The sequence below is a fragment of the Varanus komodoensis genome, unplaced genomic scaffold (assembly GCF_004798865.1).
Source record: "Varanus komodoensis strain SLA01 unplaced genomic scaffold, ASM479886v1 scaffold1, whole genome shotgun sequence".
NCBI lineage: Eukaryota > Metazoa > Chordata > Lepidosauria > Squamata > Varanidae > Varanus > Varanus komodoensis.
The window spans coordinates 77,870,269-78,158,626 of NW_025335268.1; the positions used below are offsets into that span (position 1 = coordinate 77,870,269).

General features: G+C 40.4%; 7 protein-coding genes across 18 annotated transcripts; 3 read left to right on the top strand and 4 right to left on the bottom strand.

Annotated features, from left to right (window-relative positions):
• The first annotated feature begins 5,912 nt into the window (after positions 1-5,912).
• On the top strand, positions 5,913-40,071 carry GEMIN8 (gem nuclear organelle associated protein 8). The gene is made up of 4 exons (XM_044430570.1): positions 5,913-5,979; positions 12,094-12,131; positions 19,682-20,120; positions 39,143-40,071. The coding sequence occupies exons 2-4, from the start codon at positions 12,129-12,131 to the stop codon at positions 39,397-39,399; spliced, it is 699 nt and encodes a 232-aa protein (XP_044286505.1). The 5' UTR covers positions 5,913-5,979; positions 12,094-12,128; the 3' UTR covers positions 39,400-40,071.
• A 24,100-nt stretch (positions 40,072-64,171) lies between these two features.
• On the top strand, positions 64,172-163,794 carry GPM6B (glycoprotein M6B). Of its 4 annotated transcripts, none has more exons than XM_044430756.1 (8): positions 131,796-132,161; positions 139,169-139,288; positions 149,979-150,165; positions 151,641-151,797; positions 157,357-157,528; positions 159,542-159,615; positions 161,541-161,606; positions 162,322-162,524. In XM_044430756.1, the coding sequence occupies exons 1-8, from the start codon at positions 132,113-132,115 to the stop codon at positions 162,400-162,402; spliced, it is 906 nt and encodes a 301-aa protein (XP_044286691.1). In that variant the 5' UTR covers positions 131,796-132,112; the 3' UTR covers positions 162,403-162,524. The 4 variants fall into 4 exon arrangements, with proteins under 4 accessions (XP_044286710.1, XP_044286691.1, XP_044286700.1 ...); XM_044430782.1 differs by lacking the exon at positions 162,322-162,524 and adding an exon at positions 163,645-163,794 and having other exon boundaries at positions 132,057-132,161; XM_044430775.1 differs by lacking the exons at positions 131,796-132,161; positions 139,169-139,288 and adding an exon at positions 64,172-64,256.
• Positions 163,795-164,443: 649 nt separating this feature from the next.
• Positions 164,444-215,706, bottom strand: OFD1 (OFD1 centriole and centriolar satellite protein). 4 transcript variants are annotated; one of them, XM_044430715.1, is made up of 25 exons: positions 215,681-215,706; positions 210,597-210,632; positions 207,243-207,303; positions 196,008-196,109; positions 194,051-194,251; positions 192,984-193,052; positions 192,866-192,896; positions 192,215-192,319; positions 191,495-191,631; positions 189,755-189,928; positions 189,308-189,414; positions 187,572-187,691; positions 186,111-186,184; positions 185,927-186,018; positions 185,595-185,784; positions 183,327-183,457; positions 182,572-182,683; positions 181,547-182,131; positions 179,249-179,393; positions 174,803-174,903; positions 172,651-172,770; positions 171,599-171,756; positions 169,508-169,672; positions 167,893-167,957; positions 164,444-167,241 (listed from the first exon to the last, which is right to left on the bottom strand). In XM_044430715.1, exons 3-25 carry the CDS (start codon positions 207,267-207,269, stop codon positions 167,193-167,195), a joined length of 3,060 nt encoding a protein of 1,019 aa, XP_044286650.1. In that variant the 5' UTR covers positions 207,270-207,303; positions 210,597-210,632; positions 215,681-215,706; the 3' UTR covers positions 164,444-167,192. The 4 variants fall into 4 exon arrangements, with proteins under 4 accessions (XP_044286650.1, XP_044286661.1, XP_044286671.1 ...); XM_044430726.1 differs by lacking the exons at positions 207,243-207,303; positions 210,597-210,632; positions 215,681-215,706 and adding an exon at positions 197,758-197,941; XM_044430736.1 differs by lacking the exons at positions 207,243-207,303; positions 210,597-210,632; positions 215,681-215,706 and adding an exon at positions 197,537-197,735.
• TRAPPC2 (trafficking protein particle complex subunit 2) lies at positions 198,030-211,876 on the top strand. Of its 5 annotated transcripts, XR_006414800.1 has the most exons (8): positions 198,030-198,115; positions 198,206-198,270; positions 198,789-198,891; positions 199,481-199,625; positions 201,350-201,435; positions 203,097-203,310; positions 204,291-204,550; positions 211,624-211,876. XR_006414800.1 is itself a non-coding variant. In XM_044430805.1 (6 exons), the coding sequence occupies exons 3-6, from the start codon at positions 198,799-198,801 to the stop codon at positions 203,193-203,195; spliced, it is 423 nt and encodes a 140-aa protein (XP_044286740.1). In that variant the 5' UTR covers positions 198,030-198,115; positions 198,206-198,270; positions 198,789-198,798; the 3' UTR covers positions 203,196-203,428. The 5 variants fall into 5 exon arrangements, 4 of the variants coding, with proteins under 4 accessions (XP_044286740.1, XP_044286760.1, XP_044286749.1 ...); XM_044430805.1 differs by lacking the exons at positions 204,291-204,550; positions 211,624-211,876 and having other exon boundaries at positions 203,097-203,428; XM_044430825.1 differs by lacking the exons at positions 198,206-198,270; positions 204,291-204,550; positions 211,624-211,876 and having other exon boundaries at positions 203,097-203,428.
• RAB9A (RAB9A, member RAS oncogene family) lies at positions 206,103-210,311 on the bottom strand. The gene is made up of 2 exons (XM_044430796.1): positions 209,790-210,311; positions 206,103-207,303 (listed from the first exon to the last, which is right to left on the bottom strand). The coding sequence occupies exon 2, from the start codon at positions 207,267-207,269 to the stop codon at positions 206,664-206,666; it is 606 nt and encodes a 201-aa protein (XP_044286731.1). The 5' UTR covers positions 207,270-207,303; positions 209,790-210,311; the 3' UTR covers positions 206,103-206,663.
• An 8,935-nt stretch (positions 215,707-224,641) lies between the features above and the next one.
• Positions 224,642-227,194, bottom strand: TCEANC (transcription elongation factor A N-terminal and central domain containing). 2 transcript variants are annotated; one of them, XM_044431019.1, is made up of 2 exons: positions 227,138-227,194; positions 224,642-225,771 (listed from the first exon to the last, which is right to left on the bottom strand). In XM_044431019.1, exon 2 carries the CDS (start codon positions 225,761-225,763, stop codon positions 224,705-224,707), a length of 1,059 nt encoding a protein of 352 aa, XP_044286954.1. In that variant the 5' UTR covers positions 225,764-225,771; positions 227,138-227,194; the 3' UTR covers positions 224,642-224,704. The 2 variants fall into 2 exon arrangements, with proteins under 2 accessions (XP_044286954.1, XP_044286947.1); XM_044431012.1 differs by having other exon boundaries at positions 227,110-227,191.
• Positions 227,195-236,583: 9,389 nt separating this feature from the next.
• Positions 236,584-278,988, bottom strand: EGFL6 (EGF like domain multiple 6). Its single transcript, XM_044449571.1, has 12 exons — positions 278,868-278,988; positions 270,691-270,783; positions 266,205-266,324; positions 265,067-265,186; positions 261,170-261,304; positions 258,097-258,219; positions 252,768-253,112; positions 247,254-247,262; positions 242,374-242,445; positions 240,327-240,413; positions 238,132-238,397; positions 236,584-236,735 (listed from the first exon to the last, which is right to left on the bottom strand). The coding sequence occupies exons 1-12, from the start codon at positions 278,986-278,988 to the stop codon at positions 236,625-236,627; spliced, it is 1,602 nt and encodes a 533-aa protein (XP_044305506.1). The 3' UTR covers positions 236,584-236,624.
• Positions 278,989-288,358: the final 9,370 nt, after the last annotated feature.

Consider the following 288,358-nt stretch of genomic DNA (forward strand, 5'->3'; position numbering starts at 1 on the left):
GTTCAGCTTCCTGCTGCTAATTCCCAAACGCACGGAAGCACTGCCAGTTCCTCCTGTTGCTTATCATGCAGGGGCCAGAGGGGCAGCGCCGACTAGAGACACAACACTGGGAGAGGGGTGACAAGTGAACAGGACAAGAGGACGTTTGCACGACCCCAAAACTTATGCCTTCACAAATACTTGATGGAGAGGTCAGTGTTGGGTCTGATGCCACACCCTGTGCCTGCTGACACACATGCTGGCTGTTCCCCTTGCTGGCCATGGAGTCAAATCCCTTCCCACTCACAAATGTGTCAGTGTGTGATCCGGATTATACAACTTGCACTGTGGGCTCAACAGGGATGAGTTTGTGTTTACTCTTTTCCTTGCCGTCCTTTTAAGTTTTTCTGTATCACTGTTGTTATTACCCGGGGATATCATCTTTATCCTGGAAATTCTATACGGCAAAACATTTTAAAGTGGGCTTTAGCCACACTTGTTCCTGTTACTTGTCAGACTTTTCTTCTTATCTCTCCTGGCAGCAGAATAGGGAAGGTGCGAGACAATTGCAGTTCAGCTGTGCGCATTAAGGATAGCAATACTGCCATCTATTGGTCCAAAATGGACAAGCATGCCTCAGACTTGAATCTTCTACATCAACAGTCTTTAAACCTGAAGACCCTTCCCAATGTGAAAAATCAGTGCGGAACCCATTCATAAATGCATCTCATGTAATACATTTTATGTGAATAAAAAGTTACTGTTAATGTTGCAATTAGTCATATAATGCATTTTATACAATGAAAACAGAAACTATTTACAAACTCATTAAAGATCCCATTTATTACTTAGTAACAAAATAATACTAAATTTACTGAAAACATGCTACGTTTTAGTGAACTTCAGTAACAAATGACATCAAAAATTCATACTTCATTTTAATTACTTGGATGTGCTTGTTTTTTGCCACAATGAAAATCAAATTTTGGTGTTATTGATGGCAGTTGCAAGCACATTTCTGGTGCAGCACTCATTTTATTCCTGTATAAGCCTGTGCGATCATTATTCCCTGCAATCTGGACCCACTTGAATGAAACCGTTTGGCTTTAAAATGAATTAATCTGCTTTTAAAGAGATGTGTGAGAAGGCTCTGGATTAAAATGAATGAAGACCTTACCTAGTCACAGACTTCTCTCTTTTAAATGAAGCAAAGGAATGAAGACCTTACAATTTCACTGTAATCATAGGACCAAACCCCTGCATGATTCTCATGGAACCCTGTCTTCCGGGAATACAGTAACTCTGCAATTTGTAGAAAGTCTGATTTCTCTCTGTCCTACTTGTTCTGCCATAAAATGCTGAAATGTTACCATTTTCTTCATATTTATAAGTGGCATTCTGATTAGCTGGGATACTGATGTTCTGTGCCACTCCCCACACCAGACATTCCTGAATCTTCTGAGCTTAGATACAATCCCCACAGTAGTTGGAGCGAAAAGGATTTTCCTAACACCAACATTTGTTGTTCCCAGCAACATGTTTTTATTAAAAAAGTTAACATGACTATGCCCTGAATGGGAAGTTTAGACCCATTCGTTTTGGTGTAGAAAACTGATAGAACGGATTTATACATATGAATCAACACCATTGCTTAAATTTTGGACTTGCTTCTGGCTTGTGGCTATAGAGATGGTCATGATGACCTTAAAGTTTAGGGTTAGGGTTCCACATTCTTCCCCAAGTTAGCAACCAAGTCGAAACGGTGCAAAAAAGGAAGCCCACCATACTTCTGGGGTATCACCATCCTGGTACAGCAATATTTAGCCTGCAGTTATGGCAAGAAAGATGGCGTCTGCTATCCACCATGCAATTCTTGAAGGCTCTGGCCACACAGAGACACTAAGTTACCTAGCCTATTTCTTGTGCTGCTCACAGAAATTACTCTCAGATGATACCATGATCTTTATTAGTGTCATACCTTTATGAGTTTAGACAAAAGATCACCCAAATATACAAGCTTTTATGATCTCCAAATCTCTTCATCGGACAAGATATTACCAAAAGCATGTCTGCAGATCCCTCCTCTCCAGCATCGACTCTGAACATGCAGATGCTGTAACTTCACAGTCAAGTCTGATTCTTCTCCCCATTTCATTTTCTTTCAGTAACCGTGGCTGCCATCATCTTGCTCTGCCTCCCCCCCCGCCCCCCCCTGTTGTTAGGTAGATATCATTCCTGTTGCGGTTAGTAGACACACCTGTTCAAAGGGCTCTTTATGTCAACTATCATCTATCAGGGGAAAGGAGACTGGGGAGGGGGTGTCTGTATGGTGGACACTTAGAGCCTGAGCCAGCAGGGTGGGGAAGGTCCACAACTTTTTCCTGGTACTGCTTGATTTAAGTTAAGTCTTGCTGCCATGGTGTGGAGGACATCCTGCATAACAAGATGTTTTGCTATGCTTTCCATTGCTTTCCACTGCAGAGTCCAAGAAGAAGACTGCCACTCTCTGACAATTCAAGAATAAAAGCTGAAATGTATTGATAAGGAAGCACCATTCAGACGTACTGGAAATAGTGACACCTGGTGTAAATCAACAGGTTCTCCAGATTCTCTGGGACTCATTGGCAAGGAGTCCTTAAAAAGTGCTGTGTTTCCCACCCAACTGTCCCTCTTTGCTCCACTCTATCAGCAGAAAGCAGGATTTGAACAGTGAAAATATGTCAGCTATCTTTAAGGTGACAGTGTGTTTCAAAAATAAAAAACCTGTAGAAAACAAAGGAAACCTAATAATGGCTTAAGCACATCTTGAGGAACAAAAGATTTGGATTAATTCTTTATTGTTCAAATCCAAAAGCTAAGTAGGTCCAGGCATTTATTTTAAAAGTGTTTCCTTTAAGAAAAAAAAAGATTTAAAACTGGATTTGGAGTGGTAGGTATAGTGAAGTGATGATAAGAGTTCTAGCATTTCACAGCTCCATTGCTACCATTTTTCTTAAGACCTTAAATCATGCTTTTTTCTTTTTCTTTAACTGGCTACTACTGAGGACACTGTTGACATGGCAACTCACAAAAGGCTTTCTGCTCATTTATTTCTTCACTTCAATTTCCTGTCTCCTTTGCTTGTTTCTCCTTTAATCCAATCAATCCACTGAAAACTGCATTTAACATCAAAATAATGACATCAAAATAAGGACTGAAACCCGTCTTAAGTTATGCAAGTCCTCTATTAAATGTATCAAAATATATTAAACTACAATTAGAAGAACCTCTCAAATATTGGATATTTGAAATATGGCCACCAAACCAGGGGCTTTTCTACATGAGCTGTTAATCTGCCTCATCTATTACTTTCATGGCAGAATTGAGGTTGAAGCACTCCAGGAAGGGTGCTTTTCTTCTCTACACCTCTAGGTGGCACTGTGGTATAGCAGTATGCTAGTATACAAGAGCAGGAAACAGTTACTTTCACTTTATGTGTATAATACCATATTTTCCCTGTCAAAGGTACTGTTCAAAAGCAGAACTGAAACTTGAGGGTCATAACACCTTCTAAAGAACTCATACGTGACTGTGAGCGGTACGCAATGAATGCCTCATGTAAGTCTGAAAGTCGGTGTTTCTGCTCTTTGAACTTACACTACTTGTTGCCTATGGGACTGACAGAAACTGGAGAACCAACTGGAAAACCAAGACTGCCATGATAATTAAGGTTCGATACTGTGTTACAGAAAGGCTAGCAGGATTGTAGAGATCAATTTTGTAAATTTCTGCACAGCTTGACATTGGAAGTTGCTTAGAAGCTATTTGGTTGCTGGTAAATGCTGCTCTGATTAGTTCAGAATGACAACAGCAGTGAAAACCTCAGAAATATACCAGTGTTTAATCCTATAACAGTATGACTTTTAACCAATGTACTTAGTGCAGAAGCAAGGTCAGACTGCAGTTTAAGAAGCACTACCAAAGAAACCAAAGGCATCAGTACAAGATGGGGTATACATGGCTTAACAGAACTGAACAAGGAAAAGACCTTGGAGTAATTGTGGACAATAGGCAAAAAATGAGCCAACAATGCGATGCAGCTGCCTAAAGGACACATGCTATTTTAGGATGCATTAACAGAAGTGTTACTTCCAAATCATGGGAAGTAGTAGTTCCTCTATACTCTGCACTAGTCAGACCTCACCTGGAATACTGTGTCCAGTTTTGGGCACCAAGATTTAAGAAAGATGCAGGTAAATTAGAAAGGGTCCAGTGGAGGGTGACAAAAATGATCCAGGTTTGGAAACACTGCCCTAAGAGGAGAGACTGAGGGAACTGGGCATGTTCAGCCTTGAGAAGAGAAGACTTCAGAGGGGAAATGATCTCTCTCTATAAGTACTGCAAAGGCTGTCACAAAGAGGAAGGTCAAGATCTCTCCTCATTGAGGCCAGAGTATAGGACACGGAATAATCAATTCAAGTTGCGGCAACCCAGATTCAGGCGGGACATCAGGAAAAGCTTCCTCACTGTCAGAGCAATACAACAGTGGAACCAGCTGCCTAGAGAGGTGGTGGGCGTTCCCACATTGGAGACATTCAGAAAGAACCTGGACAGCCCTCTGAGTGGGATGGTGTAACGTAGTGTCCTGCAACAGCAGGGGGTTGGACTCGATGGCCTCCATGGCCCCTTCCGACTCTTCTAGTCTATGATTCTATGATTCTGCAGTACAGATTCAACCAGGCCATACTGGCAACGTGCCTGGAAGATTGTTACAGTCACACATGACAGGAAAGGCATACAGTGGAGAGAGACATGATAGAGATATTCAGAATTACGCATTGTGGGGAGAAAGTGAAGAAGGAGGCATTTTTCAAGTTTTTCTTACTTTCTACTGATGCTTGTCTGATGCCACTTTTTTTTGGAGAAGGGCAGGGTTGAAACTTTGGCATACAGCAAAATCTGTACCACTTTGAAGACTCACAGGTTTCTTTATGGGAAAGTTGCTCAGAAGGCGCAGTGTGAATAGGCCCTGTTATTTAAAATACAATATCATTCGAATCAACCTGGATTGATTCTGGAACAAGAAAATGGCAGTGTGTAAGGAGGGAAATCTTTTTGGTTTCTGGCAAAGCCTTTCAGAATTCTCCTTAGAAACTGACCCATTAAAATGTTAAAACAGCATTTTTCTGAATTAATTTCTTCCTTTTTTAAGGTTCGTGAAATTGTGCAAGAATAAAATGTTATTATATTGTGCAAAATAAAAATGGCAGAAAATAGAACAAATAGTTTTTAAAATTATTATCTAAATTATTTAATCAGACACACCCCTATGGGAAAATCACTACAATACCAATACTTGCAATTTCATCATTGTGTAATTGCAGAAGAGGTTTGATTGTTTGTTGTAAATAAAACGATCTATGTTTACAGAGGGGCAGAGAGAACGCTTTTAGGTACATGGCACACCTGCAGAATGTTGCCAACAAGCTGACTTTCCTCTTGTAATTAAGCAGGAACAGAACTAACCCGGTGTCCTCATCCCTAAAGAATTTTGCAACAGAATCGATCCATTCTGCTCATTCACATCTAGCACATTTGTGAAGCAGCTGCTAAAATAATGGAGTCAACTTAACCCACCGTGCTAACGCGAGGGGAAAGAGCTTTTATTTGCCTTTCTATCTGACTCGGTCTTTCCGTATAATGTTGGACGATGCGTGCGTGCCCTTCAAGCTGATAAGTGGTCCTTGATGTCATCACAAACTCTTCTGGAGACTGCAGCTCGGCCGCTGTATCACCGGGGCGCGTTGCCCGGCTTGTGATGCCTCCCATGCCCACCAGATGGCGCCATGGGCCAAGAGAGCCCGTCGCGAAAGCGGAACGAGGCTGGGGCGAGGTCCCTGCGCAGCCGCGGGCTTCCTGCGCGTTGCGAGGCCCAGCCACGCCTGTTCCCCTTCGCCTCCCGCAGGAAGGAAGAGCCAGCGCGGGCTAGTGGCCGCCGCCAGCTGCGGGCCCGCCGTCGAAGTACGTGCGCGCGCGCGCGGAGCTTTGCATCTGGTCGTGGGGGGAGCGCCGTCGGCCTGCGGTCCCCTGCACCGGCGAACCAAATGTGCGGGGACCCGCAGCGCTCACGCCCCAGCGCTGGGCAGCGAAGGGGAGGTCCTCCCGGACGCGCGGCTCCGGGCGGGCGGGCGGGAGAAAGAGGAGGCAAGAAGCCGCCGATCCGGAGCGGCCTTCGCCAACCTGGTGGCGTTCCGGGGATTTGGACCGCCACTGCCAGGATTCCCACCCAGCAGGGCCATTGCCATTGCAGCTTGCCTGGGAGGCGCAAGGTTGGGAAGGCTGATCTAGAGGGCCCGCCAGCGACATCCCTTTTTAGTCCGAACGTGCCACCAGATTGCCTTTGCTGCAAGGAGCCGGCATGGCTACTCCTGTGCAATCGCCCACATCGCTTTGCCTCTCAGTCTGTTGCTTCTCGCAGGAATCTGGGTGCTTGAATAATGCAGAAGTATTTATGTACTGACAGCATCTACTATCCTCCCCTTTGCCAAAATAAAAGCCCCCCAGAGCAACTTACAGAGATAAGTGGCATGGCATTTGTGGGGCAACAGTGCAAGCTGCCCTTAGATCACATCTGACCTCCAAGGTCAGGTGGTTCGCAGTTGTTCCCCAGCCCTGCCTAAAGGGCTGAGAATTGAGGCTGTTCTGTGCCAAGCCGGAGACCTGTAGCTCCATGCTAATAAATGTTCTTGAACAGAACTTAGATATCTAAGGCTGGGGTGGACAGCTTCCAGCCATCCAGAAGTTTTGGCCTACAATGCCTAGCATCCCTTATCAGTGGCTGTGCTGGGTCTTCTAGGCCAAAACATCTGGAGGACCACACACTGACCTTTCCTGTTCTGTCGCATGGATGTGTTTCTCTGTTGGAGAGGCCAACAAAGTGTTGCTGGAAGCTCACTTATGAACAGAAGTGACGGGCTTTAAAAATGAAGCAAACGTTAGTGCATAACAGATCAGATGCTAGGTAAAGCCTTGCCCTGCTTGGAGGAGGAGAAGGTGGATAAATCTATCTCTTATGTAGCAATTGATTGATAATTTAGAAATAATATAAACTAAAGGTATTATAAACAGAAGCAGTAGTTGGTGTCCTGGGAACTGTATCTGACCACTGATACAGTTTGTGAATGGCTATTTGCCAAATGCTAATAATTTAATAGTTATTAAACATATTGGGAGGGTGGGGACATCTCACGCACAAAAATTGGGAAGAGTACAAAATTCAGCTCTTTTCCACTTTGGCTTTGCTTATAGAGTAGGAGATTTTTAGTCTTCTTCACCAAGAAATAGACTTGGAAGTATGTTAACACAGACTCACGAAGTCTCCGAAGCCACTTGGAGGTGAGGCTGAGGCTGCATTCCTAAAGACACTGATTAGAGAAAAGGCCCTGTTGAATCCATGGCAACTTAAGCTTTGAACAGACATGCCAAGGATTGTGGTTAGTACAGTTTCCAGTGGCAGATTTCAGTTGTTTGAATCGTTCCTTCGCATTCCTGAAGACTAATGGAGAGAGAATAAATTTCCACAACCTCATACATTCTTGATGTGTGACCGAGTTACCTGGTGCACATGAAACGGTGTTGCTTGTCATGGGTTATTCACCCCACAATGAGCCATGGTGTCCATAAACACCATATGCATATTCAGCCCCAGTTTAGGGACTGGGATACCAGTTTATGTTGAGTGAACCATTTAACCAGATGAGTTATGCAAGGATTAAACAAGGGTTACATAACCTTGTCTGTTCTGGTTTAACCCTCATGAGCGAATTTAAAGAACATGGCTTCCAACACAACACGCAGGCCTTGAAAATGGCAGCTTGGACAACCCACACATGACACACCTCACTGTGGGTTAAATAACCCATCCATTTTATGGTTGCAGGATTTAGTTTTACTTTATACTTTGAGTCCAGATTTTACTTTGGCGTACATGGTGTTGTTGAAATCAACAATTACCCTTGCTTGAGAAATGAATTCTACGTGGGATTTGAAATGTTTAAGTGGTGCAGCTATTGAGCACAGCCGTTTCAGAACCTGTTATTCATGCATGTTTAGGGACTTGGCATGTGATAATTGAGTATATTTAGAAATAATAAGTGCAGAAATGCATATTGTGGCTGCCTGTATTTTCTTACAAGTGTCCCTTGCGCTAGATTTAAATCCAGGCTAAAAACAAATCAGTAGTGTATGATAATTGACTACTCACTATGATGGTTAGAGTAACTGCTTAGCATATGAATGAGGATTTTTTCAGAATTTTATTACTTGGGAAGGTTGGGGTGACTATTTTTGTGCTCTGTTTTTAACAGGGCCAAGAACTTGATATTTGAGTGATGGTCCCACCCTGCTTAGTTAGGGGAACAGAAGCAAAGTTTTCTGATGCCTGCATATTTTCAAGCAGAGGTTAACTTGATTATACTGCCAGTATGTTTCCAGAAACAGTAAAAGGTGTTGGTCCAAAATACCTTCAGCAGCACCTTTCTTCATATGTTCCATCTCCCCCACTAAGGGCCTCTGGAGAGAATCTTCTGCAGTTTGCTTGTGTAAGATTAATGTCAACTATCCAGAGGACTTTCTCAGCGGTTGTCCCTAAAGTGTAGAATCGCCTGGTCAGAAAGATGCATCTGATATCCCAGATTGCTATCTTCAGAAGGAAGTTAAAGATGTATCTCTTCTGACAGGCCTTCCCAGATTAGTTTGTTTTATTTAATATGCTTGTTTTTAGCCTAATTTTAATTATTTAAAAATCTCTTGTAAATCAGCGCCTATGAGAATGGAGCAATATATAAAATCAAACACTATGTGTGTTAACTGGTATTAATTTTTTTTTGGTACTTCAAACTTTTACAGTCCCTTTGGATTGTTAGGAAAGTTCTGCTTTATGGAAAGTTTTCCTCAGTTTGTTCCAAAACTGCTGCTCTTTGCTTGTATCAAGGGCTCCTTGTTCTCCTGTCATGGAAGGCTGGAGAGAGAACAGTCTAACCCCTTTCTGCTATTAATTCTCCCACAAGTGCTGGAGGGCAGCTAGGTTTTGGGAGGACCTTGCCTCCAGGGCCATGAGGATAGACCTTACTGATATTTTGAGGAGCTAGGACATCCCCAGCCGTCTCCTGTTCTTGTTCATGCCTTGTGACGGGAGGCAGGATTTCTTGGCTCTCTCACACATGCCAAGATTAATTTTCATTAACCACAGAGAAAGCTGTATGGTCCATAATTATGTTGTTCAGAAGTGCTCTCACACCTCCACCCCATGAAGCTCTGGAACCTAGAATCATAGAATAATAGAGTTGGAAGGGGCCAGAAGGCCATCGGGTCCAACCCCTGCAGGACACCAAGTTACACCTGTTCTTTGCTCCCCTGTGTTGATGTTTGTGGTTTTGCAATTGGGCAGGGAGCTAGGATGGAGAAGATGGTGGTATTCTTAAGAGGCTCAAGGAGTAAAACAGTGAGAACTTGCGCTGCATGAAATTTCTTATTGTTATTCTCATTTATTTATGTTGTTGCTGTTGTTGTTGCTTTGAATCTGAGACAGATGCTTTAGGAAATTGTTTGAAAAGGAGGACCTCCAATGGAATTATTTCAGTGCCCAGGGCAGTGTCCCTTTAATACTGGTTCCTTGTAAAATGTTTGGTTATCTACTTTGGTATGGACACATACGCTAAATATCCTTTACATGGACCAGACCTCCAGATATTTTGGACTACAAAGTCCAGAATTCTCAACTTTTGGCCCTGCTGGCTCAGACTTGCAAATTCCAAAACATCCAAAGGCTATCTAGTTGTGGAAGGTTGTATTAGATGGATTTGGATAACAGCTTTGCTGCCACCATGTGGTTAAAAAAATGTAGACCTAAGTGTTATGAAGAATTCGTGCCCAGAATGAACTCAGCAACCAGAAATTTTCAACACATGAGATATTTTTAGTCCACTCTTTGTTGACCACCTTCCAACAATGTAGGTGAGTCACACAAGCATCAAGTCTGCCAGTGTCCATGCACGTGGGGGTCAGGCCCTGGGATCTGCCGATGGATTTCCTAATGTGAATAGCTGTTGAGAATATGGAATCAAAGTCATGAAATAAAAATTAGAAAGTATTTCCTCTTGTTTGTAACTACCCTGCTTCCAACTGAAGCGGTTCAGAAGTAATTCTGCTAGATGAAGAATGGAGGCAGGCTCTTCCTGCAGGGGTTTATTTTCTAATTACAGGCAGGAAACGGGAAGGACAATTACAAAAGACTTTGTGTTCCATATGTGAGAAAGAGACCTTTTTGTTTCTAATGCTGACCTTGCTCGAGCCCAGATGTGTTACAGTAAAGAAATCCAGTGGACATGTATAAACTATGAGCAAATGGGCAAACCATAAGAGAAGGTTTTCTTGAGAGCATGGGAAACCGCATGCTGGGATGAACAAAATGGGACTGAGGGAGGACACAGTATAGCTCTAAAGCCTGAGAACGCTGCTGAGTTCTGTTAAAAATCACCTCAGCTTGGTACTCTCTGGGGTGGGGGGCTGTTCCCTCCTGCCTTCAAAATCAGGAGAATTTCATTAAGTCCAATCTTCTTGGCACCTTCAGGTCTGAGAGACTGGAAATCTTTTCCCATGTGAGTAGTCTGATGGCCAGGGCGTGTGCACCTCCATACCTCTGGGGGAAGGGTTAGTGAGTAATGATCAAGCCCTTTCTTAGCTGCACAATTGTGCTAGCCGGCCTTTGTGCTGCCTTGCAGAAGCTTCCTAATTTGCATTTCACATGAAGGGAAGCCATCCTGATATCACCCATCTCCTTTCACTCTGATCATCGGCTGTGCTAAGAGATGAAAAAAAAAAATCTGCAGAAGATAATTGGCGTTCCAGATTGCACCCCATACAGGCTTCATAGCATGTTCCTTTTTCCTTTCCCTAGTTTCTTTTCTGCAGTGGTGTGAAGCCTTAGCTTCCAAACATTTGTTTCACAAAAAATCCTGCCAATGGAAGCATATCTGTCTTTCGGGCTTACCTGCTGATTCTGCACCCTTAACATTTGTTTAATAGTGGTGGTGTGAAAGGAATACAGATTACAGAATTGACCCAGACTTTATTGAGCAGCATTAGCAGCCCAGGCTGTCCGGGGGTGATGCCCAGCACAGAGCGTGCTCTCAAGGACACTGCCAGAACAAGGCTCTGCAGAAGCACTTTGGATTTTAGTGCGGATTGTTTCCACAGTCCATCAAGAGCTTTGGCTGTGTAGCCAGCACACTGTGTGCCAGTTCATACATACTTGTTTTATTATAAATAAATGGAAATAAAACAAATCCATTTCAGATGTGTTGCAAAACACAAGGACTGTACTGAATTGACTCTCACTGGTTCTCCGCTGTTTTACCTGCTGTAAACTCTGTTTTGTGTTTGATCTTGCTAGTAGACCAAATATGCTTTAGCTGAAAGCAGACCAACGGCATCCATGCTGGGGGATGGAGACAGAGATTAGTCATTGAAACCTATACATACAGTCTAGGGCAATCCCCACCAATTTCAGTGGCACTCTCTGCCAAGTTAATTTGCTGAAGACTGGGAGAGATGAAGTTGAGAAACCAAGTTGGGGACGGGGAATTTAGGGCTTTATCCACGAATGACTGGGCTGATCTCATGAATCCTATTCCAGATCACTGGTTTTGCCCAGCCTTTCCATCTCGTGGGCCTTGTCTTAGAATTAGGAAGGGAGGCTGAAGACAGATGCCACCAAGAAATAAATGCCTTTGTTGCTGGTGCCCTGCACTCCTGCTTCAGATGATGATGGAGGCAAGAGCAGAGCCTCCCTTGATGATCTGAAAAATTCATAGGAGAGAAGAAGCTCTTTGACATATTCCCTTCCTTGCCCTTCCTTGGGCTTTTCAGATCATGAGAAGCACCTTGAATAGTATCCTGGAATTTCACTGGCTGTAGCAATCTTCCCATCTTCCTCCACACCAATGGGGAGATGCTCGGAGTTGTAGTCTAACACATCTGGAGGATAACGGGTCAAGCAAGCCTGGATTATAGCTATTTTAAAAAATAAATCTATATGTTAAATTCTGATTATTCTAACCTCTTTTTGTCTTTTAGCTCACATTGGTCACTGCTACACATTCTCACAGATAATGGTAAGAATCTTTCCTTATATTTTGCACAGTAGTGGTGTACTTGGTGCTGGTGGATACAGATAATTGAATGACATTTCAGAGAATCTCTTATGAAATTCAGTTGTAATTCAAGGATTATATGTGTACTGGCTGCCTTGTCAAGGACCCTAAAATGTAAGGCGAAGGAAGATGCAAGAGCTGCCGTTCATCTGGCTCCCAGTGGTTTCTGGTCTGATGGCTCCTCTCATCCCTGGCTATCACGACAGGGCTGATTATGACCATCGCGACTTCCCGGGCTGGCCCTACCATTAGGCAGAGTGAGGCAGCTGCCAAAGGCAATAACGGGCAATACTGGTGATGCACTAGAGAACCATGTCCCACTTTGCCTGCCCCATAAATCCCTAAGCTAGTCTTTCTACTCTCGCATCCAGTGGAGGAAGGAGTCCTGGCACCAGCTGTGGAGTGATGTTCAGCTGCTGGTCGAGTCAGTCTCTGGATATGAATTGGGATGCCATCTTCTATTTTGCTGTGGGTAGCAAAGTCATGTCCTGTCTTAAGCTGGCAAGAGCTGATCTAACAGCCTGTTGGATGGCCTGCTAAGAAGACAGCCATGAAAAGCACTGGAAAGAGCAAAACATTTTAAGCTAAACTGATCAGTATTAGCTTGTGGGGAGCATGGAAGGCATATGCATGTTCATGCTGTAATTTTATGTGCCTTATTACCTGACAGAGAGTAATAGTGCTATTAGTGAACTCATTAGTGCTATTGTATGATGACATTGCTACTCTTTAAATTGGCTTTCTCCAATCTAGTGCCCTCTCTATATGTATTAGTGTTGTGACTTCTTCATGACTGGTTGGCAGATGTTGGGAGTTAGAGTCCAACACAAAAGAAAGTATATCCTCAGATACATGAAGAAAACATTTGTTAAATATTCTTTCCTTTGTTTCGTTGTTTCTGCAATGTGTAGTCCAACATACCTGGTGGACACCAGCTTGGAGAAGGCTGCTTCAGATTATGCAGTTCTTCATATACAAAAATGTATGATAGGGAGAATAATGTATGATAGGGAGAACACCAATTAGAGTTGAATTCTTTAAAACAAACAAGCAATGGACTCCTTCCTTCTGTATGCAATTAATTCCTTTATTACAAAATGGAAAGAATGTGGATCAACTGTGGGGAGTTGTAGGAAGACTGCCCACCAAAACTCAGTGACTCAATAAGGAGAGCAGTAATCGGAGAAGAGGCCAGTGGTATCGCTGAAGCAGCAGGAGAAATCCACAGCTAGATGGGAAAAACCATCCATTGCGCAGGTATCACACAGATATTCCATAATGCTAGGCTTTATGGAAGAGCAATGAGAAGAAAGCCATCTCTGAAACAAGCCTATATCAAAGTCTGTTTGGAGTTGCAAAAAGACATGTGGGAGATGCATGTGGGGAGAGATTCTCTGGTCTGATGAGACCAAAACTGCTTGTTGGCCTTGCTGCAAAGCTGTGTGTGGTGCAAAGCCAAGAGGGCTCCTTGCCCTGAGAACACCATCCCCATCCTGAGGCATGGCAGTGGCAGCATTATGTTGCAGGGGTGCTTTTCCTCAGCAGAAACTGGAAAACTAGTCAGGATTGAGGGCAGCATTGAAGAAGCCAAATGCAGAGTAGATCTAGAGCAAACTCTCTCAGTCTGCAAAAGACCTAGGGTTGGGATGAAGGCTCACCTTTCAGTAGGACAGTGAGCCTAAACTCTGAGTAACAGCCAGAGTAACACTGGAGTGGTTTTAAAATACAACCTGAATGTCTTAGAATGGCCCAGTCAAAGCCTAGACTCCACTCCAGTTTAGGATCATTAGCAAGGCTTGAAAGTTGGCGTTCACCAGCACCCCCTGAGCTGCAGTAATTTTGCCAGGAGGAATGGCTGAGCTGCACGGAACTGATAGAGACATACCCAAGAAGACTTTGCTGCCAAAGTTGCTTCTTCTGTAGTGACTCTGGTATTGTGGTAAAAAAGGGACAGGAAGCATCTTAGGTGCACATCTGAAAATGTGATTGGAAAATCCTACTAGAGCTAGTTGCAGCTAAACAAAGAGTCCACTGAGAGTAGATGTGTAAGCAAAAGAGTGTTTCTGCATTTAACAATTGTTGAGCCTTAAAAATAGATGCATCAAATATCTTAATCACTGCAACATTCAGACATCCTTCAGATGTGAGATTCTTTTATAGGCTGAGGCCAGGGGAAAGTAGCACTGTAGATGTTTTATAGATTCACAGCTGCTGTTTGCTTGGTAAATGTCTACAACCTATAAAGCTTAGAAAGTTCATAACATTCATGCATCTTCAAAATCATTTTACATTTAAGACACAGAGGTTTTAACTGGGCTTCATACATTTTTGTTGTTTGCTTTTTAAATGCTTAAACTCCACCAAACTTCTTCATTTTCTGAAAGCTAGAGGTTTCTCAGGGTCACTACTTCTCCCTTCCCTCACTCTAAAAGAAGTATTTGGCTAAGCAGCAGAATCACAATTCTGACTACTTGAAACAATCCTTTGTGTTCCTTTCCTAAATTAACAACAGCTAGGCAAATTAGCCAGCTGTATTCCACTTTTTTCAGTGGAGTCACCACCAAGCTCTGCTTGAGAACCATTTCTCTTTAAAATAACAGCTGGTGATAATATTTTGCATTTGAGAATATGCTTAAAGACCTTGAAGGCCAGGATTGAAACTACTCTCATACCTGCAGAAACTATTGCTGATAGTTCCTAAACTTTTCAGTAAGTTAAGCCAACAAATTCCTTCCACATGAAACTTCAGATACAGAGAGAGAGAGAGGGAGGGAGAGATATTTCTCCAAAATTTTGTCCATTGACTTAGTTCAGTAAGACATCTGGGTTCCCAGGTCAGCAGCTGTCTGTAAGCTAGCTCACTCTTCCCCAATATGGTGACTGTCACATATTTAATTTGTTCATTCATTTATATACCACCTAATAGCTGAGGCAGCACATCCCATACTAGGAATTGCAGTCCAAAGCATGTGGAGCGCATGAAGCTGGAAAAGATTGAGCCAGCTTCTCAGGGAGAAGGCTCAGCTGGTGGGCATTGGGGGTGGGTTTGCTTTCAAATGTGGTCAGTCATGTGTATCCCAAAATGGTACAGTCCTCTTATAGGTACTGCAGAGCTCTGCCAGCAAGTTCAGATGCACTGAGCAACAGTGACGCTGTCATTTGTCCCCAAAATCTAGTCTGCAAAATCTGACCTTGAATTCAGAATCCTTATGTGAGATTTGCAGGTTTTAAGTTCCTTGCTTTTAAAAAAAGTAAAGCAAGTATATATCGACATCATAAAAGGCCTTTATGTTGTAGGGCAGCATTGTGTATAAAAGTAAGCATATTATTGGAGCAATTTGTTCATGTTCATGAAAGCAAACTTCAAAAGATTATTGGGTGCAGCTCAGTGCCATAAAATAATGGGAATGGTACCATTGACTTCAGTGGGATGGAGATCCAACCCATTGTCAAGACTTCCCCCTCCCTGAAGCTTTTCAGAGATGGGCTGAGGGGAGGGAGAGATCTCTACTTGTATTCAAGTATGTCTGACACAAAAAACTGTCCTTCTAGCCCATGGGAACCAGAAAGTGAAAGTAGCCAGAAACAAAAGGAGGCTGACCCTTCAAGACTCATTGTCAAAGCCGAATGGCAAAGAGTAAATACAATTAGGCTTTTGGAATTCATTTATTCTTAACAGTTGTGGGTGGAATACTCACATGGCAAAAGTCATTCTGTCCACTTCTGGGATATCTTGCCTGTGAAATGTATATTCCTTCGCGCAGATACTTCATTGCATCAAGTTTCTCTTGACAGCTTTTTCACACTGAAATAAGACTCCCGGGTTTCACACCACAACCAGCGATTCTGTCAAAACAGACTTTGGGGCAGGTGCTGGGGCCCATTTGGTAGAATGAGCAGAAAAAAAATCTAAATGCAACACATCCAGTTTATTACTGGTTGAAGTAAAGACACTTCAGCAGATAAAGTGCCCCCTCCTCAGCCGCTGTAGATTCAGAGTCTATATTTTCCAAATACCTTATGACCATAATAGTGGGATAAAGAGGTGGGTTTGCCCTATAAAGAGGGAATAGCAACCTCTTGATTAATTACAGGAGATTTTGCATGCACAAGTGCATGCATGGGCTATGGAACATATTCCCAGAACCATAGAATAGTAGCGTTAAAGGGGGCCTGTATGACCAGCGGGTCCCACTCCCAGCTCAGTGCAGGACTGCAAATTAAAGCATCCTGACAGCAGATGGCTGTCCAACGGAATGCCTTTCTTTCCCTTACGAGGGCTAAAACTTAGAAGGCTTGTGTAGAGGAGGGCCATTTGTGAGAGAGGTAACCATTTGTCCTAATTTTCCAAAAATCACTAAAGGAAAAATATATTTTTTTATTCTTTTCCCACCCTACACACTTTCTGCATTTTTCTTCCCAGGCCTTCTCATCTGGGTGGGGGTGAAGGAAAAACTGTGCAAACAGAGGCTCTTTGTGATCTAACAATGGAGCTGTTTGAAGGACACAACATCCCACTGTGGGTTATTTAACCCACAGTGAGACTGAGATCCACACAGATTGTGTGCAAGCAGCATGTTGATAGGCAGCCCCTGCTTAGAGGCCGTCATTTATATGGAAATTTCTTAGGGATTCTCCTTACTACTGAGTGGTATAGAAACAGTACAATTTAAGTAAGTAAATAGAAATAAATACTTTGGAGGATCTTTATGTCTTAGATATCTGAGCATCCTTTTGTGGTTGCTGTAAGTTACAGAAGCTTTTGTTGGCTTGATCTTCCATCTCTTGGTTTTGGATTTGAACCTTTTCCTTCCAAAATATGGGTTAATGACTTGCATTTTCTTTGAAATAAGCCATTCAATCCCACTGTTTCTTTATCTTTGCTGCTTGCACATTTAATAGATGGATTTCTGTCAGTCAGTGCTAAATCCAGTTGTAGGTTTTAATGAGCTTGTCTTACATATAAGATCACCAGAGAGAAGTATAGTCTAATTTTGTAAATGTATACTCTCCTAGCCTAGAATTATAAAAATACTGTTCTTTATATTAAATATAGTACATCAGAACATCATAGCATATGTACCTCAGGACAGGATTATGATAGTGCAGAAAGATTTGACAGATATGATGGTTGTTGTCAGCAAAATGACAGACCTTCTCTCTCAACTGCTTGATAAAGGAACATTAAAAGAGATAGATATAACTAGTAGCTATATCTTCCTTGAAATTCTTTGGTCCTTTCACTGCATTTTCTAGTTGTTTGCAGTCTGTGAAGATGTACTTCTGCCCTAAGTCTCCCACCCTTTAGCTTCATGGGATGATCAGAGTTCAAGTACTGTGAGAGCATATTATCCATCTTTTCTACAACATGAAACAATTTATAACAACTCTATTTGTGTTCCCCTTGTGCATCTTTTCTGTAAGGTAAAATGCCCTTTCTTCATAGGGAGATTCATCCAGCCCCTTGAAAGTTCTGCTTGCCTTTTCTTGTGCCTTTACTAGTTCTAAAATAACTTTTATGAGGTGTGGTGATCAGAATTGCACACTTGGGATTGATTGATTGACACAACCTTAGGGCAACTAAAATGATCAAAGGGTTAGAGCAACTCCGCCTGAGGAATGGCTGCAAAAACTGGGATTGTTTAGCTTAGAAAGATGATGAGTAAGAGGAGACGTGATGTAGGTATTTAAAATAATGCATGGCACACAGAAAGAAGACAGGGACACTTTCTTCTCCCTCTCCTAGAATATTAGATCCTGAGATCCTTCCATGAAGCTGATCAGTTGGAAATAGAGATAAAAGAACATTCTTATTGAGACAACACGTTACATTACAGAATTCACTGCCAGAGGGATCAGTGATGGCCACCAATTTTGATGGGTTTAAAAGGGGATTGGACAAATCCATGGAGGAGGCAGCGGCTATCAAAGGCTATTAGCCTTGCTGGCTTTGTCCTACTTCCATTTTGCCTGTATATACCAGTTGCTGAGGACTTTGGGCAAGTGGAACTCTTGTACCCCTCCTGCTTGAAGGATCCTGTATACTGCTGGTTTGTTGCCATGTGAGCAGAATGCTTGATTGTCTGGACCACTGGCCTGTTTCAGGATGGCTTTTCTTATGCTCACATGGTGGCTGTTTTCAGTTTAGAGGCTGTGGGGTAACAGAGTGTTGGAACGGGACCTGCAAGATCTGAATTCTAGTCCTCACATGGAGACAAAGTTCACTGAGTGACTTTGGGCCTTTCAGTGACTCTCAGCCTAACCTACTTGACAAGGTTAAATGGAGAAAAAGAGGACCATGTAAGCCATCTTGGGTTCCCTTCAAGAAGAAAAATGTGGGATAAAAATGTAATTAAAATGAAATACTTGTGGTAAACTAAGGGAAGCTGCCAGTCATTGCAAAATCAAAGTCTCTTGCAAATCACATAAATGTAGTACCACCTAACTGGGCATTTTTGGAGACATACAAATGGTTCTCCCACCAGTTGTATATGAAAGGTGCTACTGTTACCCTTAAGGACGTTGGTACTTGGCTAAAAAATGGACTCGGCCCTTATTTGAATGTGCTCCTTGATGGAACTTAGGGGTTTCTGCCAGGAGAACACAGATACAGGGTTGCATTAGCATCCAATAGTGGTGCCCATGGCATCAGTGTTTCCCTGGACATCTTCCTTGCTGCCAGCCAAGACACTCTACTCTTACCCATTTTTATATTTAAAAAGTCTGTTACTTTCTTACTTGCAGCTGGGATTGCTTTAAGGTGAGATGGAAGGCTCTAGCTGCTGCCATGAACTTCCCATAAGCTCCTCTTAGTAAGTTCCTTGCCTTTTGTGACTAATCATGCCCACTTATGACAGCCATTTCATGGTTGTGCCCAGGAAAGTTTTTAAAATTTCGCAACAAGCCCACAAATCCAGAGGGGCGCTTAGCCTTGCATTAGTATGCTTACAGGTCTTCCTGGCCTTTCCTTCCAGAAAATCACCTGAAGAAAAGATAGACTTCTAAAGGCTGCCAGGCCACCTCAAGAGATCAATATAGTAATGTGACATCCCTCCTGCTGTATCACTCGATATTTGCCTTGCCCTCTGTTCTTCTCTTGGCCTTCTGATGTCTCCAGCTCCTCATTTCTCTAATAAATACTAACATGGGCAGCATTCTTTCTTTTTCTTTTGTCTTTAATTTTGGTCTGAATGTTATTCTGCTGACAGATATTAATGTGGTCATTAGATGTCTTGAAGCTGCCAAAGTTTGCAGGTGCATACGGAAAGCTGGCAGAGTCCCCTATACTTGAGTTCCCCCGTGAAAGCAAACAGGTTATATTTCAGGTGCGTCTTTTCCAAATAAATGGCAAAGTTGGATTGCATGATTCATTCCATTTATTTTGCATACTGACTGTCTACTTATGTGACAGGTTTTAGGTTTTTTCTTTCTAAATAAAGTGAGAAATTTTTCTATTTAAAACATTTTTAGAATGGGTTCTTATATCCTTGAATTTTATCATTTTTTAAAAGGAAAATCCAATGCCTCAAGATGTAGGACCATGGTATTCCCATAAAGTGTACGCAAGATACTGGAAGCATTATAATCAAGCCATGGAGTGGATGTGCAGGCACAAAATGGCTTACAGGAAAGCCATGGCATCCTTGTACAATCCATCACTGTTTTCTTCTGAAAATCATCCCAGTAAACGTTACCATGACTGGGATGAAGGTGGCCCCATGGAAGACGGATCCTATTGTGCCTTTACCAGAAGCAGCAAGGCCCCGTACATTCCCCGACCTTCGCGTGCCCCTCCTAATACTGGCAGAAGAGAAGCAGTGGAAAGGGAGTCTGAAACAGATACGGAATCTGAAGGCGAAGGGGAAATTGAGTATGACCTGAGCAATATGGAAATTACAGAAGAGCTTCGCCAGTATTTTGAACAGACTGAGAGGCACAGGGAAGAACTGCGTAAGTGCCTGCCTTATGCCCATTCTCCATATCTGTTTATTTTAATACTGCTTATCCCTTTTTGTATGCATGTTTGGATTTATTTACTAAATTGGTAGTCCATCTATACACTAAAACAGTGCTGACAAAAATTAAATTCATATAAAATGCAACATAAAATCCAGGTGCGCTTTGGTGAGACTGTTTATCTGGATGTATTTCAGCTGGGGTCCAGGCAGGTTTTGGTACAGGAAAAAACTAGTCACGGTTGTTCTGTATGATGACCTATGTCAGGAGAGAGATGGGGGAATGTAGTCCTGTTGATACATCTGGATATCTCAGCAGCCATCAGTACAACTGACCATGGTAACCTTCTGAGTTGGGAGTGGAGGGTACTTCATTGCAGTGCTTCTACTTCTACCTGACTAGTCAGTTTCAGCAGGTGGCCCCGGAGAGACAGTGCTTGGCCCCCTTGGTAGAATTCTAACTAGAGTTTGTTTGAGACCCATTAAACTATAAAAGTTTATTTCTGAATATCTGTACTCAGGTTAATATTACAGGGTTTGTAAAATTTGCTGCTGAAGGTATCCTCTGTTTTCCAGCGGGAACGGGTGAGTTGTTTATTTTCCTTATTGTAACACCCAATCATGCTTTGTTTGCCCTTTTTTGTTTTAGCTTTGGTGCTCCTTTTCCACTTTCTACTCCATGGTAACATTTTGAAACATTGCAAAAAAAAACCCTTTATTTGTTTAATCTTTATATTTTGAAATCTGCACAGTTTGAATGCCATAAGTATTTAACTTAATCTTAATCTGGTACTTCTGTCATTCAGTTTAGCAGAATCTTGGACCAGCTCCAAGGAAATCCTTGGGCTGCATGGTTGAGGACTTTAGGAAACCCCAAATATAAGCATATATTAAGGAACAGCCATTTGCTTTGGTTTCATCTAGCTGTTTATGCTCTGATCACCTTTGCCCGCTAGGTACTGCTAGTTCACAGCGGTGCAAGGAATCATCTTCTCCACTCTTCTTTTCTTAATTACAACTGGACTCTTTTAAGAGTGAAGCCTTTAGGCAAATCAATAGCATCTTTTTTCCTGAATAGCAGTTTCTAAAAGGTCATGGGTTTGGAAGCACTTTTATCATTCTTGTTTGATTACTGCAGTTGACAGTGTGAATGTAATCGCTTTTCCTCTGTGAGTTTTATACCAAGCCCTTCACCAAATGCAGCATCCCATCTTCAGAATGGATGACCAGCAACTTTACTTTTTACCCAACAAGAATCTCAGCTGCTGGAAAAAGCTGAGATGGAGGAATATATTTTTCCAAATCTGTTGTAACTTGGAAGTGGTACTGCCCAGGAAGTCTCCTGAGACATGGTAGGGTAGAAGAGATGCACTTACTTTTCATTTAATTACAGAGCGTTATTGATTTTTGAGAGTGCCGTTTTTAAGTTGCACAAGATTTCAGTATAAAATTTGATTAACCTGAATGCCAGAATTACATTATCTCATTTCATCTCTCATCCTCCGTAGGAAATCTGCCTAGTACATATTGATAGTGAAGAGCTGTGTTTTTTGTTTGCAAAATGCCAGACGTCATCATGTTATCCGCCTTCAGTAATTCTATTGTATAATCTGCAGTTGCAGGAGCCCAGCTGGTTCATTGGCCTACTGAGCATCAAGGAAAGCCAAGTCCCTTACATGTGTGATCTGTATGCTTTCCCTTATGCACATGGTTGTGCATCTATTTTTTCTTTCCATTTATACTTTTGGCATTCCCTTTCAGATCTCAACCTGCCTCCTTATAACTCCAGCTGCCCTTCTTCATCACTGTTGGCAATCTACAGCATTCCTAAGTATGACAAGCACACTGGCTTGGCTTGAATGTAGCAGGAAAAGGGGATAAGTAGTATTATCTCAAACCATAGATGTTATGCCCTACAACTCCCATCAGCCTTAGCTAGCATAGTCAGGGATGCTACGAGTTGTTGCCCAGCCCATGTCCCCCACACCAGCAAAGCCCAGGGCAGGGGTTTGCAACTTCTGGCCCTCCTGCTGTTGCTGACTACACCTCCCATCTTGCCTCACTATTAGCTATGCTGGCTAGGGCTGACAACATCTGACAATCCAGCATCTGAAGAGTCACCAATTGCCCTTCCCTGTCCTAGAGAACTGTCATTTCCCAGGCCAAACCCTTGTTTCACTCAAGCAGCAAGCTATGAGGAAATACTTCAATTTCGTCTGCATGGATTTCCAATCAGAATTGGGTGCGTCCACTGCGAAGTAGTGATTTATGCCTTGGTATATGATTACCTGGCTTTACATCCAGAACACCATGGGAAATTCAGAGCAGGGAAGAGGTGTGAGATTGGGATGAATTCGATCCTTTTTTCTTTGTGCGCTTTGGATCTTTAAGCTGAAGCAAATAAAAGCCATTGTCTTTAAATATTTTTTCCTTCCTTCCTTCTTGCTTTCTACCCTCACCCCAGGAACCAAACTCTTCCAACTCTGACAATCTGGATTTCTGTGCACTTCAGATTCATTTCTGGCAGCACGCATCGCCTGCCTCTAACATTGACAAGAAGCATTTTTTAAAACTGGCAAATCCTGAAGCTCTGCCTCTCATTTAACACTCCAGTAAGGAAGGGTGGTGTGTTCTGCTTTCTTCCACTAAGCCCACTTTTTCTCCACCCCCCAACAGCTTTTCTTTTCTTCTTTGAATTCTTCTCAAGTGCTCTCTCACTCTTTGTAATTCACATCATGTGCCAAGCTCCTCGATGGCCCCCAAACTAACTGTGTGAACAGTGCTTTGCTGAGCCTTAATAATATGCCAAGTTATCTGCATCATTAGACTGCAGAAAGACTCCTGCAGCCCCAGGTGAAGGGAGCAGCAGCATTAAAGAGTACCAAATGATTCCTTTCTTTTTCTTCAGGCCTCTATGTTATTTGCTTTCATTTAGAAAGGTATTCATCAAGTGATATTTCTTTTTCCAGTATTTAAAATTATTTAATGGCTTAATCATTTGATTGTCCTTAATATTGTAACTCTCAGCCTCTCTCTGTATCACTGCTCCTGTGAAGCTGGTAATTCTAACCTGCAGGAGATGTTTTGTGGTTGTGTTTAAATGACTGCCCAGAGGCTATTTATGAAGAGCATGAAGTCATTTTTCCGAGTTATTGCACCTGTCAGATGTATCCAGCATTTTGTTGTAAAGCTATTCAGGAATGCTGGCTATAAAGAACGGAGCAGAAGAGCCCTCTTAGATTTGCGGAGAGGATGTTCTTAAATCTGGGAAGGAATGTAAAATATTGCCTGCAGAAATCTCTAATTATTGATCACTTATATTTCAGCACATCCATACTTGATACTTCATACTTTATAAGGATCTGATTTCTCCATCTCACCTCTCAAGTTAAATAAGAGAGGAAAGAAAAGTACAAGAGAATTATACTTATTTAATGGTGAGGCTGCAGGAATTAATGAAAAAGTAAATAGCTTTGTTTGCTCTCCTTTTTTTAAATTTTAAAACTTGAAATTCAAGGAAGTCTTCACTTATAACAAAGTGGATCAGGAAATGTAGGAAAGTTTCAGTCTGGCCAGTTGTTAGGAATGTATCTGATTTTCTCTCCTAGTCATGAAATTGTGAGCCTACACTCTTCTGCCCCTCGTTTTTTCCACAAAAGTTCAGACTAAAACTTCTCAGGTGAGGGTTTTAGTAAGGGAAGAACCACATTAGGATAATCAGAGAAGACACTTGTCTCCTGTAAGACTCTGAGATACTTGCACTTTCTTGTAGCTCATTTTGTTGAATCTGTTTGGTTTGTTTTCATCCTCAATGCAAATGAAGTTTGCAGTGAGATATCTTTTCTGAACCTTCTTGGACTTTATCTGGAAATCTTTAATTTTTTGTTTATGATTTCACAGACATAGTAACATCTCACAGGGTACAGTCCTGATGAAGTTTGGGTGGGAAATGAAAGTTGAATTATTTCCGTTTTCTGTTCTCTCTTCATAGTACCTATCCCAGAACATGCTGCTAGCTCCTTATGGAGAAGAGATGCTGAGCCATCTCTTTTTGGAAAGACGTACGAATTTACAAACAATACAGTCTAGGAGCAAGTTGTTGTTTCTGTTGTAGCCTGGTCCTTGTGACTGTCATGGAACCACCTTCCCCATCAGGCTGTGCTGACTGGCTAGTCCTGGTGGGCGTTATTAAGCCTCTCGCTTCTTCTTCAAGAGTAGCACTTAAAAAAGAAAAATCCTCAAGGTTGCAACCACATATCACCATGCTGGGCACTTGAAAAAGATCTGAAGAAGCCCAAGATCTGCCAGATAAAAAACTTTAGTGGAGTTATAGCCTGATATGGGTAGTAGGAGATGAGTGGGGCAATAAGAAGAAGAGCTTGTCCTGCAGCCGGGAGACCTATTTACGGAGGGAACTATTCATTTCCCTGTAGCAGAGAAGTACAATGTGGTACAAATACCATGTTGTTACCTTAAAGCTGGTTCACTTTCCAGGCCTGCAACAACAGGCTGGTAGTGTCTACTTCTACTTTAGTTTATTCAAATTTTCAGCAAACAGGCGACTGTTGTGATAGCTGTATATCGTTTGTACAGATTGCAAAGTACCCCTGCCATGGGGAAAGGGAAAGTAGAGTTTAGGTGCTTAGTGCCCTGTTTGATAGAACAAAATAAAAACAGGACAATTTTGGGAATTACTTTCTTTGCTTTTCTCCACTATGTAGGGGTTCCCTCAACCTCTTGTCTTTCCCTAAAGTCTGTGACTCTGATCTTCTCTGCATCTTTTCTGTCCATAGCTTTTCCCAGGGATTCTGCTAGAAATACATAAATTGCACTCACCATTATCCTAGCATAATATACCATTCATGACCTTTTAAAAAATCAAAACATTGCACAAACCAAAATTATATTGCTAGAAATTTGAATCTGATGGATACAGAGAAACATAACATGCTTTTGTTTGGTTTGGTTTTTTGATTAAGGAAATGGAATTGAATCCATATATATGTGTACAACTACCAAAGCAAAATGTCTACAATAAGAGTCAGGAATGCATTTTACTGGGATTATGACTGATTGCAACGACAGGAGGCAATCAAAACAAAATCCCTCTGACAGCTTAGGGACAACTGCTAAAGCAAGCAGCTATGGGGTGCCACTTGTTGATGGCTCTTTGTGGATAACAAAAGACAGTTTTCCTCTTGTTTCTGGACTTTCCCATCCTAAATGATCTTCCTGTGTTGAACCTTGTATCTCATTATTCCATTAGCGCTTGCAGCTGTCCTTAATAGTTTCTGTAATTTTTCTTCTTTTCCATTACTCTTCTCCAGGGGAGCCTATGAGAACAGCTGTTGGCAAGAAGAGCAGGTGATCTTACTGCTAGCAGCAACCCTCAGGAAAAGTCATTCTCATCCTCTGCAGCTTCTTGTCAGAGGTCCCCTACCCCATGGCCTTGAATTCTTTTATCAGTTTCCTGTGCTTGCTCTCAGGAAATACAACTTTCCCTCAAGCCCCTTACTTTACTGTGCTTTGCTTTTGTGAGAAAAATAGGACTGCACTCTGTTTGGCCCAAACATGTGCTCTGCTATAATACAGTTTGACTGCCAATATTTTGTTACTTCATGTTGTGGGTCATTTTGTGCTTCCATTTCCTTTTACAATTGCCTTCATTAAGGGTGGACTTAAACCCTTGGAAATGATTTTCTTTTTTAAACTAGGAAGCCTGGCTTGCCAGGCAACTTCTTTTCCTGGGATCTCTTGACCCTGAATGCTAACAAGGTGTGGGACATGACTAAGAGAATAATCTTAAACTAAGATTTGTACTGGTTCTTATATCATATTAAATAAACATAGCAGTACCCATCCTTGGTGTTATCTCATTCTGTCAAAGGCTGTAGCTTGAGATTTATTAGAAAATTGTGCTTAAATGCATTCCAGATGAGATCTTCTTTGCCAAAAAACATCTGTGGGGTTTAACTCCATACTGAATTTATAGAAAGAGTTCCAGACACACACTGAAAAGGAAGAAAACACCTGTTCTTTCTGCAATCCATTATAGTTTGGAGTTTATTGACTAGGTTACAGATTGTGCTTTCCATATTGAGACCATTCCTTTTGGGACTATAACATGAAGAGTGGCTGGTATGGATCATTTTGATTCCTACACCACTGTAAGATGTTCCCAGCTGCCATTTGGCTGCCATTTCAAGCAGTGTTTTAGAAGAAGGGTCCCAATTCCCACTGTTGGATGGCTCAGCCTTTTCGGAAATCAAACGAAAAAGGCGTCTCAGAAGAGCACTGTGGGTAGATTGTTATTTCAACAATCACGTGTTTCTAATGTGGATGATGTGAAGAGTCGGGCTTCTTCCTTATGCGTAGGGAAAAGAAGCTTTGTGCTGCCAGATAGCTACTGCATCTTCGATTCGGGGTTTCTGTTCAGTTACAGTGTCTTCTCTGTTGAGCTGGAAGGTTCAGAGAAGGGGAGAAGTCATGAAGTAGCCATTATCTTGGATGCACAGTCACCTCCACTGGAGCAACTTCCTAAATGAAGTGACAACTAACTGCTCCTGAACCTCATAGGAAGAGTTCTCCTTTTCATCTGAGATCTCACCTGATTCTCACAAAACAGTCAAGAGTGGGATACAAGGGGAGAGATGCAGGCAGTTCTTTTGTTTTATAGCTCCCTGACAAGAAACTGAATCTCGTCAGAGGCCACATGTTCTTGTCCTATATATGTAGATTTAGAAATGTAGTTAGTGTCTTGCAGAGTTGAGGCAAAACATATTCTTAGCTCCCAGCTGTGAAAGAGGTTCACAGATGAGTTTCATGTGTCTTTTTCCAGAATCAGTACTAAATTATTGTCTGGTATAAATATTTTTATGTGGGAGATGGAAGACCTTTCAGAAGAGGTGACAGCAGCTATGGTCCCATCTGGATTCTATAATTTCCTTGATTCTTATGTTGTCTTGCCATGCCAATCTCTGTTACCCCCTTTTAATTGTCTGAGACTAATAAGCTTGCTAGGAAATTATCTAAGACTGCATTAGATTTTCTTTCCCCCTCTCCACACCAGAACCTTTTATATCAGGTTAAGCATTTTATAATTATAGAGAATAAATTAAGGTGTTTTCCCTTTACAGACTGGAATCATTCCTGTGTTCATACACAAACAAAACTCCATACAGCATGGAAAATGTGGCCATTTCTTGTTGGGCAACATCTTGAATTCCCCTACTATGTTATATATAAATACAGCAGATGTATGGACAGCTGACTAGTCATTTCTTTTTTTGTTCTGAATCATGGCTCCTATCTTAAGAAAAAATTAAAAAATGGAGTGTGTGAACTTTTTTAAAAAAAATCTTGAGCTGTTCTTGCTGTGTTTTTCCTATGTGTGTGCTTTAAGTAAAATGGAACTGTTCCACTGATAGGCACCAATGGGCATTCTAGGTTATTGTTTCTTCTATTCAGCCAAAACCCTGTTGTGTTTCATGATACAACATTGGATCTTGGTTTCCCTGCCTGCTACTGCATAGAAATTCCCTGCCTATGAGCAGAACCAAGAAGTACACCTGGATGAAGCGAACTGAGGGAGATTCTGGTGGTTTGGGAAGCTTTTCTGATGGAATATGGCTGGAGACCAGTAAATCCATCAGTCATGTGAAAGCACATTAGCTGGACTTGGAAAAGAACCAGTGAGATTGTCCATCTAGCGATAAAAATGTCACTTAGAATAATCTGCTCTTCATGCCACAGCTGGATAGCTCCACAGCTGGCTATTGTAAAACACTGCTATGTAATTGCATTGTATAGATTGAAACAGTTGTGCTGTTTGGTGGGAACTCTCATCTTATGTTTTTCCCAGGCAGATTTCAGCAACTCTGACCAATTCTATTTTTATGTATGTTTATTTTTAGGGAAAGAGCCTTTAAATGTGTTTCAAGATCTAAAGTTCCATATTAATGAATATGGAGGTATCAAAAAGTTTACAAGTTTAATTACAAAATTTAAAAAACAAATCAGTTCACTAACCTGCCTAATTCATGTTATTGTTTCCATGGATGTGTTCCCTGAGTAGATATGCAGGCAGAGTTGGTTCACTGGTCTATCAAGTTGCCTTCACTGCTGGATTCTTAATGATGCTTGGAGATGTTTTTAGCAAGCTGCCTTCTACTTAAACACTGACACAGTTCAGCAATAAGAAAAGAATGTTTTAAAGGGATACTGCAGTGTGAAGCTGCAGAATGAATTCATTAGCAAATTTGGCCCAGGGATTCCATTACAATAAACCCTATTGTTGACCCACAGGAAAAGCAGTGAGTGCATCATTGGTGAAAGTAGCAACTTCAGTGCAGTGACATGGAGGAAGGGAATGTGCCTCAGGACTGGGGCAAGGGGAGGAAAGGGTTGAACTCCCCTCCCCATGCTTGCTGAAAATCAAACAGTTTTCAGCCTTCCCCACATTTGGTGCTGTTTGCTTTAAACAAAAAAAGCTGGATGTTAAAGGCAAGGACACACTGATGTATTTGGCTTTAATTCTCCTTTGCATTTGTGTACAGTACATCATTTGTCTTGCTAAGCTTAGGCTATTTGTGGGGCACTGGGTTATTCCCATGTTGATTGCTCTTACTGGTTTTATGTATTATTTATATCCCACCCTTTTTTCCTGTAAGGAATCCAAGGCAGCTTGCAGCTTAGTGTAGTGTGAGAGTGAGTGTGTGTGTGAAAGAGAGAGAGAGAGAGAGAGAGAGAGAGAGAGAGAATGAGAATGTATTCAGGCTGCACGATATATAGTCAGAAGGTGACTTCCAGATCGAAAGAGGTGTCCATACTGCTCTATAAGACACTAGTACGCCCACAACTGGAGTACTGTGTCCGATTCTGGACTCCACATTATCAGAGAAACATAGCTAGGTTAGAATCAGTTCAGTGCAGGGTCACAAGGATGGCAACCAGACTGAGGAGGATGACATGGGGGATGTGATTGAGAGAGCTGGGTCTTTTCAGCCTGGAGAAGAGGAGATGCAGAGGGGATATAGCAACATATATAGGTATGTGAAAGGCTGTCACATGGTTGAGGATTGTGACCTGTTCTCCCCTGCAGTGGGAGAAAGAACATGGTCCAGTGGAGCAAAGCTCAATGAACTGGGTTTCAGGTTGGATATAAGGAAGTGTTTCCCGAGAGTTAGGATCTCTAGATGGAATGGGCATCCACAGGAGATGGTGGGGACCTCATCAGTGAGCATGTTCAAGGAAGACTGGACCACCACCTGTTGAGTATTACATGAGCAGAGCCAGGGGTCAGACTAAATGGCCGGGGACACCCCTTCGACTTGCTACGTTTCTATATATCTTAAGTGACCCAATGGGCTTTGCAGCAGTTTAAAGGCAGTATTCCTCACTGCCACTTCTCTTATTCTATTGATACAGCACTAGCTCAAGCTGCCTTGAGCAGATTGCCAACAGCCTAAGCTGGAGCAGCAGGTTTCCCCAAATGGTTGGATAATATGTTCAGATTGCGGAATATGATTGGCTGCATTCACACATGAACCATAGTGAGTTTTGAGCAGGGACAAGAAACTTCTGCTTTTGCTTTTAGTGTTCCTTATCCTCGGTTTTGTTGTCTGGTGTAGCAAAACTGTGGTTAACACTAACTATGCTTAATTTCAAACAAGTCAACTTCAAGTCATGAATTATGAAGCTGGTTCATTCAAACTCAGCATAATTAGTTCCAGACAAGTCATACCTCAGTTAAGTGAAAGTTAAACTCAAACATCTAAATTCCATCTCAGATATAAAGTAGGAGCAGAATGGAACAGAAAGTATAAAGGCCCAAACTTATTTTAATATCCTAAATTGTATGATTGTATTTAACTTACATTACTTTAACTGTATATTGTACAATTGTATAATTGTAGCAGGTATGACTGCCTTGATACTTAAATTCTCAGGTACATACAGGATAAAAGGTTGATCTGAGTCCATCCAATGTACTAAAGACCTTCTTTGCACCCACAGTTCTCTGACCCAACAAACTTATTCACTTACAGTCCCAGGGCCAGTAAGTAGATGTGTTAGTTTGTTAAGAAGTGGGAGGTATAGTGCATTCTACTAAGTACCAATAAAGGGACCTGGGATGCACCATTACCTACCTCAGCTCAAAATAGTGTAGGAACACAGCTATTACCTTGTTAGAATAGTTAAAACTTCCTGTGAGGTGCCAGCATTATTATCCAATTATCACAGAAGGGTTGGGGAACAATTTATCTAAGACTGTTTGATGAGTCCATGGTGAAGAATGATCCAAATCAGGAACATGCTGATTCATAGCCTAGTTTTGAAGGTTGCTTCTTAAGATGGAGAAAGGAAGGAATAAGGGTAGGATTTGGTTCATATTCCTATGCATGTTTAGACAGAAGAAATACTACAAATCCAAGCATTTGCCAGCCAGGATGGGAATGCTGGGAGTCAAAGGACATGTTTTTGTCTAAACATATATACAATTTCATCAAGCCACAGCAAGTCCCTGAATCTGGGCTGTTTCACATCCTCATCATAAGCATATGGATAAATAGCAGGCGCCAACCTTTCCTTGTATAACCATGTTGAATGAAGTGCATTTGATGTAAGCGGAAGGGTTTAATTAATTTGATTGTGTGTGTGTGAATATTTAGAAACATGTGAAGTTTTACTCTCTTTCCCAGATAAGAATAATATGGAGACAAAAAGGAAGTGCAGAGTAGAACTAAAAGGAAATTGTAGGAAGGGTTATAGAATTTCATTGCACAAAGTTGTACACTTTGCTTAACAACCTCTCAAAGTGCCCTTTGCAAAACTGATAGACAGGATGGCCTGCTGTGTTGCCAAGAAGCATGGAAACAATTTTAACTAAAAAAAAAAAAAAAAACTTTGAGACCAGCTTTATACTGATCAGTGGAACTTATTTTCTCCTTTGTGTACGTACCAATAGTTGCTCAGACAACTGCTAGACAGCTGGAGGTACTATTCTTGGCAGTAACACACTTGTACCTTTATTTTATTTTTTACTTAACTTGACAATCACGTAGTGTGTTCAACACTTAGAACCTTTGACCCACACATGCACACAACTTTACTAAGTAAAATTAGCTTCACAGTAAAGTGGCCAAGAATATTTTTATTTCATGTGTTTTAACCTCATAAAGGCTACAAGGAATCTTTAAAATCAGTATCTTGCTTTCTATTGAAGTGGTGACCATCAGCTGTGTTTACTTTTTGATTCTGTTCAACTGAATTTGGTTTCCTCCTTGTAAATGCGTTTAGAATTAGATACTTAATTTATTAGTGTGATTACTACTTAGAGTGCAGGTAAAGATTATTATTAACCCAAAGGAAAAACAGATTTCTTAAAGTTTCTATCTTTAATACTTTTTGCTCAGTCCACTGATGTGCTTCCCTAAGAGAATGTGTGCAAAGATTATGAGTGAAAACAGGCCAAAATGTGTTGAGTATAATCCTGTGTGAAATGTAGCTGCTGGTTTTGTCTGGTGCCAGAGCTGTCTACTGAGACATGCTGGAGTGTTCTGGGGGGAAGAGAGGCGATGTGGAGTCAGCAGGCCTGCCTGTCACAGCATTGTGGTAGGCTTCATCCTTTCTAGAAGCAACTGCCCATTCCTGATTCTGCACCAACTTTGCAGTAGTTTTAGTTGTTGTCTAATATTATGGAATAAGTGGAATTTGTCTGTCTGGTAGATGCTGCACATTCTATAGTGATGTCTGTGGTTTATTGAAGGACCTTTATTAGGTACTTAGTACAGCCTTCCCCAAGTGGGTGTCCTCCAGATGTTTTAGATTGCAACATAGCTAGTGGTTGGGGTAGTGAGAATTGTAGTCCAAGACTTTAAGAAAGCACCAAGTTGGGAAAGGCCAAACCCAGTGTCTTTCCTGTCCAAAAACAGTCAACTCCCAATGAATTGGGGTAACCCAGATAATATTTCTGGTTCTCGGGAAAACAGGCAAAGCCAACATAACTTTTAATATAGACCAAACCCCCTGACTGTTGTGGTTGCAGAAAACCACATCCAGAAGGGGACCAGAATATCTTCTTCTCCTGCCCATCCATCCTGAGAAGAAGAGAGCCATGTCAGACAGTGAAAGAACTCAGTGAGATTCTTCAGAGTTGCCATTCTCTTGGCCAAGCATTGCCTGCGAGGTGTCCTGCAAAGTATGGAGGGAAGGTCTTTCCAGCAGAATACTTGCCTGTTCTCTGTTTGCTGCTCCTCAGTCAGAGGTGGTAGATTTGGCTGCTCCAGCAGAGGGATGTCCCAGAGGATCATCAGTAGCACAGGCAATTCTCTGAGACACCTCTCCATGAAGGCAGGGCCTGGTTCTGAGAAAGGACCCCAGTAGAGTTTGGCATTTGAGTCTGGGCAGCTCTGAAGAATGACACTGACTACTTTTATGTTCTCCAGGAAGCCTGTCCAGCATCTGACTCATGGGTGCTCTGCCATTCCTAAAGTATCCCTTTAAGAATTGGCCACTGTGGAGAGACCTACCAGGTGATCTCCGAGTGCAGGAAGCAGGTCCATTGAGATTCTCCTGATCACTCTTTAATGCCACTGCCTCACTGCAATTATACCACAGCAGAAATCGCTTCTGGTGGGCACAGAGGAAAGCATGCCATTTACTCTGCCCCTGGTCTGCTGTCTGAGCCAGGGGGTCACCCAGTCTCATAGATGGGCCTGCCCTCATTCAGAAGCACAGCCGAGAACTTCAAAATAAACCACCTAATATGTTTTGATAAAGAAGAAAGCAAATTTTTGAAAAAGAAAATGCTGGTGTCCTTGCTTCTGTAGGTCATCTTTTTATCCAAGGTCTTTAAATTATTCTTGGTCATTAGTTCACTCACCTTCCCAAGAACCTGTAAAGTTGGAATGTACATGAGTAGACCAAAATGCAGAGCTATTCCCAATACTTCAGCCATTCTATTTCCTATTGAAACACTCATTATATAGCTATATTAGTCTCTGCATGTTATGTCATTGATATCAGTTGCATCTGAATTCTACATTTGTCTGCTTTTCTCTGGAAAAGCCCTTAATGTAAAAGGCAGGCTAAGTTGGCATTGAACGTGTTTGACTTGGATAATGCATTTCTGTTTTCTGCCATACTGACTTGTATCTTACAACCATATCCTCTCTTGCAGGTTAACCTCTAATGTGATGCAGTCTTTCCTACTTGTTTGCCCAATGAAAGATTCCATCACTCCAACAGCAGGTTTTACAGGGAATATATTTCCATTTTGTATTTTGACATTTTCCTTTTCACTTCGGATTCTTCTGTCTAAGAACAGTAGCATGTTGTGGCACCTTCTGCCAGCAGTATGCCTCTAGTTCAAGTTTATCATTTTTTTCCCCTTCTTTTCTAGAAGAGCAATGTAGGTGTGATGCTTTGGAGGGCAGCAGGAGCACTCTAACAGAATTGAAATGGTCCAAGGAAGAGCCATGCATAATATTATCACATTTCCCACACCAGAACTCACCTGGCTAAGCTATTTTCAGCAATAGGACTCAACACAGGTGTCTTTTGTCTAGCATGGGCCCTTCCTCACCCATCACTTTGTGGGTACTTACTGTTCCTTTTCTAGTTCCTTCCAAATGTTAGGAGCATTTATCTTAGCGATCAGCCTGTGAAAGAGGCTAGGTTGAGGGATAAGAATTGATACAAGGTCACCATGAGCATCATGACCTTCCGATCGCATGCTCTGAAAATGAAGCAAAATGGAATAGAAACACATGGCTTGATTCCTATTCTTTAAGCGAGGGCAGAGGTGGGACTTGGGGGCCAATTGTGGCCTTCTGGCATTCCTCTAAGGTGGCCATGCCCCTCTTATCCTATCCCCTTTCGTTCAATCATTACACACTCACTTTGCGGTTTCCCACTTTTTGTGCAGTTCTTTCTTCATGCTAAAATATTTAAATGTCTGACAATAAGTCACTAACGGTAAGAGTTTTTGCATAGATTATGGTAGAGCCGTGTGGTTTTGGGTGCTAATGCAAAATCAGGCTAGTGCTAAAATTGGCTGATTTTGCACAAATAGTGCTAAGTCCACATGGTTTCCATGTGCTTATTTGCATAAATTTCATGAGTGGTGTGTGTGTGTGTGCATGCGCTGTCTTTATTAGCAGTAGAAGTTTACACACACACAGTCTTGACTCAGCCCACTTCCGATCATTGGAATGGGAAGCAGTCAGGGAATCCATTGAGCTCAAGTGAGTCAGTTTTCCCTATTTCAGTAGATTCCTAAATTCCATATAAAAAGTTTCTAAAAGCTCTGGAGCCAGTTTACAAACAGTGCAAAAATTTTTAAACACTGCAACAAATAACACTTAATATAAAATGAAACAATGTAAAAATAGATTCAAGGAAACACCTTGGCAGCTATAGACTGTAAAGGCTTGGACCTTTCCCATGATATGCATAGTATGCATTTTTACCTCTGAGTTGTCTAGACTGTGAACTGGGCTTGGCATGAAAAAGTATTCACCCATCCAAAAATCATTTAGAGCTGGGGTATGCTAGGATTTGTAGGCCTTTTTATCTGTCTGAATTTGCCTAGAATTATGTCTTTAAGCTCATTTTGCTAGGAAAGATATTATTTTCCAGTTAGGGATCCTTTTGTTAAAATCCTGACAAAGTAAGAAAAGTAGACTTGGGGGATAGAGGTTGAAAATCCAAAGGTTTTTCACCTTCAATTCCACCACTGTCTCAATTCAACTTGGTTATGCTGAGTCAATGGAAATAGAATAAATCATGGCAAACTTTGATGGGAAAACAAGACTTTGTCTGCAAGTCTTACTACCCAGGAAATAAATGAAACCAAAAATTTAAGTTCCAGATTGTACTGTTTAAATATCTCTTTTCCATGAGTGAAGCATAATCTGTTTTGTTAGCCAGACAGATTGACAGTGAGCTGCCACACATGTGCGTGTGTGCACAGACACACAGGTGGTATGTGTTTCTCCAGCCGTAAAATATACTACAGATGTTTTCAGGCAGCAATGGCAGTAAGTTTAATTTTAGTATACGGTTGGAAGGTGATTTCAGTGGTGTGCATCTGGATGAGTCAAAAAAGTAAAGAGGGGGATGCTAACCAGGATTGCAAGGTGTCACTCTAGAATCCGGTTTGTGTCTACTTGCTAGTAATCATGCATGTTGTAAATACAGCAGTGAGTGGCTTGTGCCCACTATGTACAGGTGGCTTGTGTCCAACTCCCCCCTGAAATTCTGATGGAAGGACAATGTGATTGTAGCAGGAACTGCTTGATTTAATCTGTCAACTGCCATGAAATCACTAGGCATTTTTAGGCAAATTATACACTCTCTGCTTTGATCCCTGATCTGCAGTAGGGGAAGAATAGTCAGTATTATCTTACAGGATAGTTAACAGGCTTACAAGATTTTTGGATTGTATCCAGTGGTGCTCATCCTGCAGCAAAATGGATAGCAGGGAATCGCACGTGCCACACGCAGTGTTTCCCCCAGGTCTGCTCTGCTGGGCTGGGGAACTTTCCAGAGTAGATTTCGGGACATGCAGGGGATGCACATGGGACTTCTCCTTCCATTGTGCAAGCAGTGCCTTGTGTAATGTTAGAAGTTGCTCTGTATACATAAGCTGCTGAGCATGCTAAAATACGTCTCCCCAAAGTGATGCTTTCCAGAGGTCAAAATTTAGCCTACAAAACCCCACTGACCCTGTTGGCTGGGGCTGATGGGAGTTGAAAGTCAAAACAATCTCTGATCAGTTTCTGATTGGAAATAAAAGCCCTTTTTCTGCCAGGGAAAAGGGTGACACCTGGGGAAGAAGCAGGCCAGGTAGGTGCAGGACCTCAGAGACTACATCTGGGCAATACACCCACAAGATTTATTTATTTATTTATTTATTTATTATTTAGAAAATTTCTATGCCGCCCCATTCGCCGAAGCCTCGGGGCGGCTCACAAAACATTAAAATATAATACATTAAAAATATAAAACAAATTACAATATAAAATAAAATATGGGCTGTCCTCATGTCTGCCTTAAAGAAATTCTCTTCAGAGACTCTCTTGTGGCCCCTCCCACCTTTGGAGGTGAGACAGATGATAACCAAAGCTGGAGCCTTCTCAATTTTAGCTCTTTCAGTCTCTCTGGAGAAAGCAGATATAAATCTTCTCATGTGCTCAGGCCTCTTAGTTGTGATGCAGTGGGATTGTATGTTCACTTCTCATTGGCCTGTTCTGGAAGCTGCTCTGACCTTTTATGGAATATATATGCACACACATGTGCGCATGATAGATAACTAGGTAGTGAGTGTGTGTGTGAGAGAGAGAATAGTAGCATAGAAATTTTCCCAACTTTTCTCCTGGAAGGTAATAATCTTTCCTGTTCACTGTTAGAGATGGTAAACAAGAACAAAGAGGGGATGTTTCCCATGTGACTTTAGGCACACTAGCTGTCACTTAAGGAGGTCTACACATGTTGCTGTTTCCTTAAAGACACACATTTGGAAAAATCGCAGTCCAATAAAGGAGAGTAACATGTAACTTATGAGTCATGTATGGATGGAAACCTAAAACAGGACTCCTAAAGAAGGTGTGTGTGTGTATACACATAAAAATATGTTGGAAACATTCTTGGCTTGTTTGATTGTTTTTCCCCCGTGTCTTCCAGTGTGTCAACTTTAAAAGCGGGCCATATTCTAAATGACATTATTTTTTAAAGTTAGTATTCAACTGGCTATTCTAAAATGGGAATGATCTATAGATCCAAATGGCCTGCGTTTAAACTGGCAGATAAATTTGGCCATAAACTATTTCCATGCATGCATGAAGCTACACATTATGCAGTGTTAACCAGAAAATACAGCCATTCAAGCAGTGAGGAACCAAGTATACACCGAGGCTTAATACTGCATCACGCTGCTGCTGTGTGGGTAGTGTTTAACAGGAAAAAGAAGGAGGGTGTCTTCATGAGCATTCAGTGGTGTGTAAATTTGACAGGTGTCCATAAACACCGTACTAACAGCTGTGTTTCACAAGATGCGCTTATGCTTGGGCATGCATGGCAGGCTGAGTCTTGTCTTTCCCCTTGCCTGAAAAATGTCAGCAGTTTTCATTGGCAAAAGTTTAGCTAAAGTTACATTGTCCTATTTTATCGTTTCAACACCACAGCTGCAAAACAAGGTAGGTCTGTTCTATTTTACAGGAAAAGACCAGGTTTAATTTAGCTTTTGTACATGTGATATGTCTGTTTTCCAAAGCAAAATCTTCATTAATCCTTTGTTCATCCTTCTTACTTAAACTTTCTGCTATAGGAATGCATTTTTACATCCACCCTTCAGTTCTTTTTGTTAAATTCCTCATTCCACATACTCTATTTGAAAACTGTTCATAAGTGTATTAAACATCTTCCAGTCTTCACTGCAATTGTTCAAGGTGGCTTACAGCACTTTAGAAACAATAACATACCAAACTAAATTATCAACACTGTAAAAGCATGATCAGGTGGATGAGACTAGTAACATTAGATAAGACCAATCTAAAAACCAGAGGGCCAGACACAAAAAAGCTCAAATGTCTGTTGGAATATTTTTTGAAGCATCTTAGCCAAAACAAAGTGGGGTAGGGAGGCAAAAAGGCCTTGCTACGGTAAGGAATTCCACAGTCTAGACCACAGATGTCCTCTCTGTGTCCCAACCAGCTGTGGCTGCACCACAATCAAGACTTGAAGCAGAGCCTTCCCAGCAGATGTGAGAGGCAGGCTGGTGTGGGAGGAGAAGACAGACCCTGAGATAATTCTGGTGGCAACCCAAGTCATTCAGGGCTTAAAGGTCATTACCAATGCTATAAATTTTGCCCAGAAAAGAACTGGCAACCAGTGCAGCTGTTGTAAGATATCAATATTGTCCCCTTTATGATGGTACGCTTCAGGCTAGTTGTAACAAGAGATGCAACACCCCTGCCCAGCTGAACATGCTTCTGAATGTGCTAGAGCTATAGACACACCAAAGTATATACATAAATAGCTTGTCTATATTCTGCTCCCTGCTTGTGTGCAAAAAAAATAGAAGGACAATTTTGCTGCATTTCTCATGAGCTAAGGCAAATTGCATGGGTCTTTCCCATGGAATTGGTGGCTCCTTTGGGAAGGCCTCACACAGCTGGACACCCTGCCTACTAGTGCTGCGCACAAATGCCTTCCCAAAATTCTGCACCCTATTCATGCAGTTTGAAATTTAACAATGTTTCTCCTGGAGGAGGGTAAATTTTTGAACAGTGTCTTGCAGGAAGGGCCTACCATCAGTGGAGTTGTAACGCAACTTCTTTCTTTTTCCTTAAGGGTTTTTCTTTTCTTTGCACTGCCACTACAAGTGGCAACAACACTGACTTTTCACATCCTCTGCAATGGAAGTGGGAGATCAACAAGAGGTGCTGTGCCAAAATAGGTCCTCCAGTTTCCTGAGAAGGTCCTAGCCACACGGAAAGGTCTTCCCTGTTTCTACCACATACATGGGGCACTCCATTCTTTATTTTGAGGATGTTTTTGGACTTACCTAATCACTGCAAGGTGGCCACGTCTGTTTTGCTTTCTATTATGCATCCCGCCATTGCTTTGCTATCTCCTAGGCTGCCTGCACGTCCTCATCTGAACAAGCTCTTTGGGAGCAGTTGCTTCATACTGCCTTCCCCTGAATTTTAACTGAAATGTGGGGAGCCAAGGAGGCTACAGATTGCTGGAGAGATGAGCATACAATGAGAAGCAGGGCTCTTGCACACCTTATTCAGCTAAGTAAAGGAAGGACAAGAACCCAGACTATTGAAAATTTCTCCAAAATGTTCTTCTCTTTGGAATGTCTGTTTGAAAGCAATTAGTTTTCTATTGTGTTAAATGACAATGGAGCAAAAGAGCAAGATAAAGTTCTGGCACAGCCTGAGAATTGTGTCCACACAGGTGACTTGTGTGGCTGAGAAATGACTCGTGAATTATGTTTGTCTCTCTTAGGAAAACAGCAACAGCTTGAGGCGGAACACCAGGGCACATACGTTGAAGCTGACCATGACCTTCACCAATCGGCAGGCCGATCTGCGCAGCCCCCAGCTGAGAAGCCTGGCGAAAGGAGAATGGCTGAAATGAAGAAACTCTATGGTGCAGGGGCCAGCAAAATCCAAGCTATGGAGACCACCATGCAGCTTGGCTTTGATAGGAACTGTGATAAAAAGCAGCCCAAGTACTGGCCAATTATTCCCCTGAAACTCTGAGCATCCCCCCCTCTGTGTGTGTGAGAGTGTGTGTGCGTGTCTTTTGTCTGTTTCCCTTTTAGGAGATTCAGAGTTGCATATCTTAATGCTCAACCAAGCATAAGGATTTAAGTGAATGAATCAAGAGTCAGCAAAAAAAGAGACTCTTTTCTATTTTCCTTTCCCCCTTCCAACTCTACTTTTGAACGTGTCTGCCAGTTTCCAGAGCCCATTCCAGCAAAACAGGAAGAACTGAATTGGTCGTTTGTATCACAGAGGATAGAGAGAATTTTCTTTTAGATATATTTTAACTAATTTCATTTTGGCTGGACTTGGCCTTGCAGGAAATGAAATAGCATTTGTTTTCACTTAGTTGTGTTGGAAAAAGGTTAGAGATGACCCAGTCTTGTAGGCTACCTGACCAACATTTTTCTTTCATTTTGTAACCTTTTGCCACAGTGACTGATAGTTTTAAGGCAACTGAAGTAGTTGTTCAAACTATTCAACTAACAGTATAGTTATTTGAGTTTTCCTCAGACCGAATAGTACAAGAAATTTCTCTGCCCAACTGAAAACAGCATTGAAGGATTTTTCATGTTTACTTCAGTAAATCACTTTGTTTCTTTCATTTTGGTTTGTCTGTCTTTCTCTGTTTTTCTTATGCAGCTAGGTAATAAATGTTTATAAGATTAAGCTGTGTGTTTTGACTCTCTACAAAATTGCATTTGATACATGAGGGCCAAACAAGGCAAGACATCTGTCACATAGTTTGGTCCTGCAAATAGGAGCTTTCCTCCTAGTAAATAGTAATTTATTCCAATCAAGCTAGAAGCAGAGACAAGCCCACCCCCACCCCACCCCACCGATGCTACTGCTCTGATCCTGCCCAGGACCTGACCCATTGTCCAATATGTAAAGGAAGAACAGCTGTGCAGGATGGAATTGTGTGACAATCACCACATCTAATTTGTCCTTTAAAAGTATTGATTTTTTAAGAAAGAGAAAAGGTTCAATTCAGATTTGTACAGTTGATGACCACTGTTCACAAGTGAGAGAACTGACCCTGTGGACCTGAGAAAGAAGCAACAAGGCATATGGATGGATGCTGCTCTGTCATTTCTGACTTGTTTGTATACTTGGCACATCTGTGTTACACATTTTATAGTTTTCAAACATACTGGGTAGAAAAGTCTTTTGCCAAATCACTTTTTTTTCTACATTTATATCTCGACCTTTTTTTCCTGTTGCAGGGAGGGTGGGAGAGGAGGCTTAGTCACTCATTCTCCATTTCCTTCTTGTAACAATTCTGTGTAGTAGGCGAGGCTTCTGTGAGCCTCATGGCCAAGTGGGGACTAGATCTTGGAACTCCCAAGTCCTAATCCAGCACGTGAACTACTATGCCCAACTAGCTGTTTTAAAATAAGGGCTACCACAGGCATGGTCTGGAATTAAGCACGTAAATAGCTGACATTTCATGTCTTGGCTCATGTACAAAAATTGTATGGAGATCATTCACATGTTTGAAGTATTCAGCCTCGACTTGTACACATGGTTGATTTCCATGGTCTATTTGGTGAACATTTGACTGATCATAATGTGCATAATGTATTACACAGAGGACTCAGTTGTACTTCATGACAACCTGCCATACCAATAAACCAGGTTAAGTTACTTGCTCTTTGATTAACCTGCAGTCCATCCAACAGATAGTTGGACTCGCTGTGAATTGTGTGCTCTTCTCCCATAGAGTCATCTGTGCTTGTGAAAAAGAGCTGGTGGGATTTTGGAGGGTGGAAGGGATTTGACTGTCCTTATGCTGCTCTTGGTTTTCCACTTGTTCTCAAGACTAGGCACTCAGGAACATGGAAAAGTAAGAGTCACCCCTTTCTACAGGAGCTGTCAACTGCCTGTCAGAATTCTGGTACCTTTTAAAAAGCATCTTTTTGACAAGGTCCCCATGCATTTTTTCACTGAGACATCATGGGATCAATCACCTGGTTTCAAACAGCATGGCAGTCTCTTATGGGTTCAACCACCACTACAGTAAGCCATGGGTTGTCATGCTGGCTCGTCCAGTTCACACAATAGGAAAACCTACTGTGGCTTATCTCCTACAGTATCATGCAAACCCAGCCACACCTGAATCCTTAAATGGTAAGGAGGAGGAGGAAGATTTAGTGGAATAAATGTAGTTTGGCTGTATATGGTTGAGGCAAAATTCCTTTCTGAGGAAAATATTTGAAGCAGCTGCTCTTTTGTTTTCCCCAGAAAGCGTTTTTTTCCTTCATTTTTGCTTGCTTGTTTTCAGATTGATGAAGATAAAGTTTGGTTTGGTGTATATATAATAGAATATAAGTGGCCTGCTGGTATACTGTCCCAAATCTTTTAGGGCTTTCTTTGTCGGCAACATAGCATGGGTTGGTAGCTTGGAGGCAGCCAGTGGAGTTCTCCTAACAGATCTTTGGTGAGCTGCTGTGTCCCAGCTGCTGTATTCTTTCACTGCAGCTTCTAAACCAGGCTTCAGGATAGCCCCCATGTAGAGTTACGTTAGCATTAGAGTTACATTACAATAGCATTACAGTAGTCTAATTGTGAGGTTACCAGTGTGTGGATCAGCATGGCTGGATTATCCCTTTCCAAGGATTATTGTAGTTGGTGGTGGATACTCTGAGCCACCAAGGTCACATGGGCCTCCAGGGACAGAGATGGATCTAGGAGCACTCCCAAACTATGTACCTATACCCTCAGAATAGGCTAATGGACCAGTTCCCAAATCAGGGAACTGCCAGTCCATAGTATCTCTAATTTACAGGGATTCTGCCTCAAGTTTTAATTCCAATTCTAAGAAAGCACTACATCCAAGCATCAGTTTCCAACATGCACAGTCTCTCCCAGGGCAGATCTCACAAGGACATAGATCTGGCCGTGGTCCATGTACTGGAGACACCTTGCCCCAAATCTCTTGATGTTAAATTGATTATGATTGTTAATGGTATTAATATTCTGCTCCATAGACTCTGGACTGGTGGCCAATAATAAAAGCAATAAAAATGAATAACACATTAAAAGAAGAAATCATTTAAAAATGGGGAAAAGGTTCATCTACCAACAAAGCCTTCCTAAAATAAAAATGTTTTCAGGATGTACCAGAAACAAGGCAGTGTTGGTAGAAAGAATGCAGAGGAATGTTTTGATCTTCCCTTGTGAAAGTGCCTCACACCTAGCTTCCCTTCAGCTTCAGCTCATTTCTTCATCGTGGCCTCTGTGCATCACACATATGGGGTGCTGCGCCTGAGCAGTGCCTAGGCCGGAAGATTAGAAAGCTAACGGTTTTTGGCAGGAAAAAGCTTCGCTCCCTCCCCCCACAGTATAAATAGAGCGGAACGTCCGCCATTTTACTCAGTCTTTGCGACCGCCGTTCACTGTGCCTCGTGCCTGTTCGTCTCTCGCTTAGATTTTCGCCTTGTGCTCCTAACGGTTATACCTTATTCTACTTACCTCGTTCCTCATTATATTCCCAGTTCTTTCTTCTCTTCCTCATTGTAGTTTTTCTTCTATATCTTAATATATATATATATATTCTTACCCTCTGTACTATCATCTCTTTCTTCTTTTTCGCGATGGCACAGCGGCCAGCATTCCGCAAGTGCAGTGAGTGCAGCTCCAAAATGTCTCCCGCCAACCCACACGACTTATGCCTCCTCTGCCTCCGCGAGGGGCAAAGGACCAATAAGTGCGGGCATTGCCTGGTCTTTACTAAACAGGCCAGGAAGAATAGGGAGAATCATCTCCATAAGCTGCTTTGGGATCAGGCCTTGCTCCAATCAGACCAGTTGGTCCCAGGGCCTACCCCTTCTTCGGCTGTACCACCGCAGCGCTCCGCCTCTGCTTCAGCCGCGCCCTCTAAGCGCCCTGCCTCTACATCGGCTGCACCACCGCAGCATCCTTCGGACGAAGGCGCTGCTTCAACGGAAGCGCAACAGCTACCTTCTCCTCCAGCTAAGCAAAAGGAGAAGCGTAAACATTCAGAACCGGACAAATCCTCTGTGCACAAGAAGCCGAGGAAAGATAAGGCGGCTAAGGCGGCCCATAAGGGCAAGAAACTCGACCGCCCCAAACGCAAGGGCTCGAGTTCGTCGGGGTTCTCGGTACCGACCGCCGCTATGGTACCGACTCCCTCGGGACTGGCCCTGCAACTGGCGATGCAGGTGACTCCTCTGGGATCCCCCAGGCCTGTGGTTTGACCTGAGAGCGTGTCTCCCCGACCGGAGCCACTGCTTCGGGAGTCCATCTCCAATGAAGAAATTAGAGATTCCCCACCGAGGCAGCATTTTCTGACTCTGATTCCTACTGCTGGGCCACCTGAGGGAACACAGTCACCACCTAGGCTCAGGAATTGTAATTTTCCTGAAGAAATGAAGAGGAGGATAGAGGAGATGCCATTCGATGGCACTGGCCTCTTCCACGCGAAGACTGATCGAAAACTCAAAGCCATCCATGAATCCCGCATGACAGCACGTCGCATGGAGCTCCCACAAACTAAACGTAAGTGGTCATGGTCCAGGCCTTACGGACGCCAGCACTACCAACCTCGCCAACACTACCAGCAGAGGCAGCAGCGTAGAAGGCAACAGCCCCAACAGCGCTTCTCTCAGGGCTGTCGGTGCTTCAACTCCGAGAAACACCCTTGTTGACGGTCCCGGAGAACCAATTCGTCTTTCCACCCCCCACCTTCCTCTCTCCCTTTTGGGAGCTGGCTTCAAAGCCGACTCCCCATTTGGGAGTCTATTACATCTGATAGGTGGGTGTTGTCCATCATTCGACAGCTCGGATATAGAATAGAATTCGACATCATTCCATCATCGAGCCCTATCCAATTTACGCCACCATCTTCGGTTTTGTACAATGAGGTCTACCAACTTCTTCGTAAAGGTGCGACTCGACAACTCTCTTGCACCGATGGGCTTCACGGATTCTCTTCTCGATATTTTACGGTCCCCAAATGGGACGGTGGTCTTCGACCTATCCTGGATCTGAGGAATGTCAATAGATACATTAAACCAAAGAAGTTCCGGATGACCACCTTACAGAATATCCTTCCGTTGCTGAAAAAAGGGGATTGGTTCGCCTCATTGGACTTGAAGGATGCTTATTTTCATATCTCTATCCATCCTTCCCATAGACACTTCCTGCGTTTTACTGTTGGATCCGATATTTTCGAATTCGATGTACTCCCGTTCGGTCTAGCTACGGCACCGAGAGTTTTTACAAAATGCATGGCCCCAGTATGCACTCACCTATGGCTTTGGGGTATACAAGTCTACCCCTATTTAGATGATTGGCTCATTGTGTCACAGACTAAGGACAACCTCCTTGCGGCTGTCCATATGACTTGTACTTTGCTTGATGATCTTGGACTATGCATTAATTTTAAGAAATGGTCACTTATCCCGACACAGGTCATCGATTTCATCGGGGCACGTATCGACTCCATTCTACAAAGAGCGTTTCTTCATCCCGCGGAGCCACGCTGTGTGCCCACATCCATTGGATCCGACGACTATGGACAGTGCAAGCCGTCACCATACAAAGACTACTGGGGCACATGGCGGCCTCAGTGGCCATTGTGCCTTACGCAAGACTCAGATTTCGGCCGCTTCAATTGTTCTTCAATAAATCGTTTCACCCACAACGGGATTTACAAACCAAGCTTCTTCGGATCCCATCCTCAGTCCTTCACTCCCTGACATGGTGGACTGTTACACGCAACCTATCTACAGGCGTTCCATTCCGTCAGCCCCAACCAACTGTGACATTGTACACCAGCACGTCCCTCATTGGATGGGGTGCGGCATGTGCAGGACTTCGCGTCCAAGGGGCTTGGAACTGACAAGAAGCGGGAAGACACATCAATTTCCTCGAGCTTCTAGCGATTTTCAACGCTCTCAAATCTTTCGAAACTGTTATACACAGCCAAGTTGTGCAGATTGCATCTGACAACATGGCTGCTGTCTTCTACGTCAAGCAAGGCAGAACAGGGTCTCCGCTCTTGGCCTGATTGTCAATGCAGATCTGGGATTGGTGCATCCCAAGGGACATAATGCTACTGGCGGTGCACCTTGCAGGGACCGACAACGTAGAAGCGGATACACTGAGCAGGCAGATGTCAACGACCCACGAGTGGGAGTTGGACCGGATGATTTGCTACGAACTATTCTAGTTGTGGGGATACCCGGACATAGTCTTGTTCACTACCTGAACAAACAGGGTATGCGAACTATTTTGCTCCAGAGTGGGTATCGGACAGGACTTGAGGGGAGATGCCCTCATGATGTTTTTTTAAATGTTTTTTAAATGTTTTTTTTCCTTTTAAATTATTATATTGTTATTGTTTATGTATGTTTTTTGTATTTTTTGTGAGTCGCCCTGAGGCTTTGTTGAGATGGGGGTGGCATAGAAATGTTTTAAATAAATAAAATAAATAATGATTGATTGGAGCAACCTGTTTTTCTACACGTTTCCTCCAGTTCCCCATCTGATGAAGGTGGTATCGAAGATTGTCCAGGACAATGCTACAGGGACTTTGATAGCTCCATGGCGGCCGAGGCAACCCTGGTTCACTGCTCTCCTCCTTCAGTCCAAAGATGTTTTCCATCGACTTCCACCAGTCCCTCACTTGTTGACGCAGTGCAATGGAGCAATCCAACACCCAGACCTAGCTTCGCTCAAACTGACAGCGTGGAGCATTCGCTAGATTCGGTCTCTCTATTGGTTCCGTTACCATCTCGATCCACGGAATCCTCTCCTCAACAGCATACACGATCGACTCCTCCTTCGGGACCAACAGAAGCAGTCTCAGGACCGATGTTTTTACATCCTGGTATCCAGGCGATTCTCGAATCTGCTTTGTGCTCTACGCACAGACCCACCATTTTTGAATTTCCACAAAGAAAAGGTGGTTCTTTGAATGAACTCAGCATTTCTTCCTAAGGTAGCAACATCGTTTCATTTGAATCAGGATATCATCTTGCCTGCATTCTTTCCATCTCCATCGACTCCGATTGAGCGCTCTCTCCATACACTTGATGTTCGGCGCTGCCTTGCTTTTTACAGATCTCGTACAGAATCCTTTCGGAATTCTAACAGACTTTTCGTTAAATATGCTGATAATGACAAACGTTCTCCAGTCTCAGCGATTATCTAAATGGATTGTGCAGACCATTGTGTTGGCCTACCAGTTGACTCGGATGGACTTACCTACACTTCCGAGGGCCCATTCTACGTGAGCAGTAGCGACTTCGTCGGCTTTTGCGGCAGGTGTTCCACTTCAAGATATTTGCAGAGCCGCGACCTGGGCTGCTCCGTGTACTTTCGCCAAGCATTATCGGCTTGATGTGCGCGCCAGACAGGACTGTTCCTTTGGCAGAGTGGTGCTCTCTGCCATTCTTCAGTGACAACACCTCCCTCCTCTGAGTCTGGTAAGCTTGCTAATCACCCATATGTGTGATGCATAGAGGCCACGATGAAGAAAAGCAGGTTGCTTACCTGTAACTTACGTTCTTCGAGTGGCCATCTGTGCATTCACACAACCCACCCGGCGGCCCTGCATGGTGTCGGTGAGTGGACTTGTTCTTTTATATCGGTTCCATACTAATCTTACGGTACCGATGTTGCTTGTTGTGGTACTGTCATTGCCTACTAGGGGGCGAACGTTGGTCTTCAAGAGTGAGTAAAATGGCTCTGCTCTATTTATACTGTGGGGGGAGGGAGCGGAGCTTTTTCCCGCCAAAAATGGTTAGCTTTCTAATCTTCTGGCCTAGGCACTGCACAGGGGCAGCACCCCATATGTGTGAATGCACAGATGGCCACTCGAAGAACATCAGTTACAGGTAAGCAACCTGCTTTTCTCCTGACGGCAAAGATGCTGCCACAGAAGCCTTCTAAATAACTCTCCTGGAAGAAAGTACTTTAATTGTCAAAAGCAATTAAACAAAGCTTTCATAGAGAGGAATGCAATGGGAAATAATAAATGCTATGCAGGCAGTGCCCATCACTTGCGTAACTTTGGGGAAGAACTGGAAATGAGCAGGTCAGTGGAGGGCCATATAACAGAGCTCCACTGACCTGTCCCAAGGGAGAAGTAAGCACTTCTGCCTATTTGGGGTTTGCTTTATGGGGGTGGGGTCAAACCCCATTGTATAAGCAGGGAGTCCTGCTTACACAATGCCACTGGGGGCAACAGCTCGCTTGGATACTCCCCAGTAGTGGTAATTTGCTACAGCTATCGCTGTTTAGACCACTGAACCGTTCACAGTATGCAAATGTAGCAAAATCAGTAGTCCCCAGAGAAATACCATTGTTAAAAGCCTTAGTACAATGCATCATCAACACTGGATAGTATTAAGCTAAATGGCTCTGTGGACCAAAGTGTACTTGCTCTGATTGCACAAGTAATCATTACCAGTTAACTAGACAATCTGCATTGATACAGAAGGCTCTGTTTGGTCAGATATGCTGTAATGTCACACATCTGTAATGTTGCAGTGATGAAAACCAGCTTTGCAAGGCAGTATGAAATCACTAATGCAACACAGCTTTGACTTGTAAAATTAGTTGGCATCACACCATCATTTTAAAATCTGAGATTACCTCAAGTTGGCTTGAGGATGCATTCTCCTGGGAATCAATTAGTGTCAAACAAGGCTGGGGGGGGGGGGGGGGGGGGGGAGAGAGAGAGGGAGAGAGAGAGAGAGAGAGAGAGAGAGTTTGAAAGTGAGAGTGTAGAAGTATAACAGAGAAAGAAAAGATCAGAGTAAGTGGAGATGAGAGCTTGTAATACAGGGATGGGTAGCCTTGTGATCCTCCAGGTGGTTTTGCCTACAGCTGCCATCAGCCTGAACTAGCAGAACTCATGGGGGGCAACAACAGGGGTTCTAGGCTCCAATACTTGGGGAGTCACAAGTTTCCCATCCCAGTCATAAGGGGAAATGCCACTGCCGCTTCTCAGCAATGAAAATGCAGGGCAAGCACAGCTGCTGATGGTGATGAGAAGGGTTAGGCAGAACTAGGGGTGTTTTGATGCTGGGATGCTCATTTGGGCTCAACGGGCTTCCTGCCCACTTTTAGTCTGATGATCAGAAGCAGGCTGAGTCAGATTTTTTTTTTAACATGGACTTCCTTCTCTGGAACAGGCTGTGGTTTGCACATTTAAAAAAAAACCCTGAGTAAATTTGCACCATCTGCAGAAATGCATGCAATTTGCCTTGGGGGAGGCATTTTGACCTTTTAGTGGGGTGGGGGCTGCACAAAAGGAAACTACCCAAAAATTGGTGGTTGAAGAAAGGGACATGGACATCTGGGGATTTCATCCTCAGACCTGTGGTTCTGTCAGCCCACCCTAGAGCTTTAAACAAGACCATGAATTGTTTTTATTAACTCTCACATTTGTACCAAGGCACACAATATGATATCCCCATCTCACATCACTCCACTGGATGAAAAGAGTTAACTGCAGCAAAATCCCAGTGTAGTTAACAGGCCTGCCCTGTTTTAAAAAAGTAATGAAAGGCGGTGGGAGCCGCCGAGTTCTGCATTTTAGTAGGAACAGCACTTCACATTGGCCAGTATAGGAAGAAAAATCTTTCCTTTTATACAGTGGAAGTAATGCCGTCGACTAAGCAAAAACAGGAGAGTAAGTCATTTCATTTGCATGTAGAAAAAGAATCAAAAGAAATGAGAACTAAATATAAAAGAGTCTGCAGCTGTCTTTGCTGTACAAACCCAGTTTAATCGAGGGTACTGAAACACACTGTCAGCAAACTTTACTGGCATATCTGCTAATAAAGTGCTGAGTTAGCTTTTGGTTCTAGTTAATTACATTTTCAATATAGTGATTCCCCCCCACCCACTTGTTCTTCCAGTTTTCACTTGCCTACAGGTCCACATTTGCTGTTGGAATGTTTGCGCCTGACTATTTACAATGCAATAGAGGCTGGACTAGAAGAAAGATAGGAAAAAGTGATTCGTGTAAGAAGAGTTAAGTGGCAGCATACATTTCGTTCAGTTTTCTTCTTCCACAATCAGTGTTAAAAAAAAGAAAGAAAAAAGAAAGTGGATGGAAGTTCTTATCACTTCTGACACTGTCCAAGCTGTGCAACTTTTTTCTTATCCAGGGCAGGGCCGTCTTAACAGTACTATGGGCCCCGGGCAAAGCAGTGTACTGCAGCCCCTACAACAACTACAACTAGTGTTAATTTTGGAGGTTTTCCCATTTTCCAAGGGTTAACATACACAGATTAGTATGGGGCCCACGGGCAAGTGCCCATCAGGCCCATGCGTTAAGACGGCCCTGATCCAGGAACAGCTGTTGCACAGCTGAGAAATCCTGAAGTTCTTCATGTGTATTGCTCTGTATCTCCCTAATTCCCAACCAGCATGTGTGGAGGATGCTAGTCTAGGGAAGGTTGCTTTACCTGACCAAACCATGTTAGTCGAAATGTCACACAACTGGACTCCCTGTCCACCAGTGCTGTGCACAAAGTAGCCTCTCACAATTCTCCACCATTCTTTGGGCAGAGAAATGTCACCCAATGTATTCAATGGAGTGGAAATTCTCCAGCAGCTCACAGAGGCACTCACTATTGGCAAAGTTGTGGCATTGCCTCTTCCCTTTTTTCTGAAAGGAATTTGAATTTTTGTGCTCTAACCCAGTTCCTATTCTATACCCTCCAAGGAACTCATTTCAGGGCATTGTGGGGTGGCTACCTGCCAAAAAATAAGAGTGAAGAAATTTTGGAGAAACTTCTGCAAAGTTACCTTTTATTTTTGAGAGTAGGAAAATGAAAAATTAAAAACTCATCTGAGAAAAATGTCTTCTGAAAAACGTTGATCATGTTCTAGTTGTTATTCTTCAGAACTGAACACTTTGCTGAAGCTCTTCCAAACAGGTTCACTGCTAATCAGTGATTAGGAGTGGATTATCCCTGGCAGAAAGCAGCAATGAATTGAAACAATTCCTTATGAAAGTGAAAGAAGAGAGTGCAAAAGCAAAACTGGAGCTGCATGTTAATAAGACAAAAGTAATGACTACAGAAGTATTACATAACTTTAATGTCAACAATGAAGAAAGTGAAATTGTGAAAGATTTTTCATGTCCAGACCCAGTCATCATTTCAAAGAGAGACTGCAGCCAAGAAATTCAAAGATGACAAACTTGGAAGGGCATCAAAGAAGGAACTAGTAAAGTTCAGAAGGTGTGTGGATGTTTCATTAGAGACTAAGTCCAAGATCATCCGTATTATCATATTCCCAAACACTATGTATGGTGGTAATAGCTGGAGAATGACGAAATGGATGGGGTTCAAAATATTTATTTATTTTATTTATTTAAAACTTTTGTATGTCATCCCTTATGCCTTGGCATCTCGGGATGGCTCACAATCCATACAATTGAAATACAATAAAATCACATGTATAAATAACATAATTCAATAAAAAATTACATAAAGGACAAAATCAAAGCGATTGTTTGACACAATGAAAGTATTATTTTTTAAAATAGTGATTAAATAAAAAGGTTTTGACCTGGCGCCGAAAAGTATATAAACTCTGTGCAAGGCGCACCTCTCCAGGAAGCACATTCCATAATCTGGAATAAAATAAGGTGTTGAAGCAGATCTTTGTGAATACCCTGGACTAATGGAAAGATAAATAGGTGGGTCAAGAACTTTTCCTGGAAGCCAACACATCTTGAGAAGGCTCATTGGAGAAGACAACCATGCTAGGGAAAAATGAGAGCAGAAGAAGAAAGGGAAGAAAAATATTGGATGTGTTGACTCCATAAAGAAAGTCATAGCCTTGAATTTACAAAGGTTGAGCAGGGCTGTCAAGGGCTTCAAAGGACAATTATTAATAGGGTCTCCATAAGGTGGATACAATTTAATGGCACATAGGAACAACAACCCTGCAAGGCGGTTATAAGACATTTTCTTCTGGCCAATGGAAATTCTCGCAAATTTGCAATAAAGGAATAATGGGTGACTTTTGTACTGGAACTGGCAATGCTTTTCCCCCAAAATCACTGGAAAAGCAAAAGAAAATATTTTAAAAATCAAATAAGACCAGACCTTTCCTGCTACCTATTTTGTTTATGGGTGAATAGGTATATGCTATAGTAAAGTATTGTCAAAGCACAGAGGCTGCCCAAACAGGTAATTGGTGGAGAAAATAGGAGAAACTATTTAAATCTTTAAATATTTTTGAAGTTACAGAAAAAAATAGAGGGCTCCACATTCTACCCTAGAGAGATGGTAAAATAGAAACTCCCATAAGGAACTTGCAACCTTTGTCCTCAGAAAAGTATTATTTCCTTTTCCAAATTCAGTTCCCAACTTGAAGCAGGGGGTAGTTTTAACCAGTTGTACATTTTTCCTAATTCTGGCATAGCAATCAAGGTTTCTGCTGCAGCCTGGGTCTGGTGCAGCACTGGCAAACAGGGCAATGACAGCAAACGAAAAGGAAGCCGATGGGGTAAGAGGACTGCTATTGCTATTGCTAGAGGTGGCATTAACACTAGGGGTAGAATCCCAAATCTTTTATTTAGAGCTAGCTTCACATCTCTGAAAGGCCACATGTCCTGCCATTTCATTGTCCGTGGGTGTTTGCTGAAATAAAGATAAAGGGTTCCTGAAGAATCCTGTTGCATCTGATCCCTCTGGGTTCCACCCCATATTTTCTGTCCAAAACTCCACCCCCCACCCCCAATACCTTGCTCTCCCCTATCCACACAGGATCCTTCAGGCAGGACCTTTCAAAGTAACACAAACACACTTTACAGCACATGCAGGTTAGCATATGCAAATGCTGACTTTTTGGTCCAGTGGACCTGAGCCCCAGATCTTTTGCGTATCTTGCATTGCCCCTGTTGGTCCTGCTGAGACAGTGAAGTTTGTGCTTAGATTACCATAATGGCCTTCCCAGCATTGCAAGACACTAGCTAGATTAAACAAGATCAGCCAGTACTAGGCTAAATGAACAACCTGGTCTAAAGATGCTGACAGACTGAGCACTCGTCACAGCTGGTTCTTCTCTGGTAGTCATATCTCCTGCAGTTTATTTCACATTGCAGCTGGCTCACTCTTTCAGCCAGAAGTCTTATTTATTTATTTATTTATTTATTTATTTATTTATTTATTTATTTATTAATTAAAACATTTTTATGCCGCCCCATTCGCCGAAACCTCGGGGCGGCTTACAACAATAAGTTAGATCATCATAAATAAAATTTTAGAATATATACATTAAAATAAAATACAGATACACAATATAAAATAAGCCGCCCTGGCCAGATAAAATTCAATAATATTAACATTTAAAATGCTGCTTAAATAAAAAGGTCTTCGCCTGGCGCCGAAAAACAAATAACGACTGCGCCAGGCGGACCTCTCTGGGGAGCGCATTCCATAACTTAGGTGCCACCGCTGAGAAAGCCCTCCTCTGAGTAATCACCCTCCTAATTTCTTTCACGGGGGGCTCCCAGAGAAGGGCCTCTCCCACCGATCTCAGGGGGTGGCTGGGCATATATGGATGTAAGCGCTCCTTCAGGTAGCCAGGACCCAAGCCGTTTAGGGCTTTATAGGTCATCACCAACACCTTGAATTGGGCCCGGACTTCAATGGGAAGCCAGTAAAGCTGACGAAGAACTGGAGTCATGTGAACATAACTTCCAGTCCCCGTCAGCAGCCTGGCAGCTCTATTTTGAACCAATTGAAGTATCCGGACAGTCTTATTCCTATCAATACACTCTATACTGTCTTAAATTATTGTAAAGTAATCTACAGGTGTCCATTTAAATGTGCATTCATTTGCCACTATAGTCCATTTGAAACAATTGCAAAGCTGTTCTAGGAACTGGGAGTATGGGTGCTGATTACATCCCAGGTGCTAGCCGAGAGGCACCTTCTGTAGTCAGCTTCTGGTTGAAAATTTACATACTGAAAACATGTAAGACCAGTTTTTCATAGGGCAGAAAAAGTATGCACTCGTATGTGTTGAACAATGCTTTCAGATTGTCCTCACTGGTTTTGCATGGTCTTCAGCATAAAGTTTGAATGGACACACAAGGTTTAGAGTGCAAAGATCCTTTTCAAATGTTACCCACCATAACCTGACTGATGCTCTTCTCTCAGTCAATTACAAATTGAATTTTCATTCAACTAAATAGTCTTTATACAGTCTCTGAATCACAAAGAAATTGTTTTTGTTCCTGTTTGTCACACATGCTGGAGAAATAAGGGCATGCCACTTATTAGTGACAATCTATTTAGCATGCTGTAATTAACTCTGAAATGGCACTCACTAATTTCCAGATAAAATTAACTATGGTTTTGGGGAGGGGGGATTATGCACTCCATTTAACGTGCAACTATAATTATTTTAAGCAATCACTGCCTACATTACATACTACGGAATGATGGCAAGAAAGACAACCTAAGAGAGTTTTAATTTTTTTTAAGGGCTATTATTTAATCCATTATTTAAACCATTAAGGTTGGCACATGGCTAATAAGACTGCAGTCACACAGTTATCTTTAAATGGATTGACTCCAGTCTTACTCGTACTTAGAGCAGACTCACTGATTTCAATGAGACTTCTGATAGACGTGACTAACTTGATTTTCCTGGGTTGGCTGTAAGTATGACTGCACTTGAATCCATCCCAGTGTTTCTGAAGCACGGGTGACATTTGCATAGATTGGTTGTTACTTGACAGAGAACAGTCCATTGATTTATTAGATGAACATCTGACGCAGGTATTATACTCACTCTCAGATCAATACAGTTTTAATGATACCCAGCAGCTGAAACCAAATGTTCTTACCTGGGTTGGCTGTAAGTATGACTGCACTTGAATCCATCCCAGTGTTTCTGAAGCACGGGTGACATTTGCATAGATTGGTTGTTACTTGACAGAGAACAGTCCATTGATTTATTAGATGAACATCTGACGCAGGTATTATACTCACTCTCAGATCAATACAGTTTTAATGATACCCAGCAGCTGAAACCAAATGTTCTTAATGGAACCCAGCAGCTGGAAAAGGAGCGTGATAACTCACCACACTAAAAGTACAAATGTCAGATGAAGGCCAGGATTATCTGGAAGGGGACTGTGAGTTCAAAGCACTGTTCAATGACAGTGTCATTTCAAATTGTGTGCTTATTTTCATTTTAATGTCCTAACAAATGCCAACATTTTAAAAACAGTTCTGTAGTGGACCTGTTTGAGCAAGTGTAAAAAGAAAACCTACCTCTTCTCTTCCCAATGAGAAGAGCAGGTATGGGAGAGGGAGAGAATTACAGCTTAGTGGTATAGCACATGCTCTCAATACCAAAAGTCCTAAGATCAAACATGGACATCTCCAGTGAAAAGGATCAGGTAGTAGGTGACATGAATGACCCTAGAGAGCTGCTGTCAGTTACATTACCTGTGGCAGGCAGAAAGCATTTTGCCAAATGTTTTAGACTCTAAATCCCAGCATTCCTGTCCCTTGCCCATGTTTGCTGAGGTTTCTGGGAGATGAAATCCAAAACCTTTAGAGATCCATTTCTGGATTAGACAGTACTAAATGGGAAAAATGGACTGACCTGATAAGATGATGTTTATAAAACCGGACTGTTTCATAAATGCATGCTTATGCAAGGTTTTGCTTTTTTTGTGTTGCTGTCCTCAATCCATGTATCTTTTGAAAGTGGGGCTGTAGATGACTATGGATGCTTCCAGATGGCAGGCTGTTGGTGACCTGGTTCAGACAACACAATAATCAAGAGCTGAGCATGGACTGTGTGTGGGTTGTCATTAAATAACAAACCATGGTGAACAGCCCACTTTCCACAGCTCAACAACAAACTATAGATTCTCTTCAGGGATTTTGGTTAGCAAACCATGGCTTATTAGTGCAGCTGTGTACAACCAGCACAATAACCTATGTTTCTCAACAACCCACACATCAACCATAAACTACACTCAGTCCATGAGTATGGGATTTTGTGTTGTCTGAACCCAGTTGCTGGGTAATCCACAGATTTTCTTTTTACTTTCCCCTGCCTCCAATAAGGAAAAGGACAGAAGCAATAGGAAAACATGGAAGATCTACAAATTGAACATGCTTTCTGGACCCTGCCTCCTGGTGAAATTCTGTGTATAAGGAAGAGCGATTACCTAATAAGAGGCTTGTCTCCGTATCCCAACTAGCTGTCCTTGAGTGCTTTTATGATCCCCAGCCCCTCTCCCCATATATACTATTTACATATTATTGGCCTAAGACTCCTGGACAACATTGGCATTTAGAATATTATGTTCAGGTTCTAAGTGGACGATGGGGCAATCCACACTAGACATTTTGCCTACATTGTAATTCCTGACTCACTGACCTCCTCATGCTATTTCCTCCAATATATCCTGGATGTCTTCAACTCTGTTATGTCACAGCTTTTTTAGATATTGCAAGTTTCATGTGCGCTAGGCCTGTAGTACTGTTCTGGAGCCAGGAGTAATGGCTTCAGCCAGCTGGTGAACTGCAGGAGCAGGGGAACAGGAAAAGGCTTAACTTGAATAGCCCTCATTTTGGTTCCCATTTCACTCACCCTTTCCTGCATAGGTTCTCTCTCTTTAGGGTTTCAAATGTCTCATCCCTTCTTTTTTTCAGGAAAAAGAAAAGTTTGTGGTAGCTTCTTAAGCATTGGCCATTGTCTCCTTTGTCCTCTTGTTCAAGAAACAACTAGCTGAAATTATCATCAATGGCTCTAACATCAATGGAGCTAACCCACTCAAAATTCTGGATGGGAGGACAGGAACAATTAGTAGCAGCCTTCCTCCTCCATAATTGTTTGTGAGGGTGTAAGATAAGCTGTCAATTATTTTCACTCTCATTTTAAATATTTCCATTGTTTTGCTCCTTCCACATAACTACTCGGGCTAAAAATCAAACATGTAAAACAAAGAAACTATAAAGGGCTATTTTCTCACATTTACTCTCTTTCCAAGACTTCTGACTTTTCTGGCAATTGCATTTGTATGTGACACAAGCTTACTTTTTCAAATAAATATATTGTAGCATGTGCCCCAACCCTCTTCATAAACACTGCACCATTGCAACTTAGGGGAAAATATGTTTCATGGGCAACTTAAGTTTTAACAGTAATCAGATAAAAATAATTCAATTTTCTTATTTCACTTTCCCTATTTTCCTGTTCATTTTTGAGCTATGAGCTATTTGCTTTAGAGGCAGATAGTACTCTATCAGATCCAGTAACTTCTACTTTTAGATTTTGAATGAATCAAAGCTTAAATTTCTTTGCTTATTTAATTACAGTATCAATTGGAAAAGTTGTTCTATAGTCACTCCTTCAGGAAGGTTTTTGGTAGGAAAAAAGGCATTTTCTGGAACAGGGGGAAATGTATAACTATGATTTAGTAATATCATAGATTGAAAATATATATTCTTTCAGCTGTGATGAGTAAGTCTGTGGACACAGGTTCAGGACACAAATCTATGCATGCTTAGACAAAAAAACAAAAAACAAAACAAAAACATGGTTGGCTAAGAAATATTGGTAGTTGTAGCACTTTTTTTCCAGTCTAAACATGCATAGAATTGCAGTCTTAGTCTGTTTTGTGTCTTCTGTTTTGAGAATGTTTATACTAAGTGGCATTAAATAAAATGCTTGTTTGACTTTAGTCCATTTTGAAATTGCAAAACAAATTTTGTGTATGCACATATGCTGAATATGATGCTGTAAGCAATTGTTGCAAGGCTTAAAATATAATCATATTAAGAAGTGCTTTGTTTCAATCCCCATTTCTATGACTGTTTTCCTACAGATAAAGATGCTTCAGTGTACATAAGTCTTCTTACTCTACTGGAATTTCTGTTTACTATCTTGCTTACTCCTCCTGTTAATTTTAGTAGGAAACCAAGAACTATGCAACATGAATTAATTTTTTCCTGATACTGTAAAACAAAAAGAAAGCTTCCTTTGGCCTTCAAGGTTTTCTTCTTATGTACTACAAAGTGAACATCTGGTTAAAAGTTATTGTTTTAGATGTCTATGATAATTATCCCCCATTTTGCTAGAATGCAAGCTCAGTAGAAGGGAAAGGAATGCTCAGCATTCAAAGAGGCTTGCTTTTTATCTTCTGAAAGGTGTGGCTGTAATCTTGATTTCTTTTAGGTTATGGCACACATGATTGCCCGTAACATCATTATCCAGATTCTGAACCTGCAAAAAACTACATTGAGCTGCAAGTTTTGATAGCAATCACACAGCCATTCAATTAGATGAATGGCATCCACAGCATCAGGAATGATCTAAAATATAAAACAAATCTGTTCTAACCACAAAAACAAATATAAGAGTTTGTATATGTTAACAGCATATGAATGATTTCCCATCCTTGGAGTCTAAAGCTGTGAAAGACTATAAGGAAAAAAGACAAAAGTAAGTGTGCTGACTAAGAAAAAAAATCCCAGATCTAGATTAGTATAATATCTTTATTAGGCCATCTAAAAGATTACACATACACATATACAAAAGTTCAAGCTTTAAAAATCTCCAGATCTCTTTACCAGACAAGATATTTTAAAAGCAGGGGCATTAAACATCTTGTCTGATAAAAACATTGGAAATTTTGACAACCTGCACTTTTCTCATGAATGTTTGGCTGGGAGAATATTTTAAGGATCCATCCTAGTTGTGTCAACATAGTTTAGCAGTGTTTTAATTGGAATTTTTGGCAGGACTGATCTAATGGAACCCATACAAACTATGATCATACTAGCTGGTCCAAACTGGTTTGGTCCCATCATTTAGTACAATAGTTTCTCAGTATTCTGTAGAAATGGAGAACACATAAAATATCGTATTTGTTCTGCTTTATCATTATTTTTTTTATAGATGAAGCTTCAATGCTGTACATGCTTACCTGGGAATAAGTTCCATTGAACTCAGTAAGACTAACTTCTGTTAGATAAGAAGTAGAGTGTTGGGCTGCAAAACTAAATATATTTGTTGGAGAGTAAGCACCATGGATCAGAGGTGGATAGTGCATTCCTACACATGCCCATTCAGAAGTAAGTTCCACCAACTGCAACAGGACTTATAGTTAGTGGATATAGAATTGCAGCCATAAAGAGGTAATTCCATTTACAAAATATGATAAACCGGGCATCTTTTTCCTTTTATTTTTTTAAACAGTGTTAACAGTAAAGGGCACAATTAAAGATATAAAACTAAATAAATAAATGAAAAATCTTTCATCTTGTTTTTCACTTGTTTCTTAAACTTTTGCCCCGATGAAACAGCTATAGCTAATTTTAATACTGATTCAATTTAGAAGCCCCACTGAGTGGGTGTATTCCTAGCTGTAATTCCTGTATACAGGATTACAGCCTATGACCTGTTAAAAGAGAATTATGACCACCACCACAAAAGATCTTGGACCTGGCACTCTGTAAACTTCTCCTAAATGAGCCAGTGGCAAACTAGCACTAGTTGTATCAGGATAATTCCTTAACTACAATCAGCAACTTCTTAAAGAGGACTGTTTACTATAGTAATGCTTTTCATGGTCCTCTTTAGAAAGCAAAGTTAGAAACCATTCTTTTCCTTTTCTCTTTCTTTAAATAACCTTTATTCTAGAATGAAGGACTCTGATATATGTCAGACACTTTAAAAAAACATAAGAAGACAAGTAAAGTCGGTTGCTGCCATGACCTATTTCTCTTCACCACCAGACAGACAATACATTGTGTTGTGAAATGTAAGAATCTAACTAGGTAGACAGTACATAAACCAAAGAAATTGACTTTGTAAAACAAACTTTTACAGATGCATGACATTTTGTAACTGAGGAACTTCAAGCAAGGATGACTACTCTGAGGTATGAAACATCCAATATATGATAAAAACTTTGGACTAGAATTAGGAAGCCCTGCCTTCGGATCTGCACCCAGCTTTGATGCTTGCTGGGTGACCTTGTGCCAGTACCTTTTCTCAGGCTAACCTACAAAACTGTGGAGGGGTAAGAACCACAGATACTGCCCTGAGCTCCTTGGATGAAAGGGCAGGTTAAAAAGAAACATATAATTGAAATAAGCAGAGCAGAGCACATGAATCTATCATTTATTGAAATGTAGACCACTCATGATCCCATATGCTACCAGTCCTTGTTTATAACATGTTGCAGCTCTTACTCTGTGTTGTGAGATCATGAAGTTTTACATTTCTCCACTTTCTGCTCCAGATCATTGGCAGCGGCGGTGGCTGCTGCTGCACACAAGGAAATCTGCAAGATCATATTGTGATGGAGCTTGAGGGGCAGTCTCCTTCTATAGCTGTCTCCACCAATGAAGATGTTCAGTGGAGATCCTCAGGTGGGTGGCCCCACCATCTGGGGTGGGGACTAAGATCTTTGGGACTACAATTCCACCATTCCTCACCACTGGTTATGCTGGCTAGGACTAATGAGTCTTGTAGGCCAAAACATATGTTGGGCTACAGCGTACCCTCTTCTAATCTCAGGTGAGACAGTAGTGGAATTTTCTTTCATGAGAGGTTTGCCTAGTACCTATTTCATTGTCCTTTTGGTGACAGACAAAGCCTTTAGTTTCCCAATAAAGTTTTATTTTAGTTACCTTTTAATCATGTTATTCTTTTAATAAATTGCTCTGGAAAAATTATTGAAGGGCAGTAGAAACATGCATCCTATCACATTCAGACAGAAAAAAGACCTATAGCTGCCAACCAGCATAACTAATGTGCCTGCCAGTTGAATAGGATTGTGCCCTAAATAAAGATAGACACAATTATTTATTACTGCATCCTAAGGAAGGAAAACGTTAAGAACTTGATGCAGGGTTGTGTGTTTTTGCAACAGCCACTTGCTTTCTGTAGCATATGATATGAAGCATCTTTATTCTCTTCCTCTGAATGCTTTGAATCCTATATTTAGGATTAAGCTCACATGCAAAGTGAATACTATTTTAGAATAATTACTATGAGAGAGAAATGAATGAGAAGTCAAGCAAAGCACATGGGCACGGCTTTGACGCTGTGCTAAGCACAAAGGGCCGAGAAGCAGAAGGGGCTCTGTGCTGTGGGCAAGAAGATGAACAGAGCAAGAGGAGCCTTATCACAGTGTTGATAAACTGTGTGTGTAACTGAGGTCAATGAATATCAATGGAGTGCTTGAATGGGCTGTGTGAAAGACAAAGTTTTACTTTTTTAATGGCTTTGAACTTCCATGGGTCCCTCTTGTAAAACAGATGCCTTACATTTTATAGGTTTTTACCACAAAAAGAAGCCTGATCATTATTATCATGCCTTGTTACAAAGTAACCACCATTGTGTTCTCTGAGTGCCAAAAAGTATTTTTTTTAAAAGCAAGCAAAGAAACACAAAGACAAAAAGCCCATTGGGAGTTTTCCTTGTTTGGACTCAGTTTGACTGGGACTAAGCGCCATGGCTCTTCTGGTGCTTAGTGCCAGGTGCTTCCAAATCTTCTGGAATTTGGAGTGATGGGTTATTGTCTAAGTTAAAAACTATGTATTTGGTTAAAGATAAGAGGGCTGAGGAAAGAAGTATTTTGTTCACAGGATCCCAGTTCAAGCAAGCTGTTGACCAATGGAAAAAATATTCAAAAGAAGTCTCCGCAGAGGAAATATAAAAGGCATGCTAAACAAAAAGGAACCTGGTTATGCTTAAGCTTTAAAAAAGTTTTAAAAGAAAGAAAGCACTATGCACACTTGGAACCACACGGATATGTATTTAATGGATACTGTAAATTTTCTGGGCAAGGGCGATGTTGTTTTCCTGTTATTCAAAATCCATAGGATATATTAAGCAACACTGCAAGTGTTACTACTGGTAGTTCAAATTACAGGAAGGTAGATTTACAGCACATCTTAAGTGGGTGGGTGGGTGGAGCAACTAAAGTTATGGATCCTCCAGTTCCAAAATCTATCTGCCCCCACTAGCTAGTATGGAAGAATATTGCCTCATTGAAAGTGTGTATGGGGGAGCAGAACAGAGTGGGCTGGAAGTCCCCCCTGCCTTGGAACACCCCCTTTAGGGCCACACCACTGGCAGGAATGCCATTAGCTGTACAGGTATCTCTGCAGAACTTCCCATGGACACATGTGGACTAAGAGTGCCAGCAGAGTTCCTCTGATGTCAAAGGCATGTCTCTCCTACATCCTAACTCCCTTCAGACAGCTGTCCAAGGAGTTATGATTATTCTGGCTATATAATTATTAAGAAAATTAGTAGGGAAAATTCTGTTACTAGGTGATGGTAAAATCTTCAACCTGGGAGGCTGCTAATAATACAGAGGGGTGCAAAAGTAGGGATACGCTTTTTTATTATGAAAAAACAATAGCTTTATTAAGTCACAATAAGGATGGAATACAAATTGCAATGAAGAACAATCTCTTAAATGCCCAAATTGCCAGCCTTCAGAATTTATACATTCCTGTAGTCCAGTTTCTTCACTCAAGCACACTTTGGTTAGGGTAAGGAACTCTTGTAGAACTCTACAGAACTCTGTAGAACCTACCCCCCCCCCCCCCCCGTATATTGGACAGATGCTTGTCAAGGGAAACTTGGGAACCTGCCTTATACTGACTCAACCTAGTGTTGCCAACACTGACTGGCAGCAGTGGCTCTCCAAGGTTTCAGGCAGGAGTTGTCCCAGTCCTACCTGGAATACTGGTGAGGCATTGTGGATACACACACTCTGCCGCTGAACTGCAGCTCTTCCACTTTGGAAGGTGCTGCAATATATAAGAAGTGTCTTACAGGGTCATACCAAAAGTTTCAGCCAGCCATTAGCCAGAGTGGGATCCTTGTGCTGCTTGTCCTCAGCCTCTGATAACCAGAGAAAGCAACAGCCTCCAAACAGGATTTTTCCATTCTTATCTACCAAAGATATCACATTTACTTTTTAAATAAATTTTGCACCCTATCTTTGGGGCATACATTAATCAATATCCATTAATACACCAAAATAATAAATTTACACCTATGTAACACAGAACACTAACAAGTGAAGCAGTTATAAAACTAAGCCTGAAACCATCTAAAAGCTACCTACCATTAAAATGCCTCTTGGGTTCTCCTAAAACAATAAAAACAGGTCCACCTGTTTCTAGGTCAGAAAAGAGTTCAAAATCAGACATGCACATGGTAGGCATGTCATGAGTGGAGCCAGCTAGACTGGGGGTCAGACTAGATGGCCCTGGGGACCCATTCTGACTTGCTCTGTTTCTATGTTTCTAAAATGACAGGGCTATGCTAGAACAAGACCTGCCCGTGGTATTCAAAGCTCCAGAAGACAATCACGAGGCTTGAGGCAGGTCAAAGTAAGTGCAGTGGTATTCTGATGAGCTGCTTGAAAATGGTGGAGGAGTTTAAAGTCTACATCCCACACCTCAAATTAGGTCCTGAATGCCTAGTTCTTGCTGTGTTCTGCACCAGTGGAAGTTCCTGGTCCATCTTCAAGGCAGTCCTGAATGGATCACAACAGGACACTAGCCTAGATTTAACAACACGTGTGTAACAGAAACAGATGTGTTCCATTTAAGGCTGCAGCAGCGCAGCAAGACACCTGCCTACTGCTGACACCTGTGTTTCCATAGAAACTGCTGAATCTAGGATCACTTCCATGCTGTGCATCATATAGAAAGCTAGCTAGGCACCACCATACAGTTGCCAAATTAGTGGATTTCCCTACTCATACCACTTTCATCTTTCTTGCATTAAGTTTCAACTTGTTCGCCCTGAACGACTTCAAGACTGTTCTCAAACACCTGTTTAGGATTTTCAGTAGATAGGTGTGCAGCTCAAATGTATGCATATTCATTTGGGATTTACTTTCATACAATGTCAGATCTGACTTCCATATATGTGTCCATTGTATCTTATGTACATTGAACAAAGAAGGTGATACTCATGTGAGATTTGATATGCACAGGATATTTTTCCATCATCTTTGCTCCTGGCCATCATATTCTATGTTCAGTTAAATCTCACCTGCCCTCATGATTCTTCACCCCAAACACTTCATTTTACCTCTCCTCCGAGAAGTACAAGCCGAATGAGTCTTTCTCCATGTAATTCACACAACAACCCTGTAAGGTAGGTTAGCCAGAAAGGTTAGCCAGTGCGCTTCATGGTTGAGTGGAGATTCGAAGCAGGGTCCCCCAAGTCCCAGTCCAATACTGTCTAGCTCAACCTTTCCCAAACTGGCATCCTCCAGGTGCTTTGGATTTCCCGTCAGATCCACCTACCAGGGACCATGGACAGGAATGCCGAAAGGGCCACTCACATCGGTTGAAATTGCTTCCCTGGCTGGCCTCCTGAGCGTATGGCAGCAGGAAGTCCGCTGGCATAGCTTTTCGTGGCACAGAGCAGCAGGCATGGGGCACGCGGCAGCTGCTGCCGGGTGCTCTGGGCGACCCCGGGGCTGGGCTCACCTCCGCGCGCGCGCCTATCCATCGGGGCCCAGCGGGAGCGCGGCGCGTGAGCGTCGCCCCTGCCGCGGGTCCCCGCGAGGCGAGGCGCGCCGCCGCGCCAGCCCCTCCGGAGGCCGTCGGGCGCCCGCCCAGCCGCCCGCCTCCCGGGGCTGCTGCGCGCAGGCCCCGCCCCCGAGCCGGAGCCGGAGCACGCCTGCAGCGGCCGGGAGGGAGGGAAGGAGGGCGGGACGCAGCCAAGCTCCGCGCCGAGGCGGCTCGTCCTTCGAGAGCGCCGGGAGCCTGCAGTCTCCTTGCTCGAAAGCCAACCTTGAGAGGCGACGGGGAGCCGCCACCTGCACGAGGCCATGGGTAAGCGACGCGCGCCGGCGGGCTCTGCCGTCTCTGAGACCAGCCCTGCCTGCAATGCCTCCCGCCACCTTTTCTGTTAATTGTGTCTGCAGCGGGCTCGGGGAGCAGCCCTAACTAGCAGGACGCACCTTGGCGATTTAGAAGCCTCCCTGTTGCAAATACGTGCGGGTGACGGCTGGTTGCCTGGGATGAGAAGGGCACTCTGCACATGTTCAGTAGTGCCTTGGTTGTACGTGCACTGGTCTTTGAGGGAGGGGGTCGCTGAGCATTGGAAACAATCCCGATCAGCGCAATAGTCTCGAGTTTTAGGGATGTAGAAGAAGGGCGCTTAAGGGATTGGAGGCATCCGAGTGGAAAGTGCTAGTGCTGAAGAACCGAGAAATCTAGAAAATGGGAAATAGCGAAAAGAGGAGGGAAGAGCTGTCATGAAGACCACCTCTTCCCTGAATATTGCAGAAGACCAAGCAAGGTCGGGTGTCAGTCCATCTTCCCTGCAATGAGTGGATTCTTGTGTCCTGCTTAAATCTTATGACAGGGCACAAAGCAGTCTGGACGAAGATATGTATAAAAAGCTTGAGCTGTGTGGTTTCATGGTGCATGAATTTGAATCAGTGCTCAAGACTCTTTGGTCCCATGTGCATAGCTCCCACATACACTGCACCCTTCTGATCCCCCACCCCTTCCCATGTGTACACACGCATAAAAGATCTATGCTGCTTCTACTCTTCAGTTTGGAACAGCGGGTTGGAAAGGATGGTGAGGTGTAAGTAAATCGTTTCACCTTGTGGAAACCTCCAGTTCAGTGTTGGCTTTCCAGAATGATTTTGTTCTCTAAACACGGCTAAGAAGGAATACTTGACTATAAGTCCTCTGTCTGGGCTTGTGTATTCATTAAGGTTTGTTTGGCTTAAGCCTGCTTGGTTAAACACAACCCACTGATTTGCTCTGAACGTCGGGGACCGGCTGGGTGTCCTTGTGAGAGAGACTGCAATTAGTTTTTTGTACAAATGGAAAGTCCCCCCCCGTTTTCCTCTTGTTTTTGGAAACAAGATTTAGCTATCATTAAACCCCTTGAGTTATTAAAATAACTATGGACTGGAGCCTTTACAGTTGAAAAAATGTGGCAAAGATTTGACTAATGTATTCCAGCTGTAGACTGCCTTTAAAAAATCCCAAGGATTTGTTGGACGTAATTGGGAGAATTAGCCACGCTATAGGTTCTTCCTGACACGCCTACACACTTAATACTTGCACAGTCAGCAGAAATGGCTAATGTACTGTCAGAGACACTGCGTTGGTGTATGTGGTCATCAATGAAATAGCTATAACAAATGCAAGATATGGCAAGTGACCTGTACAACTTGCTAAAATCACACTTTCTGAGTGAGGGTGCACTTCTTTCAAGGGGAGGGAATGGGGACAGTGAGGCACACTTAATCAGGCAGCAGAAGGAGAGCAATGGTGGATTAGGCATAACTCTCTGAGGAGCTGTAAGTCTCAGAAAAGGCAGTGGTTTTACACTGTGACTTACATTTATGGTCAAATTCATGGTACATTAATCTGATCAAAGGTACCTAAGTATTTCAGTAGGAATTTCTGCAGGAGATGTTTTAAAAGTGTAATCTTTTTCTCTTTAACTGTGTCTTCTTTAAACAAAGCAAAATCTGGTTAAATGAGTGGGATTTGAACTGTGGAAGCAATTGTGTTTTATTTTAAGATGATTTCTAGAGGATGGTTATATCCATAAGAACAGTGAATTAAGAATAGACACTATGAGCAAAATAACAAAGAAGATTCTCAGTTCTGTGAACTTGCCTATTTGCTTGATTGGAATTATCCTTATTTTCTTTCCAGTAAGAATATTAACTTTTTCTTTCTAAGCTTTTTCCTTCGAAGCTATTTTGGCCTTATAAACTTTAATATGTACAGTTTTAACATAATTGGGATTCAGCGCACAGATTTCTCTGAAGATTCTGTGTAGTTTCCTTACTATAAACCCTTTTAATTTAGAGGGTTAAAATTAATTCTGTTGGCTCCTGTGTAAAGTATAGGTTTAACCATGAAAGAGAGCTTTATGAAATACTTGCACTCTATTTCTTAGACTACAAAGTTACCTTGGAGTAAGTCCTCTTGAACTCAGTGGGACTTACTCCTAAGCAGGCATACATAGGCTTGTGCTGTGAAGGAAACATCCCAGCTGTTCCGTTTTCATTTTATTATTCAGTGAACCTTATCAGTACAGGGCTGAATTTATCAGTCCATATCCCTGTGTTAGTGTGCACATCCTGATGTTTGTGGTATGCATCTGGTTCTAATTTAAATTCTAAAACTACATGATCTTGGTTAGCCAGAGCCAAAAAGGAAACTAAATTAGTTCTTGTGGATGTGCAATGCATCTGCACACTGTTTTGCTTTGCTTCTACATTTTTTGTGCTTTGAGAATTGAAATTAGGTTCCTGAATTATTATTTTTATTACTTTTTCAAAGAAAACAGGAAAATAGGTCTGTGTTAACTTTGGCAAACAATGCAGTCTCAGTCCCAGTTAAATCAATGGCAGTACTGCTGATTATATTCAATGAGTTGTATTACACCTGCTGATCTCAATCTAACTTGAGTTCTGCTCAGTGAGTGGCTGCAGATGCTGGAAGTTAATTTTCACCAGTTAATAGAACCTGAATAAGCGTTGTGATACAGAGATATGTATTCATCTTATCCAATATAAGAACATTGGCTGGATGCACAGAAGGCTTACTGGTTTTGGCAAATGGGCAGTTACGACAGGAAGACATTCTTAATAACTTTTTTTCAAAAAGCCTGTCCATCATGCTAAAATCCTACTAAAATTATTTGTCCTTTAGTCAGAAATTGTTGTCAGTATTCTCTGAACAATTTGGGAGGTTTTTTTGCAGCCACCAGAACAGAAATGGGCTAATTAACAAAAATGAATACTAAATCTTAGGGGCTTTTGAACTATAGTAGCATCTCAGATAAAGTGTGTTTAAATCAGGTTCCTTTTTGGTGATACATATCTCTATATCTAATATTGGTAGGCAAGCCACTAACAGTGCAAATTTATGCTTGCTTGCTTGGAAGGAATTGCCATTTTATTCATAAGGCTTGCTGTCAAGGAAGTGTGCACAGGACTGCAGCGTAAGAATACAGAATGATTTTTAAGAATTATTGGCAGGCTATGATATCAGCTTAATTTGTATGTGCAGGGTTGTGATTGATTGTTATGGAATTTGGAAGACCATTTGTTTTATTAAGATGCATTAAGGCAATAAAACATTGAGACTTTAAATGTTTATTGATGACTAAATTAAATCATGGGACTAGGGCTATACTGAAGCGCAGTGATTAAATTTTAGGACGCAGAAGAAGGCATAGAGAACACAGTCAAGATGATAAGACAGGACTAGGGTACAGATGTGAAATGTTCCCTGTTTATGATATTGTGGTGCAGCTATTGCAGTGTTTTCACATTATACATGCTGGCTACTGTTTTGGGTTAAAGCTTTTAAAGAACAATACTATCTGCAGATTTTTTAAAAAGAGATACACTCTTTGGTTAACATTATCTAAAAGATTAAGCTACTTACTCTTCCACAGTGTAATAAAGTTTTGGCTTCCAACTAAATAGTCGTGGGACTCATTTCTTTTATCAGTGTCACTGACAAAGGCAAACTATATGTGATATAAATGTATCACTTGAAGTTGCAGCTCTAAAAAGCAAATAGTGGGTGTTAGGAATGTGGCACATACGGAAGAGGAATTGACATTTCTGTTCTCTGATCCTGCCCTGATAAAAAGCTCTCTGCTTTCTTTGTGGCTGCTTTTAGCTGTGGGAGGGGGCACAGTCCTACAATGGGCCATAGGAGCAAACAGCCCCCACTGCGCAGCTTTTGCTGGGCATGACAAACCATGGCAGCCGAGTATTTGAAAAGGCCATCGGCATGCACCACAACCACTGTGGCTCAAATAAGGCATAGTAGGCTGCAGTGAGCATCGCCTCATGTGCATCCTGAAGCACATCTCATCCACGCATGTGGAAGACTACATCTTTTGGTTTAGGACAGTGAGTTTTCAGTGATGCTTTCCTTAAGTGACAAGGCCTTGTTCCTGGTATGCCTTGTCCTGGTGTCACAATTCAGAAAGAATCTGATTCACCCATTTGATAGGGGCAAGGATGTTTGCTACTCACTGGTGTTTTATTGTTGATTAGTCATCACTTCCGGAATTTGAACATAGTTAGGTACCTGTTGTTATTGTGTAGATGGGGCTAACGGAGCTGTACATCTTGGAAGGGGTGAATTTTAAGCCTGCCAGCTTGCCATCAAAAATGTGTGAGTATCAACTTTGAAACTTTTATGAACAAAAAGAAGTTAATTTTAAAATTGAATTTTACTAAATATTTCAATTTGATGAGAGTTTGTGTTTCTTGTAGATATTATTTCTTGGTTCAGATTTTCTGCCTGTTGATGTGGAAATGAGAAAGAAGTGATCGCATTTCATGTCACCAGTTACTGAGCTGGAGACTGTAAGCAGGAGGGGAAACGGTGCTTATGTCCCACCAGTCTGCTTACTATAGGGCAAAGTTGGAATATAGCAATGTAGAGAAAAGAAGCATTTGAAGAGGCACTGTCAGAGGTTGCACATTCTCCTAGTTGCCTAGCAAGAGAAACAAGTTTCCATTTGGTCTAGTTGAGCAGACAGAACAAGTGTTCTTTAAATTGTGGAAGGACTACGGAGGAGGAAGGGGAGGAAGGGGTAGTAGTGGAAGATAAAAGGCTGGAAGTAGGAAGTGGGGGAGAAGGAGGAAGAGGCAAGAGGCAAGATCAGAGCAATTCAGGAAGAGTGACTGCGGAGCAGCAGAGCAAGAACAAAGACCAGAAGGTACCGGCAGAAAGGCACTGGACATGTTTGCACATCAAACTAACTCACCCTGACTATAGACCACAGTGGGTTGTGTGGGGGTGGGGGGATGGGGGGGAGCACAGTGAGCTCAATAGACAATTGTGCTGACTGGATTGTAGGCTTCCCCCCCCATCCCACAAGGGGATGAACAAGTTGTTTCCCCCTTCATCTTTTCTCTTTCAGGCTTACTGCAGCTTTTTTCTTCTTATACTTTTTTGGCCAGGGCAGTCGGCATTTTTGGACTGCTATGTATGGCTGAGTATGTTTCAGTAGAAAAAAACCCCTATTACTCAGTCAGACCCTCTTTTTAAGGGGACCTAGTGTTTTGCCAGGTAGCTGTTAAAACCCTAAGAAAAAGGGATGCGCACTTGCACATCCCAGAGGTCACTGAGGCTTCAGACAACGTGCCAAGGGTGAGGGGCAGGATGAGGATGTTTCTACAAAGGAGGTGTAAATTCCCCCAAGCCCTTTTTATGCAGAGATCTCTCATGCCTTTAGTTTTCTTGACAGCTCACCTTTTGACAGGTGTCAAGGAAACCAAACCAAGGGCAAAACCAAAAACCTGGAGCCTCTTCTGGACTATGTTCAAAGTTGTGTACCTTTAAAAGTTGTGTACCTGCTGTACCTTTAAACATTGTTTAAAGAGGAAAGGAAAACTTTGCTGAGCTCAAAATGGGTTGCAATCATGGCAGGGATAGGAAGGAAGCCAGTGCCAGCTGCACCCATGTGCTGCTTCGGCACTACTACCATTGGGGTTCACTCAGAATCCCATGGGGAGAGCAGCAGCGGTGTTTCGGTTTGGTTTGGTTTGGTTTGGTTTGGTTTGGTTTTGTGTGTGTGTTTTAACTGCTCTCGCCAAGAGGCTCTGTGGCTGATTTCCTGTATCCATGATGGGATTGGTCATCCAGGTTCAGACAAGTCCATAATCCCTCATGGCCACAGTACCAACTAGAAGGGCCTGCTGTTGGGGTGTCTTGCTGCCCTTGAGCAAGCCGCCCTGCAGAAAATTGGCACGGGTAGCTAATCATGATGGGTTCTTGTGTTGTGCAAACCTTATAGTATCTGGATCACTAGAAGGATTTAAAATGATGGCCAAAAGAAGCCACACAAACGGCAAGGTAAAGAATCCAATGAGACAAACAGGTGCAGAAGGAGAAGGCTAAGAAATTGAAGTAGATACCTGGATGCCATGTACACTAGGAGAGGTCTCTGGGAACCTCTCCAGCATTTATCCTGATTCTACAGCTACTTATCTGGTGCTGTAACAAGGATTAATAAAGTGAAGCTGTTGTGACATTTACTTTGTCATATCATTCCTTTAGCATACAAGCTAGAAGTTATGACATGTCCCAACCATGCATGAAGGACACAGTTTGACAGTGCATAGACTTTGTCCAGCTCAAGTTATGAAACATTCAGAGATGTTATTCGCCTGAAGGAGAACTAAACTTTGGAAAGCAGGAACCGCTTTTCCTTAAAAAAAAAAAAGTTCACCATAATATATTTTCCTATTAGACTTACTCAGTCTTTCCCCCATGCGAAGAACTCCTGAAATGGTTCACCATCAGACACTAAGGGTGATTCTGAAGGGTTCCGGGGGATTTTACTACTGTTGAAATCAGTAAAAATTTGGGAACTTTAGAGATGAACCAGCTAACGGACGTGATTCTCCCCAAATGTTCTCTCCCTCTGAGGCAATTCTTTGATATACCAAGTGCATTGGAGCAAGATGGGAGATTACAGAGTGCAAATGGAGAAAGACTTCTGCTGAGTCCAGTAAAAGGAGGATTCTGGCTCACTATTAGCCATGTTCTGATATGGTGACAGAGAGAATTATTTTCTACTACTGTTGTATCTTCCTAGTGTGGCCCATTTCTGCTTTTCTGAGTAATTAGAGATCTGCTGCAATCTGGCTGTGTGAGAGAGAGAGAGAGAGTGACACCCTTTGTAGTACGTTGTGAAAAGTTTGCAAGATAAAGTCACTTCCATGTGTCACAACATTTACTCCAGCTACTGCGGCTATTTTGCTTTGCATCATTGGTGCTTAGCTAGCAAAATCAATAAAGGGCTTAATGGTAACCTGAATAAATGCTGATCAGCAAGCTATGCAAAGAGAATGATAGTTAACCGATATTCTCCAGTTGTGATGAATTTTGGAATGTAGCCTGAACTAGATGAAGACAAACCATCATAGAAAAGGTTTTGCAGTCATCTTTCTGGCCTATAGAATGCAAATTGTGTGCAAGTCCTTTTCAAGGATACAGGTTGAAATGTCAGCTCCCAACATAGCTTTCTGTAATTGTGTGGGCACCTGGTTCAGAAACTATTAGTGATTCTTGTAATTGACTAATAAACTTCCATCTGTTTTTATTAAATCAGTTGGCTTAGCTGGATCTCAGTAGTGATTGCTTGCCTGAGTAAAGCAACCTTCATCAACCTGGAGCCCTCCAGATGTTCTGGGTCAAAGTCTAGCAGTCCCAGGCATTATGGCCAATGGCCAGGAGAGGGCTGTTTTGCATGATCATGGAAGGAAAACAGAGTGGATGAAAATCAATGATTAAAAATATAAATAAGAATCAATTTTTATATAAATTGGATTTTTAAATAAAATGCTTTTTGAGGAAAAATTATCTAAATATACTTTGCTTTTAATATACATTATAGTCCAAAAGTTATTCTTCATGAAATAAGGATTAGTTTTTAATTATGTAGCATGAAGCTGTATAGTCATGCAGTGCTTAAAATTTTTGGTAAATAATTCCATTAATCCATTCAGAATGTCATGCTCTTCCAGAAGTTTCTGTAAGATTATGGAGCAGTTTTTCTGTCTATCTATCTATCTATCTATCTATCTATCTATCTATCTATCTATCTATCTATCTGATATTATCACAGAAGCTTGGTTTTACAGCTGTCAAATCTCTGAATTTGTCTGCAGAGATCGCGTGCCTCTTCTTTATAGCAAAAATATCAAAAAATAAACATACAGAGATGGTAAAAAGACCTTAATCCCAGTGTTCCTTTGCAAATCTGTGTACACAAAATCAACCCTTTACCTCTTAAGTGCTAAGTTTCAAAAAAGTCAATGAATAGAAAAAGATTGTTGGTAGTGAAATATATCTGCGCAAGAAGCTAAGTATGAGGAAGGAGGGGCAAACAGTAAAACTGAAAATGACAGTGTTTGAGAATGCTCCACAAGTCTTTGGCTCTTTTTGTGTAAAGCCTAAGGTTTATCATATTATTCATCCCCTAGAGAAGAAAATGGCAACCGGCCGTAAAAGAGACCCAGTTTGGAAATATTTTAATAAAGTTTCTCTACCAACAGAGAAGGCAGGCATTTGTGCAAAGTATAAAACCACGATTTCAATCTAGTCTTTCTGAGTAGTGCTTTAAACTGTTTTGAGTTAAATCTACCTTGAAGGAAAATAAACCACAGTGACTTGTTTTCCCTCAGTGTGTATGTTGGCATGAGCCACAAAATTAGCATAATTGCCCTAGCTGGGCCTGGGTTTTAACATCTGAACCTGGTGAGCATGAATGGCGAAGATGGTATACGCATCACCCTGAAGTCCATGGTTGAACATTTCATGCAGCGAGAGTGTTTTCTCTTATTGTGAGCCCCACACACTGGGAAAGCTTCTTTTCCCCCTCTGATCATGTGAACATGGTCTCTCTGTCTCACCACCATTCGAATTATGTTTGGTTGAGAATGTAAGAGAAGGCATTCTTGGTTGCTAGTCCCTGGGTTTGGAACTCCCTGCCAAGGAAGCGAACGTTGATCACATTTTTTATTGTTTGGTGGCAGGCAAAAGCATTTCCATTTCTATAAGTAAGACATTTCGCAGGCAGCAGCATCAGCAGCATTCATGCCTGTTTATTAGGCTGCCACTTAATCTATGGTTCTCTACCAGCATTCACCACCTATGTCTCTATGCTCACAGGCCATGGCTTCCTTTCATTGAGATTCTCAGAGTCTGATAGCTACCTTTCTTGATATCAAGGCCACTTCTCAGGAAGGGAAAAGCCAGAGACTCCTCCCATACTTTGGACTCTGTTTTCTGTTTCCTGCTTCTGCAGTAGCTACTGAAAAGAACCAATCAACTTGACTGGAAGTGTCAAGTCAGAGCATTCATTCTTCTTCCAGTCTTCCTTCCATCTGCTGTAAGCTGCTCAGCTTTCATCCTTTGCTACCGCCCAGAAGCCGCTATAAGGGCACATGTGGTAGAATGGAGAGGAGCTGTATCTTGGTGGTTGAGGACCTGTTTTTCTCTCAGAAGGATCCCAGGTTCAATCTTTATCATCTCCAGGTAGGTCTAAGAAAGACTCCTTCCTGAAATGTTAGCAAGCTGCTGCCAGGCAGTGTCAACAATACTGGACTAGATGGACTAATGCTCTGATTCAGTTCCCTGCTTATATAATAACCAAGGATTAAACCAGCCCCAGTGACTAGATTAGGACAACACAGTAACCCATGTTTTAAAAGCAACCCACTGTTCAACAGCAAATCACATTTAGCCCATATTGGCTCCTGAGAATGGGTTACTGTGTTGTCTGAATGCAGTTAAGGCAACAAACCTTTGTGAACAATCCACAGTTCACTACTCAGCAACACACCATAGGTTTTCTTAACTGGGTTATTTTGTGGTTTTGCCAGCTATGTTCAGACAGCATGATAAGTGAGGTTTCAACCACTTATGGTGCAGCAAAAACTCACAGTTCAACTCACTTTCAACCCATAGTGTGAACCCATGAGTGTGAGTAATTGAGTTCTCTGAACACAGTGAGTGGTATGTTGAAGCCACTGGACAGCATCTGTCTAATTCCCTGCCCAACAAAAACATATAGGTCATTTAAGTATTGTTTCCCCTTCTAACAAGAAATGTTACCCAGATTCAGTCACATGCCAGGCTGCATCCGGAGAGGTCATTAGGCAAATGTTGTCTGGTATGTGCTGAGGCTTAAACAAGCCACCATGACTTCTCTAACCCATGCTGAATGTGTGAACTAGCCCAAGTTAAGGCAGCTACTGGTCAACACCACTTTTTCTATTGCTGTTGAGAGCCTCACCAACTAGTGATTTTTAATTTGTAGGAACCCTCTACATGTCTTCTTAAATGGCTTGGTGTGGGAGTACAGCATGTCAGGGATAGGAAGCTTACAGATGGAAGAGGGGAAAATGCAATGTCCACATTTTTTTCTAGGTGGGATCCTGTGCCTTTAAGCAGCTATGTGACAGGCAAAAATGTAAGCAGTGCAACCACATGCTAGGAAAAAGCGTCACATGTTTGATTTTGATCAGTCCTGTCCAAAAGAAGACATGTGGCAGTTCTTTTAGAAAATGCAAGATTGGCCCCGTGGCTATTATCATAGAAACAATTCATTAAATATTGCACATTTATATCCCCTCTACCTCACATGCACACAAGGGATAGGTAGCTGTTAGTCCCTTGTAGGAAAGAAAGATCAGCTCTTTGAAGATCAACAATTCATTACAGCATCATAGCACAAACTTTTGTGAACTACAGCCCTCTTGTTTTTATTGCTGCATTGACAGCTCTTTGTTGTCTGAAATGAAATGCGCAAGTACAGGCACAACAGGGAGCCGAGGCAGTGAAGAAAGTTGGAGCTTCTGTTTCTCTCCTTCTCACTTGTGTGGCCATTGATTGAGTCCACTCTATCCCCTGATTTTTGGGACTATAGAGAAAAGATTCCCCAGATTTCTGTTGTAAAGTAAGCAGCGCTGTAGGAAGATTTCGTGCCAGGGCAATAACTGGATTTGGCTGCCTCTTAACTGTTCATGTGTTTCTAACTTCCCCTTTCCCACCTCCTTTTTTCAGACTAAACCCTGTTACATGCATGAGAAACAATCTTGTAGCCAGATTCCTTGGCAAGAGAGTTGCTAAAACTGAATAGGTCTTGAACCAGCAGAACACTGAGGTTTTCATAAGAGCGGAGGAAATAAACAGGCCAGTTCTCCCCCTCCTCACCCCCCCCCCCTTTAAAGGAGATAGCTGGAGAATACCAAGGGAAAGCTGATTATACAAACATCAGCTCTGTGTATCACAGGCTCCTCTTCTGAGGAGATTAATGACACTTTGTTTGTTTTTCAAAGAGAAGATGACAGACACATTTTAAAGCAACCAGTTGAAAAGGCAACTTCAAAAGAATCAGCTAAATTTTATGTATTTACGTAAAATGTTTCTAAACTGCTCTTCATGGAAAGAATTCCAGGCCCATGTACAAAAGTGTGAAGGAAAGAACACTGTTCACATGAAAACATAAATGCAGTGCAGTAAAAAATAGCAAGCCACCTCTATAGACTTTTCCCTACACTAATACTCATAGATGGATTTTGATTGTTGAGGAGAAGTTATGTTAGTTACTCCAAGGACAGATGTTCAAAAACATACTTCTGACTGTCTGGAGTGAGGGTTTCTCTGTGCTGTTTAAACTGGGAAAGGAAGACAAATGTGTTTGTGTTTAAACTGTGCTTTCTTCTTCTGAACAGCTGGAGGCAAATCCTGAAAGAAAAGCAGCTCTCTTTCTTCCTATTCAACTGTACATTATGTCCAGGCAGGATTAAAAACCCTTTGTGAGACACAGTAATGGTCAAATCTGATTAGTATTGGTCATTATAGTTGGCTACATTTCAATTGTGGGATGCTTTGGTCCACTCCGCTTCTAAAGCCTCTCTTTTCATTGTGTGTGTTACTTTTCTTATTGACATGAAAATATTAATTTGCCAAGCCTTATCACCTCCCACAGTAATCGTGAAGTTGTATTGCCTTTTTATTCTAGTTCCTCCAGATACTATCTGAATGATAACATAGTCTGAATGTCTTCCATACAGAAACAAATAGGCACTACAGAAATCAAGAGTCCCAAAGAGTAATTTTGTGAGTATTCACAGGCTGGCTCATCTAGTGAGGAGACCAAGCATTTTCTTTTATTGTTTCACCATGTTTGAATGATAAAACATCTTTTGAAATGTGGCAAATCATAGTACCTTTTAAAGTTAAGATGAAAATACACTGGCCTGCAGTATTTAATATTAGGAAGAGATGTTAAATTTCATTTGATGAACTTTTCCTTAAAATAATTCATTCTAAAACTGCATGATACAACTGATACAACTTAGCTCTACAGGTTATTTTAGTGTTAATATGTATCTTTTAACATTCTGGTGATTTATTGTTGCTTTATTTTCTGTTGGATCATGCTGATGCATTTCTTTGGAGTACTTAAGAATTCTACACTTGGTTTTCTAAAATTCTTAAATGCAGCCTCCACTTCTTTTTAGTCTGATCAGCACTGTCACATGGGTGCCTGCATGGTTCCCCACTCTGGTACCCTCCCAGTCTTTTGGGCTTCAATGTCCATCATCTCTGGTCAGTATGATCCAGTAGCAGGGAAGTGATAAGGAAGATGAGAATTGTAGTCCAAAACTTGTGTCAAGCAGCAGGATTTGAGAAACTTGTATAAACTGTTGCATTTATCTTGTGAAGTTCAGGATCTATACAGGATTAAGTTGGGTCATCTAAGGAATTCCACGTTTGAGGCTGAGTCCATTTCACTCTTCTGTCATTTCCATTAGACTCTGGAGAGGAATACATGTATAAGCTTTTAATGTGCATCCCTTTTATTGCTCTTGACAATAGAGAAAATGAGATGAATGGCTGAGAGGTACAGTGCACCTCAGAGGCTGTAGTGGTGTCCAGACTGAGCCCTAATTCCCTGCAGATTGTAGTGGGACAGTGGCATTGGCCATCTGTTGCCTACAGCTTCCATTTTAGTCATGGATTCATGGAGTGGTCTTTTGGCAAGATTCAGTGAAACACCTACCAAGAGTTATTCTACACAAGGAATTGTAAATGCGTGTCCACGCAGATACAGTCAAGTAAATATTTGTTTTATTTATCTTCATCTTCATGCACATCTGAAAGATAAGAGATGACTATGAGAAGGTAGGATGTACTGGGTTTATGGCCTTTATGAGGTATTCTAATATTCCTCAATTGTGCTGTTTATTTCCCAAGCATATTATTTTAGAGACCATTTATTTGGATGTAAACAGGTGACCCAAGTGAAATGTTGACCATCTTGGATTTTTCTATAAAGAGTGACATTCGGACAGAGGAGGGGTATTGTAAAGTATAATCTTAAAAAAGTGATTTGTGTTATATGACGTTTCAATGGAGATGGGAAACATTTACTGACTTGTGTAATTATTAGGATAATCAGATGTCTTGCTGATTTTTATATTATACTACTTTTTTTTCCTTTTGCAAGGAACCCAAGGCAATTTAGAGAGTTGTCCTGCTCTCATTTTATCTTCACAGCAGATAAGTTAGGCTGAGAATCTGTGACTGGCCTAAAGTCTGCCAGGGAGTTTGATGGTTAAAAAACCCTGCTTCTCTTGAGTCCCAGTCCAACTTTCTAACTTCTGTGATTACCATCTCATAGAAAGCAGAATGTGGACATTCTCTGTGGTAGTGCCCATTTTATAGAATGGCCTTCAAGTGGTATTCAGAAGGCACCAATTGTAATATGCTTTGGGCAACATTTATAGACCCATGTCTTTATCCAGACCTTTCCTGATGGATGGTGCTGCAAATTCTCTTTCTTTATACTGTTTTTTTTCCTTAATGTTTCATATACATGTTTTAGCAATTATGTATTTTAATTGCAGGGACTGCAGGTGGCGCAGTGGTTTAAACCACTGTGCTGCTGGGCTGGTTGATCGAAAGGTCTGCAGTTTGAATCTGTGAGATAAGGTGAGCTCCCCTTGCTCTCCCAGCTCCTGCCAATCTTGCAGTTCGAAAGCATGCAAATGCAAGTAGATAAAAAGGTACCACTTCGGTGGGCAAGTAACAGCGTTCCGTGCACTTCGGTGTTTAGTCATGCTGGCCACACGACCACGGAGACTGTCTGTGGACAAACGCTGTCTCCCTCTGCTAGGAAACGGAGAGGAACACTGCCCCCTAGAGTCAGGCATGACTGGACTTAATGTCAAGGGAAATCTTTACCTTTACCTATTTTAATTGTGTTTTAATGTATGTCATGTGTTTATTCTATTTAATTCCTCTAAACTGCTTAGAGATTTTTAAATATATCAAGCAATATATAAATGTTGTCATTATCATCACCATCATAATCAAGACAATGGAACAAATGTGTGAAAACAACTTTTTCTTCAAGCCGAAATTAGAATGGCTGATTTTCTCTTTAGTACCACTCTCAACATTATATAGCCTTTTCTTGGGGAAAAAACATCATCAATGCAAATACTTAGTGCTGTTAAAATGAATCAGAGTTCATATAGCAAGCAAGTTAATAGGCTGTAACTAAAGAAGGTCAGCCTTTTTTCATGTTACAAAGAGGTAGATGCACTGTAAGTCCTGTAGTAGAGAAGTGTCCTTGTGATTTGAGTTTCATTTACAAATATCGCACTTGACTTCAACCACCTGGAAAGAAGTTACTACAAAATGAAAAGTGGTCAAGAACTGAAAAGGATACTGTTATTAGCTTGATGCCTCTTTCATTTAAAGCATAGGCTATATGGTCAAAAGTCTAACATGGTCCCCCTGATGGGAACAACTTTGTTTATACACCTTTGTGTCAGCCTTACATTCACTTGTCCAGAGCAAGTTACAGTTCCTTAGATGGGGATGCTGCTGTACCTACTTCCACCCCACAGTATGCATGTGAAATTGGACTAGGGCATGTTTGTTACAGTGTGGTTATCGTATGTGTGATGCCAGTTGAAGAGTTGCTAAGCCATGCCCCACATCTTACATCTGGGATTTAGATCTTGCCACGGGAGTTACTTTAATCCATGCTCATTTGCAACTCAGGGCTTCCTCATGTACGATACTTCTATTAGGGCTGTATAAGTGGGTCCAATGATATCTGTATATACATTGTCTTGTGTGTTTGTATCTCTCTCTCTCTCGCTGCATGGGCACATGTGGGGAAACCGTGGTTGAAAGCACATCACAGATGTTTCTGCATCAGTGTCCTGGAGCTTTTTTCCTGTGCATATGCAAGGAATCATGAACGAAGTAGCCCTTGGACATAGTTTTCCTGAGTTAGTGCTGGAGTCTCAGAATATGCAAGTCTGATGTAAGAAGATGCCAATGTATATAATTACTTCCTTTCTTTTAAAATTCAAGGATTTGACTTAAGGGAACATTCCCATGAACAAAAATGTTAATGTAGGAAGTGGCCCAGTTTTCTTATCTAATCTTTAAAATTGGTCAGTACCAGAAAAATATTGACATGTATTTTCTCTTTGTGAACTTCATCAGTACCAATATTTGTATTCAGTTATTAAAGCCTCTACTGGAAAACATAGGTTATGTTCAACATCTTTTAAAAAAATACCTTTTGAGTTTCCCTGGTCCCCAGAGTTGAATTTCTTCAAGGACAGCAAACTATTCAAGCACAAAATGGAATATTATCCCTGTCTGGCCTTAGAGTCAGAAAGGTGAGAAGCATACATTTCAATTTAAGATAAAGTGACTTACTGCTTTGCCTTATTAAAACAAAGAAACCATTCTATACTGGAGAAGTTCACTCAGCTATTTCCAATCACCCTTTTGCCACAGAAGTGCAAAGCAGTGGTGGCAGAGGATTTAAAGGCAAAAGAGTAGGGAAGGAGTAGAGTTTGCTGCCATTTATCTCCCAGGCTGATGCCCTTCTAAAGATGGAGAGATTCAGAGGTCTTTGCCAAGCATAAAAGGTGGCCAAGGAAGGGGATTGTGATGATAAATGGTGGAAGACAAAAGATTACCACCTCCCATTTCCATCTTGAAGAAGATAATCAGTGGCTAGATGCATAAAATTTACTCAAAATTGTCGAGGTTGTGGAGAGGAAAGTAGCTGGAAAAAAATCAGAATATATAGCTACATTTGGATGTATGTCAGTATTACAGTACATTTGTCGCAACTGAACAACTATCTGCTTGTGAAACTAGTGTGGCATAGTGGTTAGAGTGTTGGACAGGGGCTTGGGAAGTCTGCTCTACGGTCCCCTCTTAACTAGGAAGCACACTTGATGACTTTTGACCCAGGCCTCTTGTTGTGAGGAGAGGAGGTGAACCTTGTAAGCCACCTTGAGTTCCTTGCAAGAGGAAGAAAGGTGTTGTATAAATATAATGTAATAGTAGTAATTATGCACCACTTGAGGAATACACATCACAAATAAGCAAAACAGTTCCTTCAGTTTTGTAGCTACCACTTTTTAGCATGGTCTATGTGCTTGCAGATTTGCTTTTTCCCCCTCTTAAAATTGTATGTTTCCTTGCGTATCAAGACAAGCCAGCAAAATAGAATGGAAATTGGTGTCACAGCGCACAGCTACTGTGCCTGCATCTTTTCCATCTGAAATGCCGTCATCCATGTGCTGGTCTTCTGCTGCATTGCCGATCCGTGTATAGCCATGCTTTCCCATCAACTGTGTTGCTTTCTGTGAAATTCATGTGTGTTTTGGAAAGAGAGCTGAAGAAAGTTATGAAACTGTGAAAGGGGAAGGTTTTGCACATTTCTACTGGTGATTTTTGTGGGCCTTAGATGTTGTTCCACTGATGCTCATAAGAGAGAACAACAACTTAATTTTCCTTTGTGAAAAAGTTTTCCGAAATGCTGAGCTCCATGAATTAAAGCTTTGCATCTCCATGATTGTTGACTCCTATTAACAACTGCTCAACTTTCAAGTTACCAATGATAAGGCATGAGTTATGCATTTAACCTATACCTGTACTTCAAAAAAGTACTCTTCAGAAAGCTTCTCACTGTTGTGAGTGGGAGATACTGCATGGTTCCTACCCTATATAGCAAATGTTGAACCTCAAGCTTGTGGGCTGAATCTGGCCCACCTATGAGCTAAATAAATCCTTTATGTTTTCTCTGGCAGTCACACCCTTTTCTCTTGTCCCATAGCCCTTTCCCTAACTGCCAGTCACTTGTTGTTTTCCTGACTTCGGCATGTAGTTATTTGGAAAGAGGATTCATTCACTCTGGAGTGAGAACTAATTAGTTAAGCCAAAAGGCAGTGCTCTTTGAGAGACAGAGACAGAAAGGGACTTGCAGGAAAGACCAGAACTTCAAATGTGTGTCAAGCAGGTTCTTTCTTCCCACCATTTTACTCCAGATTGGCCCAGGGTTCCATATCCTTATCAGTACTCTGGCATGGAGAGTAGAGATGGGCTTTTGCAATTCAGGTTGGATCTCCTGCAATTACTCTAGAGTAAACTGAAAAAGAAATAGTTGATAAAGTCAGAAAGTGATGGTACTACATTGGTTTCTGAGAAGGAGATAAAGGTCAGCAGTGAAAAAGAGGCAGAATCATTTCAGTGAGAGCAAGATTGTAGAAAGTGGCTGAATGGGAGCAACTGAAGTTCATATATTGGGATACAATGCAAAATAATTTCCAGATGGTATCCATGTTAGTCTATCCAGCAAGCACAATAAATAGTTTAAAGATGCTTGTGAAGAGTGTTTAAGATGGTAGGCTCTTTGGACCAAATGCCCATATGGGGTCTCCATTTATGGAGAGGCATCCAGAGGCCTAATAGATTGCTTTTGGGGATTTAATGGCGATGAAAGGAATGTGATGGGGCAAGGAAAAATAAGGTAGAACCCTGCAGAACAAAGTATGGACCAGAATTTAGTTGAGTAGCATGAGATGTGTTGAAGGGCAGTGGATAAGGTTCTTTTGGGAAGAAATCATGGCTGGGTGGCAAGTGGAATATTGGAATCAAAGGAAAGGATGCTGCCAGAGATGAATACATTTCTTTATGTTCAAACTACAGGGGAGCTGGTGGTGCTGGTGATGGCTGTAGAGAATAGCTGAAAACAAATAATGCAATACAATAATCCAATTTTGAAAGTACTGGACTCGGTATATTAACAGGGCATATCAAAGTAGAAGAAGCAAGCAGGAAGCTGAAGCTACAGGTCTCTGATATATCAGAGGGATGCACAAAAGATGGGAGAAAGAACTTGTGCGCATCCTGAAAAACACTTAAACCTCACATGAAAAGCCAAATTTTGAAGGGGACAAAGGACAGACCTCTGCTGACTGCTATACATCCCCCAAGGCCAAAATCTTCTCTCTGCACCTAGGAGACAGGTGTAGCAGCTGGCAAAAACTGGAGAGCTTTGGCATATCACCCACCCAGAAATCTGCAGCACATAATTTCCTGCCATGGAACCATGAGGATTATAGTCCATCCCGTGAATAATCTATTTGCTATTATGTATTATCTGAGTTCCATCCTAGTGGAACATATGCCTTGTTGGCTTATTATCAGCGTTGTTTGTTTTTACAGGAGTTAAGAAGTTGACTTTGGCATTAATTCCAGTGCTTCAAGGGATGGAATTTAAACAAGTAGATGAACAGATTTACAATTCTCTCTGAATTTACATGAAATATAAAAACTTTCAGAAATAGGGATGTGGTGGCAAGATTTGCCCAGTGTATTTCTTTCAGAATGGTAGAACACAATATGCTTGCAGCATTTGCTTTATCTTCCTGCTTTGTAATTGAAAAATTTGGAAGTATGAAGAATTTGACTCTGCATTTAGAGCTAGTAGCAATAAATGCTGTGTGCATTTACAAAAATGTTCTCTACTCTCTTTTAGAGAAGCCAGCAAGAAAGCATCTTTCATTCCTAATAACTGTTTACCCAAAGGACCCAAGGGCTTTACCATAACATCAAATATTTGCAATTAAGGTCTCATCCGCAGTGTAGATCCCTTTTGCATCTTAAATATTTTGGTTTAAAGGCTGTCCATGAAGTTGACATTCAACTAATATTTCCTGTTGGATTAAAGGTTGAGATTGCTAGAGACCTCTGAACCCTTGAGAGATTTCAACTTAGAGCTAAATATGTTCATCCTTCTGTGACATTAAATGTGGTAACATTTCTGTTAATCATAATTCTCTCTGGTCTAGTGCCATCAAATATTCTTCCTACTTTGGCGTGCTTGTTTTTTCCTTCTCTTCTCCATTTCCAACCGCAGGAAAAAGCATCTGAACCAAATGAAACAAAGAAGTAAACTAGCATAGTGGATTCAGTTTCTTGTTGTTTAGTAACTTGCTATCCAGATTTACCATCACATTCCTTTTCAAGTGTGATGAAACACCAATGTTTGGGGACATGTACAAACAGGGGCTATTTGTATATCATAGCAACAGCAACATCCAAGTTCTGAACATATCTAGGCATTTCCTGCTACAGTGCTCTAACCAGTCCCAGGGTAGTTCTAGATAAGGCTTTAATTGCACTTTCATTCTGCCTCTCAAAATTTTACAAGGGAGTCCAATATTGATAGCTCCCGCACTACTACAAGTACTTCCATCTTGGAGTAACTGCACAACTTCTGAGTGGGCAGTGCCAGGAGTCCTCCAGTTGGCATGGTATCCAGCCTTAGCTACTAAAAAATCTAATTAGAATGTGCACAAACATATATTAATTACATTTAATGTGGTCTGAAGTTGGAAGATTCCCATCTACTAACTTAAAATAAGTGCTTGTAGGAGGGATGAGGGGGTTGATAAAAAAAAAAAAACCCCATGAAAACTCCAGGCAGTTTGACTTGTCACAGTTAGGAAGTGACTAGTATTTTCACAGTCTGCTTTAATAAAGATTGAACAAAGACTTCTGCCTGGCCGTACCCTGCTGCAAACCCACACATAATTTGGGGTGCTGTGAAAAAAATTATTTCCAATATATTTTCATGGGGTGTCTCTAGAAGTTAAGGAAAATATATGGCTGCTGTGGACCCAAATCTGCCTGTAACATCTATAGGAAGAGACATGATTCCATTCTGCTGTTTGTGGAGGCATGAGATGCTGAATGCGGTGACATGTGATTAGACATTACTTGGAAGGCAAAGGTTGATAACAATACATCCCGTCTCCACCCCAAAGGACATCTCACTGGACCCATAGATTCCCACTGCCCAAGGTAAACACATCTGTAGCAAAGAACACTTTGGTAAATTTTACAGTGGCATATTTTGATACTAGAAATTATTTTGTAAATGAGGTCTCTCTCTCTTTTCTCTAGATTATTTCTAAATAGGCAAATATATCCAGTAGCAAATGGGAGCTTTATTTGGTTGTGATCAGTAGAAACTATATTTCAGAGAGGGTAAGCAAGTTTAAAACACTTCATTAGTTGTTTTCTTCCTAGCATTTTAATGAGTGCTTTTCTTTTATATTTGAAACAGGAAAAGACCTTAGTTCAACTCTGTCTTGTTCAGAAACATGCAGTGGGGGTTGGAGGGGGTAAACACTGCCAGTTATTGGACTGATAGCTAAGATGGTTTGGAATGGATGCAAATGTCCCTGTCATCTCATAGAAAGAAACTTATTAGTGTTGTCTGCATGATGGAAACAAAAAGTTCACAAGGCTGCATGGAGTAAAATAAATATGTTTTGCATTTAGGTAGCTGTGAAACAATTCCGTATACTTGGATTTTAAAAAATTCTTGGGTCAACTGCTGGTGAAGATAATTTTGAGTTCTAAAAGCTTACTTTTGGCAAACAGGTCACATAGTAATATGTCAGAGATAATAAAGGGGATGTGACTTACCTACCATGTATATCTGGATTTAAGTTGGTTAAATCCAGTGAATTACTGCCATTGCCTTTTCAGGTAGGACCACAGCTATCTTCACAGGGAGATTTTCCCTCCTAGAAATGGGCAACTTGGAGTGGTCCAGATGTTTGGGCTTGCGTGAGGAAATAGAATGTTCTGAAATGAAGGAGAGGCAATCACTGAATATTTTTTGATGGAGCTTGGTTCAGGTAAAAGAACTGACTGGCTAAATTCCTGCTAGGTGGAAATGAGCAATGGGAAATGTCAGTTAAGGTATGATTCCTGAGAGAAGCAGTGTGTGGAGAATGAAAGAGGAGCTCTGCTGGTTGTTACGGAGTGTTTTAAAAGGACTTGAAGAATATTGAACAGAAGGTGAATAGGCAAGACTGTAATATTCTAATATTTGGCTATGGGTGGTATAGAAATGCAAGTGAATTTGTCTTGGAAGTTTAGGCCTAATATAAAAGAAGTTGTGAAAAGTTTTGGAGTAGCAACAACATTTCTGGAATATCAGTCATACTATGTGCAAAATACACCTTTGTTTAATAGTTTCTCCTGTGTCAGTTACTGGTGCCCACCTCATACCTGAGCCTCTTATATCAGCCACTAAGATGTTTTAAAGTACTCTAACCAATAGGTGGCAGAGGCAAACGGGCTGCTTGCATGACTCGGGTTTTAGTGGCAGAGAGTTTTCTGGCTCTGAAATACAAGCATTTGCTAAAAATAAGAAACCCCATGGGTTGGAATGTCAGTCTCCCCGTAGGTGATGGCAATGCAGAAGAGAGGAAATCTCCAATATGGCCGGACATCTGTGGAGCTGCATCTGTTTTAACTAAAGTAGCAGTGTTCAGAATGAAACCTTTCCAATGCTGATGCATCTTATGTACAATTTCTTGCATATAGCAGGTTTCTGAAGATATTTTGAAGTGTAGATTTCAAGAAGATGACTTTTCCCTCATGAACTGAGTGCTCTCAGTGCTTCCAGATATATACAACTGTGCATTGCAGGAAAATGCCAGTGGGGCGGGGCAAGGTGTCTTCCAGAGGAGCTGGTCTCTGGACTCCAGGATTCCCTGCAGTGCAGCATCAAAGCAAGGGGCGTAGAGGACGATTCAGGCTGTTGACATCTCAGAACATTGCAGTGGATTTTTTCCTTCAGAATGGTCTACCGAGTTGCTCTCCTATCTATATATGCAATACTGAATTCGGCATTTATTCTTAAATATTTTAAATGGTTCAAAGAAAAGTGTCATGAGGGACTGTTGTTTTTTAGTAAGTCTGAGATTAAGAGAGCTGGCATTATTTTACTTTAGATGTCATTCTGCATCATTTTAATCAGATAAAAGATTTAGACAGTATAATCCTCAACAAACTGTATTTACGTGGAAGCAGGTCCCATTCACTTTACTTTGACACCCAGAGAGGAAGACAAAATTGTTTTCCCACATCGATCATCTCCACTGTATGCGTAAAATGTTGGTGATTATCCATATAGTTTTGAGAGCAGCAGACAGCAAAACTCAGATGAGATGCAAACATTGGAGACGCAGTCACATGTCTGTATTTTAAGCTTGTTTCTGAACTCAAGAATTTTTTCTTGTTTGCCCAGACTGAATTGTGGAAATAGGCTCAGAGCTTGTCTTAGGTTATTTGTGAGGAACAGATCATGTTGATGAGCTGGTGTTAAAATCAGCCTGGGGCTAAAGCATGGCAGAATCCCTTGTGGCAATCCATTCACAACTCCAGAGTGGAAGAAGAGAGAGGCGAAGAATTTAATCCAAGATTAATGCATTATCTAGCTCTTCGACCTCCCAGGCCTAGATACATGTTTTCTAGCTATGCCTGGACCCTTGCTCAGCTAACAGCTGGACTGTGTTATTGTCAGTGTGTCTGCCTGATTCTCTTTAAAACCATCTGCCTCCCTGTTTGCCTACCTTAGAATCTGTGCCATATTATGCTCAGACATGGCAGCTTAGGCCTTGGCCTCCAGTGGCCTCTGCAGTGATCCTTTGGTGGATTGGTCTGAGCTTTCTGCCAATCTGGTTGACACGTGTGCTTTCAGAGTTCACAAAGACAGTAGGACACAAGTCTGATCCGGGCCACAAGATTTATGGCAGTACAAACTGTTCTTTATTTCCAAGTAAATGTGTGTTAAGGTCCAGGATTATACTAATAGCATCCTCTCTCTCTTGAGGAGTTGGCATCATGTGCTAAAGCCATAAATTATTTGGAAAACTTATTATGATGTGTAGATTTGTGTGCATGTGTTTACACATACCGCTCATTTTAGACCACTCATACTATGGCAAGGAAATTCAAGAAATAAATCAAAATCTTAACTGAATAAATTCCAAAAGAAGCCATTATGATATGTTTCCGGTGAACATTTTTAAATAACAAAAAAATCACCATTTCTGCAATAATCCTATGTCTAAAAGAAGTACACCCCATTCATCTCCGGTTGGAGATGATGCTATTTTATGCACTCACTGCATTTGGGCGTAATCCTTTTTCCTTTCTCAACTTGTTTTCCATTAATAAAGTTGCTTTTTTCTGGGATGAAATTTATATTTTCTTTGTATGGGATAATTAGGAGGCATTCTGTTCTAGAAACAGATACAGCATTGCTATATTCTGTTCTAGCTCTGAGAAATGGACAGGATCTTTGGAATTAAATTTGGCAATTTGCCTGGATATATTCAGTTTTTAACAAAAGCTGCTTTGTGTGTTGGCATCCCCGTGCTTCCCACCCCAAAGTTTGGTAGCTGAAGAGTCTGAGAAAACAACAACAACAAAAAGCAGCTGCTAGGGAGAAAATGGGGAGAGAAGGAATGAAAAGGGGAGGGGGATTTTTTTATGGCAGCTGTTAAAAGTTGGAGGCTTGATTGTTAAATTCTTCTACATTGTAAAGTTATTAAATAACTGAGATATTTTCAAGCTGCTGTACAATAATTTTTGTACAGCTCAGATTCTATTTGTTCGCTGAGTCCTATGCAGTCTTCTAAACTCTCACTATGTAGAAATTGTAGGATGCTTCAGAGAATAAATGAAAATTATGCAAGTCATAAGAAGTTTTCTTCAGGAATCCCAATGAGATAATTCCAGTGGTAGGAATTCCCTCTGATTCATAAACACACCTCTGTGTTTTTGTTTATTTGTTTTTAGTAGGAGAGGCAGAAACATTAAATATATGAACAGTGTAGCATTTGGAATGCATACAAGCAGATAAGATGAAAGAGGAACCTCCGTAGGAAATGTGTACTGGGGCAAATAGACAAAAGGGTATACTGGGAGGAGGAGGCCCGTTGCAGAAGGATTCTGCACAAGGCTAAGGCTGATTACGAGCTGAGACTTGCCAAGAATATCAAGAGCAACACAAAGTGCTTCTTTCAGCATGTAAATAGGAAGAGGAAGGGGAGACAAGTGGTGGGACCACTAAATAAGGAGGAAGGAGATCCAGTGACTGATATGAGGGAACAGGCACAGATGCTAAATGACTATTTTGCCTCTGTGTTCTCCCCAAAGCAGGACGGGGGATATCCCCATAGGAGATTAGATGAGGCTGGGGATTTAGGGGCACAGATTAGAGTCACCCCCCTTGAAGTCGAAGGGCTCCTCAGGGCATTGGACATTACAAAGGCGCCAGGCCTGACGGGTTACACCCGAAAGTACTTAGAGAGTTGACAGGGGTTCTCTCATGCCCGCTGGCCTTCATTTTTGAGGGCTCGTGGAGAATGGGTGAAGCTCCAGAGGCCTGGAGGGTGGCATCAGTGGTCCCAATTTTCAAAAAGGTAGTAGAAGGGACATGGGAAATTACAGACTTGTTAGTCTTACGTCCATTGTAGGAAAAACAATGGAAAGGCTCATAATAGAGAGCGATCTAGTGATGCTAGATAGGGAAGGGAGGCTGACAGCCACACAACATGGCTTCGGCAAAAACAGGTCCTGCCAGACAAACCTTGTGGAATTCTATGACAAGGTTTCGAGATGGTTAGATGGAGGGGATGCAGTGGATGTGGTATACCTGGATTTCAGCAAGGTCTTTGACAAAGTGGCCCATGATATCCTGGTGGAGAAACTGAGGAGTTTTGGGATACACCAAAGCACTGTCTGGTGGATTAGGGCATGGTTGACTGACCGAAAGCAGAAGGTAACCATTAGTGGGGAATCATCGGGATGGCTGCCAGTGACAAGCGGGGTCCCCCAGGGCTCTGTCCTGGGGCCGATCCTGTTTAATCTTTTCATCAATGACATGGAAGAAGGGGTGAACAGTCTGCTGATCAAATTCGCAGATGACACTAAAACTGAAGCAGTGGCCACAACTGAGGAGCAGGTACTCCAGATCCAAAAGGATCTGGACAGACTATGGAAGTGGGCAGGAGACAATAGGATGGCGTTCAATGTGGATAAGTGCAAGGTCTTGCACTTGGGGCATAGGAATGGGTGTCTAAGTACAGGTTAGGGGACAAGTGGCTGGAGAGCAGCACTTGTGAAAGGGGCCTTGGGGCACTGGTTGACTGCAGGATAAACATGAGTCAGCAGTGTGATGCGGTGGTCAAGAGGGTGAATGCCACCCTTGGTTGCATAGCCAGAAGCATGGTTTCAAGGTTGAGAGAGGTATTACTACCACTCTGTACGACTCTGGTGCGTCCGCAACTAGAGATTGTGTTCAGTTCTGGGCTCCACATTACAGGAAGGATATAGCCAGGTTAGAGTCAGTGCAGTGCAGGGCCACAAGGTTGGTGGCCAGTTTGCAGGGGATGGAGTATGAGGCCAGACTGCAGGAACTGAGTCTCTTCAGCCTGGAGAAGAGGAGACTCAGAGGGGATATGTTGGTGACATACAGGTATGTGAGGGGATGTCACATGGAGATGGGCAGAGACCTGTTCTCACCTGCAGAGGAAGGCAGGACACGCTTCAACGGAGCAAAGCTCAGGGAGCCAAGGTTCCCTTTGGATGCCAGGAAGCACTTCCTGACAGTTAGGACCCCGAGGGTGTGGAATGGGCTTCCACGAGAGGTCGTTGAGGCCCCATCGATGAGGGTGTTCAAAGATAGGCTGGACATGCACATGGTGGGCATGTCATGAGCAGAGCCGACTGGTGCCCGAGGTCAGACTAGATGGCCCGGGAGTCCCCTTCTGACTCGCTCTGTTTCTATGTTTCTGTATTCTTAGAATGATTAGGGGTAGAATATTTCAGGTATTACACCAATGTAATTGGTCTTCTGCAAATGCTAGCTTGAGGCTGCCATCCTATACTCACTAACCTAGAAGTAAACTTTTTTGAACTTAGTGGAATTTATTTCTTAGTAATGTGTAAAGGATTGCAGTATAACTCTTCTCACCTATTTTTTTCAGCATTCAGTTGTCTAAAAAGAAGCGAGCATATTAACCAGAATGTTTAGTTCATTATAACCTGCTTTAAAAGAAAAAAGTCATTTTATATCTTCTTGGTTTCTGTTTTCACTTTAAACCTCCTGAGTGGTGTTCAAGAGTCAAAGAAGCCCAACAAACCAACTTAGGGATTTATTTCACCCTGTTAGACAAGTCTGCATTGACCTAGACCTTTGGATTATATAGTCTGTACAAGCCGTTTTACAGTTATAGGCCTCTCCCTTTTTTGTTTTTGTTTTGCTCCTTCCTACCCGTTCTAAAAGTTAACATGAAATAACTGTTTTCTCCCATCAACATGGTTCTGTGTTTCTTAGAAGTTGACTTTCATGTACAATATACCATGTTGCACATGAATGATGCTAAGTGTTTAAAAAGTGGCATCCATTATTTAGCTGCTTATTATATCCAGATATTTTTAATTCAAGTTGTCTGGAAAAGTATAATGGAAATATTAAATAAATAGCCAGCTGGTCAAAGATTGGAGGAGCCCAGATTATTTTACTCTCTTCATTAATTCTAAGAATAACTGCCATTATGCAATAATAATGAATTACTTAGATTGATTCAAAACACATAAGGTGACCTGCTATCTAGCATGATTCGCCTCATGCTGGCTGAACCTGCATCTTTTAAAATGCATCACAGTGACAGTGCTTCTTTTGCAGTAAAGGTTACTGAACCACACATGATGTCCTGTTATAATCAAATACTGTTTTTAGCTTCAAACATACATGATTGTATGATTGTATTGATGATGGGAAGCCACTGCTCTGATTTTGTCGTTCCAAGCCTGTTTAGGATGGGAGCAGAAATTATGCTTAAAAGCAGAAGTGTTTGAGAGACAAAAAGTAATCCTCTTTGCTATAGATAAAGCCTTCATGTGCTGGTGGATAATTTAATGGTGGGCAGCATAGCTCATATTGGCTCAGTTGGATGGAGAAAGCACAGATCTGCAATGTGCATCAAGAAGTGTAAGCATCAGTTTTTCTCTAAAAGTAACAGGATAAAAGGAAAGGGCAGGGAACTTATAAAAATAAGTAGTTATTTGAGCAAACCTAGAATATGATAATATACAAATGTTATGCCCAACAGCTTGACGTACACACTTCTCATGGTTGCTTCCAGTCTGTCCCCATCACCACCTGAAATCACCTTTTCCAACCATGTCCTCCTATTGTAGCTTCAGGTGAATTTGTGAATAGTATCACCAGGAAATAACATTTCTCTGTAGTTCTGCTTTGGCCGTTCAGTCTTACAAGCACGCTACCACTGTAGTTAAATGGAGATGCATCCATAGGAAACATGTCTATGGAAAATTGGTATAGCATTTTATGGTGTTGACCCTTAAGGCCCAGCTTGATGTGACATTAATTGTGTGAATGCAATTAATGCACTGTTTATGTTATGAAAACGGCAGCCACAGGGAAGCCTGAAACAGCCTTGGGACTGCAAGGGTTGGAGAAGGCAAGTTTATCTCCCTGTTACAGACTTGACAAAGATCCCCTCTTGGAAGCTGCTGTTTGCATTTCAAGGGAAGCCTCTATTGAAGCCAGTGGGGGCTTCCCTTGAAATGCAAATCACAAGCAGTCCCCACTTGAAGACTGCAACTTCAAAGATCACTTAAATGTTATCACAGGGCCAAGGTGAAAGACAAAATGTCCATATTGCTTCACAATGACACATCTCTATTCTGGAATGAAGCAGCTGACCTTTGCTGTGGCAGATTGGGGGAAAAAGTGGTTCTGCATTTCACATAAATGATTATGTTGTTATGTGCCATCACGTCTTCAACTTATGGTGACCCTATGGATGAATGCTCCCCTCAGCAAGCCCTGTCCTTGATAGCACTGCTCAGCTCTTGTAAATCCAGGTCTGTGGCTCCTTCATGGATTCAGTCTATCTTGTATTTGGTCTTCCCTTTGTCTTCTGCCCTCAACTTCCTCTAGCATGTCTTCTTCAGTAAGTCTTGCCTTCTCATGATGTGTTCTCATAATTCGCTTCCAGCACCATGTTTCACAAGTTTTTTTCCTGTCAGCTTTCTTCACTCTACAGCTTACACATCCATACATAGTGCTATGGAATACAGTAGTATAGATGATTTTAGTCTTGGTCTCCAGTGAAACATCTTTACCCTGGATTTCTTGTTCCTTCATTGCTGCCTTCCAAAGCTCAGGCTTCTTAGACTTTCTTGCCTACAGTCTTCATTTGAACTGATGATTAAGCCAAGGTTTACTTTTTTTTTTTTTTCTTTTTACAATTTCGGTTTTTTTCATAGTTGACACTAAAGTTGTAAAATTCTTTTGTGAACATGATTTTTATTATCTTTAATGTTCAGCTACAGTCCTGCTTTTGCAGTTTCTTTTTTCACTTACAGGAGTTGTTTCAATTCAATGCTGCTTTCTGCCATAATATGCCAATTTTAAATTATTGATGTCTCTCCTAACAATTTTGACTCCACCTTCCTCTGATCCAGTTTTCCTTGAGATGTGTTCTGAATGGATAGGGAGATAAAATACACCTTGTCTGATGCCTTTGCCAGTAAGGAACAATTTTGTCTCCCGAATTCTGTCTTAACAGTAGCTTTTTGTCCACGATATAAGTTGCATATCAGGATAGTCAAATGGAATCAGCCTGCTTCTTTCAGGTCCATCCCATGATCCACACTGAAAATTTTTGCTGTAGTCTGTAAAGCATGAACCAGTCTTTTTCTCAGATTGAACAGGGAGCAGCCAAAGACCACATGCAAGCCCAAAGTTGCAAGGTGTGTATCACTGCCTTGGAGATATCAGGATGACCTCTGGTCCATACTGTGACTGGGTGCCCAAAGACACATAATGTAGTGGGGTATGGGGGGGGAGAGACCAAAGATCTCATCAGCCAGCTGTCCAATCACCCAAAGCGATTTCTCTCCCCCACCAACATGGTGGACCCTTTCAGCTGAGCCATGCACAAGAGATTGGCAGGGGTGGGGGGTGCTGACAATGCTTTCTGAGTACTTTGAGAATGCCTGGCAGTGTCGCTAACCACTTGGTAAGAGCTGGAAGGGATTTTGCTGCTTTTCCTAAGTGGCTCACTTGTAGCTGAACTTGACTCATGGTGAATAGTTTCATCATGGGTAAAATAAACCTAATTACAAGCCATGTTTGAGAACAGGTTGGCTGACAAACCTGTCCTGGGTTCACATGACACAACAGTACACTGTGGCTTATAAGAGACAATGGGTTGTCATGTCATGCGATTCCATTCAGAGAATCCTTATATTTTCTTCCCTGAACATGTACTCTTTCATTAACTTTTACATTTTCCAGTAGCTCTGACTTTTGTTTTCGACTCTTGTTTTGGACCAAGCATTGCACATTTTAAAGCCAAATTGGATGTACTATTGGATATCTGTTCATAGACTCTCCCATATTTTTAACTTTGCTTTGCTTGGAAGATTAGGAGCAGCCACGAGGAAGAGAATGTAAAAAGGTGGGGACTCCTGTCCCAAGGTATCCTGTGTATCTACTTCTAAAAAGTGCAGTGTTTGCATGTTAATGCACAGCTAGAATAATGTGGTCTCCCCCCACCACTATACACACAATAAACTGATCTGCCATAACTTTTGGAGGATATTCATGGGATATAGGCTGCATCTGGATGGTAAAAACCATTCTGTATGATTAATAAGGACATGGAAGTTATTTCCATTCAGTTCATGTCAAATTACCTTCTTAACCATCACTGTTATACTTGTTTACTGTGGAAAAATAGGGGTCTCTGCATGTGTGCATCTGTGGACACCGTCTTCCTTTCAACATATGAGAGTTTTTGATTGATTCAAACTTATTGGGAAGGAAAAAGCACTGGAAAAAATGAACACATGCCTTTTCTTTCACCCTGTGGATTTGGATCCAACCTCTTATCTCTTTCCAGCTGGACAGGTGATTATGTAGGGATTGTGACATTCCTGCAATCCTTACTCAGTTTGTCTGTAACCTGGTGCCTTCTAAGTCTGTTGGACTGCAAGCCCCACCTGCTGGCTGCAGTCCTGTGTCCAAAGGTCCTGTTTTGGCTTTGTGCACATAATGTGTTCTGTTTCTCTCTATTTCTCATCCACACATCCACACACTAATGTATGTAGACACGTAATCGTCCCCTTTTGCAGGATCCCAGTTTATGCACCCAGGAGGAGTACTTGAGTAAGCACTAGTGCAGGGCCAGCAAATGTGACTTCACCCCCGCCCCCCCCCCCCAAGGCAAGGCAGACCACATGTTCACTCAACACCTGATCAAGTCTTGCAGTTTGAGGACAAAGCATTTGCCTTCACAACTATCTGGATTTTGCCCCAGAGTGAAGCTTCAACTGCAGTCCAAAGGGTTACTAATGAAAGGGAGAAAAGATGACTTCAGTTTCTTGTGGGAGATGCTGGTCGGTTGATCAGCTTCAAGGAGTTTTGATTGAAGTGCCAGGAAGTTCAGTGGGTAATTCTTTTGAAGAAGAATTCCCCTACAGTTACAAAGTCAGTCATGTGGAATCATCAGAGTCTCATTTGTCACCTTAATCCTGAAAATTTCTACTGTACAATCTGCCGGCAACCTTGATGCAACAGCATGGGACATCCTGGTATGGTATATTATTTTGTGATTCGCTGGCCCAAAACTTTGTACACCCTAACTAAAATGTGAACATACTACTGCAATTAGTAAAGGGTCTGTAAGTGTCCTTTGATCTTGATTTTTATAAGGAAGAGGAGCTTGACTGATACTATGGTAGTAATTCTATGGTAGTGAATATCCAGCCTTTCACTCCCACTAGGGAAGGGATAATGTGGGTGGGAATAAGTAATTGCTGTCTCCTTTGAGAGAGCAGCTGAGGGAGTATGCTGTCTGTTCTCCATGTGAGCAATCTGTTAAGCTGCACATCCTGTTCATTTTATTTCCATGTTCAGCTTGGAGCCTTGTTGGGGGAAGGGGGGCAGGCAGCACGTTCTGTTCCAATCGTCATAACATTCTAGTGATCTTAACATAAGTGAAAATCATCAGATTATACATTTTATTACAGCATTTGAAGGCATGAAATTGCACTTTGTCAGAAGGAGCAGTGCCTATGAATAGGGAACTGTTGTGTTCTCTCCCCACCGCTCTCTTTCTGTGCACATGCACCTGGTTGTTGACAGTTCAGAATACATACCTGTGCAAACATCAGCTGCTAGCATGATTCCTGGCTTCTTAGTAGCATGGAGAAACCTCAGTCTCAGGGGCCATTCCTATGGGAGATCATTTTTCTTTTGCCCTTCTATCTTGAATAGTGCAGAGATCGTATGCTGCTTATGTTCTGTATGAAGAATCATCGTCCTTTGCATAAATGATACTAGGGTGGCTATTTCAAAAAGAAAAGGAAAATATACAAGCTGTTGCCTGCTTCCTTCAAAGACCTCCTCTTAATCCATTGGCTTAGATCTTATGATGGCATGGCATGGAACAAGTACTCCCAAGTGCTGAAAGAGAAAAATGAGCCATACAATATTGCCTATAATATAAACACTGCAGTGGCTGGAAAGGAAGTGGAAAATGGAGTTTGGTTTGGGGAGGATTGCCATATTGGGGCCCAGGGAGAGGTTGGTCTGCATACTGTTCCTGAGAGAAGGCAACAGAGAGGCTCAGATGCTGAAGAACAGCAAGGCAGACTAGGTTGGAGAGCCAATGGAAAGGGACCAGAACGGAAGCTGAACAGAGGGGAACCAAAATGCAGAGGGATTCACTTAGCAAGAGTGTTTCTCCAGATGCAGTCAAGTTAAATTATGGTGAATATAAAGCAGGAAGTCAAGCATATTTATAGCTAACATTTTAGTTAATTCTATGAATTACTATTATAACTTGAAAAATAGATTGCTTGTAGTTTTTGTCATATTCATATGGCTGATAGAACTTATATGCACAGAGTTAAATGAATACAGAATAGCAGAGTCAACTGCAGAAACAGGAAGTATAGGAACTTAAAATAGAAAACCACTCCTTATTCATCTCAGCATGAAAATCTTCATTGTTTGAGGTCTGCTATCTCAATGCTACCATATGTGAATTTAGCCATCCCAGTGTTTTTTATCATTTTTCAGTCCTTAAATTTTGGGGAGCTAAGATAAGGAAATCTGAGTGAAATCCCTAGTCTTCTCCCCTTGAATAGGTCCTGCCTATTCCTGTAGCTTTCTGAAGAGAGTATTCAAGCCTCTGTATTTATCTGTTTGTATCACACTATTTTCCACAATAATTACAAATGATCGTTATCTTCACCTTGGAGACACACATTTTCAATAGACAGAAGTTTACACTTCCATCTGCAAGTCAATAGGCTATATGACATTACATACTGAACATCCCTTAGAATTATAAAAGCATGTAGTAGATGAAAACTTTGGCTAAATGCATTTGTCTAAATTCCATTCCAAGCCAGTTTATTTTAAATGGTTGTAATTATGTAAGTAATAATTATACCATGGTAAACATGCATATCTGCCTAACTAGCTCTTTTTAAAAACTACGTTCAGTGATAAGCAATTTGTACTGTTATTAAAGGAAACTGATAGACATGTACTATAAGATTAGCTATCTGGGAAGGGTTAGGGTTTTTGGGGTAGGTGATAAGCTGTTCTGAATTTAAGATAATAGAGTAAACTAACAACATAATTAAATGTGTTTCCAGATGAGGTAGTCTTGGCATTAATGAAGGCTTGGTCCTGGTGCAGTAAATGAAAATGTATGGTAAGGGAAATAATCTGAAAGTGTTTCCCTACTGGTCAAATAGAACTGATGATGGATGGACGGGCAGATGAATTATAGCTCACAAAAGTGAAATTGTTAATTGTGGAATTGTACAGATTTTACACTAAAATGGGAATTTCTAGTCAGATCATTAAGGGCTTATTGGCATATAAGTATAGCCCATGTACTGTGATGCAAATACTGGGTTCACACAATACAATAATCCATGGTGGTTGATAATCCAGGGATACCTTGCTTTGTTGGCTGGATGCAGCCAGAAGTGGTTAAGAAACTATGGTACCAGCCTCATACAACATGGCAAGCCAGCTGTGGCTAAGAATCTGCCATGGCTTCTCATATTGTGTGAAGCCAGAAGACTACGTTTTAGTATGGAAGAAGATGCACAACATATTTTGATCTTTAAGTGGATGGATGAGAGGTTTGTTGACAGGCCTGCTGTTGGCCTTGTGTAGATTTACAGCATTTAACACCTAGAGTTGGTGGATTAGCAGCCAGTTGTTTGATTTTTCTGGGTGGACATCTTAATTTCTCATGAACATCTCTAGGCAGGCTCCTTGTCCTTTGGGACTAGCCATGTCCATTAACAGCCATTTTATTTCTACTAGACCATAGACCCAGAACTTCGCATTCCTCTGTCAAGAAGATACTAGAATCCAGCTTTACCTGACACATAATTTGAATTATCATCATTCAAAAAATATTTTATCTGAGAGAACATTGGCCTATCCCTGGCTATTTTCTTATCAGCATGCATTGCATTTCCACAAGACTGTTTATGTCCCACCAAATTCTCCTTACCATTTTTATATTCCTTTTTCCAAGGTTCTGTGTTCTTCTGTTCTCATCCAAGTTTCTAAATTTCTAAGCATCCTCCCCTCTTTAAACTAATGCTAATGCAGAGTCTTTTTCCCATCTGTCACAACTGTCAGTCTTGCCCAGTTTTATCTTGGAACGGTTCATTGCTAGCACGGCAGACATTTGTGGAGCTACTAGAGTGCCACATGTGGAAACCAAGGAGGAGGGAGACTCAAAGTAAGTTTCCTTTTTACTTTATTGAGAAACTGTTCATGAAGTCAGTATGGAACACAACTTTAGGAAGCGACATTATATCTCTTTCATATGTGTAGGCTTGTTGCCATTCTGAAGAACTGAAGAATATACACAGACAAGAATATAAGAAAAGCTATGCTGGATCAGACCAAAGATTCTTCTAGTCCAGCACTCCATATACATGGTGGCAAAAGAGCTGCTTACAGGATCCCTCCAGCAGGATGGCTAGAAGACCTCTTCCTGCCCAGGCTCCTCAGCAATGGGTGTATGTAGGCATGCCACCTCCGGTAAAGCAGCTGGCACATAGCTAGCAAGGCTAGTAGCCACGGATAGCCTCATCCTTCATGAATCTGTCCAATTTCCTTTCAAATCTATCCAAGTTGGTAGCCATCGCTGCTTCCCATGGGAGCAAATTCCATAGTTTAACTATATGCTCGCTGAAGAAGTACTTCCTTTTATCTGTCTTAAACCTCCTACCGGACAGCTTCATGGGATGCCCTTCACTTTGAGTGCAATGGGAAAGGAAGAAAAATGTCTCCCTCTGCATGTTCTCTACACCATGCATTATTTTAAACACCTCTATCATGTCTCCCCTTACCCATCTCCTTTCTAAGGTATAAGTTCCAGCTGCTGTAGCCATTCCTCATAGGGGAACTGCTTTAGCCCCTGATCATTTTTGTTGCCCTTTTGTTGCCCTACTTTTTCCAACTCAGTTTTTTTTTTTTTTCCAACTCCCTTTTTCAGTTAGGGAGACCAGAACTGAACACAGTATTCCAAATACACTCGCCCCAAAGATTTGTACAGGGGAAGTAAGATTTTGGCAGTTATGTTTTCTAGTCCATTCCTAATTATGCCTAGCATGGAGTTTGTTTTCTTAACAGAGTTGAACAGTGGGCTGACATTTTCCTTGAGCTGTTTATCACTACCCCAAGATCCCATTCTTGCTCAGTCACTCCTAGTTCAGATCCCATCAATGTATACTTGAAGTTGGAATGTTTTCTCCTAATGTGCATTACTCTACACTTGTTTATATTGAACTGCATTTGCCATTTTGATTCGTATTTTCCCAATTTGGAGAGATATCTTTGGATGTCCTCACAATCCCTTTTGGTTTTAGCCATCCTAAATGGTTTAGTGTCATCAGCAAACTTGGCCACCTCACTACTTACTCCTAATTCCAGAAATTGCCATTTATTCCTACCCTCTGTCTTCTGTTCTTCAACCAGTTACTGACCCATAAGGACCCCCCTCCCCCCACTGGACACTTTATTCCATGATTACTTAGTTTGCAAGGAACTTTGGTGTCAGGGACTTTGTCAAAAGCCTTTAGGAAGTCCAGGTAAACAATGTCTACTGGATCAGCCTTGTACACAGCTTATTGACACATTCAAGAGCTCCAAGGGGTTAGTGAGCATTAAATGTGGCTAATGAGCAGGTGACGAATTGTGCTGGCTTGATCAGCTGTATTACAGTTCCCCCTCTACAAGCGGCTGGTGTGATGCATTGTTTTATTTTGTAGTATAGCACGGTTTGTGTCCCAAGCAGAAATTTCCCCATCTCACACACAAGGATATATATACTCCCTTTTGTTCCATGAAAGTTGCAGAACAGAAGTTAGTAATATGTGAAGGTGCACCAGTAGGGGCCCCCAGACACCTACTTTAAACTGGCAAGTAGGAAAATGTAGAATAATGTTCTTCTCTGCAAAATCACAGTTTGTTTTAATTATACCTTTTACAAGACATTGGCAAAATAGTTGCTGAGGTTCCTGGTGTGCATCAAAACTGTTCTAAACTGTGACTGAAATGCAGAAAGTTGTATCTTCTACTGTATATCATTTAGGTCATTACCTTTCACTATTTTACTCAGTTTTTGAGGTAATTCAAGTAGGTTCTGAAAGATTGACCAGAAAAAGTATTTGTTTTGAATGTAATTCTGGATGTTATAAATTATTTCTTGCAAAATGTTTTGTCTTTCAGACTATCACACTACCCTGATCTGGGTTTGGTAAATAAAAAAGAAGGTGTAATCAGAAAATGTGTTTTTCTTTCCACAGTATAAAATTAATAAGGAGTTTATAGTAGGGAAGAGAGCCATTTATAAAATAGAGGATCTCCTGCTAATTTGTGCTGAGATTCATTAATTTGCTAAAGCAATTTATATAGCGATGTTTCACAAAAAGAACCTTTAAATCTATCTCCCTCCACCTTCCTGTCCTTGAAAACATATGCCACAGTTCAGGAACTTGGAATAATATCTTTTGAAGTGCACTTTATCTTCAGATGGAGGGGACTGGATTCCTTTTACTGCATCAGTGTGACAGACATCGCGTGCCCGACGCAGAACTTGGCATGCCTGAATCCATTGTCATTGAATGGACATTGAGTTGTTCTCTGTCCAGAAGCCTCATTAAGGTATCATCTCAGTAATTGAGTGCATCTGTTCCTCTCTGCCTTCATGCAGCTCAGACCTGGCAAGGGAGGGAATCCAATTAGAGATGGCCTGCAACAAGTCTGAAAGAACTGCCCTGTCCTGTCACATACGCAATTTCTGTGCAGACAGTTGCGTATTAAGGCAGCATGGCCCACACTTGCTTTCATACTATTCTTTCTAAAGGAGAGAATGCACCAATTGTAGAAACAATCTGGTATACCGGGATCCCAGAGCACTTTCAAATGAGTACTGGGGCCAGCCTCTGTTTGCAGTATTTGCTCAGACCCGTTTAGCATGTTGTCCTTGCTACTTCACTTTACAAAAGGGGGTGTCCAACTAAATCTTAGGTTAATCACACAATTGAGGCTTTGTTTTGAGATGACTTGGCCATGTTCACAGCCTTCTCCAACCTGTTGCCTTCTGATAAGTTGACTTGTAGCTCCCATCATCCCTGGATGGCCATTAGATCTATGGGAATTGTAGTTCAAAAATCTGGAGGGCACCAGGTTTTATTATTTATTTACTTTATTTATTAAAGCTTGTCTAACTTGGCCACTACTGGCGCCTTGGGATAGCTGGGGAAGGCTACCTTACAGTCACGTTAGCTAAGCACTTAGAGCGCCCCATTCTAATGCATCCTGTCTGTAATGGTTGTTTGAACCCCACAGAGCAAATATGTATGTGGTGCAGAGAGGTGGGAGTGCCTAAGTGCAGCATTGTGCTAGTTGTGGTACTTGGCTGTTGTATTTAATACCTGCCTTGTAAGTTACTATGAGATGGCCTCTCGCTCTCTGAGCCCCCCGTCACAATGTTTGCCATCATTGTTTCTCTCTCTTTTGACACTGTGACTTTTGTTTTGTTGGGCAGGAGAGTCATCTCAGTTGGGCTCAAATATCCAAGGCTATCACTCTATTAAATTTTCCATAGATAACTGCAGAGCATAATATTTTTGGAATGAAGACCAGAATCCCACCCAATATTATATTGATCCTGACATCCAGAATTTGCTGAGATATAAAACATACAACACAGCTGAAAAGAGAGTCAGACCATTAGACATGAAGCTTCTAGTCCGGCGTCAGATATTTCCAGAAGATGCATAAAACACATGGCTACAAATACAATGCAAACCAAATGCAATTACCAGGAGACACTGACGGTCCTGGTATTAAGCACTGTGCCTGTCTTAGGTGTGCTTGGAAATTCTGGAACAATTGCTACAACCAGAAGAAGCCAAAGAATTGGGAGAATTTCTCTACAGCTGCAGAGTTCAAATGTTAGTGGAAAATGATGGTGGCTTTGCTTCCTCACAGGAAGATTGACAGAAACACAACATACATTACAAAGTATGTGTGGTCCAAAATGATAGTTGGTGATCAGTAGACTGTTCTATAATCAGATTTTTAAATGACTATTTATTTGTTTTTAAAATAGAAAATATGATTGGTGCTTTATTTTTTTCTGTCACTCTTGCTTTCTCAAGTGTTGAGGAAGCTGAAATTTTACTTTTTGAAGATCGTATCCTTGATTTATGTTAAAACTTTGCTTTGTAGCCTAAACTGAATGTGGCATTCTAAAATTATATGACCTCTGCAACAAGCATGGGGGAATGTACCGTACTTTGCAAGTGGAAAATGCTGCTTCTAGAACTGGACAAGGCTGCATTGTAAAACGAGAAGCAGCTCAGATTGTCCATTGTTCCTATTTTAGTTTGGCAGTCAGATGCTAATTCACTGTGTTGTGATTGGATGCTTCAAAAATTTTGTTTGTTTCATGTCATGGGTACAGAGGAATGCTTTCTCTCATCTCCACAATCTTTGTTAACCTCTCGCTCCACGTACTAGAAATATCAAACACAAAATAAAAATGATCGTTTCTGCCTGATCCATTAAATGTTATCATTGAGTAAACTGATTTACAGTATGGTAACATATAGCCAATCCTATATGTGACTACCCACAATTAAACCCCCTGAGTTCAAATGGACTTACTACCCTCACGCCACCCCTACCCCGCCCCAGAGTCTTGGTGTATATGGGATTGCAGGCTCAGGCTGCCATTCAGAAAAGGAATGGACAACATCTAGAATGACTGAGGAACTGACCATTATATTCAGAACCCTGCATTTGGTCATTTCCTTCTGAGGATACAAATTTAGATGTCACATGGCGTCTGTATAGTCTTCCTTGTGGGGCAAAGTGCCGCTTCATGGAAAAGTAAGACTTAATCTCCACCTCCCACAGCACCACGTTCCCAATCCACTTTACTTGTCTGGATGAGCCCGTGGACACATTCATGGTCCTAAAAAGAAAAACCCACTATCAGTTTCTGCACACAACTGAGATGTTTTCAATTTAGTTTGCATTATTAATGTAATCTAATACTCATGTAACAATGGTGTCTGAAATGCCATTTTCCATCTATTAGTCATTCCCTTCTAATGAAGTGCTTGCATGTATACACATTATAGGATTTCATACTACATTGTGAACATGCATAATAGTCTTGTTCTGTTTTTTTACTTTATCCATGTACATTCAAATTATCATCTAATTCTATTGCCTATAGCACCATTAGGAACATTCTCTCAAAATTAATTTTATTTATATTAATTTATAGTGAGAGGGATCCATGTCAGCCAATATGGAAAGGTATGATATACATGTAAGAGACAAATACAAATGTAACAAATAAGTTTGATGTGCATGATTTGGTCATATACCCTGAGCTGATTGCTCTGCTCCAGTGAGCTTATGCTGACTTCTGCTAAATATTGAGTAGCGATCATACCAAGTTTGATTTTCATGAGTCATTCCTCATGACTCCTCCTTCCCTTTCATAGCTGGTGTCCTGTCCAATATGCTGCAATTATATCTTCTGATGCGCCTGTCCTCTGGTAATTTTTGTCCTTTTGTTCTATGCAGAGTCTTGGATGCCTCTAGAACTAATACTAATCTTCCTTAGTTATGTGTGTGTTGAACTGAAATGTCCAAATTATTTATTTTATTTTATTTTTATTTATTTTTCAATTTATATCCTGCCTTTTTCCTCAAAGGGCTCAAGGCAGCTTACATCATTCTCCTCCTCCATCTTATCCTCACAACAACAACCCTGTGAGGTAGGTTGGGCTGAGAGTCTGTGACTGGCCCAAAGTCACCCAGTTGGCTCCATGGCTGAGCGGGGACTGGAACTCAGATCGTCTGAGTCCCAGTCCCATGCTCTTAACCACTACACCACACTTATATGAAAGCCCAGCTGTGAGACCTTGACAGATAATGCCAGTCTTCACATAATATCCATGCCGTGGTTACATTTCATACTTGCAAATCAAAATGTTCTGAAGGAAAGGCTCTGATCTAGTTGAAATAATTCAAGGCAAAGCAAGGGGGAGTTACTAGTGTTACCAAAAATGTTGCCAATATTATTTATTTATGCAGTGGGCAGTATTTTTAGTCTTTATTGCAGCAGATAAACAGCAGATACCTTGTATCACTTGTCTATTATTGTTCACTTGTCTATCGTCGTCATCATCATCATCATCTGGAACAACAACAAAGTCTCTCGTGACACCTTAAAAACTAACAAATTGATTCTGGCATAAGCTTTCGTTGACACTGCCAACTTCATTAGATGCATCAGTGTTATTATGTGCAGACAGTGTACACAAAAGCCTACCTCAGAACGAATGTGTTTGTCTTTAAGGCCTTATTGACAACTTAAAAATAAAAACAAACTATGTACTCAAGAGTTCTTAGAGAACTCAAATGTGAATAACTTGTTCCTAAGATCGGCATTTATATTGAAAGAACTGGAAGGTAAGCAGGAGTGTAACACCAAGTTTTAAACAAGGATAGGGATTAAAGAATTTGTTGGGATTAAAGAATTTACATGTTTCTTAGCTTAAAATCTGTTCTGGATAAAGACATGGAAAGCATTATTACCATCAGGTTATTTGTACAAACTTTTCCATGGTAAAAACACAAAGTACCATACAGCAATCTTTAACAAACCTACACAATAAAATATCATTTCAGGATAACATGAAGTCATAACAAAATGTACACTGTCATATACATATAATAATCAAAACTTTTCACATTTATAAAGATACATTAAAAATAAGCAATCCAATGCCAATTCATAATAAATACCAACATGAATGACTAAATCCAAACTGCAACAGAAATAACAGCAAGAGCAGTAGACTTTGAAGCTGGACTTAATCAACCCCTACCCTCTTGGGCCAGATGTAATCAGCCAGGGATGCAGTTCTGTAGGTCTTGGATTAGTAAAGATAAAAATGTCAAGAGTGTAGAAGGTAGTGAAGATGAGCCTTCCAGCCTACAGATTCTGCTTTTTAATGACAGGTCAGTCACTGAGAAAATCATCAGAGATTGGCATGTATCAGTGACATTTTACTGAGGGAATAGTAGGAATTCCATCTCACCCAGGTCTGCTTGCCAGGCCATTCCATGGTGCAGTAGGCTGGGAAATGGGCAGGCAGAATGGGAGCATTGGTAACTTCATGCACCATTCTGCCAATTTTGAGTGCTTGCCGCTGTTGCTGCAGTTGGGTAGCTGAGACGATGTGGAGTTTCTCTTGATGTACCACCTGCCTATCACCCAATAGCCTCCAGGTGATCTTTGGACTGGTATTGGATCATCCCATGCTTCTTGCTCTTGGGGGTTTCAATTTTTGCTAGTGCGGTTGAGAGTAGTCACGATGACCAATATCAGTTAGGTGTTTGGATAGAATGTGGGAATGTGACCGTTTTGATCACTTGCTGGAAGTCCTATACTCTGAACTGGATGGAGTGGGGAGTGTAGCCCTTTTGTGTTCAACTGGGTCTCATGGTGGCATTCAGTGCCATTGGTTGTGGTATCTTTCTGAACTCTTAGTGGATTTTGAGCACTGGGGACATGGTTGCACTGGTCCTTATTATTTCTGCTTGGGCTTGTCCAGAATGTGGTGTTGGGAAACCCCCTGTTCAGCCTATGGCAGTCTATCCTAACATGGTACCCACCAGATGTTTTGGACTGGACCAGAATTCTTGACCTTTGGCTATGCTAGCTGGACTGGAGTCCAATATATGTGGCTGGCAGCATGCAAGAAGCCTTGGAGAGCAGCAACATTGCCCATAGTCCCTGGAAACTACAGTAAAACCCCTGTAAGGAATCAGGAGCTCACCATAAATATTTTGTGTAGAGAAGCCCTCGGTGTGATCTTGTGTCAGTTATCTATATTTTAGCCACATCATCGTCGCTTCAAGGGTAACACTCCATAAAGTGAATATTTTAAGGCATTCTATAAAGAGTGTTGGGAAGGTTCAGTTAGTGCAAACGTGGCAAATAGTCTGCTAGTTGGTGCACAGTATTGTGAGCAAGGCACTCTCATACTGAAAGATCTGCTCGAGTTGACAATTGCTTGTCAGATTCAATTCAGGATGATGAACCTTTAAGGTTTAAAAACTTAGGCCCTGCTTGTCCAATTACAAAAATGAACTACTATGAAGATCTGCACGAAGACACTTTTGAAAACACCTTTGCTCGTGGAAGCCCATTTGTCAGTCATGCATGCTCTTTCTCCAGCATCAGTCATAAATTGTGGAATACTATCCCTATCAAGCTAAGACTGGCCCTCAGTTGGTCAACTTTATGGAAAGGAGTTAAGACAAGTATCTTTAATTTGGCCTTTAATTTGTGTGTCTGTGTGTAATTAATAAACCTTAAATAAGTATTGTTAAAGAAGAATCAACATTGTTTCTGCAAACATAACTCCCGACTCACCTACTTTTTAGAATTCTTTAAATGTTTCAACAAACAAGTGGATTTGGCTGATCAAGTAGACTTTGTAAAATTGGAATTTCAAAAGGTTTGGCTAATGTCCCTCATCTATGGCCCCTGAGCAAACTTAGTTGTCTCAGGATAAAAAGATAGTCCTCTTAAGGTCCAGTTATCACTTACATAGTAAGAATCAGAGTAGGAATAAATAGATCATTTTCATTCTGGAAGGAATGAAGTAAATTTCCCTAAGGATCTGTACTAGTACTGGAACTTTTAAATTTCTTTGCACATAGTCTGCAGCTCAGGGTGCCCAGTGAGATCGTTAAAATCAGAGTATATTTGTTGGCATATAAACCTTTCAGGTGGATAAGATCCCAAGGGAATTTGTGAGTTCATATGCAATATTACTGAATAGAAAACAGGAAGTGTGCCTATAATCTCTACATTGCTGGTTACTTGCTTATTCTTTAGTAAATGTTGATTTGATAGCATGTATCCATATGTTGCAATATCTGTAAGTCACCATTGATCTATATCACATTAAAGGCTTAGTAATGAATGCTCTCTAGCCCTTTCTGTTCCTATTAATTTAGTGGTGGCAACCACCTACTATTCCTGCCTTCATGAAATGAGACGAACGCCTGGATAAATAAAACAAAATGCATTTTCATCAAGAAATTGCCATAGAATCTTGAATTATTATACTGCTGCATAAGATACTTACAGAAATTGATGATTTTACACTGGGATCTTCTGCCAGATTTTGAAAGACCATCTTTTTCAAGCACAAGGCAATATTCTGAATAAAGACCAAAGATTTCTGTTAATAACCAGTTGTTTTGAACTAACCAATGATCTCACTCAATATGAATATATTACTATTATTTTTCTGTTTGATCTTTTCATATCAATGTTTTGAAAAAAAATACTTGGAAGAATTCAAGAAAAAGATAAAGTATTGATGAAGCAGCAGCTTTGATTACGTAAGAACCAACTGCTAACTCATTCTACTCAGTCATAGATAATCTCCACAGAAGAAGCTACTCATCAGGCTGTTTTGCGTAAATATAAATGGATGATGGCACCAATGAATGTCAGCTGTCACCCCGAATTTGATGAAGAAGCTCAAGTCATTTGTTTCAGTAAAAGTGGGCAAAATATAGATCTCCAGATGTTTTGAACTTCAGCTCCCAGCATTCCTTACCGTTAGCCAGACTGGTGGGAGATTCTGAAAGTTGAAGTCAAAAGCATTTGGAGATTTGCCTGCCACTGTCCACTTGCAGCTTGGTCTGCACTCTACTGTTCAAGCCACAATTTCAGCATTAATTTGTTTATTTATATTTTTTACCTTATATTTAGCTTCCAAAGCAATTTCAAACAATCTGAAGCTACTGGAAAGATGTAGTGTAAAATAAAAGAGGCTCATGGATTTGTGTCTGGTAATCCCGTATGACCCTTGAGAGTTAATGACTTAGTCTAGATTTTAGTCTCTCTGATTCAGAAGTGGTGGGGCAGAAGAAGCTACACACCATTTGAACGGGACCACAACCAAAAATGGTTTGGTCACCCCCTTTCTGTTGTGTGCTCCTTTTCTCTCTCTTTGTCATCCTTTCTTTCCCTTATCCTTCCAAACTAGCAGAAAGGAAAGGAATAGATCACTGTAGCTGGAAGTTTGAGCTATGGCTGCAGGGGGTTTTGAATAAAGGTAAGAAATGCAGGTGGGGACTCGGTGAAATACCAGCCTTGTGGAATATAAAGGATGAGGACTTGGAGCTTTCTCCTTCTGTACACAGTAGAAAGCCAGAGTTTATTTAAGGCTTCATTGATAAGAATTCAAACCGTGGCTTATCTGTGGACATGCTGGGCATTGCTTGGAGAAGCCATCCTTGTGGAGTTGTAGTTCTCTGTCTGTGAAATGGAATTAATTATTATTCCACCCCCAAAGAACTGTTGTGGCGATGAGTGAGAAAAATCGTTGTCACCAAGCCTCATCTCAAAGAATAATGTGGGACAGAAAGTGAAACAAAATAAATAACTTGAAAAGTAACTTCTAAAAATAAATTAAAGTAATTGACTATTACTAAGAGAAAAAAATGTTCTTCTCCATGGCAACTTCATCAGTGTTGCTTAGCAGCAGCTTTTAAAATAACTGCATTACTCAGCAACATCAACCTACACGTAGATGTGCTAAATGGCACTTTCTGATTTTGCCATATTACAAAAGTGGTAAATGGATGCCTGAAACGAATATCTGAGCCTGCACGAGAGACGTCTGCCATGGCTGGGCTTGGCAGCCTGACACGATGCACAGTCAGTGTGCACAGATGGCCCCTGCTCCCTGTGGTGCAAGGTGCAATTGTCCTGCCATTTGGCTGACAGCCAAGCCTAATGGCTGCCTCGATACATGCAAGCATCATTGGTCTGGACCTCGTCACTGCGGTTTGCAGGCCAACCCCATAAAGCTCACACTGACATCATGATGGCATTGCGGTTAACCAGCCGAACTGAAGTATGACCGCTTAGAATAAGTGCAAACTTTCTTCTCTTCATTTGGGGCGCTTAAGTCTGCCTTTCAAGACAGCTGTAAAAGCAGCTAGGGTTGTATTTTCATCTCTGCCTGAACCTTGGGAACGATTACACCTATGGCGATGATTTCTGAGATTTGTACGGGATGAATAAATTTAATGAATAGAACAGGACCTCCAGATCTGCTTTAACTGCTTCTAACTGAAAATGTGGTAACAGAGCCAGTGGATAAAGGGGCCCTGCTGTATATAAAATGTCTGCAGGGAGTTCCTTTGTGAAAAGGGAAGCCAGCTATCGTGTATCCTTAGACTGTTGCTTCTCCTGAAATAATTAAATATATGCCTGCTATAGCTGTATATACACATAACACTAAGTCATGCGTAATGTTAACTATGGTTTGTTGCTTTAGACATGATTTGTCTTGCAGTAAAGCATACTTACAGTGGCTTGTTTCTTATATCTCTCTCTCGTTTCTCCTTCTAGGTAGCTCTAAGAGCACCTTAATTTCTGGTCTGCTCCTGCTGGATGTCTGTATTTCAGGGCAGAAAGCAACACGAACAAGCCAGACATAAGCCATAGTTCTGGGTTCAGTCATCATGACTTGAAACGAGCCAGAAAGTGATGGGGCTCACATAATGCTTGTGCTGCTCACACACTACCAAATTGCCATAATTACCCTTTCTGGGTACAGATTGTCATGTCAAGAATGGTGTGTGGATGATTTAACAAACCACCCTGGAACTCTTGGCTTCTTTAAGGGGTCTGGGGTTTTTTGCAAATTATTTACTAGCCTCTCCCTTGGCAGATTCACATGACCGAAAAAGCAGCATGCAGCAAGGGTAATTTGGTGGCATCCAACCAACATGCTTGGGCAGGGAAGCAAGCCATTTCCCTCCCCTGCATCATTTGACTTGTCTTCATCCCTCACCATTAGTGTGGCGACTGCTCAGCAGCCACTTCAGCGAACAACAGCAGCACATTCTCCTGGTCCCTGTACAAATGCAGCTCTTCCCCTGCGTGCTGTTGTAATTCTCAGGAATGCCATGTTCTTCTGGGCCTGCTGAAGTTCTGAGCAGTGCTTGGGGAGGAGGCATGTAGTGGCAGGGAAGCCATTGACAATTGGCCTAAGAACCACTTGGGCATTTACGATGGTTGCCATTGGAGCTGCTTGGCCAGAGGGGAAACTTTTTGAGCTTGACACAAAGTCCAGGGGTACCTACAAAACCACAAACCATGGTTTTTTTGGGGAGGCTTCATAGCCACAAAGAAGCCTCTCAGGTGGTGGGTGGGTAGTGGGTTTGACATTCCATCATCACTTCAAAGCCACCTTGGTCAATATGACTTCTGTTTGGTAACAAACCAGATTTCTTTTTTCAATCTTGAACACGACAAGCCAGAGTTCAATAGACCAAATGATGGCTTAGCATTATATGTAAACCAGACAAACTAGTTCCCACAAGTCCTGATTCCTGTACTGCTATCTCCAGAAAGGAAATGGGAGATTGCTATGGCAATTGTATAAGTATGCAAATGAAATCATTAGTCTCTTTCTTCACTGATTTATCCTATAGAACTCAAGCACATGGAACATCTATTTGCTAAAGTTCTAGGAATTGCAGAATTCAGCCTATTTGTAAAGAAAATAGGTGTAATTCCTTTTTGAGAATTATGGTAGGTATATGTAAAAGATGGTGGAGGGGGAGAGAGAACAGATTGGGACACGTGCCAGAGGAGAAGTGGGAAGAATGTTCAGAAAGCCAAGGGCCATATTGGAATGTGTAGGAGTGTGAGCACTGCATCTCCAGAAATATCTCAGTAGAAGTAGAGAAGATCATGCCAAGACACATCTGCTGGATGACGCATTACATTTATTTTGGTGATGGTAACATTCTGAAATTATAAACAGTGCTTCTGCTCTCTTACTCAGGCACAATCCATTGATCAATCCCTTTTGGTATTGATAGGAATTAGAAACTGGAAGAGTTGTTAATACAATGAGTGTTCATTTTTCTAAATGCTTCACTTTTTACCAGGGGCTTCGAAATACATTGCTATCATATCCTCTCTGCAGCAGTGATGAAAACTCTCTCTCTCCCTCTCCCCACCCCCCCATGTGTAGGAAAAACAAAGATATACATAGTAGAAGAAGTGTGTGGGCTTAAATAGCTGCTGCAGTTAATTTCCTAACATTGTCACTGTGCAGTGTTCTTTTGTAAATGCATTCCAAGTTTTTCTCAAGTGCTGGTTCTTAGCACTCTAAAATGAACAAAAGTGGTTACCACTGCCAAGGAAGTCTTGTTGCAACTTACTTGCACCCTATTTCCCAAGCCTTGCTTAGTTCTTGGGATGTAAAGCAGTTATGTATCAAAATGCTTTACAGTGCAAAACTTCACATACTACAGCCAACTGGGGCATCTTTGGCACATGTATAAGGAATTTAGAAACACAGAAACATAGGAAGTCAGAAGGGGTCTCCTGGGCCATCCAGTCTGACCTCCACTCATGTAAGGCCCAATTTAAGCTATAAACAGTTAAGGATGTTAAATCAAGAAGAAAAGTCGCGAAGAGTCTTTTCCTTTTTCCACAAGCTTATGTATACATCTCTGGATTTCAGTTTATTTTTCTTATACAACGTACTTATCCTGAGTTGAAAACAGCCCTTTTATGCATGAATACAAGCCGAAGCTAATCATACTTTCTTATTTTTAAGGGCAAAAGAATCCATCTAATATTATATCTGTGAACATTATTATTACTGTTTTGCCAGCTGAATATGGAAGCTTCATGCTTTGGAAGGGAAATAGTTCAGTTGAGAGCAGTTGTTCAATCTAGAAAGAAGCTTAAAAGATAAAGAGGAATTGACATGCTTGCATTAGCTAGCAGAGTTGAGAAAAGGAGTTTCTGTGCAATTGATATTTCTTTCATCGGCATCCTTGGAGGACATAATCCTATATACTAATAGTGAACTCATTAACCTAGTGTGGATCCTTATGTAGCCAAACCTGAGTCATCCATGCACAAGAGGGGAGGTATCAGCAAGGTTTGGGAGAAGACCAGAATTTGCAAAACCTTTAGAGAGGGAAAAGACTGAAGTGGTGATGGGGCGGGGGGTGGGGGAGGACTGAAAAGTAAGGGGGAATAAAATGGCTGGTTGCTGGAATATTGAAAAGGAGCACATCACGTTGCAGCGGTTTCTCGCAGGTCTGGCTTGTGCTGACTCAAATTAGGACCCAAGTAACCAATGCCAGAAACAGCCCTGGACAAAAAGAAGGATGCTTGTCCTTTCATTGGCAGGGGGAGAGAGTTCATCATGCTCTTCATTACGTGACAGACCTTTCAACAGTCTCTCTGATGACTGTGCTTTTGTAGTGACAGCTCAGCTCACACCTTGGCAGAGGGAGATTTTCAGATGGTAGCTGGAACAACATCCCTGGGCAAAGCCATTGAATACCAATGCACATAATGCGACGCCTCCCAATCTAAACTTGTGGCATTAAACATTCCTAGCATATCTCATTGTACACTGAGGTTGGCTCACTTTCTATTTTGAATGTTGAATGTAATCTTTTCTTCCTCCACCCTTGCATTCTCAACTGAGTGCATTTAAGCAAGAAAAAGGAAATCTATTGAGAAAGCATTGACATTTGTTCTCTGAATGAACTATAAATAGGCACTTCACAGGGACATCTTTTTATGTTGCTGTATGAACTTATTATGTTAAAGGATACAGATCTTATGATCTGTCCTGAAGAAAACCTTAAAATAGGCATGGAGAATTGCACAAACATAATTCAGCATGTTGTGCTGCTGTGGAAAATCTGTTCCTTCCAGGATTTTGAAAGAAAAAAGACCTTCCAAGTATATTGTGTCCAGTGCTATTTAGGTTTCAGATATTTGAGGGTCATACCAACAATTTAAAGCTATTGGGCACTCTAAAGCGTTATTTATCGGTATCCTATCTTGTCATTTCTCCAAGGGCCCCAAAGTGGCATTTACCATCACAATATAACTTTGAGCTAAGTTGAGCTAAGGCTTGGTGATTAGCTTAAGGCCATCAAATTGCTGTTATTGCTGAGTGGGGTTTCGACTGTGGTTTTCCCTATTGCAACCCAATATTCTAGCAACTGCTGTATGAGTCATTTCTTTCTTAATAGGAAATTTCTCAGAAAACTGATTTTTAAATCATACTGTCCTGATGAATGAATGGTATATTTAATATAGGTAGTCTCCAGGTTACAAATGTCCAGGTTACGAACAACCCATACATACACATACATGCGCTGCATTTATAGCTTTTATTGTAAGCCGTCCAGAGACGAAAGTGATGGATGGGCTAGAAATATCCTAAATAAATAAATGCAAACGTGTGGGCTACTATAAAGTCTATATGAATCTCCCTTGCAAAATGCCATGAATATCTATAGGGAACTATGTGACACATTTGGCGACACATCATCAGTGGCCGTGTAGTTCCCTAAAGATAGTCAGAGAAATCCATTTCCTTAGGCCAAATGATTTCACCTCCTCCAACAAGCTTTTCAATGTCTCAGACACATTTGCTTCTACTCCATCAGAAACTGGAACTGGAAGCTCAGCAGATGCTCAGCCAGCTCTGCACCTGTGCATGGACCAACCGAGACTAATTTGGATTAAAGTGTTTTGAATGTAATAAGCAGGCACTGAACTACATTGCTCTAACAGCCCATTCTTAAAGAACTTCAGAAGATAATGAGGGATTAGTAAGTCACGTTTAATGATCCAAGTTACTTTCGATTGGCCTCACATTAAAATTAAAGATGGACGCACAGTGAAGCTCAAACATACATTAAAACAGGCATAAGAGGTAAGCTACAACTTTTTCCAATATTGTTTACCTACACACATACATACAGGTTCTCTCTCTCTTCAGTACCTGTAGTTACTTTATTACTGTTTTATTATCGTTATTACAATGCTGCGTTGTGCTTAAGATGTTTTAGTGAATATGGAAGTTTCTTAAGTGTTTTATATGCACAGAAAGGGAAAATATATACATATTCTAAGGCAAACATTTGCCTTAGTCATGTGATCTGACTTACATACAAATTCATCTTAAGGACATTCTCAGGAATGAAACTTATTCTTAATCTGTAGCCTTCTATTTAGGGTTGCATATGCAAAATATTTTCAGTAATTTCTGAAAACTGTAAAAGCTGCTTCTTTCAGGACAAGGACCATTGTCAGAATGTATACAGCATTTCTAATGGACATCTGTATTTGCTTCTTTATCTAATGTGGCCTGTTTTGTTTTTATTTTAATCCTTTGCTGACACAGTGGCTTTACTTATTGATATCCTAACTCCTGTCACTGTAAGGCTGTAAGTCGTGACATTTCTGACACTCTAAGGCACTTAGGTCTCACTACATTCTTTTATTGATTTGCCTAAGGTGTAAGTATGTGTCTAGAGAAGTTTTATTATATTTGGGTATACTGATTATTCTCTATTGGCCAATTTTCTTTCTGTACAGATAGTTGTTTTCACTTTAAAATGTTAAGTCCTTATGAAATCATAAAGAAAGGTGGCTTTCCCTCTCAGCTAAGAACATCCTTTCAAATGTATTACTGCTGATTATCTGGAAAGGCCGGTTCACAAAAGTCCGCTTCATGCATTACTACAGCAGTGCAGGAGCTTCTTCCTGTGGGAATATTCTGGAGCCCTGAGCCACTGAGAAAGGCCAGGCCTACGCAGTCGTTGCTACTGCATCTGTAGCTCAGCTACTGATGTAGCTGCATGGGAGAGGGCATGGTGAAGAAGCATCTATGCAGCTCCGGCAACATATGGGGGTTCTACAAACAGGTGAGGTGGCAGCTATCAAGTGATGTTAACTTACTTTATGGTACACTTGCCATAGCTGATCTGGACTGAACACCTGTAATTTACCATATACTCTTGCTTGTGAGCTCTTCACTGTCAGAGTTAAGCTGCTCCCACCATTTCACTGCATTCAGGAATGCCCAGTGAAAGGACCTTAATTCTGGTGGCAGAATTTTAACTGTTCTTCCTAAGGAGATCAGCTTATGTCTGCTTTGCTTTTCAAGCAGAAGATAAACTTTTCATTTTATTTCTTTTCTTTAGAAATATAATTTGGTTATTGTGATTTTTAACTTGCTTCTATAACTATTTTATGCTTCTACCACTTAAAATTGCAGCTGTCCTTTATTATGTTGCATTTTTTAAAAAAAATCTAATTGTGAGCTCTTTTATAGCGATCTTGTAACTGAAGGGTGGGATAAGTAATTCAGTATTAAATAAAAATAAATAAATTGGAATATTTTGGGCTAAAGATGCAATATGATAATAAAGATACAGTTCTGGGACCGATTCTGTTCAACTTCTTTGTCAGTGATGTGGAGGAGGGGGTAGCCAGTCTACGCCCTTGCGGAATTTGCAGAAGATACCAAAGTGGGGACAGAGGCCACAACTGGGGAACAGGTGCAGTTGCAGTAGTTATATGCAGTAGTTATACTTGCATTTAGAAAGTATAATTATACGAGTTATAGTTACAGTTATACTTGCAGTTATCACAGAGAAAACATGGAAGTGTAAAATGGCCAATGCTTCATGGTTAAACATGGCAGTGCACCTTTGCTTTCCGTTGTGCTATAAAATGAGTGGGAAAAGAGCATTTAAGTTGAGCTCTCTTGCAAAGGCAATGTACTTGCAGGCACAAACACATGTAGAGGCTGTTACATTGAGCTGGAACAGTTATTCATGAAAGCCAAGGATTCAGATCACACAAAAAACCCAAATGAATTGGCTTTTGGGCCCTAGTCCTGGTCCAGTGTTCTCATTCTTCTCCATCCCCTTTCATGCTTCACCTCCTTCTCTCCCTTATGGGAACTAGCTATGCCATAACATCCAAAATGTTCAGACATAGGCTCTGTTTCTGGTTTGTGCAAATCAGAAGCTGAGCTCATGGTGCACATTTCTAATTTGTAAAGCCTGACCGAACTGGACAACATTCAAAAACACATTCTGGCAATAAGAGGGGCAAAGTCTAGGATATCATATATATCCCTCTGTGTGTGTGTGTGTGTGTGTGTGCGCGCGCGCGCGTGTGTAGTGGTTGTTTTTGCTCTGTGCTACATACCTCTGAGCCTTCTTCAGGAATTGCACAAATGGACAATTCAATACATTTGTTTACATTTCTAACAAAAGGAAAACATTGTTAAACATCTTGTTGAGCTTCATATACATATTGCAACTGGGCTACATAAACATTTTACAGTTAGCCTGGGGGCATCTCTGAAAAATGTATCTCTCCTGTGACTGGTGACATTACTAGTCAGCAGCAGCTTTTATACATTCATTACATACAGTTAAAGAGAATGAACCAGCTTGCGTAAGATGAGGATGGTTAATAAGCCATGGTGGCTTGTTAACTACCCTGCACATGCTGGTCCAATTTACTTCCATTATTTACTACTTCAGCTACTTCCTTCCATCTTCCCAGTTTAATTTATGAAAATCATTGCCTTGATTTACAAAGATTACCTGCATGGCACCAGTCTGTTACAGAAAAGTTAAAATGCCTGAAAGAAAGAGGGAAAATGGCCAGGTGCTTTACTCATATGACTGGGTATTTAAATTATTCCTGCAATACCTACAACTAGTATTATTAATAACAATGATATTAATGATATATATAGTACAGTGGCACAACTCCTTAATATATTTAAGGTTGGCCAGAGAGATGCCAATTACTGAAAGCTGACTGTGGCAAGATAAAATCTTAAAATGGAAAAGCAACTCATAAACATACAAGGGAATAATTATACACCTCTAGTATTTTTGTTTTATTATAAAAAGGTCTTCTACCCACATACTGAACTGATTTTCTAGAGAATCAGCACAACATTTTATTGCTGTGCAATAAAATAACTTTTCACTTCTGTTGGTTGTCTAAATATCAAATTAGAAGGCAATAAGGTTAGATGTAATCATGGTAAATATAGTTATTATATTTGTAACACCTGTTAGTTGTCTCTAATTCACCCTAGTGATTGTGGAGGGACCATGGCAGACCACATGAGACCAATATGTGTGCGTGTTTCCTTTCAAAGAATAGGAATTTTATGTGGAAAGCCATGTGCGTACTTTTAATTTAGCAAATGTGTTGGCAGAATAATCTAATTGCCTGATCTAGACAATTTTTGATTATAGCACACACAACTGGATTTTGCCTCACAGTCAAACAGATGGTTGGGGAAAGGGATGTAAGCACTCCCATAAGCTCAGTCCCAGAAGGGTTAAAAAGTTTGGTGTTTCATTAATACATCAAGGGGCTGATATATTTGTAAATTTTGGAATTGGTGCTTCTACACGACATGTAACCAAGGAAGCTAGATAACTTCTGAAACTGACAGTTACTGGTGCAAACAGTGGAAGAAATCCGCAAGCAGATTAGTTTATCCTTGGCTAAATCAGGACACGAATTTTCAAGTAACATTTATTAAACGTTTATCCTGCATGAGATTTCAGTACAGTCCAGGATGTATTTATCCCCCCCGATATCATCCATTTTCCCTCTAGAATCTTGTTGTTGCATGCTGTCATGTCATCTCTGACTTATGGCGTACTGCTCTGGTTATATATAGATGCAGCCGAAGTAAGCATTAACCTGCGGATTTAGTTAAGAGGCTGTTGCTTGCATCTAGATCTATTAGAATCTACATGGAGGGTAAGAGAGGTTTATTTACTCATAAATAATCCATATGTTACTTGCATGAAGGAGAGATTTTGTTCATGCAGAACGCCTTGGTTCAAAAGGTAGATCCATTTTTTGATGGTGAGTTTAGAAGAGTGGACAGAGAACATGCTTCTCTCCAGTCTGGGGCAGGGGACCCCTTTACCTTTCTAAGTGAGGTTAGAGGAGAAACAGGGAAGTAAAGACACATTACAAACAGAGAGGTCAGTCTCCCTTTATCCATGGCATTAACTCTTTTCCTTCCATTCTGGTTAGTAGACAGAATCATGCATGTTAATGCTGGCAATGTTGCATAGGAACCATGGCAATGAATGCACTTCAGAATTCCCTGTTCTTCATATCCCTGCTCAGCTCCTGTAAATTCAAGGTTGTGTCTTCATTTATGATGTCAGTCCATCTCATAGGTGGTCTTGCTTTCCTCTTTTGATTTCCCCTAGCATGACTATCATGAGGCTTGCCTTCTTGTGATGTTCCCGAAGTACAAAAATTTCAGTTTTGTTGTGTCGATTTCCAGAGAAAGTTCTGGTTTAATTTGACCTAGGACTAATTTGTTCATCTTACTTTCAGTGCAGGATATTCAGAAAGCTCTCCCCAGTACCATGTTTTAAATGCATCAATTTCTGTCTGATTTCTTCCCTGTCTATTTTTCCCGCCCACCCACAGTGATCAGGAATACAGTAGTGTGCAGGATGGTCAAGAGTAAATAATAACCCCCAAAATGATTGTGGAATGACAATCTGTAATTAAAGCACTAAAATACAATAATGAAACAGGTAAATAGTTATAAAGGCAGTAAAAACATAAGCCTCAAAATGAAAACAAACAAAAACAAACTTGTGCCGAAATATCAGGACCATTTGTACTTTCATTGAGAGAATGTTCCACAAATGTGGGTTTACAATACAAAAGGCTTTTTCTGTTGTCATACAATAAGTAGAAGCCACCTTGAACAGAGTATCACCTACAAATCTTAAGATGTGGGATACATGGACCTACCTGGGTAAGATAATAGATAGTTCAATTCACAAAAGACTAATTGGGATGCATTTACAGTGACATTCCCCTCAAATTGAAATACAGACACAGCTCCAAACTATTCACAATCATATGATGGCAAAGAATGGCTATTATATACAGCACAAGTCTCATGGATGTCTGCCCCTACCCTATCAGGTAAGCCTATTTCTCCCTTCTAATGGGGAATCATGGGGAATTGGAATGCTCAAGTAGGAAGCCAAAAGATAACCGGAATAACAGGCAAGTTTGGCCTTGGAGTACAACATGAAGCAGGGTACAGGCTGGTAGAATTTTGTCAAGACAATATGATGGTCATAGCAAACACTCTTTTCCAACAACCCAAGAGACGACTCTACACATGGACATCACCAGACGGTCAGCACAGAAATCAGATTGACTATGTGCTCTGCAGCCAAAGATGGAGAAGCTCTATACAGTCAGTAAAAACTAGACCAGGAGCTGAGTGTGGCTCAGATCATGAGCTTCTTGTTGCAAAATTAAGGCTTAAGTTGAAGAAAGTAGGGAAAAGCACTAGGCCACTCAGGTATGACCTAAATCATATCCTTGATGAATATACAGTAGAGGTGACAACTAGATTTAAGGAATTAGTTCTGATAGACAGAGTGCCTGAAGAACTATGGACGGAGGTTCACAACATTGTAGAAGAGGCAGCAACTAAAACCATCCCAAAGAAAAAGAAATGCAAGAAAGCAAAATGGCTGTCTGAGGAAGCTTTACAAATAGCTGAGGAAAGAGGGGAAGCAAAAGGCAAGGGAGACAGAGAAGGATACAAACAATTGAATGCAGAATTCCAGAGAATAGCTAGAAGAGATAAGAATGCCTTCTTAAATGAACAGTGCAAAGAAATAGAAGAAAACAATAGAATAGAGAGGACCAGGGATCTCTTCAAGAAAATTGGAGATATGAAGGGAATGTTTCATGCAAAGATGGGCATGATAAAGGACCAAAATGGCAGGGACCTAACACAGGCAAAAGAGATTAAGAAGAGGTGGCAAGATTGCACAGAAGAACTATACAAGGAAGAACTTAATGTCCCTGATAATCACGATGGGGTGGTCACTGACCTCGAGCCGGACATCCTGGAATGTGAAGTCGAATGGGCCTTACGAAGTCTGAGCAACAACAAAGCTAGTGGAGGTGACAGTATTCCGGCTGAGCTATTCAAAATCCTAAAAGAAGATACAGTAACAGTGCTACACTCATTATGCCAGCAAATTTGGAAAACTCAACAGTGGCCACAGGATTGGGAAAGGTCAGTTTACATTTCGATCCCAAAGAAGGGCAATGCCAAAGATTGTTCAAACTACCGCACCATTGCACTCATTTCACATGCTAGCAAAGTTATGCTCAAAATCCTACAAGCTAGGCTCCAGCAGTATGTGGACCGAGAACTACCAGAAGTACAGGCAGGATTTTGAAGAGGCAAAGGAACTAGAGATCAAATTGCCATCATACGCTGGATCATGGAGAAAGCTAGGAAGTTCCAGAAAAACATCTGCTTCATTGACTATGCTAAAGCCTTTGAGTGTGTGGATCACAACAAACTGTGGCAAGTTCTTAATGAGATGGGAGTACCAGACCATCTTATTTGTCTCTTGAGAAACCTGTATGCAAGAAGCAACAGTGAGAACTGGACACGGAACCACTGATTGGTTCAAAATTGAGAAAGAAGTTCGGCAAGGCTGTAAACTGTCTCCCTGTCTGTTTAACTTGGAAGGCTGAGCGCCAAATGATTGAGCCTTTTGTATTGTGGTGCTGGAGGAGACTCCTGCAAGTCCCTTGGACAGCAAGGCAATCAAACCGGTCAGTCCTAGAGGAGATCAACCCTGACTGCTCTTTAGAAAACTCAAATACTCTGGCCGCCTAATGAGAAGGAAGGACTCACTGGAGAGGAGCCTAATGCTGGGAACAATAGACAGCAAAAGAAGGAGGGGATGGCAGAGAATGAGGTGGCTGGATGGAGTCACTGAGGCAGTTGGTGTGAGCTTACGTGGACTCCAAGAGATGGTGGAGGACAGGAATGCCTGGAGGAGTGTTGTCCATGGGGTCGTGCTGGGTCGAACATGACTTTGCGACTAACAACAACAAATTTCTCCCTAGGAGTGTTGTGTTTCTGCTAAAGAACTATTCTGCCAGGAAGTTGTTTAGATAGAAATATGTGTAAATCATGATTAATGGAAAATTGTGCATGGTCTCTGGCAGCATTTAACTGGACAGATTAATATCTGGCATCCTTCCTGAGCTTTTTTCTTGGATATCCACTTTTGCTGAATCAAGCTTTGGGTCTTTACCCATCAGATTTGCTATCCTGATCTGTAATTCATATAGCAAATTATCTTAATCCTAGTTTCAATCCTATTTCAAGGCTTGCTAACATCAGTCCAGGGATGTGTATTTTGTTTCTAAGAGCAACCGTCGAGTATTCCTTTGCAAGAAGGAGTTCATAAGCCAGAGCATGATAACGTTGATAGCCATCTCTTGTTGATGCCTTTCATGTGGCACCTGCCTAGAAGGCACCTACTTGTCACTAACAAAGCATTGCTGCTTTGTCCCTAAATATCATCAGCAGTAAGAGCAACAGTAATTATTTCTGCACTGACCTATTTTGATTATAAAGGAGATCTGGTGCTCCACCCACTTCTAATGATCAATAACAGTAGCAATTTTTTGCTTAGCACCATCGCATTGCCATGGTATCAATACATTACATTAACCTTTCTTAAATGTTAGGATAACTGGCATTCCTCCAAATGCAGCAGCCTAGGGATGCAAACCTATAGCATGCTTAGACAGAAAAGAAATCTTATAATTTACAAATTTCCCTAACCAGTCATTTTTTATGTATAAGCATGCATAGGTTTGCACCCATAAATAAGTACTGTATTTGTACCCACAAGCTAATAAAATTGTGTATATTGATAAATATGTTTGTAACCAAACTAATCCTGCTTTCCCCAAGAGAGAACACTGTGACAAATATCTCACTATAACTCTTTCCAGAACAACAAAAGACTCCTCTGTTGGAATAGGCTTGGCCAGTGGCATAGCTTTGATTTTTCTGATGTTATGTGAATCATGTGACCAATTAAGGTCTGATGATCAAATGCTTTCAGGCAGTAACTTGAGGGAAGGGTTACTAATTATGTCTGGCCATGTAAGTGTTGCAAATTGAGAAAGCAAAGGCTATGGGGTTGGAGGAAAGGCTGCACAAAGAATCCAGATGTACAATATAAAAATGGCCGGTGATGGACAAATCATTCTCTTTCAAGGTCATGCCAAAAGGAGAGGAGGGAGTGCTCTTCAGCCAGTTGGCTCATATTAAGCTTTGCTTTCTTGGTGTCAACTTTTCTTTTTGAAAGCTCCTGATGGCAGTTTGACTGCTTTTCTTTAATTAAATTTCTGAGGGTTTTTTCCCCTTTCTTCATGTTGGACATTTCTCACTAATTGGGTTTATTAACAATATTAGCCAAAATAAGTAGCTTCTGTACATATTGTAGCACAGAAGAGGAGGAGGAGGTTCATCATATGTTCTTCAACCTCTGTAAATGTTTTAAGTGGGAGAAATACAGAACTAGTGAAAGGGACACATTTTATATGGAAGAGTAAAGAGATAGCAAGCTGGAGGAATAAAATCCTAGAGAGGCACTAATGCATGAGTATTACCCCTTTGAAAAGGAAGGCTATTTCATGACAGTAGCAGATTCGTTAATGTTTTGTGCATGATGTTGCCGTGTGATTTCAGATGGAAACTGACTTTACATTGCCTTTATGTAACTATAAATCCTTATCCAGACATCAGTGGAATTCATATGTAACCTAAGGATCTTTCTTCTGAAAAATGGCATGGCCTTGCTAGTAAAGCTGTATGCATTAAGGAACACTAAACAGTTTTCTACAGCTGGTCTATGGAACTTCCTCCCAAAAGAGGTCAGGTTGGCTTCATCCCTAGTAGGTTTTAGGCAGACTAAAACCAAACTAACTTTAGTGTTTGGCTTTAAAAACAGTGTTGGCTTGTTCTAAATAATGTTTCATTTTGTGTTTTATTTTTTATTTATTCTAAGCTGTGTTTATATAATTGGATTTTACAATATTATACATTGCTTTGCAAGTCTTGGTGGGTTGAAAAGTGATTATTAAATGTTTTCAGTAAAATATTAATGATAATTTCTCAAAAAGGAACATTCTAAACGTACCAGCTATGAATGCAATTCTTAGAAGTAGGCTCCAGTTTTGGCAGATTCAAGAATTTTAGTCTATAGTGCCCTAAATTTCCTTAATATTAAACTAACTTAGTTTTTTCTTACATGCTTTTGAGTTTGGTACAGTTCATTAATTGCTTCTCTTCTGCTTGATGAATGTTATGAACTGGATTATTATGGATCCTACTGCAATAACACTGATTGAACTGATGACCTTCACTTTCTCTCATCCCCTATATATATGTGTGTTGCAAGGTAAATTAATTTATTGCAGTTCTACAAGATACAATTTGGAATAGCAGTTCTATTTGTGTAGCACAAAATACACTGAACTAAGAAGGATTTTTTTCAAGTAGATGCGAGAACATCTTTCTTAAAGGTGGTTGGATATTCTAAAAATTCCATCTGGGAAAGGGCTGAATTCAGTTTCAGAAAAGCTCTCAAAGGCTGCATTCTAGTTCCAAATGAGTTTGAATGCTGTAGAACTGGGTCTAGAACACCAAACAATACAAGCATCTCTTAGCGTAAAGTTCTTACTGCCAGCAACTATACTTAAGAAAGTCATTTCAGTCTTCTGGAACATGGGAAAACCACGCAAAAGCTGGGAAACTACCACATTATTGGTGGTCAAGAGAAAGGAGGTGAGGCCATCTGAGAAACTCCAGAAGACCAGATTAGGCTTCTAAGAAAATCCTGGAGGCCTGAAGTGCTGCATTCTTCTTATAGAATAAAACTTTCTGAGAAACAGCATCGTCTAGCTTCTCTGCCTACTCTGGGAACATGCTCACTGGTTTATTATAGTAGGTTTGATATTGTCTGTCATGGAGTAAATAAACTAATTGACAGATTTCCAGATGGCACCCAAAACATGCGTTTTGTGAGCGAGGGCAGCCCTACTACTGGGCAGGTTGAGGTTTTTTCACTTCACATTATCACTTCTAAAAGACTTCACTTCAACAGAGCTTTGGATGCCATCATCTTCCCTTCCTAGAATTACTGGAAGGAAAATTTTGCCATAGTCGTTGCTGACGTGCAGGTAGAAGGGCAAAAAGTAGGAAAGAGTGAGGAGGAGATAAGAGCTTCCTGCCTCTCCCAAGAGGTCCAAATCACTATGCAGGCCCCAATCAATCTGGTATTTGTTTCACAGTGATTCTCTAAACATTAAGCAAACCCTGGAACAGGAGGGTGAATTGCCCTATTATTCATAAAAATAAAGAAATGCAGGAAAAACGTGGAAATTTTCCATACATGGCATGTGTGTATGTCTGAAAAGGCTCCAAGGAGACCAAGGTGTCCTTCCTCACAGGAAATTTTTTCTGCTGAAGTTCTGATAAATCTACCCTGTAGGGAGAAGCTGTCTGCAGGAGAGCCTAAACTTTCTTTTTCCAGTTGGGAAATATTGAAGATAATGAATTCTAGTTTGTCATATGTGTATTATAGTTAAGGAAAATCCAGAAATGAAGCATTAAAGCAAGGTGTTTCTGAACTATCTTTCTGTACAGTGCATCTTATGAAAATATTTGGTTTTTCAGGGTCTTGTGCTTAAGGCTTCTTGTAAATGAAAAATGCTTTCCTTCTCTACAAATATAAAATTGAAGGAGACAAGATGATTCCGTTCCCCTCTCTCAATCAGAACTGATATCTTCATTTCAACTTTGGGTTACTTTTTCATAGCAAGCAGAGTTCAGCTTCCCATTTCAAACAACACTTATCTAGCTGTTAATATTCCAAGTAAGGTGAATTGTGTATATAATAATTCATGCAATCAGAATGTTTTTCTTTCTTAATTTCTCCCTTTTGTTTCCTTCCTAGTTATTTGAACTCTTCTGTCTCTTTCCAAATGTATCAGTTTTAGTTCTCACCCTATTTGTTGCTTTTTGGTTAAGCCTTAACTGTGCCTGCCCAGCTTTTTGCATGGGGAAAAAGCCAGCATACCACCACTAGGAAGCAACTTCTTTAAGTACTGAAATGAATTATTTAGACTCTCCTAGTCATTTAAATGCTGAAATCATGAATGGGCTCCAGAACCTTGGAATACAAGGCTGAATGAAATAAAGATGTGTTAGCAGCAATGATGAGGTTCAGAAATCAGTGTAGGTATAATCATCTTTCTTGAGGTTTTTAACACCCAATGTTTATCATTCTGCTGTTTTCTAGTAATAAAATGTTCAATTCAAACATGTGTTCCTTTCTTTAAAAAGAAAAAAAAAGAAAAGAAAAAAGAGTTGGAAATAGGCAGACAATTAAACTTCAAACACTGCTGCTTTAAAAAGTCTTGCTGCTTTTTGTTTAGTCTTTCAAAATGCAGCAGCTTAATGCCTCCATTGTATGGAAGGGAAATATGCTAATTTGAAGCACATTTCCCATCAGAATCCCTTTCAGTCATGTCATAGCTGAGATATGAATGATGATAAAAGGCGAAAGAATGGGGAGGCCTGTATTATGAGAGCACTGCTGTTCTGTTATTATGCATTGAGAAGGGGGATGAATAGAGCTGAACAGTTCAGTCACCCATGAAGACCCATGGCCTCTTGGCTGCTCGGGATGAGTGGGTTCTCATGGACTAATCTGTTCTTCCTTCCCGACTAGCTCTTCTGGAAAACTTTTCTTCTCAGACACCGTATTGGGGGCCTGCTCTGCACACCTCCCTAAAATTGTGCAGGACATGTGCAATTAACTTGTAAGGTTTATGAGGGGGTAAAGTCAGAAACAGGAGACCGAATCTGGGTTAGTAGCTTATTGGCCTAAGGCTTGGCTAATGAATAAAAAGGTTTGATCAAGTGTTTGTATCCACTAAGAAGCTTAATACAGAGCTGCCTAGGGGATTCTGGGAGCTGTAGTCCAATACTGCTAGAGAGCAGAAGAGGGCTGATACATGTGGGCACCCGTATGTGCACATGCATGCATTCACTGTCCTAGAGCATTCTCCTGAGATGTCCTATGTATATGGACATCTGTGTTTGCAGTGAAACATTGCTGTAGACATGCCTTGTCTCCTTAAGTATACTTCTTCCCTTTACCTCTCAAGAAATGTGTGTGTTAAGAGAATTTGGGGCCATACCAAGAACTGATGTGCTGACATCTAGGGTTAGCATCAGCGTTGTATTTCTTTTTAAGAGAAAAGGATTGGTTTAGGATGAAAAGTTTTGTGATGCTTGAATATAGTTGGTGCACCAGAGAAAAACTGACCTACTTCTGCTGGACTTTTGTGCTTACTCCTGGCAGTACGTGCTTTTTAAAGGCAGCATCAAAGAAAGAGCAGGTCAGGATCAGATCAAACTTCCTGTGCAAGTAATGGGGGAGGAAGAAGTATGCATGTCTGTCATAGGTTCACACTATAGTAATGACCCAGTGGGATAAATCCACACTATCTGAATGCACAGGAGTCTCCAGCTCGAGAAAAGAGCAGGAAGGGAAAGTGTCATGAAGACCAATACGGCACTTCTCCACCACTGTCTGTATTGTTTGCAACCATTCTGTGGGTTTGTGTTGTCATACTCTTAGTTTCCTTGTCCATTTGGAATCAGGTTGCAGGACTGACTCTAAACTTAGTTGGACTTAGATCTTAGTAAAATATATGGGACCTGTTAATATTATTAATGGAATCTATGTTCAGCTAACTTAATCTGGACCAACCCTTCTGTCATGGTTCAGACTCATTGAATGTAAAAAGCATTAAGAAATTTACTATCAGATTCCCATAATGCAACTCTGAGGAGTTAGAAGTTTGCGATCCTCAAACTGATCTCTGGGCAGCTGATAAAATTTACTTAAAAGGACTCCAGATGGAGAAAGAAAATGGCATTATCAATTATCAATGAATTTCTCACTGGCAAGGTGAGGTGTATATGCACCAGGCACTGAAACAGTTTTGAATGGATGAATTTTGTGTGACAGGCTGCATTTAAGTGGCCAGAAGGGAATAAAACAGTTATAATTTTGTCATTGCTTTTAATGAAAGGTCAACTGCAGTTAAAATACACACACAGATAATGTGTTGACCAAATGTGAATGCACTTCCTCCCCCCTCCTGAGACACTTTTGGACTCGCATTGAGTCTCCCAAGGGAAGGATTGACAACCTGTGAGTGGGACAGACAAAATTTTAGGAATAAATACTGTCCGTAGTCGTCCTCTGGCAGTGCAATTTACTTGACAGCCAATCTAGAGATGCAAAATCAAGGCTGCTACTCTTCTCAGCTCACCCTACAGGGCTTTTGTGTTCAGGTCCATTGTGCATATGAGACCCCCCTGTTCCTAGATTTGACAGTGCTCAGGCAAAATGTAACCTGGCCTCCATATGGGCATTACTTTGTGTCCCTCCCTTCAAGATGCACTAGAAAACATTTTGTTTAAAAATAGATTGTAAAAAATCACTTGGAGCAGCAAAAGGCCTGCTTTTAATCTACATGGTACCATGGTGAAGTGAGTGAAGGAGAGCTATCAGTCTCTAGTAGACATTGGCCCTGAACCACATTCTCAAGGGCATTTTGAAATACAAAAAGGACCATTACTTTTATGTAGGCATTAAATTCTATCAGAGGCACTACCTGAACTAAGGTTTCTTCTGTAGGTTGTGGAAAGACAAGAGAATGGAAACTTGAAAAAATAGCCTTGCTTGAAGTCATTTGACACACAGACATAGAAGATGGACTAATATGAAACTCAGTGGCAAATCTGTGCCTGCGCAGAATGCAGTGATAAATTGGAAGCACGTCATCCACTATTGTAGTAAAGAATTTCTGAAGAATAATTAAAGGGAGGGAAGAGCAACCAGAAAAATGTGTGCTCTGCTTCAACAGATGGCAAATAGCTCTGCTTACCATTTTTGCATGATAACCAAGCCATATTTTTTAAAAAGTGGAACATCAAGTAAAAATGGCTGAAAGAGGGACTTCTCAACTCAAATTCTGCTAGATTGGGGATTTTTCTTTTCTGTAAATTAGAAATAAAAAGTATGCAACCTCGAAAAGCCAAATCCTGCTAGAGCTCTAGAAGCTCTGTAAATTGTGTTATGAATTATACAACTGGCATATGATATAATAAAATAAAATTTGACTTGTATGATACGCACTTCAGTATTGGCAGCGTTTGCTGAGACAATACAAAACTACCTGTGTTCAGTGTGGTGAAAGGTTTGCATATACTAACGATCCAGGGTTCCTGGCATGCTGTGAACATTTGGTGGGCTGTGCCACTCTTAGACCTTGGGTTAGTCTCGCTCTCTCATACCTGTGCTCATTCCCCGCACCCTCCAACTGATAGCACAGGATTATTGTGAGGATAAGCGATGGAATTATTGTGTACAGTATATTGCGTACCATCCTGAATATCAGAGGAAGTATCAGAGTTATAAAATGTGTCTGTCAGGTGCCTCCTCCTTCACTTTTGGTAGACAGGCTGTCTGTTGTCGTTCCAATCAGTTAGCTGTTATGTGTAAATTATGGTCGCACAAGCCTGGCCTCAGGGTACAGACTAGAAACATATACAAACAAAAGAGTCAAAGGATCAGAGCCCAAATAGCTTAATGCTATACCTCTACACTTACAGTATCATAAATGAAAACTGACATGAAATTAGTCCGGAGGATCAAGCTGGATGGGCTACCAAGCCCTGCTTTAAGGGCTGGTCCTTCCACATGGTGGCAGCCCTTGTGGCCAGTCACTTAGAATGCTGCACTGAGCTTCCCTTTGTTTGACCTCTCACTCTTGGATCCCTGAGTCCCTCCACCCCTTTCTCCCCTCTACAGTCCTACAGTTTCAAAGGGTCGCCTTGATTATCACAACTATTCTCACTCATGTTTCATTCCTGTGGCCTGAATTCCTTGGTAGCTTCCCCTCCTTCCAGTCTGAATCAGGATCAGATCCAGTCTGCACAGAGATGCTGTGCCCAGTCCCAACAGTGGTAGAACTGTCTTTCCAAAGATGCTGAACCACTGATCTCATTTTGAGAAGTGGTGTTACATTTTTTATATGAGTGAGTGAGTGAATCAGTACTCTAGACGTGTTCCACTTCTCCCTCCTATCATCACACATTGGTTTATTCTGCCAAGGAAGGAAGGAAGGAAGGAAGGAAGGAAGGAAGGAAGGAAGAGGGTAGGGCAACTCTCACCAATGTTGAAATGTGTACTTTAAGGGTGAAATCCTATACATGTGGGACTTTCCAGTCTAAACATTTCCCAAGGCAGGTTGACTAGGGAATGCTGGGAGTTGTGTAACAGTTTGCAGTCTGAATTTGCATAGGATCGTTACCTGAAAAGACTTAGGCACAGGTGCTCAGTAGCAGGACTGGCCCTGCCATTAGGCAAAGTGAGGCAATCCTTTCAGGTGACAGTTGCTGGCGGTGGTGTTGGGACAGAGCCGTGTCCCAGGCAGCCTGTGCTCCTTCGGGAGCAGAAGTGGGTGCTGCAGTATTGCTGGGACCAAAGAATTCAACTGCCAGGCCAGTCACCTGTTGTGCATGCACCGGGAGAACTACCATCTTGTCCTTGTCTCTGGGCAAATGTCTTGGTTTGGCTCTGATCAGGCCTACTAATCAGGCTTCTCACAGAGAGAGGTAAGGTTTTGCAGTTTTGAAGCAATGCTGCTCTGTTGACTTGCTTTTTCCAAAGTTATGGGGACTGGCTAGCAGACAAAATAAATATTTTGCTCCCGGTTGATGGCAGGATTCATAAAGTTGACTTATTTGCATACACATTTTCCTGTAACATTGCCCTGTAATACGTTTCAAATACCTTGATTTTTAGAAGATGTTAAAATGTGTTGCTTCTCTTTTGTGCTTGGCTTTCTCTTAAGGCCCTAGCATGTCCTGTATTCGCCACATTTCTTCTAAGTTTTGTGTCACTTCGTTTCGCTTTGGGACTTTTCTACACAAGTTATCAGTTGCTGCATGTTGTCTGTTTCACCACAGCACTGACATTCAGTTTCTAGACATTCCTAACCTATAGGTGGAACTGTACTATAGTGGAATAACTCTAACACATGAGAAGAAATAGCACCATTTACCCATTTGAATATAATAATCCCCATTTCCCCATCCTGTAAAAAAGGTTCTTCAAAAAAAGAAGTGAATCTGGAGCATTATGCTTGCATCTAAAGAGCCCACAAATGACCATGTTGCGATCATGTGCTATAAATGCCTTGTATGCTGTATTTATTGTTTATTTATTAAATTGTAAGCCGTCCAGAGACAATTGGTATAGGATGGGATAAAAATATCCTAAATAAATAAAAGCCCTTGGAGTAGTTTGGATATGGTGCATCACTGACCAGTCTCCCTGCTACAAGCTAGCCCTGTGAGCATTGGGCTTGAAGAAAAGAAAGGATAAGGAATCTTTGTGGAGGTGAAGGGTGGGAAAAACATACAGATCTAGTGATGCATCATACAAGGTTGCTATGGATGCTTTGTGGCTGGAAGGAAGCTACTGCTTATATCTCAGCATTAAAATCTTTGTACTTGTCAGATGAAGCAGTGGAAATGTATTTTTAAATGAAGTTGTATTTTAGAAATTAAAAGAAATCTAGCTTTCTTAGAGGTGTTTCTCACAGAAAAGACATATGATGCTGTTCAGGTAATGGGACACTTCACTTTGCATACAGCTCCATGTATTCAACCTCTTGAATACATGGTTGGAGATCTGCATTAGAGAATGCAGAGAGTGTAGTTTCGCAGAAATTACATTCTGATACTGAAATGGTAAGTGTAGTTAGGTATTCCAAAATAGGGCTGGGCAGATGAGTTTTACAATAAAGGAAAAATCCATGTGGTTGTGGAAAGTTTCACCCTGCTTCACACCCAGTAGGTAGAGGACATTCTGGGGGAGACAGGTGAGAAACTTCTGTGGATGAAAAGTTGCTTTGCGGTTCAAAAGCGTTCCTTTTGCGAACTGAAGTGCAGCTCTCCCATTAAGCTAATTGGGTTTGTATTTCACCTGAGATTTTCGCTTCATCAGTGAGACCCTTACTGCCTAGCTTGCTTTGCTGGGAGAGGAAATAGGAAAGGGAAAAGCATGTGGTATAGTGCTGATGGATCTCGGTCATTTCATAATGCAACTGGAAGAGATGCAGAAAACAGTCCCCAGATATGGAACCCTAGCATAGGAGGAGCTCACCAATGGGCATGCTCTCCACATGAAGAGGACTTACGTTTTTGGGAATATGTTCAAATGCCCCCCTTCAGATAAACACTTACTTTGGTTTTCCATCAACTTGAGAATGCAGTTCTTTTAGGAGCTAAACATCTGCCTTGGACGTTCATTCCCAGGTTTCCATTGCAGAATACCAACCAAATAAAAAACTGACCAAAAAAGATGTTTGGATTGCAAAAAAATCTTCCAGTATCTATTGCATGGGATAATGATGCACTGTATGTTTGGATAAATCTGTTTTGAAAGGACACATCTACGGAGAACTTTAAGTGAGTGTTACCTTTCGAAAAACTGAGCATTAAAAAAAAAAACACATCTTGCATGCTGATTACAGCATGTCATTTACTGAGATCATCCATTAGTCTTTTGCAGCTTACATTTAAGTAAGAATGCTATTGTGTATTGTGCGACTGATGGGTTGGACTAACTTTTGGAACTATACTGTGAGATCTGAGAAATCACACAGTCTCACCTGCACATCTTTATCCACCTATCTGAATTTCTGTTCTAATGTCCAGCTGCCCTCAAAATATAAAAAGCTGTGATCATTGGCACTAGTATATTTATTCTGTGGGCATACATGCTCAAAATTTGCATTGCAACTATCCATCCTTCAGGCCAAAAGCTAAAGTGCAGGAAATGGGCACAAGCTGTTGTTCTGTATAAGAATGGGGGCAGGGCATATGGAATAAATCAAAATTCAAGCACAATAATAGGATCTCACGGGAGAGCGAACCTTGTTGTTTGATGACACGGACTTAGAGATGGCATATGAAGAGGGGCTCGAGTCACCGCTGAGTCATGCAACAGGAGGGGGCCTCTTTCACTCCTTCAGATGCTGCCCCTTTTCTGATGTCACACATCTCCCCTTCACCGGAGAATTGATTTAACGTTCATAGGGAGAAAAGAAAAGTGAAAAGCATGGGAGAGACATGGGAGGCTAGCTGATTCTCCAGGTTCCCACTGCAAATACACAGGGAGATGGGAGACAACTGAGCACAGCCCTGCAGTTTTATAACTGAAGAGGACTCTGACGTATGGCTGAGTGTTTCCTGGCAAAGAACCTTATGGACCAGTAGGCAAATCAAAACTGAAGCTGATTTTGGAAAAAGAGTGAAATCTACTGTAGTGAGGAGCTGAGCCACTCAATCACTGCAGCGGTAAATAAGAGACAGAAGGGAAGGAAGAAAGAAAAGAGAGTCTTTGCTGGGGGCGGGGAGCGAAAGCATTTTTGGTGGATGGTATAAAGCCAGCCATGGAAACTGCAGCAGAGGAAAATACAGAACAAAGCCAAGAGAAAAAAGGTACCCAGAGGACCAAACAATAAACTGTTTAAATCTTTTTAAGAACCTTCAGTGAAAGATTTAGGCTGTGTTTGTCACTCTCTTTAGAGCAGTGCTTAAATGATAATTATTCCATCGTCTAGCTCTCAGTGGTTTATATTTTTCTGTGACAGCAGATTAACCAAGCAGGCATCTATCCCTTCATCTCTATGTTGGCATTTTCAATCATCTCTAACTCCATGAGAAAGCCATACTGTGTGTTTAGGCATTTACAAAAAATAACCCTTTGTGTATATATGCATGCCTTTTTTGTACATTTTGTGTTTTAAGAAGGGGGTTTTGCAATCTGGTATGATGGTAACATTGAAGCTTTCTATTAATGTAGAATTACTACATCTAATTCTTTTTCACCTTTTACTGTCTTGGCACCTATATCTTGCATTTGTGTAATCACTTTAGTATAATGAAGGAGAATAGAGCAGTAATATGGAAAAATATGGATAATGGGCATCACAGTGCTTGGGAAGAGGTGCTTCAAAACCCAGATTTACCAATCAGAAAATGGCTGTGTAGCAAGATAGAGAATTTGGGTGATGCTGGCAATTTGCTGTTCTAAAAAATGAATGCTTCATATGCTAAATTTACAAAGTTAATAACTTGTATTGTCGCAATTGATTACTCTCTTTTCTAGGAAGCTAGGGAAAATTGCAGCTATTTATTGCTGTTGAGTTAAGCTGTTGAGTTAAAAGGGAATGCACATACATTACGGGAGAGAGGACTGTATTCAGCATTGATAATTTCTTCTGTACAAATCAGTGGAGGACCTGTTGTGCCTATTATGTGTTACTGGTGGCATTTTAGCATTTCATGCCAACCCTCCTGAACTGATAATTACTATCTCTAAGTTACTGGTTTAGAATGACTACAAATGAATCTGTTAATTAAATGTGCAGTGAAAATGTTGGGATCCATATTCTACAAATTAACTGTGTTGCTCACTGGATATAAGAAGAGCTTCAGTTTCAGTAAAGTGCAATTTGGCAAGCAGTTAGACCATGATATAAAATAATACCCTAGAGATTCTACATAAAACATGACTGTGCTAAGAGATTAAATTACGCAAAGCGACAACTACACCACGGCAGTGACTATCCTAATTGAAGATTTTTTAAAACATAAAGCTAAGTTGCAGGTGCTTTGTATAAAAAGTTTTCAAAGCCTGTACAGCTTTTAAAGAAGGCTTCATAAACAAAGATCTTTTGAATGTTAAAATACATTGAACATTGCTGCTTAAGTGAGCTAAATAATATACTATGTACTTTTTAGACTGGAACAAGTATACTTAGAAATTGATTTCCTTTGTGTAAGTGAAATGTCCACATGGATGGGTTTAGGACTGGAGTCTCAGGCATATGGTCATTATTTTCTCCACCATCCCACCCGTGCAAAGAAGTTTAGTAAGATAGATCTGAAGCACTGTTAATGTTTTTTTTTTTTTTTTAACAGTAAGTCTTTATGCCATGTTGAATTTTATCCCCCTGAAACTTGGGGGGAAGGGGGGTTCTTATTTAGTCTTCTTGGGCTCATTGAGATCCTTTCATAGACTTTGGGAAGATGGTGCATTTCATAGCAACTATGGAGTGTGTCTCTTTTAACAGATCATCCAGGCTTCGGGAGTTGCTCTAAATTTTACCTCTGATTGCATGATGATACCCTAACTTGTTAACTTTACAGAGTTATTTGGATATATTTCATATATGGTTTTCTAGGATTTAACTCACATGTAAGTTTTTAAAAGCAAGCAATAGCAGTCCTTGTACTTTGTATTCTTAATTTGCCTCTTTGAGAATTACAGTATTCCGCAGATAAACAAATATGAAATACTTTCCCCCAAATAGAAAGCAGACATGACTCTGACAGCTTATGTTTTACATAATAATTTTAAAAAACTTACTTTCATTTACATGCTTCAATTAAATACCCACTATAATGTCTTATTGAACTTCATGAGATATAATGTCCAATTCAGGCTTTAAATCTTATAGCAGAACTTAGGGACATATAATTTCTCTAGATTTCCCCCTAAACTTTGTTTATAGCATTTTACACCCAGAAATATTTATGGAATTGCTGTGTGTTCCTTGTACTATTTGTTATACACAAGAGATACAACTATTTTAGTGTAAATATAATGCACATGTAAATAAATGAAGTAACCCCTTTCAAACTGGAGAATCTGCATCTGAATTGTAAACTTCAAAAAGTAATGCAAATTCCAAGCACTGTGTGTTAAAAAAAATAGACACAGATACATGTTGAAAACCTGTCCAGGCAGTGGAATCATTTTTATGGTTTTTATTGATCAGTTTTACAACAGTGAACCTGCTGTTGCTATGTGTTTGAAGATCCACATGTTCACATGTTTGCTACCAGTAATTGTGTACATTTTAAATATGATCTTCTATGCCAATAAAATATTCACCCACTTTGGGTGAAATTCTATTCTGTCTACATCAGCCTTCTTTGAACTGGTGGCCTTGCTGGCTGGGAATGATGGGAGTTGTTGACTAATACATATGGAAAGAACCAGATAGTAGAAGGCTGATATACAGCTGTGGGAGTTTTGCTATTGGTTTAAATATCAAGTGGATTGTACCTAGAGTTCCCTTTTTTCAAGCAGTCAAGGAAGCCATAACAATTTTAACCAAACCCAAAAGCAGTAACTGTTATGTAAAGCAATCTGTAGTCTTAAACAGAGAAATATCGATTGAATGGCTTGGAGCAAGAACAAGTTAGTCTTAGCCAATGAAGTCAACATGAAATGTTAGGCATGATAAACTTAAGAGCATTTAATTTTGGGGGGATCTAACTGTGTCCAACATGTCCTGCATGAAACCCAGGGCTTGTTTCACCTCCCCACAGAATGTGAAATGGTAAGATGCAGAAAAGTGTCTAATGTTTCAATCCAGTGTATTATGAAGGTATATGAATTTGAGAACATAGAAATTAGCTTTTGGTGAATGTGTAATTAAAGTATATGTTTTTAATGAAATGTACCATAATTGTACTAATTTTAACTCTAGCTCTGTATGAAAAGATTAAAAGCCCTTCCTTTAGGTTAAAAATGCACAATTGTTTGCTTTGCAGTACCCTTAAGCATTCTGTGTCTTTTGAGATAAGCCATTATGGCCTTTACCATTATTTTAATTGGGAAACTGAATGACACTCATGTTAACGGATTGCTTTATTCTAAAATATCAGGAATTCTTATCAGAGGACTAGCCCATGAATACTGTCTGTGTAGTTGTTGAGCAGATATTTTACAGAGCTGCAAGACAGATTGAATGCGTTTAAAGCTGAAGATTTATAAATTATTGTAAATGACAGGATTTATCTTGCGGGCATTAAATTAAATCAAAAACTGAGGATGGGGTAGGAGGACTTACTGAGATGGAATAAATGGGTAAAATGAATGCCATTTTACATCAGCAGAAGAGAAAATACATCCTGATATATATTAACAGAGACAAGATGTCTGTATTTAATTTAAAAAAATACTTAGTAACACACAGCTGAAAAATATCACAACAATTAATTGTGCATGTTTGAAGCAAACAGGCCATCAGGATATTTTAGATTTTTTTAAAACTCCAGAAAATGCTTCATAATACATTCATTCCATAAAGCAAATCAGTTTTTAGACTATTTGCCTGGAAGTAAGCTGCAATGAACTTAATGGGACTTACTTTTGAATAAACATATGTAAGATTGTGCTGTAAGGAAATAAGAAGCATTTGAATATGTCCCTTAGTTAAATATACCTGAGAGACTTTGGATGAGGGTTTTGTGTGTGGGTGTGGGTGTACACAGGCATGCAGTTTGTGTGTTCAAATGCAGGGAACATGAATGAGGATTATATACATACATATATAGAGAAGTTTAAAGAAATTGCATCATCCGCTCTCTCTAAATGGTCTTTTAGAACAGGAAGATTACACCATGGATAGGCTTACAAGGAACATGCAGCCTTTTCAGTTTGCTTATTGGAAAAGAAATATGTCTTTGAAAACTGTATCTTGCTTCTTTTATCCCTTCCAGGCCCAAGTGGGCTTCAGTTAATATTTTAGAATGCCCTTAATGCTGTGGAAGTTTTGTATGAACTTCAGAATCTGCTGATTTTGGTCTAACAGTGGACTCAGGTTCTGGGGCACCGTTTGTGCTGATGGCACCTTCCTCCTCTCCCCTGACCTGCCTCCTGTTCATAAGACCCCCTTGTCTGATGTAGTTCCTAGTAATGATTTAAGGATGTTCCTGAGTGCTGACACTAAGAGCTTGATCATATGCCCGAAGGACACCGACCAGAGTAAAGCAAGGGAGCAAGAACACAGTTATTAAAAGGCTTTGTGTTGGTTAAAATAAATTTGTCTGAGATATCTACATTTTGCTAAAATTTTAGATGGGCCAAGTGCAGGGTAGGCAACCTGGAATCTTCTGGATATTCCTGACCACTGTTCTCATAAGACAACATCAACCATGATCAGGAATTATTGGAGTTATAGTCTGGAACATCTGGAAGGTTTTAGGTTGCATACCACTTGTCCATGCCCACTGCGAAAGTAATGCTCTGCTAAGCATATTATAGTCATTTGTTTCATGTAGGAAAAAGCTCCATTGTTCTGGGTATTTGTAGCAAAGGTTTCAAAATCTTGGAGGAACCCATAAGTTGCTTTCATAGTAGCCATTTTCTGTGGAATTGTCACCCCTTGTTCACTCAGTTCTTGAAGTCATCTAGATGTTCCATAAGAAGTCAAGAGATGTCAGTTCCATAAGAAGTCAAGAGAAGATGGCAGTTCCAGGAAAAAGGCTAGTGTGGAAGTAGATCACTGAAGTCCAGTGTTTTCCACATTCTGTTCACATGTGGATTTTCCCCCATGATTTGTGCTTGTAACTAAAGGTAATTGAAACTCTTAGCACCTTCCATGTGAATAGAAAAGGCATACTAAGGCTTTTGGGGGCTTCTGTTCCCTTGGAATAAACACTTCCTTTTTTTCAGTTTCAGCCTATGTGATTGCTTCTTGTGGATCCTAGCTGCTGATTTAATGAATAATTGATCCTTGACTATCTAGTCTGAGTTGCCCCAATGTCAATTTCTGTTCACTGAAACTAGGGGAATTCAGAGAGGATATTCAAAGGACAAGTTACGCTATATCTCCCTGGCTAGGAACAATATGAAGCGATACTACAGGGCTATCACTGAAATTAACTTTATCTGACCTTGCGAAGGAACCTGTGCTTATTTCTGAGTAGATGTTACAGAAGTATCTTAAACTTGAGGAAGGACACTGTCCTTTAGTGCTACATTGAAAGCAATATGGAACTTTCATTTTTATTTTGTTTACACTACTTTAAGGAAAAGAAATCTTTCTTACTTTGGAGTAAGGAAGGAATCTACTGTGAAAGAGCCATAATTGCAAGGATCAGAAATACATTGGATATCTCTGTAAACCAAATGTGCTAAAATTGCTATGTATGAGCAACCTCACGTACATTTTATTTGTTTTAGCTCATGCTCAGTCGCTGTGGCATCCATTGTGGTTCTGCAAACAGGGGACTGATTGTTCAGCAGTGGGAAATGAAGTAACAACTGAATAAGTTAGAAAGATACACTAGAAAGTAATTAACTCTGTAAGATAGAGCCTTTTTTTAAATGGAAAAATAACTCAATCCATGATGATAAAGACAGTTTGTTGTTTGGATTTCTGTCTATTGTTCTTAAGGTCTTACATCCTAGATCCCTTAGGTTTAGGGAAATCAAGGTTGGTGTTATGGGATTGGATGTAAAGTATTTCAACTCAATAGGTTGTCCATGGGCATTTCATGAAATTGTAATCATTGTAGCTCCAATTGAATTTAATTGAATTTTACTCTGGCTTACATTGGGGGAAAACTGAAGCAGTTTAGTTATTTCCTAATCAAACATAACTCAAGGTTGGTTTACAAAACTCCCAGAAAAGCCTGAATAAAATATTTGAACAATCACTGTGATTCACTGTCTTCCTTCATTTTGACTGTGATTTCCAGAGCTTTTACAAAATCAATGCACTTTAGATAGTTTTCCAGAAACTCCCTCTTTTCCTTTAAAGAATTTGTTGCATTCTCCTCAATACTGTTTACTGTTCTAGACAAACATTCAATGCACTTCAAGGAATAATCCTTTGTAACAGTCTTGGCAATTCATAAATCAGGCAAGGATGCAAAAGTATTGTTACTAAAATGATAACATTTACCAATAATATGCTCACAGTATTCTGGGACAGTTTAGATTAGATGTTCATTCCCCATAGAACCCAAAGTGCTACATGAGATTAGATGGGGATTTGCTAAAGATAATGGGTAAAATTGATGCTGTTCAACATGTAAAACGGTGGACTAGCAATACAACATGCTCAAAAGGATGCTATTGTAACCTGGAATGGCACCTTGTCTTATCTCCTTGTTTCCCCAAGGTATGAAATGTGTAATACTCCACTGATTGTTCTCTATGCTCTGATTTTACTTTGTAAATCTGAAAATAACCATCCTGCTCAGTTAGATTTGGTGAAAAGTTAAAAATACTAAACAGGGTTTCTCACAGATTATATTACTCTTCCTATCCTATGCTATAGAAGGATGTATTGCCAGTAAAGTAATGGTGGATGTATAAGGGTAGAAATGCAATGCAACAAATAAAAAAGCTATTCTAGAGTTTGGTTACTGTTGAGGATGGAAACATTTTAAAACATGAATTTATATATGTTTTCAAGAATCTGACACATCTTATATGTTTTACTAGTATCTGTAGATCTGATGCTAGTTAATTTTTCCTCATCTAATTGATATATGGGTATGACTACATAGATTTCTGTATTCCTGCTCCTTTTCCTGTTTTTTTTTTGTTTGTTTTGATATTAAAACTGAATTAAATGAAAGTATAAAGTAAAACTGAACTTTGCTGGAGACACTGACTTTTTACCACCTAAAATTGGCAGTGATCACCAGACCAGAAATGGAAATTGGCAGGTACCAATGGATGTACAGGAGTTCAAGGCCACACCAGTACCATCATGTGCCAGCATTGAGAGGCAATGTTAGTCCTTTGGGGATTCAAGGTAAATAAAAGGATGGGGTCTAATATCTCTATGGAGAGTTTAAATACAATAGCACACTAGCTGTAGCAATATGTTTCTAAATATGTGTTGATGTGTCTAAATTGTGTTAGTGGCTGATTTTCATGTGTGGCAGATTTTAGTTTATCTCTATCAAAACGTTTGAATGGAATGTCCTCAGTACAGGACAGCCTACAGTTACTTGCCCAGAAAACAACAGACCATGGAAATCTTCCAGAAAATATTTCCGGAACAGGTTCATCTCTTTGGTTATCACTTCCTAAGAGGACTTTGGATTTTAGTTGCCTGCTGTCTGCTGTTTGAACTTTCCCATTTCTCACTTCTTTGTGCTCGCTCTCTCTCTCTCTCTCTCTCTCTCTCTCTCTCTCTCTCTCTCTCTCTCTGTGTGTGTGTGTGTGTGTGTGAGAGAGAGAGAGAGAGAGAGAGAGATCTATTAGCGATAGTGTTTAAAATATTCAGTAGTTTAGAGTGTCCTAAATATATATTTAAGTAGGAAATAACTCTTCTCCTTGTTAAGCAAGAGATTGTCTATATTTAATTTACATATAAACTTGGTTGATGATATATAGTCTTTCAGTTTAAGCAACTAATAAGAAAGTATGATGGTTAAGAAGAATAACTTGTAAGTAATTTGTCTTGGTCCAAGTGAGATAAAGTGAGACAATACAGCAAAGGAAGTCAGTGTAGCAAAGACCTTCAACCAAGTTCTATTGTTCGTAGACTTTCTGATCTATGAACAGATTAAAATCTGCAAGAACCTCTTGTTTAATTGGATGAACAGTTTAATAGATATATTTACTCATGCATGAAAAAATAATTAGGAAGAAATAATGTTGTTCCATGTCTTGTTCCTTCTTTCAGTCATAAAAACTAGACAGCCCAGATTTTCAAAACGCAGAAAATAATCTTATCATGGGAACTTCTTTGTCTAGTATTGGTTAATGTTGGCTGGTAAATTTCATATGGGCATTGGATCCTTACACCAAAAGAATAAACACTGACATAGATAGGCACTTCCTGAGCTGGATTATTTTACCCAGTGGCAAAGATCTCTCCAGAAGGAACCAAAAAGGATAGCCTAAGGCGGATCAGGATCAGATCAGATCAGATCAGGATCTTCACTTCATATTGGTGGGAGGTTGTACTCTGAAGAAGGGCTGTTTCTCATAGAGGAGCTGCATGAATGACGGGTAACGACTAACTTGGATCCCTTGGCTTGACCCACTTTGCTTCCTAGGGATCGCTGATACTGTTGGGTAGTCACAAATAACCCATTTTCCTTGCCCTACTTTTATTCCTGATTTGTTCTCCAGCTGGGAGGAACTCCGCCTATATCAAGACATCTAGGATTCTTCTTGTACCCTTTCTCATGCCCATAATAGGGAGTCTTTTCCTGTCTCTATCCCTCTTCCTCTTGCCACACAAGTTGAATAAACAGGGTAGACTATTGACCACACTTGGAAAATATAAAGTTTGTTCAGTTTATTTCATTAACACCTGCTATAGGTAGACTTTAAGAAGCTTCTTTGTATTGCCTTGCGGATACAAGGGCAGTAAGCACTACTGTACTAACCATTACAGATGTGGATAGCTCAGGAATGGTTTTAGACATATTATTTTTATTGCAATGTGTTTTCACAGTCATCAAGACTCTTAACTTTGTTTGTAAAGGTTCCATTTATTTTTTCTTCTGGACTTAACGTTTAGTATTTCTTGTAACTCTTGTAGTGGGACAGGGGGACAGGGGATGATTGAAAAATTCTAGTAATGTGATTATGTGTGGATAATTTGTCACAGAATGCACGCTACTGTGAACTTGGGTGAGAGAGGTGGAGTATCCGTAACATTTACTAGGAAGATTGGAGGTAGTGAGATGGCCTTGTCAACCAACAGTAAGGACTTTTGTTTGTGTGTTTAAAATGCTTGGGTATATTCATCTATGGGAATGATATAGATACGTTGTTTTCTTTTCTAATGAGGTGATATTTTAAAACATCATGAATAAGCTGAAATAAATTTAGCATTAGTGAAAGTAGCTAACCTACCCCTTGTGTAGTTAAAATCTAGAAATTTTGGAACACTGTACACTACTTTGGATTATAGTACATTTTACAGCACTTAAAGCCTGGGGTGCCCTCCAAGACTTTAGCACTTCAGAGAAGCAACCTGAAAAGAAGTCTCTGCAAAATGGACAAGGTTGCTCTTTAGAAGTAACTATAAAAATGTGTTTTTTACTCCATTCAGACAGAAAATCCATTTACTTGGACAGAATGAGCTTACCTGAACTATAATATGATCAGACCATGATGAATTGGGTAATCAGTTGAGCCAAGGAGCTCATTGAAAATGAGGTGACAGGGTCATGTGGCCTTTTGGTGTGCAATTTCTTAGCTAGGCTCAACATTAACATTGCATGCACCAGCTAAGAAATGTAGGGGAGCAGAGACCAAGAGGTGCCTTTGCTGGGCTTTGGTGCTGTATATATAGTTACAGGTGCCCTGAGCTACACTGTTGGGTGGGTTCTTTGTGTCTTGAACCCTCCCCACTCCATGTAGTTGTGCAACCTGAAATAGTGTTGTTATGACGTATCCGTCATCTTATGTCAGGTCTCTCTTTGGTGGGAAGAGGTTCCAAAAGAAGTGGGTTTTCTCCCTGTGAAAATTAGTATTTTTGAAGGACTTGGTGAGTACCTGAATAAAAGTCAGGTTTTCATTCTTTCTCTCAGATATCATTACTTGGTAACGCAGGCCTTATTTAAAAGAAATGCTCTGTGTACTTAAAGTAGCCATCCATGCTGGGTCCCTTACAGCTTGGGCTTGCACCAGTCCTTTTGCCCTGCATGGTAATGCTTAGACATGCATTATTTACATGGATGTGAGGCGCTCAGGCCTTACACAGATGGCTGGTGTGTGATCTGTGCATTGTACGGAAGCCCTCAGCTATAATGATAGGCCACAGGGGAGGAATTTGTGAGCCCACTGTTTCATTTAAATCTACCCCATGAATTTTTGTTTCTGGGCATGTGTCACACAAGACCTGAGGCATCTCAGACCTGTTCTGTTTTCTCCCTGCAGTAGAAGCACTCTATATGGACAGGGAAGAAGGATGACATGTATCACAGAAAATTAATCTACTGGCTTTAAGCAAGTAATTTAAGCTTAAGACTTTTCAGTTTACTCAGGTTGTCTACTATATCCTTCCAGTGCTGTGGCTTGACTTCTCTGCTCTTTATACACTTTTGCCTTCTCTGATGCTTGGCTCAAGAAGCAGTTGGGGAATATGGGATACTATGTCTTGGAGGGAAGTGAACTCTTTCTTGATTTCTTAGAAAAAAAGTATGATTATTATTAATTATTATTATTGGGGCATTTTTACCCCATCCTATACAAACATCTCAGGATGGCAATGCAGGGTGGTAACATATAAAATATGATATAAATATCCAATAAAACCAATATTAAAACCACAGTTAACTTAAATACAGGGAAAATGAAAGGGGTTTGTCCTTGCACCAAAATGAATAAAGCATCAACACCAGATGCACCTTACTGGGGAGCAGGTTCCAGAGCCTGCAGAGTAGTAGTAAGTAGTATATAAGAAATATTTAATTATTGAATATAATAAAAGTAGTGATATTTACTAAGCATTATAAAATGTACCTGCAGAGCACTAAATATCAGCATGGCAATGTTGATGATGATAACTGGAACCTCCTGACCAAATGGGGCATATAACAAATTATTCCAGCTTTTCCCATTTTGAAATATATCCATGGAAATAAGTGGGAAAAACTTGCTTTGGATGCGTGTGCTGGTGGGGGCAGTGTATAAAAAGCCTTCTATCAATCTTTAGAGCTTCCTCTTACCCTGAAAAGAAGCAACTGAGATGGCAGTGATAACTCTGAAGGAGCTAGAGATCTGCAGCAGAAATGAGAAAAAATCTCCAGGGGACAACTGTCCTCCAGATATTCTGCAGAACTGAGCTTTAAGGAAGAGTGGTGAGAAGGAAGCCATTACTGAAGCAAACATATTTGGAGTTAGCAAAAAGGCATGCAGGACAAATGTCAAACATAGGGAAATGTTCTCTGGCCTGATGAGACCAAAACTGAACTTTCTGCCTTTGCTGCAAATGTGCCAGAGTGTGGCGCAAAGCCAGTCATTCTCCTTGCCCTGAGAACTGCTGGAGACGGCATCATGCTGTCGGCATGTTTTTCTTCGGTAGAGACTGGGAAACTGGTCAAGTTAGCAGACAAGACGGATGGAGCCAAATACAGAACAATGCTAGAGATATTCTGTTTCAGTGTGCAGAGGATCTGGGACTGGTCTAGATTTCACATTCCAGCAGGATGATGACCCTAAACACCCAGCCAAAGTAACATGAGAATGGTTTAAAAACAACAACCTGAACGTCTTAAGAGTGGCCAAGTCAAAGCCCAGGTTTCAATCTGATTATGAGTGGCAAGATTTGAACGTTTCTGTTCACCAACACTTCCCACCCAACCTGACAGAGCTTTTGCCAGGAAGAATGGACAAACACTGCAGGATCCAGATGTACAAGTCTGACACAAGACTCATACAAGACTGACTGCAGTGCTTGCTGCCAAAGGTGTTTCTCTCAAGTTTTGGGGGGGGGGGGGGGGAGGTGTAAATACTCTTGCAACCAACAAATAGCACTGTTTGTTTAAGTTTTGTGCCACAATACATTTTTTTTTGCATTTTCACTGTGATCAGTGCCAATTAAATCCATTTTAATTTCAGGTTATGACATAGCAAAATGCAGAAAAGTCAAAGAGGGGTGGGGTAAATAGTTCTGCCATTCTCTTTGCAGCCCACAGTGATAGGTTCCAGCCTTCACAGTATTCTAATGTCTGTTAAAATGTATATGTTTAACCAAGCATTTGCTGATTTTAATGCCTAGCTGTACTAAATGTCCTGTTTTGTTGTAGAATTGATTTTTCTCTCAATTCTAATTGCTGTTTTAGTTAATTTTAGGCACCATGCTGGAATCTGTTCATGAAGGGTGGCATATAAATACTGTGATAATAACGTAAAGGAAATGGGGTACTATACGCAGGAAGTGAGAAAGGACATGGTGGAATAAAAGAGGCATATAGTGGTGAGCTCTAGGGTTGAACCAAGATGTCATAGTATGACTAGATCAGAAACAGACTTTGTAGATATCACCTTCTAAGAGGTTTCTCATATTGGAAAGATTGTGCATGACCATGCTTCTCATTTTAAGAGACCCTACAGTTTTGATATATCATGTGTGCACAATGATATGCCTTTAAATTTAATGCTTGAAGAAAGGTAACCTTCCCCCCACCCCCCTAGATTTAACAACTGTGTGCATAAAAAAGATCTGGGAAATAGAACTTTGTCAAAAGTACAAATCTTCACTTGCCATGCATTACAACATTACAATGCTCATACTAATTTCATGTTGGAGACATTTAACAGAACCAAGTACCAAACATGCATTACAACTTCTTGTGAAGTAATATGGCTGATATCAGAATTTATTGGAAGATAACTGGACAGAAAATTTTCCCCAACATTATTACCTCATCATACAAAGTAAGGAAGCTGTTTTCAGCCATGCTGCTGAAGAAACTATTTGGTATATCATCACCATCCTGAGGGATTACTTCATCTTGACCATTTTTTCAAACGGATGGTTAAAACCTGCTCTTGTGGTCTCATGTTCACATTGTAGCTCAAACTATGCTGCTGCTGGTGTTGGTGTTGCTGTCAAACAAGGGATTAGCTTCTTGCATTAGTTAGTTGAAGCTGGCATTGGAGTCAGTATTGACTGCAAGCAAGCTATTTTCTTAATTCCATCATGTTTCTTAAGACCTATTTCATAGCACAGTGAATGTAAGATACTAACTTATCAATTGGAACAGTATCTAGCTCAGTGTTTGCAGCTGGACTTTCTTAGGTTGAAATAGTCACATTGTGATTATTTGGGACAGCAAACAAGGGTGTCAAGACCGAAAGTGGGATTGGGCTGGTTTTGGACTGGTGGAAAAGCAGGAAAGGGAACATTCCTTGTGTAGTACTCAAATATCAATTCTGCTACACAACCAGAAATAGATGCAGCAGATTCGCAGCCCCGTTGGGAACACATGCAAGTAGAAGGTCAGCTCTGCATCTCATTCAGGGGATGCCTATTGAGCCTGCCAATCTCTCAAGTACAAGAATCGTGGGACAAAGGAGAACAGCATCAGTGAGTCAAGTCATGGACCACAGAGAATTTCATTCCCCAGTATTTGGAGATCTGCTCGTAATTTAATAATATACCTTACTCATATATTGTCAGCTGAAGATTTCTGCTAGTCGTTGAGATTGTGAAACAGTGATCCTCCATTGCTGGTTTGATTAAACTTTTATGAATACTGACACCATTAAGATCATTGCACCTGCAGTTGATGATATACGACCCACTCCTAAACAATTTTATTTGGCTCTAAAGCCATTGACTGAAACTCATTTATGCAACTGTTTTGATGAGGCAGTGACTTTTATAGGATCTTTTGGTTGCTCTTATTATTAAATATTCATTATATTCTATGCCACCTAGTAGCCAAAGCTCCTATCTCTTGACCCTGTCAAGAGAATAACTCAAGGTTTTGCTAGGGGTGAGCAGTCAGAGAGCATGTAGGCATGCCAAGCAATCTGTAGTGATACAGTACACCAAAACGACTGTGTGATTTGGTTCTTCCCTGTATCTTGGAAGACCTGAAAAGACAAATCTATATGACATAGTTGATGATATAGACATCAGAATAATAGTATTTATATCCATTATGGGTATAATATCAGAATATTCATTGCTTTATTGCCTTGCTCATCTTATGAGTGTGTATTTGTGGTACAGGATTGCTGTGTGTCCCCAAGTTGTGGCTATGAATTTTATTCAGTTAATGGGCCCCCCATGTACAAGAATTGTCTGGGCTGGATTGGGTAGCCTGAAGGTTTTAAGCATCCTGTACACACTAGTTTCCATGTAACTTGGTTCCTGTTCTTTTTCTTGAATTCATGTTCCTTAAAAAATGGTATGCATTTTATAGTCTTTATCCCCAAGAGAATAATCTCAGTGCTTGTTTTTAGCTGGCCTCCTTCTGCGAGTGTGTTAAATCTGAAGCCAGGTTTACCATCAGCTCTGGGCAAATCATTGAGCTGTTATTAACCTGCTTCCATGGTAACTGCTGCTCACAAGCCTGAGGACAAAAAATTGTTTTTATTCTGCTGAGCTGCACAAAAGGTTCTAGTGATGCTTTAGACAAAATGGCCATTGAAAGCCAGTTGCATTGATGGGTATCTGTACTGCACAGCTTAAGTTATTTTACTCTGGTACGTTACAATAGTGTTGAACACTGCCAGTGTGCTTTCAAATTCAATTTTTAACATTTTCCACCATTTCAGCAGGGGGGTAAAGAAAGTTATTGATTCCATTTGTCCTTTCACTTTCAGGGTAAAGTTTTCCCGTGCTCAGAATGGAAGCTATATTCTCCTCTCACTGACTCTGCTAGCATCTGTTGTTCATGCTTCCTGTTTGCCTGGCTTTGCACTATGGTTCTGTGCTAATGCAGCAAATGTGTGTGTGCAGGGGGGAGGGGGAGTCCTCTGTGTTGCAGCCCTGGAGCAGAACACCAACTTCTTTAGCAACGCAGAATGTATTACAAATCCCATAAAATGTAAAAATGGGCGCTGCTGGAATGGGTGTACCCAATCACAGTAATGTATGTGATGGAAACTGTGTGTAATATGTTTCAATTTCTGTGTAAATGTGTCGGGTAGCAAATAATCCATGTGCCAAACTTTTTTATTCAATTGCTAATAATGTAGGGCAAAGGGTTTGAGTATTGTGAGGCATTGTTTTTACTGTTTTGCAAGTACAATTTCTCAGAATTAGTGATGGAAAACCCCTCATTGCTGTTCTCTGAGATTGGCTCAGAATAAACCAAATTTCGCTAGGGTGGGGGGGGGGCAAATAACTTGATTTATTCTGCGCAAATGTGAATTAAATGACCCTGTCATGTCCCCAGTGTGAGTTCTCTCCAACACTCTGAACATCCAGCACCAACCATTTGTAATCATAATAGCATCAAAACTATGCTATTGGTTAAGTGGCCTTGAGCAGTCAAGCAGTTTGGCAATGTAAGGACCTGTTCAAGACCAAACTTCCTCTTCTTCTGCAAAAAGGGGGCCACTAGGAAGGTTCACATGATACAGGACCCTATCCTGCAAAGAAGCTGAGTGATGTGGGTTTTTGTGGAACCACCCAAGGTGTACCTGACAAACAATCCAACTCACCACGCTTTGTTCTTACACTGTGTTCTCTCTTGATCTTCCAGCCACTATCCCAGTGACCATAGCAGCAGAATCCATCTAGCTTCCCCTCATCCCCATGCCAATTATAACCCCCGTGCCAGCATTTTGCTTCCGCAGAGCATAAAAAAGTGCATTTGGCTTGCCTTCTACTTCTTCAGGCCAAAGAAATGTGCACAGATGTCTTCATCACACACACACATGTCTTCTTCAGTTGCTTGCCTGGTCTGAGGAGTGTCAGAAAGATGGAGGGCACTGAGAAATGCTAGTTCGACACTAGAAATTGGCAAGGTCAATTATATTGATTTTAATGTCCCTCCTGTCCACTTTAGGTGCACCTAATCTAGCATTTTTCTCCATTGCTGGTGCTTTCTAACTACTAGGCATCTGACATCTGCACACTGTTCACTCTTTAGCATCTATGCAATCTGCCTTTGTCAATATGTTAGCATTTGTCAGCTGAAACTGTAGACCAGGCAGGACTCCATATATCAGTGCACACTTGTGCAACTGTAAAAGAGCCCCTCAGACTCAGATACACACGTGGGGGGAAAAATTAAGCACAAAAAAGAATATGATGAACCAGTGACAGTAGTTTCTAAATGCCACTTGTGCATTGTCATTGTGGCAGCTATGAGTGTGATTGCAAAGAGGAGCAAGAGGTTTTTGCTACTCTTACCAAATAGCTTACTAGCTGATCTCCACAATTCACAATGAAATTGCTCTGCTAAGAGCACAGAAACCCATCTGGGTTGACAAGGTAGCTTGCTGCTCCCAAACAAGTCACTGTAAAGGAAATAGTCCAAGTTCGGATGACAGGACCATCCACTTGAGGCCTATTACCTGCAAAGGGTTGTCATGTTGTGTGAACCCAGTCACGGTGAACATATGAGCAGCAGAGGAGAAGGAAAAAGGATGATGAGAAAGCTTTTACTGCCAAGTCCAAACCCAGTTCCCTTACACCTAGCAAAAGTTCTTTATTACCCACACCTTCTTGTTAAAATACAAGACTTCCAGAGGAACACGTGTGGACAACAAAATATGCAGACTGCAGTGATGTCTGCAAAGGGACTGCAGTGATGTCTAATGAAATAATAATGCATTTAATTTAGTTAACAAACTGGACTTTTAGTATTCCTTTCTGCATGAGCCACTTGTAAACTTGTTATCTTAACAGTGGTTGCCCTATATAAAGTTATATAGAAGAAGAATGGGTGGGTGGATGGTTAAGAACTACCTTATCCTGTGCTACACTTTGAGGTCATCAGCAGGGGCTGTTCTGAAGTACCTGCTGCCAAGGAACGGATAGGCTGGTGAGTGCAAGGATGAGGAACGTTTCAGTAATGGCCTTGCGCATCAGCTTGTCAGGCCCCTTCTTGGCAGGTCTTCAAGAGGACTTTGAAGATCTGCTTGTTTTACTTGCTTTTTTGTAATTTGTGGACTGCATTTGATAAAAAGAATAAAACTCATAAACAAGCTTGAGAGAGATTTCCTGGATTTAGACACATCTGTACACTATCCAAATTTGATTCTTGAAGGAGCCCTTGGTTTTATTTATTGTGCTTCTCTAGTGTTCAACGGGCCTCACACACATTTTATCTCAGTAATTCTTATAAAAACATTGCAGAGATATACCAGCATAGTTGTCCCCCTCTTGTCGAATAGGAACAGAGGTTTCCTAAGCTACTGGGTGAGAGTGGCTTGCCTAAGACCATGAGGCAGAATTGATAGTTCAGACATGATTCGAACTGGAAATTTTGAATTACAAAAGATTGGTGTGGCACACTGAATCTGTTTAGAAGATTTTATTTCATGCTTGTTCATTATAGTAGAAGTTAATGCTGTATCTCATCAAAGACAGGCTGTTTTCTACTGCATCTTTCATCAGCTTGTTTTATGTGCAGCCATTGCTTTGCATCCAGTTCTGACTTTGCAGAAGGCTCTTCTGCGCAAACAATTTGGGGCATCCAGTTACTGGCTTTTCTTCCTCTGCCCTCTGCCTGCATTATAACCCTTTGTATTCTGGAAGGGCTCCACCCCAGGAGAAGCCTGGGGGTACAGGAGATTTCATTGAGGATCTGGTGCAAATAGTACCCAGCCTGTGCAATTGGGAGCATCATCACTCTTACGCTTTGTGGTCACTTATATAAAGTGGGAAGTAATTTGGCTAAAGTAGGAAGTGTAGCCCATTGACTTTGAACACACAATTATACTTTATTTATTTGTATTGTTAAGGCTTTTCCCCTTTGCCAGTTAAACCAACCAAGTTATGGGGTCCTCATCACTCGCTCTTGCACTTAAATCAAGTTGCCTTTGTTTTCCTTTTCTCTTCTGCTTAGGTTGCTTTGAATGTTGCATTAAGTGCCTTGGAGGAGTTCCATATGCTTCGCTGGTGGCAACGATCCTCTGCTTCTCTGGGGTAGCATTGTTCTGTGGCTGCGGCCATGTGGCTCTAGCTGGGACCATCTCTATTCTTGAGCAGAGTTTTTCCACAAATGCAACGGACCATGCTTTGTTATCTGAAGTGTAAGTATGGAAGCACAGCTCCTGCTTTCCGAATTCAGTTACACATTTGTTTCATTTGTAAGTTACAACGGTCAGTGTTAATTCTGCAAGTAGGGAAGTAAGAGCTGCTGGCAAAAGTGAAAATGGGCATAAAATCTGAACAATCCAACTCAAGCAAACCTCTTTAGGAATTTCTAGGGAATCTTAAAAATGGTTAATTTGGGGGAGATGGAAGGGGAGGAGTGGGGTTTGCTCTGTTTGAGATTCAGCATTCATTTCAAATGTCTTGTCTAATTCAACAGAGAAAAGAAAACCAAGAGTAGCAATAAATCTCCAAGAATGCATAGTAACTCAGCTTCTTAGCAACTGAAGGCAAAAAAGTTGTCACCAGGAGACTGCAGGCCACTAAAAATATACTGTAGATGTACACAGGAAAGAAATATTGCTAAAGCTAATGACAAAATAATAACAATTATCATTAAGCAATTGCAATTGAAGTGATCATGAAAGTATTCTTTAGGTGGAATTACACATGGAAAATGCAAAATGGGCCATGAATTCAGTTTACTATCCTGCAATAAAATAAATCATATTTAACATCAGATAGCTGATGTCTGAGATGTGCTAGTTCTCCTAGCCAGTATTTTCTGTTGATGACCTGTTCTTTAACAATTAACCTCCAGTCAGTATTTTGTAATCTTAAATATGTTGCGCCTTCTGTGTTTCAATATGGACAATGTTTGTCTTTCTTCTTCCTCTTTATAAGCTCTTAAATATTTGAAAACTGTTAACGGCCTTCCCTCCTACATTTCTGTATGCTAGTCCTACATAATTCCTTCAGCCTTTGTCTCATGTGATTTGCTTTCTGAACATTCTGTATTCTTCACAATCTCCGGCCTTTGCTGTGGTGCATAAAAATGAAGTTTTCTGAAAGGGCACATCGGTGTTCTTAATGCATTGGCTTAAATGACATACTGATTTAGAATGGTCAGTTCAGTGAAGAACATTTTTAAAAAGCCATATCTTAAAGGACTGTTGTGAGAATGTGGGGTGAGGAAAAAGTGGAGAGAAGAGGAGGTTTATGTAAGCCTCTCTGGGTTCCTTGCAAAAGAAAAAGGGTGAGATATAAATGTAGTAAAAAGAAAGATCGAATCACACTGTGCCTTCAGTTCTCCCATCAAGCACTCTTAATCAGCATGATGACCTGAGATGTTCGGAATGCACAGGCCAAGGCAATCTCAGGAGTCTGACCACTACAGGTGCAATACAAAACAGCCTGTCCGGGTCCAAAACATGCAACCTAAATGCGACTATGGCCCAAGGCAGAAAGGCTCATCAGTAACACCACATGTTTAGTATGATGCCACCCTGTCTATGAAGTTACTGGTAAGAGGTTCACTCTGCCCTTTTGTTACTGGTTCACCTTTCTGTAAGGTTACGAAAGAGAGTGTATTTTACATGGCAAAGTTTAACTGTTCTGCTTGTTTCCTTTTTAGAATAAAACTAATGCAGTATGTGATCTATGGAATCGCATCATTTTTTTTCTTATATGGAATTATTCTTCTGGCGGAGGGCTTTTATACAACAAGTGCTGTGAAGGAGCTGCATGGTGAATTTAAGACGACCATCTGTGGTCGATGCATCAGTGGAATGGTGAGTGTGATGGAGCTCTACAGATTACACTCCTAGAAAAGCGGACAGTGGTTTCCTGTTTATGCGTTCAGCTAATAAATTGAATTTGGAAGGTGATGCACAACTTTTCCATTGTGAGATAACATTCTGCAGTTACTGTAGACTTTTGTTTTAGTAGCTGGGCTCATCACAAACCATACTGCATTTGGATATGCCTTCTTGATGCAGAGTAACACTACAGGACGAGTCCGTGATAATCCACTTGAAAAAGAAGGCATTTTTATATGGGTGCTGCCATAAAGAGAAGGTTGAGAATTGGTCTTTAACTTCAGCTGTTACACTTTAGATTAGTCTTCCATGAAATTCTTGAAGTTATAAGCAAATGGGTTCAATTTAATCAGTGCAAATATATATAGCATTGGTTACTTGGACTTCCAAAAGGCTTTTGACAGGGTCACTTACTTTGACTTCTGAGCAAACTTAGCAATCATGGAATTAAAGGCTGGAGGTGGGGGGAGAAGTTCTCATGGATCAGTAAGTGGATGAAGAACAGAAAGCAGAGTGGGAATAAGCATTAATTTCTCCCAATGCAGGGATGTAACTAGTGGGGTCCCATAGGGTTCTGTATGAGGACCAATACAATCTAGCCATAAATGATCTGGAATAAAGAGCAAAGTGGCTAAGTCTGCTGATGACACCAAGCTTTTTAGGATGGGGAAAATGCAAAGGGATTGTGATTATTCTGTCCGCGCTGGGAGAATGGGCTTCAAAACACCAAATGCAGTTCCGTGTAAGCAAGTGTAGAGTCAGTGCAAGTTGGGTTAAAAAAAAAATCTCAACTGCAAGTGCAGGCTGATAGGATTTGAGGTAAAGAAGGCAAATGGGTGACTTTGGGCCAGTCAGACTCTCAGCCCAACCTACCTCACAGGGTTGCTGTTGTGGGGTTAAGATTGAGAGCAGCAGGAGAGTGATGTTAGCCACTTTGAAAAGTGAGATATAAATTTAATAAATAAATGAAAGTGCCAAGTCCCTAACCCCTTTATACAAATCTTTAATGTAAGTGCACTTCAGTGTTGTGTACAGTTTTGGTTTCCACACCTGAAAAAGGACATTACTGAGTTGGAAAATGTGCAGAGAAGGGCAACTGAAATGAATGAATGGAGCAATTCTCCTGTGAGGAAGGGTTACAACAACTGGTATTGTTTAGGTTAGAAAAAACGATGAGTAAGGGGTAAATGACAGAGCTGTTTAAAATGATGCATGGTGTAGAGGAAGATAAATTTCTTCCTCTCCCATAATACTAGAGTTCAGGGTCATCCCATGAAGCTGATCATTGGCAGATAATATAGAATGGTAGAATAGTAGAGTTGGAAGGGGCCATGAAGGCCATTGGGTCCAACCCCCTGCTGCTGTAGGATACCATCCCACTCAGATGACCAGTTTCACCTTGAATGTCTGTAGTGTGGGAGATCCCACCACCTCCCTAGGCAGCTGGTTCCACTGTTGTATTGCTCCGACAGTGAGAAAAGATAAAAAGGAAGCACTTCTTCACAGAGGAGGTTACGTTATGGAATTCACTGCCACAGGAAGTAGTGACAGTGACCGATTTGAATGGCTTCAAAATGTGATTGGACATACTCATGAAGGAGGAGGAGGCCCGAAGTGGCTATTATTAGCCTTGCTGGCTGTGTGCTGCCTCTGTACATCTGTTGCTGAGAAGCCTGGACCAGCAGAACTCTTGTACCAGTCCTGCTTGAGGGACCCATGCAGAATGCTGGACTGAATGGACCATTGGTCTGGTCCAGCATGCCTTCTGTGTTTATGTTCTTAATATCTTGGTATGCCTTTCCGTCATTTTGGTAATAGCCAAGTCCTTTGTTTTACACTTGGGCGAAAAGTTATGCAATTCACGTGCTGATCAGTTGTTATTTCCCAACACAAAAACACAAATCTGCTATTCTTCATTCCATGATTACTTCAGCCAGTTTTTCAACAATGGGAGCCAAGCTTTAGAAATGGCTCTTTTCCACCTGACCTATTACCACATCATGCTTATTATTTAAACAGACGGCATCGTTATATTGCAATACCCTGGCAAGCATTTCTACTTTTCCCGGACCTCAAATACCGCAGCTTTTTCCTGCACTGGCCCATGCTGTCCCCACCCCCAATTCTGCATGTCCTTCATGCTTCTCTAAGCACTGCAATCTGCTTCATCGACACACCATCTGCCACAGCTCTGTTCTTGTCCTCTTATCCCTTCCCCCAACTCATACCTTGTAATTCTATAGCCCCAGGATACACGTGTTCCTCCCTTGAGTGTCTTTCCTTGCCATCTAACTAGGGAGGATCAAGTGTTTGTCAGCATAGTACAATAATGAGCAAAGGGGAGAATGAGTCTTTTTCTACTAGAAACATAGCAGCTCATCTTGGCTTCTTACTAGGCAAGGAAGCAGCTGACCGGCTCAGAGGGTTCTCTCTTGCCACTCACTTCCTACATTCATCCAGGATATTGGCACAGCAGTAGGATTCTCTCTTTGAGAGACTGACGGCAGCTGCCTAGATGCCGTTTGCTAGGCTTGCCATTATTTAATTTTTAAACTTGGGATGTGAACTGAAATCAAACAACCTGTCAGAATTCCTGTAAGTCCTCAGTACAGCTAAAAATCTGCAAATGTTAAAGTTTAAAAGTTGCAACCTAGCATGTAATCAGCAGTCATTGGGTTGTTAAAACTTAATATTTAGGAATGAGTGATCTTAAACTGAATTCCTGATTGGGCTGTAAAATTAAAAGAACACCTGCCAAGTTCTGAACTTGTTACATTTTAACTTTTAGGTTAAGGGTTAGTTGAGGTTTGTAGAATTATATTTTATTCCAGGTTAATGTTCCCAAATCTTATTGAACCATTCCACTTGGGTTGGGGTGGGGGGGTTGGGGGGTTGTCTTCTAGTACTTTGCCAACAATATAACATACTTTTCTGATATTTTCTAGATACAGTGTGCTTAACATAACTGAGAAGACATATTATGGGGTGTAATGGTGACTGCAACTGGAATATCTCATAACATGAATTCCATTTTCTAAAATGGAAATTTTTTTTTTTTGCAACACCATTATATAGGGTTCAAAATCGTGTGTGTGTGTGTGTGTGTGTGTGACAGAGCCAACATTTACAATTTCCCATTTGATTAATTTTCCATATTATTTGTTCTGCTGTGTTGGTGTGATATGTCAAGAAGTTGTCCGTCTATGGCAACCCAGTGGCTGAAACCGTCCAAAATGTCCCGTCCTTCACAGACCTGCTTGGCTGTTCTAAACCTGAGGATGTGGCTTCCTTTATGGTACCAGCCCATCACCTATTTGGTCTTCCTCTTCTTCTGCCTTCTTCTTTTCCTAGCATGTGTTGTATACACTACTTCAAAACTATTTCATATCATTCAAAATGATTGTTTTGGCAATCTTGAATCATACATTTTTTGAGTTTCCAAGTCACATTAGAATACAATTTATAGAGATGGGGTTGTTTAGTATCTACGCATGCTAGCTTGTGAAATTTCAATTTAGGTCAACCTGTGTTGTATTTTGGATGTTGTGGTAATAGGAAATACCTTATTTTCAGATACAGTGAGAGAAATTGCTGGGGGGGAGGGGATTTTTCATGATTTTGACAATACAATTGCAAAATAATATGTTAATGATCCCTTATGTCTGGGTCATGTTCCCATCACATGTTAATGTCCCTAAGCTGTTCATCTAAATTAATCAAATCATCTTAAACTCAGAACAGTTGTACAGGTGTAGGCAAACTGGTGCCCTCCACAATTTGACCACTGACCATGCCGGCTGGGGCTGATGGAAGTTGCATTCTGCACATCTGGAGAGCTCCAGTTTGTAACTACGTTGAAAGGCATTACTATTTGCACACTTGGGCCTTTTCAAACTGTGTGAAGTGAGGGGCTGGTGGAACAGATTAACAAAAAAGAAAACTCCCGAAGCTGCAGTTTGTCCAGGGAAGGAAGCTGTGAAGGGATAATCATCCCCATACCCTGACTCCTTCCAGGACCGCCTTTCCTTCCTGTCCCTCTGGTCCTATTTATATATGCAGGCATATGTGCATACAAATATGTGTATTGTTTGGCTTGTTGGCTTGCTTTTCTAATGGGATCTTTCGAAGTGTATTTATTCTGCAGGGAATTAAAAGCTTATCTTGTTTATTTTCAGTCATTAAAACAATTACAATTATTTATTAGTTGTGACAGTACCATTTAGTATTTAGAATACCTAAAGCATTTTTCTCCCTTGTATATAAACATGAGTCATGACCAATGGCCCATTAGTTCAATACTGCCTTCATACCAGGAATGAGCAACTTGTGGCTCTCTGGATGTTTTGGCTACAACTCCAATCAGTTCTAGCCAGCACGGCCCATTGTGGGGGATGATGGAAACTGGGAACCAAAATACATGTAGGGCAGAAAAATTGCCCAACCAGGGTATGCACTGACAGGCAATAGTTCTTCAAAGTTTTTCCCAGCCATGCCAAGAGATGCCGAATCCTGTCCATGGAAGCCTGTGCTCAGCTGTTGACCTTTCCTTCCATGATTTCTTCATGCGCTTCATGTACAAACTGTTCCTTTGTATTTCAGTTGAAGTCAGGCAGATATTTGCTATTCCCTACCTAGCTTATAAAACATATATCAATTTATTTATGCTGTTAGTCGTCCAGAGACATTTGTAATTGGACGGCATACAAATTTCATAAACAAACAAACAAAGGAAATTTTTAAACCTTTCCTAAATGTATTCTTCCAAGGAATTGCAACTTTTAAGTAAACCATAGTTGCAAATCACCAGATTGTCTTTAATAGAGGGACATCATTTATCATCATCGTGGAACAGATCTATTGCATGTTTTTGTCTATTGTTTTTTCTATAGTCAACTTACCTTTTTGACTGTCCATATGTGTATGTGATTAAGTTAATCAGCTGTCTAACTTCCATTTACATTTAGTTATACCAGTAAAAGGTAAGCAAAGGTGTGTAGACTTCACCTGTTGATACCTACCATTCTCTTAATTCATTGTGATACTTATCCAGATTTCTTTCCTATAAGGGGGATAGAAGGGTCCTCTACTACCTTCTTTCACTTCCTTAAGAGGAAATCTGCCTTGTTGAAGCAACTTAAAATCTACCTATTTAGTGACTATGTGTAGCTAACAGTTACAAGCTTTGTGAAGAGCCAATTTGTAGCTAATGCTTCAGGACACTTTTTAGACTTTCAAGCTGAAATCAGGGTCTCCTTAATAAATCCTCCAGGAGTGATTATTACAGTTTAGTAAATCAATATTGCTAATTATATGTAGGTGAGCAAAGGTTTATAATGATGTGACACACATTTATTATCACAGCTGTGCCTAGGGAAGGAAGAAAAGATCCAAACTGTTCCCCTTTCTCGGATTTTAAGTTCTAGAATTGCACGTGTGTTACTTTCAAGGAGTAACTTCCAACTTCCTGAAGTTACTGGAATGACTGAAAAATAGGATCTCTCTGTGAAATCTATGCCTGTCTCTTCTTCACAGTTTGTTTTCCTCACCTATGTGCTCGGGATAGCTTGGCTTGGTGTCTTCGGCTTCTCTGCTGTGCCAGTCTTTATGTTCTATAATATATGGTCAACTTGTGAAGTCCTCAAATCACTCCCAGCAAATATGACAACTTCAGCAGACCAGATCTGTGTGGATATCAGGCAATACGGTACTCATTTTAATCCTGATTAAATGCTTATCCTCTTTCCTTGGCCTATCTTCAAGAGGGTAGTCTTAGCCTTATGAGATGAACTGAAAAGCAACCAAGTGTGGAGTCTCTGAACATGTCATTTACTTTTTCAATTAATGCAGATTACACTGACCTCTTTCCAGATGCATCCAGTTTAACAGTATTTGGCAAGTCATTTATTTAAAGTGATTTTGTGGCAGTTATCCGCATTACGGTATCAGGCTTAATAATAAAACAATCAGCAACCTAAACTGCTTAGGCAAGCCTGACCCCATCACCAAATAGCGAAAAATTATCTCAAACCAGTACACCGAAATAAAACCTTTAGCTACATATCAGCATATTCTTACTGTTACATAATTTAGTAATTTACATAACTGAATTATGTACATGGTTGTGCACACAAGTTTCATTTTGAACATTGTATTTACTAATGGACAATAAAGGCAGAATTAAAGCCATAAAGAATACGTGAGGAAATAGATAAAAAAATTATCCCTCACAGTCACAGAAGTTCAGATCAGATATTGCACAGATTATTCTGATCTTTATATAATTAATGGTCAGTTCCCTCTCTGTACATTTTGTCAGGGACAGGAACAGTGGTGGGACTGATCACTACCAAGGCAGAAGGGATTACATGAGGGAAGGGAAGTGAACACATTACTAAAGTTCAGTCTGTTGGCAGCTGGAAGTTCCACCCAGCTGCCAGCTGATTTTTATGTCTTCTTCAGTACCTAAGCTTTTTAGTATCTCTGAGGTCATAAGGGCTGGGCACTTTCTAGTATCAATAGAGATTTCCAGTATTTTTCAGAAACAATCATATTTTTATTTTGGAGAACATATTAAAATGAGGGAAATGTGCAAAACATTTTGGGATGGAGAAAGGTATGCACTTTTCAAATAGAGGTGGAAACAGAGATCTTTCCTCAGTATCATAAATTATGAGATATGACCTATCTCTGTGGATTCACAAGCAAACAGTCATTTCACCAAAAATCAGCCATGCAAGGTCTTGAACATTTGGGAAAGTCTAGCTGAAAGCTCGGTGCATGTGGATAGTCTGTAATTATTGTGAAGGTGAAGATATTGATGCATGAAAAGGGCTATAAAAATTAACAAATGGAATCTGAAAAAAAGTTGCAATCTGCTCCTTTTCACTGCTCCAGAGAGTTGGCCATGCTTCCTCCAGGATGCTTCATTTCATTCTGCTGGGAAATAATCAAATTAGACAAAGTGGTAACTCCAGAAATGGGAAATTGTATCCGATACAGAAGATTAGAGTTATATTGTTCAGGCGGGTTTATAAATATTCCTTCAGTTATTCAGGACAAAAAATTGTGTGTGGTTTGAAAGCATGAATTAACATCTGGTTTCTCAGAAGTCATGGAGTTCATAGTATACCAGCAAATGTCTAATAAATAAATTGTATCAGAATATGCACAAAGCTACAGTATCTTTCTAAAAGCCCTGAGAAGATTGCTGCTGCTAAAAGTCTTACTTTGGAATACACTGAGCAGCACCGGTCGCATGCTGAAAAGGGTGACACAGGAGAAAGAGAATAACTCATGTAAGTTGAGAAGGGACATATCTGACTTGTGTTCTTGTAATTGGTCGTAATTGCAACTTCAGCTTTCTTAACTTTAGGCAAATTCTGAAACACCTTTTTCAGCACTGCTGGCATTAAGCACAACATATGACAGTGTCCGTAGCGACTGAAACAACAATTTGTCCGCCATATGGAAACCCTAGATCCGAGAACATCTCTTGGCAAGGAAAATTTATCCTGGATGTCGGAAGAGAACACACTTAAAATTATTTTGTACTTGCTAATGCCAGCTCCAGATTGAACTGGTCAACGTGTGGGTGCATGGTAAAGGAACACAACTTGCATGTAGGTGGGAAAGGGAAATAGATTGCAGGAAGGGAGAATGATGTCAGCTATGTCAGCGAACAGCATCATCTTTTTTTCCCCTTATATTTTAACTTCAGGAATCATCCCTTGGAATGCTGTACCTGGCAAGGCTTGTGGATCAGCCTTAGCAGAAATGTGCAACACACCTGAGGTAAAGGGGAATTTCATTTCCAGGGCTTTCTTTGATATTTCGACAACTAGAATGTAAGACTTAGCCCATGGCCTGCTAACAGTGAGTTTTTCCTATCCATGTGAAATATATAGCAGAGCAGGAGTGAGAAGGCCTTTACCTCTAAGAGATTTATCAAGATCGCCTATGGGATATGTAGTGTTACTGGGAAAGTCAGTTCTACCGACAAGCCAGCAATCAACCAGTATTAAGACATCACTTGCATTCAATAAATGCAGAAACGAAAGTGGAGCTCTGAAAAGATGCCGTGTTTCATTTGTATGGTTGGAAGTTCATGTTGAGTTAGCAGCATCACTCACTTAAGCAATTAGTTTAAGTTTGATGTGTGTAAGTAATGAAACACTCATTCTAGAGAAACTGAGCATGTTTGTCTTATAGTACTGCCTTCCAGATGCACATCATTGTATTAACTGAGTGATTGTTATTGGTTAATCACCCAACCAAAGTTACCTGGGTGATAATTTAATACTTTAAAAATAAAATCCATGTAATATCAAGAAGCAATAAAGCACAGCCCATAACCCAAGTAAACTTACTGTTGGCTGAAATAAAATGACCTAATCAGACAACTGAAACCATCTGGTAAGGCCTTAAAACACATCCCATCACAAAAAGCAAAAGCTTACCCAGAAACGGGGAACACTTTTTGCCCCGCACCACCTCCCATTTTGCAAACCCTGCCTTGGGGGTTGGGGTGGGGAGAACTGGAAGGAAATGGAATCCTTTTATTTCCAATCTGGGCTAAGATGGAAGAGGATTCTCTTGGGTGGAGCTGCACACTTAAGTTTTGTGCACTCAGCTAGTGCTTATACTCCTGCAATCAGCGGCTAAGTCCCCTCCTTTCCTGTGCTGCTTGCCACCCAGTTGAGATAGCACGCTGGCGCTTTGACAAGATATACCTCCATGAGCCAGCTGTCTCTCTGCAAGACAAAGGAAAAATGGGTAGGGCAAGCCAGACGATGTCAGGGAAGGTGTCCAACATCTGATGTCATCTAGATGGCCAGGCAAAAGAGGTTCCCTGCTTTAAAAATGTTAAGATAATGATTTAAAAAGCTTGGGGGAGGGGGGAAAACTTCACTTAATGCAACCCCCGCCCACACACACACCCATATAGGTGCCAAGCAAGTCTTTCTAGGAAAAGTATTCTACAGCTGTTCCTCCATGCATCGGACTGAGCAGGCATTTGCAGAATGGCCTCCATTGATCATAGGGCTCAGATAGGTACACTAGGTATTTTTAGATAGGGAGATCTCAAACCGGTGCAGGACATAATACACAAGACCAGAATTTGAGTGTTGCTCAGAAACAGGTTGGGAGGCTATATAAAAGTAGCCACTAACTTCATCTTCACTCTTTCCCCTACCAAGTAGGTACAGAGATGGTTGAATCTCCTTGAAATGGCTCTAGATGTAGTCAGCTTCAACCAAGGCTGGTGGATGCAAGACTTCTCCCCCACTCCTCCTGGCAAGCTTTCTAGTACCCTGAAAATGCTACACATTCTAGGAGTCTTTCTGAATGGGTGGTCTGTAGTGCAGTGGAGAAGGAGATGCTGAAAAATCAGACAGAGATGTTGTCAGTGAATGTCCACCTGGATTGAATCCAGTGTGCATAACCTGGTTTTTGCTAGGCTTTTTCCATGCTATCACATCATTGGCACATTTAGACGTGGGAACCCAGCTGTGAATAGGGTCAGTTTGCAGTACCTTAAATTGGGCTGGCACAGTCTTCAGTGTGTCCCAACAAAAATAGGTATTTGATGATGCAGCGGCTCATGAAATCTGTCATTCCTCCTTCCTTAATATAGTTCTAGCTTCTCAAGAACTGTATTAAGGTTTGGGTTATGTTCCATGGAATCCCTTAAATGAGTATTTTCTACTTTATCGTAGTTCTATTTGTCTTACCACCTTTTCATTGTGGCCTGTGCTGGAGCTGGTGCTACCGTCATAGCACTGGTAAGTACCATCATCCACTCTTTTCTAAATTAACAATATATTCCTTTTAAAGATGTAACCATTCAAATATTACTTAAAGTAATAATTTTTGTGTTTGTTGGCACCTGGCTGTAGTTTTCTCAGGATATTCCAAAGAGCAGGCAAGTCCTTACATTTCCCAATAAAGCTTTGCATCAAAGCAAGCTTTGTAGTAGTTTTTGTTCTTTTGTTTAACTTCATCATGCTGCATGGCCGACAGCTGGTATTTTCTGGTAGAAACATTTAGTCAGTAGAATTTCCCAGTATTAGGCCATTTCAGAACTTCCTCATATTTCTGTCTTACTTTTTAAAATATCTTTTCAGGAGAATGACATTTACTTTTTTCCTCTGGATTAGTAAAGCATGTTAAAGTAGCTTATTTAAGCTGGCCATATTAGAAACAGGGGGATTAACAGTGAAACCCAATACAGTTGAGAAATGGCTGCAGCAACTAGCTTTTAATTTTATGCCAGCCAAATTCATATGAAATGCTGCTTACTGATGTCCTTTTTGCTGCAGCAATGAGCAATAACCCTACACAGCTTATGTAAAGAGGAGCGACAGCCATTTTTGCCATAGTTCTCATTGGAATCCTTACCTGGCACAGTATTCATTTTGATTCTAACACACAGAACTGCCTAAAAGGCCTGAAGAATTTGTTGTCTCTTATATGCTGTATTTTGTTCTCTTCCACCAGCTGATCTACATGATGGCTACCACATATAACTATGCTGTTTTGAAGTTTAAGAGTCGGGAAGATTGCTGCACTAAATTCTAAATTGCATAAGCCCAGTAAAGAGCTGCACTGTGTAGCTTGAAATACCACTGACACCCTAGACTAAGAGTCTAGTTTTCTGAAGTCTGTTACAGTCAATTGTAAATAGCATCAGTAAACATCTTTAAGCATTTTAGATTAATACAAATTATTTCTTGTATATGAATAACTGTGGATGAGATCTGGCTATTTTCTATACTATGAGGACTCAGTTATTTTCAGTGATGTTGTAAATCATCCTTTTAAAGGAAGGAGAGCTTTCATTTAACATCAAGCTTTTTTAACAATCATCTCTGAAATGATTACTGGATCAATTAAGGGCCTATAATAAGTTATTTTATCTCTGCTGTTTACTAATCTGAAAAATAATAAAGGATCTGTTCTACAATAGAGAAAACACAGGATACAAGCTTGATTCTTGGTTACTGCCTACCCAATTAAAATGTTGGCCAAGTGCTGTTCCTAAATAGTACATTCACATCTTATTTCCACTGTATAAAACAGAAATAGAAAAGATGGCCTCTGCCATCAAGGCCAACTCTCTAACAAAAGTTGATAGATGGAGCTTTTATTAGTCAAATACTTTGGGACATGTTTATGGAAAAATATTTTCATTCGTCGAAATTTTCAATTAAACAACATTCCAGTTAATTGTCAATTCAGAAAAAAAAGGCCCAATTTTAGCTATGGCAGGAACACACAGCCAGATTCCTTTTCTTGGTTCTCAGTTTATGAGAAAAAGCAGATATCAAGGCTTTGGGCTAGTAACTTATTTCTCATCAGTCAACACTCAAAGCACAAGTACTGGCCAAATGGCAAACATTTTTATATTGAAAAATGGTAATATTCTTATTTTTGCTCTAGTAAATATAGTACACAGCAAGTGAAAGAGGTTACTGTACAAGTTTCTTTAATCTGAGGGTGGGTAGAAAAAGCAAAGCGAAGGAACTATACCACAAATTTTATCTTTTGAGTTGCTCTTCTAGGCTTCAGCATGTAAACTTGCAAAGTATTTTCAAAGCTTTTTAGTTTCTGTTCTTTTTGCATTAACTGCTTTTGTTCCTATTTCCTACTAATCTTTGCCAGCTACTAGAGTGAAGCATGCAAAATTCTGGAGAACTTTCAAAATAAGCTTCTCTGCCTATTTTAATAATCCTGTAGCATAACCTTTTTATTAATCTTACTAGCTGCCTGCTTTGCCTCTTGACATGCTCACTAGCCATCATGCTCACCCTTCTCTTCCAGATCCACTTCCTCATGATACTGTCCTCTAACTGGGCCTACTTAAAGGATGCAAGCAAAATGCAGGCTTACCAGGATATCAAAGCAAAAGAAGAACAGGAGCTTCAGGATATCCAGTCTCGGTCCAAAGAGCAACTCAATTCATACACATAAATGTTTGCCAGAGTCCCTTTTCAGAAGAATTTTGTAGCTCTGACAAATCATCAAGCAGCTGCTCTGCAGAACAGATGTATGTCCAAGCAAATACAGAAGTAGAAAAACTTCACATTCATGCTCCTGGGCCATGTCTATAGGGAAAACTTACAGTGGACATCCCTCATTCCTTTTAGCACTGAGTTGGGGTGGGCTGGGGGACAGTCCTCATTCTAGGCCACTTTAAAACAAAACAAAACAAAAACAACCTGTTACCAAGTCAGTAATCACAGAAGAATTGCTGAGGGAACAGACTTCTTCCCAAACAAGACACCACAGTTGGTATGCAGTCCTACAGTGACCAGAAGATTTTTAAAAGACTGTACATAATTAAACAGGTGTAAGTAACTCAGATTCTAGTTCTCGACTAGATAGTTATTCCTTTTATTCTAGTTATGCTTATTTGATACAGTTTCAGGAAGTTACAAATCAGCGTATCCAGTTTCTTACTAAAATGAAAACTGGATTTTGTGGACTAAATGCCAGAAGTGTTATTTCCTGAGCCACTCCCTTATCAACGATGCTGTAATGAGCCACTGTTGTTCTACTGCACTTGTTGGCGTAAGCTGGGTGCTGTTGCACCAAATTTGTTTTTAATTGTAAACTGCAATTGTTTTATGGAATGTAGATGGACCCTCAGATAAGAATAATGATCTCCTCCTCTGAAAATAAATGTCAGCTTTGCCTTAATGTTTATTTTCTATAAATGTCTTAAACATTTATATAGCAGTGGGAGATCATTATCCTGTCTGTATTTTATCAGAGCAGAAAGTGTTACCTTGTGGAAAAAACAGAAGTTTAACTGTTTCAAGTGAGCAGATGAGAATTTTTAGAATTTAAAAACCCATAGCCATATGGAGCACAGGTCAACCACCCGTCTCAATTTTGGTGCTCGATACATTTATAGACAGTGTTTATTTTCTCTGATAAGAATTGTGTTCAGTAAAATATTGGGTGCCATTTTAAAACTATTTCCCACAAAATTTGCCTTCTAACATTTTCAGAAACATTCAGTGCTAGCTTGAGTACTAGTGATGGTATCTTTGGTGTGCTATTTTTAAAATATATATATATATATAAATGTTGGAGAAAATTAAAGTACATCAGTGCGTTTTAAATCAGTAAAAAGTCAAGTCATACATCTGTTTGGAATGTTTGCTGAATATTAAAATCTTCCTTTTGACCACTCAGCAGTGTATAAGGAAGGAGGTACACATTTCTTTATGAAGGTTACAGGAAAAATATTAATGTGGAAAAAATTTCAGGTATTACCTTGCATCTGAGTTTGTTACATGCCTAATCTTTTTTTTAAGAGGCAGACTCTATATAGAACAGAGAAAATAGCTTAGTGTTTGTTTTTACCTGTTGCATGAAGGAAACAAATTTCTACAGCAATGCAGGAGATGTTCTTTCTAGTCCAGTGTTTGCATTAAGGTAACAGACAGTGTCTTAAAGCCTAATTCTTTTCTAATTCTATGTAGCTATTACTGGGAGTTTTTTGAAGTTTTGTTGAAGTAGTCTAATATTTTTTATGTAAAGAGCATTCAATTTTGCTATGTATAAATTTTTGTAACCTAACCGTGAATCAATATTTTCTATCAGTGCCAAGGGCTTCCTGTAGTTATTCCCAAGTGTTACAATAAATATTTGTAGATAATAGAACCAATGTTCGTGTATACTTATTTTAAAAATTCTCTAAGATAAGCAGCCGCTTTCTAATGTTTGAGTGGCACACAATTAGAAGTTTTGTATGTATTAAAAACTGTGGGTAAATAAGATGATCTTTTTCCGCTTTGCTTTTTTTTTGGAAAAGAATCTTTACCAACTCGAACTACCACATGTGGTTCTTATGTAGTGACCTTCTGTGTGGGTATTCTAGAATGGGTTGGAATTTCAAATGTGTGTGCTGGTTGAATATCTGTCAGAAAAAACAAACAGGGTGGTATTGCACTGTAGAGCTTTTACACTTGCAACAGTCTACGTTTCTAAGATATGAGAAAAAAATTCAAGCTGCTCATTTGCAAAATCCTGTTTTCAACATGTTTCAGAATGGTAAAGCAGAATGTTTTGTCTCTGAAGAACTATGTTCCTGGTGAAGCCTGTTAGGAGGAATATGCAAATCAGAGGAGTGCCCTCTCACCTCTGGATATGCTCAGGGACAGATCTGAAATCATCTGCAGGAGTTCTAATTTTAGAGGAAAAAGGTCAACGGTATGACCTAAGGTATAATTGAGTCTGCAAGTCAATCCTCTGGAACTGTATGAAACAAGTTAAAATCAGCTCTTCCACAATACCCAACCCCACAAGCTTTGTAATTATCTTTTTGAAAGCAGCTCTTATCCACAACAAGAGTGTTCAGCCCATTTTTCATTTTTGTAAGATACTGTACAGGTTAGCTGCCTTACAGTACAGTCCCGTGGCTGCCTGAGATTGCCTGGGGAGTGGGGAGAAGACAGGTTTATTTGGAACTCCACTTCTCCTTGCAGCCAGAGCTATACCAGCCGCCTTTCCAACTAAAAGCTGTGCCAGGGATGAAAAGAGGAGGGTGGGGCTGATGGCATATGTTGTATCCTAAACATCTCACAAGCCTCCTTTCCTTCCTTGTGCAGCACTTCATCTAGATGGCTGAAAAAGGCTGCCTAGATGAAAAGCAAGGTGTGAGGTGCAAGGGGCTGAAGATCACCACCACTGTACTTCATGCCTTGCATCAAATACATGTAAGCTTCCATGTTCAGAGGCTTCTGTGTAGTAAAGGGAGAGACCATAGAACTGCTGTTAGCCTCTCTGCAGCTGGAAAAACAAACCCATGCTAGTTGAAGCAGTTGCTTGAGGAAGCTTTTACTCAGTGCACTTTTTCTGCAGTATCTAGTAGTGAGGATGGAGCAACATTAACATCAAGTGAATGTATTTAGATTTAAATACTATGAGCTTTAATAGGAATAGTCACAATTACATATGCTATTTTTAAAAAAGCACTTGGCTCCATATTTGCTCTTGCCCATTTTATAAAAATGCTAAATAAAAATATGACCTTGGAAAAAAGAAAACATGGATATATTTATGGAAAATTTTCACCATTTGGAAGCACAGTCAATAGTCAATAAAATAATCCTAGGATTAAACTGCCCAGAAAGAAAGAAATCAAATTTCATGACATAGGGAATATATTTGATCATCTGCAAGATGAATTCTAAAAAAAAATATCATTCAAATAGATTTAAATGGAGAAGCACTCTTCTTTGTTAATTACTTTGCAACTGGAACTGTATTATGCAGGATCAAGCTTTCTGCTGCCTTGAGCTTTCGCTTCTATAAATGAGTCCGTTTTTAATGGTCAGGTAGTTACTGGTAGCTGATGTTTACCAGAAATCTTCATCTCCTTCTTCATCAGTACCTGCAGCACTAAAGCTGAAGAACAGATAACAGATTTAGGGAAAAGCTCCTGCAATGTAACTTGCATTTTTTGTGGGAAGTCCCATCTCCCTCCCTCATGCTTTTCTTTCACCCATGGAATGAGCCTTGTACTATTAAGTGCTATATAGCTTAATAAAAAGAGCAGCATTATATCCAACAAGACAACATTAATTGATTTGGAGGTAAAGCTGTTCTTACATGAAAGGAATGTGTTCTTATCCAGGAGCTCCTATTTGTGGAAGAAGTGATAGTACCCCACCCCCTGCTCCCCACAGCTCCCAGTGCCACCTGTAACAGTGCTCTGAAAGGTTTCCCAATTCCCTGGAACTGCAGGGGAAATTAGCAAACACGAATTCAGTACATCACCCAGACCCTCACACTTCCTTCAGTGGAAAGATTGTATTTGAAACTTATAGCAATGTGTTTGATATATTTTTTTAAACTCTTGTTAAAGTTAAGACGATAGTTTAGATAAGTTCCTATCTGCTGACTCTACTAATAAAATTGCTATAAGTTTACCAGACAAGAGAAAGCAGATGTGATATCTACTACAACACACAAGAAGCCTAAAATTCAGAGTACTTAACAGATAAGTCAAAATCTGACACAGTGCAAACTACAAACCAGTACCCAAAAGATACATGCCTGTCTTCTTTTTCGCTGCCTGGGATTCTCTCAGAAGGAACTTCAACTTCTTCTTTATAGGAGTTCTAACAGAAAAAAAGAAACTTACTGGGTGCTTTAGCACCTCTTAAACTACTGAAACAGTATTTTAAATGCTGAATAAAGGATTTACTCCCAAGTGCTGTACAAGATCAGGTCCCTCCAAATCAATTGCCATATTAAAGGGGGAAGAGAAAAACAAACTCATTTATGATCACTAAATGGAATGGCTATTGCAAGAGAGAGTTCAAGGTGAGAGAAGGAACTGAAAAGTACTTCGCTTGGCTTTGTCAGCGCTCTCATGTGGCTATTTCAATACATCACCATTTGTCACACAATACCTTATTCCTGGAAAGGGTTTTGCTTTATTCCAAAAAAGGCAAACTGATATTCAAACAGCTTTGTAACTGAAATGGTTATATTACAAACAAAGTCTGGCATATTTCAATATGTGATGTTGATGCATTCCTTTGACTGGAACTTTCCAGACAAAGTTACGTGGTCTATATTGATCTGCAGGTAAAGGTGAAATGCGTCTTAAGCGCATTTATGTGGCAATGCTAAAAAGACAGAATTAATATTCATTTTTCCAGCATCCTCACCAATTCAAGTCATCTTTATTTGATTTGTGAGATGTAATCATTGAATGAAATGACCAAAAACACTCTAAGAATACTAATGTTAGAAAAACAAGCAGGGCACCCTGAATTGTCCCACACTGGCATGCCATTAAATACTGACATGTAATAGTGAGGAGAGCTAATCAGCAGAAACAAGTTACTGTACTTCCTAGTCATTGTGACTGCTTGTGGCACTCAGCCTTGAAAGTTACAATGCACCTGCAGAAGGTTTTGATGCTCAACCAGAAGATTCAACCACTTTTTAGTATGACATGTTCCATTTTTTGGTCTCATATCATACAGCAAGAAAGCGTACAAGCAACACGTGCATGACTAAGTGAGGAAGGTAGCATCAATCATTTGTATCAATCATTGAAGGCCAATCTCTAGTTTAGTTCAATAGGGTTAACTTTTGAGTTTAACACAGTTGTGTTGTGGTTTCCTTGTATCAAAAAAAATCTGCAAGTTTTACATCAATATAAAATATATTAAGTAATTATTGTTACTTATTATCAAAAGGAACTGGTTTATCTACTAATTGTAAACTGGCTGCTTAAGAGTACAATGTTACTCATGTTTATAAAGAAAATATGTTTGTTAACTTCCAGCTTTCCACGACAAGCATAGTAGGCTATGGAATGCTCTGTGTTGGAAGATTTTTTTTCTATCTAAACATGCACAGAATTGGACTTCAGATGGAACTTCAGCAAGAGGAAGCAAAACCAGGGTGTATATTCTGTCCTGAGCTTCCTGTACAATAAAAGGTAACACTGTGCAAAACTTCTTTGTCATTTAAACAAAGCAAAGGCATTATTCTATCCTTTAGCCAGTTGTGTTTGACAACCTCCTTGCATGCCTGCTTATCCAATGAGAAAAAGGAAACAAGACAGCTGCTGAGAAATTGTGACACAAAACCCTGCATCCTCATTCTAAGAACATTTCTTTCAAAGCACACTATCTACATTAATACAAGTTACCTTGTTTGCAAGCTCTTGCTCTCTATTCTGCTGTATTATTTTCATGTACTTTTCAAGTGGATTAGACATAGGACCTCCATCATGTTGTTCTGATTTTGACAGACTGGCTTCCAAGTTTGTTACTTCTTCATTTTGTTTTTTCTCAATCTCCAATGATTCTTGATGCTTAAGTAAAACAAAAAAAAATATTTACCAGAAACAAAGGAAATGAACATTTTAAACATGTAGAAGCATCCTATAGAGGAACCTTAAATTACTATCTACAAGAAACGGTTCTAAATTGGTGGTAGTATATTGTAAACACTTTTTGGCCAGGTCCATGCAATCAGACAAATAAGGCGCAGTGGGTGGGTTTGTGCAAAACCTTAAACACTTAGGGAATTTGAAACATGTGCTTAAAATTCTCAAAAAGTTCCCGAGCCTGACAGACCATTGGGTACTGGACGTCAGGGTGCCTCTTCCCCATCCCCATGAAGTCTTCCTTCATGTATCACCTAAAGGACATCACAGTGAAAGGAATAGGAATAGCAGCTGCCCAAAAGTGCCCCCTAGATACTTTCAGTGGCTGTCTTCCCATGCTTCTTCTGATGTCAGGAAAGTGGGACTGCTTGCGAGCAACCCTGTTCTCCAAGCATCAGCAGGAACATGAGGCAGCACTGCCAAACACGGGGAAGGATATTCCTCCTCACCTTCCCCATCTGCCACAGGATGATCCATACAACAAGTTCACCAGGCCAGCAGATATTACTTCCCCCAACCTTGCCTGTTTGGAGGATGCTGTGTTCAGCTGGGAACGAGCGATTCTGTTTGGCTTCCTCCTTTGTTGCTGTAGCCCTTACAACTGAGACACTATTGGAAATAAACCATCTGGTGCTGACCTTTGAAGGCTTGTGCCAGAAGGCTCATTTCCCCCTTGTGCAGCAGCTTCTAGTTGATGCCAAGTGGAGACCAGGATTGCTCATGAGCAATCCTGCCCTCCTGCTATTGGCTGGAGTGCAAGGGGGCAGAATGGTGACAGTTGCATAAAGTGCTGCTTGTGCACTTTGCCAGCTGTCATTAGGGAAGGCCCTTGCTCAGAGCAGCAATCCTTTTTGGGACTCTATAGTATTTTGACTTGACTGTGGCTTAGAATGCTGTCCAGGTTCAGCTGACAGTAAGCCACAATGGGTTTACTAAATACAGGAAAAAGCCATGGGTATGGGGTGCATTATAAGCCATCTTGGGCTGGCTTATAGACGCTCCCACAAAGAATTAAGGGATTTCATCTGACATGCAAAGCCACCCCCGCAGTGGCCTAGCATGTCATGTGAACGAATTCAATGTAGTTTATTTTCCCTGCATTAACATATGAACAGTATCTATGTGCACATTCTTTTACACACACACACACGTAAGTTAATTTATCTTTCAGCTGGGGCTCATGTAAACTAGACGTAAAGGGCATTTTAAAATAGTTTTCACTTTGGGCTTTGGAGGAAAAAATAGTCTTGATCCATCATCAAGAACTTCATAATTATCCAATCATTTTGAGTGGCAACAGAACAGGAAAAAATCTGTTCACTGCTTTTTTTTCTGGTTGCATTAGTTTTCCCATATCTTGTCAGTGTGGTAATAAACTTGCCTAGAGCAGGTGGCTAACTGTGTCTAATCTCATCTAGTCTCTCCTAAAGAAAACATTGCATGCTTTACCTTTAAATTTATGTGGATACAGGTACAATGTTTCACCTATTAAGTAAACCTTACAATCTATGACGTGTTCTGCGTATAATAATGCAATCTTCCAGTAACAACCTACAACTGTCGAACTAATGCATATATGCATCAAGTATAACAGTGCTAGCTCTGTTTCACACTATATAAAGCCAAACAATACTCTCAGAAGTATTTTAATAACTGGTTTGACCAGACATAAAATGTGTCTGGTCAAATTTATTTTTAGGGCATCAAAATGTGCACACTACAAGCAATAATCACTCTACTATACTGCCTCTGTCTCCATAAGCATTTCTGTGTAATCCCATGTTAATGATATGAATTTTTATAAAAGGTCTTGCTTCTGATATAGATATATATTAAAATTAAATGCATTACACATTGTTCATTCAATTTTTCCAGTTCTTCTTTCTCTCTTTCCCAAGCTTCTTGCCTTTCTCTCTGCCTTCTTTCTTCTCGTTCTCTTCTTTCTTCTTCCCATTTTTGGTCCTCTTCTTCAGGAAGTTTTTGTCCCTCTACAGTTATCTTTCCTCTACCTAAAACAAATGGGAAAATATTTCCAGTTGAGCAGAAATGTGTAATTATGCATTCTGCAGCACTGAAACAAATATTGTTAAAAATATCTTAGCTGCACATACCATGGTAAACCTAAACTATATGGTTGTGCTGTTAAAACAAATAGTAAGTATATTCTAGCAAGCATACTTTTATTAGCAGACAGAAAGACTAATATCAATACAGAAAAAGAGCATTTAATCTAAATTCTATACTTGAGTACTGGCATTTACTTCCCTCTACTTTTGTTGCCCGATCCTCAAAGTAAAATAGGATTACTTGCCCTTAGGTAGGGAGTGGGTAACAGGCCACACCCACTTGCCACTGACTATTTATTTGTCCAATAGTCTTAATACTTCCACATGCACAAAATATAACTGGTTCAACACAAAAGGAAAATGTATAATTTGGTCACTGTATTTTTTCATTTGCTGAATTCACATCAAACTGACACCCTTAACTCCTTTCGGGCCCGAAGTCATGAACTGAATTTACTTAATTTCATCTGCCAGGTGCCTAACAATTACTAGAAGCTCAGGACAACTATTTCAATATTGCCAATGAACATGATGGGAATTTTGGAGATGGATGTGATAAAATAAAACATCCCCATCATTAGCAAACATTGATGGGTTTTAAAGTAATAGCACATTTAGATTATACTTTAGCATTTTCAATTATTATAGACACACAACTAGCCCAAAGCAGTCATATTACAAGCCTGCAATCATGAACCATGTCTTGTATTTCCCTATTATGAACAATTGTGGGCTTAAGAAAGAGCATTTTGTCTATTTTAGGAAAGATGGGGCATAAACATCCACTTCTGCAAATGATCTAAAAACGATATGCACACATTTGTGACAAAAACTCACTTATGTCTTGCTGTGAAGTGCTTGCTGCTGATACAGCGGCTGAAATGTGGTTCTTGCTAACAATGTCCCCAGACGGATGCGACACATGGCTTCTGAGATGTTCTGGAATGTCCTCTTGATCTAGAGGAGATGTATAAACAATGTCCTCATTATTCTGCAATTATCAAAGCCGGACCAAAAAATGGACACAGTGTGGGAATAACTGGAGTTCAGAATGCCTGTGTGTAAACCATTAATTAAGTTCTCTTCTTGGCCAACCTAACCATTACCCTGAGAATGAATAAACTTCAAACAGTTGCATTGCTGCTTTAATCAGAATCATGGGATTGGCTGGCTTGAAAACTAACTTGTACAATACATTTGTTAAACAAAGCAGTCATACAGCTTCTGCTCAATGTGGGCTTCTGCAATTCAAAATCTGCAAAAGTTGGTGCAGAATATGAAGGGTCTACAAATGTATGATCAGTTTCCGTATGACAAAGAACATTCAGCTATCCTACAGCTTGCCTCTTCTCAAACTGCTTTAGCATGTTTTCTAGGACCTGCAAGTGTAATGTTATTTCCCAGCTGTTCCACCTTGTGTGTTCCCTTCCAACACCATACACATACTTTTCTGTTATAGTAGTAGTCAGAAAACAGCCACCTCTTCCCCTTATTAATATATAAAATTAATCTCCACTCTGGTAGTCATAAGTAGCTGGTACATATTTCATCACTGTAACGTGCAGCACATGCTGCACACACATCTACTGCATGGAAACTCATCATACATATATGCACACTCACAAGCACTCCATTCATTCTTTCATCTCTTGACATATAAAATTGAGTCAACAAAGAACTGGAGACACAGCAACTCCATTACCTTTATTGGTGAAATTTTAAACTAGCCTTCCACCAAATAAAAAGTACAACATAGGTTACAGTTTGTGTATGCAGCAATCTTATGCCATACTCCTTTCATATCCTTATATACATACTGTTCTAATTCTTTGGGCTTGTTTTGCATTTTTTGACTCAAAACTTTTTCTCACCTTTTCTAAGAAAAACTATTGCTGTTTTCATTTCCAGGCTTTGACAAACATCATCTATGCACCCATCTCAGCAGAGTACCAGCATTTCTCATAGCACTCCTCCACACTTAGTTATAGGACAGCTTCCAACAGGGCTCACTGAAGGTTGATTAATGTAATCTGCACATCGTCTGCACACTTTTACTTCTCTGAATACACTGTTCACATACCTCTGCTGGATTGTAGTGATGGGTAGATGATACTAACGAAAATATTTCTCTCTCGTATGCACACACACACATGCACACAGAGGCATACGGAGGAAGAGAAAGAGAGTTATTGCGCAGCCGAGTTCATTTTCCTAGATTTTGCATCCAATACAAGGGAGTGGAACTGGCTTAACATTATATATGATATTGCCTCTCATCTGTAAGCCAGGGCAATACATTTGTGCAGTTACCTGATGAAGCAGGCAACCAATATCCATTTTTCTCAGAGAGCAAGGCCTAAATGGAACAGATACAACGCTATGTTCTCACAGGGACCTGTGATAGTGATAGGGGTGGAGAAACTCCAGAGGGGCAGCTCCTGGACAGTAGCAGCAATTGAAGGTGACATTGGTGGAGGCTCTTTCATAGACAACAGCAGTGGCATTCAGCCTAACTCAGCTGCTGAAGGCTTTCTCTCAGCCTCCTTGTTGGAACTCAGCCTTAGCCTGGCATTCCCCCACTCTCTCTCTACTTTTCTATTTCTTGTTGCTCTTGCTCCTGCACCAAACCACAAGGCAGGAAAAGCAACAGGAGACTTTTGGGGAAGTTACAGGAAGTTTAGTGGTGTCTGCTTTTCTGGCTCTGGAGGTGGGGCCTCCTCAAAGCTAGCCGGCCTCCTGCATTAATTGGAGAGTAAGTTTTTGAGACTAGAGACAGTACAGACACAGCACATCACAAAAGTTCTGGGTAAAAGAGAAAAGGCTCAAAAAGCAAGTTATGTTATTTACCTTTAGCAAATTGAAATGCTATTGAAAACACAGAAATTAAGACAAATGCTCATGCAATTCTCTCTTCTAATAAAATCAGAAGTAGCTCTTACATATTGAAAATTCTGTACTGCTTATTCTAAAAGAAACACTGAAAACTTACATTTACTGTCAGAGTCGTGATTTTCAAGCTGTTCATGCAAAATCTTTTCAGGATTTGCAGCATCACTAACACTGTGATTCTCATCTTGATTTTGATGAAGACTAAAAGGACAGAGTGCAAGGGAAAACATTCAATTTAGAAAACCTCCTACAGTATAAACATAGGCAGATTGTCAGAGCAAACCATGACAAAGGATCCACTGAAATGAATGGCAGTTATATCCAGAAAACTTGATAGGTATAAAGGCTCCTGGTTCTTCTCGTTTAACAATGCTGACAACACTGACCTTCAAGTGAATATTTATGTATTTATTTTATTCAAAAACATGGTTATACTGTTCTCGCATCAAATTCAGGTTGTAGGCAACATACAACAAATTGCATAATGTAAATATGGACAGAAAAAGGAACTACAAAACCAAAGAATTTTATTTACATCTAGTGCACATTACTATGGGCTAAAGGCTGTAAGATACTGCAGAACTTCCTCACTTCCCATGCATGGAAGATGAGGTCCACCCGTGAAAAGCTTCCTTGTAGAGGTAGCAGAAAGCTCCATGGCTGGCACCACCGTCCTCCACAATAAAGTTGACAAGGGATGAAAAGAAGCATGTTAAAGCAAATCAGAAAAAGCTTTGGATCGCTAGGTCTCCAGTTCCTCTTACATGGCCCTGATGAGGGAAAACTACATGAATCCCCAAGCTAGTACAGTGGTGCCTCATAGTTCATATGACTCTAACTTTGAATGATCCAGAGTTCAAAGTTGAGATAAAATTGTCCCACAGTTCAAATGATGCTTCTAAGTTCAAAGTGCAAGCAAAGTGAAAAAATGCAGTTGCAGCATTTTTATTTTAAACATTCATCGTATTTTTGAATCACACTTCATATATAACCTTGAACTTAATTCATTTCATGAGGTCATATCTGCTGTTTAAGTTTACTGAAATGGGTCTAGAAATGGATTAATTCAACTTTCCATTATTTCTAATGAGGCAAATTGCTTCAGACTTTGAACAATTCAGGGTTCAAAAGGACTCCTGAAGCTTATTAAGTTTGAAGTACGAAGCGGCACTCTGACTGGAATGAAAGGTAAAACAATCAGTCATGGCCTTGAAAATGGAATGAAAAAGATATTCACAGCTATCTCCATATCAGTGCTATGTTAAAATGCCTTGGTCAAGAATGATATCTAAGGCCTTGTAAACTAGGTGTCATCTCCTTGGAATAGCTCTCCAAAGCCAGGGTGCACTCACTGATAAAGCTTTCTCCACTGTACTTATGCAGCACACACTCAATAAGGAAGGCACTTGGAGCAGACACTCAGCTTAAGAGTGAGGAGCATGATTTTGCAGAAAAACAGGGCACACAATGCTCTGTACCATTTTCTGCAGAGCCAGCAATTCTCCCAGGGAATAGAGTGCATAGGTAGGATTGCTGGAAGTTCAGCAGTACCACAAAGGTGGGGTTTGTACCACAGAGGCAGAAGACCTAGTGGGAACCACAAAACTATCCCACAAGCCAGGTGTTTCCCATTCCTGTCTAGCCTACTATCAAATTTTGGTTCTGCACCAGAACAGCTTTACCTACACAAAAGAAGAAAAGAAGCAAGGTGTCATAAATATATTGATAGCACTTCTTTGCATTCTGGCTCTCTTCTGAGAAAGGTTATGCCTCAGGGTGACAATGTTGTTTCCATGCTAATACCAGGCCTGAATCCAATCGGAAATTGATTTGGCTCATTCTTTTCATCCAGAAATGCCTGGAGTTGAACTGCTACCTCCTTCAAGTCATATGCCATAAAATTGTGAATTTATGATTGGGCAACAGTTATTGCAATTGTTAAAATCCAATGCTTATAAAACTGCATCCCTCAAGTTGGTTGAGTCTGCTCTTTTGCTCAAAGAATCATTAATCACCTCCTGAACCAGAATCTGAAACGCAACAAACAAAACAACTCTGTTTTTTCCATGCTTAACTTTACCTACTTGTTTCTGCTATTTGTTTCTGATAAACTGGACAAGATAAAAATACCCAATGAGCATATTCCCTATGAAGATAAGCTTAGAATTCTATTATCTTACCTTATGCTAGTAGCCTGAAAAATTCTCCTCAAGTTTAGGGTTCTTAAATGAACTTTGAGGCAATGTTAACACGCTGCTCAGCTCAGATATATCAAAATTATTTTGACCTATCACTAGCAAGCAGCTCCACTCAGGGAAAAGAGATTACAATAAAATATTTTACTCAATAAGATTCATGCCCTAGATATATCAAAAGCAGAGAATATAAATAAGGGAATTATTCTAGAACTATAGAAATACTAACAAGATATCAAGGAATATAAATAAATAAGGAATAACAGGATTGAGAATACAGTGGCTACTCAGAATACAATAAGCATTCATATAGCATACCATGTTTAGCTGTGAAAAAATTATAAATGCAAAGGGAAGATTCAGGATGTGGTCATTCCAAGCAGGGGTAACCTCTGCTAGCAGAAAACCATTTTAATAATATGTTCACTTTGCTTTGCCTTGCCTTCTGTTTTAAACTTTCTAAACTAGTGCTTTTAATAGTCGTCTAAATGTTTCAATGTAAAATCTATGAACATTTTTAGAAACTTACTGCATTGACTGTAAATGACTCAGTCCTCTGCATCAGAAAAACTGTATCTCCCTGAACCCAGATATAGAGAGGAAGTAAGAGTCTGTCACATATAAAAAGGCAGTCTGCTTAAGTTTAATTTTAAAAAATCTGGTTATTTCTAATTCATAAGCAGGGAAAAAGAGGTGTGGCAAATGGCATATGCCAATTTTGAAATTAATTTTAGAAATCCTAAAAATAGAACTGGAAATCAGGTTGGAATGGAACGTTGGACAGAACCAACCCATGGAACAACAGAAAGAAATGGGGCAAATACATTCATCTCTACATGTACCCTTGCTAGGAAATAGCCAGGATTTCTTGTAAATGTGTAACGGAGATCATTGAGAGAGGCTTTGGTCATAGAACTGGTAAAAGCTAAACATTATTCTACATTCCTATGCCCAAAATGTAGACAGTAGCCAAGATTTCAAAACTACTGCCTGCTACAGTCTTTGTATAAATAACCTATAAATACCCACCAATTATGTCAACTAAAAGAATGTAATAAGCTCTAGGCAACATTTTGCTCAATTTCTCTGAATGCAACATTATGTTAAATAATAGGTCTGGCTTCCTTGTTTCATTTCGGATTTTTCTGCACTGGGTTTTCAAGTAGTAGTTTTCCATTGCCTTTTTCTGCACATCACTAACCAGAGTTAGGCTGAATGTCACAGATGTTGTCTATGAAAGATCCTCCACCAGATCCTTGTCTATGAAAGATCCTTCAATTACTACTCCAGCCCACAAGCTGCCTTTCTGGAGTTTTTCCATCCCTATCACTATTACAGATATCTGTTCTCTTCTGTTGATGTGACTGTTACTCCTGAAGAGGGTAGATGCATCTTAGTCTGCAGCTTCAACCGTTCTGCCTTGGATGACTCTGCTATGCCTAGTGAGAGAGTCTAGCATGTTGGAGTCATTGCTTTTGGCTTCTCTGACACTCTCAAAACTCCTCATTGTGTTAAGATGCATGCTCAAGGGAGCGTCTTGGCTCAGTCATCAAATCAAATGGAGGAGCCAAGAAATTTGAAGACTGAGACTTGGAAGGGCAACCATGAAGAAACTAGACAAGTTCATCAAGTGTAAAGATGTTTCACTTTAGACCAAGGAAAAGAGCATCCATACTACTGTATCCCCTAACAATGTGTATTTGTGTGTAATCTGGAGATTGAACAAAGCTGACGGGAAGATGCCTTTGAGGAGAACTTTGCATATACCCTGGGCTGACAAAAAGATGAACAAGTGGGTCCTAGATTAAATCAATTTGAGAATCACTTACCCCTTCCAGACTAGTTCAGACTACCATCCCCCAAGGAATACAGCTCTCAGAATATATACCAACATATTCAGAATTCAGACAGAAGTTAAGCACCCCTTTTATTCACCTCTGCAAAGCAGATACTTGAGAGCCGGAAAGTTTTAAGGTTTGTTTGATGGACATAGCTAAAGTGGGGGAAATAGAGTTCCAGCTGATGGGAATGCACAAGACACTAAGAAGGAAAAGGCAAAAATGAGAGGGATCACACTGTTCTGGCTGCTTTCCCTTACAATAACTTGTCAGTCAGTGACATCATTATTGTCAGAAAGTTTTGCTTTCCCCCATGCTTATGAAGGTAATGTATACAGAAAAATCAATACACAAGGAAATTGACTCAGTATGACTACTAAAATACCTGTGGGCAAAGCATGTTTGGAAGAACCTTTGAATAAGAGTACCAAGAAATATATAGTAAGTATGGATCTTTACAAAGAGATTTTCACAAGCACATATTTAAAACAAAATACCATATAAAATAATTACCTTAATTTGTGTTCGCCTAGTGCTGAAGATGCAGCTGATGTATTAGAAGCAGATTCAGAAGGTGAACAGTTCCCTATTCTCAGAATAGGAGAGAGTGGATGATCAACATTTTGAAGGGGAGCAACACTAGGTGAATCAGTTGGATCTGCAGAACAGAAGACAACCACTTTTCTTACTCGATTCGGCCTCTTTAGCTATCATAAGTTATAAAATAGTAAATACCTTCCACACTACATGACAATATTCACCAAGTTTATTATGCAACGAGTCCTTAAAGCCTTTCCATTACAAACTTTCCATTACATTATTTATGTAAGCCATCCCGAGGCATTAAGCAATGGGACGGCATACAAAAACTCTAAATAAATAAAAAACAAACAAACTAGGGTATAATGTTCAAACATTAGCAATGTTAAAATGTTTAATTAAATCAGAATTCTTTAAGAATGGTTCCAGTACCTGCTAAAATAAACTATTCAGCAACAATGGGGTGATGTGTAACCTCTCGTAAGCCTTACACTGAGGAGAATCATTTGTCCCTACAGATAATAAAGTTGGTGGACCTTCTTTAAATATCTTAAATGAAATTGCAATGAAGTGTTCTGAAAATGTGTCCTTTGAACTAGGAAGGCGATCAGAAGAGGTTCCTAACACTGAATGCTGAATATACCAAAGTGAAAAGTAGAATAACTTCCTAAAAACAGGACATGGCCTAGGCTACAGACATAAAAATTTTCAAATATCATCAGGCAAGGCACAGAGTTGTCTCTGCTCCAGTGAATATGATGAAACCTCAAGGTCAACACCTACTGTGCAGATGGCTCTTTATGGGTGTCAGCTGTAGTAAAACCCTTTCAAAAAATGGTGTGATCTCAATAGTTTTGAAGGAGACAGTGATAAAATCACTTTTGGAAAAAAAAAACTTTAAATGCCATGGTTTTGGAAAACTTTTGCCCAATTTTTTATTTGCAATTTCTAAGCAAATCAAAGAGCTGTCAGCTCAGGAAATCTTAGAAAACACTGGTTATTATTCCAATTCAGCTTTTGACCCGGGTTGAGAAGACAGCTTTGTTTGCCTGGATGAACTGCACTGGGAAACAGAGGAGAAAGTTTGACTCTTTCAGTGTTCTTCAAGTAGTTTTTTACATTAACAATGCTGTTACTCTGGATCTTCTCAGCAATTTGGGCATTGATTGGGCAGTGGTTTCAATTCTACTTGAAGGGTAGGAAGCAAAAGTAGTGCTCAAGAATTTCTGTTCCACCCATGGCCATCGTGGTGTTCAAGATTACATCTGATCCCTTATATTTTTTAACATATACATGACAATGCTGGATTAAATCATTCTGAAATTTCGATTCAGTACACAGATGACATGCTTCTGATATCAAGAAGTGATGGAAACGTGGGGAGCAGTTATAGCATGGTTGAGAACAAAACAAACTTAATCCAGACAAAACAGAAGTGTGGATCAGGAAATATGCTCATCTGGATGCTCTCTTAGGTGGGTTTGGACTTGCACTAAATGGCTTCATTTCTGGACTCAACACTTTCTAGGGAGCTGCAGGTCCCACCAGTAGCCGAGAGGGCAGTTTAATAGCTTTGGCTGATTTGCCAACTCTTGCCTTACCAAAAGAAGCCAGATCTTACCTTAGTGACAGATGCAACGGTTAGAGCCTGACTAGTTTATTGTAATGAGTATGTGCTGGGGAAGTTTCAATTGGTTCAGAGTGCGACAAGAATGCCTGTAGGAGTTAGGCAATCTGGTATTACTCAACACGCACATCAGGAAACCTACTGATGTCTTATCTGAAGTAAAAAAGAGTAGTCCAAGGGGCTTGTGTTGTCCAAAGCCTGCCAATATTTCCTATGTATATTCAAACACAGTGATTGTATTATATTTCAAACATTTTATGTTGCTTTATTGTAAACTGCCTTGAAAGAATATTATAACTAGAAATTGTTTTTTCACAAGTACTGTACTATACCTGCTTGACTTCAAATTTATTTCAAAATGTATTCAACAGGAAGAAGTAAGAATTTTATCAGAGTGAATTGTGTACAAAATGGTTAGAGGGAGCTTGGCAACAATAAAGGCTAGCAGTTTCATACATGGAATGCTGCACTGAAGGTTAGAAATGACATTTCCATTCCAGCAGTGCAGAAAATGGAAATGGACTAAGAAGGGGAATACCAGATTGTCTTGGCTCCAAACCCTAGTATCAGGAACTTCTGCTTTTCATACAAAGCAAACAAACCCAAAAATACCTACCATAGTTAAGGAATAGCCAATCACTTACCTTCAGAAAAGAGCTTGTTACGAATATTTCTCTTCCTCTTGGAGACAGGCGTTGAAGACAAACGTCTGAATGAAGAGGGGGTTTTTGGGGGAGGAGTCAAATAATCTTTCAAGTGATCCCCATTTCCTGGTGTCCAGTTATAGCTTTTAGTTTTTTGACAGAGAAGGGGTAATGCCGGGGAGCACAGATCATACTGTCTTGGGCGAGATGCCACAGTCAAGTCACTTGGCAAGGCTGAAGAGAATGCAGTCTTTGCTGGGCCAGCTGTACTATGAGTGACTCGATACTGGTAATTCTTATAGGCCTCTTCTAAATATGCAGCTTCTTTCTCCAATTCTTTTATTCTAATTTTCGTATTAGCTACAAATTCTAAATCAGAATCTGGTGAAGTGCTGGATCTCAGTACATGATGGTGATGATTGGGACTTGCAGCATTTTCAATTCCAATATTAGCCACAGGATACTTTTTCAAGAAAGCACCATCAATATAAACATCATGAGGTGCAGTCTTGTCACCAATCAAGTCAATGACAGAACGATCAACCAACGAGGGCTTAGGATTCCGATATACTTCATTCTCTAGTGCTAGACAGATTAGAATTTACAAAGAGATTTTTAAAAATTAAGTTATGACTGTCAGGTTTAATTTGCTTATATAATTAGCATGAAAATTAGGCAGTACGGTTGTAAAGATGCTTCTACACACAAATTCAAACATTTTTTCAAATAGCTAAGTATTCAAACTTATTTCAAGCCATTGCAATTAAACAAGATCAACAGAAAATTTTATTGACACCACAACAGCATTAAAAGCATACTACTAGTCCTAATGATTTTTCTAAGTTTTAATTTAACAGGTCTTGTTCTTTATACTAAAGTTATTTATATTTAGAAAACAAAATTACTTAAGTATATAAAAGTTCACATTTTTTATTTCATTCCTATTCAGTTTTGAAGAGATACCACAGGAAATAATCTACTTGTTTTCCCTAAGAAAAGAAGAGGGAATGGAGAAATCTTTGAACCTGTCTGTGTTTGTTTCAGTTGTAATTTCAGGTCTTCCATTTGTGCATTCAACTTTCTGATCACATTTTCACAATTTGACAGTTGGGACTTCAGTTCTACACAACGATCAACCTAAAAAGATTTCAAAGAAAATATGACTTACAATTTCAAAGATGTTAGTAATTTATATAGTAAGTACTCAATATGTATTTTCTGGAGGGGCAGCCACATTATTTTGTGTCACCCTAAATACTATTTGATATACATTATTTTCAGCAATCTTTATAAAAATAAGTTTAGGGAAAATAAATACACAGTATGTGCTGCCCATGCACAAGTACCTGACTACAGCTGCCCAGGCATTAAGCAGCATTATTTATATTTAAAGTGACATTGTGCCACCTGAAGAGGTGAAGAATGTAAGGTGTAGACTCAATAAAATGCATAGATCATAAATTAACTAACTAAAGTTCCATTTATTTCAGTGGTTCTATTTTAGGCAGAATTAACATTAGACCGCATATATGCAGACTCCCCACCCTGCCCTGTTTAGAGAAACTCAGCTGCCTACACCCTTAAGCATGTTGTATGCAGAGGTTTTCTAAATTACCTTTAACAATTACTTTTAAGAATTCAGACTGAGGAAATTATTGAAATCAGATACATGCGAAAATGTGTTTCATTAGTTCTCATGCTGGAAAATTATTCTGAGTAAAAGCTTCATTGCCAAAGTTCTACACGCAGATTAGTGTAAATTCACAAAATGGTAGTTTACCTCATTTTGTAACTGCTTTTCTAAGATCTGCTTATGAGTTTCAGACTCTTCATGTTCAAGCTTTCTAGCAAGCTCTATTCTTTTCAACTCAGCTTGAAGAACCACATATTCAGATGATGGTTGACTTAGTTCTGTAAATATAAACACTGTAAATTCTTCAGTCAAAACCCTGGCCTTTGATAAACATATATTCTTTTACAGCTGCACTCTGTGATGCTAGAATTCAAATGGTATGCATGGCTTTTTAAAAGCCTCTATTGGGGACAGGCACCAACCCTTGTTGTTGGAATTATGCAGGAATTAAACAAAATATGGATTGACTACTGAAGATGATACAAAATCTGGTTGCTATCTCCTGTATCTTGTACTTCTGAGGTAGCTGTTGCAGGTTCCACTGTATTAGTGCCTGAAAGGCAGTGAAAAGGCTTGGTATATTATTTATATTATTTTTTTCCTTTCAAGGAACTCAGGGGGTTTACATAATTCTCTTCCTCCTTTCAACAACAAAAATCCTGTGAGGTACGTAGGGCTAAGAGTCTGTGACTGATCCAAAGTCAGCCAGTTGTTTTTCTGCAAGTAGTTAGTTTCTAGTTATCCACATCATGTTCTTGCGTTTTTCATAAAATGTTGTAGATCTAAGAGATCTACAGCAGTCTGTCTTCTGCCAAAATTAGGATGTGTTGAACCTCGCCAGAATCCAGTCCATGCCTGTTCATCAGACTTCTTCTAGTGCTTGTCTCACACTGAGAGAAAGAGCCAAGCACAGAGGAAGTCTGCAAGTGTTTGCAGACACCACTGAGAAACCTGCTTCCACTGAAATGATCGCATGCAACATATGCAAGCATTACATGAGCATGCACAGTCTCCTCCAAACTCACCTCTGTACAATGCACAGGTGGACTGTAATTGAAAGAAGCTTGCTGGGCTTATGCAGAAGGCCTCTCGTTGCCCTGAACAGAGTTTTCATGCACAAACCTGTGAGCTGCCACATCAAGTTTTACACACAGGTAAAGTCACGTGTGTAGAAGGACTCCATTTGCGCAACAGGCATGTTGAAAATCATTCTATGCAATGGGGCTCAAGTCCTGCTAAGTGTTCTGCAAACAGTGCAGCACACTTGCCAGGATCTCAGACTTACACCTACCCTCTGGACAAGAATTTGGGAAGCTGAAACCAGAGAATCAGAAAGATTTCTCATGCCAAATGGATTCCTTGCACATCCCTAGTCAAAATACAGGACTGCAAAACAAAGCTGATCCGCCAGTAGTTCCTGCCAGTAATGTGTGGTCCAAAAGGGTTTATTCCCCAAACAGCAAAGTAAGCTACCAAAATGTATAAAGATTCATGTCCTGACAAAGTATGGCAACAATTCATGGCAAATGGCTTTTAAACTGAATTCTCCCTTCATTAGGAGAACAGAAAATGGCTCTCTGTAGCACCCACAGAACAGTAAAAGGAACACTTTTAAAATGACTGCAAGCTACCATTACCCCTTTTGGTCCTGCTAGTACTATACAATGTTAATGGCTAACCAATAATTTTTTAAAAATTGTTTCCGCCACTCCTGCTGTGGCTGTGGATCTCCTACAGTTGCTCAGCTCTATTCTATTTGAACTGATGTATATCTATGACATTAGAAGTGTCTATAATTTGAGACACTTCTTTACATATAGAACTCTAGCTCCAAACCTGTAAGAATAATGTAATCACTGCATTGGAGAATCCTTGCCCCAGTGGTCGTGGCTTTATAACAGCTGAAATCTTATTTTCTTAATTCATCTATTGAACAAGTATGTTTTCCCCTTCATAACATCCAAGAGAAGGAAATATGAAATGATTATTAAAATGCAGTATAAGCATTTTTTTCTTTGTGGGATTACATGTAGTAAAATGGTTACATGTTCACTCTTTCCCAAACATTTTTAAAGCTGTGATGTCATTATCACTATCCAATAGGTACCAATGACATTTTCACAATATTGTACACATCTTTCTCATAATAAATTTAGTTGTACTTCAAGGAGGTAGTTTTAGATTTAATGAGTATTTCCTGAAGTGCTATTAAACGCATGACATTCACTAAGATAAAATGCAAAAGGAAAGTAAATAAGTATATTATATATCTATTCTCTAGTGTGTATAATATGCAAAGAGAACATTTTTAGAGATGTGGTAGCACTTCTATCAAGTGTTCTCTCATCTCTAAAACATGATCTTTGCAAATCCTTACTAATAAAATTTCTAAAAGATCTTTAGATTCAAACTAACTGTCTCTGAGTTGCAGGTTTTCCCTGTGTGCTTCCTCCAACTGTTCTTTCAGTAGCTTATTCTGAACTTGTAATTCCATTTTCTCCTCTTTTAGCATGGAGTAGTCCGACACATCTTTCAGTTTTTCCAGCAACAACTGATTCTCCTTGCTTAACATCACCACTTGGGCCTTGATTGAATCTATTTCCAACTGGAAATAAACAGCATTTTAAAAACAATGTTATTAGAACTTTGAGATAATATATTCATACTCAAACAGTGATAACGTATTCTTCTAAATTGTGAAGGCATGAAATACATCACTAAAATATATACATTTTAATTTCAATTACCTCAAGTTCTTTTTTACGTGAGATAGCTTGTTCAAATTCTTGCTTTTTTGAATTAAGAGAAACGGTCTCTTCACGCAAAAGCATAGCTTTCTCTGATCAGACACAGAACGTATTACGTTAGAAATATTTTGAACAAATGTACATTTGTCATTTAAAAAAGCAGTGAAAAAAAAACATAGGTTACCTTTATGTTTTTTCTCATCTTCTGTAATTTTCTTGGTTCTGGCTAAGTATTCTTCCTTTAGTTCAAGCTGATACCTAGAAATATAAATTACGAAGTGCCATCAACTGATGTAGAGGGCTTTTACAAGAGCCCGCTGATTTCAAATAGGCTTGTTCACAGGTAAGTGGATGGAAGATTGAAGCCTCTATTTCTTAACTATCTTATTTAACTGCTCAGTCAGTACATGCTAATAGAAGCAAATAAATCTATCAATGTCTCAATTTTAAAGGCAGAAGACAATGTTTCTCTTAAGCATCAAATTACAACATATAAATACAAGCTTATACTTGAGAAAAATATTTTTTAAAAATTTGCTGTAGCGTATCAGAATCAAAAATCCTTTTATGAAATGAATGAGATTATTGCATGTATATTGTGGTGTGCTTAGATTTGACAGATATATAGACAATTGCTTAAACTGAACAGTGTCAGTATCAATACCCTGCAGCTCTTATTGTGACAGGGCAAACTATAGTAGTTGATTCATCAATGACAAACTGCTTTAACTTCAGATATTGACCAGAGGGAAAATGTATTTTTTAGGCTACAATTCAGAATTGCATTAACCTGGAAGAACCTTTGCATTCATTCTGGTGCCAGGTAAAGTTCAAGCTATGCCTTTTAAATAACTCAGACTGGTTATGCATGTGAGAACCCATCATGCAAGAAATGTCACATGTATACCCAGACTACTCAGCACAGGTGGCTTGTTTGTGGACAAGAAGCCAGCCTCACGGTCCATGGCTTGTTTTAGGATTGTTCATGCCATGGTGGCTTTTTGTGCCATCTACACCCAGGCACAGATAAGCAGCAAGGAGCAGTAAAAACAAACAAAATCTTGCAAACTTTGCCCAGGGTCACTGCAAGTGACAGATGATCACTGTGTGACTTTTTTCTCTAACTACAATTTTTTATTCCATTTCCTGCTCTGGAAAAAGAAAAACAAATGGACTTGTCAGTGGGAAGAAGAACATTTTAACCAGCCAGAGAACTCTATGTAATGGGATGGTACACAAATGGCATATATGCCCATTGAACGCAACAAAATTTACTTCTACGCAAGCATGCTCAGTGTTCTGCTGGACAGCACTGTCCCTTCAATTACACCACTGACAGGTTTTAAATCCTGAATCCTTAAGAAACAGTGCCCACTTTCCAGCAGGTCATTAGCAAAGAATGGACAAGAAACTTCAATTGGCTTGGTTGCTGGATTATTCTTCTCTTGCTCACAACTTCCCAAGAGCTTCAAGGGACCTAACTGTAAGCTACTTGTGCCCAGTCACAGAGAAATATGCCATCTTATAGCATATAAAAACTGTCTACAAAATTGTCACTTCCTCTTGATGATTTTGTCTTTCCAATGGGACTGCTTTATCTATGTGCTTGTCTATTTGCCATCTTTTAGACTGGCAAATAAATTACTTTAGAAGTTCATTCTTTAGCTTCTGGTCATATGTCTCCTCAATATTCTTCACAGCTAATTCACGACAATGAAGCACATCTTCAACAGTTTTATTTTTTGATTCTTGAAGCTTTTGAGCTCTGGAGAAACATAAGCAAAGACACAGTCATAAGACAAACCTGGATAATAGAGAAAAAGATAAACTGAAAAAGATAAAATGTGTCTTTTTCCCTTTCCAAGCATCTGCACTTAGGCTTCTAATCTGAAAAGGAAAATGTATAGAAGGGCAGGAAAGAAGCAAACTCAAGCGCTGGCTCTTCATTACAAGATTCTGGTAGTAAACAGAAAAATAAGCTCTTGCAGCTAGTCTTTTTCTGGCCAATGTATGGCAGCAAGTTGGTCTCTCCACTAGTATGATATTCTGCAGCTTCAGGGTATGCAGCTTCCCAAGGGCACTTTGGTTCTGTGGTTGATGGATAAGGCCAGAGTCTGTCCTCAGAGCAAATATTCAAAGAGGGAGGGGAAAGGGCAGTGGGGGTAAGGACATTCTGTAACAATCAATAGTAGGTTAGCTCTTTGTCCTACTAAGGCATTATTTCCTAGTCGTAAAATTAACTTGTATGACTTGTTATAAAATTCTGCAAGCCTCATAAGCCTTGTGTTTTGCAACATACTACTGGGCAAAAACTATGGATTCAGGATAATCAAGCAGTCCTTGATTAAGAATCCTTTACTTCAGATGGCAAATGATGAAGGCAAAAACATTAAAACACACTATAAAGGTTATTCCTCTATTTCAGTAGCTCACCTGCTCCCTCTTCTGGTTAATCAATAGGTTCTTCTTTTATTATTATATTACAACAAAAAAGGGGAAAAAATCAACTAACAAATGGAAAATATTAATTCTGGGTTATTGGAAGACCTCCCCATAACATTTTTAATATTATAAAATGAAAACCCTACATTCTCTCATATACACAATAGAACAAATATCAAAATGATATTAACATGTATCGCTGTCAACATTGTAGATACAGGAGACATTACTAAGTGATTGAAACTGTAATAACTTCAAAGACAAAGACTGTTACATAAATCCCTCTAAAGTACAAGCCTTTTAATGAAACACCAAAACCTGCCTAAACAGGAATGAACTGCTGCCAGGAGTCAGATAAGGTAGCTTCTATCAATGCAATGCAGCATTTAAAGAGGAGCAAGCCACCTTGAATACCATTTTCTTGGTAAAGATGTGGGATAAAGTGTGTGCAGTGGGAGTTGAAACTTTCAAGGTAAAGAAACTGTCACTTTCTACACACTTCTAGCTCATGCATGACAGGACAGAAGGTGAAAATTTTCTATCCCCTTCTTCCCACTTTAAAAACACATTCCCTGCCATTGACATTAAATGAGGATGGAGATGGAATCAGCAAGCCAGCTCCAGAGCTGGTGTACATTTTCATCCTTTCTTAGAGTGTACAGGACTGAGGTAGCTTTGGATCCAGCACATCCTTCATTTACAGCCATGCCATCAGCAGAACATCAAGGGCAGTTTGGCAATAGTAGCAGAGTTTTCTGTCATGGAAATAGAAGCTTCTACTAGCAGATCTGCCATTCTGCCCACAAAAAGAAACAGCTGCAGCATTCAGCAGCTGCTGAAATAAAAGTGTACATAATTTCATACAGACTGCTTTTAGAAGACCAAGAAAGGGAGTGTTTTCCAAGCCAATAGTTCTATGAATAATGTTTAGCAACTTACACTTCAAAAGCTTCTGTTCTCTGCTTCAATTCTACTTCTCGGGCCCTTATTGTTTCAATATCTTTCAACAGATTTTGTCTTTGCAGATAAATTTCTTTTGCATCAATCTATTAGAAAACCAATTTACATTACATCAAGAATCAGCAGAACAGCAAATTCCAAATGAATTCCAGGCTATGTTTCAAAATACTTTGTTTTACATAATTATATACCACTCCATATCTAGCAGAATTTCTGAGTGAACAATGAAAATAAAAAAGTAAACTACATAATAAAAATATTTAAAGTCACTTTATGCCAATAAAACTATGTCTGATTGAGAAGGCTTGTTTCAATAAAAGGCTTGTTTCAATTAAATTGTGTGAAAAACAAAACATCACTGCTTTGATGACATTACCGACATCACTGTCATTAGCATTCTATTTAGCTCCAAGTTTTACAAATTACCTCTTGCTGTTTCCGAAGTCTCTCAATGGCATTTCTTTCTCGAGAGTTCAGTGCTTCCGACTTAGCTTGATAAGCTTTTTCAAACTCTCTACGAAGCTCTGAAATTTCTTTCTGGGACTGGGTTCTTTCATCCATTTTAATTTTGGCTATTTCAATCTCTCTGAAGTGTTGCAACTATCATATTAAAACAAAGTTGTATTTCAAAGTTGTTGAGTTAAAATATTAGATCATATTCAACTGTTAGACGATTTCAAATTCCCCAAAGTAGCAGTGTGGAACTTTACAACAAATCTATTCTGACCACAGGCCTAAGATTTTTCTTTTTTTATCCTGGTTCAACTTCTACTATCCTTCGTCTTCACAATGTATTAGATAATGCTGATCAGCAATTCAGTCACCAATTCAGAATTCTGCCTTTCCCTTCCCCCTTGTGCATTTGTGTCCTCCCAACTTTAAAAAACAGTTGAAAAATCACTAGAGGGAGGCACATTTGAAATATGAGCATGCGGACAGCTGGAATTTACTGCAAATATGCAGTAAACATGACAAAAAGATTGTATGTTTGAAGAAAAATGTACCAAACTCACTTCCACAGTAGTCCTGCCATCCCAAATATAAACATTTGTGCCCAAGCATGCCTGCTGCTATTCCTTCTTTTTAGCCAACAACTGTGTCTAGTCTTTGTCAACATTCTAGATGCAGGGAGAGAAGTGGAGACAATGGCAATGGTGGAGAGGTTCATAAGCTAAATACAACAGGGAAACTCTTGCACTGAAAATACTAACCAGTGTATATATCTTTCCACAGTGTTGGAAACTCAAACTGCACATTCTGTATATTGCTCATGAGCAGATCTCCTAGTGTATTTTCCTGTTCCCAGAACATATTTCAAAGGCGATTCAGTGTGCAAAAAGAAAAGGGTTGTTCATCTTTATGGTCATGATCCAAATATTAACTATTTGCCTTCTGCAGCTTTTGGGGACAAAAGCAGGATATCTAGAGAGCTGATAAAAAATCTCCTGGGCAATTGGTTCTTACGCCAGCAAGCAACTTGCACCAGGGTTTAATTATTACTTCTGTGTAGAACATATCCATACAAATTCTACAGCAAATCAATCTGTCATGGATTGATTTAGCATCAAAGACCTGTGCTGTGTACCAGCTATCATTATGAGTACAAAACCCCCAACTTAGGGTTGTTGTGCCAAGCAAACCTGGTCAGTGGGAGTAATCTGGGGCTAAACAATTCTCACATAATGCTGTAACAGAACATGGCTGTAACAGAACAGAACATTATTTAATTCTCAAATAATCCCTACTGGTTATTCTGCACAACACAACACCACTCATTCAGAGGCTGTACATGCACAGTGGTGCTGGTATGCGCTACAGCTTCTCATAGGCAAATTAATCCACACTGTGTTGTTGTGCCATGCAAACCATATACCTGTCTAAATACTATCTGTTTATATGTTCCTGAATTTAAAATCACCGAAAGCAATACTAAATGACATTTTTCTATAGTGATTTTCCCCCCAGTCCTAATAGAATTACTACTATTGTCCATAATGCAAATAGTAACATCTGGTTTAATCTGTCTATCCTCTTTTCTGTGTTTTGTGATAATGTAAATTATGGGATAATGTAAATTACTACCCAACAATAAGAAGCAACATGAAACTTCTCATGGGCATGTAAGATTGCCATAAAGTAGTTGTCAGTTCTCTTTCCACTCCTCACCTTTTGAGACATTTCTGTTTGAAGCTGCTGTTCTATTTCTTTTTTAAATTCAGCAAGTTTTACTTGAAAAGACTCAGATATGTGGTGCTTAGGATACATGTCTGCAAACTGTTCATCAATCAGTTGAAGTTTGTCAGCTATGTAAAAAATAAAAAGCAATGTACCATAATCAAGTTCTACCGTCAAGCAGTGAGAGAGAGAAAAAACAATATAAATAAAACACAAAGTTGGCAGCTTGAGCAGATGCACTGGTTTAAATGTTACTGTACTTCAGCATTTACCTTAATCCACCCACCCCATTCTCTTTTCATTGAAGCTGGATCTGTGCTTCATTTATTCATTTGTGCTTTTTCTGCTCTTGCCCACTGAGGCATTTCCTGTCCTATTTAGGGTATTCATGGGTCGGACAGGGGTATAAAACAACCCATTTGTAACATTGTCTTGTAATTAGAAAATGGGACAATGATCCACATTTACATGTGGCTTGCAATATACCCATGTAAATGCCAGTAAACATTTACAAAATTTTCCAACATTATGGAGAAGAGGTGTGCTTCAAACAGAGTGACTTGCATGTACATTCCAATTAATGAACAGTGGTGTCATAAGCAACTCAAAAATGAAACTCAATAATAAATATTGAACTATTAACTTTTCCAAGGTTGACTACTTAAATTTCCAAGGTTGCTGTAGATAAGCCAATGATAAAACTTCACTTACCAAGAGATTCTTTACCCGGTGCTACACTTGTCTGGGTTTCTGTGGTACAGCTTTCCTTACAAAGACTGTGTTCTATCAACTCTGTTAAAATCTGCACAAGTAAGCCTTAAGAGATATATGATTAATCAGACATTTCTTCTACAACACTTTTCATTTTCAGGGCATAATAAAACATATTTTGTAGTGGTAAAAAGTTCCCAAAGAATATAAGTTCAACAGACCTAAAGAAAAATGTTTAACTATACAATAACATTTACCAAAAGCCTTTATTTTATTGCACTGGCTCCTTTTTTCAAACACCTAAAACTAAACAACTACTTGCCTCTTCAGGAGCAGTATCTGTTGCAATAACAACGTCAAAGAAATCACCAGCCATATATTCAATTGCCAACGGGGCTTTTAACGCTTTTAAACACACTAAATGCTGATAATATTTTCTCATGTCGCTGTTTTATTCATTGTCTTATTCATTATCTGTTATAGTGTTATATTTTCACTAGTAATACTGTATTATTACAAACCTCACTAGAAATTTTGTTTTAAACCAATAATCAAGAAATCAAACATTTTAAATAAATTAGATATATAAATAAACAATTTCTTTGCACTGATATCTATATTGTGAGCTTTTTCTATATACTGTAATTGTACCTTTTGTATTATCCTTTCCTGAAGCTGAAACCTGTAAACAGAAAAAAATTAAGTTAACTTAGTCCTTCAACTCAAACAAACACCCCCTCCTTTTTCTAGAAATAAGGTTCTACTTTACCAGTGTTTTATAAAGGTCAGTCCTGGGATTAATCCTAATGAGTTGCAGCAAATCTTGCAAAGTAAGTTCCTTTGTAAGAAGAAAAAGAAACCTCTTAACAATTAACTATACATTTTATATTTTACATCGTCAAAGAAAAAAATGGTAGAGTTAGGGAAATAAAACAAAATGCTGCATTGATGGGTTTCCAGATATGGTATTTCCATAGGAAAAGGAAACTTATTTCTCTTTCTTTTCCTTCTGCTCATAACACCTCCACCTACAACCTTCAATCACTGGACCATGAGCCTAATTTTGTCAGTGGATTCTTGCAGGGACTGGCACATGACCTTCGCCCCCAAACCAAGCTCCACAAAGAAATCCACAGTAGCAGATGCACATGGATGGACAATTCAACTGCACATTTGCATTCTCCACTGGAGATGCTGCTGAACAAGCAAAGCATCCTGGACTGAGTCAGCAGGTAGAATAGCACTCCTCCAACTGGCTGTTACACTTTCTTGAAGAAGCTGGAAGGCGTGTTAGAAATAATGCTGCCTGTGTGTCTGCCAGGAACCAACTTCTTCAATGGAAGAAGACCTGTGTGCAGTGAAGATGCACATGTGGCAAAGTCCCTTTGCCTGCCCTGTGCCTTCTCTACCAGGAACTTGGCGTTCCCTGCATTTTCCCTCTAATGGGCAGAGGGGGAATGTATGGGGAAAGAAAAGTTAGCTCCTGGCAAATGTGCCAGGGGAATCATCCTACCAACACACCCACTGAGGCCCTGTATTCTCTCTCCTCTCTCAAAAAGACTGGTCTGTATTATAGAACAACTAGTCTTCAACTGTTGAGTTGAAACAGATTGTTACAGTGTGATTGAAAGTGTGCAGCAGACAGTACAAATGTATGGTTAAAAAAAAATCAAGAACATAGCTCCAAAATGTATGCCTGGGCTAAAAATCAGGGCACCCAAATCTGAAAAAGTTTGAAGATGGCTACAGACAAAATGAAGATAGCAATAAATAAAGGGGGTTTATTTAAATCCAGGACGTAAGTTCATATAGTCTTCTGAAGACTGTAGTACTTGCCTTATCCTTTTCTAATCCACTTTCTGGATAGAAGATGGACAGTGAATACTCATAGCCACATCTGCGCAGGTGATCGGCAACCAGACTGTTTGAAGCACCAATTATCAATGAACTGCATTCACTAGAAATGGCTTGTGGTTGAGTTTCTACACTTAAAACTGGCTTTACTAAGTCATGTATAAGTTGGTTTCGAAGCTGTGTCTGAAGAAATAAAAATAGTATGTTACTATTAGTCTTCCTTCTGGAAAGAAAAGTTTGATACAAACATTAAATGACATAGGAAAGTTTAAGACTTTCAAAATTCAAGATTAACTAAAAGCATGTGATAAATCTGAGGTCTGAGTCAAACAGCCAAGCTTTACCTCTAAGGGACTATCAGATCTTTTAACACATCTGACAGCTCACTTTCAGTAATGGTTATCTGTTGGGTTTCATAATGCATCCTGGAACTGCTAGAGTCAGAGCTTATAGCTAACCTATCAGATACAGTCTGTAACTGTAGCTTTAATGTAGAGAAGCATAGAGAATTCTGCTTACTTTTTATGAAAAGTGTATAAAATATTCTAAGCTCCTTTCTCAAATAATGTTTTGAAAATTCCTAATTCCATATGGATGTACTGTTTCAACAAAGCAAACAAAATTAGTCTCTACAGTATGCACACAGCCCCTTGCTTCCACTCTATATGGCATGCAAGATTGCATGCTACCACATATTTTGCATCAGAAAAATAACTAACTTGCTGATAGACTATTAGAAAGACTAACTAAGGATGCAATCCTATCACCTTCTGATGTTGCCTTGGGGTTGACAGGATTTTTCAGAGCCTCAGCTCCAAGGTCTTGTGATCAAGAGATGGAATGTCAAAGGTTGAAACCCATTTCTAGTACAGTTGGCATGGAAGGAGCCATGTTGGCAGTTTCTCCAAGGAAATGCAACTGGGCTTCAGAGAGAACAAAAACCAGTGAACTGAGGGAGGGGAGGAAGCTGGGGTCACTGCTTGATGCAGATTCCCATTGTTCCTTCCCTTTTTGGTGCCAAATCTATAAGGTTAAAAAAGCCACCTAGAGTACATATAGTGGGGAAGGCACAGCAGTGGCAGAGACTGCAATCACTGAGTTTTGCTCCATACACTGTATGTATATAAGCTGTTGAATGCAGAGGCTTATGTTTGCCTGCCTTGGAACACATTGGATTGCACCTAAGAAAATGAAATTTACTTAGAATGATGGTCTCCTTCTCTATATATTAAAAAAGAAAAAAATCATGTCCATTTAATGTTAATGAAAAAAGAACTTGGCAATTTTAATTTGAATTTGTTTTGCTTTATTTGTTTTGATTATTTTATAATCAATTTGTAACCCAAACCCGAACCCTAAAAAACTCCTTGTAAAAGACTCTACTGCAGATTTAAGCACTTAACCACTAAACATCTTTCACTTCATTTTTTTCCTTCCATGCATACACTGATGATGAAAATATGAATACTTGGTAGAAATGTGGGCATTTATGGATTGCCTACAATCAGGGCTGAACAATGCATATTTTCAGAACTGATGAATTCCATGAGAGCCAGTGTGGTGTAGTGGTTAAGAGCGTGGGACTGGGACTCAGATGATCTGGGTTCCAGTCCCCGCTCAGCCATGGAGCCAACTGGGGGACTTTGGACCAGTCACAGACTCTCAGCCCAACCTACCTCACAGGGTTGCTGTGGGGATAAGATGGAGGAGGAGAGATCATGTAAGCTGCCTTGAGCCCTTTGTAGGAAAAAGGCAGGATATAAATCGCAATATGAATGAATGAATGAATGAATGTTCGGAATATGCAGACCCACAAAAACCCACTTTTTGTTGCCATTCTGTAAAGAACAGTAATAACTTTACTAACAATGGAACTGGCCTTAACAAAAATATTCAGAACTGAAGCTATACTGATTTTGATCTAGTGTAAGTCAAAGACCTTAAGGGCGTCCAAAACACCTCGGTTCTTAAATGTCTGATACAGTCTTTTTCGGAGTTCATCTTGCGACAGAGCCTCAAATTCAGGTGAAGACATGAATAGCTGAAAATAAAGGAAAATTAAAATTTTACCAACTTATCTGAGTAATCTACTTTACAACACTGACAACTGAATATCATTCACATATACACCAAATTTCATATTTTGGCTGTACACCAAAACATTTTCAGATACAAGAAATCCTAAGTGATTTTTAGCAGTATGAGGCGTTGAATATACCACAAAAGAGATAAACACAGAGCTATCTACCACTGAGAGCAAGAGAACCAAGCTAGCTTAGATTTACCATCAACACTCAACTTACAAAAGCATTATTGTACAGAGAAAAGAAACTACAAATGATTTTCCTTCAACACAGAAATCACATCCCTATGTTCTTGTCATCTATTGTCATAGTCAAGTAACTGAAACTGCAATGTAACACAACTGGAAACTTCTCCATTAATTATTCTCCTAATTAACAGGCAGCATTTGGGAATAAGCTACAGAAAAGCCCAAGAGAAATAAGTAAGGATGGTGCTATAATTAACAAAATTAAAGATAAAAATCTATTAAAGACCAACTTATTGAAATCTGGACTGCCTTACTGAGTTCTCCAGAATAAATTCAATGCCTTCAGTGAATATGAATTTGATGGGAAGAGATTCTAGATTAATTTGCTTATGCATGTAGAAAACTATTTATTATGCACTCATCTTGCAAGTCATGTTGACAGTTTTTTAGACAAAGTTAATGAAAGACACCGAAGAAAGGGCTTCAGTGAAAGATGATGTGTGAAATAGCATACACCAAACCACAAGTATGTAATAATACCCTGCTGGATAAGACCAAAGAACTACCTAGCCCAGCATGCAAGGAAAGAAAATAAAATGTTGAGGATGGGGGGATGACATCTTTTTGTCATGTTAGAGGAACTATTGTTGTTCCAAGGAACGAGAAAGTCTCATCAGTTTCTTTCATCAGTTTAACTATCTATACCTACATCTGAGATTGCCACATGCAAACCAATTCTGTGCATGCTCAGGCATTAAAAAAAACCCCTTCAATTTCCAGCATTCATCAGCCAGCAATGATGGCTGCAGAATTCTGAGAGCTGAAGACTTTTTTTTTCTTTTCTTTTTTTTTGCTTTCTAAACATGCACAGGATTGTGCCCTTAATGCAGTTTGTTCTTGCAAAAGAATTATTTTGCTGAATACTCAATATTCATTCATATTGCATCTATTAGATTTCAGGTGTGCATAAAATCAATAAACAAGAAATCATACTAACAAGCCAGTGTAAAAGGGCTTTTTAAAGTAGCTGTATAGCACCTAAGAATCATTAAACACGTCATTATTCGGTATTAGTAAAAATAATACGTCTCTGGTTCTGCAGTGCAGGAACAAGCAGTACCAGAGTACGTGCCCAGTTTAAAAAAACGCAAAACCATCTGAGCCTGGGCCCATCTCTCGTTTTATAGACCTTCCACCTTCTGCACGGGAACTCGGAAGCCACCTCCTCATCCTTCTTTCTGTATTCCGCGAACACCTGGAATTCCGCGGACAAGGGAAGCCCCTCGCAGTGCTGACTCGAGCTGAGGAGGCGCTTTCCCCCCTATCCTTCCGCACGCCGAGAGCAGAGGCGAGAGGAAACTCCGAGATTGAACAGGGACCCTGCATGCCGCGAACAAGGAACTGCGACGAGCCTCACCGTTGCTACTGCGGAGGAGCCGCACGGCGAAGAGCGGCAGCGGAGGCTCCCCTCGCCCAGCGCGAGCACAAGTCCGCCCTCCCTCCGCCCCGCCCGCGAGCAACGAGCCTCCAACTGCCGCGCGCTCGGAATTGTCCCGGCCCTTCGCCGTTGCTGCGGTTACCGCCACTCCGCGGGCTCGTGACCGGGCAGGAGCTCTCGCGACAACACGACGATCGACCGAGAAGTGACGGTCGTGTTTGCTTAAATTCGGAGCGCTATGACGACATCAAGCCGCGCCGGATGTTTTGGGCGGAAAATAGTCACCTGCCCTGTCTTCCTTTTACGTCGTTTGATTCTGGCCACAACTGAGTCTGAGGTAAGTTTTTCTTAAGGTGTTGTTCTTCCTTGAAAGGTGGAAGATAAAATGGAGGAGATGATTGATGGATTTTCCATGCTCTCTTGACAGCAAAAGGATTACTATCACAGCACTGGAAGGACAGTCGCCCACCTCCTGTAATACAATAGACTGAGGTATTTAGATACCGCCTGTGAAGGAGGGAATAGAGTGACATTTGCCCTACCCTTGTTGAAACTTATGCATACTTTTTGACAGTAATCTGTTTATAGATATATAGATGCATATGTGTACATTTTATATCCATCTGTTGAAATCAGTCTACTCCGATTCATGTAGTTACAAATGTATTTTTTTTAATGCTTTGGTTGAAATTCAGAATAAAAATTAAATTAGACGATGGCATTTCAGAAGAGAAAAACGGAGTGAGAGGTTGAGTTGGACAAGAAATTTTCAAACTCTGACTAGGTCAAAAATACAGTATGCTCTGAATGGTGTCTATGGGGTAGTGATGGGTTGGACATGACTTTGCGACTCACATAACATAGATAGAATCTCAAACATATCTTGTATGTTATCAAAGAAAGTCCTGACACAGGTATGCTGTTGGTTGTGGATTATTTTGCCTTAAGAAAGTGGAGTGGAGAAGATGTCCCATTTATCCTTTCTGACTGTGACTTCTGTTCCCTTTCAGAAGGGGAAATATGTCTGGAAGCTTCTACTTTGTAATTGTGGGGCATCATGACAATCCAGTATTTGAAATGGAATTTCTACCAGCTGGTAAAGTAGAGTCTAAGGTGTGAAATCTTGTATAAATGCCACACTTTTTATTTAGTGTTGAACAGATCTAATCCCAGACTCTTGATAATCCAGGTTTCTATTGATTTGTTGTAACTTCATTTCTATTTTAATTTGTTTGCATTAAAACATTACTACTGAAGTGTAGGGATAGGACTGACTAGCTGAAATTTGCTTGCTTCCTTCCCTTCTCACCCCTGAATAACCCACTCAGGATAACTTCTATGCATTTAATGCATATTTTCAAATGATCTGGTGTAAAATGGCTGAAACATTCATAGTTTTCTCATGTGTTCCTAAAGAACTGCAAATAATAAATGTGTGTTATACACTCAGTTCTGTTTGAATATATAATGTATTTTGGTATCTATAATATGCTTAAACAGAATATGTTCTGTGGACCATTGTGAATTATACCAGAGTATGTTCTATTCCTCATTCATCACTAGGATAATTATTCATGGAGGTTGATGTTTATCTAATATATTACAGGGCAAACAAGTTTTACATCTACCAGTGCATCAGAAATAGTGAAGTTGTGTTACTTTGTTTTACATATTTAAAGTCAGTTTCTACTTGTTTTATCAGGATGATCATCGCCATCTTAATCAATTCATAGCTCATGCCGCTCTTGATTTAGTAGATGAAAACATGTGGTTGTCTAACAATATGTACCTGAAGACTGTGGACAAGTTTAATGAGTGGTTTGTTTCTGCGTTTGTCACTGCAGGACATATCCTTTTTTGCCTTAATTCTACTAATTGGTAACTTCATGGATTGTTTTGGAATATTACCTTGGATCCTAACTAGGCATTTGAATAGAAGGGCTGTTTTGCTCATGAACAGGAGTAAAATTCATTCAAAAATTCTGGTGGTGGGGAAATTGGGGAGAAGATCAGCAATATCTGCCCATTTCCTCTTTGTCTCCATACCTCGCCTGCAAATGAACTGCTCTGGAATCTTTGAAATGTCTAGTATAGTTTTTTGGGGGAACACAGGATGCTTCCCACCACTTTATATTGGGAGTGCCTCATTAACAGTTATCAGGTACCCACCAGTGATGACAAACTCACAAACCCTGCCATTGTTAAGTTTTGTATTTCATAGAAAAAGGAAAATAGAAAACATGCTTCTGTGAAGGAACGATGCACTGATTTGAGTATTGGCACACTGTGGATGAGAAGACTGCTATGAACTGAACACAGTAGTTCTTGGAGGGGAAGTTAAAATTTGCTTTCCGGTCACACAAATAGCTTTTCAGTACCTACTCCTATAAGAAGATAATAGGTGTCTCAGACATGAATAACTTGCATTGGACAGAGAGGGCTATCCGCTTTGAGGATAAGGGAACAGACATCACATTCTCTCCAGTATTGCATTACAGTGCCTGGACACATTAGTGCATGTGTATAAACCAGTGTAGAGTTCCTCAGTATCCCCTTTATTTTTTCATAGCTATTGTGAAAAACACTGTATGTACCTAAAACAATAGCTTTGCAGAATGTAGTGTTTAATACTGCATCTGAATAAAAGAATAAAGTTATATTCCTAACAACTAGCATATAACAGATTAATCTTAAGAGGAATGTTCCCTGTACTTCTGGATTCTAGTTGATCACCTAGATGATCAAATGTTGTTAGCACTATTCAGAATTTGAAAACCCAACTAATTTCATGTTATAAGTAAACTACTTCATTGTTCTGTTGGTTGGTTTCAGTTTATGAAGCATATTTGCAAAATCTTAAGATTGTTTTTTGCTTTGGGATTTTTTGATTTCATTTGAATAGGATGATCTTTTCTTATATAAAATAGCTTCTTCATGATGTAATCATTTGCGGAATAATGGCCATGAGTTTTTATATATCTGTAAATGCAACTGATATTAAATATGTATGCATTAAATTTCGACAGAAGTTTCCCCTCCCTCATTGTAATCCTATCTGCTCCTTCTCTAACTGGCCATAAATATTCCATCCCAGTTATTTTGAGCTATGTATATTGTACTTAAGGGTCAAAGTATTTTCAGAGAGTAAGTTCTAACTCTTGACCTTGGAAAATATTTTTTGTATAATTGGTGGAGATACAACTGATCTGAAAGTATGTTTATCCTTATGATCAGATTTCAAAGAAACTGCTCCACTACTTGGCACAAGATTATCTAGTAGGTGCTTTATAAACCCCATAACTTTCCATATATTGTTCTGGGCCTCCCCTCCCCTCCACATATTTCTATGAGATCAGCCTTAGTTGAAAATGGGACATTGAACGTCATGGGTTCAACTTTCCCAAGTCACTTGCTTATACCATCTTGAGCACACTCCTATGTGGATTACTTGGTTTGGGTCTGCTATCCTTTCAACATGATATAAATCTGGATTATATGCTTGTGAATGAGTCTGTTTTAGTGTAGGACTGGAGTTACTAGAAGTGAATTTGTTTTCTTAACTTTCTTCTACATATGAGATTTATAATGCTTCATGATATAAGGCAAGAAGATGGAATTAAAAACTTCTTTAGTGATGTCTATGACCTTTATATAAAGGTGAGGAACTATTACCCATTGCTAATAGAGGGAGTTACTTAAGAAGTGAAAAAAAGTATCCCACCTTGTTTTGATTTCTATCTTGATGAACATGCTGCTGGTAGTGTATGTAAATCTTTGAGTAGACGCAAATTTGAAGGGACTATGACTTGCTCCTTGTGGGCACATTTTATATTATGAATGTATAAGTTTAATTTTGCTAAGATATTCCCACCCCCACTATAATGATGGGCACAGCAGGCCAAATATAGTTTACAACAGGGCTTAACAAATTTCTTACCATACAAAAAGGCAGAGTATGTTTCTTTTAAAAAGGCAATGTACTGTGTCTTATGGTGGGAAAAACATCAGTATTATGGGTTGAAAGAAGAAATTATAGCATAACCTTTTCACCCAAAATGGAAATATAGTGTTAGACTACTACATATAACTAAAACAGTGTGTGGATCCTGATGTAGCTTCCCTGTCTACAAAGTACTCTATGATAGTTGATTGTAGTATTAAGAACACAGTATACACCTAAGCAACAACAAAAATCACACTGAATTTTAGCAACTCAGGCCTTTTTAGACAAGTCTTCTTAAGATTTCCTCATTATATCACAGTGTGGATTAATTTAAATCAGAGCAATTAGAATTAGTGATTTAAAATCACCAAGAATTAAGTGTGCTACCAATACTTCATATTTCTTAAAGGATGGTGATCACTAAAAGTTAATTTACAATATAATATTGTATAACATCAAGAGTATGCTTTATATACTCACACACACACACACACTTGAATACAAAAAATACAATATTTTAAATATTTTTTCTGCTGTAAATCTGCCTTAAGACTAATGTAGCGGGTTAGAAATTTGATAGACAGGTAACTGATAGTCAGATAAAACCTTTTTATTTGAACATCATTTTAAAAATTAGGAATTTTAGAGTTAAGTCAACTTTTTGTGATTTACTTATTTTTAACTCTCACTGTATTTTTATTCTATTGATTGTATTTATTATTACTAGTTATTATTATGGTATTATTGTTTTTATAATTGTTGTTGCTTTTATGCTTGTAAGCCGTCCTGAGATGCTGCCATGAAGGATGGGTTAGAATTATTTTATTAAATTATTAAGTTAAAATAATTTACTTTGTACTAATTTACAAAATAGTATATAATACTCATTATCAGTATCAAGTTGCCGATGAAACATTGGTATATTAGGAATAGTTAGAATTAAATCACACACATAAACAAAATAGTCATTTTCCTTTCCAGCCAATTCCATTGTTCCTATCTACTTTGCCTCCGACCATCTTTTTTTGGTATTTTAAAAAATCTTAACTCCTCTCTCTTAATTGACTTGGCTCTATTAAATAACCATAGAAAAACTCAGTCCAGGTTTTCTTTGTACATGTGACTTCTTTCAGAGAAATGTAAAGTCATGAACTTCAAAGAAGCTAGAGCTGGTAGTTGGGCTGGACAGTCATGAGTTGATTAAAAAAATATTGCCCGTGTTTGGTGGGGTAATGTTCGTTTAGCATATTTGTGAAGAGTGTAATGGTACCAATTCTTAAATGATATGTTTACTATTTTATTAGCTTAATGCTTCCAATTTATTGTTTTAAAATCATTTTTATCCATGCTGTTGTATTGACTCTTCCTTCCTCAGTTTGCGATGAACCCATTTTATGAACCCAATTCGCCAATTCGATCAACTGCATTTGACAGGAAAGTTCAGTTTCTCGGGAAGAAACATCTTTTAAGCTGAGTTACTGCATCTGTATTGTAACAAATAGCGAAATGCATGTATGACACATTCTGAACCTAAGATGACCAATCTGCCACTAAATACTTGAGATGTTTAAAAAGTACTTCACAACAAGGTATGAAAAACTAACAAGATCGAGGAGTATAGTAATTGCAGTTTCCATTGTAGTTGATTACTTCAGTTGTATAAATTCATGTTTGTACATATCAACATAATAAATATTAAATACAAGACTAGAATGTTTAAGCAGTACAATTATTATCATGGCAATATGTTAACTGAAGAAACCATACTTCACTTGCTATGTCAGTTCAAGTATATGTTAATATATTTTACTCAAAGTTGTTTAAGCATGTTCCATTGTTATATTCCTTTTGAGGTCTAGTATTTCACTACATAAAGTGCATTTACATTTAATCTCATTTCCCCATCTCTGTAACTGACATAATGTTCTCTACCATCTGAATTACATTTTCCAGCCCCACAGGTCACTACAGCCATACCCTGTACTTGTGCAAGACATTTTGCTGCCTGAGGCACCTTCCCCTCTACCACACTTAAGGTGCATAGTAATGCTGAAAGCCAGTCAAGGTTTCTTGGCTACTAAGGCAGCAAATCCTACAAGCACCTCCACCATCTCCTCACAGCAGAAAACATTAATCATTAATAATGAATAATTTGCTGCCTTTTCATAATGCATAAAATCAGCTGTCTGAAGCAGCTGCCTCAAGCTCTAAAATCCTGTGTGCACACACTCTCCTAGGAACACACCTGTTTGCAAAAGAGGAGAGGAAGGCATTTGATTTCAGAAGAAACCTGAGGAACAAACATTCAGGGAAGCAACAGGAAGTGAAGACATAAGGGCAAAAAACCCAGATAGTTGAGAGTTATCAGATGCAACAAAGATAATCAGTGATCCTGTACTTTTATTTCTGCAAGTATTTTTCTCTAGTCACATAGAAAGCAACATCTTTCAAAAGAACTACAGTCTATGAAATGTATTATGCCATAGAACATTTTAAGAAGCAATAAAGCATTGTGACTTTTTAATACAGGAGAGAAGCTATCCTCCCCCATCTTTTCCCTTTCTCCTAGCCTAGTGAAACTCTCTGATGCCAAATCTGATGCAAACACTGAAATCTGGCCACATGGATCACACAGAAAGCAGGAACACCCCAGAAAGATGAGTGCAGAGCCAAGGAGTGTCAGATGCAAGCAAGCAAGCCAAGGAAAGCCGTATACTCACTCATGACCAAATTCAAATATTCAAGCACATCCACATGTTTTCAGCGGGTAAGATGCCTGGACCAGCTTGGTAAATCAACAGATGAGAAAGGCCTCTAGCACTCCACATGGTATGTGAGCACTCAATCTGCCTGTTCTCCATTTGTCAAGGCCTGGACAAAATTACAATTGCCCAGTAATGAATCAAATCAAATACAAGGGTTGGATGCAACATACTTTTTGAACCACATGGTGCTGTCCCATGCAGCTACTTGTGTGAGATTCACACAGCCATCTGAGCATGTGTCTTGTGAACCAAACTAGCACCCCTAGATGGAGGAGGATGCACATAACTGTGGCATTCAAACACAGCTACCAAGGATAGAACCATGAGGAATTGCTCAGTGAGTGAAGTGTAGCTTTTGGACTTAAGCAGTACAGTTTTCAGTGGCGTTTCATAATGAATCTGTGTGACTGACAACAAAATCCTATCCATGCTTGCTCATAAATCAGAACTTGTTTCCAATGGAGCCTTTTTCACAGAAGCTTGCATAGGACTGCTACTTTAAGTTTTAAGAAGGAAAAACAAAAACCAAAACAGGAACATTTTTTGAACTGTTTCTTACTTAAAATACTCAATCCAACAACCCAAATAGGTGTTTCTCAAGTTTGTGCCAGAATAAAAAACTAATAAAGGCCAAAAATTGATAGTTATAAAATTGAAGTAATGTCAAAGGGAAGCCTTAATGGCATTATGAGAAACTAAATGACCTGCTTGTTTTGGAAAAGCTCAAGATGTTTCAGAGATCACTTTCACATTAACAACTATTTAAGCAACCAGACTGCAATTCGATGGTCCTGGCTGAGAATCCCAAGGACCATAGGATAGTTTGGATTGACTCCTCTGAGAACCAGTGTGGTGTAGTGGTTAAGAGCATGGGACTGGGACTCAGGCGACCTGGGTTCTAGTCCCTGCTCAGCCATGGAGCCAACTGGGGGACTTTGGGCCAGTCACAGACTCTCAGCCCAACCTACCTCACAGGGTTGTTGTTGTGGGGATAAGATGGCTGAGGAGATGTAAGCTGCCTTGAGCCCTTTGTAGGAAAAAGGCAGGATATAAATCGAAAAATAAAATAAAAATAAGGTCGAAGACAGCATTCCAACCTTAGAAGGGAGACAGCCACGCACACCATTGTCTTGTAACTAGGCCAGAGAGAGACAGAGAGCAAACCATGCTGGTTGCCCTTCAAGGTCAGTAAAGCAACTCTGGAGAGGCAGGCATGTTGTTCCAGAAAGTGTGGATTGGAGGAAACAAGAAAGGATGGGATACATTTTATCTTCCCTCAGGAGCGTCCTTGTTTAAATGGGTGGAACAGTCTGTTCACTGAATAAAATTGACGAATGGAGGGCAGCGAGGCAAAGATCACTTTCATCGTGCCTAATGCCCTGCCAGGGAACAAAATTCCTTGTCTTCTAAATGCTGAAGGCACAATCAATAGAACGGCACCCAAAGAATACTACTGTCTTTTTTTTTTTTTACGTTTTGCACTGCTATGTCTTCCTGTGTGGATCAAGAAGCCAGTTGCAAGGATTATTGAAATCCAGTTTCATAGCCAAGGTATTACCTGCTATCGATCAAAGTGTGAGAAAATCAGATAGAGGAGAAATACACACCCACACAGATTCTATGTATGCATATTTATTTTCTAATTTAAAATCTACAGGCAGTGCAGTAACTCTACACAAATAGCAAAAGCCCTTATGCCTCTCAAGTTAGCTTAGATTTTTCTTTTTTAAAAAATCACATTAAAGATGGAGAACTGAGACAAGATCCTAATACCTACTATTATTGCTTTATGAAAAAAAGTTTTAGTGAAGCAAAACATGGACTGGTGATCTCATAAAAATATATATGTACATATAAAAATTCTATTCTGCATCTGAATTCCAGAACATATCCCCCAAGTAGTGCTTCTAGAACTTTCAAGTTTTAGTATATAATTTATTAATTTTCAAATGACACATTTAAATTAAATGAACTGTTGAACTGGTACCTTTCCAAATGTCAGACACCACTAACTTAGCAACAGATCACTTATTGAAAAGAAGCTCTCCTCTGCCCAACACATAAAGCAATAGAATATTACAATTTAATATATTAGAGTGGCACCCACTGAATCATATTTGATCTATTATTACTCCAAGTTAAGTTAGAATGATATATGGCCATGAAAAAATTGCTAATCAACAGCATGATGAACTAGGCTTGGGCTTCCTGTGAAGGTTTACTGTGTCAGTTTGAATCAAGTGATCTGACCTATCATCAGTGGCAAGAACTCTTCGAACAGCTTCCTCAAAAGCTGCTGCAACATTGGTGGCATCTTTTGCACTGGTTTCAAAGTAAGGATGATTGCCATTGTTCCTGCACCACAGTTCAGCTTCTTCTGTAGACACTTGCCTCTCACTTATATCTACTTTGTTACCCAGTATCACAAAAGGAAACGTATCAGGCTCTTTCACATCTGCATAGTAAATAAATTCTTTTTTCCAGTTGCCCAGGTTTTGGAAGCTTTGAGAGTCATCTACACTGAAAGTGAGAAGACAACAGTCAGAACCTCTGTAAAAAGGAGTCCTCAAGCTCCTAAAACGTTCTTGACCTGCAGTGTCCCATATCTGCATTGTGACAAAGTGTCCATCCACTTCTAGGTCTTTATTTAAGAACTCTACACCTATTGTGTGGAACAGCTGGGTATCAAACTTGTTAGTGACATATCTGTTCATAATAGAACTTTTCCCAACTCCTCCGTCTCCTAGAAGGATTACTTTAAGGAGTGATGATTTTGCTGCCATTGTTTCAAGAACAGGTCCTTTCTGATGTCCAGTTCTGCAAAATAAAACAGATTCTGTTCATATCCACAATCTTCTATTTGTTATGCAAACATCTCTGACTTACCTTGCTATTCAACAATGATATAGTAGTTATCAATGTTACTGATTTAAAAAAGGAAGTTCAGATGCTTGCCAAAATTTACTCACAAAATGGAACAGTAATTTTAATATCATTGTAAATATCCCAAAAGCAAGACCAACTTTCTCATGTTATTCAAATTGATAGCCCTCTGTAATAGACGGCTGAAAGCATAATGTGAGCAACACTGGCAGAAGTGCAGGGTTGAGAATCTGGACTGGTTAGCAAGGAGGCACCAGCTGCTTCAGCATCCCAGCGCAAGGTGACCCATTGCTCAGCTGTGGCATGCTGCAGCTGAACTTCACGGAGACTGTGTGTGCCCTGTCCCTGTTGCTCAGCCAGCTGTCATCAGCTAGAGCCCCTTGGCCAAAATAGCAGTGCTTTAGCCACTTTGCCCAAGGGACTTGGCTTCATTGTGGCTAACCAGCAGGGAGGCTTCCCATGCCTGTTCCGCATTGCTCAGAATGGTTAGTGTGTTGCGGCTTGGAGGCCCGGCAGCTGAAAGGCAACTGCCCCACTTCCCAGCCCAAATCACAAGCAGGAGTCGGGGAAGAAGGACAAATTTGCAGGATTAGTCATGTTTTGTTGGATCTCCCTGGGAAGAGGCCCAGCTGAATGCACTGCTCCAACCAGCAGTCCCAGTCCCCATGAGGCATGACACCCACAGGTGCCACCCTCCGAGCAGGTTTCTGTTGAACGCCCCTCCTCAGGCATGGAGCAGGCAACAGGAAAGGACGAGTTATATGGCTCTCATCTTGGAAGGCCAGTGCAGCCCCAACCCCAACCCCCACCCTATCAAACTGGCACTGACTGATGGCTCTACCAAGTGAAGGCAGGTGATGCCTTCCAATATACAACTCCCTTTTCTGGCTAGAGCACAGTGGGAATGGGCCAGGCTGTCGAGATGCTCTGATTGCCCTTCTCTATCTTGCACTTGCCCTACAAATCACTCCTTGCAAATTGTGCTGGTTTTGGGCAACACACTAACCATTCTAAGAGTAAGTGCTATAAAAACTTTTAATAAATATGTAAACAAACCAGCATGGCTTATAAACTACAGTTGGTTATTGTGTCATGCAAATACTATCTATATCAGAATAAAATAGATAAGAAAACACCTAAGCAGTGATGCTCTTTTAAGCTCTAACTTAAAGGGGTATTGCTATATTAACAATATTTTTTATTTCTATAGCACTCAGTAGTTCAGTACAAATATATCTATTCCTTAAGATCATGATTCCTCCATATGAATGTGTATGTAGAAATAGTTAAGTGGTCTTGATTTCTAATCATGTTCCTATGCAAGGGAGTACAACCAGAACTCTACAGTTTGTTGTCAATTCAAATATTTAAAAATTTTCTTGTATTCAGGAAATCAAAAGGTCTCTGGAGCATTAAATAACTATCTAGGCAGCTACTCTCTTGTTAACAAACACTCCACGTTGAAACATTGCCATGCATTTTTGATCTATTAACTGGCTTCAGTGGGTGGTTTTATGGTGCTTTTGTAGGCCACCCTGAGGCAAAACAATAAGGAAGTGGATTAGTTAGATAAGAAATACTTCCTAGTGAAGACTGACCCTGCTCCAAAAAGAACACAGGTTATGCCTGGAAAAAAAGGAAAGAATACAGTTCTGTGCATTGACATCATTTCAGTGTTCTATTTATTTTTGAAGTGTCCCATTACAGCTTTCCATAAGGCACATTTACTTACATGAGTCAATGTTCCATTAGAGAGGCATGAACTAAACTAAGGGAATGATGTGTTCCACTCCCAAACCTCCCATTGTTTGCAACATTACTCAGCAAAGTAACCCTTCAAATAATAAAAAGCCCTTCACCATATTGGAAATGTTTATTTATGGTCAAAACATGTAGGTCCTGGAAAGCATCCTAGAGACGACAGCTACAACTTTGGCAGGGGTTCTCCCCTTGCCCCTTGGTGAAGACAACTATGCTACCTGCTTTGCAAGACTGTAAAAGTAGCCTCAGATTACCTTTTACAGGTCAAACAGGTGTTCAGGCAGGGAGAGGAATGGCTAGTCTATGCAAAATCCTATGACAAATTTCAGTCCTGACCCCACCACAGCAGCACACCTCCTCTGAATTGGCTCAGAAGCCCATCTAGAGGAAAAGGTTTTAAAGGAGGATGGAAAAGTGAAATCATCTCTGTTATCCTCTTGCCCTGCTGGCATCAGCCCAATAGAACACAGCATTCTCAGAAGCCTCCAAAATTGGACACTTCAATCCAGCAGGTGTCAAGGAGTTTTGTCCCAAATTGTGGAGTCATAAAGTAATGGATAGCTCTAGTGAACTTGACATTCCAGAGCATGTCAATGCCAATACATTTTTATTTATTGAAAAAGATATTACATTTTTAATTTGTAATCTTAGCATATTACCAGCTTAATCATGCTGATTCTGTTGTTACTGGTTACTTCCTGTAATGAAAGCCACATTTATACTTATTCATGGAAGTCATCTAGTCCTCCATTTTCAAGAAATGCAGCTGTACTCTTCCACGTGTACAATGTGACCTCCCACCCTACTTTGCATCTGACTGTTAACACAAGAATAAATCAAAAAATGATCATCTGCTTGTAAAACTCTGAGATGCAAAGACAAGAAAACTGCTACATATTACAGCCATGCATGAATTATTTTGCAAGCACTTGTAGCTATGTATCATCTATTATTTTTTATATCCAAATCCTATGCTAAGGTCTAAAGCCCCATTTTGAGCATACCAATTGGATTACTTTCCTCTCTCTCTCTTTCAGTGGAGGATTTCCATGTGTTACCACAAACCACTTTTAAGTTTTCCTTTAGTTTCAGAAGAGATTTGCCATGCAGCTTGAGAGACTGTGTAAACTCAGTCATGGAAACACAACTGATATTGAAATGTCTGTGATTTTTTTTTATAAATTTAATACATTTTGACTTTTCTCCAGAAAAAGCAGGATATAAATAATTGAAATAAAATTAATCTAAAAGGTCCCTTCAGCATTGATAGCAACACAGTTTTTAGATTTGGATCATCAGCTATGCTTTCATTACCACTTTTTAAAATCTGTACATCTATATATATTATCAAAATTTAGTGGTTCAGAACCACATTTATGTTTTCTAGTAGATGCCTTACTCTCATTCTTATGCTTTTAAAATTTTAACATTACTAACACATGAAACATTTAATCAAAATAATTTACCTTTACTGTTCAGTGTAATTCATGATAATAATATACCTACAAACAAGAAAAAATGTGTTACTACTGGACGTGTTATAGCCATGCATTTTACAATCAATTAAATATTTTTATCATGATACAAAGTTCATCTTACATTCTACAGAAAGCATTCACAGCCAAATTAATTATACCAAGAAGATATGGTAAACAGGATTATTATATAACCATATGTTAAGTTGAATCATAAGCAATTCCTTTTTGATGAAGTAAAACCTTTTGAGTACTTCCTTTTAAACTAGTTTAAATATAAGTGTACAACATAAGATATGCCATCACTATACACTAGTTATGTGGGGGTGTGGAAAAAGAACAATAGCAGAGTCGTGTGTGAACAAAAAAGGATCAGTGAATTTTATGAGGATCTGCTTTTTCCAGTTTGAGAACTTACTTCAGGAAATGTATTAAGCCAACTATGTTGCCTTGACTGCACAGTTAGTTACTCAATCATTTCGGCAATACATATAGAGATTTTGTGTGGGAAGAAGCACACAAAGTGAAAGATGGATATAAAGAAAATAACAAATCACCTTTAAAAAAATATAATACCATTTTCCCTACAACCTCATTTAAATGAAACATGAAACTTAAGACAGCATTACACATTTGAGGCTGGCTTATGATTTTAGATTGTTAGGAAAGGGGGAAAAAACCACAGGTCTCATTTCTTATGTAATGTTAAACAAACCAGGAAAGAAGGCTTCCTGGTTTAGCCATTTTTGCTGACAGGAGTCAAGCAGGAGCAATTGAGTAACATGCAACAGCATGCTTCCTCTCTCCCAACAAGGCAAAATTCATTAGAATTACCTTATCTTCTTAAGAATATTGTCATATCTAAACCAAGCCAACTGTAATAGTATTATTTGTCTAAAATGTATAACCTCCTTAAAATGTTATGTGAATCAAATTTGCCACTGAAATGCAAAATTTATACCCTAACAATTAATTGTCTTAGCTATATAAAGGCACTTTTACACATGCATCTTTTCAGAATACCAGAAAATATCAACATATCAATTGCTGTAATAATAGATAAGTTATGGAAAATGAACTCAGTCTGTGTTCTGATTATCAAGTCTTTACAAAACTTTGGAAGGTGAGTAAACGCTGCTAAAGAACAATACAATGCCATGTGAGGATTTGGTAGGCTGATTTTGTATTTTCTGTATTTCATAATTTGTATTGTAACTGCAGCTTGTTTTGCACAGCCCATGGCAATAAACCCATGTGCAGTCTGCCATGTATATATGTTTTATCAGTGCTATCAGCTTTCTACAACCTGTTCCCCTCCCCAATGTTTTGAACTACAACTCCCATCAGATAGTGACAGCATTCTAAATGGTCAAGAATTGTATAAGTCAATGGCCAAAACATCCGGAGAATACCAGGCTGAAAAAGGCTGCAGTATATACTATATGGCCTGGCACATTCCTGAAGTGAGGGGAGTAGGTAAAAAGATTTTTCTATCTGCAGAGGGCCTTCTTCGGAAGAATAATAGAATAGCAGAGTCGGAAGGGGCCATGAAGGCCATCGGGTCCAACCCCCTGCTGTCGCAGGATGCCAAGTTACACCATCCCACTCAGAGGGCTGTCCAGGTTCTTTTTGAATGTCTCTACTGTAGGACAGCCCACCACCTCTCTGGGCAGGTAGTTCCACTGTTGTATTGCTCTGACAGGAAGTTCTTTCTTGGGAACTGCTTTGGCATCAAAACATGATGTCTTTCTTGCCTTGGTTTCTGCTGCTGCTCAAAGTCAAATAGAGTTTAGAGGCAATGTAATTCCTCAAGGCTCTACTACCGTCCTAATCAAGTTTTTCCACTCAAAACTGTTGCCGTTCTCAGAGGCTGGATTACCTACTACCACCCACAACATGCCATAACAGAGCTATGTCATGACGCTGCTCACTAAAGTAAGTCACAAGTTAAACCCCTTGCACATTAAAAAATAATCACAAAAGGACCAGCTGCCATGAAAACTTCGAAGTCTTCTCTGAATGTTTGCAGATTAGGCATGAGACAGATCTATAGGGAGTTGGTACCAAGGCAATCATGTATCACATTCCTGCAGGCTTGGTAGGGTGGAACTGCACTAATCTCTAATATATACCAGACTGAGCCTATATAAGGCTTTGTAAGTAAAACAAATATATTGAAATGGCCAGGAAATTAACAAATATCCAGCCTTGTAAACAACCCCTCTCTTGCAATTATCTTGCAGATACTTCTACTAGTCCACTGAATCCTAGCAGAAGAGGGACAAAAAGAAGAGTCATTTCTCATGCAGGAGCTAGACTGCATATATTTTGAAAACCAAGTTGATCCAGAGCACTCCATTCTTCCTCCACCATTTCACTCACTTATTCCTTATTGCCTATGGTTACCAAATATGGCTAGTATTTAAATAAAATGGTGAAGTGGCCAATATCCAGGAATACTGATTGTATAAATCTGTGCCTTCCAAGTGCCATCAAGAAAATGCTGTTGTATTCTCTATCAGCTGTAGTTTCCAGACAAACAACTGAATGGAATTAGATAATGCTGATTTAAAGCTTAAAGCCACAATCTTAATTTCTAGAGTAAAGCTGGCTCTACAGAACTTTCCAGGCTGTAGATCTCACCTCTCATGTCCAGGAGAGCTTAGAAACACATGGAAGTTTCAGTCTGTATGCCATCGCAGAATCCATGGCCAGCTAGGAACATATATTAGAACTGGAAAACACACATGCACGCATGCACAGTTCTTGACAGCTGGAGTTGCTCAGTCACTGACTATAGAAAATTAACATCAGCTCTTTTTTGTCCTCAAGAACTACTTAAATCAAATAGAACTTATTTGATTTAATAGAACTTGATGTATGAGTCCTGTATTTATTCGGTTTATATTCCTTTTTTACTTTTCAAAGCATTTTACATAATCTGGTTTCTCCTCTCAATCTCATCTTCATAACAACTCTGTTTTTCTGTAACTGTATCTGTAACTGGCCCAAGCCACCCAATGAGCTTTGTGGTCAAGAGGGAACTAGAACCTGGATTCACTGGATCCCAGCAGTCCAACACTCCAACTACTACACTGGTCCTCACACACCAGGCCATGTTCCTCAAGAGTTTCACTAAAGGCCTAAGTGTCTTGTTTTTTAAATGTACAAGACCATTTTATATGGATCATATTTTTGAGGTAGAGTTCATTAAAACAATTTTAGCATTTTACCTATTTTTGTTTATTTTTAATTGTGTTATTCACCATCAGTCCAATGGGTGGAAGATGGCAGGAATTTAAAGCAGCATGAATAATGGCTGGACATAATTGATGCAAATTGGTGATATTACATTGGAAGACACAGATCTATTCACTTGTCAGAACATCCTATTACGTAGACCAGGAAGTGCTCAAATTTCTTCCAGATTCCAGCTCTAGCCATCATTCTTAAGCATGCAAATCAAAATGCCAGGTGCCCAAAAAACCAGACACTTGGTCCTGGTTCTGTGCCATAACTGTATCACTCTGCACTAACATGAAGGCTTCAGCTATATATCTGTCAAACTCATGGCATTTCTGCAACCCATCTCAGCATGAGTGCTTTCATGCTTTGTAGTGGTGGGAAATAATTAAGACACAGCTTAATTTCTTCAGAGATTTTAGAAGTTGGCACACATATAAGAACTTCTCTTCAATCATGGACTAAAGTTGCACTTACAGTATGTTTAGTTTAAGTATAAGGAAGTGCATTAGTAGACACAATGAAGTAACAGACTAACTGGCCCAGGAAAAGTGGTGGACTCTCCTTCATTAGACGTTTTGAAATAATGAACTATTTACAGGACCTCCCCCTTCCTAACCGTATGACTGCAACATGAATCTGCAACAAGCAAACAGGGCTGCAGAAATGTAAGGCCAGATTAATATCCTCAAGATTTTTACATTAAACTCATGACAGTCCTTTACATACCACAACACTTCTCTTTCAGATCGGTTGGCTTTCCAAAGCAATCAAGAACTACTTTTATGCAATATTCAGAATGTTTCAAAACTCTTATCCTTGTTGTGGAGACAGTCTACATTTTACTGTTCTGCCAAATAACAGGAACACTGAAAAAAATGCTCAACACTAGAATCAGCCAAGCAGTTATTTTTTCTGCACAGTTTAGACTCAAGCTCTTTTTCTCACGTAATTGCACAGGTATCTAGAAATATGCTTGTTCGACTTCATTTGCCCATAAATAAGGAAGAGAATTTATTTTCAAATGGGAAGGAACTTTTCTAATGAAAAATGTTAAAAAAAGGAAGAAGACAAAGGTGGCATACATAAGCAGTGGAGCTGTGCTCTAACAGAACAGTAACTTTAATAATTTCTGAGAAAGGGCCCTGGAGATGCATTGATCATGTGCCAGCTGAGTATAGAGAAGCTATTTCTCAAATGAACCACCGTCTGTCTCAGCATCACGGGATCTGTAACCACGCTACACTTCCAAATTAAGCAGGAAAACAGGCAGGCAGAGTAGCAATTCTGAGCCTCAAGTTCCCTACACGAGAGAAGTTTCTCAACGTACAGACAGGAAGTCAGAAATATCTCGGAATTACGTGGGGCTAGAGCACCACGAGGGATTTCTCCCTTTCCAGTCCCACCGAAAAACAATTTCTCAAGTGCTCCAGCTCTGCAACGGATTTATAAGTATGCTCCAACTGAGGAAAACCTTCGCCCATTCAGGAGCGCAGCCTGAGCAAGCGGGCGGGCTTTGCCCAAGTTCGCCTGCAAGTCCCATTTACTTTAGGTCCTCCCTTCTGCGACAAGGAAAGGCCAAGAGCCAACCGGCCCCACCAAGGAAAGGTGAATAAACCAACGGAAAAGGCAACAGCAGCACAGAAAGGAGGCGAGGACGTAGCATCTCTGCATCGCCCTCCAGCCTGGCCGCAGCGCGCACACCGCAGCGGGGACCGAAAAGCCGACTGCCGGCCGTCGGCGGCCAAGTCGAGCCGCTTCCTTCGCCGCGGCGCTGACACTCACAACTACCCGCACCACTTCTTTCCGCCCGCCCCGAGCCAGAAACGTACCGAGAAGGGACGAACGAGAACTGGCCTGGGAGCCACCCGCGACCGCCGCTGCTTGCTGGGGGCAGGCGGGAGAGCAGGGGAGGGACCTTGGGAGAAAAAACAACATGGCGCAGCTTGCGCCATGGGGGCGGGGGCGGGCGGCCACGTGACGTCGGGCGAGCGTGGCGCCCCGCCTTCCTCCTCCCGGGTCAACCGAGCAAGCTTGTTGCTAGGTAGGGCTTGCCGCCGCTTCGTTTTGGCTCAAGCTTCGGGCGTTTGAGGCTGCGCAGCGGCGTGATTCACCTGCGAGGTGGTTGAGGAAATTGGGCAGCAACTCGGAAGATCTCAAAGACTACTGATCGTTCTTTTCCACTTCTGCCAGGCGCAGGACCTCCTTACCTCTAATACGGAAAAGCCTTCTCCAGTCACATGGCAATCGTGTCTGCTGTTGTTGCTAGTTGCGAAGTCGTGTCTGACCCATCGCGACCACATCCTCCAGTGACTCCATCCAGCCACCTCATCCTCTGCCGTCCCCTTCTTCTTTTGCCGTCAGTTGTCCCCAGGATTAGGCTCTTCTCCAGGGAGTCCTTCCTTCTCATTAGGTGGCCAAAGTATTTGAGTTGCATCTTCAGCATCTGGCCTTCTAAAGAGCAGTCACGGTTGATCTCCTCTAGGACTGACCGGTTTGATCACCTTGCGGTCCAAGGGACTAGCAGGAGTCTCCTGCAGCACCACAATTCAAAGGCCTCAATTCTTCTGTGCTCAGCTTTCCTTATGGTCCAACTTTCACAGCCATACATTGCCACTGGGAAAACCATAGCCTTGACTATACGCACTTTTGTTGGAAGGGTGATGTCTCTGCTTTTTAGTATGCTGTCTAGATTTGCCATAGCTTTCCTCCCCAGGAGCATCTTTTAATTTCTTGGCTGCAGTCCCCATCTGCGGTGATCTTGGAGCCCAGGAAAATGAAATCTGTCACTACCTCCATTTCTTCCCCATATGTTTGCCAGGAAGTGAGAGGACTGGATGCCATGATCTTAGTTTTCTTAATGTTGAGTTTCAAGCCAATTTTTGCACTCTCCTCCTTCACCCGCATCAAGAGGCTCTTTAGCTCTTCTTCACTTTCTGCTGTTAGAGTGGTATCATCTGCATATCTGAGGTTGTTGATATTTCTCCCAGCAATCTTAATTCCAACTGGTGATTCATCTAGCCCCACCTTTCTCATGATGTGCTCTGCATATAAGTTAAATAGGCGGGGCAACAGTATACAGCCTTGCCGAACTCCTTTCTCAATTTTGAACCAATCAGTGGTTCCGTGTCCAGTTCTCACTGTTGCTTCTTGCATACAGGTTTCTCAAGAGACAAATAAGATGGTCTGGTACTCCCATCTCTTTAAGAACTTGCCACAATTTGTTGTGATCCACACACTCAAAGGCTTTAGCATAGTCAATGAAGCAGAAGTAGATGTTTTTCTGGAACTCCCTAGCTTTCTCCATGTTCCAGCGTATGTTGCCAATTTGATCTCTACTTCCCCTCCCTCTTCGAAATCCTGCTTGTACTTCTGGTAGTTCTCAGTCCACATACTGCTGGATCCTAGCTTGTAGGATTTTGAGCATAACTTTGCTAGCATGTGAAATGAGTGCATTGGTGTGGTAGTTTGAACATTCTTTGGCATTGCCCTTCTTTGGGATCTGAATGTAAACTGACCTTTTCCAATCCTGTGGCCACTGCTGAGTTTTCCAAGTTTGCTGGCATATTGAGTGTAGCACTTTTACTGCATCATCTTTTAAGATTTTGAATAGCTCAGCTGGAATACTATCGCCACCACTAGCTTTGTTGTTGCTCATACTTCCTAAGGCCCATTTGACTTCACATTTCAGGATGTCTGGCTCGAGGTCAGTGACCACCCCATTGTGGTTATCAGCTTTTTCTTGTATAGATCCTTTGTGTAATCTTGCCACCTCTTCTTAATCTCTTCTGCCTCTGTTAGGTTCCTCCCATTTTGGTCCTTTATCATGCCCATCTTTGCATGAAACGTTCCCTTCATATCTCCAATTTTCTTGAAGAGATCTCTGGTCCTCCCTATTCTATTGTTCTATTGCTTTGCACTGTTCATTTAAGAAGGCTTTCTTATCTCTTCTAGCTATTCTCTGGAATTCTGCATTTCTGGAATTCTGCATTTCTCTTTCTCCCTTGCCTTTCGCTTCCCTTCTTTCCTCAGCTATTTGTAAAGCTTCCTCAGACAGCCATTTTGCTTTCTTGAATTTCTTTTTCTTTGGGATGGTTTTAGTTGCTACCTCTTGTACAATGTTGCGAACCTCCATCCATAGTTCTTCAGGCACTCTATCAGATCGAATTCCTTAAATCTATTTGTCAACTCTACTGTACATTCATCAGGGATATGATTTAGGTCATATCTGAATGGCTTAGTGCTTTTCCCTACTTTCTTCAATTTAAGCCTAAATTTTGCAACAAGAAGCTCATGATCTGAGCCACACTCAGCTCCTGGTCTAGTTTTTACTGACTGTATAGAGCTTCTGCATCTTTGGCTGCAGAGTACATAGTCAATCTGATTTCTGTGTTGACCATCTGGTGATGTCCATGTGTAGAGTCGTCTCTTGGGTTGTTGGAAAAGAGTGTTTGCTATGACCATCGTATTCTCTTGACAAAATTCTACCAGCCTGTGCCCTGCTTCATTTTGTACTCCAAGGCCAAACTTACCTGTTATTCAGTTATTTTTTGGCTTCCTACTTTAGCATTCCAATCCCCCATGATGATAAGGACATCATTTTTGGGTGTTAATTCTAGAAGGTGTTTTAGGCCTTCATAGACCTGGTCAACTTCAGCCTCTTCAGCACGAGTGGTTGGGCCATAGACTTGGACTACTGTGATGTTGAATGGTTTGCCTTGGATTCGAACTGAGATCATTCTGTCATTATGGATATTGTATCCCAGGACTGCTTTTCCTACTCTTTTATTGACTATGAAGGCTACTCCATTTCTTCTGAGGGATTCTTGCCTGCAGTAGTAAACCTGATGGTCATCTGAATTAAATTCACCGATTCCTGTCCATTTTAGTTCACTGATTCCTAAGATGTCAATGTTCAGTCCTGTCATCTCTTGTTTGACCACATCCAGCTTGCCTTGATTCCTGGATCTTACATTCCAGGTTCCTATGGAGTATAGATCTTTTCAGCATCAGACTTTCCTTTCACCACCAGATACATGTACAACTGAGTGTCCTTTCGGCTTTGACCCAGTCGCTTCATTCTTTCTGGTGCTACTAGTACTAGCCCTCTGCTCTTTCCCAGTGGCATATTGAACACCTTCCAATCTGAGGGGCTCATCTTCCGGCATCATATCCTTTTGGTACTGTCCATGGGGTTTTCATGGCAAAGATACTGGAGTGGGTTGCCATTTCCTTCTCCAGTGGATCACATTTTGTCATCTCATGTCTGCAAGGGCACAATTCCTTGCATGTTTCACCAGGCAGGACTCCTACAACTTCTTAAGGCGCAATCCTATCCATGTTTAAACAATGGCTTTCCAGCATGCCCTGGAGTTGTAGGCCTCTTCTGCTCGATATATATATAGGATTGTGTCCTTAATATAGTACTTAACTACTTTAAAGTGGAGGGCTGCAACCTTTTTAAAGGCAAAGAGGCCATGCCTGTATAAACAGCTATGGCAGACAGTAGCTTTCCTCCCCAAACGACTGCAACGCTGTGTAAGAAAAAGTCTTGGGTTGAAAAAGTCTTGGGTTTAAAAAGTCTTTTTAAAGTCTTGGGTTGTAGTCATATTGTTAAAGGCACAAAACTGGTGCTGAGACATTCCTGCCTACTGACCTCTTAAGTTCTGTTCCCAGTTCTGTTCTGTCCCCCATGCTATTTAACATAAACATAAAAGTGTTGAGAGAGGTTGTCCGGAATGTGGGTGTTTGCTGTCGTTATGTTGATGACACCCAACTCTACTTCTTTCCAACTCAGTCCAAGCTGTGTCAGTCAGCAGTAACAGATTGGATGAGGGCAAACAAATTTCGGCTTAATCCAGATGGAGGTTTCCCTGGTCACTCAGGGTTGCACTCCCCCTGAAGGCAGGTTGGGTATATTTTTGGATTCAGACCTGAGTCTGTATGCCCAGGTCTTGGTGGTGGTCAGAAATGCATTTGTGCATTAAAACTAGTGCACCAGCTGTCTGATTTGGCCATGGTGACACATGCCTTAGTTTTATGTGGGGCGGCCTCTGAAAAGCATTTGGAAACTTCAGCTGATTCAGAGAACTGCTGCCAGACTGCTGACTGGGACTGGCTACCTCTGTTGAAGCGGCGTCGCTGGTTCCCAGTTTCCAGGCACAATTCAAAGTGATGGTGAGGCCCTGCACAGCTTGAGTCCAGGCTGCCTGAACGGTCACATATATGCCTGCATGGGCTGGAAGATCTTCTGGGGGGGGGGGGGGGGGGGTCCCACCACTTTCACAGGCACACGTGGTGGGGATGTGGGAAAGGGCTTTCTCAGTGACCTCCCAAAGGCTCTGGAATTCCCTTCCTAAGGAGACTAGGTTGGGACCTTCCCTGTTACCTTTTCAAAAGCTGACACAAATGCCAGCGTAAGAGACAGCATACGTTTTAAATAAAATAAAGATAAATAACCTTTCTGTTGCAGACTTTCGCGCTCAATTAGTATTACTCTTTATATAATTCGCATTGTTTTTAATCTGAGTATTAGTTCAATTTTAATACATAATCTGATGTAGTTATATTTTTAACTTTTATGTATTTTAAGGTTATGAATTGTAATGTTGTGAGCTGCCTTGAGAACCAATAACTGGAAATAGCCAGGATATAAATAACAACTTTTTCAGTTTGAGATTCCTATTTGAGAGTGGAGAGGGCTAATAATCACAGGACTATTGAGGTTTTACAACTTTTGTTGCTGTCCTTGTGTCCTTGTTGTCTTAGCTGTTATTGTTCTCTCTGCACATGTTTACAGGGTTGCCCCTTATCATTGATACTCTTATGAAAAACGGTTAAGGCTGAGGCCAAGATAAAAGACCTGCCAGAATGTGGGAGACTGAGCAAGCTGCGGAGAAGAATTGAGAACAGGACGCTTGGTCCTTGTTTTGGAAGAACATATGGTGACTTGCAGCATCATTGTATTGAACTTGTAAAGCATTCGCTTATGCTCCAAGGCAGAGCTTGCTGGAGAATATTAAATTGTGTATCTTCATGTTATTAAGATTAAGCACTGAAATAACATTAGAACAAGCAAAAAATCTTCCAGAGCTTCCATATTTTTCTGTGTAAAAGGCTTAGCTGAGAAACTGAGAACTGAGAAAAATCAATGCTTTATACTCTGGTGAGTTACTGACAGTTAATAGACCAGGGTGAGATGCTGGGGAGCTGGGCAGAGGCTACAAGTACACACATGCACAAACACACACTTTATCACCTTTTGTTTTGTACTGTGTTTTCGTACTATCAAATTTTGCAACATTTATATCAGCTTCACTTTTACTTCTGCAACTTCCCCCCATTCATCTTTTTTTTCCATTTACTATAGAAAGGAGTTCGGCAAGGCTGTGTATTGTCGCCCAGCCTATTTAACTTACATGCAGAGCACATCATGCAAAAGGTGGGGCTAGATGAATCACCAGCTGGAATTAAGATTGCTGGGAGAAATATCAACAACCTCAGATATGCAGATGATACCACTCTAACAGCAGAAAGTGAAGAGGAACTAAAGAGCCTCTTGATGCAGGTGAAGGAGGAGAACACAAAAGTTGGCTTGAAACTCAACATTAAGAAAACTAAGATCATGGCATCCGGTCCTCTCACTTCCTGGCAAATAGATGGGGAAGAAATGGAGGTAGTGACAGATTTCATTTTCCTGGGCTCCAAGATCACCACAGACAGGGACTGCAGCCAAGAATTAAAAGACGCTTGCTCCTGGGGAGGAAAGCTATGGCAAATCTAGACAGCATACTAAAAAGCAGAGACATCACCCTGCCAACAAGTGTGTGTATAGTCAAGGCTATGGTTTTCCCAGTGGCAATGTATAGCTGTGAAAACTGGACCATAAGGAAGGCTGAGCACCAAAGAATTGAGGCCTTTGGTGCTGGAGGAGACTCCTGTGAGTTTCTTGGACTGCAAGGCACTCAAACTGGTCAGTCCTAGAGGAGATCAACCATGACTGCTCTTTAGAAGGCTAGATCCTGAAGATGTAACTCAAATACTTTGGCCACCTTATGAGAAGGAAGGACTCCCTGGAGAAGAGCCTAATGCTGGGGACAATAGATGGCAAAAGAAGAAGGGGACGGCAGAGAATGAGGTGGCTAGATGAAGACACTTAGGCAGTGGATGTGAGCTTAAGTGGACTCTGAGGGATGGTGGAGGGCAGGAAGGCCTGGAGTAATGTTGTCCATGGGGTCGCGATGGGTCGGACACGACTTCGCAACTAACAACAACAAATATAAATTTTGCTCTGTGACTGTCATTCAAAGTAAATGCAACAGTACTACCAGGCAGTTCTATGCTGCCAAAGGCATTCTCTGGCATTAGAGTCCTGTGAAAGCCTGGGCCCGAATATCTCCCCATGAATGGTTGAGCTTCTAGTATTTTCTCTGTGACTTCAGTGGTTTTCCTGGGCAAAGGCAGAAGGGAGAAGAGCAATAGTTGTTGAGTGGGGATGAGAGAGGCCACTAAAGACTTATGGCTGAAATGTATTTGGTTATGATTATGTTTCCTCTTTATTACTGAACAATATGATATCTGTTTTAGTTTGAAAATAAAAAGTTAATTATTCAAAAACATTATGTTTGCTAATGCAATCTATATATTCCTTCCAAAAATAATAAATTCAAGTTTTGAAATGCAAGGTTCAATTAAAAGAAGTGGTATTTGGATTCCCATGTGCACTTTTCAGTTAACTGCAATTTACATAAATATTGCGGCGGGGGGATCTTGACACTCTTAAGAATGTGGGAATGAGTGGGTGGGCCACCAGCCAAGTAAGTGAGAAAGCATCTAGCCAGCTGGTTGGCCAAGCAGGTTGAGTGGTCTGCCACCTGTTGTAAGAATTGGCAGCACACAAGACACCCAGCAGGGTATTCTAGAGTCCTGCCAGTTGCTCCTTTGCTGTGGCAAATGCCCAGCAGGATAGTGGCTCTCCAGAGCATTCATTGGAGAAGATGGAGAAGTAGTGGCAAGCCCTGGTTGCCAGGAGGAAGGTGATGCAATTTGCTGCTCTGCCATCTCATGTGGGAACATGAGCCTAAACATACACAGTAGGGCCAGTCCTAAGAACCAAACGCAAACAGCCAATTAAACTTTAAAACAGACTAAAACTTGCTCAGTTAAACCAGGAAAGCTTATTAAAATATATTTAAAAACTGTCACCTACATGATAAGCAGTTAGTTCCTGTGTGAACAACTTTGTGGATGGAATTCCATAAGCAGGACACCTCCATCAAGAAAGCACTGTACCTTGTAGATGATCTTCATAACTTTCCTGGAATAGGTAGATGGAAAAATGTCTGAACAGATACCTTAAACAGACAGGCTGATAAGGGAATAAGCACTTGGATCCCAAAGTGCTTTAGGACTTTAAAAAGGTAAAAACCAGCCTTGAACCAGAAGTAAATCGTCAGCCAAAGAAGTTCTTTTAAAATAGGTTGATACGGATGAATCAGGCCATGCTGCTCAGAATTCTGGCAGCTGAAGCTTCCAAACTATCTTCAAGAACAGCCCACATATGAAGTATTTGCCCTAATTCCATCTGAAGGTTACATAAAATGGATCAATCTGACCAGACTCTCTCTTTTGAGACATAGTTGAAACTGGCAAAGTAGCAGGATCCCAGCCAATGGGGGATCATATACAGTGGAACCTTGGCTCACAAACTTAATCTGTTCCAGGTCTGAGGTCGTGACCCAAACTGGTTGTGAGCCAAGTTAAATATCCCCATAAGGTTCAATGTAAATAAGGTTAATCTGTTCTATAACCAATTTTTTTTAATCAGAAAAATGTGAAGCAAAGTGACAAATAACAACAAAGATGGCAGGCATCTCCCCCACCCCACCCCGAGCGCGGCCATTTCCCCGCCCCACCCCAGCATGACCGAGATCGCTCCTGTCATCCCGGTGCGAGACGGTCGTGCTGGGATGACGGGCACGATCTTGGCCATCTCCCCCGCCAGCACAATCGCAGCAATTTCCCCACTCGGGGGTGAGGAGATGGCTGCAATTGTGCTGATTGTGGGGGGGAGATGGCCAAGATTGCGCCTGTCTTTCCTGCAGGAGCGTGCCTGTGATCATGCACATCCTCCCTGCACGAACACAATTGCGATCGTGGCCATCTCCCCACTCGGGGGTGGGGAGATGGCTGCGATCTTGGTCGCCACCCAATGCTGAGTTCACGACCCACGTCAACATTTTCATGAATTTTTTGTTCGCGACCCAATTTGGTCATGAACCAAGGCATTCAAGAGCCGAGGTACCACTGTAGTGATCATGATGGCATGACAGTGCCATAGAAATTATCAGATTTTGCTACAAAACTGAATTATTGAGAACAAAACCACTTCTTTGCCCTCAAAACTTATTATGACAGAGTGAACATCTCCATTGCCAAGATCACCACAGGGACATTTGACAACAGGGACATATGACAACAGGGACATTTTCCTTGTTTCATCAGACTACATTAGTTTGCAAGTCTTCATAATAGCAAAGCCCATTCTGCAGCTTGGCTCACCAATACTAAATCAGATCAGAACATTACTAATATTTTGATAAAAAATCTTAATTTTTAGCAGTTTTTTCTATTTGTAAATTATATGACTGTATATGCCACCATTGTTCAAATTTTACAGGCTAGAATCATATTATTTCTTGCAGTTAGTTATACAACCATTTGCCTCATAAATCACATCCTTATTATTTCATTGCTAAACATTAAAGCACATAAGATATTTCCATATTCAGAACTTGTATGTTAGTAATTTAATATTTCATGTTTTTCTTTAAAGATATTTATTAAAGGATGCATAATTACAAACAAATCCATCTGCTATGGTACCATTGCTCTCCACATTCATTACAAATTACGTAAGTCATCATTTGCTCATCTGGATTTGTATTTCGCACCCAACCAGGGAGGAAAAGAGCTCCCCTGGCAATCACAGTAACAGTGCAATCAAATTTTTCACAGCGCCTGCATTTTATTTTATTTGTATGTGTACCATTGATACTTTCGGGAAGCTGATGTTCTAGAACAGATGATTCTGTATACGAAGCCCTGAGCTGTTTCAGCTCATCATGTGCCATTTCTAGGACAGACATATTAGCAAATGTCTTAGGGCTAAGAATTCCTGTAATCAGGTTATGCTTTAATTGACAGTTTTTTGGATTCTTCAAGTTGGAAATTTTGCTTCGGATGCAATTCTTATATTTTCTATCAGTTTTGGTATGAAGTGCAAAAATGCATTGTTCAATTTCTTCTGCTATTTTGTGATACTTTTCACTTTCTTCATTACTTGTTGAAGAATCTACCAAAGCTTCATAAAGAAGTTCTGAGCATTTAAACCTCACAGCGGCAGTGTGATCTTCAGATGGGCTGGCACTAACAGAGCTAGAATGCCCCAGAAGTGCTGGCTGAATTGTATCATGTTTTTGCACATTACTTCCAAGAACTTTTAGATTGATCTCTGAAGGCAAGCAACTGTTGGAACTAGCAGGACCCAATTCTTCATTCTGATTCAATGTTTTGGAAGGGTTTACATCCTCCAAGTCTGTCTGAAGTTGATCAGAATTCCCTTTTGCATCATCAGACAACACGGGTTTAACTTGTATTGGTTGATCATAATGATTCTTATAAAGTTTTTTCCACTTTGACAGCAAATGTTTTGCCTTATTTTTCAGGACCACAGAAGGACAGTTTTTGAGAATTCTGTACACAGCTTTGGCAATATCAGTCTCCTGAAGATATTCTATGGTCATGACAATAGTTTCAAGATATGCAAGATGACTTTCAATATCTTGATAGTTTTTTTCAGACAGTAGATTCTCTATACAATTAGCTCTAGTCATGATAACCTTTCTGTTGGACATTTCAAATCCTAAAACAAAAGTATCAGAGTCATTTTTTTCCTATAGCCACTATACAGTTTTGTAGTAAGGGCAGAAGCGTAAGAGATTCAGTACATATAAGTCAAGTGATCACACAGGTACCTTTTCAAATAATATTCTATAAAATAATCAATCTACATATTGAATGCAAAACAGATATAATAGTCATTACATTCTTTGCATATCCCTAAAGCTTAACATATCTGGAGCCCTTGTTAGGCCAAACGGCAGAATATAAATCTTTAAAATACAGACCATAAAATAAGGCTGTAACCCCAAACCCACATAGTAGGGAGTAGGCCCACTGAATTTATCAGCTTATCTCTAAGTAAACATGCATAGGTTTGGGCTGCAACTTATGTAATTATAAAGTATATAATTCTGCACTGTGGTACATTTTAAAGCCAGAATGCTCTTTCAGCATAGCTGAAAAATGGCACATAGATTCTGTGTGCCAAGCACAGAACTGAATCCAAGAGCATCACTTAGCTTGTAGGCATAGAACAAAGGAGGTGCAATAGACTTTGCTTGGCATCAAGAACAGAGGGCAGCAAAAGATATATTAGGAGCCATTGATTCTTCCAAGGCTGCATCCTATTCATATTAATAAGGAATCCCAGGGCTCTTAAGTTATTAGAGCCCACAGTTTGCAGAATGCTTAATTTCACATATCTGTCTGCAGCAAAGTGAATAATCATGAAAGTTTTTCCCAGACTACTAACAGAGTGTCCGCTGAATAATCTAAAAGGAAAGCCAATTGCTTTGCTACACTTGGAGAAGATAATGTTTTTCGAGCCCCCTCACATTAAGAAATGGTACAGGTTGGTCTTTTCCAACCTGGTGTCCTTGAGCCGTGCTGAGCTTCAACTTGCTGGAAGTTGCCAGCATTTTTCCCGTGCACTGGACTGCACGAGAAACCACACTAGGGAAACCGATTTCCCTGTTAGAGAAGGCGAGACTTTGAGGCGCATCATGTAGGGTTTTCTGCTTGGGGCTTTGCTCCTGGAAGAAATAATGGAAACAGGGTTTCCGAGCTTCCCACCAGCTGAAGCCCACCAGATGCGATTTCCACCCTCGCTGCATCTCCCTGCTCTCCTGCTATTGTGGCAGCAGCGGCAGCAGTTAAACCGGAAGATCTTGCCACGCACACAGCTATTCGGCAACCCTGCATTATCTTTGCAGAGGGAGGGAGAGGGGGCAACCCTGACACGGGTCGGGCCTCATTCCGCCGGGGCGAAGAAAGAAGGCATGGAGCCACCTCAAGCAGAAAATAGGCTGGGAAGGGATGGACCCTGCCCCACCTCCCTTTCTCGTTTATGTGCCGGTACCTGGCAGCGCCCGGCCCGGCCCGCTCACCTGGCCCGGCCCGCTCACTTAATTTCGGCCTTCCGCTCGGACAGCCAGAGCGCGGCCCCGCCCTGCGAAGGCGGTGCTTGCTGCTGCGTGCGCGCTCCCGCTATCGACTCCGGGGTGCGCGCCTTGCAGCTGCTGGAATTGAGCCTTTGATCCGGGGCTGAGCGCGACTTGCCTGCTGCAGCGCGAAGCCTTCCTAGTGTATATGGCTGCTCAGGAGTGAGCTTCACGGACTTCGGGGCTTCCTCAGGCAAAACTGGGCATGCATTGCTGGAGGAACAAAGCCTGCAGCGTCTTTTAGCAGAGCATGATGGTCTCTCTCTCTTTTTTCCTTTGTTTTTTCCCGGAGATCTCTTGTCCACGCTGGGCTGGGGATGCTCGGAGTTGAGGTCAGCACATCTGGAGAGCACCAGGCTGGGAACGGCTGCTCCAGTCAGAGGCAGAGTCCTTTCACCTTGGCTTTTAACTTTTGAATTAACTAAATGATAGAAGGGAGCTGTATGGCTAATGGGGTGGCTTAGAAAACAAACAAACAAATAAATAAAATTGACCCTCCCCCACTCGGTCCTCCAAAGAACTCTCACTGCAGCTTCCAGGTTAGAACCCCAAAATACCAAAAATAAATTCAAGCGCTATGAATATCTAGTTAGAAACAAGCCCCATTGTTTGGGGCTGCAAACTTTACATGGTAACCTGGCAGCAGAATTCACTGGGGTCTATTTCTGAGTAAAAACACACAGGCTTGCACTGGAAAAAATATATTGTACAAGAAAGACAGCAACTAGGTAAGTTCAAAACTACCGTGTCACAGCTCATGTTAAAATGAAATAATTTGGTTTTTTAAAGGATGTACAGCTGTTAAAAATATAATCTCTCCCTGCCCCCCCCAAAGAAACACGTGTAAAATCATACATTTCCACTAAATGGACTTCAAAATTAATTTCTTTATCTCAGTTCAATAAATTATTAAAAACTATTATATAAGTAGCATAGACACAAAAATCAATAATAAGAAAAACCCTATATATTTAGTGTAATATCTTTATGAGTCCAACCAAAAGCTCAACCAAAATATGCAAGATCTTTTCATCAGGCAAAATGTTACAAAAATCAAGAGAAGGGGCTTTCCTATCTCTCCTCCTCAGCTTTTTATAATCTCTTGCCCGATGAAGAGATCAAGAGATTTTGAAAGCTTGCACATTTTCTCTGAACTTTTGGTTGGTCTCATAAAGTTATTGGACTAAGACAGATTTTGGAATCATATACTGCAGGGCTTTTTTTGTCATTGAACACACTGGAACGGTGTTCCGGCACCTTTTTTTGATGGATTTTTCCACATGAATTTGAATCGCCCTGTCAGGAGTAGCAGGTCGGTGGCAAAATCATTAAAATGGTGCATGTGGGCTGCTTGTGTGTCCGCGCTGGTTGTGATGGTGCTGCTCGACTTGTGATGCTGCTCGGCTTGTGACTGGTTGTGTGGTCGCGCGCTGAGTGCTTACTGCAGGCAGCGACCGTTATGTTTCATTACACAGTGTTAGTGTGTGTAGAGTGACTGGTTATGTACAAAAGGTAAATAATTTCTTTATTTTAAAAAAAAGTTGGTGAATTGAACATCTTTTTTTAATTTTTAGTGTAAAAGTGTGACCCCAAATTTAAAAATGAAAAACATTACTAATTCTCAACCACCAATTCTGCTAATAAAAAGGCCAGAATATTAAGAACTGAATATATAATTTTTTAAATAAAAGATTAACAAGATGTGAGTTCTGGCACCTTATTTATTTATTTTTTAACAAAAAAAGCACTGATATACTGTATTAGTGTATGCATATTATTTTGAAACTCTGCTGCCCTCTGCTGATGTACTGTGCATGATTTAGAACAACTCCAGCTTGAGGTTCCTTTAGAATAAGTAGAATTTCAAATTGTTATTAAATATATATGGAAGCTCTTGTTTTGCTACAATTTGTACATGTGCTTCATTGTATCATATCAACTTAAAAGATACAATGAAAAATCCTATTCCTGAAGGATAAAGGGAAATAAATTCCTCCAAGGCATTTGAGTCAAAACACTCTGTATGTGATCCAATTAATGTATGTTTCTTCTTAAGGGCTCTACCCTTAACGGTAGCCTAAAAATCATTAAAAAAATAAAAAATAGACATCTCAAATCCAATTCAGATAATTAAATTACAAACAGGATTGCATATGGCAGCCAGCAAGGGCTATCCACTCAGCCATTTCTTCCTCCACCTCCTATATGACACAAACAGCAAATTTAGCTGCACAATTGCTTCCTGCTTTCACAGTGTGCAACCCAGTGCAACTGTTTCCTTACTGTCTGCTTATGATTATGAGCTCTTTAAAGTAACCATGTATTTAGGCGAGACTAGTCCTATAGTCCCTTGGCAAGTATAAGAAGGGCAGTAGGATGGTTAAGATTCTTCTTTCCAATGGCTAAGACAGTGCTCTGACCTTGGCAGAGATGCCTGGAGATCTTACTCACATCATTGCCTTCATGGAGAGACCCAAGGTGGTGCCCTCTCAGAAGCTGGAAGTTGGAGATGGGGGCAAGGGGGTTTTTCCAGTGGGTGAGGTGGGGAGGAGGCGGGAAAGGCAAGGGTCTGATTTATTCTAAGCCTTGTCCAACTTCCTTCCTTTCCCCTCTGAAGTACCATTGCTACAAAGAGTAGTGAAAAGTAGTACAAAAAGTGGGGAGACCAAGCTCACACCCTGTTAGCTTCTGAATTTGGAGACTTCTGATCAAAGAAAGCACAGTTGATAGGACTGCATTCTTCAAAGGAAAGGATTGCCTTTTCAAAGGAAAAGCAACTGCTTTTAAAATATGGGTATATGTTGCAGCCAAATATGTGTTACTGCATTTTATTTACTTGTGTAGTTACGATATTCATATTGCACCTTATGTAGTTATGATATTCATATCCCACAAGGAATCTAAGGCAACTTGCACAATCCTATATCCCTTTCCCATTTTTTCTCACAATAACCTTGTGAGATAGGGTTCAGCTGAGAGTCAGTGACTTGCCTACAGTCACCCAATAAGTGGGGACTAAAACTCCTATCTCCTGAGTACTCTAAATTCTATGCCATAGTGGATCCTGAAATATGGCACAGGAGTTGAGAGAAGGGCAGGGCATTTATCCTAAAATGTGTTAGCTTTTCCATGCTGTTCGCCTAAAAATGTTGTACCACAGTGTCAGGCATGGCCCAAGTCCTGCTGCTGCCTGAAGCAAAGGCCAAAGTGGAGCTCTCTTTCACTGCAGATACAGAAAGCAACTAGACTGGCAGTTGAACCTTACTTCAGCCTGGAAACAGGATTGTGTCATCTGCTGCATCTCAGGAAAGCTGGGTACTTTAGGAGGCTCTGAGGCAGACACTGCTCTGAACCCCTAAGAGAGCAGAATGGGACACCTCCACTGCTGCCTCCTTCACCCTGCCTCCTAAGGCTGCTTGATGACGGGTCCATTATAGTGTTATAGGACTGGGAGCTGGACTAGGTAAACTCTTGGCATGCCGTCCAACTTGGTGGTCACTGCCTCCAGCAGAGAGGTTGGGCTTGAAACCCGCCATCATCTGATCAAGTCCATCCTAATGTTAAATAAACTAGGCATGTAATCCTATACATGAAAAATGCAATCCTATACACAGGAAAAAGTTCTACCTACTAGCTGAAGTGTATGCTGGAAGTTGTATAATTTTCTTCTGACTAAATATGTATAGGGTTCCACCCTAAATGGATAATTTGTCCCAAACCCCCTCCTTAAGGAAATCGGTTTTAACAAAGTCTGTGGAATCAGCCAGGGAAAGGTGCATATCTCTTCCTTCACTGGGGATAAGTATGACCGGTCTGTGCCACCTATTTATCTGTAAATATGCAAATACTATGAAATGTCATATGTATCCAGTAACCTTATTCCAGAGGGAAGCAGCCCTGAGTAATACTGCATTTGTGGCATTCTTACCATGTGAAGACTTGAGTAACAATACTGATGCTTTGTACTGAAGCATTAGTACAATTTGCATGGTTTCTGAGAAAAACACAAGAGGGCAGCATTGGGTCTGTTAAGCAATGGATCCGATAGAGTCTATGCCAAACATTTCTCACGCTGTTTTTCGCCCCAGCCATTCTCGTTCAGTTTGATAGAACAGCAATTGCTCTCAGAAAGAAACCCAAAGAAGAAGAAGAAAGTGTAGAAGTTCTCATCACCTGGGTTCAGGTTTCTTGTGACTTAGAAGGGGTAAAGAGGTACAAATGAAAGCCCTGTCCTTATCTCTTGAGTAACCTGTAGCCTCCCCAGCTTCCCACACTTCATAATGGCTCCCATAGTGGTTCAACTTCAAGCTGAATTTCAGGGAAGATACCACGAGGTAATTCTTTGCATAGGGCTTGTTCAGATCAGGAAGTGCAGGCAGCCTGCAATGCTGCAATGCACAGACACATAACAGAAAACACACACATGCATACTCTGCCACCTTGCAGTGATTAGGAAAGCTCAGAAACATCACAAAAATAAATGAAAGGACACCCTGAGAATAAGGCACCCAATCCTCTTTCATGCAGAACGAAAAGTTTCAGGAAATTGCAGGACAGCTTTTGGCCAACAATAGCAACACCTCTTCGCTGGTCCCAACATTGCTCCTCTCACCTTTACATTGGGGTGAGTGCAAAGTGGAGACCAGTCTCTGGAGGCCAGTTGATGCAGTGGCTCTACCTGCAGTGGCAGTAAATGCACATGAACAAGAAAACCCCTTGAGGAAAAGAAATGAGGCTGAGCTGCAATTCCTTTCAATGGTGAACCCTATTTGTTGATAATTTCTCCTTCCCTTGAGAAAATTGGTGAAATCTGCACCTTCCTCTCCAATTTCTCTGCCCACAAATAGCATGTGCACAGTGCTAATGTATGCTTATAGCAAGTTCATTTTCCAAGTGTGAATCCTTACATAATTTTAAGGACATTTTAAAAGATTTTTCCATTATGTTTTATTGTTGAATTTCATGGGTTTATTCTTTGTGAGCTGTCCCAAAAGTTCCAGCTGTTGATTAGTACATATATGTAAAACTGGAATGATACCATCCAAAGACATGATGGAGATGTTCAGTCTCCCAGACCCTTGAGACTGGCAGCAGAACCAAACAGATTGGAAAGTAACCTAGTATAAGATTACTGTGCCTCGAAACCCATCTCTTTCTTTCTCCTTCTTGAATTAAGCCTTGGCAAAACTAACTCTGGCACCCCTGCTACAATGGCAGTGTGGTATCTGGAATAAAAATCCAAATGGGCAGTTATAAAGGATTAAGACTATATTGCTATACTGTTATATAATATTCAAGCATTGATACTCTTGCCCACTGCTTCTGTAGCATGGTAAAATAGCCCATGAACAATCCATGGTTCTAGGTTCACATACAACAGCAACCTGTGGCTCAAATAACCCAGAAATTACAACCCATGGATTCAGTGAATCCCATGAAGCAGGAAATAGGGAATCCTGGATTTCTAGACTGCTTGAAAACATTGGACTGTAGAGTTACTTACTGATACAGATGACTGAGAATCAGTTGGATCAGAGTAGAAATGTAGAAGCCAATAATAACTGGAAAGCAAAACTAACCTAGGAAGTACAGGGGCAGCAGGGCAGGGGTTGTTGTGTGGATTTCTCTCCCTGTTAATCTTAATGATCTCCATATTGAAATGTCCTTGGGGTATGTAGTCTATCAATTGACCAATATTGTGTCCCTTAATCCTTCCCTCAAATAAGACAACAGAAAGAAGGATATAGTTTCTTGGCAGAGTCATCTGTTTCCCAAATCAAGCAGACATTAGCCAGATAAAACATCTGTGCATCTCACAGTTGAGAGGAAAGTAAATCACTAAGAAGACAGTAAAATGACTTTTTGCCATCATCTCACATTCTCTCAGGAGTCTTTCTTCCCCTTTGCTTGCAATACTAGTTGGATAGGCTTTAACTGTAGTATAGGCATGTCCTCCAAACTCAAGAAGCAGGCATCTTCTTTATTTATGTGGTGCAGTTGCAACACAATGGGGCCTCAATAGATTCATCACCAACAATTAGGCCTTAATTACCCACTATGTTGGGTGTCAGCCAAGACAGAACAATAAAAATCAAACATCCTATCTGGGACAGAGGGAAAAGCAAGAAACAGCAAAAGGACCCTGGACCAAACAAAGGCACTGTTGACTGGAGTTTCTATAGTTCCTTTACTCCAGGTGCCTTCTAGTCTCTTGGTTTCTCTAGGATGCTTTCACCTTTTACTGGCCTATGCTCTACACCTCCATTTCCTTCCTGCTTTTCCAAAAATCAAATGGGTTGGATCTAAAGGAGCCAAAGGAAACTAGCTACCCGCACTGCTCCACAAATGAATGTGTGAGAGAGACTTTTTTCTGTAAAAGTTATTGTACAATATCCACTCCCATTCTTCTGGAAGAATTTACAAAAGCAGCACATCTCGGGATTTCATTGTAGTTTCACTGTGAATTCTACTCATGTGAGGTGCAGGACAGGGCAAAAAGAGGGGGGCATGCTTCTACATGCAGAAGGAAACCTTTTGATAATACTCAACAGGGTGCCACCAATTCCATTCTGCAAACAAGACGCTTGTGCAATAGAGATTTATCACTTCCAGGAGTAAGTGGAAATGTTAGTTTCTGGAATGGAGCAGGTCAGCTGAGCTTACATGAGAGAAGTGCTGATTATTATGCAAGAAAGGGGGTTCCACTCGTGCAGTTCCACTCGTGAGTTCCACTCATGCAGTAGGTGGGAAGGGCTACTTGTCCAGTACATTAAACAGTAAAACTAGCTACAAGCACACATGACCTCATCTACTGGGAAGAAGATTGGACTTTTCCTGCTATTATAACTCAGTTCCTTGATTTGCAGCATTAAATTGGGAGTCACGGAGTGGGAGGCTACTTTGCTTATATGACAATGGTTACCTGGTTTGGGTGAAGAGAACCTGGCAGTAAAGCAGGGGTGATGATAATCATGATCACTGCACAGCTGGGGAGCAAAGCAAACCCAGATTTAGCAAGCCTGTAACGAGGTTAACTGTCCTGTGTTTTGAAAAGGCAGGACAATGAGGTGAGTGGAGAGCAAGCTCACTTTCCTCTAGTTTATTCCCAGCCTTGGCTATGAGACTGAGAATCTGACTTCTGTACCAGGCCAATGTGACTGTTATTAGAGAAGCTAATAGATGGACTACTTCCATAGCAGGCAGAGGGAAGAGCATGATACTGTTTAAGTTGTATGTATTAATATCCAATATACTACACTAGAGGGCATAAATAGTGGTGCAAATCCAACCTTTCGTAACAATTTTTATGCATGAATACACTCTCTTGCATTCGTCTGTAGAATATGACTATAATTGTAATTTAAAGCAGATAAATATGCATAGATCACACACAAATACATAAAAAGGACTGATATTTTCAAGTTTAGAATTAATATCATGTACAGTTCAGTTGCTGGGAAAATCATTTGAACGTTTAAAATAATTCAGCGCTAGTGTCCTTATCACTTATTTTGTTAGTCACAGATGTTCATGGAAAAGGATGATAGCAAAAGAAAACATTCGTCAAAAGCACTTTTGTCTTCAGTTTAGAAGAGAACAGTCTCTCCAGTATTTTTTTTTCTGGAGAAATGTTATCAAACAAATGATGAATATATGCACAGCAAGAGAGAACAAACTTTGCTTTTCCCAGACACATTCACTGTAGATACATGTGCCTACATTCCAATACAAAGTGAGGCACTTTCAAGCCCAATGCTGCCAATAGCTTTAGGTATGCTTAATTCCCTATTGATTTCCTGTTGGACTGTGGCCTTCATTTTTAAAATTATGATGCACACACACACGACTACACTGAGTCTGATTCCAGGATCTGTGAATAAGGAGTCATATGCAGAATTTCTGGAGAACACATGCTTCCCTCTTTCATGCAATGAATGTTGACACCTGAAGAAAGGGGGAAGACCTTGTTCATCAAAACCTGTATTCCATACATCTATGGAAGCACTATAATGGGGAAATATATATAAGCTGACTTGCATGGACCCATATTTACATCTTCAAAGTTGGCAATGGATGCCCAACACTGGGTATCACAATCTTTGCTTGAATTACTTCAGGACTGGTTTCTTGCCTCACATTTTGCTGACATTTACATGAGCGAAAATTTAATTTTCTTCAAGATCAGAAAGGTAAGGTTTTATTCATTTAGAGAAGTGAACTACCTCAGTCATGTCTGTATGAAATGGCATTCTCTATAGTTATATCTGGATTTATAAAGAAAACAGATTCAGACTATCCAACATATTTGTTTTGGGAAAACATGGCAAACCAATATAAAACTACAGTTTTAAGAAGAAAGATGGTCACAGTCTATGATTATTGGGCTCTGAGAGCCTCTGACATTTGTGTGAGGAAACACGTAAAGCACCATGAGGAAAATACTCATCAGGTGACGACAGCAGATCCTTGCCATGCCTCTGTGATAAATAATTTGAGTCTTTAAATTTCTGTTATTTTACAGCACATTAGTGCTCACCCCACCCTGCCAAAATTCACTGACCACGGAAAAAATCCCAGTGGCAGTGGCTTGCACCAAAAAGACTAAATAATGCCAACTCAAGTTTGCTTCCCAATCTATTTTTCCTCTAGTTTCAGTGAGAGCTGTAAGGGTATGGCCTCGGAGGGGTCTGTTAAGTAGAAATTGGGTGCCAGCCCCCACAAAAGGTCCACCCAGGTTTACAGTCTACATTTTTCTCTAACTTTACCAAAGTTTACTGTAGAACAGGTAGAACTATGGGATAATTGGGAACAAGGAAGATTCCATGGTGAGTGAGATGGGAATCTGTAATGGTTCTCCCAGTCCAGACCTCTCTGCAGCTGTTGGAATGGTTCTGGATAGATAAAAGGTTGAGCGTCATATCTTGCTGAACTGAAGTGTAACACTTCTATCATGCGTTCCCAGGTGTCTCCTTCCCACATTTTACATATTCACTGCAACTCTCTCCAGTCATACACTAGTATATCCATAACTCTGTGCTAAGTGTGATGGCCCTAAATGTTAGTGGACATGATACCTCCTTTCCAAGACCTTGGTTCATACTCCTGAAGAAGAACTTTGAGAACATATAACAACAAGAGTTTGCTTTTCTTTATGGAAAATAAAGCACATTCATTGCCAAATGGCTAAACAAATATTTTCACATTATAGAAGACCCTGACCCCAAATGATATAATACAGAAAAGTTACATATAAAAAGTATAGCTTTTTTATACAGGTGTGTTACCTTACACATGTTTTAGACCTGTCTGTTTTCCTGTCTGCACTGGAGTTCATAGTGTTATTTATACATCTGCATTTGTCCTAGGCCATATTAGGTTACACAAAATTCTGTATTAGCACAACAATTAATATTATAGCAAATAAAACAAGAAGTCAGATATCCAATGTCAAGTGATCTTCAGGACAAAGACTAGAAAACAGGACAACAGTGCCCACTCCAATTTCTCCAGTTCTACCTTTCCCACGTTCTGCTTCAAAGGTGACCTGATAAAATGGAAGGGAAAACTGTCAAAAAAAAAAAAAAAAAGATGCCAATAGTAAACAGGTACTGGATGCTCATAAATTTGAAGCCTCATCAGCCATGCTATCTGCACATTATTACAATTGTTAATTGAGGGATTAATTTAGGGGGTAATCCTATGCATATTAAGACATTTTAAAAGTCCTATAACTCCCAGCATCCCTCTAGTCACTCATGCTTGCTGGGCCATGCTGGAGATGCAGGATGTTTTATGTCCAAATATACATAGGATTGCACTTTAAATCCATAAAATACCTTGCCATCACTTGAAGTCCCCTTGCACTAGAATATTGTAAATCACTCTCTAGTTTGAAGATAAGAAGTTTTAATGGACTCCTCTCTTAATAACAGCTAGAACTGGCTAAAGGTCTTCTCCTTACCTTTGCAGGACTTTTATCCTTCAGAGAATTCCTCTTATCTTTACAGACTTTCCATGAAGACTGCAAACTTTTGCAGCTGATGGTGGATGTCCAATTTAAAAGGTGGCCCACTGATCTCCCCTGCCCCCCATTCACTCAGCATGAGCAAAGGTGTCAGCCATCTCTCTACCCCGCAAAAACAAAGTATATAACCTTGTGAGAGTCACTTATAAGGAGTTTTCAGAGCACCATCAACCACTAATGAACACAGTGGTTTGCTTCTTTGTTTTTTTAAATTTAAAATTAAAAGACATTAAAATTAAAAAAACATAAAGACCAGCTCGACATCTCATAACAGCATAAGCATCCCCTACACTTAAAGATCTCCCTCCACAAATGGAATGGTTGGCTCCCTATCCCAACCTTAAGGTGGGTTTTCACCCTTCTGATGCCCCATCCAAAGACCAAGATATTCAGATATTCAGTTGTATAAAACAAACAGTCTAAAACACAGAAAAACAAAGTTCACAGCTGGGCAATCACTTATTAGAACCAAGCAAGATTCTAAAAAATGCAAGTTCCTAAAGTGGCAGGCTCCACAAATTCTTCTTGCCTTTGCTCCATTTCATGTACTCTGACCATACAGCCTAGTCACCAAATACATTCCATTCCAAGTGGTTACTCAATTTTCAGTAATCTATTTATCCTTGAAGTCTTGAACCCACTACACAGAAACCAGGTCGTTAAAGAACAGTCCTGCTGGATCAGACCAAAGATCATTTAGTCCAGCATTGTGCTTCCCACCGTGACAAAGTAAATGTCATTGGGAACTCTGCGTGGAGGATTTGAAGGCCAGTATTCAGCAGCTAGTGTTAAGGAGCATGCTGGCATCATGAAAAGCAGTCTCCTGTCCTTAGCAGCCACGGAGGAGTACCCTGCATGAAAAGCAGTTAGTTTTCCCTGTCATTAATCACAGTGTAGTGCTTAGCCTTAGACTTACATTCATTGCTGTTTCAGCTGCTGTGCGTATTTCAATTTGTCCAGTTTTCCACCATTCATCTTCTCCCATGTTCTGTTCCCAGGAAGGACTACTACCATTGCTGCCTAGGGTTACCCGTAGCTTCCCTACCCTTTCTCCTGCAAGTCGGTAACTAAAAATCAAACAATATATGCTCCTTGGCTTGAGGTCTGTGAGAAGAAGCTTCAAACGACCAACATCTTTCTTGTGTCCCATGAAGGCGGGTACTGTCATATAATATCCATCACCTAGAGACATATATGGGGATTTAGGAAGAGAGCAGCAGAATGTTATTTTTGATTCAACCTGAATAACGATAACCTGCAACAGGACAGGGGTGAGCAATGTGGTTCCAGCCCCAGATGTTTTGGCCTACAACTCCCATCAATTCTAGCCAGCATTGCCAATGGAGGTATATGGAGGGCCAAAAATTGTTCGCCCAAGGCATAGGGGAAGGGCCATAGTTCAGTGACAGAACTTGTACTCCCTGTGCTGAAAATCCCAAGTCCAATCCATGGTATCTCCAGTTAAAAAGGATCAGTAGGTGATGGAAAAGACCACTGCCTAAGACCCCGGATAATTGCCGCTAGTGAGAACAAGCAATTGTGGGCTAGGAGGATGAACAATCTGGCCTACTACCTGAAAGTTTTCTATTTCGAAAGGATGTCTTATTGTTACAAACATTTATTCAGTCCCATAAGAATATGATATCCAGTGAGTAAGACAGTCTTCTTCTGAAGTGTCAAGAAGCTTTTCATGTGGAAGAACATTTTAAAAAACACCTTCCATCCAAGAGGTGCAGTCTAGAATTCTGCTTCAGTCTTCCTCCTCTTTCTGCAACTATCTTACATTTAAACCACCTCCAGTTTCTATCCATTGATCCCTCCTCATGAATGGAACAGGCATTCTTTCTCTCTCTCTCTTATAATTAATTATAATTGCATTGCATTTATGGCTCTCATTTTCCCCTCTTGTGAGGAACCCAAGGTGGTTTACATAGTACTCCTCCATTCCATTTTTATCCTCACAACAGCAACCTTGTGAGGTTGGTTATGCTGAGAGTCTGTGAGTGGCTGGAAGTCACCCAATGGATTAATAGCCAAGTGTGAACTAGAACCCAGATCTCCCAGGTTCCCAGTTCAACACTCTACCCTCCACACCACAGAGCTACTACTAAAGCTGTTGTTGTTCTTGCTACCTACAATGGGCCATATTTTCAAAATGTGGTTTACAAGAAAATGAAAAACACATTAAAATATGATATACAATGAAATGAAATTAAAATACATCATAATTGTTATATGATGTCAAAATAGTTCTATGAAATTATGAAACTTTAAAACCAAATCAGCTGGGCACTGCACACATTCAGGGAAAACCTGAACAATGACATTGATTTTTATTTATTTATTTATACATACATACACATATTTATAGGCCACCTAGAACTGCCAAGGCCTTCCTAGGCAGCTTTTCCAGGTGACGCCTAATTGGTGCCTCTCAAATATCAGGTGGAAGGCATTCTTTAACTTGGATGTCACCAAGAAGGCCTGCTTCCTGGTTGCTGTGAGGCACAGTATGTGTGCAGAGCTCGTTCTCAGTTAATTATAATTAATCAGGTTGTTGTGGTTGCTGTTACATGTCGACAAGTTATTTCAGCTTATAGTGACCCTGTGAATTAAAACCTTCCAAAATATCCTGTCCTTGACAGCCCTGCTCAGCTCTTGTAAAATCACCTCTATGAGATATTTGAAGTTATCCGTTAGGGAATATAAATTTTATAAAGTTATAACATTCAAACAAATTTTAAGAGAAGATAAATGCATAACTTTTAAACAATAAATCAGAAGACCAAATACACTAGTGAAATGAATTCTAATGATTTTAGGAAAAATTATGGTCAAGATAAAGTAGAGGTAAGAAAACACGTATGTTTTACTTAGGACATATTTGCAAAGGGTTATGCATGGAATGGAATTTATACAACACTGCAATTTTCTCTTTTCCTACCACAGTCCCTTGTGCTCCCTGAAAAGCTGCTCCTAAAAGTTAGGAAGCCATCCAGAGCAGAACTGAATATGAAAAGAAAAGTCAGCAACCCATAGGCCAGCCCCACTGGCAGAGTTTTCTTCTTCTTCTAGTCAGTACTTATTGCAATCAGGGCCTAATTAAATTACCATTGTCATGATCTGCAGGATTCCAATCAAAGTCATCATTTGCATCTTGCTGCCAGGCACAAGACCCTAGACCAAAGCTGCAATCCACTAAGGTGAGGTCCAGAAACAGGAATTGAAGGTTCAAAACAAGGAAAGACAAGATGCCATGTTATATAAAAATCATGAACCTGCTTTTTAGTTAAGCAATAGCTGTAAAACTCCAAATTAGAACATCTCCCAAAACACAGGAGCAAGGGCAAGCAACAGCTCATGCATTCATCTGGATATTCCAGGACTACAAGTCCTATCACCCCTAAGCATTAGCTAAGTTAGATCGGGCTGGTGGGAATTGTAGTCCAGCGCTGAAGGGGAACAACAGCTTGCTTATTTAAACAGCTTAATTGAACTAAAATGTGTTTCAAAAGTGAAAGAAAATCATAGGCAGTAATGATATTAAACATATGATGTTCAAGGGTGTTCAGATTTCTTATACTTAAGAGGTCAAGTCATCTTGGATGTGGGGCTATTTCACTTCTAATTTACCATAGCTTAAAAAAAAATGGATTCAGTGTGGTCTACTTAGTATCAGGCAAGAATCTGGAGACTTTTTAATGAAAACAGATAGTTTGAAAGGGACCTTGTAGACCTACCTGACAGCTGCCACACTTGTACCACAAGAAAAGCATGCATGCTACTTTTTTTAGAAGTCCCACCTTCCCATCCTGTCCCTTAAGAATATAATCCTATCTACATTTGGACAGAGAAAAGGTCTGCAACATATGGCATGCCCTAGCTGCCCAATTGGCTGAGGCATGCTGGTACTTGTAGGCCTTCATGCACAGAATCAAGGGCCTTCAAGTACTTAATCTCATCCAAAATCGACCAGCTGTTTCAAGATTTGGCACAAGAAGTTTTCAAAGCTAATCTACCGCCAGTGTGAGTAAGTGAAAGTGCCTGTGCATGAGCTCCCCTTCTGAAAAGATGTCAGGATAAATCTTCAAACTGCATTTGTGAACGCCATGCTTCTTCATGCACCTGATGGGCTCTAGCTCATGAAACCTTATGCCAGACTAAATCTGTAACTTTTTAAGGTACCACGAGGTTCTTTGTTCTTTCTCCGAGCTGCTTTCAGACATTGGACTAACTGAATTGCACCAGGCAAGAGAAATATTGCCAGACAGAAATGGCCCGTGCTTGAGGCACGTTGCCAGCGTGTAAGATTTCTGCAATCCAGGCAATCACAGTGCAGATTTCCATTCTCCTTCTTATGAGTTGCAATGGCAAAATGAGAAGAAGCAGGATCAGCACAGAGTAGCACAGTCCAAAATGCTAGTTGTCTCCACTTTATTGTAATGATGCAGTTGCGTATTCTTCGATTCTGGACTTAATTGTCTTATGAAGGCTCTTTCCTTTGATGACAATGTGGTTGCTTCACATACTTCTAAATGGTGTAAATCAGACTGGCTGCTTTTGGGGACCCTCCTGCCCATTCTGTGGCAAGGGGTCCTCAATTCCTTCCCCAGAGTTCTGCTCTGAAGACATCACTGCTTTCTTGAGATATATTTTTGTCCTATTCTGAGCTTAGCTGGAACAGGACATATTCAGGAAGAGGAGACACTGCCTGGACAAAGTCTTCGAAAGGAGGGTTTGCAAAGCATTTAAGAATTTTGATGTGCCAATGTACCTGACTTGTAATTTCAGCAATATATCTTGATAAACGGTGGAGTCTGGGTAAAAACAACTCATTGAAATTCAACTGTCAAAGGTGAAATGGTGCACGTGATAAATTAGAACACAAGAGGAAGAATTACTAGACAGAAGAGCTGCTTAGGCCCTAACTTTTAGGGGAGTAATGGGCATTTTGAGTGTGACTGATGATGATAAAGCTGAAGCAGCGAGAAACTTGACTATAGACCTGTTGTTGTTTTTTTTTAAAGAGATTTTATCAACAGACTTAACAAAACTTTATTAGAACTTTACTAGCTTCATTGAATACTGCCTGTCAAATGCAGTGGAAAGATGCAACCACTAGATGAAAATTACTATCACAATTTAAAAATCTGCTGACCTTCCATATCTGCTTTCTGGACTGGAATTTTTCTTTCTCCTGGAATTGGATCAAAGGCAGCAGCTTCTTTAGCTAATGGCATAAGACACATTGTTAAAATACTTTAAAATAATACATACAACATTGAATTAATTGGCATGCCACACATTATTGTTTACATTTCATAGAAACATAAAAACAGAGCGAGTCAGAAAGGTTAGGCCATCTAGTCTGACTCTCGGCTCCAGCCGGCTCCGCTCATGACATGACCATCATGTGCATGTCTAGCCTATCTTTGAACACCCTCACCCTTACCAACAACAACAACAACAACATTTCATAATATAATACTTTGTAAAAAAAATGTCCCAAAGTAACACATGGCTAAGTTATCTCCAAACAACATTGTTAACTGAAATGTAGCAAGCCTGAGGTTCTGTTTTCAAATACATCAGTCAAACATGTTGCATTTTAGGGAAATGATCAGATTTGTGTGCAGTAAATGTTTCAGCTAATGATTAATGTTGTATTTTGTGAGCTAGAAAAATATTTTTGGAAAGGTATATTAAGGTATTTTCAAAATGGATCTCAGAACAATCTTACATTCTATCATCCTGACTAAACTAAGGATAATCTGAATTCAAGTACCAGCTACAAATGTATTAAGTATTTCATAAATGTCTTGCACTGCTATTCCATTTCAACCTATTTTTACACTGTCTCTCTTATGTGTTTATAATTGCTTTCAAATGTTGTAGGAAATACAATCATTTGCAATGCATGTCATTTGATATTGTTTCAAACAAAATATTCAGGAAACATAGAAAAACAAACTAAATGTGACACTGTTATTATGGTTGCAGAGGTTAAGGAGACAGATTCTCTTCTCATTTCATAACTGGAAAGTTTTTGAATCTTAATTTAGACTTAACAGCCACACTTATGAGGCATAACCAGCCTCAGTCATTGCACTCATACATGCTTGTGTACACATGTATTCTAGTTCACAGAATACCCTTCAAATGATCCTAGATGTGAGTACATCCAATATCAAAGGGCAGGCATCCAGCATCCAAGATCTCATTACACAGAAATGGAAATGGAGTATGCAGACATTCTTGGAGCCCAGAGTGTGTTTTATTTCTCATTATTTAACTATTTATTACATTTGTACTCTGCTTGTGCTCCAAATGGCTCAGAGTAGCTTACATATGAAACCCAGATGGCCTCACATCCCGGTTGACTTTAGCAATATGATGGCATCATGTGGACAACTCTTAGTTCATTATCTTTACGTAAATGCATGACAGACAGATGGAAATTTGGTTCAGATGATGTGGAAGCTATTCTAGGGTCTGGTTTAGCAATATGTTATACCCATATAAACATGCATTAAACTTTGCAGAGATAATTTAGTGCATAAGGATGTTCTTTAGCACTTTTCAAACTGAAAAGAGATAGGTCTTTTTGAAGACCATATGTGATATCTTTGAATGACATAACATTTTTTTAAAATCCTCCTCTTACTCTCCTGAAAAGGCATATTATTGCAAGATTTAAGTCACTAAGATCATATTTTAAATCACTTTGGGCACAATCCTATGCATGTATGGGGAGATAAAAGACCTGCAGCTACCAACTCTGCTGTTTCTTGCATTAGAAGCAAGGAAAGAGCTCTCAAAAACATATTCAGTGAATGCATCTGTGTCCAGTGTTGGCAAATGAATGACGACTCTCAAATGGAACCCTGCTTGCAAATGATGGTTTGCTACTTGCTCAATTAAGGAATTATAGTATTTAAGAAAGTGGGGTGCAAGAGGGAAAGGGAACATATGATTCCTAGGCTGATAGGTAGAATAGCAAGATCTACCAACCCTCCCACCTCCCCACTTTTTTCTTACATTCAGCTTTTGTAAATCCATGATGTTCTGGTTCTTTCATCACACTGGCTGCTGCGTAGGCCAAGGAGGAACACCTGGTCTGGCAGCATCCCATCATTCTGCTCACTGTGAGAGTACACACACCCCACCAACAGAAGAAAAATAAAGACTTCCTCCCCAGAGGACTTGCTCCTCTGAAACAAGGGATTATTTTCAAAACATTTTGTAGGCACAGCCAGTGTAGGACATACAGCCAAGAAAACCTGGTCCTGATCTGTCCCAGAGGGATGGATAGAACTGGTGAGGGCGACTGGGTGCTATAATTCAGTTCTCCCTCCTGCCCTTATTGTGTCACAGGATCTGTTCTCTCAACCAAGGGAAAAGAAGCACAGGTGGCAGCCTAGATAGATGTAGGAGAGAATGAGCCTATCTGTCGTTTAGTCAGTTTTATATAAGAAGCAGAGCAGTCAGATGAGCTGAGACCAGATGTTTTGAATCAACCTGTCCCACTTCCAGTAAAACTGAGGGTTGCTTGTACCACAGCCAGGAAACTAATGTAGCAATATCCTTCTAAACATCATATGGTCATAGAATAGTAGTGTTGGAAGTAGCCAGTAAGGCTATTGGGTCCAACCCCCTGCTCACTGCAGGGCTCCAAGTTAAGCATCCCAGGCAGATGGCTGTCCTGCTGCATCTTGAATGAATCCAGTGTGGCTGAGCCCATGACCCCCTAAGCAGTTGGTTCCATTGTTGTATTGCTTTAACTGTCAGGAAGTTGTTCCTGGTGCTCAGCCAGAATCTGGCTTCCTGTAACATGAGGCCAGTATTCCATGCCTTGGCTTTCCTTTGTCTGAGAACTGGTCTTAAGGTGAAACATGCCTGATTATTTCATTCTGCCCTCACAGGGCTTTGTTTTCATTTCCATGAACATCTTTGTTACCCTCCTCAGAGCCTTTTCCTGCATCTTTCTCAAGGTGTGTGTGGCCCAGAACTGGATGCAGTATTCGATATGAGGCCTAGGTGCTGGGTAGAGGAGAACTTATACTTCATGTGTCTTAGATGAGATACTTCTGTTAGTGGAGCCTATAATAGCACTTGCCTTGTTTGCAGCTACATCACACTGTTGACTCAGATTCAGCTTGTAATCTACAACATTCCAAACTCCTTGCTTGTAGTACTGTTAAGCCAAGTATCCTCTGTCATGAAACTGTTCATTAGCTGTCCCATCCAATTTCATGTCATCTTCAGATCTGATGAGCATTCTCTGTACTTCCTCATCAAAATCATTCACAACACTGAGCTCAGTATTAAACCCTGTAGTACCCTACTTATTGCATCTCTCTCTTGCAGAATTGATGTGATTGGTGATTCTGGGGACAATCTGAGTTCAATTCTGCAGCCAAATGTGGGTCCACCTAATAGCTGTTCCATCTAGCTAATCAGGATATAATGGGGCACTTTGTCAAAGCTTTGCTGACATCAATATAGTTTATGTGCAAAGCATTCCTCCAGGACAGCAGAGAGGCTACCCAATCAAAAATGACATCAGAATAGCCTGGCAGGATTTATTCTTGCCAGATCCATGTTGGCTTCTAGTATACTAGATTAGTAAAAATTGATATATAGGATAGTCTGAAGTGCCTGATCCTGCCTACTTTCGGAAGCTAAGCAGGATTGGGCCTGGTTGAAATTGGGATGGGTGCCCTAATGTTGTGAACCGCCCAGAGAGCTTCAGCTATGGGAGGTATATAAATGTAATGAATCATCATTACCATTGACATCCTGTTTTCAAGGAGTTTGTAGATTAATTACTTCATAATCTGTTCCAGAATTTCCCAGGGACTGATGGCAGATTGACTGCTCTGTAGTTTCCAGATTCCTCCTGCCACCCTTTTTAGCCATCCTCCAGTCATCTATCCAACCTCCATGGTTTGTCAAAGAGAACAGACATGTGTTCTGAGGTTTCTTTTACCAGTTTCTCTGGAATGAAGTTCATCATTTTTTGGAGATCTCACCCCCTGTTCCTTCTGTTCCTTGACCATTTGTCTATCAATCTCAAACTGCAAACCTAGCCCTTCAGCTTGTATTTCACCTTTGCTAAAGAGGCCATAGACTCTCTTCGGAGAGAAGACTGAGCCAAAGTAGGAATCGAACATTTCAACCTTTTGTCATCTGTTACCATTTTGCAATCCTCATTGAATAGATGAAGCATCATTTCTTTTTTGTCTTTTACTATATATGTATTTGAAGAAAGCTTTTTTGTTGCTTTTAGCATTCCTCACTAACCTCAGTTTCACCTTCCCTTCTGTTCCTTCTCTTTTTCTTGAACAATATCCTTCAGTTGCTAACTTCCAGTCATGAGAGGCATCCTACCAAGTTTCACTGACACCTAGTCAGTTATTTTCACTGTCCTGTATTAAGAGTTCAAGTTTATGCAATACTCTGGGTGTTATTATATAGACATCAATGGCAATGTGCTTTATAGTCAAGCTTTCTTCCGACATTTTTGAAAGACTGCTATTGGATGCTATTACAGCTGCTCTGTCCATTGTTGCTTATAAGCCTTAGTACATTGTCAATCCCCAAATTTATTTCTCTCTCCCCTACAGAATTCAGTTAAAAGCCCTGCTGCTGAATTTATTCATGCTGTGGCCAAACACATCCTTCCTGGTCCTTGTGAGTGCAACCAATCCCTTGCCAGTGGTCCATCTTCCAGGAAATATATCCTCCGGTCCCAGAATCCAAATCTCTCACATCAGCATGAACTTCATACTCAGGCATTCACATGTAGTATTTTTCTTAATCTTTCTGTTTAACCTTGATGGTTGGATAAGAAAACTGTTAGGGCCCCCAAGTTCTTGAGTTCCCTTCCCAAAGCTTCCATGTCTGACATGGTTTCTTTCAAGTTCTGCTTGGCAGTATCATCTGTTCCCATGTGAAGGAGCAAGGATTTTTGTCAATGGGCTCTATAAGCAACGGCAATCCCTCAGCCACAATACATCCTCCAGGGACACAGCACACTTGGTGGGTCTTCACAACATACATAGGTTTCCATTCCAGTCAGCAGGGAGTCCCCTGCAATTACCACTCTTCCCTTGTTGTTCTAGATCTTCATTTCAGCTTTTATAGTGTCTTTGCTGCTACTTTCCCACCATCTAAGAACTCTTTATTTTCTCTTACTCCCTTGAGGGTAGACACTTGCCACTCTCACTTCTTCTTCCAGCAAGGCAACAAGCTTGCACTTGGGTAGACTATGTTGATTGGATTGGAAAGTCTCAAGAAGGGAGCTCCACTGTCTCTGTTCTTCAGGGAAGCTAATTGGTTCAAGTGTCTATGTTTTAGATTAAGGTTTTATGTCACACACAATTTTTATAATTGTGCCAATAAATGTTTTTACTACTACTAATGTAGATCTTGGTGGGGGGCCAGGGGAAATCACAGATCTCACTGGTCTTTTCCATCCACACCATCTACTCCCTTTTCGGTTCTGTGTTACTGTATTGGAATGGCCTCTGCTTTGTATTGACTCTGTTTAGGTGAGAGTGAACTCAGAACCACATAAGCTTTTTCATGGAGCAAAGTTGTCTACAGTCAGCATTTCATGTCCAGATGTGGTTTTGCCTTTATCGTCAAACTGTCTTGTTCAATGATTTATGAATGCCTGTAGACACATCTTGATTGTGGCTATAAAGGTTGCATCCCACACATACATGTGTTTCAGACCAAATGCCAAGATCTGGTTTGCCATCATACTCATGAACAGGTTTGAGCTTGGAGCTTGTGTACTACTTCTTGACCTTATGCACAACAATTTCTTATTTTTCAATTCTCACATAACCATAGTTTGCCGTTTCATCGGAATCATGAAAAAATAGTTTGTTCAAAGATTAAGATTTCCATTTAGCCAAGATCATCAACCACAATCACACTCTGGTTTATAAGCATGTAGGCAAGCAACGCTTTGAACAAATCATAGTTTGTTGGGTTCATATAAAATGCAAACAGTCGAATGTAGAAACAGGCAATTTTCAAGAAACTATGGATTTGATATTGCGAGAACAACATGGCTAGCCATTCTCCAATCGTATGTTGGACTTACTCTTCTCAAGTAGGAGTCCTGCACTTGTGTCCCTGCAGTGTGCCCCTCATGGCGAACTGCTTTTAAATTACTGTTTTAAAAAACACATATTTTTTCCCCTTCAAAACAGAACTCCCAAAGCAATTTGCAACATGGTTGGGGCCACTGTTCAAAAGAAATAAAACATAATAAATAACATCAATCTGCATGTTTTGTTTCTCCCTGAAGTCTCTCTCTTGATTAGAATCTCTTAAGTTTCAGCACCTTGCAGCAGCATTACTAACAGCATTTGCACTCGTGGCATAGCTAAGAATATCACAATATCATATCACAAACGACTCTTGAAACAGTAAAGTTCCATGCCCTTCATGGTTATTGTGAATCACCATTGGTGCTGATTTTTCCACCCCCAATTTGAGTACTGCCTCATTTCAGTAGATTTTTGCATCAGCCCAAAAGGAGGCCATTTTGGCGAGACATCTGAGAGACCACAAGATTGGGATGACAAACACAGCACAGAATAAAACTTTAAGGCAGCATCTGGAAGAGTTTTGGTCAAATTACTCTGCAACACTCTGGCATGTAAGCAGGTAAATAAATATAAATTAGATGCTTAAACAGAATATGATATAGGAACAATAAAGCAGTGTTTCAGTACACAATATCCTGAAAGTGAGCCATGATGGGGGTGGAGGGAATACTTCATCCAAATAATTAAAATGCATTCATTTTAAACCTCTTTTATCAACTACTATTGCACAAAGACTGTTTTTGGTACAAGCCATATTTATGGATATACTTCAGCCTAGTGATGAAATATAATCTGTAATATCCCATGTTATAAATTCTATGGGGGATAGGGCCCAGCACTGGTGGGGTTGCATTTTAAGTTGTTGTGTCATGCAAACCTAGTCCTTATCTGATTAGAACAATGGCATTGTTCCTATGGACAGTCCTAAGGGCTCTGTGCTTTAATGAATTATGTGAAGAATATTTCCTGCTTCAAAGAGATAATTTGAGTCATGTATGGAGGAAACCATGACATACAAATAGTGACAACCCAGCCTCGTTTACATGTCTGAGTTGAGGATGGCTTGTCATTGAGTCATGAGTTCTAATATGGTGTGAACCCTGAATTATGGTTTAACTATGGTTATTAAATATTAGCAGCCTGGAACACAACCCATAGTTTGTTGCAGGGCTGTCATAGTACATATTCTGCCTGTTCTCTCGCTTGCTGTTGTACGTGAACCAGGTCAATGTGTCAGCACAGAGGCAAATTAATGCATTACAGCTATACCACAAGAAAAGAAAGCAATTAACAGCTTACACTTATCTTAAGCAAATGTAGAATATGGGTCAAGCCAAACCCTTCTGCTTCTGTGCGACTGCTTGCGCAGCAAGGCTTGTGGAAACTCTCACACGTAGTTCAGTTTTTTTGCTTTGAGTGATAAGATCCCTCATGTTCCTGCCACATATTTCTGGCAGCTGGTTTGATTTGTGGGGATGAGATACGGGGTTCTACATTCCACCTCCTCTTGCACGGCCACAAAGAGACTCAGATCTTCTACGTTTGTTTTTCCACAGTTTAGTGTGTTGTCTGATCTATAAACTGTGATTATTCTAAGCTATGAACTGTTAAAAAAAGCAGCTTCTTAAACTACAGTTTAAAACCTGCTTGTTTCAAGAAATCATATAGCTAAGATTAACCACAGTTAATCTAAGTTCAGGTGACTTGACAAGCTAATATGAAACAAAAACTTCTGAATTTCTCTTTGTGTTCATGTGAAAAGAAGAGGGAGGAACAAGTGCATGAGCTGAAGATTCACTGCAATTCATTTTCATGATGCTTGTTTAAAATGATGATTCAGCATTCTATTCAAATAAGGCCAGTGGTCTGGTTGAAATATAACTCTAAGTTATTGTTTAGCACCAGGTGTGCAAGCTTTGGCTTCGTGCGTGTCCTTTCTCCTCCTTTGGTGAAGTTACAAGGAGATCGGAAACATATACTTAAGCTTGTAAACTAACCAGATTTCCCCATTATGTTCCAAACACAGGGAATTTAAATAAGTTTAAATGAAGGACAGGCAACTTCCATGGGCTGAGAGCCAATTTCCTTAACTCTCAGAACCGACTAGGGACTGCACCCTTTCCTACTGCTGTTGTGGTGCTAATTCTCTTACCAAAATTAGGGTTACCAAATTCTGTTATCAATGACATGGTAATAGCAGCAGCAAAGAAAGTGGTCATTTTCCTCTGAAACAAGGTGGATGGAGAGCGTGACTATTACTAGGAAGCATAAATATTTTCTTTTCTTACCACCAATGTGGTGGCAACTTCAGCAGCAACAGAGGTGGCAGGAGAAGCTGTATGCAACCTGTGACCCATGTTGCCAAACCATGGTTTAAGTAATGTTACTTGAACAAACCAGGATATGGTTTGATAAATGTTTGTTTCCTCAAACTATAGTTTAAACCCTAAATTAACCTGCCCTTCCTTTAATTTATATGTGATTAATTTAAAAGCATCAGAGAGCTTTCAATCTCTACCTTGTGATAGTACTAGAGCAGAAGATGGACTGAGTGTATATGTGAGCAGAAAATGTGTGCATGCTCATAATTAAAAAACTAAATATAAAGATGTAAAGCTAAACACATAGTTTACATCCAAAAAGATACATCACAAAATGCCTCAGATCTGCCTGGAAATACTCATAGTGTTGGAGAACTCAGTCGGTAGTACATGTTTTCAAATTCTGCCTATCCTGGTCTGGCATATGTCAATAAGAAAACATATTGTAATCACCAAGGGATCCTTAAAGATTATTAAATGAAGATAATGACTTCCTTTGAGTTTATCCATGTCCAATCAACACACAAAGTTAAACAACAAATCTTTTACAACTATGAAGGTATATACTGTAAACTGTTCCTTTATTTGTTTAAGCTAGCTGTGCTCCAGAGCACTAAATATGCTAAAAAGGATTTTAAAGATCATAATTCAAACAATCTCATTTAGCCAGATTGTCCTTTGTTATAGTGAGGTGGACATTTGGATGTTTTCAAGTGAAAGAAATGTAATTAACAAAGACATAAAGAAAAACAGTCTGAACATCACAAACACGGAGCAGCTAATTCTAAGCCAGACAAAATTCAGATAAAAGATACATGAATAAAATGTGAACTTGAAACCCTAAGGATTTAAGGGTGTGCTTTTATGGCAGTTTCTCATGGCCATAGATGTAGTGCTTACCAACAAATGTAGGAAAGGTCCTGGGTACAAACCTATTTCCTCCATGGATAGTTGCATGTTCTCATAGTCTGACAATTATGCAATCTGTATCTCCCATTCTCCTCATCCCCCAGTGCACATATCCCAATCTATTGCTGGGATGGGAGCAGTGAAAACTGGTCTCCATGTGGGTATTAGATGCACATTGAATGCACTTCTCCTCCCGTTCTTTGATGGGCTCTAGCCGCATTCCCCTATCTGGTCTGCTCCAGATGTTTTGATGAAGCTGATAGGAGTGAAGTTCAAAACATCCAGAAAATATCAGAGTGGGGAATGCTGTTTATGCAGTCCTGTAATACAGCACTGAGTGGCAGGATTTAGTAATAGCTAGAATTAGGTGTCAATATTTCTGATCCTTGAAAGACCTGGATAAGGAGGAGTTTTAGTAAAGCAGCAAGAGCTCTAGTTTGGTATGGTTGAAATACTTTTGTGGCATTTTTGCTTTTTGGAATATTACATTTTTTATCTTTTATGAGCCTTATTGTCTGGTAAACCACAGTCTCTTAGTTGTGCGATGCCTAGAGAAACTTGCTTATAATAAACACATAAGACTAAAGAAATAATGCATTGTTTCAACTGCCCATTGATGCTATGAAGGTAATAATAGTGGCCTACTTTACAGAGTTATTTAAAGGTAGTGTGAGGTTGTGTGAACTGTGTAAAGTGCTTGAATAACTGGTTCACACATAACACGAACAAATTATGGGTTATTTAACTCATGTTTCACATGGAGGGGGCAGTTCCAGTGACTGTAAACAAGAGATCAGAGGCTGTGAGTTTGACATGCAAACCCAGCTAAATAATCCAACAATTAACTCTGGATTTGTTCTTAGATTAACTGCTGGGTTGTTTTACTCCTAACAATGCAGAGAATCCATGTGTGCATGTCACACACCCATCCTCCAATTAGAAATTACTTAAAGGAAATGGAAACTTCCACTAATCATGCATTAACTTACCCATCACTTGCCACAGTATGTCACTATGATGTGCAAACAGCTTCAAAAACTTCTATATAAAAGTATGTATTTATCATTATTTTGATTCATCACTGTCCTTTGAAAGTAGAGTCACATAGGAGAAGCCACATAAATCCTTGTCATATATGATTTTCAAAATTCTATGCACAGTGGGACTGGAGAGGGAGATATAGAGATTAAACTTACAAAATACATCTCCTCGGAGCGTCTTCTCATGACCAGTCTGGTTTTCTGGGTGTTCCTTTTGCCCTTCTTCTTTCACATCTCCTTTTTCTTTTACATTTCCATCTCTTCTAATATCTACAGTGCTTTGTCTCTGTTCACTGAGGGCATCCTCTGCATATACACCATCCTCATTGTCTACGGGTCTTACATAAACCTTAGAAGTGGGAGTCATAGGAGGTTCGGGAATTGCATTTCTTTGGTCTTCATGCTTCTTCATACTGTTCTTGTGCACAAGCAGTTTCTTGAGCTTCTCTTTGGCAATACCAGAGATTCTGAGTACCCCTTTAACAGAATTATCAGGAATAACTAGGGGAAGAGAACCAGAATTAACTACAAAATATGCCCTATTTACTTAAACTGTAAAGGTCTTAGCACTCTTAATTGGCAAATTGGTAATTTTTTCAAGATAACAAGCAATCCAAAGTCATTTCTTTTACATGTAAAGGTGCTATATGTGTAGATATAGGCTCTGTAGAAAGAAGATATATTTTCTTCCCCAGTACTATTAAAAACATTTGTGACCATTTTGGTGACCATCTGACCTGTACAGCTTGGAAGATGCAGGGTGAGCTTGAGCCACCACCATGTGCGGTGGTCTGTCAGAAATCAGAGGCTTGCAGAGAGAAGGGACAACTTGACAAAACTCACCTCCCATGCCCCTCCTCCCCTGCTAGCTTCAGCCCAGCAGGGCACAGAATCTCAGAAGCCTCCGGGTGTGTTAGCTTCCAAGGAGTGATAGTGGAGTCCTTTTTATTCCACCCCAAATCCATTACATGTCCTATCATTTCATAAAGTCTCTTGCACTGGAATGATATAGAATAATCATTTAAGAACTGTTTAAGAGGTTTGAATAGGATTCCCTGTGATCACTGCTAGGACTATGTGCAGGACCGCTCTCCTGCACTGCTTGGGAAAATTTCTGCAATCTTTGCTGAGCAAGGACTTTTTAGTTTTGTTTTTTATTGCTAAATACACTAAGTAGATAAAGATGAAGATCAAGGGCAAGAAGCAAATTCCTATCTCAGCTTTTAGGCATTCAGCAGGAAGCAGCTCTGGAAAGTCCCAAGGGAGGAAAGTCTTGGTCAAGGCTTCCAAGAAGCTCAAGAAATTGGAGAGGATAAAACAAGATTAAAAAAAATAAACTCATTTGCCATTTCCAAATGGCAAAGCACAGAATAATTTCTCTGTAATTCTCATCCCTTCCAACAATTTTGGGGTGCAACTTTTTTTTACCCCTCTACCCAATGCATCATTGAAAATAAATGGATTGAAAAAATTCAGCAGAGTGCTAATAAACCTATATAGTCTAAAGGGAAATGTTTTGACATTATCCATCTACTATTAAGTTCTCCATCCATCTAACATTTATTTCCCAAATGAAGTATTACAGAAACAAAAGAAGATAATTGGATCTTCCCATGAAACTATTACATTTGCTAGAAACAACTTTTCTTGCTAAACATTATTATTGCACCCAGTTTTATGAGGCTTTACACTTCAGTTTTTAAGCAAGCACACAGATAAGAGAACTGCAGCTTCTGTCTGTCCTATGGAGAGCATTTTCAGCTTAGGTTTGCTCAGATGACTATACATGAAGGCTTTGTCAATCGGCTTCTTGCGGATCCATCCCTCACCCCACCCACAGAGAATGCTGCGATAAAGGACGTACTGTCACTTAACTTACGTGGTTCGCTGCATCTTTATTCAGGCTGCAGTGAGAAAAATTAACAGGAAATCACCAATTCCCAACAGATTTCCTCTCAGCAATCAGAGACAATCTTCCAGTGTTTTAATAAAAATCTGTGGAGCTTTTCAAGGCAAGGATGGCTGCCCTACAAATCAGAACATCTGCTTCCAGCCCCTTGCTTTGAAGTCTGCCTATAGAAATGACTGCCCAGCAGAGAGTTGTTCTGGCTTTGGGAAACCAGGAGGCATTGGCATGGAGCTTGACTGGGATGGCTGAATGTACTCTTTCTGCAGATCTGATTCTTAAAAGTCCACACATTCCAGCTTCTTCAATCAGACAGACCACACTTAAGATGTCACAGTTCAAAACGGTGAAACCAAGGTTCAACATATTCACATTTCTCCTCCTTCCTCACTACCTGAAATCATCTATTTGGGTTTCTAGCATGGTAAATCAGTTTGACATGATAAAAATGTGTTCTCCTCAGGCTATTACACAAGCTATGTCTAGACTGAACTGATGGAAAGGCATGTCAAATGGTGGGGATAGAGCAAACATTCATGTGCTGTAATTTTAATTTGCCTTCAGGTGTTCAATGTGGCCCCTTAGAACATACTGCTAAAGTACTTAGTGCACAGTATTCCACTGCACAGAAAGCAATATCCACAGCTTTGAAATAGTTCTCAGAAAACACTCATCCCATTATCAACTCAACAAGCCTGCTAAGTCAGGGCAGTCACAGAATATGATTGGGGAACATCAAGTCAAGACATATCAGACAACTGATTAACCGAATTCTATCTTTAATTACATTACCAAGAAGATCCAGGTAAAAACTGGGGCAGCACAGTGCCTGAGGCTTAAAGCTTCCAATCAAGTGGTGTTGAAACCAGTGCTGAGCTGAAAGCCCTCATGAGAGAACTTCTGTCTTGAAATTGGTGAAATGTACCCTGGAACACCCTCCCCACAGTTCAGCCTTTTATTCTTTGCTTGCCCAGTTTCAGGGTGATGCCCCTTTGGGCAGTGGGAGGCTGCCACCTCTTCCCACCTTGTCCACAAACCCCTGGAAAGGATGTTAAATGGTGATTACAAAAAGAAACCATTAAGAGTAGGAAATTATACTTGGGAAGAATTTAACCCAGAAGGGTGATCCCTTTTTCAGCAATTTCACAAGCATATATAGATATTTTCATAAAAACAGAGCCATCTTCACATGCTAAGTGTGGAGGGAATTGATGTGGAGGAGGGATGTGGGAACCAAGCAATTTTCAAGCTTGCATAAAGTCTCTGAGAACAACTTCAAAGCTATCATTCCAGCCCATTTTTCAGCTCCTTTGAGTGAGAAAAGGGCACATTTTGAACAGGAAAAGTGCATATTCTGTACTTATTTTTCAACAGAGCACACTTTCCTTCTTTGACTAATATTTAAAAAGGTGTGTGTATGATACATACCTCAGAGTGCATGCTTTTAAAATATGCACTTGTTGAATATGGAGAAAAATGCAGGAATTCACACACATTTCTAAAAAAAGGTTTCCTCTCATGTTCACATTTGGAATTGTGAACAGAATATATTCAGTGATTTACAAACAGAAAGAAAATTCTCATGCATCCCTGATGTGGCACTGGGGACATGCTGAAATGGTCTTGTAATACTTTTACCAACATCCACCTTGCAACTCAAGCAGAACTATGCAATAATGGAGCCATGGGACTACTGACAAAACCAGGCTTCTCTGATCATGCTTGGCATGCTATTATGTATGCTCTGCTAAGCCATTATGTACTTTCCAGCCATGATGAGGAATGGGAACAAAAATTACAACATCACGGGTACATGTTGCAGAGTAGCCTCCCCCAACTCTGGCTGCCTGTTTGCTACTGGGGCAGGTTGAAGGCTTTGGCACTAGTGTATAAAGCCCTAAGCAACTTGAGACTATGGTACCTGGGGAGCAACTTCTCTTTAATCAGCTGCCTGTCACTGAGGTCAGCACTTGCCATGCTCCCAGGGGTTCTAAATACACCAGGGGTCTCAAACTCACGGCCCGTGGGCCAATTGTGGCCCGTGGGACGGTATTTTGTGGCCCCCACTTGATATCAAAGTTTAGTGATAGTGCAGCCCGCACGTTTTTCTCACATGCACCTGCGTGAGTCGTTACCCTGGGCGCAATGTTCCCTCTAAGTTGCGTGCCAGGATGGGGGATGGGCCCTGCGGCCTTCAAAGCTCCAGCAGCGCCCGGGCCGGCCGTGGGATGAGCGGCCCACCACCACCACAGTGGTGGAATACTTGATGCGGCCCAGCCTCACCCAGACTCTGCTTCCAGCGGCCCCCAGGGAAGGTGAGTTTGAGACCCCTGGAATACACCAATGTTCCTATTAGACTTTTTCTGGAGAGGAGCCTTCACTGTGGTAGCCCCTTTGATGTGGAACTCCGTCCCTCTGGAATCAGGCAGGCACCCACCCCGTGCTGTTTTCAGTGCCTCTTTATTTTAGGAATCCTTCTTTGGTTGACCAACCAGCAGCCACTTTTTAAGAACTGGCACTCTGTTTTAATATATTGCCTTATTTTTATCTTGTTATTATTCACCAATCTCTTTGGATATGGGGGTATATAAATGTTGCAAAAATATAAAAATAATAAACCTGGTGCTGCCCAAGCATATCAGACTACAGACCTCACTTCTGAAAGGTTTCTGGCAGCACAGTACATATGAGCTGAGCAAGGGCAAAAACAACATAACTATGCCCCAACTTCTGCATTGAACTATTTGACCCACATTTTAAGCACACCAGTTTGATTATGTGAACTGGCTCCTAACACTTGAAACTAAGCATGGATAAGCGGTGACTTCTAGGATATGTTGACCTACAGCTTCTATCAGCATACTCCGTGATGAGAGTCCAAAACCTTTGGAGAATCACAAGTTGTTCACCCATGTTTCAAACTTGTTCACAGCAGGAAAATAAGCAAGGAATAACAAAACACTTCCATGAAGGTTCAAAGTCTGTCCTTTAGATTTCATAGGCAATATAAAAGAGGTTGAACCTATGAAGCAGGTGAAGATTTCAGTCATATTCATCTGCCCAGGGCATGGTCTGGAGGCACATGAAGCAGCCACTTGCAGAACTCAAGCACTATTTGATCAAGAGTGCATGCAGCTTCCCTGAGTTAGATGTTGGAAGAAAGATGGGATGTAAAGATCTAATATGTTTTACTTCTGATTTTCTGAGCAGAAAACTTTTGTATCAAGTTTTCTGGATATTTATTAAACTGATTTATCAAATTTATTATGCACACTGGAGTTAAACCAGCAAGCCAGCCTCACAGCCTCCAACATCAAATGAACCAGAAGCTTTGGAGATTCTTTCCTCAGAAAGCACATTCTGGGAATGACTGAATATTCTACCATTCTACAAAGGTGGCATTGCTGCCTTCCCCAATCTTTTGCCCTCCAGATGTAGTAGGATTACAATTCCCATTATGGCTGTGCAGGCCGGGAATGATGGGAATTGCATTCAAACTTCTCTGGAGGGTCCCAGGTTGGGGCAGGCTGTGGCAGAAGAAAGCAGTGATACTTATTTTGCTGTGCACTGAATACTTACCAGCACAACGAAACCCATTGCCTCTGTAGCCTGGTTTACATTTGCACTTGAAGGATCCCTGAGTATTGAGACACTCTGCGTGGAAGTTACACTTGGGTATATTTGTTACGCATTCATTTACATCTAGAGAGAGAAATTAGTTGGGAAAAACAAATGATTGAAGTCAGTTTTAAAACAAACAGGCCATCACCTTCATACTGCAGAAACCTGCACCTGTTTAATAATCTGCACCTGTTTAACATGCAGGCACAGGAGCCAAATTGGAAAAAAGAAATGGTGTATGCGGTGAATGGAGACTGCATTTGTCAATGCAGTCTGAGTGAGTCTTAAAGAGGCAACACGGTCATGCAATATCATTCCAAAATTGGTCTGTGTTCCTCTAATGAGACTTTTATCTCATTTGTGCACTGGAACTAAGAGCATCAGAAAAATAAGAACTACGGATTTATCCAGTCCAGCATTCTAGTCACACAGTGGTGTTTCAGATGGAAAGCAGTAGCACATGGCCATTATCCTTATCCTCAGTGAAAAAAATGATTGGGTATGCATTCGGTTGAAAGACAGGGGGAAAATCTGAAAAAAAGCTTTGAATCTCCATGTAACCTCCCTTAATTTGCTATGGAAGGCAGTGCCACAGAGGCATACAGCATGACTTCTGATAACAAACTCCGTGTAAGCCATCAGCATTGCGGCCAGAATGAGCTCCTGAGAAAAAAGAAAGTGGTATCACCACACTTGGGAAATTCCTGGGTTTGCCAAAGTACATTCATCCAACTTTTAATACTCAAATACTTTAAGGAATCAACCCTTCCACAAAAAAGCACAATGAAGACTCAACACACTCAGTAGTCACAAAAAAAGAGAAAGATGGTTAAGAAGAAAAAAAAGGAGTTGGAAAAGAAAAATGAAAACTGGGAGATAATATTTTGGTTTGAATCCTGTGCAGGCACATTCATTTTAGTAATGAGGCATTAAATATATTTCAACATTTTGTAGATGTCAATAAAATATTGCATAACATGGAAGTGTCATTACCATTCCAGGGAACACCAAGCATTATTTTTGCTCTCTATAGGTCAGGAAAGGGGATGAAGGTGAGAATGAACTCTCAAGTTCCTAAGTCTCAGGATAGAAATAGAAGAAGCAGTAGGAAATATCCCTCATCCTAACCCTGAACTAAGCCATCCAGTAAATACCCTCATGGGCCTTGTGCAAGAAAGCCCTTGATCTTGCTAATCAATAATGCTTAGGGAAGGAACTCCTATTGCAGCTACTAAATTGCCGCTGTGATGTGCGGTCAAGTTCATCCCTCACCCTGTGAGTGAAAGCCCTCCAAAACCTTCACTGCCCTGCTCAGCATTGTAAACTCAAGGCTGTGGCTTCCTTCATATAATCAATCCATTTTTTGGACTCCCCTTTCTTCTGTCTTTGACTTTCCCTACCATTATCATTTTCTCCAGTGAGTCTTGTCTTCTCACAATGTTCCTGAAATATGACAGGTCCAGTTTCATAATTTTTGCTTCCAGGGAAAGGTCTGGCTTGGACTAGGTCCCACTCATTTATTTTTCAGTCAGTCCAGGGCATTCACACAGCTCTTCTCAAGTACCATGTTTTGAATGTATGGTTTTTTTTCCTGTCAGCTTTCCTCATTGTCCAGCTTTCACACCCATACACAGTGATTTGGAATACAGTGCTGTAAATGATCATGGCCTTGGTCTCCTTTGAAATGTCCTTCCACTTGATTATTTTCTTTTGCTCCTTCACTACTGCCCTTCCAAGTCCTGGTATTCTAATTTCTTGGCTGTAGTGTCCTTTTGAATTGATGATTGACCCAAGGCATTCAAAATCCTTCACAAGTTCAATTTCTCCATTGTTGACTTTAATGTTGCCTAATTGTTCTGTAGTCATGTTTTTTCTCTTAATGTTCAGCTGCAGTTCTGCTTTTGCACTTGCTTCTTTCACATTCAACAGAATTCGTTTCAATTCTTGTGGCTTTCTGCCGATAATATGGCATCATTTGCATATCTTAACTTATTGATGTATCTTCTATCAGTTTTCAGTTCTTCTTCCGATCTGATCCATCTTTCTGTATGATCTGTTCTGCATACACACTGAACAGACAGGGAAATACAATACACCTATGTCTGATGCCTTTACCTATAGAAACCATTCTGTTTCTTCATATTCTGTCCTCACAGTAGCTTCTTGCCCATGATACAGGTTATGCATCAGGACAATCAAATGCTAAGGCACACCCATTTCATTTAGGACCATCCATCACTTCTTATGATCCACACAGTCAAAGGCTTGTAAAGCACAGATTGATCTTCTGAAATTCTTTGGTGCATTCCAATAGCCAAAGTGAATTTGCAATACGATCTTGAGTGCCTCTTATTTTTCAGAATCCATCTTGAACATCAGTCTTTCCTTGCTCCATGGAGGGTAATATTCTTTGTGGCATCTTGAGTATCACTTTGCTCACATGGGAAATTAATGCAATGGACCTATGGTTGCTGCACTCTTTTGCATCTCCTTTCATGGGGAACAGAATGCATATTGAACATTTTGATTCTGTGGGTCATTTTCCCCATGTTTGCTGGCATATTCTCGTCAGTCTCTGTAGCTTGGAATCGTTCCCTTGGTATCCTGTCTACTTTGGGTGCTTTATTCTTCCAAGTGCTTTTGGAGCAGCTTGCACCTCACTTTCTAAGACTGAAAGTTCTTTTTCATACTATTTCCATGACAGAACAAACTAAAACAGAATGTTTGCACCAACTTTGAGGGCAAAGATATAAGCAAAGAGTTAAGAAACAAAAGTACTACTGCCTGAAGGTGAGCAGGGAGGAAGAAAAACTGGAGTAGATTTCTTTGGGAAAATGAGAAATGTTGGACCTTCTAGCTCTTTAATCCCTAGTTTTGAAAGCAGTTACTTGCCAGAGAAGTGGGGTTAGATTTTACTTTTCAAAAACAGATCTGTACAGGATTAAGGCTTATGCAGACCTACAAAAGAAGAAAAAGAAAGATTTTAAATATGTGGGAAAAGAGAAAAATATAAAGAGAATGTAATTCTTACCTAAACAGTCATATCGACCACTCACATGTTTCAGTTCATATCCAATCTGACACTTGCAATAGTAACTTCCAAATGTATTGACACATCTGCGGTTGAAAGAGCAAATAGCTTTGCCAGTGGCACACTCATCAATATCTAGGGCATGAAAATGAAATCTGATAAGGTCAAGAAAACACTCAAGAGAAAGTGTATTAAACAAAAATGTAATGCACACTAATGTGACCTCAGTAAATAGAGATAATGACTTTTGCAGAATATCTTATCAAGTTCAACTAAGGATGTTCCTATCTTGGTTATGGGCCAATAATTTCTGTGAAAAATCAATTAAACCCAGTAGATTTTGACTGATACCCCTCTGCATACCTGTTGTCTACAATAATTAATACTCCACATGTCCTTTATGTATAAGCATACCTTCTCCAATTCAGGAAACTGTCCAGTTTTAGACTGAAGAAACAGCAGACCTAAAGTCTAGTCTAATATCCTCTGAAGTCTTTCTTAGACAGGTTTGAGTAAACTATTTTATATATAAGCTGGTCAGTTTCCTGGAAGTCAAGCACCAGCTGAGCCATGGGCTTCACATGACATCACATACTGAGAAAAAGACAACAGGTGAGGCCATAGTCTGAAGACAAATAATAAACACAACCAATTTTCTGAAACTAAGCAAGTCTGGCCAGTGCCTGGATGGAAGCCTCCCAGGAAATCCCAGAAAGATGCTTAGATATAAATGTAGTAAATTAGTGCCCAAGAGCTCTGTGCCTATTTCAAATTACAGTACCTGAACTCCACTGCTCTCACTGGTTTATGTAATGAATGTACAAAGCTTCCCAGGTGCCAAGGCTGTGTACAATGCAGCACTGATCCTGAACTAAACAAGCTTCCCCATCCTGGTACCCTCCAGATGAGTTAGACTACATCTCCCAGCAAACCCCAGTCAACCATGTTGCTATATGGAAGACACCAGCCTGGCAAAGTTGACCTAAACACAAGTGAAACATTTGATGAGCTATGGCACTGCATTAGATACATGTAATTTGTAGATGCATGATCATTTGGCCGTAAGGTAACGTATTGTGGAAGACTGCCTTCCTATGCAATCTGTTCCAACATGTTAAGGCCCTGGGCCAATGCCACCAAGTGACATCAGCCAGGTGGAAGAGCCCACATCAATTACTGAATTTTAGGTAGAAAAAAATAAAACAAACTTTATACTAGTGCTGTGTCAAAGCTTCCCTCTTGCTTCCATGATTCTTCACTCCCTGCAAGAACAGTTTTTTCTGTTTTCTTTTGCAGGAAAGGGAAGAAGTTTGAAGAATTTTCTAGCTGAGCAAGGTGGCAGTGTTTTCATTCACCATTGCAGTGTAAATATAGCCAAACAGCCCTCTTTCAATTTATAAGCCGGCAGCATTCTGAGGCTTTTAGCCTACAATTTGCTTCATGTAATGTCCAGGAGACTGCGTGATGTTGCCCAGTCTTCTGAACACTCAGGAGTTGCTGTATGGCCGAAGGACCCTAAGCAAGATCAGGTGCACAGAGCTTCCTGCAGATGACATGAGTGCATAAGGGAGGAGGCTGTAAGATTTCAACACTGGTTCTTGCTTTCATCTTATGGCCTAAAGTTTCCAGTAAGCATTGATCAATCTATGAAGGATGTCTGGGGCAGTGGTGGGATGATGCTGGTGAGATGATAATTCCACTAATATCTGCCAAAGATGTGGTGATTGGATAGCCAACACATTTGGGAGGAAAGGGGTAATGTCTCCTTCTGTGACATGTTTACTGTTTAGAAACTGAGCCAGGAATTCATAAGGGCTCATTGCATGGTTCCTAAAAGTACTCTCAATTCATGAAATCAGTGTACAGCTTGCTGTAGCTGCTGCATGTCTCAAGCGGCAGCCTTTCTGCAAAGCAGCACCCCCAGTTTGATAGGTATAATGAATGTACTGCTTGAAAGGTTAGAAATGCCTGTGATCACCATTAGAGTTCATTTCCTGTACTTGTCAAGCATTTCCTCGATTCTAAAAGATCCCCAGAGGCACTGGGATGAGGAAATCCTCTCCCTCACTCCTGAAAACAACCTTCCTTGCTAAGGCATCAAGAGTCCATGGCATCAGATATAGCTCCAGCTGGGGAACAGATATATCAAGTGTCCAAAAACAATGAGATAATCTCATGTTAGGATCTTTCAAAAATTCCATGCTTTTCTCTGTTACTGTGTCATCGAAACCTGTGCTAACATGGCTGGAGAATGAGCTTACACTACCCTTTTCCCATGTAATGGATGAGGGATGCTTTTGCAGCAGAGTCCTCATACAATCCGGATCGCATGAGGGAGAGGGTGATAGTTCCATCGTCTGCATGGCTGGCTCCATTGCCCTCCATGTGTTTAGGGACAAACATTTGCTTGCAGAGGCTGTCCAGGGTACTAAATTATGCAGGGAGTCTCCATGAGGACAGCAGGCTTCCTGCTAGAGATCTCAGCCTGAAAGGATGCAATGAGGCAGGTGAGCTAGTGGGTTGGTCTTCATTCTCCTTCATGCAATTGCAGTCAAGGGGGATTTGAACACCTCAGTCAGGCTGGGTTGGTGGGGAAACTCTGTTTTATTTCTATTGTTCCATCAGTAATCAATACAGCAGGAAAGCACAACTAACACCAATCATGCAACAGCTAACTAAGAATGAGCCATATATAGCAATATTGATTTTTGAACTAACTTCCTCTTGAGGGTCTACCAATCTACAGCAATCAAAGGAACATTATGCAGGAACACTGTGATGTAATTTACACATAATAGGTATGGGTTGAGCAATTGAATCATGGGTTGTTGCTACATGTGGATCCTGAACAATAGTTGAGCTACTGGTGGTTAGGAATAGATTCCAGGATTTGTTGGGGGGTTGTGAATTCTGACTTGGTCATGCTTAAACCCCAGAATGAAACCACAGTACTCAGTTCACATGTAACAATGACCCATGGGTCAACATCAATCCATACTCAACACATACTCTGGGTTGTTATTACATGCAAAACTGCTCTATATTGTTCTTTATTACTTTTACAAAACACAAGCAACATTGGAGATGAGACCAGTAAGCCTTCAAAATATTGGGAATGGACACAACAACCTGGTTTTTCTCTGCTCTGCTAGATGGATGCAGACTATTCCATGGTATGTATGTTAGTGTATCTTTTCTATGCAAAGTCAGGTACAATGGGATTAATTTTGCATTTGTATGAATAATGAGAAAGAAATCCTAACCAAATGTATTTAGCCCAACTAAAATTACTGATCTACAATGGAAAGAAACAAGGAATATGATGGTGATGTACAGAAAACTGGTGGAACTGAGTGGCCACGAGTATAATGGTGGCCTGGGAAAGCTCCAGTTCAGTGCTTGCATCATGAAACAAATCCAAGTGGTCTTCATTAAGCCACTGTCTCTTAGCCTCAGCCTCACATCTACAATATTTATTCATCTGCCCAGCTATGTCGTAATGCATCGTATTGTATGGTTCTTGTGACAGTGATCCTGCCACCAACTGGTTAAGATGTAAAATGGTAATAAGCCTTCCAGTTTGGTCAAGGGGTACAGCCAGCAGGATGTGTGAAGATCAGCTTCTGTGAGGGAAGAAATCCAATGTCTGTTTCAATGTTTGAAACCTCACATGGGCTACTAATTGAAGTCAATGATGACAATGACCACAAGGACAACAAAAGCATCCCACTTCATATGCTGTACAGAAAGCAGAACACAAATTAGTGTTGTGTTAGTGGTATTTCTTTACTCTAGAATGATAGTCATTGTGTGATTCTATTATGTTCATAAACCACGGATCATATTCTAAGAATTGCTTGAGTTATGAACAAGAACATAAAAAATGTATAGATATACCTATGCATGTTTTTCCATTTGGTGCTAACTGCAGCCCACTTGATGGGCATAAGCATCGCACATCATCTTTCACCTCTTGACAGCCGTATTGGCAATTCACCATGGCACATGTCCTGGAATCTATAAGAGCACGTTTATTTGTCAGGGGTTCAACTAGCAATAGGAAATACCAAATAAATATACACTTGAAATGCAAACAAAGAAAGAGAGACATGATCGGCTGGAGTTTTGTTTCCTATACTGGAAACAGTTATTTCCATTGCCAGCACAACACACACCTCTGTTCCATTTACACTGGGACTTATCTCTTTCACAGTTTGGCAGTGCCATGGCAAAACCATGTTGCCAGTTCTTAAATAGCTACATCGCTTGCTGGTCTAATTCTGGGCACAACTGAAAGTGGCAGTGATGGATTGGGACCTGCCTACATAAGGGCCACCTTCCATCACATGAGCCTGCCTTAATCTTACAGTTGTTGGGTGTTCTTCCACAGGTTTCCTGGGCTGAACTACAAGCTTTGGTCCAGGAGTTGGATTGCCCTTTGCCCCCACCCCACACCAAAAGTTTGCAGACTGGAAGTCAAGTGGGTGGGGACTTACCTAGAAAATCTTCCCCTCCAGTGACGTGATCTGCCCTTGCCATGTTTTCTTTCTGTCAGTGCAGAGAAAGGCATACGGTTCCTCTGTGCATGACGAAAGGGGTCTGGCTGGTCCTGGTGCTTATAGGAAGTGCCTCCTTTTGTTTCCATGTTACTGGTATCCCAACTGAGGGCATGAATACTCCTGGAAGAGACTTGAATGGGGCTTGCAGGAGTGGATCTTGCAATTTCCAGCCATGCCATTCTTGGCAAGCCCCATTTATCTCCGTTTAATTGCTTTACTTATAAATTCTGAAGGGCGGAACCTGGCCCTCACTTCCTCTGAAGTTTCCATCTCTGGTCTAAAACATGCCTCAAACCAAACAAGATCTTCCTGAATACATTGTAAGGATAGAGAGTGGTAAGAATATCTTTTAATGCAGATTGCTCCAGAGTAGAGAGTGATCCATACAGCATAAACCATATGCTCTAAATATGAGACTTCGGTAACGGACTTTGCTTTATCTCAGTTACTGATCCTGCATAACATTTGTTACTTACTTGTGCAAGTGCCATCTGGCAGAAGCATGTACCCATTCAGGCAATAGCACTTGTAGCTGCCATGTGTGTTCATACATCTGTGTTCACAAGGATATGGTTTCAATCCACATTCATTGATATCTGTGGAGATCATTGGAACGGTTATGTCTGGAGATCCTTGGAGGGAAGGGTTGTGTTATTGTAGTGTTATTTCATGAATTACATTCTCATAGGATAGAAGTGTCTCCAGGATAAGCATGACCCTTGAGAAAGGGAAACTGAGCACACCATCTGGTGGTGTGTGTGGCAGAAACACTAATACAAGATTACTGGCACATCTGACAGGATCCAGGAAAGTATTTTGTACCAGTAGATGAATTGCACAGGGAAAAAAACAGAAAGAAAACAGCTGGTCCAATGTTAGTTATAGGCTGACCTTGTATACTTGTCATCAGAGCTCAGAGATTCTCAGACTTGGCCATAGGAAAGATCTGTAACTCAAAACTAAAACTGTAAATTTTCAATGTACAAAATAATAATAATACGTATTAAAAAAAAGAAATAAAGCCTTCTTGGCTTCAGTCACTGCAAAGCAACTCAAAGATAAACCAGGAGTCTAGACCTGCATAACTTCACAGCATGGTGTCAGGTTTTTGAAGGCCGCTTGCAAAAATGGGTTATGACCCAATTCACTTTACTGTGGTTAATTGGTAGAAAGGACAAGGCTTGTGAAAGCCTTCATTACAGGGCCTGCTATAGTAGATGGAAACAAACAGTGCAGGGGACAGGGAAAAGCTTTTGTCACTACAGGCAATGGACATCAGCTCCTGCAGAAATCTGTCTCACAATTTGGGTGTTACATGCTTTGAATTATAAAATGCCTTGATCCTACCAGTGATAATATGCAGCATGAGATCGCATGAAAAAATACATTTCTCAAAACCTGAGTCAGATTCATGGGAGCAAATGAATGCATTCTGAAACTGTTTTCCTCAACCCAGTTTGCATGTCCTGGGTTTAATGGGCCAGGAGAAGGAACACTGTCTTGTGCCAACATGTTAACTAGATATACACTGTAAGGACTAATGGATTTTCCTTTTGAACCAGTCTCAAACTGTTTTTATTCTATTAGTCAAAGCAACTAAATGTTTGTTGTAAGCCGCCCCGAGGCTTTGGTGAATGGGGCAGCACAGAAGCTCGCTAAATAAATAAATAAAATAAATAAATGTGAGCCTTTGTTTAATAGTGCTACAGGTTTCCTTTTATTGATAAGTATAATGTCATGGGTGGTGGGTTAATCTTGATGTTGTTTGATCTTTTTCTTTTAAATAAAGGGCAGTAAAAATCACCTACTGGACAAAGTTCTACAGTTGTACACACAACCTGCTAAAATATTGCAAAACATGAAATCAAATAATATGCAGCCAAAGTTGTTCACGAAATAGGACAGGACATCTGAAGAGTGAGGAAGAGTTTCTCACTTGTCATCAACTGTAACACACACACCACACATGCACACACACCGTGATCCATATCCGATGATCACAAAAGCACATATAATGCAACAAGCCTAAAAGCCACCCAAGTGGTCCTTCGCACTGGACTTTTAAAGATACACACTATTATCCTTTCCAGAAGCAGGAGGATGCCACTGTACACATGTCCTGGTTATGAGTTTCCTACAGACATCTTGGATGGTCACTGTGCAAGCAGAAAAGGCCTTTTGTATGTTCCAGTATAGCTCTTCTTATGTCCTTAATGCTGATAAGATACAAATTCTTTGCAGGTTAAGGACAAACTTGAAGGAATATTTAAGGATACAACACTTCCGAAACACAAACCTTGTGCAAACCAGGTTGTCTGGGAAAGCCTTTATAAGAACTTTACACTGTGCAGCTTTCATAACATCGGTTGGGAGAGTGAACATGTGCACTTCAAGGCCAAACTTCTTGTTGTGTTGAAGATCTGTGATGCCTTATCCTGGTAATTTTTTCTTTGATATATAGCAGACACAGATGACATAATTTGGATTGGGTCCATGATGCTCAGTGCATAAAGGAAGTCAGTTCTTTCTTTGGTGCTATTCCTCTCATTTAAATCCATCCCCAAAGCTGATATTAGAAGTGTCTCTGTGTGGGAGCCATTGTTGTACACATTATATCCAATGAATGCTTTGGAAGAAAGGGGACATTTAAACAGAGGAAGTAGTGAAGAGATCAGTCCTTCTTCTAGAACTGCTATCTCAGTCCAAAATTAGCCTAACGGATGTGAATGTTCTCACAGTTTTTCCTTCGTTAGAATGGGTGGTTTTCAGGAGAAAAGGTATCTTTTATTTCATTTCATAGTACATATATTTCATAACACCCAAAAGGCAGCATTCCCCTGGGCAGACCTTTAGTTCCAGTCTATCTATAATGTTGCTAGCCCCCCCTCATATCTTAGCTCACAGAGAACATGAAGTTTGATAGTGAGATGTCAGATGAAGTATTATTTGATGTTTATTCCAAGATTCATTGTATATCTATATTGTATATAGTATATTGTATTGTATATGGGCTGTTCTACATGAGGCTTTTAACTAACCATTTTACCAAGGCTTTGACTTCTGAATTCTTAAGATCAGATTTTTTTCATGAGGCTGTTTCCTGGGGGGGTTCCTTTCTCTGCCATCCTATATTCACAAGGCTGTGCTGTGGCATAATGTAATTGCCACAATACACAAATGGGTTTAACTGTGATTTACCCTCATAGCCAGATAATAGCTCATTTTCCTCAGTCTAAAAATACAGAAAGAGATACTTGGAAAGAGGGGAAAGGTTCTGAAGGATTACAATGATGTGGCAGAGCACCCACAGATGACTGTGAGTGAGGAATGACAAGCACACACTAAATGCTTCATGCAGCAAAGGCCTGCATCTGACATTTAACGGGGACAGCAGATGCTTTGGTTATGAATGCACTGTGCCAACTGTTATTGTCATGCCCAATCATTGTAAGTTACAGCTGAGGTTAAAAGGCACACATTTCACTGCTCCAATAGTGACAGTGCTCTGAATAGTGGAAGCTGAACTATTTGATCATGTAAAGTGGGTGTCTGGAAAGAGTGTATCTCATGTCACTGCAAGATGCTGGACAGTCTGGGTTTACTTCAGTGAAGATCTAAAGTATTTAACTGCTGGAATATCAAAGGAAAGACAAAGAGGGCACGTACCAGGATGCATCTTATGACCAGGAAGCAAATGCATGTTATTATGTACGTCATGATATAAACAGCCATCCTTGAAAGGAGCTCGAAAGGTGCAGGGGACAGGCGTACACCTTGGCACAGAGCAGGGCTGGATTAAAGATACAGTGTAATTCTAAACCAAGCTCAGAAGGGATATACAACTTGGTACCCTCTGGATGTTTTGGGTTACAACTCCCATAGGCCTGAATCACTATGGCCAATGGACAGGGATTACAGAAATTTGGTCCAAAACGTCTGGAAGGTGCCAGGTTTCATAGTACGTAAGTGTGCTAACCTAATATTCGGATGGTACTAAATAAAACCTTTTAGAGCCTGGGATACTGTAAGTAAACAATGCTACTATTTTTCATTGCTACAGTTTTACACTTACTTAAAATGTCAGCTCTTCTGAGTCAGAACTACAGTGAAGTGTTATAACTGGGGCACCTGGCTAGCCAAAGTGTGGATAATAAGGACTAAGGTGTGCAACAATTCCCTTCTCTCCAGCAGATTCCAGCTACAAGTAGGTGTCTGAAGTTAGTAAGGTAGCTTTGTTGTTTCAACTTAATTTGTGCGTGTGCATGTTTTAACTTTGGTTAACTTCCAAAGAGCCTCGGCTAGTGGGTGGGATAAAAATGAATGAATGAATGAATGAATGAATAAATATGTAAGTGGAAACCTATGCAGATAAAACAGCTTGTGGGAAAAGGGTTAAGCACCTCCTTCCGTACCACTCACTGCACAAAGAGCACTCCTTTCCTAAGCCACTACTCTTTACAAACAACATAGTATTATTGTTCTTAATAATAATTAAAACAAATACAGACTGTTACTATCATTAATATTATTAATAATATTACTGTACCACCAAATAGCCAACACACACACAGACACACACACACTATTTAATGTATAGTCTGTTCCTAAGAATCTTAGTGGAGGCAGCCAAGAACTAGAGTGCTGCCTGTCATTACACAATGCCATTATTATTTTATTATAATTATTGCATATACTATATCAATAGGTTGATAGATATACATAGTAATCGTTATACTATTTCATCAGCTGTTAGATTGAGGAGAAAATGTTGGGCAATCCATTCAACATAATTTCAAGGTAAAATAATATGAGGTTTATGGAACAAGCTATTCCCAACAGAGGATATTTAAAAGTCCCCTTTCTCCTTTAATTAAATTTCAGAAATAATAATTCAGTTTGTGCTGGAATAAAACAACGGTTGAAAATGGAATACATACAAGAAGTATGATATATTATACATACCTTGGCTGCAGGTTTTCCCTGTGAATCCTGGAAAACACTTACATTTATTTGCCATTACACATTCACCATATTTGCACCCATGTTCACAAGTAGCTGGAAAGGGGAACAGAGAGAAATAGGAAATGAAAATATGCTATCAGAGGAAAATAGCTAAACTATGATATTCTTCTGTTATATTGGAAGAAAAGTACTGGTAAAAAAGAAATGTAAGAAGACCAAAAGGTATCTGTTTTGCTTGTTCTAAATGTCTACACTGATTTGAGGCTTTCTTTACAGTAAATATTTAATAGAAATATGTTGGCATTGGTTTCATGGTTACCAGTTTTGAGAAAGTTGGTTTGTAGCTGGAAAGAGAACAAAAGAGATTTTGGAATTCCCCCCCCCCCCCCTCCCCAGCAAGACAAAATTCTGATTGGGAAACCTGAGAATAATTTTCTTGCTTTCATTGTGAGTGTCAAATTGAGTGTCTCCATTCATATGAACCTACTTACCAGTTTAGATCTATATTAGGGGCTGCCATTTTGAGGACTCCTGGACACACATTTGTCAAGCAGATACACACTGTGTCCCTTTTCTAATGAAAAGATCACCTATCGGGGCAACTAAGGTTGAATCTATCCTCCAATCAGATCCTAAACCTTGATCTCTGCCTGGAAGAGTCCAAGTGTCAGCCAAGAGTAATTATGGACAGATATTTTTTGATGGTTTTATTTTGTTATATATTGCTAGGGTCCTTGGACTTCTTCAATGTGAATGCTAGGATATGGGCCTGTCCTTTTCATCATACAATTAAAATATTCTTATTCAGGGCCTTTTGAAGGAAACGCATGGGGGAAAATTGCCCTGGACCTCCCACATGGAAGGGGCCACATCAGCACTGGCAGTACTGAATTATTGGCAACTCATTTCTTCCAGAATCCCGCTAATTTCAGCTTCATAAACCTAAAGGGGAAAGTCACAAAACAGATTTATTGGCAGCCATGTCCTTTTGCTGTGACAGAATGTGGTAACTGCAGGCAATGCTAGTAGGAGTCACTTAGCCCAACCGTATTCAGAAGTTCTCAGTGCACCAGGGTGCTCACAGAGACCTACCAGAGTGCTCTCTGTTCCCTTCACTAGTTCCTTATAACTGTCATCAACCTATTTTTTTCAGGGCTCCGTCTATTGTTCTGGGGACCAGTAGCTTTGGAAAACAAGAGTTGAAAGAACAAGAAGCATTATAATGGGCACCACCAAGTTAGAACTGTTTCCTCTCTTCTTTGCTCTGAACAGTAAATAGAACCATTTCGATTGCCTGCGATGAGCCGAGAAGAGAGAGAATGGGAACACTTCTAAGCAAAGTGAGAGGGCATGTGAATTTCAAGGACTGAGGAGAAATGGAATGAGCAGGAATGATGGGCACTCTGTGGGAAGGAAAAAAAGCAGAGGTTCTAGGCCAGAGGCTGTAGGAGGAAGGGAAAAGGGAGGACCAGTGCTGGCATGGAAGGAAAAAGGTACACATGTGCAAATGAGTAGTGTACTTTGTACAGAAGTGATTTGCCCCCTGTGAAATGGATAGCATGTTGAAGCTATGCGTTGGGAGCTCCAAAGAGTTCCTTTATGTTTTTGACTCCACATTGCCCTTTACCAAGGTTCTTGAGCAAGTTACTTGTCTTTTAACCATCTGTGAAATGAAAGTGTTGTTGCATTAGTAAATATTGGGAATATTCATACTTATTCATGGCAGCCCTTTTGTGGCAATGTCCACAGCATGTTTTCAACATTCCAGAAGCCAATAAGGTGGGAATTCCATACATTGTTGGTAACTCAGTTATTGCTTTTACTGTTTTAAAGGCATATAAAGAATTCAACTACCCATCCACCCTGTGAATAAGTGATTCCTTCTGTAAATGTTAAAAGAAATGGATAATGAATACTTGCTATAGATAAAACATAAACTATAGCTTCTAAATTAACTTCATCAAAATCAGTTGAGTTTATTTGCAATATAATTTGTTTAGGATGAAGCATGGGAAGTTGATGTGAAACATTCTTTTGTTTCTCTTCCAGAAATTTAATGAGGGTCACAGAAATTTAACATGGAACATAAAAGCGCTCCAGAACCTTCCTATTGACTGCTGCCATCATTTTACATGGTGACTCATCTATCCCTGCTTCATTCCCATGGGAGCCCTTGCTGGCATGTTTGTAGCCCCCTTAATCTTTAGTTTTGGGCAGCTCTTTTATTTGAACTGTGAGCCCTCTTGCTGTGGCCCAACACCCAGGTCACTCAGGTACCCTGCCTGCCTCACACTTTTTCACTCTCCCCTCCCTAATCCCTCAGACACACCAGCGGTTTCATGGAGCACTCTTTTCTCCTCACTAGCTTTGGGCTGCCTTGGGCTAACTAGGATAATGACCCACATTCCATTATTTTTCTCACCTTCTTCTCTCTTTCTCACCACTTTGCCCTGTAACATGTGTGTGCGCTCTCCCTTATTCATTTGCTCACTAAACATTAAGCATAACACAAAACCAGTTTATTTGAACAAATGAAAAGATAAGAAGCATTCAGTTGCTGGCTTAGAAACAGCTGCAGTACTCCTACACCAGGCTGAGGTAACTTTGCTAGCCTCCATGACTGATTCTGACGTGTTCTTAAGATGTTTCCCCTTTTCTTCTGCAAAGAAGAATGGCTGTTCCACAGCCTGCCATGGCTCTCAGCCCCTTGCGACATTCTGAGAGCTGTGCCTTGGCTCTGCCCTCTAATGGAGTGAGAGGTGAAACTCCTCCTGTCCATCACAGTTACCCTCAAAAAATACGTTTGGTGCTGACACTGTGTGCACCTAGCTCATCCTTAAGACATTTTGAAAATGGATCTGTCAAAGGAAAGGCAAAGAGGCTTAAAGAAGCAACAGTGAAGCAGTGCATTCAGGGTTTTTTCAGTGTCTCTTGTCTCTGGAAACACACCAACAGGCTTAGAAGAAGATTCTGTATGTTCTCAGGTGGTTCAGAACCCACAAATTTCAAAACCAATGAAGAGAGTCCCTCTGAGTTTAAAATATCAGCAGACCATCTCATCTCTGTCACCCTTCATTATGTGAACAGAGATCCTGCAAAACAGCCTTCCACAATTGAAATACAAAATTTCTGCATCAGTAGAAAGAGTGAATATTTTCAGAATATTTATGGAAAACATGAAGCTTAGCATGAGTATATTCATAAATAACTGTCATCTCCACATTTGTGTGAGTATTAGAAAATTGGGGAAAACATTATCTGAAGTGGAACTATACTTTTCTGTTCTGGCTGAGAACTTCTTTCACACATCCAAATGAAAGTGATAACAACTTTATGAAGGATTTTGGAAAATGGAAACAAATATGAAGAAAAAAAAGCAGGGACCATAAAAACCTCATTCCATAACAAAACTGTACTGTAGCCTGGATTTTAAGAAAGAACACAATGGAGGACCATTGTCACAGCCAAGTGTGTGAAGAAATCAAATACTGGAAAGAAATACTGAAGGGCATTGTTGTTGTGATCTTTGTTGCAAAAAGACTTCCATTCTATGGCAGCAAATTGGCACCCAGACTTTGGGATCAACCCAAAATGTAAATTACCTTGGAACATTGGAATTCATTGTCAAGTTTGATTCTTTTCTTGCGCAGCACTAAGGGAAATCATGGAAATAAAAGTCATACCTTCAGTTCCTTCATAGCTATGTAATGAACTGGTTGAGCTAATGGGCAATCAAGTTCATATGAAAAACATTTGGGAGGCTAAAGAGGCAAAGCACATTTCCCATATTGTTGATTCTACATCAGATTATTTCTCTCACAGGTCAGATATGTGTTGATTTTTTTGGTACTGGCTGAATGAAGATGTGAAGCAGTGGTTTTTGTGCTTTGTGCCTGCCGATTGCCACACTGGAGGAAATTCATGTGAAACGGTCAATGTCTTTCTTCAGAAACGTGATACTAACATCAGTAATTGCAGGGCACAGACTTATGATACTACAAGGAATTTAAGTGGTCAGTATCAAAAGATACAATCTCCCGTTATAATCATGCTGTTTTTCTGCCTTGTTCAAGCTGTTCTCTGAGCCTTAGTTGGGCAAAGCAGTACGAATGCAGTGAAGTTGTTCTCATTTCCTGATGCTTTGTATGTTTTCTTTTCAGGAACTGTTCAGGATATGCTTTGTCTCCAGGCTTGAAAATACTCAAGACAATATTGATCCCTGGTCCAAAAGAAGGAATATACCAAAGATCAACTTGAAAAAGCTGTTAGATAGTTCTCTAAAAAAGATGCCGCACAAACTCTTTCACCTACAATAACTATATTTTGAAACCTTATCAAAGTTTGCTGATGATTCCAAAGAGAAAACAGAGGATGAGTGAGCAGGAAACCCTGTGATTAAAAACAACAACTCTAAAAACTTTTAAAATTTATTTTATGCCACTATTCTGGCATAAAGTCCTTCACAGATCTGACTGGGTCAACAGCATGCTGAATGTTGTACTGCGGGGGGGGGGGGGGAATGGGAAAGATTATTTAAATAGGGAAGCTAAGGGTGATAAAACTTGGAGAAAAAGGGTTTTCTTAACTAGAAGAGAAACAACGATTAGAACAAAGAGCAAGAGGATGTAATAGACGATAACAAATGGCTCGAGGTAAAGTGATTGGCGGTCAAAAGAAGACTGGGGAAAATGGCGGGCACTCTGCCCTTTATAGCACCGTGGCGGACGGTGCGGAGTTCCCACCAAAATCCGTTGAAGCTTTGGTATTCCACCCGCTGCAGGCACTGCGCAGGCGCAGCACCCATTATGTGTGATGCACAGAGACCACGAAGAAGAATGGGCTTGTTTCATCATCACCTTTATCCATTATAGGTGAAACACCTTTGAAACAATTGAGAAGCAAAACAAACAAAGAAAGGGAATAATCAAATGGAATTCACTTAATTCAGATTGAAGATCAATAGCTTGAGGTCACAAATCAGTTTTCCAAGATGGAAAAAGTGGCTGCAATCCTATATAAACTCCATGGAAATGAATCCTTTTGAGGGCATGTTTAGATTCAAGATAAACTTAAAAACATGTACTCTTGCTAAACATTGTTACTATCCCAAAAAATTTGTATTAATCTGTTATTGCAGGGCTGTTCAAAAGGGACTTATAGCAAACCAAACAAAAACTTAATCTAGGAACAATGACAATTGTATTAGATTTTTTTATATTCTTTGTAATAAATATAGATAAATCAGAAAGTTATGCTTTTCTTTTTCTTTCTCCCTACTATTGCATTTAATAAATATTTTCCATAAAAATGTTTATTTCAATGTAATGTTACTGATTTGATTCCCATTCTAATCATTGCCAGATCAGCTTTAGATTCCTGTAGGTTCCAAATATTTTCTTGATTGACTTAAACTCATACAATTCTTCTGCATGAATGAGAACACAGAAAGAATACAGAGGCTCACATTTGGGCATGAACCTTTTCCCGTATCAGAATTTAGTCTACCATCCAAGAATCATATTGTCTGGTGGCTATAAATCCCATGTTTGAGTATTCAGCAATATCCCGAAATAACTTGAATCTTTTTCCATTATTAGATTTTGTTTTCCTGCTGGCTATGACCACCAGGGAAGTTGATGAAACTTTATCAAATATATTTCTAAATCTTGTGCCCATATGAATTTCAACATGATACAGTGATCTACTTAGGAACTGGGAAGGACTATGACTACAAGCAACTTTTGCTCTTACTGGTACCCATAAACATAAAACTCATGCTATTAGTAACTAAGTCTTAGAAGAGGCATTTCAACCTTTCAAAATAGGGGAAAAACATGCAAAACCTGGCAAATGGACAAAGGATTAGTGGAGGAGGGGGAAGGATGCATGGCCATCTAGAAGGCCACACTGAGATATCCAGATGGACCAGATTTGGCCTATGAGCTTAGGTTCATCATCCATCCAAATTCATAAAAATAGCCTCACACACTTCCTTGGCCACTTACATGAAAAAGGGTCACCTGCCTGCTGAACGGGTCCTCAGACAGGAAGTAGGCCCTGGAGGTGGGATTACAAACCAGACTTGGGTGCTTCTGGGGTTTCACATAGTCAGTGCAATAAGAGGGAGACTGGGAGCTTGAACCTTTGAGATCTTTTATCTCAGACACTCCCCGAACAATCCCATGCTGTGTTATATGCTCAGTGATCAGTGCTGTATTTGTAACTTGCATTAAACAAAAATATGCACCATGATTCTGCATTTTCTTTACACATTCTGCATCTTCTATATCTAAATCTGTAGGTATTTTGGTCACCGAATGTGGGTTTCCTGTTCATTGTTTACCACATGTGGCATTCGATTTATTTCAGAGCAGAATCACAGCAGCAGTCCAGAGCCTTCCAAATTTCAACATGACCTAGTGGCATTGTTCTTCTAACATCTGTTAAACATCAGCATCTGGTGAATTAAATTATATTTGCTCCAAATTATTTAATGATATTTTACCACCAATGCCACCAATCCTGATCAAAAGTAGACTAATGTGAAGAGAACAGTGTAATGAAGGGAAAATAATACAGCAAAGAGGTCCTGCCTATCTTTCAACATATACCCATCTTGATTCAAACCAGAGATCTGCTAAGAGGAGAATGACAAAGCTTTTGAAAAGTGAATACTATATTATCTTATTGCTTTTGCATGCATGCGTGTGCACATGCTCCTTTGAAAACTTCTACACGTCATCCTTCCACCATATTCTCCAGCAGCTGAACTGGGGTTATGCAAACAATACAAGAGCATTGTTCATAGAGGACCGCTCCATTCAACAGATGGAGATGCTTTAAACTAGAACTATTATCTTCAAATTACTGCACATTGGCTTTTTTGGCAGCTTTCTCCACTGGACAACAGTCTGGTGAGTATATCAATTATGATGTGAACTTTTGTTCCTCTGCACCATATACCCAGAGCTAAGCTCATCAGGACAGCAGATGCAATGTCTAAGAATCAGGCGACTCCTAAAGACAACATTTTATTACTTCATCTGGCCTTGCCAGAATCCAGCTGGAGAAAGATTTCAACTTCTCCCTTGTGTTTATGCTATTTTTATTGAAAACTTAGAGGTCAATAAATAACCACAGGTCCTTTGTTAACTCCATTCCCTTGATGGCTGAAAACTGAGCAACAACACAGGTAATCCTCAGATACATTTCCAGTAGAATGTTACAGTAAGAAGCCACCAATCCTTTAATAATTTGAATACCTGAGGACAACATATACCACTTAATCAAAAGCATTTGCCAATAAATTGCTTTGCATGGCATGCTTACTGCTTACATTTCCCCAGGGGTTTCCTTGATCTGTCAAGAGGCTTGGGTAGCTATTCAGTATTGCAAAGGGAGCAGAAAACCTCAGTGGTTGCAAACTCTTGGAATAAAAAATGCTGGTAACTGGATGAGGTCCAGGGACCAAGCTGACACAAAACACTAATCTCCAGTGTACAATAAGTGCACGTGCTTACAAAACTCCTTCCAGCTATGTATCATACCAGCTTACAACACAAGCGGAATGAGGAAATAGCCTACACACAGGGGAGATAACTCTAAAAAGTGAGCGAATCCACAGACTGCAATTCAAGGCTCATGTATGCACACAGGAGCAGTGTCAAGGGCAGGAGAGATCAGCAAAAGCCTTCCTACCCATGAGTTGCTCTTCCTCCTCCACTTGCCCACTGGCTCTCTGTCTGTCAAGCAAGCAAACAAGCAGAAGCAATGATGAGAAAAAGGAGAAGCAACAGGAACAGAGAGGTCCTCTCATTCCTGCCCAGCCTTTCCCATGGCCATGCTGGCTGGGAATGATGGGACTGACAGTCCAACATGTTCACAAGGGACCAGGGTGGGAGAAAGCGTAATTCGTGTATATAATGGATTTGATTATGCCACATATACCATTAAATTATTAAAAATTGACCTCTGCTGATTAAAGGATTAAGGACCATAATATTCTTTTCTGACATCAAAGCACAATCCAGTTAATCCCAGTGTTAGCACCAGCTTTAAAAGTTCTGCCTAAATCCTCTCTGAGATTGAGTTGTTTCCATAGGAAGCCAAATTCATTCACAGTATAGGCACATACCTATGTAGAGAAGCAAGGAGCAAGGACAAGTCAATCCCATTACCTTCACAATGTTCTTTGCTATTCCTCTTCCAGCCATGACAGCAGTCAAGCTTGGAACCGTAGCGACACACCCCGGGCTGATTCAGACTTAGGAGCGACCTGCCACCTCTTGAGCTGTGCATAAAACAGAGCATTAACTAGCTGAGGCATTAGCAGAGCCCCAGGCAGATCCAGCCATCTTACAGATGTTGTATGTGACCACTGACTTGGCCCCACTGGGATCAATTGCAGTAATCCCATCAATGAGGAAGAAACTGAACTTCTGCTCTCTTGAGGTCACTGCAGCCTTCGTAAGTGCACAGCTTGGCTGATGTCAGAACAGCTGACTTCACACCCAGCAGGCAGTTGATTCCTCTTTCCTTCTTTTGCCCAGGTTCAACTGGTGCCCCTTCCTGGAGACAGTAGATGAGGCCACAGTGATCTAAATGTCAACTGCTGCAGTGTGCTGCACAAAAGATTGCTGCTGAAGAGTGTTTGGAAACTGTAATTAGTAAAAAAAAAAAAATGCAGCGACCAGATCACTTTCCAGCCCTTGCCCTATGAAATCTATCGAAGAAACACAGTAGAATTAAAACACTGTGATTACAAAACCATATATATCAATATTGACCATTGCTTGCTGTCTTTGCCGTTTGCAGCTGGAAATTCTCATGTGAATTTCTATATAACAATTCAGAGAATGCTCATAGAAAACCATCAAGGAAATTACATGGCAGTTGAAAGGGCTGTAAAATACTTATTAATAAATAAAATAATGCAGAAGGCAAACATCACATAGAACATTACAAGGCTTTGTGCTGCTGTGCAATCTCATTCAGTGGCAGCACTATTTAGTGGGCTTACCCATGATGAGCTACATTTTTACCTACAGGGGATGCAGAGTGCATCTGTTTCCCTGCAGGTTAAAGGGTAATGTGGAGGGCGATGTTGAGCTGAGAAAAAACTAGGAGAAAAGGCATTAAGCAGCCTCTCCTACCCATCTTTCCTCAAACTCACAGGCCGCCCTGGCAGCTTTTTTAAAGGAAAAAATGAAGAAGCTCGGAACCCCATGTGATGTGTTCGGTCCATAGTTTCTTTTCTCCATTGAATACTTACAACTGAAAATCATCTTATGGACTTTTATGAACTGTATATGAACTTTCATAAAGGTAAAATGAGAATGTTACACTGAAACTACAGTGTGTCTCCGGAGAGAATCATGATTGATTCCACCACAAATCCAGCAAGTAAATCTTCCCCACGACTAACAGATGTAACAGAAGTAAATTATTTTTCTACAAAGAAGTTCCTACATAGTTTGGATATTCTACTTGGATCTAAAAATCTCACACTAAGGGACACTGCATGATATGGCAATGGCCAGTTCACCAAAGAGTACAGTCCTTCACCCCTGAATGGATGCTGTGCAGAAGCAACACTCGACAGATTGTGCTCAAGGTAGTTACTGTAGGTTCACGAATGGTAATGTGATGACAACACAGAGTACACATTGACTGTGTGTTGAATGTGTGTTGTTGAATTGTAGGTTGTTCAGTCATAGGCTGTCATTATGTGCAAACCCTGCACTATGGTTTAACTATAGTTTCCAACCCAATATCAAACCTTGGGCTTTTCTTCCTAGGTTGTTCACAGTTAGCAACCCATAGTTAAACCATACTGTAGACTTTATATGTAACAACAATGCACAATTCAACAACAATCTGTACTCAAATCCAAAGTCAACCTATATTATGGGTTGTTATTACATGTGAACTAGGTCATAGAACAAAAGCAAAAGAATTTCTCCTCCCAAAATAATTCCTTTTCTTCTTCACACTTGTGTTTTATTATTTTGAAACTTAAGTGACATAGGTGAATTGGAACTCCATTACTGATTTGAAATTCCATGATTAGTTACACTTGGTGCTTCATGGTGTTAAAATAGATGCTCAGAACCTCAAAACATTAACAGCTTCTATTCAAATCACCACTAATACTCAGCATTAAGTGTAAGTCCATTGGCTGAGATCCAAGCTAGTATTGTATAGATGTGCAAAGGCTGGGGATATTGACTGGTTGTGCATATTTTAGTTTCTGAAGAGCATTATGCCATGTAATTTATTTTTTCAATGTTGCCTCACTTGCAAAAGGGATTTGCTATGTGATGTAGGTGATGGGGCAGAGGGAGCACTGTTTCAGAAGTTTAAGCTCAAAGATAACTTAGGTCTGGAACTAGCATGGCTTTTTCTATTCCTGCCATGAAACACTGGAAATCTGTATGATCCTATAATTACCAGGAAGCAAGAAACTATTTTACTCAGTGCGCCTTACTTCAAAGTAAAGAAAGTTTATGATTAAGCTGTCATAATAAACCCTTTAAACCAGAAATGATTTTGGTATATAAAAGACAATGAAAATGAGAAAGAGCTGCAATATTGTGCTTCCAGATACTGCTGGTAAACATATTTATTGCATTAACTCCCTAAAAGTTTCCCAGAAAGAAAGAAAAAACATGGCCAGCTCAAAGATTCTCTCACACAAAAAAATGGCTGCTACTTAAAAAGAAACCTGTGATTGATTTTCTCTCTAAAATTAAAAACAAAATCACATGTCCACAGAAATAGTTCTATTCTTGCTTGAATGTATTCAGAAAGGTAAGGTTCAAAGATATGAAATCATAAATAAAAATTTATATCTAGCAAGACATGTCTTTGTTGTGAGAGAAGGAGGTGGTGGTCAACTGAAGAGAAAGAAGTATTTTGAAGAGGCAAAACATAGTAACAAAAGCATAAGAAAAGCAATGAGTCCCAAGGTCCATCCTGGCCAGCACTCTGTACACATGGTGGCCAACCAGCTGCCCACAGGATGCCTCAAGCAGGAGGGTGCAAGAACTCTCCTGCCCAAGCTCCGCAACAACTGGGGTATGTAGGCACACTGCCTCTGGTAAAGGAGGCAGCACATAGCCAGCAAGGCCAGTAGTCGCTGACAGCTCTCCCTCATGAATCTGTCCAATCCCCCTTTAAAGCCATCCAGATTGGTGGCCGCCACCACTTCCCCTGGCAGCAAATCCCATAGTTTAACTATAAGAAGAAGTACTTCATTTTATCTGTCTGAAACCTCCCAGCAATCAGCGTCATGGGATGACTCATGGGTAATGGAAGAAGGAATAAACTGTCTCTCTTTCTCCACACTGAGCATTATTTTAAGCACCTCTATCATGTCTCCCCTTGCCTTTTTTCTAAGGTGGGCAGTCCCAGTTGTAGCCACTCCTCACAGGGGATCTGCCCCTGTCCCTGATTATTTTAATGCCCTTCTCTGTACCCTTTCCAACTCAATGATGTTATTTTTTGGGTAAGGTGACCAGAACTGAACACAGTATCCCAAATGCAGTCGCTCTGAAGATCTGTATAAGGGAAGTCCGATTCTGGCAGTTCTGTTTTCTATTCTGCTCCTAGCACGGAGTTTGCCTTCTTCACAGAAGCTGAGCACAGGGCTGACATTTTTACTGGGCTGTCCAACAGTACCCCAAGATCCCTTTCTTGCTCAAGTCACTATTAGCTCAGATCCCCTCCTGAAGTTGGGAATTTTTGTCCCAACATGCACTGCCCTACACCTGCTTATATTGAACTGCATTTGCCATGTTGATGCTCATTCTCCCAGCTTGGAGAGAGAGACCCCTTTGGAGAAATAAGCACATCAGCAGAGAGAAAAGAACCTGACTATTTCCCACTTGTGTATTCTAAGTATAGACCAGGTTTACCGATCAACTCCAAAACAGAGTCCATCACTAGGTTTGTGAGTTGCAGCGGTGCAGTTACATAATTTGAGACTCTTGGCTTAATCGTCTTACCAGCAATGAGGGAAGAAGGCTCATTAGATGATGTGTATTATTTCAAAATGTGTAGTCCCACTGCATTTGGGGACTGGCCTGCTCAGTCTGCTGAGCTGGGCCCTGGACGTCTGCCCCAAGGTCCTAACTTGGTACCACTGATGGTTTGCCAAGCATGCTAACTAAACCTGGTAGGCGCTTTTTACGTTTATAGTAACACAGTCCTGGCCTGGTCCTGAACTCTTCACAGAAGCTTGATAAACAGCAATTAGTAGATGATAATCTTGTACCACTAAGAGCAGATCCCAAAAGATTATTAGTTTTTTCTGGGAGAACAAAGTTTATTTATTGATTGCCATTTATCTCCTATTACTTTCTTTCTACATTTCCTGTGTTTCTGTTTAGCTTTCCCTTTAGCTGTACTAGCTTCACTTCTTCCAATCTGATTCTAATTTTGTTATTTCCTGCCCATATTTCTAACCATCCTCACATTCTCATTTGTTTTTTAGTTTTTTTGTCCTCCGAGTCCAAAATATTTTTGGAAAAAAAAAAGTAGTGTGCAATTCTATATATAGCCACTCAGAAGTTCAGTTAGACTTGGGGTTTATCTAATGAAGCATTTATTGTGTGCTCATGACTCCTCTCCATCATGGAAGTTGGAAGGTATTTTTCAGTGTGCTGCCAATTTACAGGGTCTCTACCTGTAGCTGTTTTCTAGCCATTTTTGCAGCTTCTTTTTTATTTTATACTGCTATTTTCTTGGATGCTGTCATTATTTGTTACAAGAGCCTAATTAATTGTGAAATTGCATTCCCTTCCACAGTGACACCTTGGTTTGCAAAAGGACCTTACAGAAAGACTGAAAGGAAAACCCATGGGATAAAAACCCATATGAAGAATGTTGCAATCTTTCCTGCACCATTTTTTTTAGAAGTGGGGAGAAGTAACTTGGTAAAGCGCCAGGTTAAATGCATAATGTAGAAAAGCTTGAGAGTGTTCCTTGATCTGGAGCTGTCTCTGGGATCCCAGGTGACATCTGTGGCAAGGAGTGCTTTCTTTCAGCTAAGGCTGGTTCATCAGCTGCATCCTTACCTGGACAGGCAAGCCCTAGCAAAAAACTAACTCATGCACTGGTAACCTCCTGTTTAGACTATTGTAACATGCTCTTTACATGGATTATTTAACACGCTGCCCTTGAAGACAGTTTGGAAACTGCAACTGGTTCAAAATAGAGCTGCCAGATTGCTGACTGGGACCAGTAGACAAGAACATACAGTGCTGGTCCTATATTAGCTACACTGGCTACCAGCTGAGGTCGAGGCCCGATTTAAGGTGCTGATGATGACATATAAAGCCCTAAACAGTTCAGGGCCTGGTTATCTAAGAGAACATCTCCTTCCACATGAGTCTGCCCAGACCTTAAGATCATCTACAGAGGTCCTCCTCTGAGAGCCCTGCTTGAAAGAGATGAGGTGGGCTAGTAGGAGGAGAGGCTTTTCTGATATAGCACCCCAATTATGGAACTTGCTCCCCAAAGAGGTGTGTCTGACACTGACACTTTATGCATTTTGGCACCTGGCCAACCCCCCCCCCCTTTGACCAAGTTTTAATATTGCTAATTGGTATTTTAATTTTTATATCAAGTACTGGCACTAAAGAGTTGTTAATGGTTTTATTGTAGATTAAATTGTTTACATTTTTTAATGTAAACCATCATGCAATTTTAAATGAATGGTGATATAGAAAATAAATAAATGAAATAAATAAGCTCATACTTCCAGGTAAGCTTATATAGGATTGCAAACTTAAGGTCTTGATGACCCCCTAGAAGCTAAGGTACCAACAATTTTAAGTAGAGTATTACATGTTTCATTCATCAGACAGAATTAGAAGAAAAATTCACATATTTATTCAACATTCCTTTCTCACTTGTCCACATAGCCAGTGCTTGAGTGTTGGAAGAAAAGGTAGAGGAGTTTATACCCCCCTCTCACATGTTTAGCCAATTATTCCTACCCACAGCTTTACAGAAAAGTAGTTGCCAGCCCCTGTGCAACTCAAGCACTGCTGATACCTTTGATAAAGTTATTGGCCCTGCTGTAACAGACATGCTTCCTAACAGGGTGTTACTTGTGCCATCACCCCAACTTAATCACCGAATTTGATGTACTAGGGAGCAGGAAGTACTGTCTTCTACTCCTATCCCTGCACAATGGCTTTTCCTGAACGGCACTAGGAGCCCCTGAAGCTGGGGATTCCAAGATCAGGTGAGAGGAAAGAAGGAAAGCAGGCAAGGGGAGGAAGATGACACAGAGAAACCACCAATTTCTTGCACAATATCCACAAGCTTCTTCAGGTTATTTGCATCTGAAAAATTGCCAGATGTTGGAAGAATCTGGTCTCAGGGTGGGAAACTTCTTGACCTATCAGCCATGCTGCTGCTGGACTCAGAAGAGAAAAATCTGTTCAGGGACCAGACCCCACCATTAGGTAAAATGTGACAGCTGCCTCCCGCAGCAAAAGCTAGAGGGAAGGGAGCAACGGGCACACAAGACCTGAGTGCTGCAGGTCTTGTCCTGTTCTGCTAAATCAGCTTGCCCCTTCCCGCCCCTCAGATACAGCTGAGGAATGCAGATTTAGTTGCCATCTGGTTGACTTCTGTGCATGGAACGAGAAGGAGCACCATCTTGAGCTTCATCTCAGGAAGCGTAACATTTTTGGCTGGCCTGTCTCTCAGGGCTTTTTCTCAAGGACATCCTTCTCCCGGATTAAGGCAAGATCCAGCGTTAGGTCATTTTCTCCCGGAGTCACTGTTTTCTCACCACTGCTAAAATATGTCCCTGGCCATTGACAGTCAGTGTAACTGCACTTCTCTTATCAGCAGACCCTTCCTGTGGATGGAACTGTGGGATCTGGGTTCAAATTGTGATGGGTGGATGAGGGGAAAGAATGCCAGGGCTGAATCCTATGAGCATGCATACCAGGAACAGATCCTGCTCTGCTCATGGTGAGTTAATTCTGTTAATTCATAGAAATATGCTGTAAATGGAAGACACATACAGTACCACCTTGTACATGCTTGCTTAGGTGTAAAGCCCACTGAGATCAAAGGAAGTATTCCCAGGTAAGTACATCAAGGATTGCAGCCTTCTGTCACAGTGCTACCAACGTCTGCTCAGGAAGATTGGATTGCCATGAGGGAGTAAGACTCATTAAGTTGTTTTCATTGACCCAGGTGTAGTGGTCTCTATCATCAGAAGGTGTCTGGACTCTGCAATGGGTTGGATGGGGTGCAGTAAGCTCAAGCTCAATCCCGATAAAATGGAAGTGTTGTTGGTGAGTAACCCACCCTGCTTTCCAACAAAGAGATTGTAAACCTTGGGCTTGCACTCCCCCTAAAGGACAAGGTCTAGTTTGGGGATGCTCCTGGATCCCAAGCTCTCCCTGGTTGCTCAGGTGGATTTGGTCACCAGGAGCACCTTTTATCAGCTTTGGCAGATTTACCAAGTACACTTCAACTTGGATGAGGGTAGACTTGCCATGGTCATTCTTGCACCGGTATCCTCCAGACTGGACTACCGCAATGCACTGTATATATGTGGGGCCTTCCTTAAAGATGGTCTGGACTCTTCAAATGATCCAGAAAAGGGCAGTGCAGCTATTGACAAGGTCCAGGTCTTATGAACATATTGCCCCTGTCCTCCATTGGTTGCAGTGGCTGCCTGTTCCTGTCTGGGCCCAATTCAAGGTTTAACTATGACATACAAAGTCCTAAATGACTTGGGACCACAGTAACTTAGGGAATGCCTTGCTCCTAACATTCCCACCCTTTTCCTAAGATCTTCAAGTTCCTCTCCCCAAGGAGGTTGAGGGGGAGGTTGCAAGAAAGAGGGCCTTTTCTATAGTGGCACCCCATTTATGGAACACTGTATCACAAGAGATTCACCAGGCACCTACTTTATTTATTTATTTATTTATTTATTTATTTATTTATATTGTGATTTATATCCTGCCATTTTTCCTACAAAGGGCTCAAGGCAGCTTACATCTCCTCCATCATCTTACCCCCACAGCAACAACCCTGTGAGGTAGGTTGGGCTGAGAGTCTGTGACTGGCCCAAAGTCACCCAGTTGGCTCCATGACTTAGCGGGGACTAGAACCCAGATCCTCTGAGTCCCAGTCCCATGCTCTTAGCCACTACACCACACTAGCTCTTTATTGAGTTTCAGGCGCCTAGCAAAACTTTCCTTTTCCAAACACCATCTAGACTATTACATCAGTGCATGTTTTTTAAAAATTATAGTAATATATGTTTTATTTTTATTTAAGTATTGTACTATGCTTTCATTTTGTTTATTTATGATATTTTAATTGCATTAATAGCCTTTAATAGGGAAGTCTGAATAGCCTGTAGCTCAGCTTTCTCTGATGTCCCCAGATGTGTTGAACTACACCTCCAGTTTGGCTGCTTCTCTGTGGTCCTTGTGTTGGCAGGCAAAGTTGTTTTTAATTCAAGCAGGCCTTTGACATTTAAGTTGGGTTGTGGTTTAAGGGTGGTTTGATTGGTTCAGTGCTGTTTGTTTATTTCACAGTTATGTGTTTTTAATGTATGTATATGTTATGCTTTATCTGCATTCTATTATTGCAGTTTCTTTAAGAGCCATTTACGTATATAAATACATAAGGCAAGCATTATAGCTTTCCCCTGCACTACAAATGGGGGAACTGAGGCTGAGAGAGGCTGGACTCTCATCACCACACTGTGTCTGGTAGGCCATAGTTGGTAGTATGGTGTGCAAATCCACAATAGGTTTATCAGGATGGCTTAACTTTGGGTTAAAGCCTGGCAACCCATGGCTTATTCCGGGGGTTGTTTCACCCGTGATAAATTCTTGCATTGTCCAACCCTAACAACTTGGCAAATGTGGCAAGATTCCCTTACTGCTTTTACCAAGTGGCTAGCTGAGGAGCACCACTGACAGCGGCTCTGATAGACCCCTTCCCCTGCTTCCTGCTGCCACCTATTATGGGCTGGCAGTGAGGTGCACTCTGTGGTCCTCAGCCATCCCCACCAGCCATTTCAGGATGCTGGCAGCAGGAAAGAATCAGAGCTGCTGACAGCTGCCTTTTGCTTGCACTTGTGGTTAGTTGCCAGAGGCTTTCCCCTCTGCCTCCTGCAATGGCGCCTCCCTTGGGGCCCCTGCGCACTCAGAGGCAAGCTTGGTTCTACCACCCTGCATCATCCACGTGGGCCAAAGTGGATTGCATGGGCAGTATGGGGTGGAGACTGGACTAGCTGACTCGCAAACTGGCTGACCTGATCCCATCTCTCCACCCCATGCTGTGAAGGCAAGTGGTTGCACATTGGCAGTATGGGCAGGCACTGATAGCCAGCTGCCTGCTCTCTTGTCCCCATGGTCCGTGCTGCTGCCATGTCAGCAGGGAGCAGGGTGAAGCCTTGATGCTCCTGGATGGGTCCCCTGGGATACCCACAGAGGAACCACAGGGGAAATAGTGGAGAGGAGACAGTTGTCTTTTGGGCACACTGAGAGACCTTGGTTAAAGAATCCATGCTGCACAGCTTGGGCCATGTTGCCATGGCCTGTCCTGTCAAGGGAACCCACTCACAGAGTGGCTTGCCTAAGGACACCAAGTGGTGAGACTGAAACAGGAGGCTCCCTGA

What these genes read in the sequence shown, in the direction of transcription:
- GEMIN8 (XM_044430570.1), top strand. An exon ending in GAGGCACAGGGAAGAACTGC is followed by an intron (nt 20,121 to 39,142) that starts GTAAGTGCCTGC and finishes TGTCTCTCTTAG; the next exon opens with GAAAACAGCAACAGCTTGAG.
- OFD1 (XM_044430715.1), bottom strand. Translation starts at nt 207,269, where the DNA reads ATGGCAGCAAAATCATCACTCCTTAAA. An exon ending in CTGACCTTTATAAAACACTG is followed by an intron (nt 192,897 to 192,983) that starts GTAAAGTAGAAC and finishes TTCTGTTTACAG; the next exon opens with GTTTCAGCTTCAGGAAAGGA. An exon ending in AGAACAGAAGCTTTTGAAGT is followed by an intron (nt 187,692 to 189,307) that starts GTAAGTTGCTAA and finishes ATGTTTCTCCAG; the next exon opens with AGCTCAAAAGCTTCAAGAAT.
- TRAPPC2 (XM_044430805.1), top strand. Translation starts at nt 198,799, where the DNA reads ATGTCTGGAAGCTTCTACTTTGTAATTGTGGGGCATCATGACAATCCA. An exon ending in CTGGTAAAGTAGAGTCTAAG is followed by an intron (nt 198,892 to 199,480) that starts GTGTGAAATCTT and finishes TTGTTTTATCAG; the next exon opens with GATGATCATCGCCATCTTAA. An exon ending in TGCGTTTGTCACTGCAGGAC is followed by an intron (nt 199,626 to 201,349) that starts ATATCCTTTTTT and finishes ACTTTCTTCTAC; the next exon opens with ATATGAGATTTATAATGCTT.
- RAB9A (XM_044430796.1), bottom strand. Translation starts at nt 207,269, where the DNA reads ATGGCAGCAAAATCATCACTCCTTAAAGTAATCCTTCTAGGAGACGGA.
- GPM6B (XM_044430782.1), top strand. Translation starts at nt 132,113, where the DNA reads ATGGAAACTGCAGCAGAGGAAAATACAGAACAAAGCCAAGAGAAAAAA. An exon ending in TAGTCCTTTGGGGATTCAAG is followed by an intron (nt 139,289 to 149,978) that starts GTAAATAAAAGG and finishes TCTTCTGCTTAG; the next exon opens with GTTGCTTTGAATGTTGCATT. An exon ending in AAATGTGCAACACACCTGAG is followed by an intron (nt 159,616 to 161,540) that starts GTAAAGGGGAAT and finishes ACTTTATCGTAG; the next exon opens with TTCTATTTGTCTTACCACCT.
- EGFL6 (XM_044449571.1), bottom strand. Translation starts at nt 278,988, where the DNA reads ATGCACAGCTCAAGAGGTGGCAGGTCGCTCCTAAGTCTGAATCAGCCC. An exon ending in CAATGGGTTTCGTTGTGCTG is followed by an intron (nt 253,113 to 258,096) that starts GTAAGTATTCAG and finishes CTCTTCCCCTAG; the next exon opens with TTATTCCTGATAATTCTGTT. An exon ending in TCCTGCAGATCATGACAATG is followed by an intron (nt 238,398 to 240,326) that starts GTAATTTAATTA and finishes ATATGTCTCTAG; the next exon opens with GTGATGGATATTATATGACA.
- TCEANC (XM_044431019.1), bottom strand. Translation starts at nt 225,763, where the DNA reads ATGTCCAACAGAAAGGTTATCATGACTAGAGCTAATTGTATAGAGAAT.